Raw genomic sequence first — 288,358 nt, 5'->3', positions numbered from 1 at the left:
GCATCCCAAATGCAAAAATTGCGGTCGCAAAGGTGCACATTGTGCAAATCTGCCCCTTTGCTACCGCAAAAAGCAATGATGCATTGCCTCCAAAACACATTGCAAGAGGATTGCCAAGATTTTAGGTAATAAATCTAGTTAGCTATTATGAATTCCTTTTGTACTTCAAGTACAACTCACAGTTGAACAACCACAATATGCAAACATGTTTTTTGCAATCCATTTCATTTCTCTTTTTCTCCAGTGTTCGATGATGAACAAAATGAAATGCTTATTTGCACCCTGCTTAGAGATAAATGATAGCATATATTAGTAACTTCATTGTTACTACCATCTGAACAACACTATATAAAAACATTTGCATTTCTTTTGTATGTATGTTACAAATGTAGATCACTTTTATTGTAATTTGGTGTCTGCACTCGAGTAAAAAAATGTAAATTCAAAATTAGAAAGTAAAAATACTATTCTTTTACTAACTGTACCTCTATAATGTAACCTACCCGTCTATTACCTCCTCCTTTACTCTTCTTTTGCTTATGTTACTACCTGATCCTGTAAGTAAAAAGGTTGCGATAATAACCAGCTCTTTATTATAATGAATTTGGAAATAGTTCTAAAAAAACTTTTTTTTCCATCTTTTTGTTTTGTCCATTTTATTTTTCTTCTAACTATAGGTCGACCGTACCTACTATAAAAACAACAAAAACACACACACCTAACAGGGCACAAGAAAACCTTTCACAGTAAAATACAAGAAAATAACCCTAGGGATTTTGGGGAGGGCAGCTGTGAGCCATTACAAGCTCCCGGTGGATGTTCAGGTCACTCTTCCCTCCTGCAACTATGACTGTTTACCTGTTGCCAAAGGGGTTTCACAGCAACTGCCGTGACAGGTGGTGGAACGGCGGGTGGTGCAGGGAGAGGGGTTGGCCTAACGGCTAAGGCGCTCGACCTCGGACCTGGGGAACTCGGTTCGAGTCTCGGTAACGACGCCAATAACCCCCTGTGATTCTGGGCAAATCACTTAATCTCCCCGTGCCTTAAAAAAAAAAAAAAAAGAAATTGTCCTCATGTAACGTAACTGGTGCTATGTAAAGCGCTCTGATAACTGATTCGGTTCGGTTCTAGTTCGCGCTATATAAAACTCTGCAAAAAAAAAAAAGTTCTAGATGGTGGTACTATTTGCGTGGCCACGGCCGAGTGAACTGTTCAGCAGTTGGAATATCCCCAGCTTCTGCAGATGTTCTCTCTTCGAGTTGCGCCAAATCCAGCTCTCTTCCCCTTTTTGCCAGAGCCAAACGGGTGGAATGCATGGTGCGAAGGTGGTTTTACATTCCTGTGGTCCCCAAGGAGTACTGCTGTCCTGTTCCACAGGATGTGACTTTATTACACAATGAACATGTCACATGCCGGGTGTTAACTTTTTTCTCCCCACAGGAATAGTGAAGAACTGCCACACCACCGACTCTTTGTTGCTTTTGCTGCTCCTGTTCTTGCTACTCTATAGCACTGGCTTCCTCTGCCTCCTCTGTTGCAGCACGAGCAACATTGCTGGGTTCGTCTCCTTGAGCCATGATGTAAAATAGGACTCAAACAGAACAAAAGCAGCAGCAGAACTGTTGAACTTCTGAGCAGGTCAAAAGCACAACAATGAGCTGAAATATAACTAGCTTTCTACAGATTGAAAAATAAATGTTTCCCACCTATCAGAAGCTTTCTTACTATCGCGAAGTACTGTGATACTTCCGAAACAGTACTGCGGTACTGGCAAAAATAATAACAAGCATTTTGCAATGCAATAGGTCTCGCATTTGTGAGACTTTAAGATATTAGCATTGTAAATGACAATGCTTTTTATTTGTGTTTTAAAAACCTAAACATAAAAGGCATTGTCATTTACAATGCCAATTGCTCAAACTTGCGTTAATGCGAGACCTACTGCACTGCAAATGCTTGTTTCACTTGATTGCAGGTTTGAGAAGCATCTAGATTGCTTTGACACTAGGTGATAGAGGGATATTTATCGCACGGAGTAATCTTTCATCATTCTTAACACAATTTACTGATCGCCTATAACAAACAGCAGCCATATCTAGTCAGGTGTTGAATGTCAGCTAGAGCGTCATCTGCTAGAAATCCCCATGTTTCTTAGGTGCAAGAATGGGAAAGGGACAAGGAACGCTGATAGGGGTGGCAATGAAACTCACAGCAGCACACATGGACTTGTGAGATTGTCACACAGGATTCTTGGGAAAGCGAGTTAAATATGCACTGGGTGTTTGTTCTTGTTCAAGTAGCCTGAGGTGTTAATCCTCGTACCTGCTGCCGTTCCGTACGGAGGCTGCTAAGGAGAGAGGTTCACCGGGCTCAGATACAACTAACTGCCCCTAAATCGAAAAGCACTTCCACTCATCTGTCTGTAACATACCATAAGGGCTACTTTTTTGGAGGCATGGAAGGAGGGATACGAGCAGATTCAGATTGCAGGATTGGGCAACGAAATCTGTGTGAAACAATCAATTGCAACGTCAATATACACATAGTAAGGTTTTGAGTGCTTTCGAGAGATCTGTTTTGAAGAGAACTGTGCAGTTTACCGTCATGCAACTAGGGTTCTTGAGTGAATGTGAACTGTTTGTGGCTGCATTAAAAACAAAAAACAAGAAACAATAAAGTGGAAACTGCGTCGGGAAAAAAAAGCCACAGAAAGGGAATAGATAGGAGCGGGAGGGAGACAATGGCGCATAGAGGAAGCATCTGCACGGGGGAAGGGGGAACAAACTTAAACATATTTAAAAGTTATAGCGCGACGCCCAATAAAGTGGGCATTGCATCGATTTGGAAAACCAAGACCGAAGGGAGCGGGAAAGTGTTTGCTATACCCGCGCCCCTAAATGAAAGTAAACAAATTTTTAAAAAACGAATCATTGCACAACGTTAATAAGGCGGGTGCCGCGCTGAAGACAAGAGGGAGTGGCAAAGAGTTTACAATAAAGGAAAGTAAACTATTTTTTTTAAAAACACATTATAGCGCGAATAGCGCTGAGCCATAAAAGAAAGTAAACAAACCTGCAAAAAAACCACGGCTAACCTGCAACAAGCGCGACTGCGCTATTCAGACAAGGAATGCAGCTGGCTGTTTCTTGAAATCGCCCCTCGCGCACACCAGCTCCTTGCGCATACGCTGCTGCCATGTTTACGTCAGGCAGAGATACGCGAGACAAAGGAGTGCGAACAGTGCGGACGAAAACTGTAGTTGGTTGCCACTGCTTCCGGACTACATGAAAGTCAGTTTGACATCAACAGCCAGTCAAAACTAAGCTAACAAAAGCTATAGCAACATTCAGCAAATGGCAAGTGGCAGGGAAACTACCGGCCGCTTGCCAACATATAGAGATTACTTTATGTCTCGCTGAGACAGAGCATGCAGTGCATGCGCTGCCAAGGCGAGACATAAAAACACCTACCATAGTGCAGAATTATACTACACAGTGCCTCCCCTCCTTACAAATACAACGTCTTACCTTAAATTACAAACATAACAGTACGTAAACATATTTTAGAACAAATATGTACCCACAATACATTAGGCTACCAAGTGTAGCCAAATTCTACAAAAAAACAAACAACAAACATTCTTTGAAATATTTACATTTATATATATTTCACTACAATTAATGACATAGGAATAAATGTAAAAATAAATCTTACTTCTAGAAATCCAGGAAATTCACTAAAAACGAAGGTTAGAAATAAGTTATAGTTAGAGGTCATTATATTACCACTCTATTACATAGCCTATATAAACTACACAAACATTAGAAATGCAATAGTTATAGTTATTTTTGAAGCCTTTAATTAAAACATTAAGGGCCAGATGTAGGTAAGATCCATTTACCGATTCTAAAATACCAAATTTTACCGATTCGGTATTTTAGAATCGGTAAATGGTATGTAGGTAAGTATTCGGTAAAGTTAACCAAATCGGTAATATTCGGCAATTCCCGATTCGGTAAATACCGAATCGGTAATTCCCATTCATTCCTTCGGGCCTGGAGGCCCATAGGAATGAATGGGAATTACCGAATCGGTATTTACCGATTTGGTAATGGGGGAACACATTCAAGGGTGGCAGGGTGTCACATTGACACCCTGTTGCACCCCTGAATAGTGCATGGGTGCACATGTGGCACACATACATACCCTAAGGGCATGTATGTCTGCCACATGGCACTTTTGAAAAAGGCACAAATTTGCTTTTTCAAAGGTTTTGGATATTTACCACCAACTTTTATTTGATGGTAAATACCGAATCCTTAACCATGCAATGCACTCATTTGAGTGCTCCCTACATTTCAGATTCGTTAATTTACCGATTCGGTATTTTAAGGAATCGGTAATTTACCGATTCCTTAAATTACCGAATCGGTAAATGACCGAATCTGAAATATAGCCACCTACATCTCAATAGCCTAATACCGATCGGTAAAGGCCGAAATTCGGTAATTTTGGCCGTTACCGACCGGTATTAGGCTTCCTACATCTGGCCCCAATTGTCCATCTTTTACTATGGCCCACAGTGTAACATAAAATCTCAACTTCACTCATACACTCAAGTAACTATAACTCGCCATATTTATATTAAATGTAAAATAACAAATTTTAAACACTATATCATATAGTAATTATACATGACAAATTTATGAATATGAATGTATTTTAAACACTCCATTTAATACAATAAATAGTACATATTCAATGGGCGAGTTATAGTTGCTTGAGTGTATGATTGCTGTTGAGATTTTATGTTACGCAGTGGGCCATAGTATAAGTTGGGCAAATAATGTTTTAATTAAAGACTTTAAAAAATAGCTATAACTATTATATTTCTAATGTTTGTGTAGTTTAAATGTGCTATGTAATAGTGTAGTATTAAAATAACCCTTAACTATAAATTATTTTTGTTTTTTGAGTGTGAAAATATAAATATCTATATATCTATAATATATATAGCTCTCATCTCCACACAAAGCTGATCACTTCCACATGAAGGCCTGTGCCATCAATGGGCTGTGGAACCCATAATTATATATGCTCCTGAAATAAATCCAATGCTCGCCTCCAAGGTGACAAATATGTTTTTATTACACTGTTAAAATTAAAACACATTTGTCACTGTGGAGGAGTGCCTTGGACTGGATTTATTTGAGGAGCACACACACACACACAGACACATACACCCACACAGACACACACAAACGCACACACAGACACACACTCACACACACACACACACACACACACACAGGTTTGTATTGATCCTCCATCTAATAATATCAGTCAGTCATATTTCAGCAACAATGTATGTGCCCAAAAAAGTCTATGGGTTTCGTCAGGGCTCTAAGATCCCCATACCCTGTCCTGCCCCAATATTATGTCTATGCTATGTTATATCTTCTGGAGCAAGAGAGGGCCGAGTCCTTTGACGACTGTGGGACTAGAAGGAGATGTCCCCTTTCTCTTTCCTTCTTGACAGAGCCCCAAAAACACAGGGATATTCCTGTGACAGAAAGATACAAGTGAGTATCTATTGCATGTTCCATGTGTTTCTAGTTTGTCCTTCCATCAGCATAACTGAAATATTAAAGGGGTAGGAAAGTGTATTTGCATCTTATGGTCTTGTTGAAGGCCATTGACCCTTTTGGATACATACCTTCGGCCAAAACATGTTGACTGACTGACATTATTGGCCCTCCATACTTTTACTACGTGCTGCAAGCAGGTGATAAGTGTGTGTGAACTTGGGCCCGTTATGTCATCCAGAAAGAGGATAAACACATGGAATTGGACCCATCATTCCAGGGGAAATAAGTTGTAATCCTCGGATATAGGTGTTGAGATACGAGCCAGAATGCCCGCTCTTATATCTCAAGATCTCGTAGTACGGCCCCCAAGTGTGGCCAGAAGAAATAAAGTACCCAGGGCCAACGGAAATCAGATCTATTGTGATTATAAGAAAATGCCAGGGACAGCAGAAATCAGCACCAATGTGACCAGGAGAGAGGCTGTTGAGGTGTTGTAGAGATAATTTCCTGAGTGAACAAGAGAATACGTGCAAAAAGGAGTACGAAGTTCCTCTATGTGATAAGAAAAGGAATGTAATGATATTGCGAAGAGTATGGGTTTGAAGGTGGACCCACACTGAAGATAAAGGGGAATTCCCTTAGTTGGAACTAGGGCTCTCACACACCTAGCAAGCTAGGTGTCATGCTTCATCATATGAGCCTGCCCCTCATCAGGTCGGAGCTGCAATACCTGACTGGCACCCAGTACGGGGCTCTTTGGCGGGGATCTTTTGTTCCTGCCGGTGGGTGCGGTGGGGGTAAGAGGCCTAGTGTGTGTAGATGTATGGGGAAAGGAGGTGCATTAAAACAGATCAGTCAGTCCTAACAGTATTTCATTCAGAAGGTAGACTGCCTGAATAAAAACGTGTTGAGTGGCAGTGAACTAGAAGCAATGTATCTAGCTATCTGTGACCTACTTTTGGGGATCAGCATGTTTCGTGCCATGTATGTCAGAAGGATCGAGGCACTTCTTCAGGATCAGTAATGAATGCTATCTACACAATGTAGTAGAGTGTAATTTGCATACCACGTGTACAGGTCAGGAACCTAACTGTTGAATAGTGACTACTAGCAAAAGTATCCAGCGGTCAACAGGACTCCAATTGGGGTCCAGCGTCCTTGTACGCTTTCTCTACGACCTACCCTGCCGTCGGCAACCAGGATGGTGACCTACCCTGCCGCCGGCAACCGGGATGGTGAACAAGAGAATACCCATTAATTACATAGGTCAGACCTTGAATGACTATGTAACAGTATCCATGACCTACGGAGATTCAGATCCAGATTGCCCAGAGAAAAGTCCCAGGACTTGCAGTGATTAAAAAAAAAAGGTAATCCAGAAAGAGTATAAAGGACTTATCAGACACAAAGTGACCAGGAGAGAATATTGGTTTTTACAAAGCTTGCATCCAGAGTGATTAGTGTTATATATTGTTATGCAGCACTTGCGATAATGTAAATTTTGTAAAGGTCTAACTGAGAATGTGGGGGAATTAGAATGACGATTGGTGAACGAGCGATTGGAGTTGGTGTAGAGGTGTTTGTTGTTGGAACTCATAATAAACTATTCGCCTCGTGGTCTCTTCAAATTGGTGAAGAGTAAGGGATCTGAGACTTACATTCTTGAAATGAGTGGGCAGCCCCCGTGAGTTGGCCTCGATGTGGGCAAATCGGGAGGCTAACGGTCGGGTGTGAAGGACGGACACCAGACAGACTTTACATCTTATGACTTGTGCTGAGAACTGTAGTGTGAAGCAAGAGATTTGCTTTGTGACCTACTTGGTGAATATTTTCACTCGATTGGGTTTTTCTGTGGCATACTGCGCAGCGTTAGCGTCGGTGTGAGCTGCTCATTGGGTGTTTGTGTATGCCATCAGTGCGATAGAATCATCGGTATACGATGCCAGCATCTGCCAATATTGTGAAGCGCGTTTACTGTACTGGCCGGGTGCCGACTTACCTGCGGTGATAGAGTGTGAGGCATGGTGCTTTCAAGCTGCCTCTCGCAGTGAAGGAGTTCTACCTGCCGAAGGAGTAGGACTGCTGTCCTCAGAAAATTTGGAAATACATCAGTTGAGTGGTCCAGGAGGGTTATTTACCACTCCCATGTTGGCATTGTGGTAGATTTGACTGGATAAGCAAAAGTGAGAAAGGACTGAGCAGGTGTGCTCTTGTACTGGAAAAGTAGAGGTCATCTTTCATTTCAACAGGGTTTTTGGGTGAAGTGGTTTGCTGCTGCATATTTTCTATGCATATGGTTTGGAAGAAGTTTGAGGACTGTGGTGTCTACTTTTATTATTGTAAAGGCACTTTTATTCTGTTATTTTATTTCTTTTATCCAGTTGTAGTTCCTACTACATCAGAATGACAGCACATAACACAGTGGCTCCGCAAACGTTTCTTCAGTCTCCGGATCATCTACATATGCCTTGGGAGCATTGAAAGGAATCCTTCGAGTCTTATTTGGAGGCTCTAGGTTGTGATGTGTTTGTCCCAAAACATACATTATCTATACTTAAACATGATCTAGGGGTAGAAGAGAGGACGTTTTCGAAAATATTAAAGATTCCTGTTTTGTAATTTAGAAATGCTGAGGATACTTCGGAATCATGTTCCCCCTATACTTTGATTGAGAGAACAATTTGGAAGAATGGGTGTGGTATTGATGTGCTACCACTAAATATAGAACCTGAAGGTTATTGTGGAGTCAAACTGCCAATACTGGGGTATTATGAGGAGGAGTTCAGTACAAAGGAAAAAGTGCAATGGGAAAAATCCATGTAGTTGATAAAGGCACAGGCTTATTGTGTTGGAGAGAACAAGGAGCTTTGGGCATAATGCCTGATACGAACAATCCAGATCAGGTGCTACTCACTACTGAGGAAAATGTAGAGAACTGAAAAATGAAGTTTCCTAAATTATTTCAAGACAAGTTGGGCTGTTTAAAGAAATTTGAACATCATATTGTATTGAAGGAAAGTGGTGTGCCTAAGGTGCATAAAGTTCATAGTGTTCCTTTTGCCTTGCGGGAACATTTCAAAGAATGAAATAGGTTGTGTCTGCAAGGGAATTGAACCCATTAAGTCATCTGAGTGGCTTAGTTCTGTGGTTCTGTCCACTAAATACAATGGAAATTTGCATATGTGTGTTGATTTAAGGCACCTCAATGACAGCATTTGGGTAGATCGTCACCCCCTTCCTCACCTTAATGGTATACTGATGTGTGTGAAGGGTGCCAAGTATATTTGTTCACTTGATCTGTTGAGTGCATATCCTCAGATATGTTTACATCCCGAATCCATGCCCTTAACTTAAATTCCAGTTTGTTAGATTGCCTTGTGGATTGGCTTTTGCTCCTGCGGTATTCCAGTAAGTAATGCAAAATAATGCAAAAAGTTTTGTGTGAACTAGACAATGTTTTATTTTCTCAGGACAACATTCTTGTTTAGAGTTCCGATTTTGTAGACCATGATGCTAAATTGGAAAAAAGTGCTAACTAAATTGGAACATGCAAGATTAACTGAGTATAGAAAAATGCAAATTTGGTGTTGATCAGGTGGATTATTTGGTTCATTCTCTCTCAAGTGGGGAGTGAAGCCTAAAATTAAATTGATGGGAGCATTATAATGTGCACCAACTCCAGAGAATAAGGAAGAGTTATGTTATTTTCTTGGCATGGCCGAGTATTGCGTCAAGTTTGTTGATCACTTTTCTGACAGGGTTCACTCTTTACTTCCATTAATGAAGAAAGGTGTGAAATTTGAGTGGTCAATGGAATGTCATAATATGTTTGGCAATATCAAAAAATGTATTGTGCAGGCATTCACCTTGCTACCCTTTGACCCAAAAGATAGAAGTATTGTGGTGACTCATGCCAGTGCATTTGGTCTTGGGGCGGTTTGGATGCAGGTGAGACAAGGACATGAGAGGGTCGTGGCGTTTGCATCACAAATATTGAAGTGCGTTTGAAGGACTTACTTTACCATAGAAAAGGAGACAATAGCCTGTTGGTGGGGCATACAACATTTTAGAACATTTGTTTGGGGTAAATGCTTTGAGTTATGTACTGATCACAAACCATTGGTGGACATGTTTTCAACGAAAGGGGAGAGTAGAGCTACACGACAAATTGCTAAATGCTTGTACGGTTTACAGGAATATGCATTTAATGTTAAATATGTAGCAGGTACTAAGAATGTTAATGCAGACTGCATGTCGAGGTTGCCTATAAAAACTGTGGAACCAAAGGATGAGAGGGTTGTGGCTGAAATTGACCAGTCGTGTAGGGGTGCCATTTTAAAAGAAGATTGGTTGAAAGACTTAAGTAATGATGAACAATTTAAAGTTTTGATTCAGTTATTGTCACAACTGAAGCTTCCACATGAGGTAAATGAGGTTGGATTGAATGATTTCAAAGCTGTGTGGCCTGAGTTGTCGGTTGTGAATAGCATTGTGAGACGATGCGAGAAGTTGGTGGCACCAAGAAGTTTGCAGCAGAATTTGTTGGAGTTGTTGCATGAAAGGCATAGTGACATTTCAAACATTAAGAGAAGAGCCTGAGTTAATTTTTGGTGGCGTAGTATGGATCAGGATATCGGAAGGTTTACACGGAACTGTGTAGTTTGTGCATGTATTGATAAATCACATAAGTGTATGGATACTCCTATTGTTCCTTTTGAATTTCCCAAAAGAGCTTGGAAGAAAGTTGATATAGACATCTGTGGTCCTTTTGTCTGTTTTGGCATTGAAGGTAAATATGTTATAGTATTGGTGAATTCTTATTCCAAATGGCCTGGAGTGGCTTTCTTTTTTTTTTTTTTTTTACCAGTCCCAGCGTCTCCAGAAAGCCACTCAGCCAAGACTGTGATCTCGTGAGGTCTCCTGGGGGGATTCCGATCTTCCCTACTGGCGACGACAGAATTGAAATCTCCACCCATCACCAGGATGCCATCCGGAAGCCCCAGAACTACCGTCCCCAAATCAGCAAAAGTCGTGGTCTGCAGACCAGGTGGGACATATACAGAAAGCAATGAGACAGCAGTAAGATGGCCGCGAGGAGGGAGTAAGAGGGGCGAGCTCCGGGTCAAGGGATCACTGTTGGTGTAAATCCCGACCAGTACAACCTCCCCCCCACCTCCCCGGTACATTGAAGCCGGCTGCCCCGGGACACTGAAAAACCGGAGGACGGGGCAACCTGACCCGCCGAGAAGGATCGGCGTGAAGGACGCGAGAGTCCTCACGGTCTCCTGGTCGATCCCTGCTCCAGAGCGCCGCCCCGCACCCCCACTCCGCAAGCAGCGAAGCAGCGAATGCCCCCCCCCGCTCTTACCTGGGTGTGAGGCAGCAACAAGGAGGGGTGAGGCAGCGACGAGGAGGCAGCTAGAGACGGCTCCACCAGGACACCTGGGAGCGGTGCAGACCCGCAAGGGATAGTGCCCACAAGCAGTGATAACTCAGCGACGCCTCAGCAACACCTAGGCGCCGCAGCTGGGCATAGGCGAGAGGCGGCAGACCTCACGCTCAAAGACGGACCTCGCGCCGGTCCGGACGACCATCACCGGCTGGGCTGCCTGGCCCCAAAATGGCCGACCGCCAATAACCACAACTCCTTCAAAATCACAGGTGAGCCTAAAACAGGATAAAGGCCCCCCGCTCCACGCTGCCTCAGCGAACGATCCCTAGGGGCACCCCACAGGGGCACCTCCCCATGCCCCCAACGCTAATACATATCACTCGCTCTCATACAAGGCTGCCTGACCTTAAGATGGCCGCCATCCGGGACATCTCTGTACCAAAGAAAAGGGTCCTGATTCTCCAGTTTTAACACTACTCTTGGACCTGACTCAACCTCAATATTTGAGCAGGGCTCATGGACCTGCTCTACCCATTTCAGACTCTTTTACCAGCTCAAAGACTTCAACTCTGGGAAGATAAGTCCACTCAGGTCAGCTAACTGACCAGGGAAACCGGGCTGACAAAGACACTAACATCAGTGCCTCCCCCAGTACCCACAGTAGACCACCCACCTACAAGATTCAACGGGCCTCTTCCTCCAAGGGACCTGTCCCCCACCTTACCCAACAACACGCCCGTCTTCCTATGACACAGCTCTCCCCAGGGCATGCTGACCACCGTTCTCTGACTCCTATTATCCCCAGGACCCCGGCGCTAACCCCCTACTCCACTGGACAGCTCTCCCCTACCCCCCTCGTGTACACCGACCACACCCCGCGCAACCATCCCCGAGACACTATTCCCCCTGCGCATCCCCGCTACCTCTACCATGCTTCTACCTCTACACCGATCCTACCCCTCTCCTACCCCGGAGGTCTCGTCTCCCCCTCAGCCCAGCTAAGGTGCCACTGACCGCACAACCAGACACGCATCTCTGCCCCTCCTCTAATCACCTCTCTCCTCAAGGGCAGAACACCTTCGCTATAACATTCCCACGCAGCCTCTCCTTCAAAGCAAAAAAACGCTTCAAAAAGAATATAATTAGGCTACACCCCGAAACGCTAGTTGTTGACACTTACCACTGCACAACCAGAGGACAGAGGAAAATGGACCTCATTTTCCACACCAACAGTCCTGACGTTTGGACATCCACCTTTTACTCATTTCTCCCCGTCTCCAAAACCACCTTCACCGAACATAATCGCAAACTAACCATGGCCCCTCTGATCCAACAATCTCTGACCGGAGATATTTCCATCACCACCTATGAGAATGGCACCATTCTAATTCAGGCGAAAGACGAGAACCTAGAGTTCTTCGACTCTCTCTTCCCCACTCTCAAGATGGCTACTATCCATTACCCCCACAAAATCACCCCCTCCCCACCGATTAGCTGCGTACTAACTCCCAGTCCACAGAGAATGTCCCTGCCACCCCGACAGCCCCTCACTACTCTACTTAGTCACTCCACCAATCAGACGTCACCATCAGCCCCAGCCCCCCCTATTTCCCAACTCCCGTCCTCCACCCCTCACTCCCAACCTCACTATCCAGCCATCCTCTCATCCCCAAACGACCTCCAACCCCCCTCTCCCCAGCTTCCAAAACACCCCTAGCTACCAATCCGCCGCCCTTAGAGATCCACCCCAGTTTCCTCAACCTTCCTTGCTCTCCCACTCTACCAAACCTCCCTCCCCAGCTCCCCCTTTCCCCCTACCCCGTCCTCCCCCCATCACTCCCTATCTTCAAGTACCCAGCCCCCCACCCATCCCCAAAGGAACCACACCCCCCCCTCACCCCAGTTCCCAAACCACAACCAGCTCTCAGCCCCTTCCCCGTAGAGACCCTCCCCCCCACAGAGATCCTCCCCTCCTCTCCCCCTCACCCGAGATGGCGCATCGCCTCAACCTTATTGAGGCGCAGATCGCGACCCTGATCCTAGGCCTGAAAGAAACCCTATCCTCCCCCCAGGAATGACTATCCCAACACCATCCGGGTTCACCCACACCCAGGTTCCCTGCATCCTCGCACTAAGGGCCTGACGGAACCACGAACAATCATTCCCAGAAGAATTACAAACTCCCTCTCTCCCCAGGAAGTGAGCGCACTCGTCGCCTCGTACGAACTCCCCCCGAACCAGTCAGCCCAGGCCCCACTCACGAACTCGACTCTCACCTCTTCGATACAAGTCATCACCGGAGTAGGTAGAAACTTCCCCCCCAGTAGAGCCATGAGACCTCCACCGTTTCTTTCCTCCATACCCAGAGCCAACCCCGACAAGATAAAAGCAAAAGAAGACCCCCCCATGAACTGTATGCTTATCAACAGCCGGTCCGCAGTCAAACATGCAACGAAATAGCCGAAGCCATCCTCTCCCATGAGCTGGATGTAGCCTTCATCACGGAAACATGGCTAAACACCTTATCTCTCCCCATTCTGGACATGCAGGTCCCACCCGGTTTCTCAATCATCCGTAAAGACAGACCCCTACACAAAGGTGGGGGCATAGCAATTATCCACAAAAATGACCTCTCCATCTCCGAAGCTCCCTCCGGCCTGTACAGTTCCTTTGAATGCCTGTCGGTCAACATCAAATCTCAATGTCAGAGCTCACGTCAATGCCATCTCCTATACCATCCCCCAGGCAACTCCAATGAATTTAGAACTCAACTGTCGGATCTCATCACCCAATCAGCTCTTAACAGCGACGACAATCTAATTCTAGGCGACCTCAACCTCAGATGGAACGAATCCATAACCCGCTGATTCAATCTCTCAACTCCCTTCTGCAAGCCAACGATCTGATCCAACACTGCTCAGAGGAAACGCACCACAGAGGAGCGACCCTGGATGCCATCATTGCGAACAAAAATGCAATCTCGATTGATCACATCATCCCGGTAGACTGGTCAGACCACCACATCATTCTCTTTCATATTATTCAGCCGGCCCTATCCCTCCCACCCACCCAAGCCCCCCCTTAGTGGGTCAGGAACACTTCCAGAATCCCCCGAGACAAGCTAGAAGAAGGTCTCAGCTCACTCCTCCCGAACACGAAGTAGTCCCTCTCAACCTCAGATCTCACCTCGCTCTACCAGTCCAACCTCGAGCTCGCCCTGGATCAGCTGGCACCTCTGAAACTAAAAAAACCCAGAAGCATCCCCTCCAAGTCTTGGTTCTCGACTGACAATAATGAGGAAAGAAGACATCTAAGATCCTTGGAAAGAACCTGGAGGACCAACCCTACCGCCCTCCATCGGGACCAACTCAAGACAACTCGCAAAAACTATTATACCCACATCAAAAGCAAAAAGTCATCATTCTTCTGCTCCGCCTTAGATAATGCCAAAAACCGCCCCAAAGAACTCTTCGACATCATCAGGAACCAAACTTCCATCCCTAAGGCAGCCAACCTAGTAGCATCCAAGACCCTGTGCGAAAACTTTGCCAGTTTCTTCAATGAAAAAATCGCCAAAATTGATCGCTCATTCAGCACGAATCCTAAACCCAACCTCAACCCCCCAGTAACCCCGTCTATCCGCTGGTCATCCTTCCAGCCGATTAAGGAAGAATTGATAAGCAATCTTATCGCTGCCGCTAAACCCTCATCTCATTCCCTCGATCAACTGCCCTCAAGACTGACAAAGGATATGAAGCTCACTCTAGCCCCTATCTGGGCCAAGATCATCAATAGCTCCTTGAACGAGGGCTTCATCCCCGACTGCCTCAAACTAGGGCAAGTCACACCTCTTCTAAAAAAACCTGGCCTTGATCTCATTGACCTGAACCACTTCCGCCCGGTCTCAAACCTTCCGTTCCTAGCCAAAATTCTTGAAAGATGCGTGCTTTCACAATTAACCCAACATCTTGAGAATTCCAATCTATTGGACCCTCACCAGTCAGGGTTCAGGAAGGGCTGCAGTACTGAAACCGCAATCCTAAATGTCCTAGATGATCTGCACATGTCACTCGACTCCAACCAATGCAGCCTTCTCATCCTCCTTGACCTCTCGGCTGCGTTCAACACTGTGGATCATACCCTCCTACTTAATGCCCTCCGAGAGAGAGCGGGCATCGAAAAGACAGTCTTAAAATGGTTCTCCTCTTTTCTTAACAACTGCACCCAAAAAATAAAGATGAACAGCTTCGAATCTGCCCCCCTCCCCGTCAGCAGAGGATTCCCCAAGGGTCAGTAGTCTCTCCACAACTCTTCAACATCTACATGGAACCCCTACCTCACTTCTAAGGAACTGCAACATCCCCTTCCACCTCTACGCAGATGACACACAACTATATTTGAAAACCACCTCGATAGCAGACATTCACAGACTAAATGCGACACTCATGGAGGTCCAACAGTGGCTCACAGCCAACCACCTCAAACTGAATGAAGAAAAAACTGAAGTTCTACTAATATCGACCAAAGATGAAAACCCACAAATACTGGAATGGCTCAAAGCCTTAAATGCTCTCAATGTCTTTCTGACACCAACAAACTCCGCAAAATCCCTAGGAATCACCCTCGACTCCAAACTGGACATGAACAAACACATCTCTAAAACCGCCAAAAGCGCGTTCCTGAACCTGAAACTTCTATACAAAATTAAACCCTTCCTCCCCCCAAAGACCTGAAACAGGCCACCCAGGCACTTGTGCTTTCCAGAATAGACTATGGCATCGCAGTGCTGATGGGAACTGCCAAGGCACACCTGGGACCTCTCACCTCCACCCTCAACGCAGCAGCAAGAATGGTCACAGGAACAAAGAAATTTGACCACATCTCCCCAGCACTCAAAGAACTGAAATGGCTCCCGATTGATCAACGAGCCAACTTCCGCACCGCTTGCCTCACTCATAAAGCCCTGCATACAGGCAAACCGGAATACCTGGCTTCCAAACTCAAAAGGGCGGGTCAGTCCAGGAACCTCAGAAGCTCCAACACACTTTTACTCATCCCTTTGAAATCACACAAACGAAAAACGTCAAATAAATCCTTTGCGGGGAATGCCCACAGGATCTGGAACTCCATCCCCCCCCATATCAGAATGACTGCCTCCTTCCCGCAATTCAAATCGCTACTCAAAGCCTTCTTCCTTGAACACTCTGGTGCCTAAGGAGAACCTCATGCGCGACGGTGGAAGTCCGCTTTCTATCTGAACCCAGAACCGGTTGATTCACTCCAGATCTCCGTCCCTTATTCCGCTCAAGTTACTGTCGCACAGACTCTATTTCCTGCTTATTGTTGTTTTATCTGTATTTGCTGTGAAGCGCTCTGATACCTCCGGGTCCAGCTAGCGCTATACAAAACTTCAATAAACAAATAAATAAATAAAAAAAGACAGCCTTCCCCTCCCACCGACCAGTGAGAGCATCATAGCGCCCCCTGTCATCAAGGATTATGTCATCTACCTCCAGGGGGAGAGAGTTCTTAACTAGAATACACACTCCCCTAGAACCAGTAGTGAACCCAGAATGTACAGCAAGACGATATCCTCGCCTATTCATAGCGTAACAAGTGTTTCCGATCAAGTGTGTCTCTTGCAATAACACTACATCAGGGGAGAGGCGTCTCAACAGTTGCAACACTACCCCACGTTTTATCCTATCCCCCAACCCGTTAACATTCCAACACAGTAGTTTCAACCCCCTACCCCCATCCCAGAAGTGAGTGCAGAACCCACCCCACAGTGAACACAACACCCAGATCCAGAGGTAATACAATACGTTGCCTTGAGAAAAAATGAAACACACCCAACCCCCCCCCCGACTCCCCAACAGAAGCCCGATGCAACCCCCCCACCCTTCACCCTTGCGTTAGACTCAAAAGCCACCCCAACTTGCAGTGTGCCTTTCGCCCTAACATTAAACCAATCTACAAAAAGAAACCCGGAGGAGGAAAGAGCTCCACTCCCCTCGCCACCCCTGGGTGTTCCACCATAAGTCACGCAAATATAAAGGTTATCGAACCACAGCTGTATGTTATGCACAATGTTCGGAAACCGGAAACCGCTTCTCATTCTTGCTCCAACAGGCCGCCTTCAGCTCCACCAGAATGTTCCGAGCGATCACGCCCCGTAGGCAATGTATCGAGCCAGTCACTCACTCTCTCAGGGCGACAAAGAAAAACGTCCGATCCTCATATTCAACACGCAGCCGGGTTGGGAAAAGCATTGCGTATTTTAAATCCATGTCCCTCAGTCGTCGCTTCACTCCCTGGAACCCCATCCTTTGTTTCTGAACGAACTGGGTGAAGTCCGGGTAGAAGCTCACAGTAGTGTTCTCGAACTTCATGGGGCCGCCCACCCGCGAAGCCTGCAGGATAGCGTCTCTATCTCTGAAGTTGAAAATTCTGGCGATGATCGGCCGCGGAGGGGCACCCAGCTTCGGCTTCCCACCCGGCACTCTGTGCGCACGTTCCACCGCAAAGAATTTACTCAGCCCTTTGGGGGCGAGGTGATTTAGGATGAGGTCCTCCACAAGGAGGTCTGCAGCGGGTTCTTCCGATTTTTCAGGGACCCCAATAATACGTACAATATTGCGTCTGGCCCGACTTTCAAAATCCTCCAGCCTTCGAGCAAAGAGATCGTTGGATGATCGTAAGTTGCGAACCTCCGTCTGTAGGTCGGACACATCAGTCGTGAGGCTGGAGGTCTTCAAATCTAAGGATTTGACCTTCTCGTTAGTCTTTGATAAGTCCACTCTAATCAAATTGACATCGATGGCCACAGTGTCAAGCTTAAGGGCCAGAGCCTCATATTGCTGGCCAATGAAAGTCTTCATACCAGCAATGGCGCCCATGACATCCTGTAGAGTTAAATCGGCCAATGCGGTAGGGCCTTCACCTGCCTCTTCCATAGTCCTACTCACGCCACCGGGCGACCCCTTGGGTTGGGTATAACGATCCATAACATTCGTTTGAATAGTACCCCCCTGGTGAGTGGACCTTGGTTTTCCGTTTCTCGCTATCTGGCTTGCCCGCCATATTGGGCAAAGTGCCCCCGAGGGGCCTTTGAGACCTGGTAAAAATGTCTCCTCACGATTCACCCACCGGAATCTCCAAAAGCGAATTTCAGCAGTTATATCGCAGCAACCATAAACATGCAGCCGTTGGCACACGATGAATTCACGGGGTCCGGCTGCACCTCAGGCTACCAGATCGGTCTTGAGATAGGATGAGGCCAATGATCCAAAAGCGAAACCGAAAGTCAACTCCAAGGCTGTGATCAGAGCCCCGCAAGCCGTTGTTGTTCAACTACTGCCTGGGCACTTTAACAACTCGATCCCCGGGTACCTCCATGGGGCGGGCCACAAAAGTTCAAACTGTCGTAGTTGCGGTTCCCGGAGTCCAAATCAATTTCTGAAAGCAGCTATTATATCAGCTGGGTTGCGTCTTCAATAACCCGTCTTCGTAATCAGGATAGGATTCAGGATAGATGCGGGAGGTGGCGAGGGTCTCGGGAGCCCTGTGCTCACGCGGCCATCTCGGATGCGCGCAAAGTTCCTCCTGGAGTGGCTTTCTTGAAGGATATCAGGGCTTCCAATGTAATACATGTTTGTGAAGAAGTTATTAGAAGAGAGGGTTGTCCTGAAGTAGTAATTACAGTTAATAGTCCACAGTTTGTTGCAGAAGAATTTCAGTCTTTTCTGGTAAAGGAAAGTATTAAGGATGTTACAACTGTTGTTTATCATCCCCGTGTGAATGCTTTACTTGAGTGTTTTTATTGAGTATTGTGTGAATGTGGGCAGTTGGCTGCGTGCAATAACTTGGATTGGAAGTGTAAAGTTCTCAACATGTTGTTGAGTTATTGAACCACTCTACGTACTGTGACTGGTGAATAACCATTTTTCTTATTACAAGGAAGGATACCTTGCACTTCAATTACACCTGCATAGATAGAAAGGGTGAATTGTGTGGAATTTGATAAAAGTGACATCAGTGAAAGGATTCTTCGCCACCATGAAAGTTATGTGGGCAGACATAATGATAAAATAATACATGAAAATCGTTATTTCTACAAGGGTGATTGAGGAAGAGTGTGTCAGGAGTATGACTACAAGAAGGGAGTTTTAAGTGGTCAGATCCATACAAGGTGATTGATGTAAAGAAACATTTGCTTATATTAAAAGACGGGAAGAGGTGGAATTTCAGGGAAGTCACAAAGTTTAATGATATAGAAAAACAGGTGTAGTTGGGGAAATCAAGTCATCAAGATGTCAACCATCAGGTCACACTCACCTTTGGATTAATACAGATGCAGCGCCCGGGTTATAACAAGGTCCAAGAGAGTGGACAAATATGTATGTGGGGATGGGGATATTTGTGTTTATTATATGATTGACTATAAAATGGTTATTCTTGTTTTCCTTTAATTCCATTTTGTGGTAAGGCTTCTTTTTTTTATGAACTTATTTTGTATTAGTATTATTTGCTGTTAAGATAACGAGATATGCAATGCAGGGCGCGCTACGGAATTCGTTTTATTAATTCAATTGTTTACTTACCTTCAATTATCCATACTCCAGTTTTTAGCACCCCCCACCCTGCCCCTCCCCCGCCCCGCCTTTCCGCCCCACCGAAACTCCCTCCACGGCCGTGGCTGGTTTTATTATGCATCACTTGCGATGATGTCAATGTTGTAAAGTTCTAACTGAGAACATGGGGGATTTGGAGTGATAATTGGTGAATGAGCACTTGGAGTTGGTGTCGAGGGGTTTATTGCTGGCACTCATAATAAACCATTTTCTACACATCGCCTTGTGGTCTCTTCAATTAGGAGAGCATGCACTGACTCTACAGAGGTGAGACAGGAAGTAACAGGAGGGAGTGCACTGGACTTTTAGAGGTCAGACCTGGAGGCACCATTCGAGGGTACAAGGACCTGCAGATATCAGGCTAGAGTACTTTAGACCTCTGGAAATCAGACTTAGAGTGACCAGACAAAAGTATCTGGAACCTGCATTCATTAGACAGAATGTTTAAAATAGATTGAGTTCCTACAGAGACTGAGTCCAGAGAGATCTGGAGATAATTTCAAAGACGTATAGTGATCAGAGGCAGAATAATAGCGAGATTATCATTTTGTACATAGGTTTAATAACAAGGATAGAACACTTATGCCTCACAGAAACCAGACTTAAAGTGATTGGGAGAGTAACCAGCACCTACAGGAGATCAAAACAAGAACGACCAGAGGAGAATATTAGCAGCGATCCTGAACCAGACATAAAGTGACCTGGAGACAGTACCAAGGAGTTACAGAGACCAGACTCAATGTGACTGGAAGAGAGAGCCCAGATGAGTCTGAGAGTACCATGACGCCCTAGCTTGTCTATGATAGAGTCCTCGGACATGCAGAGACCAGATCCTAAAAGACCAGGCGGTAGTATCAGGACTTTATGGGATGATCTACAGAGTGACCAGAAACGAACACCCAGGATTAGTAGGAAGATTAGACTTAATTCCCCCATGTGCTTCAGCCAGATGTATCAGGACCTGCAGAAATCAGACAGAGCAATTCCAGAGGCGAACCAAGAAGCTAGACACACTCTACTAATAAACCACTGGCTAAATTTACTTACAGGCGTTGTTTGCTTTTTCAAGCGTTGTTCCTTAGCTCGTCTAGGATTTGACGCTTTTCGTTCGTTTCTAAGGAAAATGTCACTTGGAGCCGTCTGTCACTTTCCTGTGCGTGTCTGAACGTCTGAAGGCTGAATTAACAGGAATACTTATGGAAATTGCTATCGTTTTACTCGGTATTCTGACATCAAAATGGCTTTGTATGTTAATCAAGTGTTTTTCATTTCAAGCTGATAATTCCACCCCCAATCTGCACCAAACCATGGAGCAGAGACTTGTGGAGGATGGGTTGGGGTGTGAGGCGTGGGGGGGGGATGTGTGGGGGACAGACCGCTTGCTCCTGAGACTCAAGTGAAAACAAAGAGATTCAGAGAATGGAGAAACATGTGGGGACATCGGGCAGGAAGTAGTCGCCCGGGATTAGGAGGTGGCCAAAGCTGGAAACAGCAATCAGAAAACACGTAATGCCCAAAGGACAAGGCCAAAAAGGGATAACAGCCAAATAAAAAACATCCAAATCAATAACACGTAAATATTACATTGTGAAAGAAAATGCCTGGCATAAAAGCATGTTAAGGAATGCTCATCCGAATGTAAAGGGTGGATGTATGGCAAGTACTCCCACCCCATATCCATTTCAACCTCTCTCTAAAGATCTCTTTCCCTATGTAAGGTCTTTCCCATCTGAAGGTGACTTAGCTTCTCCGTTGATCTTGGCTCTTTACGATCTCTCTCCCTTTCTCTAATCTGAATCCGAATGTGTTTTTCTCCTCTAGAGGGACATCTCTCTGTGAGTCTTCCTGCTCGTTGCAGAGGTCCCCACTCTGTGCGTTCCCCCTTCTTTCCTAGTTGGTTTGTCTCCATCCTAAATGTTTCTTTCCTCTCTGTGTAGTTGTAGCCCCATTCCTCTCTCTGACTCACCCATGCTCAGTGGTTCGCTCTCTATATTTTCTCCTTTAGGTGTCTCCTCGTTTTTAGGGGTCTCTTGCTCTCTGTTAATCTTGCCGTGTTCCCTCTTCATTGCTTGTCTTTATGCAAGCTCTCTCCTCTCCATGGAGCCTCTGACTCTGTAGGAGTGTCTCCATCCTGTGGTACCTGCTTCTCAGCGGCCATCTCCGACCTGCAGCCTGTCTCCCCCCAGCCTACTGTTTGCCTCTCTCTCTGTAAAGTGACTTCTCTTTCTGCCTTCTGGGTGTATCTTGCTCCGGTATGCACACCCCTTCTCTCTTGGATGCGTCTTGTTTTTCCAGGTGTCACCCTGCTGCCCCATTGAACGCATCTCCCCCTTCTTGCGTATCTTCCCCTCGGCGGAAGTCCATTCACTGTGTGGACAGCTCTCTCTCAGTGTCCCTGTCTCTTCCCGTCTACCGATGTGTTCTTCTCTGTAAAGCGTCTGTGTTTCTTCACTCTCACTAGGCCCCCGTCTCGTGTATATGTGCAACGGTCTGCTGTGGTGGGCGTCCTTTTCCTGTTCTCAACGGGAAACCTCGGCTGAATGTATGACGTCACAACACATTCCTTTACAACGCAGTTTTTACACCGCAACATCCCTTACAACGCATACATGTACATCGCATGCCATTACAACAAATTTGTTAAAACTACATTTGCAACGCGTTTCATTACATTGCATTATACCTTTACAACGCATACTATTACAACGCATACCATTACATTGCATTTAAGATAAGTGTTGGATAGTGTAGTGGTAAAAATTACTATTCTAACTCCAGGGGATGCAACAGTAGGGTAAGTGTTTAATAGTGTAGGGGTACTATGCGTTGTAATGGTATGCGTTGTAATGACATGCGATGTAATGCCTGCGTTGTGGTGTTGTAGTGACATGCGTTGTAGTGTCATGCGTTGTAGTGCCGTGCAATGTAATGGCTGCGTTGTAGTGACATGCGTTGTAAAGGATGTTGCGATGTAATGACTGCGTTGTAACTGTAGTGCGATATGATGACTGCGTTCTAAAGGTTGTTTCCCACGCCGGCTTACCTCCGTAGGTGCTCCACACTATGCCGTTACCGTTGACTATGCTTAACCTGTTTTTACCACCTGCAACAGGTAGAGCCGACAGCCCTTTTTAGAGCCCGCACACTCACCTAACCGCATTCAACGCTGGACTGAGAACAGCTCCTTTCCATTTATAATGTCCACATCTCACATCTCCAGTCCAAGCCTGGAGCAGACACATGGGTGCAGTGTCCTCCATGCAGAAAGATGCAAGGAAGGGCCCTGCGTGGCTGGCAGAGAGCCATACTTTACTTTCAGGAGAGCACCACATGCACGTTCATTCGTGTTATGTTTTATTTGTGTAGCTTGTAATTGCCACTGGTAAGACACCATTGCCATCTTGTCAGGGAGCGATTGCAAGTCTGAGCTCGTGTGTGTGGTTGAAAAGGTACGTGGGTGGTGGAGGGAAGTGCCCTAGTAGAAGAGCTGAGTGTTATGCATGAGAGCCAGAGATATGTTCCAATTGTGAAGCAGCTGATTATTACTGAACTAAGGTGTGAATGCTAGAGATGTGTGTTAGATTGTTAAGTTGCTTGAATGTAATGCGTAGCATGACACTGCTGGAAACCCGTGTCTCTTGGATAGTGATTCGTGCAGCAGCGATGCCAATTCAGTGACCTGGATGGCATTCAGTGCCTGAGTGACCTGGCAGGGTCACTGAGATGTAAACTAACCCGGTTAGGTCGACCCAGACATAAGTGGTTGAAAACTACTCAGACTTCACATTCCATGTCAGGCCCATCACATGTGAGAGGCAGAGGTAACAGAGAGTTGCCCACACCCTAATCGGGTACACTTGGATGTATGATTTCGAGGTAACTGAGAATCGGGCCTTAAATATTTGTCATGTCCTGTAGGGGTGAAAGCCTTCTTGGCAACTGAAAGGATGCCACTCCGTCCCTGTTCTAGTTCTCTAGCCTGACTAGTTTTATCTTTATGATTAAGACATTCTGCCAGCCCACTCTTGGTGACCCCCATTTTGGAGATTTTTACCAGCAGATAGGACGCTGGAGAGAAGGTGAGCCCAAACTGCACCCTCCTCGCCCCTTTCTGATGGTGTCTGCAGCCTCGAGGAGACATACGGTTAGAACAGACCTTTCTAAATCTGTTCCTGAGGGAAGGCAGGCTGTTACGTTAAGAATTAATATAGAAGCCATCTGTGTAATGTAATGTTGTGCTTTTTACACCCATGCTAATTGAAGTGTAACGAACTCTGTTTCTATCATAAGGCCCACAGATCTGAAACCACCTTGCAAGTTGCAAAGAGAAGATAAAAAAAACCTGAAAATTGTGTTAGGAAAGGTCATTATTAACTGTCAAAAACAATGCTGAGCACGGAGTCTGTAATTCCCTGTACATCTATACCTTATCATGCTGTCTGTCCTCTACTTGGAGGAGAAGTACATCCGCCTCAGTCTCATTAGCAATAGTTGGCTGACCCTCACTTATCGCCCTGCAACATGTTGTTCTTCCTCCAAGAGTTTGCTCTGCTCTTGTCAGGACAGCCACAGCCGCGTGTTCCCCTGCTATCGGATGTGGGCCCTAACTTCCTGAGGCGATATATACAGTGGTGTCAGCAAAGGTGGCAAAAATGCTCCACGTGGATCACACACTATGGTCGAAATAGGGAAGAAGGGATTGGTCCCAGGTTTCTGATTTCACACTGTGCAATGTTGCCACTAGATGGATATCTGTTTCTGACATCAAAGGTTAAACTTAGCCCTTAAATACTGGCAGATGCGATTGGGTCGTGGGTGACCGGCAGAAGCCATAGTTTATTTTTGTGTAAGTAGTAAAGGGGTAGGCCCTTGAAAACTCGGGGACCTGGGTCCATGAGACAGTACAAAGAAGAATGGGTCCGAGTTATGGTTTAACTAATACATGGAATCAGTTCTGTATTATATCATACAGACATACACCACAATGTTTATTTGCACCAATTGAAAATAATTTGTTAAGGAAGAAAATAATATTCAGATTTCAAATTGCATTTATTTATGCAAAGTTGTTATTTCTGTACTTTTTTCAACAAGTTATGTCTCGTACATTCAAAAACAATACTTCAATGTAATTGTGAAATCATTACATTCGGAGTGCTCTCTGTGAGGAGGGGAAGGGAAGTGCAAAAGTTGTGAGGGACTGGGTAAAGGTGGTGTGACTTTTCAAGAACATCGCGTTAAAATCAAAGAACGCCTTTACAATCGAATTAGTGAAGAGGTTCCCAATTTACATCACACATAGGTTAAATCAATTTTTCTTTTGGGTCCTATGGTGTGTTCGTTTGGCGTAGTCTACGTTTCGACCCCCATGTACGCTAAAGGGTTATTCATGCCTCATGTTGGGGTCTTCGTCAGAACAGTGAATAGAGAGCATCAGTGGACGGTCGCCATCTGTGCCATCAAATAGTGGGCCTGGGCGTGCTCCTGTAATTTTTGGACAGTATTCCTCGTTGAAGGGTAAACTTCACCGTGTCAAATGTGGTTTAAAGGATCGCTCCTTGCGTTCAAAAGTGCGGTCTGCGCCGTTCTCCTCGTAGTCAGGCTGCAGCCGTCCGTACTCCTAGCTGCCTAGATGCAAGTACAGAAATAACAACTTTGCATAAATAAATGTAATTTGATATCTGAATATTATTTTCTTCCTCAACAAATTATTTTCAATTGGTGCAAATAAACATTGTGGTGTATGTCTGTATGATATAATACAGAACTGATTCCATGTATTAGTTAAACCATAACTCGGACCCATTCTTCATAGTTTATTTTTGGGCAGCTGTAAATAATATGAATCTTACCCACAGTCCTATGCGAGCCTCACAACAGACATGCACTAGATTGAAGGTCTTTTTCCCCCCAATGGGGACTCACAGGATGCTAAGCCAAGGTCGGGATTTGAACTAGATTGCCCACCTGCATCCCATGTAACGTATTGGCTATAGCTGCAGCATCAGCCACTAAGGCTGGCATATCACCCTCTGTTGAAACCCAGCTCGTTTTGAGCTCGAGGTTCCAAGTGGACCACGAACTCAGCAGAACGGGACTGGCCTTTTATTCCATCTCTCATTTCCCCGGTGGGTTGGAACCTTTGGAGGTCGATATGAAATCCATGGGTCACTGCTTGTGTCCTTGTCACTTTCCCTAGCTCCCCGAAATTAACTGCAGCAGGCACAGAGGACTATTGAGAGAGAGAGAGAAAGGGAGGGATCGAGGGATAGAGAAACAGGGATCAATCAGAGAGGGAGGAGAGTAGGAAAGAGAGTACGGATGAAGGTAAAGAGAGAGATAGCTAGGTGAGGAAGGGATGTGGAAAATTAGTACGGTTTGGTAAACATTATCTGCGCCATCTTGCCTTTTTCCCCTGATACCACACTTTTGTCGTGCGCGCCCGCCATTTTAGGTGCCTCGATCAGGACCATCCCTTTTGCATGCCACTGGCCCCCGACATAGCCCTTCGCCCTCACCAAGCCTGCACGCTGACCAACCCCCCCCTCGCTCGCACATGCTTTGAGTCATAAACCCCTCTTCAGCGCAGCTCTGCCTCAAAGCCCCATCCTGTTCCCAGCGCGACCCCTCCCTTCATTCTTTTCATAGTCCCCGGCCCTTTGACACAAAACCCCCCCCCTTTTTCCTGTGCCCGTTTGTCTTCCTTGCTCCCAGGCCAACACCTAGCTTTGCCGATACTATTCCTCGCCCCTCTCCGTACAGTAGGAAGCTTCCCTCATCAAAGGACCCCCGAGTTGATCAAAGCCCCCACCCCTCGAGATCCAATCGAACCTCCCACATTCCATGAATCGGCGGAATATCCAGCTGCGCGATAACCATCACCTGTTGTGACCGGGGTGGGGACTTCTACTGTAAATGTGTGTGGGAACGGGCCCGAGGGGGAGATCCCGGGAATGTCTTTCCGTACATCAAAGCATCACCATGAATATGTAAACTGTAATTAAAGCCACAAAACCTGTATATAAGGGGCCAGGCCTCAGAGATGAAGTTAGAGCACCTCATGACGATACCTGCTGTCTGTTTTGTTGTGTTCTCCTCCGGAGAGAATAAACCTTGTTTCCTGCTTTCCAGTCTCCAGCGCCTGCCTCTTCATTGATTAATAATTCGTGGGTTACAGAGGCAATACCGCCGGGCAAATATCGATTGTCCCCGACCCTAGGTTTTACAATTGGCGTCCCAAGCGTGGGGCCCATCAGCGACTCGTGGATCCAGTGGGAGAGGTCCTGACGACAGAGTGAACGACTGCAACGATCGGGAGAGCTCTTGCCCAATGGACCCTCGTCTGGCAGCCGATCATCCGAACTTCACTAGTTCCGAACAGACCTCTCTCGAGTGATCTACGGTCCTGACTGGGAACCATTTGGAGTGCTGCGAGGAATACGAAAAAAGAGGACGATCGGGCGCTGGATTCGGAAGACAAGAAACTGTCCATACGGTCCGGGTAAGGTCGTGTAAACACGACAAACTGCAAAATAATTGACTGATTGTTCAGAAAATACTAGTATTACTCTTTGTTAACTTATTTGGAGATTCACTGTCTGCACGCGGAGAAACAGTAGGCTCTTTCCCTTTTGCAAACAGTGAAGGATAGGTAACGCAGCCGTCGTGCCTATTTTTCTCCCCCACTGAATCCTATTATTTATTAACGGTTTTCGGGAGATTCCCTCTCCCACACTGATTAACTGGGTTCTTTGACCCCGAACTACTGTTCACGGATTGTTTTCTGGAGATTCTCTGTCTGCAAACAAGAAATAACAGATTCCTCTTTACGGATAGTGAAAGGGTGGAGGACGCAGGCTTTTGCGCCCTACTTATTCTCCCCACTGACTTTATTTTATTTTTATTGGTTGTTTTTGTTATTGGTTCATGAGGTATTCACTGCCTGCAAACAACGTAGAATAGAAATATTCTGTCTAGTCTTTGCACACAGTGATAAGATAGGCAGTGCTGACTTTTGTCCCTCGTTGCGAGCCGTCATGTCTGTCTTCTCCCCACTGATTGATAACTGGTTCAGCCCGGACCGTTTATTAGAGGTGGATCATCTAGCTCCGCTGGAAGGCACCCCTAATAAGGACATGTTCATAAACTATGGATTAGTTACCATAGCCTATAATAAATTGTGGCACAGGTATACCAAAGAAAGTCAAGACAAACAGTGGCCACTGGTAGGATCCTTCGATCTTGATAAAATAGAAACGTTAGAAATAGCCCTTCGTAATAATAAGACAACGCCTATTATGCTCGACAGTCTCGGTATGTGGCGAAAAGAGGCAATGCAACAACAGAAAAAAGACGAGGACAGAGCAGGTAGAGGAATATATCGACAGGACAACCCCTGGGCACCACAACCCGAAAATTATCCCCCGACACTACGCGCAGGACGGCCAGACTTAGGGCAAGATCAATGCGCTTTTTGTAGATATGTCGGACACTGGAAAGCACAATGCCCGACTCGGCTGAGCAAGAGTGGGAATAGAGGGCCGACAGGAATAACAGGCCGACAGAAAGGGAAAAGGCGCGAGACAAAGAAGAATCAGACTCACATGGACAGACCAGATAGAACCACCACGTTTGATTATGCCCGATGGCACAGATTTCGCCAGAACGATTTCAGCGACATGTTCGAGTTTTCCTAGGTCGGACAATGTAAAGACGGGAACCCAGCCTAGCTCTAAATTAACAGACGGAAAAAGATAATTATGGCCAATAACTGTTTTTATGTTTGTCTTTGGATCTTGTGTGTCATACTTTTACTGTCTCCCCGTCTGAGTTTGTGTGTACGTAATGTATGAATCTGCGTCATCCCCCTGCACGTGCTTCCGTGTTACATAAACTCTGTTAACAGAAATTTTAGCATGAAACAACCTGGAAAGAAAGGAATGGGAAACGAAATCAGTAAGCCACTGATGAACACGAACTTTTATTTTACATAACAAACAAGAAACAATAACTTTAGAAACAAGAACGGTAAACTGTAGGAAATAAAAGTCAGCAGAACACCCCCCCCATTCTGGAACCTTCCAAAGTAGGGCAGGGTTACGGCTACGCCCAACTGGCGGTAACCCATATAAGGCGGGCCCTGCTGCCAACACTCGGTCAGGAAATCTTAACGTATGGGGGAGCCGGAGGAGAGGCAGGGGCCAGCGGAGTCCGGCCGCAGCGGCCCTGGGTAGTTGCAGGCAGTCCCGCCACATGCCTCCCCGGCCCGGCCACGGTGGCGCATGGGAGTTTCAGGTAGTCCCGCCACATGTCCTCCCGGTCCGGCCACCAATGGCCAGGGACCGGGGCCAACTGAGTCCGGCTGCAGCCGATAACCTAAGGAAGCTCGGCCCAGAGAAGGACGAGACACCTCTTTCCTTTTCTCCTCCGTTGTGGCAGCAGCAGCACGCCAGGCGCCACTCCTGTCATGAACAATGGCCGCGACAACTCTGGGCGGCGGGATGTCCTGTACGTACCTCCACAAAAATTTGTCCAAATTGGGCTGGGAGGGAGAGGCGACGCGGACGAGCCTCTCCCACCTCCATGGATAGGAGGTCTCCCAGCCCCCGGCCCAGCACCGAACTCCCCCAGCCAGGCGGTGGTGCCAATACTTGCGCAGCACCGAACATGCAACGGTGCCCATATTTTCGGAGCACCGAATATGCAATGACTGCACCGATACTTGCGCAGCACCGAATGTGCGCCGCAGGTGGCCGTACTTCCACAGCACTGGGCATGGGCCTTGTGGAGCACAGGGTGTGGAGAGACCATCTTGCATGCCCATGAAAGAGAGCGGCGTGGAGTGCACCGGGAGAAGGAGACGGCGCGAACGAGTCTCCCTCGCCCCCCCAGGTGGGGGCATCACAGCTGCACCCCAGCCGAACGTCCCGCTTCCACAGAATAGAGTTCCATTCCCTATTTGTCCTCAGGAAGGTCTCTTCCACTCTTGCAGATTCGACGAGAGGGGACTGCTGCAGGGCCTCAAAATGGCGTCTGGGCCCGCTGGAAGGCGGGTCTCGGCCGCTAGAGTAACTTTGAACAGCAATATAACTCGGTCGCTCGCCCACCGGAACACGAGCCCCCACCTCCGACAGCATCTCCACAGCCTTGAAGAGTCTACAAAGGTCCCCGGCGGAGCCCTCGGCCCCTGCAGGCTTCCGGTAAGGGACGACTGCCTTGATCACTAACGAAACAAGCATGACATTGCCACTCTTTCTGTTAGCAGGAATTCTAGAACTGCCGAAAAGGACTCTGGTCCAACTGCCGGTTGTAGGAAACATTTTTCCCTAATGCTACTTCCGGACTAACCTGGTCCCGCCCAAAATGGCGCCGGTATCAATAGGAACTTACGAACACCTCGTGGTGTTCCTTTTTAATAAGACAAAACTTGATGTTCTGAGACATATATGATCCTTTGTACACTTGACAAGAAAGAAGGAGAGCTCACTCGACGAACATGTAAAAGGATCCCGTTAAAAATGTTGATTACAAATGTACGATGTATTATATTTTTTTATATAGCTGATGTATAACCTCGCTTATGACGCACGCACACGGTATGCATATAGGAAATCTGATTGCAACTAGTCTGACTATGCTTCTAAATTATGAAATAAATGCCCCCGATCCCCCAACCAATTGATAGATGTTTTAGTTTCCTACGAATGAATGGATAAACCTTTCTAATGTTTTTTTGTTGCAAAACAACCCCCCACTGTACGCACTTTAGCCATTGCCGTGTCCGGCCAAATACGACTGCACCCTCATAATCCACGTGCTGAAATGATTTTGCAAAATAAAGGTTTTCGAAACTATGAACGGGTATTGCATGCTTTATTTAAAAATGTGGGATCGGCGGGAGAATTCTTTTCTGTGCACCCTACTTTGCTCTCTCTTTAAGGTTAATAGAAGATGGTTGCCCAGCCCCGGATGGAGGATCGAATCTGAGACACGACACCCTACCGTCAAATATGCGACTGACTCAGGGACTCGCACATGGAGGAAGACCTCGATTTCCGGGGATGGGTAAAAGCGAAATGGTGTGAAAAATGGAATATAAAGGATGGGTAAAGTGAAACGATGTAAATGATAGAATATTATAAAGATACAACACTCAAAGGTACTAGGGAACAGAGTTGACCGAAGAGCTGAAAAAAAACCTTAAAACGTCACACCGTTGAAAGAGATTTAAGGACCCCGATAGTTAAATACACCTACCAACTAGAAACTTTGCGCTAAGTACTTCTGATTCTCTAACGTTTTCCTACTCACAGCCTATAAGGACACACTGCCCCCCCCCCCCCCCTGGCTCCAGAAACCACAACCTCAGGGATTCTATCCCGAGGAGATGAGACGGGTATGAGGTAAGTAAAGGACCCTTGAATCCATGTATTTGATATGCGCGAATGTTGTCCCCCTCCCTTCCCCTCTTTTCCCTCCCTCTGCAGGTTACATCAGAGATCACAACCGAGGTGTGGCGAAGATCTGAAGCCTTGCCATGTCTGATACGCGAAGCAGACTAGCGCCGCAAGGTGGCACCTAAGCACACCCACAAACTACTAATGTAACAAACAAACCAACAAATAGTATGACTCGATGAAAAATGATCACCCTTAATCCATGATGCGTGAATGGACACATGTCGCGTGTGAATGAAACTATGAGAGAATGTTTGTGTGTGACTGAAGCGCTGACTCAACTGGTCAAAGGACCAAGAATGCAAGGAGGGCGAGACGATGGTGCCCCCTTTTCCTTTTTCTCAACGCATGTCCCCCGTACCCGACCTAATGCTCGCCCGTCCTGAACCGCATGCTTACAAAATACTAACACAGACCTGCGATGTCTTGTATCGAGTAATGCGCTGAATAATCTATCTTAAATACACGGCCGCTCCCTATGTTGCACGTGTACTATCTAGCCTATTGTTGCACATCTCTCTCTCTCTCTCTCTCTCTCTCTCTCTCTCTCTCTCTCTCTCTCTCTCTCTCTCTCTCTCTCTCTCTCTCTCTCTCCTCCACACTCTCACTCTTCCGAACGACTAGCACCTAAATTGGCAAACCGCCACCCCTAGCACACCACCCAATTGGCTTCAAATACCGCCAGTATTTGCACAAAACTTGTCTTTAATACAATCACCCTGAGACCGTGTCATTGCCTCTCCTTTCTGCTAAATTAACGAAACCGAGAGTTGGCGATGAAGGAAAGGACAGGTAAGACGACTGAGGTTCCCTAATCTGACCCGTAATGAGGGAACTACATGTCAGCGGCTCCTATGATGAAATAAAATGCCTCAGATGACGCGACCTTCCCCGTTCCGAATTGTCGCAATCCCCAAACCGTAAAGGTAATCGAAACCTTCCCATCTTCCCAGGACGCACCCAGTATTGTGTTCAGTTGCCCCAGATAAGAGTTTTTTAACTATCCTTCACCCCCGATTGTAAAAGATGGGCCGACTTGCGACTAACGCAGGCCAGCTGTGGTTCCTAGAAGTGATTTTTTTGATAGGCAAATTTCAGAGTTTGGAATTCGAGAAATGCCACTGAACGCTCACCAACTGAACTGTGGCCTTCTGCCGATAGTACCCTTATAACCCAAAGTAAGATGATGCCCCCCCCATCACAGTTTTCTATGTCCCTAGTTATTTTCCCATGAGACCCCTGTCTTTTCTAATTTAGTAATCAGGCCGTGAGAGGCTGCATAGGAACCAGAATGATGTTTTACAAAGTTAAAGATTAGACCGAAACGAAGAAAACCATTACAATGAACCTTGTTGAAAGCGAAAATGTTTAGTTAAAAGGCAGGATGCATGGATAAAATGAAAGATGTTTAGCCTATGTTCGTCCCTCAGCGAGATACCTATTAGTACCATGTTGATAGCTCACAACACCCTTTGTAAATATAAACCCCTAGAGAACGGTATAGCTCTGTCAGGCTTGTATTACGAAGGTGGGTCTCCATCAGATGAACTGTCGTGACTATAATAAACAGTTGTGAAGGAAAGTCATAGTAAATCCAGCAGGCCCACCATCGATCATTTATATGTCAGTTGTGAACCCTAATATAACGGACGTTTCTATTCTCATTTACCTGGAGCTGGGAGAGAAATAGACTTATGTGATTACTTTCCTCTACCAATTCTCTAAAGACTGTCTTTTCGAACTCATTTAAGGGTACGACTGTCGGAGGAAAGAAGGACCGGATGTGGGAGCACGTGGCCTGACTACAGATCTTGGAACACCTGCGACGTTGGCCGAGGCGAGACCGCGACAGAAAGGAGCTGCAGGACGAGGCACTATTTCCGACAAAGTGAGAGGAAAGGGCTAACCTGATGCCCCTGCCCAATGTTCAAATGTGTGCCGAAAGGTCCCCGCTCCCTAAACTCGGTCATGAGCCCGCCAACCTGAAATTTTCCGTTCCCCTAGTCTGTTCCCGGTCTAGCCTTTGCTCCATCCCCCTTTTTCTCCGACCTACCCTATGGACTATTTGTACACTCTTCTTCCATCTGAACTTTCTTGACTATCGACTCCGAAAGACACAGGGCGAAAAAGACCTTTTCGACCAGAAACGCGAGGAAAAGGTCGTGCCCTGCAACACGGGACCTAGAATAGAGCTGGACCCTTAGCTCCACCGCCGGGGCTCCACAGCGCCAACAAAGGACGACAAACAGTACTGAGAACTCATTAACTTCGAACATTGACACCCTCAATCATCGTTTCTGCTACGTCTCGTTTCTCTCCCAGCCACCATTGTATTGATTATGCTCCAACCAAATATATATGGAGCCCGTATATAATAACCTGTATGCAATGTACTCACTGCTCGCTACAGAATCATTTTTTGTATTACATTACTATGACTTTCCTGCAAACAAGTTTATCAAAGTTTATCAATAGGCCCGCCTCCTAAAACTAGAGATCTTAAATGAAATGTTTACGACTCCTTCATCTGGGTTCCTACTGCTTTCCTTATGCCCACCATAATAGACCTGAATAGAAAATGAACCAGCAAGATGTCTTGAATATGTTAAAGGGAGGACTGTGGAAAATTAGTACGGTTTGGTAAACATTATCTGCGCCATCTTGCCTTTTTCCCCTGATACCACACTTTTGTCGTGCGCGCCCGCCATTTTAGGTGCCTCGATCAGGACCATCCCTTTTGCATGCCACTGGCCCCCGACATAGCCCTTCGCCCTCACCAAGCCTGCACGCTGACCAACCCCCCCCTCGCTCGCACATGCTTTGAGTCATAAACCCCTCTTCAGCGCAGCTCTGCCTCAAAGCCCCATCCTGTTCCCAGCGCGACCCCTCCCTTCATTCTTTTCATAGTCCCCGGCCCTTTGACACAAAACCCCCCCCTTTTTCCTGTGCCCGTTTGTCTTCCTTGCTCCCAGGCCAACACCTAGCTCTGCCGATACTATTCCTCGCCCCTCTCCGTACAGTAGGAAGCTTCCCTCATCAAAGGACCCCCGAGTTGATCAAAGCCCCCACCCCTCGAGATCCAATCGAACCTCCCACATTCCATGAATCGGCGGAATATCCAGCTGCGCGATAACCATCACCTGTTGTGACCGGGGTGGGGACTTCTACTGTAAATGTGTGTGGGAACGGGCCCGAGGGGGAGATCCCGGGAATGTCTTTCCGTACATCAAAGCATCACCATGAATATGTAAACTGTAATTAAAGCCACAAAACCTGTATATAAGGGGCCAGGCCTCAGAGATGAAGTTAGAGCACCTCATGACGATACCTGCTGTCTGTTTTGTTGTGTTCTCCTCCGGAGAGAATAAACCTTGTTTCCTGCTTTCCAGTCTCCAGCGCCTGCCTCTTCATTGATTAATAATTCGTGGGTTACAGAGGCAATACCGCCGGGCAAATATCGATTGTCCCCGACCCTAGGTTTTACAGGGAGAGGGCTGGTTTGAGCATTTTTGCCAGGGCTGCTTTTGCTTCCCCTGTCCGGCCCTGGAGCTGAACCAGAGCCAGGCATCAAATTTGAGCCTGGCTCAAGCTTTTTCAGTGGAATCGTCCACTTCTAGGCAAGGACCATAGAGGTGATGTGTGGAGAAACTCATGATCGCGGTATAATTATGTTCGATCTAAGGTCCCCTGTACTTTTAAACTAATGCCAATTAAAAATCACTGGCAAATTTCACAGGGGGCTGGTATGAGTTTAACAAGAGATGGATTGGCATTGTTCACTAGGATTAGTGTGGTTGAAAAGGCGAATGCAACAGTGGTTGAAGTGCATTATAAAAAGTATGGGAACTGTGTGGTCAGTGTGAGTGGGGCAGTGTCAAAGGTTGGGCTAAATATCACAAAATAGTCTGTAACTATTTTGTTGGTCTTTCACTCGCAGATAACTGCATATACAATAATGCACACACTCTTAATTGCGTTATAATTCTTTAAAAAAAAACACATTGTATTGGCATTTTGTTATACACGTTAACAATATTATTTCAATCAAATATACGTTTGTACATACAACAGACGATTAAAAACATTATTCAGTGATGCAACATTACGTAAGTTACTCAACATCTTGCCCCTAGGTGTTCGCGATATTGTTATATATTATGATGACATAGAAGTGATCACTGAAGGTGTCTGTGTCTGTAACCAGAGAACCACAGAAATGAATCCTAGTTGGTGCAGTGGGGAATGGTGACTAGCACATTTTAGAGCAATGACGTCACAGCCTGTGACAGAAAGCACTGTGAATTTGTAAGTCATTGTTTTAGCCTTGCAACAATTACACACAGTATAAGATAGGCTGCTACAAAATGCTCAAAAAGATTTAGGTTTATGCTTTAAAAATGCTTTCAAAATATCTATTATAGTAAAAGCAAGCTCTCTGTACTTAGTGCAATTTATTTTGTAGCCATCCATTAAAAGCGCCCACTCCAGAGCTCAGCCCTTGGAATACCTCTCAAAATGAATACATTTGTGTCAACACGAAGCTTCAAATGACTCCACCAATTAAAGCCAATACGAGCTTCCAAGCAGCCTTCATATTTGCAGATTAACTAAATGCACACATTTACATTTCTTTCAGGGAGGAGGCATCCTGGTAAAAGGACTTGTTTAGTCTGTCTCTGTCTGCCTGTCCCTTGTCTCAGTAGTTTATAATGGTAGGGAATGCACACCATTTCTTATGCTCAAAAGTCCAAATTCATCCATGTTTGTAGGTGTTGCGTGCTCCTTGGAAAAGTGCCTTGCCCAGGTGACTCCAGAGAATTGAAACCATTATTTTGTGGCGACTTTTCGCCCCATCCCAAAAGCACTGCTTTTGTGAGTGCATCTTGGCTTCGCATTTCAAACCTCGTTTCTCCCATTCTTCTCTACGTAAACATCAATTTTCTCAATCTTTACTTTTTTATCCACTTGATTCCACACGATTAAACAGATGCCATTTTTCAAATGTTTCTCATGTTTTTGATGTGCCCATCCAGAACTCGAGGCAAAAACACGTACTGACGTATATTTAGCAGTGTTTATTAAAAACCCAATGCATTTTGGGCTGCTGGGGCCCTTCGTCAGGGGTCACTACAAATGAACAATAGAACACATATTTATTATTTCATTTCGCCAATGTGTAGATTAAATATCATCTGTAAGAACATTTGATTAAAAGTACAACTCACTCCTCCTCACCCTAATACCTGCCATATTACTCGAAAGTCAAATATTTCACTCAATGTCTTTCCCCATGTGTTTGAGAGCAAGAAACCTCTAGCAACTATTATTTTAAAAGACTACCGTTTTGTAGTAAGCACCCGTTACCACCGTTATATTTAACCATTCGATCCTTCAATTACTCCCGAAACTTCCTCCAAATCAATCCCTCTGCTTGTGAAACAGCCCTTCCCTTTACCCAACTTACATCTGCATAACTCTTCACGTTCGCCGTTCTCCCTTGACTCAACCACACAAAACAAATCCCACCTTTCCCCTTTCCGCCAAGGCATGACAACATTCGGAAATGACCATTCCTAGGATGCCGTTTAACAAAACATTGGTATGGACGCATAGTTTCTCACAAATCCTGCCCACTAAGACCTATTGGTCAGGTAAGGCTGGTGCAGGGTACAGCCCAGAGTGCATGGATTAGAATTAGGGGACTCTATTTGGTGCCAGTAAATATAAAGAAAATGGGGAAAATACTAATCATGAGTAACTTTGTTATTTTTCTTTATTTTAACTGTTTCTTAAACATATATCAATGTTTAAATATGTGGTCATACAGATAATGCTGAATTCAGCAGCATCTTCACAAGAGGAGGTGAAATTACAAATGTACCTGCCTTTTTCCTCGCTCTGGGAAGGCCTCACACTTCAGTTTACACCTTTTGGGAATATCAATATCTATAAGTAAAATAAAGACAATGAAGTCTAGCTATGACCGTGCTATAGCAGCCTTAGGTATAAAAGTAGTTTGCAGGAGGCTAGGCACTTTTTTGAGTTGAACTTAGACAGCGCATGCACTGTCTGCAAGTCATGCTGAATTCACTCTAAAGGCTTTCAACACACCCAGCTCTTTTGGATGGTTATTTGGCCTGCCTTCCGAAATTGCTTCGCTCTGGTTGGTGAATAGTGTACTGTCCCAGCTTTGGGTGCTTGGTTCCCTCCCAGCGGACATCACTGATTGTTACTTTTTGTTGGCCATCTCTGGCCATCTGTTGCCTCCTTGCTCGCACCCCATCCCTCCTGTTATTGCTGCTGTCCTTCCTGCGTTGCTGCTTATTTTGAAAGGGAGTTTCTTTGCACTGTTTTTGTTGCCTATCTTTTGCTATCTGGTTCCTTCTTGCTCGCACCCTTTCCCTTCCTGTTTTGCTGCCGTCCTTCCTCGCCACTGCTTATTTTATCCTTTCCCTCAGCCCTCCCCTCATTTACGCTTAACATACTTCTGCTAGTTTTTAATAGCACTGTCCGATCCCATCTTCCAGTCTGAGCAGAAAGCCAAAGATTGATGTGGAGTGTGTGAACATCTCTCACCTTCTAAACAGGCCTCACTGAACACTGCGAGGCATCACACTGCTTTCAAGTCCACAGGCTGTAAAATGTGTAAATCCTACCAACAATCCAAACGGTCAACACTGCTTCACCCTACTGGACTGTGCATTGGGGGTCTTTTACTGCCAGCAACGCCCTGCACAACTCTTCGACAATCACGTACAACTCATCAATGTGATCAACAACAGCGAAAAGGGCAGCTTTAAGGGTTATTCAGCTGCGGCCTGTGGAGGGAGTTGCGGTGGGGCAGAAAGGCGGGGGAGCGGCAGGGTGGGGGGTGCTAAAAACCGGAATATGGATAATTGGAGGTAAGTAAACAATTTAATAAATAAAACGAATTTCGTAGCGCGCCCTGCATTGCAAAATGCGATGCAGCCCGCGCTACGAAATTCGTTTTATTAATTAAATTGTTTACTTACCTCCAATTATCCATATTCCGGTTTTTAGCACCGCCCACCCTGCCCCTCCCCCGCCACGCCTTTCTGCCCCACCGCAACTCCCTCCACATGCCGCGGCTGGTGTTATTATTTGCTGCTGTCAACATAAACAGCAAGTCAACAAATGCATTCATACACACTGAAGATTCGTACATGTAAAGGGGCCTATCCACACATGCATTCATACACACTGAAGGTTTGCTCTTGTAAACAGCACATTCACACATGCATTCATTCACACTGAAGGTACGTACATGTAAACAGCACATTCCAGTGGCAATTCCTCATTCTAAGTACTCCGGACAGTCTGCTTGCTGCCTATATGGTCTCATCGGTAATTCCCCATTTCTAAGTCCTCTGGACAGTTCTACTAGCTGATTCTCTGGTCGCAGTGGTAATTCCTCATTCTAAGTCCTCTAGACAGTTCTGCTAGTTGTTTCTCTGGTCCCGTTGGTAATTCCTCCATTCTAAATCCTCTAAGCAGTGCTGTGTCTCTGTGGTAATTACCCATTCCTAGTCCTCTAGGCAGTGCTGCAGCTGTGTCTCTGCTCCAAGTGGTAATGCCTCAATCTCAGTATTAGTCCTCTAGACAGTGCTGTAGCTGCTTTTTTGGTCCCAGTGGCAATTCCTCAATCTAAGTCCTCTAGACAGTGCTGCGGCTGCTTCACTGGTCCCAGTGGTAATTCATCTTTCTCAGTCCTCTAGGCAGTGCTGTGAGGTGCTATCAGGTCCCCATCAATAATTCCTCTTTCTTAGTTCTCTAGACAGTTCTGCCAGCTGCTTCGCTGGTTCCAGCGGTAATTCCTTATTCTAAATCCTCTAGACACTGCTGCTAGCTGCTCCTCTGGTCCCAGTGGTAATCCCTCATTCTAATTCCTCTAGACAGTGCTGCTAGCTGGTACTCTGGTCCTGCCGGCAATTCCTCTTTCGAACTCTTTCAGAAAATGCCGCTAGCAACTACTCTGGTCCTGTTGGTAATTTCTAAATCATCTAAGTCCTCTAGAAAATGCTGCCCGCTGCTTCTCTGGTCACATCAGTAATTTCTCATTCTAAATCCTCTAGACAGTGCTGCCGCTGCTTCTCTGGTCCTGTTAATAATTCCCACATCTTAAGTCCTCCAGACAGTGCTGCTGGCTGTTACTCTGGTCCCAGTGGTAATTCATCATTCTAAGTCCTCTAGACAGTGCTGCTAGCTGCTACTCTGGTCCCGTCTGGAATTTGTCATTCTAAGACCTCTAGGCTGTTCCTCAGCTGTGTCTCTGGTCCCGTCGGTAATTGTTCATTCTAAGTCCTCAAAACAGAGCTGCTAGCAGCTTCTCTGATCTCATCACTAATTCCTCATTGAAAATCCTCCAGACACTGCTGCAGCGGCTTCTCTGGTCCCGTCAGTAATTCCCACATTTCAAGTCCTCTAGGCAGTGCTGCAGCTCTGTCTCTTTTCCCCACGGTAATTCCTCATTCATAGTCCTCTAGACAATGCTGCAGCTGCTTCACTGCTCACAGTGGTAATTCCTCATTATTGCTCCTCTAGGCAGTACTGCTAGCTGCTTCTCCGGTCCCTTTGGTAATTCCTCGTTCTAAGGCCTCAAGACAGTGCTGCAAACTGCTTCTCTGATCCCGTAAGTAATTCGTCATTCTAAGTCTTCAAGGCAATGCTGCAGCTGTGTCTCTGATCTCGTCTGTAATTCCCACATTTTACATCCTCTAGGCAGTGCTGCAGCTCTGTCTTTGACACCAAGGGTAATTCCTCATTCTTAGTCCTCTAGGGAGTGCTGCTACCTACGTCTCTGGTCATTTCAGAAATTCCTTATACTAAGTCCTCTAGACAGTGCTGCAGCTGTTTTTTTGGTCCTGTCTGTAATTCCCACATTTTAAATCCTCTAGGCAGTGCTGCAGCTGTGTCTCTTTTCCCAGTGGTAATTCCTCATTCTTAGTCCTCTGGGCAGGGCGGCTAGCTGCTTATCTGGTCCCGTCTGGAATTTCTCATTGTTAGTCCTCTAGACACTGCTGCCAGCTGTTTCTCTTGTCCCAGTGGTAATTCCTCATTCATAGTCCTCTAGACACTGCTGCATTTGTTTCTCTTGTCTTAGTGGTAATTCCTTATTCTAAGTCCTCTAAACAGTGCGGAAGCTGTTTCTCTTGTCCCAGTGGTAATTGCTCATTCTTAGTTCTCTAGGCAGTGATGCAGATGCATCTCTGGTCCAATGGCAATTCCTCATTCTAAGTTCTCTAGACATTGCTGCTAGCTGCTTCTCCCCTCCCATTGGAAATTCCTCATTCTTTGTACTCTACACGGTGCTGCTAGCTGCTTCTCTGGTCCCCTCAGTAACTCCCCAGTCTAAATCCTCTAGGCAGTGCTTCGGCTGTGCCTCTTAGAATAAGGAATTACCAGCTGAAGCAGGGAAGCAGCTAGCATCACTGTATAGAGGACTTAGAATGAGGAATTTCTGACGGTACCAGAGAAGCAGCAATCAGCAGTGCCTAATAAGAAGGAGGAATTACCATTGGGGCCAGAGAAGCAGCTGCAGCACTGTATACAAGAATTAAAATGAGGAATTCCAACTGGGACCAGAGAAGCACTGTAGCACTGTCTAGAGGACTTAGAAGGAGGGATTTACGACGGGACCATAGAAGCAGTTAGTAGCACTGCCTAGAGGACTAAGAATAAGGAATTACCACTGGGAACAGAGACACAGCTGCAGCACTGCCTAGAAGACAACGAATGAGAAATGTCCAATGGGACCAGATGAGCAGCTACAGCCCTGCCTGGAGGACTAAGAATGAGGAATTGCCACTGGGAACAGCGACACAGCAGCAGCTCTGCCTAGAGGACTTAAAATGTGGGAATTACCGACAGGACCAGCAAAGCAGCTGCAGCATTGTCTAGAGGACTTAGAATAAGGAATTACAGAAAAGACCAGAGAAGCAGCTAGCAGCACTGATTAGAGGACTTAGAATGAGGAATTACCGAAGAGACCAGAGAAGCAGCTAGCAGCACTGCCTTCAAGACTTACAATGAAGAATTACCTATGAGACCAGTGTATCAGCTAGCAGCATTGTCTAGAGGACTTAGAATTACGAATTACCACTCGGACCAGAGAAGCAGCTAGTAACGCTGCCTAGAGGACTTAGAATGAGGAATTATCGACGGGATTACGGAAGCAGCTAACAGCACTGTCTAGAGGACCAGAATGAGGAGATACCAACTAGATCAGAGAAGCTGCTAGCAGCACTGTCTGGAAGAGTTAGAATTAGGAATTACCAATGGGACCAGAGTAGCAGCTAGCACCACTGTCTAGAGGAATTAGAATGAGGAATTACCAATGGGAACAGAGACACAGCTGCAGCGCTGCCTAGAGGATTTAGAATGAGGAATTACATAGAAAACCAGGGAAGCAGCTAGCAGCAATACCTTGAGGACGAAGAATGAGGAATTACCACTGGGACCAGAGAAGCAGCTAGCAGCACTGCCTAGAGGGTTTAAAATAAGGAATTACTAACTGGACAAGAGAATCAGCTACGGGCACTGCCTACAGGACTAAGAATGTGAATTTACCACTGTGACCAGAGACACAGCGGCAGCATTGCCTTGAAGACTTAGAATGACGAATTACTGACAGGACCAGAGAAGCAGCTGCTGCACTGTCTGGAGGACTTAGAATGAGGAATTATAGAGGAGACCAGAGAAGCAGCTAGCAGCAATGCCTTGAGGATTAAGAATGTGGAATTACCACTGGGACCAGAGAAGCAGCTAGCATCACTTCCTAGAATTTTAAAATGAGGAATTACTAACATGACAAGAGAAGCAGCTAGCAGCACTTCCTACAGGACTAAGAATGTGGAATTACCACTGTGACCAGAGACACAGCTGCAGCATTGCCTTGAAGACTTAGAATGAGGAATTACCTACTGGACCAGAGAAGCAGCTAGGAGCACTGTCTAGAGGACTTAGAATGAGGAATTACCAACTGGACCAGAGAAGCAGCTAGCAGCACTGCCTAAAGGAGTAATAATAAGTCAGGGCTGGGGGGAAGGCAACTCCGCTGCTGAGGCCCCCACCTTCCTCCCCTCTGGAACAGGGAGGCAAAGTGTGGAGGGAGAGATGACTCCAAGCAAATACAAAGACCTGCTGCAGAGGCGAATGATGGCTTGCTAAAAGGTGCTTATGCCTGACGGGGGTGCTGCTCGGGGCTGGTGCCTTTTTTTTCGGACTGGGTCCTGCTTCGCAAGACTGCTGGGAAGTAGGTTCCTTCCCGGTGGGGGCTGATGGGGTTTGGGCTGGTACTTGGGGTGTGGCAACTGACCCTGCCCCAGTGGACTACAGAGATGGCTGCCCACAAACTGGGATGTTGGAGAGGAATTGGCCTCCCAGGAGGCGCAAGACTCAGGTTTCCCCCTGGTGTCATTGCAGTGGCTGTGAAGACAAAGAATGCTGGAGACCTGGCCCCGGGGGCCCAGTCCCTGAGGATGGTCCACACGAAAGCGGCAGAACGGGTGCAGCTGGAGAACACCTCTTGCCCGACGAAGGAGATGAGGAGTCAAATGCAGGAGGCCATTAACTGGAGCCTGGAGGCTCACAAGGCAGCGATTTTAGTGTCCATTAAAGACACCATGTCGGCTCTTGAATTTAAGATTGGCTCAGTGGCCCAAGAACTGAGCATTCTCAGGATGAACCGAAAGAAACTGGTGGAGTCTGTGAAACAGAGTCCCACCTGAAACCCGTAGTGATGTGTAGGCATGACCGACTGCTGGCTATGGAGTAAGAAATCGCCAGTCTGACAGAAAAACTCTACGACATGGAGTGCCTTTCACGACTTAATACCATACAGCTTCTGGGGATCCCTGCAAGAGGGACCATGCATTGAAGAATGGTAGGGATCAACGGTATTGGAAGGCAGGCCCCTAAGCTGTTTACAGTGGAACAAGCTCACAAGGATACCAGGCTTACCGGTGTCTCGGATGCTCCACCAGGGGCAATAGTGGGAAACTATTGAAGTTCCACCACAGAGACCATGCCACACAGACTATTTCCATCAAGCGGAATGCACTCATGGCAGCTTTTTGGGGGACTGTGAACTTTTACCCGGATTACGCCGCCAGTGTCCATGGACAGCGGTAAACCTTCATTGCATTTGCATCTGAACTTAAAGTACATGCTTCTCTTCCTTGCGAAACTGCAGATCATAGACCATGATGGGTTGCACTTATTCACGGCAGTTGCCATGGAATGGGACTGGGTCGAGGCACGGGGTTATCGGACAAAGGAGGACCAAGTTGAGAGCAGTTGAAACAGACCAGAACATACAAAGCCCTGTTGACTTAAAGCTACCCTCACCAGGGACCAAGCGGAATCGGAGAGGGCCAGAGTGGTGGCGGAGATACAGCAGCACCAGGCCTGGCCTGGGCTGTGGGGAACAGATGGGCGGCACTCCGGCTCCAGGGATGAACAGGATAAACTAGCAGTACCGGTGGTCACTACCATGACATCAGACACGGTTTTCTTGTTTTGTCTTCCAGTCCTCTATGGGAACGCGGCCTGCCCTCCGCAGAGTAGGAGCCCTTGAATATGGATGTGCTGTGACAGATGCTCATAATGGGTGGGAAGCGGGTGACAGATACCTCAAGCATTGGGACGTTGTTGGAGGGCTGGGACTTGAAGTTTAGAGGCAAGGGTAGCTGTGGCAAGGACAGGGGGGTGCACGGGACACAGATCGCCAAACACTAAGCTCATGGCAGACATCGCTAAGGCCCAATCTCAGGAGGCTTAACCCTCCAGATCCTCTCATGGAACATCAAAGGCCTTGGCAATAGACTGAAATTGGATCCAGACATTGTCCTGCAATAATTATGTTTTTTGTCTGAGGTCAATAAAGGATGGTGTTACACGCAGGGTTCTCAGAAGGCTCTACAAGGGTGGGGATCCTGCCCGCAAATCTGGTCCTCTGCAGGTCACAAAGACATGGATGATGCCCGATGGGTGCCAAGCGGTGGGAAGTAGGAGCTAGAATTGGACACTGTTGTCGATTGCACACTGATTCTTATCCATGGCCCTTCAAATGACTGGTCTGGGGTAAATGGGGGAGTGGCTGCTGACAGTGCCAGACACTCTCAGTAATAGGGGAAAATGCAACTTAACGGCTCAGTATGACCTGGACAGTGTTACCTAATTTAGAACTTAGGCCCAATACTGACAGGAGGCTCAGAACCTTCCTGTCTATGGAACTGGTGGACCTTTGAAGGTCGAAGCACCCTGGGCAATTACAATGCTCCCATTCAGTCAACTCCAAGAGATTCTTATCACTCCTGGATTACCGCCTTGTCCCGTAACACCAGGCAGGTTGGTTCAAAGATACTAAATATTTGCCAAGAGGTATATATCCGATCACTCCCCCTTGGTCACAATGTGCCGGACATCCCTCGGTCGGACTCTGTCGGATGCGAATAGACCCCTGGGAACTTACGAACTGGGCCATGAGAAAATTGATTACAGAAGCCACTGACCAATTATTTTCAGGAGAATACCAGGGCGGTGGAGTTGGTGGGTAGTGTTATTGGAGATGTACAAAATGGGGATCCAGGAACACCTGATCGCACATGTGACAGGGAAAAAGAAGGACAGGGAATGTGAGTGCAGAGATCTGGAGGCCAAACTGGTAAGGTGGGAGGCCTCTCCAGCCCCATAGTTGGTCCAGCGAATAGACTAAGCCCAAGAGGATTACATATCCCTGGTTCAGCAGAATGCCAGAGCACAATATCAGGTAAAACAAGGAAGGATCAATGAGCTGGGTGACAAGGCTGAGATACTAGTGGCCTGGCTGGCAAACCACGATGAGGGGCAGAGGTGAATGCACTAAATTTGAGGGATGGACGGAGTCCGGGGGGAGACACCTGACACCACAGCGCAAGTGTTTGTTGAGCACTTGGGGGAACTCTACCAATCAAGACTGGTTGTGATGGGAGTGGCCCAGAGGAATTCATCCGGGCTCTGCAACCTGAAGGAGGGGCCCGGAAATCCTTAGAAGCCAACATTACAGACTCTTAGATATCTGAAGCACTGTACCAAATAAAACATTGGAGGTTCCTGGGCCCAAATGTGATGCCTCCTGAGTTCAAGTGTGTTTGCTCGCTGATAGTGTGGCCCTTAAGAGCCTTATTCCATGAGGCCAAAGAAAGGGTGACGCTGCCACTGGGTCTATCATTCTAATTCACAAGAAGGGCAAACCACTGGAGGACTGTACCACCTATCGATCTTTCTCGTTATTTACTATACAAATTAAGGTATAGGGGTGGGTATTGGCGGAGCGCATGATGCAAGTGGTGGACTCTGGTGACCTTTGACTAATTGGGATCCATGCCATATACGGCAATGAAACACAATCTCAGGCACCTATTTGGCTGCCTGGCCCATAGAGAAAGGATACAAGAACTGGGAATCATTTTGGCCCTCAACGCCAAACAAGCATTTGACTTCCTGAAATGGCCCTACCTGATGGCCATCCTGACAAAAATAAGATTTGTCCGGTCCCTCTTGAATTGGGTCAGACTGCTTTATAGGAATCCTGCCGTATAGGTCAGGGTAAATGCTATGGTCTCAGCAGAATTTACACTAGGCAGGGGAACCAGACATGACTGTCCATTGTCCCCACTACTATTTGCCCTGTCAACTGAGCCTCTAGCGGCTTGGATAAGTGGAGACACACTGATCCGTGGCCTGAAATGTGACACAGACTGGGATAATGTTGTCTCCGTATACACAGTCGATATTCTCCTGTACTTGGCAGATCCGTACTGCTCCATCGCGCGGATCTTAGAAATTCTGCGAGTAGTTGGCGCCTGCGCATGGTTCGGCATAAACTGGAACAAATCAATCGCCTGTATGGACTTGTCCTTTAGTGTGGGACCACCATGGAGAGAACATTGGCTTCACCTACCTGGGAATCTATATAACAACGGCTCAGGAGTTGTTCCTCAGCAAAAACCATGACAGGGTACTCACAGAGTACAAACTGGATATGGGACATTGGCATAGCCACCCCTCTCATGGTTGGGTAGAGGGACAGTCTACAAGTTGGTCTACCTGTCCAAATTCCTCAACACTCTACAGAACACTCCCTTCGAGGCCTGACCCATTTTGCCACAAAGTGGAAGAAGCCACTTGACTACTGCTTTGGAATGGAGAGGCTTCCAAGAATGCCCTTGCTACGTTGACTAGGAGGCCCTAGGATGGGGCAGAGCTGTTCCCAACCTGAGGCTCGCTTAATGGGTGGCCCAGCTAGTGGTCGCCAATGACTGAGTCTTGGCAGCACCGCAGGAACCCTCTCTATTGGCAGACAGAGGGGCACTAAACCCAAGAGGGAACCTTCTCCAGCTGGATGAGATGGGAAGGATGATCAGATTCCCAGCCGTGATGGCTGCGGTAGTCAGTATATGGAGGAAGGCAACACAAGCCACTGGATGGAATCGGAAGATAACAATGTTGATGCCATTGTGGGAGGCGGAAGTCCTGAAGGAGCAGATGGGACATGCTGGGGACTACTAGGGAGGAGGACGTCTGGCAAGATGGCCAACTGCCACCCTTCACCGAGCTGCAGGCAAATATTAACTCATGGGGAATCAATATCTCAAATACGTGCGGCTACAACATAGACTACTAGGATACAGTGATCGCTAGGTGACCTGGCATATGAATCTCCCCTAGAGTCTAGGGTTACCCGAAATTCTCTGACTAAACATGGTTTTGCAGAAATATGCCACTTTGTTCACACAGTCTTCTCCAACTGGACGAGCTGAGGGGCAAATGGAAACAGGACTTGGGTGGGCTGGAAGTGTGTGGTGTGGCCTGACGCTATCCGTGCAAGGAGGTAATCAACCTTATCTCTTGTGATTTGTTCTCAGAGTCTGTGGGCTAGGAGTTTCCCTCATTTATTGCCCATAGGTAATATTTATGTCTAAGCCCGAAAATAGCCACCCTGTCATATGTACAATGCTAGAGTCTATGTTTTCGATCTCAATTTCAATAGAAAGGCAGCAAAGCCAATCATTTGTGTAGCGAAAAACATTGGAGTTCACACAGACATAGGTGCAAAGGAAAAGGATGAATGATTGGAAGCGATAGGACAGAGTTGGGGCAGAGAGGAGGCAGCACCTTCTTTTTTTGGGAATGGGGCAATGTCAGTGAGTCACACCTTGTTTATTTGTAATACACTAATTACAACTGCTGCTCTAGCCACTTTCAAGGTGCCTCATAAAAAAATATTATAATATTATGGTTCCACATCTTTCTAAGCATACACTTTCTTTGTGTGTGCAATTGGTATGGGTTATATTGATTGCTGTAAATATTTGTATATGACCTGTAGATCTCAAACTAGAATTCAGTGAATTGGGTTTTTAGCTGAGGGAAGTGAAACCCTACTCAAGCAACAGCCACAAACTTTGTCAGGGTGAACCTCAAACAGTCACTAAATTAACCTGTGCTTAACCCTATAGTAGCTCGGTAAAAAAGCAGTTAGGCTTAGCCTTAACTTAGAGGCAATGTATACAATATTTATGCAGGTCACATAAAATAAAGTAAAAACACAACACAAGAAAAATCCCACACTTATTTAGAAAAATAGATTACATTTTAATAAAATATTTGATCAAAAGTTTCCTAAGTCACATGTTTTGGACTTTGGCAATCTGGGCACCTTTAGCACCACTTCCAAAGGTTCAGGGCTGAAGGGGCACCACGTGGAGGGTAAGGATTCACTCAGGCAGGGTCCAGATGCAGGTTCAAGATGGTTGAAGCTTTTAATGTCCCTGAGGCTCTGATCAGGAGGCCAGCCAACTAGCCCTTGGAGTCACTCTGGAAGTCCTGGGTTCAAAGAGAAGAGTAGGGCTCAAGCAGCAGGGCAGACCTCTGGGGCCTGATTACACATTTTAGCTGTGGGCCCCTCAAAAACTTGTGACAGCACCTAAATCCTGGTAACATTGTGTTACAGTAAGACTGGTCCATTTAGCAAAGAACGTCTACGTTGCCTGGTTTTCTTTCCTATAAACGTACACCGCAATAGCATGGAAACGGAAGGTCAGTCTGGATGCTGCAAGATAATTATATGTTTCCTGTAGCGCTAAATACTATACTTCTGCCATTTCTAATCTCTGTAAGGCTGAGTCTGCCTTGCTGGGAATTAATCGTACAGCATCAAGAACACAGCCTTTTTAGACCTGCGAACATTCAACTCACTGAGGCACCCTCCTGAAGATAAGAGATACAAACACCCTTTTTGCATAGCCAGCACGTTAGTTGGATGCATTTTACTGTAGCATTTGTAGAGCGTTGATAATTACTGTAACACTTACACCCATAGATTTATACTTCACAGATGTGCCTATCACATGCCTGAGCTCACTACAGAGTCTTTGACACCTCAATGAATAACAACTCTTCAGGCAGCCCCTTAAGCCCGAGCCCAAGCCTAGTTGACGAATTTCAATTTGCACCATATGTTGCACTTTAACTTGTTGCCTGCATCGCAGTGAGCACTGTAGCCTCAGTTATGCAGAGCATCTCTTATTCCTGAAGTATATTGCACTTCAGAGGGCACTCATAAGCACTTTAACTTTAGCACTTTAAGTAGAACTCAGTTATTCATAGCTTCCCTTATTTCTGAAGTATAATGCACTTTAAGTAGTGCTTTTGCCTGCTGCCCACATAGTTGTACCCCTCTTTGTTCTAGCTGTACGCCCCTCACTTTTCTATGCAGACCATGCAACTTGAAGCGGAAATCATGGCTACCCCTTCTGTGCTGCTGTCCATCTCTAGATGCCGCAAGAAGAGCCTTATTACTTTTCTGTTGAAGGGGGCGCGTACATGCCTAGAGGCCTCTGTCGTATATTTCTCTCACTGATGCAATATCCCTATCGAGGTGACGGAAATTCGTTAAAATGCTAAGAGTTCAGCTTCAAAGTGGATCCACCAACTCCCACGGCGTCGGACATCTTCAAAAACTCATAACAGACTGTTAGACAACAACATCCGGAAACACCTAGCCACACGGCCTGGAGAATAGCCCTTTTGCTAACATGACAGTCAACTGGAACTACTGCATTTTACGACTTTGCCCTGGGTGATTATTTTAGCTCATATAGCACTTTAACTGACTTCCTTATAATTCATTTCATTTTCTTGAGTGCTAACATTTTTAAAACTCCATCACATTTTGTCTTCTCTAAGAAACCTGGCAGTGTCCAGTTGCATGGCAGGACCAACCGCCCCCCAGGCTAATGCTGCTCTGACTAACTCCTAATGCATGGCCAAGATCAGCGATCTGCAATTTTGCACTGTTACCACCCTGCCTTAGATTATTATAATGATTGTTTTAGCTTTCTAGGGCCTCATTTACAATATTTTGATGCTTGGCAGCACCGCCAGCCTTCCTGTTGCGCTGCTGTGCGTCAAAATAGAAGGGCAGGTATGCGCCGTATGTATGAGATACAGCGCATTCAGGTCCTCCCCTGCGCTAACGCACAAACAGCAGCCGTGCACCAGCGCAGGCACCCTTGCATCATTTTGCAAGGGTGCCTGGGCTGAGGCGATTGATTTTGTGCAGGAAGCGACACCTTCTGCACAAAAACAATCATTAAAGGCATTTTCCTCTTTCCATGCGTTCTGCAGAATGCAGTACCCATAGAAAGAGGAACAAGCATTGGCATAGCCAATAGGTCTCGCCTTTGTGACCTTATAAGTGTTAAACCATGCAACGGTTGATGTTGTTGCAGCAAGGATATTGTGCTGCACAACTAAATACTTATAAGGTCCCAAAAGCGAGACCTATTGGCTATGCCAATGCTTGTTTTCCTGGCTGCAGTGACAGCAGGCACATGGATGTGCGCTGCTCACACTGCTCACTTCGCACTACTGGAGAAGTTACGGCATGACGTCATGCCAAGTGAGCGTTGTGTGGGGAAGGTGAATCCTTTAAAGAGAGTCATGTTCGAGGCATGTGGGCTGCTAAATTCATATCTATTGCATAGATCGCCGCCTAGTGTTGGGTCCGGATGATTGCACATTGTTGTCCTGGAAGAGTCTTCGAAGTATCACGAGATAGGTGGCTCCTCCCCTGGACTACAGTGCGCATGGGCATCGACTCCATCCCCAGATTGTTTTTTTCCGCCATTGGGTTCGGATGTGATTTCGACGTCTCCTGTCGGAATCGGTAAAAACAGTTCTCTGAAGGCCAAAAGGCTTTCTAACCTCGTCGGTATTGTTGGCGTTCGGTTCTCGTGTATACTCCGACTCTTTGAGTCGGTTTTCGGGGGAGTCGCGTGACTCTTCGGCATCGAGGCCCTTCGACGCAGCAAGACCCCGACGAGACTACAATGGAACGAAGTCCGTTCAAAAAGTGTCCCGTGTGCGGTTCGAAGTACCCACACATCGACGTGCATCCTGTATGCAACAAGTGCCTGTCGCCGGACCACAACGAGGCCAACTGTATGGCCTGTTCGAAGTTCAGGTCGAAGAAGACGCTCAAGATTCGGCGCGTGGCGCGCCTCGAGGCCCAGCGATCGGCACCGGCGCCTGTAGACATCTTCAACGACCCCGAGGCAGACGAGCAAGAGCTTCAGCTTCAGATCTCGCCTCCATCGGCAGAGGTCGAGGCCGACTACGGAGAAGCCGTTGAGGGCCTGGCCCTAGAGGAATACGTCGAGGAGGTAGGGGACGACGAGGAAGTTTATGGGGCCGCGGAAGATAGCTCGGAGGAAGAGCTATGCCCCGTCCGTACAATAACTAAGGCTCAGGTCACGGGATCGCCACTCGGCCTTACCCACGACCCTCACCCTAAGTCCTCGGCCCCGCCTTCTGGCCCGGCTACAGACATTTCAGCGGAGCCTCCGTTACAGAAAACGAAACCGAAACCGAAACCATCGGCTTCGACATCATCTAAGATGGCTGACACACCATCGAAACCAAAGACAGCGGAGACACCTTCGAAACCAGCATCTTCGGAGGCTTCGAAGCCGAAAAAGGCTGTCGAACACGATACGGCACCCAAGGGGGCCAAGGAGGCCGCCTCGAAGAAGGTCGTGGTGGAGTCGAGGTCGAAGAAGGCTGTCGAGACACCTTCACCCAAGACTACCGCGGCCCCCGGCACACGGACAGTCGAAGTGGCGTCGGCGAAGGCCACCGAGCCGCAGTCTGGAACCACGACGCAAAGGGAAAAATCTGCCGATCCGAAGCCGGCGGCGTCGACGCCTAAGGCCAAGACGGACCGGAGCCTTGCTGTCGAGGGTGCGTCCGCGCACACACAGGAGTCGTCACCGCTCGGATCATCACCTGGTGGTGGATCGAGGCCCACGGTCGGATCGACAAAGCCGTCCGCTTCTTTTACTAAGCAGGTCGCGGACTCCCTGAAGAGGCTACGTGACAAGGCGTCGGAGCCGAAAACGCCATCGGTACCGAAGGCGACTGTTCCACCGAAGAAGACTTCGACGCCGATCCTCTATACTCTGCCGCCGAAGGTGGCGCCGAAAGCTTTCACACCTCGTACGGTGCCCGATGACTCGGAGGGGCTGCGGCAGACTCAGCGCAGTGGAAGCTCTGCTCGACCACTTTCGCAGGACGATGAATCGGAGCATTTTATCGACGCCGACACAGGCAAATTAATGCTCTACAAGAGGAAAATTACATCCCAGCCGGTGGCATCCTATGTAATCCCTCTAAAAAGGAAAAGGCCTGCACCAGATACTCCAGACCTTGTGGAGCCCATTCCTCAACGGCCTGGGAGGAGTCCAACACCTTCACCCACTTACTCAGATGGGGATGGAAATGACCAGAATGAAGAGTATAACTTCCCTGCCAATAATGACCCTGATGAGCAGCAGGACTCATGGGTAGACACTGGTGACCAGGGTGACCAACAGGTGGTTAGTGACCCACAGCTTTATGGGATAAAGACTTCTCCTACTGAAGACTCGGCGGCATTTAATGCCTTAATTGAACGGGCAGCTGCAAATCACAAGGTGGAGATGCATGCCGACCCTGTGGAAGTTGACTTTTTGTTTGATACATTCTCTGCATTGGAAAAGACTGTTAAAACACTGCCAATGCTTAAAGGGGTTCTCAAACATGCCACTGACATTTTCAAAGAACCCACCAGGGCAAGGGTGGTCAACCCACGTATAGAAAAGAAATACAGACCGGCACCTGGGGACCCTGCTTATATACGGGGCCAGTTGCCTCTGGACTCTTTGGTCGTCTTCAATGCACGCAAGAGGGCGAATTCACAGACAACGGGTGAAGCTCCTCCCCCGGACAAAGAGTCAAAAGTGCTGGAGGCAGGGGGCAAAAGGGTGGCAGCGCAGGCGGCAAACATATGGCGCATATCCAATACACAAGCCCTGTTGGCTAGATATGATAGGGCGCATTATGACACCTTGGAACAGCTTTTGCAGCACCTTCCAGACCAGTTCAAAGAAGGAGCTGAAATGTTGATCCAGGAGGGCAAGCTCATTTCTAATGCTGCGATTAAATGTGCGCTTGATGTTGCAGATACAGCGGCAAGGGCGGTGAACACTAGTGTTATGTTAAGGCGTCAGGCATGGCTCCGCATCTCAGGCTTCAAGCCCGAGATCCAAACAACTATCCTCAACCAACCCGTCAATCCAGACATACTGTTTGGCCCGGAGGTTGACACCACCCTTGAAAAGATTAAAAAAGACACTGAGACGGCTAAGTCCATGGGTGCTCTTCAGTCTCAGCAATACAGGGGCAACACTTTTCGTCGCTCAAGTACAAGAGGTGTTCCCAGAGGACACTTGGCACAGCAGACAAGTTTCAATAGAGGAGGCGCCCAGGACTCTTACCCCAAACAAAATAGAGGTGGTTACAGAGGAAACAGCGCCAAGGGCAGAGGCAGAGGCAACAGTAGTTCCCGTTCCTCTGCTGCCACCAAACAGTGACTCCCTGTCACTGCCCCCCGACCATCCAACACCTGTCGGGGGGAGACTCCAACGGTTCCTGCCAGTCTGGAGAAACATCACCACAGACAGGTGGGTAAGAGATCTTATCCAGTTCGGGTATTGTTTGGAGTTAACGTCCACTCCACCCAACATACCCCCAAGACAACGTCCTATGTCAGCAGAGCACTTGCACTTATTGCAGCAGGAGGTTCTCGTAATGCTGCAAAAAGGAGCAATAGAGCTCGTGCCAGTGGAGGAAGAAGGCACAGGGGTTTCTTCCCTGTACTTCTTAATACCAAAAAAGGACGGCTCACTCAGACCCATTCTGGACCTGCGCCCCCTCAACCTATACATACTCTCAGAACATTTTCACATGTTGACGCTACAACAGGTTCTTCCACTATTAAACCAGGGAGACTTCCTCGCAACCTTGGACCTCAAGGATGCTTCTTTTCACATTCCACTTCACCCATCCCACAGAAAGTACCTCAGGTTTACCATACAGAACAGGCATTACCAGTTCAAGGTCCTACCCTTCGGAGTGACCACTGCACCCAAAGTGTTCACGAAGTGTCTGGCGACCGTGGCGGCGCACCTCAGGAGACAGAACATACATGTCTACCCTTACCTGGACGACTGGCTCGTTCAAGCCAAGTCGGCTCGACAATGCGCCGCGGACATGTCCCACACTATTCACCTCCTTCACAGTCTGGGGTTCTCGCTAAACTATCCGAAGTCGCACCTCCAGCCAGCCCACGTGCGGCAGTATCTGGGCGCGACCATAAATACTCTGGCTGCCAAAGCACAGCCAAACCCAGCGAGGATCGACAACATCCAGTCGCTAATCCAGAGGTTCAGACCCCAACACTCACTCCCAGCGCGATTGTTTATGCAGTTGATAGGCATGATGGCCTCCTGCATCTTCATAGTCCCGCACGCGAGACTGCATATGCGTCCGCTCCAGGAATGTCTAGCGCATCAGTGGACGCAGGCTCATGGACAGTTGAAAGACCTAGTGTTGGTGACCGGTCGGGCATACAACTCTCTGCATTGGTGGAATCCACACAACCTTTGCAAGGGCCGACCGTTCCAAGAGCCTGTACCACAGATCATCCTCACGACGGACGCATCTCTCCAGGGGTGGGGAGCTCATGTGCTCCACTACACGGTGCAGGGACTATGGACGACACAGCAAAGGAAGATGCACATCAACTGTCTGGAGTTGATGGCGATCTTTATGGCGTTAAAGTCCTTCAAAGTACATTTGTGCAACAAGGTCGTGTTGATCCTGACGGACAACATAACGGCCATGTACTACATCCAGAAGCAGGGAGGTACGCACTCTCCACAGCTGTCTCATCTGGCTCAGAGCATGTGGAAGTGGGCCATTCAGAGGAACATCTTCCTCATGGCAGAACACCTTCCGGGCAAGGACAACCAGATGGCGGATCTGCTCAGCAGGTACAGCCATCAAATGCACGAGTGGGAGATACATCCATCGGTACTCCGCCCGTACTTCCAGCAGTGGGGTCATCCAGAGATAGACCTGTTTGCCACAAGGGAAAACGCAAAATGCCAAAGCTTTGCCGCCAGGTTCCCTCACCCACAGTCGCAAGGCAATGCGATATGGATGAACTGGTCAGGCAAATTTGCGTACTCTTTACCCCCAGCACCTCTCATTCCGCTGGTGGCAAGAAAGCTAAAGCAACACTCGATGACGCTCATTCTGGTTGCTCCAACGTGGGCACGCCAACCATGGTACTCCACGTTTCTAGAACTTTCCGTGGTACCGCATCAACGGCTGCACCTCTCACCCAGGCTCTTGACGCAGAACCATGGCGACATTCAGCATCCAGACCCGCAACAGCTCAATCTGGCGATCTGGCTCCTGAAGTCCTAGAGTTTGGCTACCTTAATCTGCCTCCTGAATGCATGGACATCCTCAGAGAGGCAAGAAAGCCCACTACCAGAGCTTGCTATGCAGCGAAATGGAAGCGTTTTGTCATATACTGTACAGAGCATAACATAAATCCGCTAGATGCATCCATTCCAAACATCATTTGCTACTTGTTACATCTTTACAAATGCAATCTAGCGTACGCTTCCATTCGGATACACTTGTCAGCCATAGCAGCTCATCTTCAGAACAGGCAGCACCTCTCTGTTTTCAGGGTGCCTGCCATTAAAGCCTTTCTAGAAGGGCTGAAGCGGGTCATTCCTCCCAGAACCCCGCCCGCTCCGGTATGGAATCTCAATGTGGTCCTCACTAGGTTGATGGGTCCACCCTTTGAGCCTCTACATTCATGTGAGATTCAATTCTTGACATGGAAAGTGGCTTTCCTCGTTGCCATCACGTCTCTCAGACGTGTTAGTGAGCTACAGGCGCTCACAATACAAGAGCCATTTATTCAGGTTCATTCCAACAGGGTGGTGCTCCGCACTAACCCCAAGTTCCTTCCAAAGGTGGTGTCACAATTTCACGTCAATCAGACAATTGAACTGCCCGCATTCTTTCCAAATCCAGAGACGGTAGTGGAAAGAATGCTCCATACCTTGGACGTTAAGAGAGCGTTGATGTACTATATTGACAGAACACAACCATTTAGAAAGACACAACAACTATTCGTTGCCTTTTCAGCTCAGCACAAGGGCAACCCCATTTCCAAAGCGGGAATAGCCAGGTGGATCGTTAAATGTATTCAGATTTGCTATCAGAAAGCTAAACGCACTTTAACGATCCCACCCAGGGCACACTCCACACGCAAGTTAGGAGCCTCCATGGCATTCCTGGGAAACATTCCTTTGGAAGACATTTGCAGAGCAGCCACGTGGGCCACACCACACACGTTTACCAAACATTACTGCGTAGACGTACATTCCAAACAGCAGGCAGCTGTAGGACAAGCTGTTCTCAAGACTCTATTTCAGACTTCTGAAGCTGGCACGGGCGGCCGCCGTTAATGGAGGGACTGCTATATATTCTATGCAATAGATATGAATTTAGCAGCCCACATGCCTCGAACTGAATATGCTACTTACCAGTATGCATCTGTTCTTGGCATGTAGGGCTGCTAACATTCATATCGCCCACCCTCCTCCCCGGCGCCTGTAGCAGCTGCAGATTGCTTCTTGCATTCAATCATTAGCATGGACATCTTTCACACTGTCATACTCCATCTTTGCCGCAATGGCTAAAAACAATCTGGGGATGGAGTCGATGCCCATGCGCACTGTAGTCCAGGGGAGGAGCCACCTATCTCGTGATACTTCGAAGACTCTTCCAGGACAACAATGTGCAATCATCCGGACCCAACACTAGGCGGCGATCTATGCAATAGATATGAATGTTAGCAGCCCTACATGCCAAGAACAGATGCATACTGGTAAGTAGCATATTCATTTCTCTCTGGATTTCCCTTCTCTTTTTTAAGCTCAGGAGCAGCAACATTGTCGTGGTGTCACCAGGGCTTTAATTGGACACTTTTTCAATATTATATACAAGCCATAGTTGCTGCTTATTCATCTTATGCAACTAACAACCATTGACAAAGCCAATAGTCATGCCTTGTTGTAGGTATGATGTTACTTGTTGTATCATATATCTGGATGCAATGACAGAAACAGCAAAATACAAGTGGTGCGGCACACTATGCTAAACACAGTTTTTTAGCTTATGTGTTTTTAAGCCAGGCTTTAATTACATTGGCCACACCCCTTTGAGAGACCCCCAAGTTTTTTCATCCCACTTAAAGCCCTTCATAGCGTCAGTGAGTGAAACCAGCCTAGGGTTGTGTTTGCATTATAGAGGGCACCTGGCCTGCAAGTTAGGGCTGAATGTGTTCCTATTGCAGCAGAATCAAGGCTGATTTGCATATAGCCAGTACATATCTGAGGTGGCACATTGGGCAAAAAAGCAATATGGACTGGATTGCAGCCTCGTGAATTACCAGTGGGCGAAAAAAATTCACGCAATCCACTCATAATTTTTTCTCTTTCTGCTGTAAATTACATTGAAGCAGGCGTTGCTATCTTTTATGAAATTTGGTTCACTCTTCTAAAGATCACACATGGCGTTAGTGGCTGAGCTCAGTTACATTTAAGCACAAATTCATGTTTTTTTTTATATGCGGGACACTTGTATAAGGATCGCACCTTCTGCCGGAGCATTAGCTGAGATAGCGAATGAGGGGGCGAGCTTTTCCCATTCGTCACATTTTGTTCCCTCCTTCAGAGTGTCCTGTAATTCTTTACCTCCCCCCCACCCCTCCCCCAGCACTTTGAGGAGAGGTTTGGGTGTCATAAGCCGTAATACAAAAACCCCAGCATAAGAAAACAGTAGCCAGAGCCATGAAGTCTCACCCACGCCTCCCCCCCCCTGCCCCTGGCATAGTTCCCGCCCCTCCTCCACCAGCTGGCACGGACAGGGACACTGCTGTACACCAGCCCACCTTGGCAGGCGCCGCGATGCCAGGGTACACTGGTAGCCTTGAAGGCAGTATGTATGGCTGGTGCAAGCATCTGGTGACCGCAGAAGCTGGGAGGAGAAGCGCCCTCTCGGTTCAGCTGGTACCTCACGCAGCATAATGCCCAAATGCCACTGGCAGGAGAAAACTGGCACCCAGCACCAACAAAAGACTCATGCACACCTTGCCCCCCACAACCGGCGGCACGGCCACACCCCTCCTCTCATGGGGTCTATTTTAACATGCCAAAAAATGTGTGTCACAACATTTTATGTCGCTGTACGGGTATCCCTGCAGCCGCCTAAGTTTATAGGATTCCTACCTGTTCCCATATTCCTAATTTTGAGGCCAGTTAAGAAAGTCACGTAAGAAAATGTGGAGTCCTTACTACCAAAGTCCTCTTTTACGTACTCTGACACGCCTTTGTGAATCGTCCTCTTACAATAAACTGATGCCATTTGAGTATTTTTCACTGTGATTATTTGTTTTAGCAAATCATTTTTAGAATAAGTAAATGTTTTTTCATAAAAATGCTCAGGTGCCAGGATCAGTTTTTAGGCCACAAAACTGCGTGTTAATGTTTAATACTTTATTGGGTGATTAATTAAAACACACACGATATACTCAGTAAAGAAGGCAAAATAACCCTTTCTATGTAAACAAGGAGGCATTGCTCACTCCTGCAGGCAAAACACCGTGGGATGCGAGGAATGCAGCTATGGGGGGGGGGGGTTAGGGTGGGGGGAGTGCAGCCGAGATCACACAAAGCGTTTCCCTTGTGGGAGCAAGCAGGGAAACCATCTGGTTGCAAGTTAATTACAAACAGATGGTTTCAAAGCTTGCTCCCACAAGGGAATTGCCAAACGTGCACGCGTTGCCATTGAAAGCAATGCAAAGCGGGCACGTTTTGGCCCAAAAAGTGAACCGATTCCTAAAGGTCTCCTCCTAAGCAGGCCATGCACGCTGCGTAGGCGAGACCTAAAAACTAGGAGAAATAAAAGTATATATTTTTTTGTGCCTCCTTATGCCTCCCCTGGGGAGGCGAAGGATTCTGACGCATTCCCAGGTTTACAAATTGTTGTAAATCAGGGAATGCGTCAAGTTCCATGGATGTTGCGTTGGAACACCCACAGCAGCACCCACGGTACACCCCTTATACCCAGAGTTTGCATAAAAGGGAAACATATTTACAAGGCAATGAAAAGTCACGCGGGGGTGACTTTACATGGTCTTGTAAATATGGGGAAGCCCATTGCGCTGCCAGTGCGTCAATAAAAGTGACACGCTGGTGGCGCAATGGGCTTGTAAATAAGCCCCTTAGTATTTTAAATGTTTTTACCATAATCAATCTTTTTATCCCTGGGTGACTGACATGCATCGTGTGCTTTTATAAATTATTTCACTATTATAATTAATCGCATTCCTCAGTAAAAGTGGTTCTTAATGAGTGCTGTACCGACAATCTAACATGAAATAATCCTTTTGTTATGGTATTTATTAACGAAACAATAAAAATTTGACATGACATGACTTTTCTATTATGCTAATATCTTGTGTATATTATTTCAGGCTGATTACAACGGTCGATATTTATCAGGGGCACGTAAGTAAAGGTCACCTGTTTAACCCCCATGCCGGATGATAGTCAAGTCACTTTTCCCCTACGAAGTGACGTATCATATCTGACAAACTGCAAAAGGCTTGTAACTTAATGTCTTTTTCAATGCCACAAATTCTGTGCCTGATTATTGTAATTTTTTACCGCTTGTTAAATCAAGCTTGCTATTTATCATTGCTTCTTTTAATCAAATGTATTTTTAGTAATGATTGTGTATTGTAATGTTTTAATGTATGATTAATCCCGTTTCACCACTTAGCTCCTCTACTTCTAACTAAACATATATTCTGTAGCTGCTTTGGCAATGCCCATCTAGGAAGGTTACATGCTCATCAGCCAGTCACCTGATTCCCCGAGCTAAATGGCACCTCATTGATGTATGACGGAGAGAAGCACTGAAATCATGTATGTACCACACCCCTTGGGATAGGAACTCGATCAGACTATGTGGCAAGCGACTGATGATTGGTCACCGCCTAAATTCTAGCCAAAATGCGTTTTTTAATTATAATTTTACTAAGGGTGCTGATATTGTAATGATTTTATTTTATTTTAATTGCACAAAAGTCTAATAATTCACGTGATGATGCTGAAAGGCAAACCCAGACAGTCCCAACTGAGGTTCATTGTGTTGTGCAATCTTGTGCTGTACATTTTTACAAATGCTCCAATTCACCTTGCAGTTTCATTGTTTATTTGTTTGGATTATATGAGCGGTGAACACTTATTTTGTGTTGTCTTGTTTACTGTATTTGGAATGTTTTCTGATTGTCAGCACAAGAGGAATGTTTTTCTGTCTGTAAATAAGATGCATCATGTTTAGGAACCTCAGTTTTCTGAAAGAGGGTGTGTTTTTTAATACCTCCTGCTGAGGACTAGAAATTATTATACATACTGAAAAGCTATTGGAAAACAGAGAACTACTGAAAAATTAATTCTTAGGAACCACAAGGGACTGTGCCATCTCCATTAATTATTACTTATCCTTGTCGCTAAAACTACACTGGAAATAACAACTGTAAATGAAAATACAGGAACACAAAACCAATTCTCCAATAGGAGCATCATTATTCTAGCACTGATTTTCAAATTGCGCTTTTAGAACTGGGAAAACTGATTCACTGAGTGTTTTGCATATTAGGGTCCTAATTACTGAGTTATGTGTTGTGAGTGAAGGTAGAAAAATGCTACAGACCCCAGTATGTGATTTGGGCTAGTGGCCACCTAGGAGGGGATATCATGGCCCCAAATCACAGTCCTCTCCTCTAAGATCCATTCAGGCAGAGAGAATATGGGTTCTGTGTGTTTAGCCGGTCTGTGTGGCATTAGTTACACAATTGTGTGTGGCAGCAGTGCGGAGAGGATAGTTGTCCATTGCCTACCATGGTTAATTCCATACAAAATAGTGGCCCTCACTGTGGACGTGATAGCCTCCATATTACCATCAATTTAGCTCTGCCTCAGATATTGCTTAGATGTTTGATGAGCTGGGCGAGAATGCATCCACATGCCGCCAGCACAACAATATGGCCACCAAGAGTACCCACAATCTGTACTCCTGTTGTATTGTTATTAACGTCAGTGGTGGCAGCCGCTTCTTTGCTCTGCAAAAGCATGGGAATAAATCACATGGGGCTGTTTTGCCTGAATTGAGATGGAGTTCAGTATATATGTTAAGCCTGTTCTTTGGTTAGCCTCCGTTTCCAGCCCTTGAATCAGTAAATAATACTTCATGATGGAGTCTGTGTGAGAGCCCAGACAGACATTCACTAAGAGCAGGCCACCTTTTTAGGTTTCGACCTGGCGAGAGCTCGCAGAGCTTCGCCCAGGCCGAAAACTTTTGTCAACAGTATGGATGTTCGGACCGCCTCTGTTTCCCATTGGCTAGCTCCATAAATGGACGCTAGCCATTGGCAAACAGAGGCGTCCGTCATCCTGCGAGGCGACTCGTGGGCGTTTCTGTCGAATTTTTTTCATCCCGCCCCTTTGTGACGTCATCCAGGCGGTGGGCGTTTGCGTTTTTTTTTGTATCGGCATGTTGGTTTCATTTCCAACGTGTGCCTTGCAGGGGTGGGCTGCGCGATTAGAGTTGCTGGCAGGTATCCTCCCCGCCCCCCCCCCCTCCCGCTGTCCGTGTGCCGTCCCCGCCCGCCCCCCTCCCGCTGTCTGTGTGCCGTCCCCGTCCGCCCCCCTCCCGCTGTCCGTGTGCCGTCCCCGCTCGCCCCCCTCCCGCTGTCCGTGTACCGTCCCCGCCCGCCCCCCTCCCGCTGTCCGTGAGGGGCCAAAATCCAGTTTGTTCACTCGATTTCTCCCAAATACCAGCGGGTTAACGAGTGACAGCTCCCTGGTCTGCGGTCCCAGGCACCCTTCCAGCAGCAGTCTGTCTTCTGTGCCCCGGCATGGCGGTGTCTATAAACGGACAGCCAATGGAAGCCTCCGGCACACAGACGCTGGCTGACCAAGAGACACCCCCCGGCAGCAGCCTCAGCCCTGCAGGGGCCGAGTGACTGCCAGCAGCCAAGGTGCTTCCAGCGCCGGCGCAGGTTTATTCCTGGCCGGCCCTGGCACCGCGGGCGGTATTTACCGCCTCACTGTAAGAGGATAGGGCCGGGCAGGGCTCAGCCGGGTGCAGGCCGTGCCGTCAGCAGGTGGTGGAGCCCTGTGAGTCCGGTCCAAATACTCCCTCCACCTGCAGCCCCTATGTCTATCCTTCCACCACAGAAGTTTTGGAAGGTCCGAAGAGGCTTTCGTCACAACAGAAGGCGGCAGACTGTCTCTTTCTTAAGTGAGGGTCTCTGTGCAGGTTGAGGGAAGCCCCAATGCATTATCTATAGACAGGGAAAGCATGTGTGACCCTAATAGCTTATCCTAAAGTGCGATGTACTCCAGGCTCCTTGTCAGACACTGCTTGCTATTTTATAGCGCCCACTGCAAGCAGTACTGAGTGGTACATGAGCGCTGCATGCTGATCATGCCTCTCTGCATGGTGACGTGCATGGTGCGTATTACCAAGGCACCCGATAATATCACAATGCCACCTGCGTTACCGGTCCACCGACTCTGAACAAGAGACCTTCTGGAAGGCAGAGGACCAAAATTCAGAAAAATGCAGCAAATGGCCTCGCAGTGCCACAGCCCTCCCGTTATTCCCCATTCCAAATCTCTTACTCGTAAATACCGGTATATGGTCAGAATACCATATAATACCGGTCACACAGGGCTCAGCATTACCGCTCCATTTGACAGGCCATCTAGTAACAGGCCCCATAGAAGACGGCATGTGTAGGCCCATGCAGGGTACTATCTTTGCATTTCCTGTTCAGGTTCTCCCGGACAATCTGGAACATTTTGTCATTTTGATATAGGGGGTCCCCGTGGTTCAGTTTTGAAGGTTTCCAATCGCTCAATCTCCCACTTTGAAAAACTGACAGCATCAAAGGCCGGATCTGGCACAGGCCCATCTTGTTAAAGGGGCCGCCCGTTGAGTGATGTCACGATAGGTCTCAAACCCACACAGACATAATCAAAGGGACATTATAGAGTACCTGTGCTTGGTGATTATGAGCGATGCAGGAAGAGTAAAAAGCACTAAGCCGGGCTGCCCCCATCCCCCCTCCTCCAGCCCTCCTGCACCTGCAGCGCACAGGCATCACCGACAGGGTGGGGGTAGTAGGCAGGGAGGGAGGACAGTAAGCAGGGAGGGCAGTAGAATGGGCCTCTGCCGAGGGTCTAAAGGCCCTGGGGACGGGGGCAGGGCGAGGACCGGGCAGCATCCATCCGAGGCGGCGCTGCACGCACCCCAGCAGGGCCCGGGGGTCACTGAGCAGCCCCCACCTGAAGAGATCTAGGACCCCCCCCCCCAAACACCTGCAGAGGGGACGCGGCATCATGAAGAGGACTCCTGTCACAGAAAGGAGCGATATTAATGATTTAACGACAGAGTAAGAGCCCGGGAACGCACTCCCACCAGTGACCTGCAGGGGACCCCCAGATGTGCACTGCAGGCCCTGCGCTCATTCAGCTGTTTACTGGAATTCGAACCTGGGACCGGCATATTACACATGCACAGATCTCCGCAGTCCGTGCATCAACCCGCTCAGCTATCTGAATTGATATTTTTTACAAGTCGTTAGCGGACAGAGGTCCGCATCAGGTGCACAACCCACTTGGCTATCTTACCAGGACTGGAATGGTTTTACACGTGGCATTCAGACCTCTGCGGTGAACAGTTGTGCGGTCTGAATGTAGTGGAAACCTGGGAGCTGATACTGCAAGCTCCAAACCTGCTGAACTACCTTGCTAGCACTGGGCCTGCAAATGGTGCACGCATTTCTGCAGCTGGCACTCTTGATTTGCACCGACGCAGTTGAACCCCCTCAGGGCACTCAAAGCTAAGACCTGCACGTTGCACTCGGACCTCCCAGTGGCAGGGGCCCACCAGCCTGTTATACCAGTGTCATCTACCACGACCCCCTAAGCCCCTTTCACCCAGCCCTTCACTCTTGTGTCGGCTCTATACTTGCCAAACCTTCATTCCAAGACACCTTCCAGTTACCCCAATCTCTCAGTCCACCTCCCCTTCATTTCCTCCTCCCTGCCTGTCTCTCCTGAGTCCGTCTTCTCCTCTGGTGCCCCTTCTTCCCACCATCAGTTCACGACCCTTCGCCTCACCTACCCCTCCATCACTCCACACAGACCCCCGCTGCATCTCGTCTGTTATTCAGCTCCAGCCCCTGCCGAGCCTCAGCCAGGCTCCCTTCCAATCCTCTCATCCTATCCTTCTCACATCTCCTTCACTTCGTCCCTCCTTCTCTCCACTACCCGCTTTCACTCAGCCATTCTTCCCTCTGCAGCCAGCTTGTCAGGCCCCCTTCCTTCAGCTCTCCTGACGTTTCTTCTCTTCATCTCCTCCCTCGTCTCCCACCTTCCATTCCGGCCCCTTCCCTTCGTACCCACTTCCTACGACCCTCCCTATCCCTACACCCAATAACTCTATCCTTCCCTCGTCCTTGTATACCACGTCCACCATCCGTCCTTGGCGCCCCACCCCCCTCCCTACGACCCCCTCGTCCCTCCTTCACCCCATCTCTTTTTGCCCACCATCCCCCATTCACAGCATAATCTGAAAAAGTGTGGGCAGAAGGTGAGGTGGGGAGCAAGAAGGGGGAAGGAAGGGAGAGAATCGGGTGCTAGAAAAACTCGAGGAAGATTACTTCATATCATTTTTTACACCTCGGTTTATTTTATTTTAATTGTAACGGATCTTTGTGTAGAGTGCAGAGTAGTGAGTGTGCAGAGTAGTGAGTGTGCAGAGTAGTGAGTGCAGGAGAGTGCAGAGTGACTAGGGAGTGCTAGAGAGTGCAGAGTGACTAGGGAGTGCTAGGGAGTGCAGAGTGACTAGGGAGTGCTAGGGAGTGCAGAGTGACTAGGGAGTGCTAGGGAGTGCAGAGTGACTAGGGAGTGCAGAGTGACTAGGGAGTGCTAGAGAGTGCAGAGTGACTAGGGAGTGCAGAGTGACTAGGGAGTGCTAGGGAGTGCAGAGTGTCCTAGGGAGTGCTAGGGAGTGCAGAGTGACTAGGGAGTGCAGAGTGACTAGGGAGTGCTAGGGAGTGCAGAGTGACTAGGGAGTGCTAGGGAGTGCAGAGTGACTAGGGAGTGCAGAGTGACTAGGGAGTGCTAGAGAGTGCAGAGTGACTAGGGAGTGCTAGGGAGTGCAGAGTGACTAGGGAGTGCTAGGGAGTGCAGAGTGACTAGGGAGTGCTAGGGAGTGCAGAGTGACTAGGGAGTGCTAGGGATTGCAGAGAGACTAGGGAGTGCTAGGGAGTGCAGAGTGACTTCAGAGTGACTGCTAGGGAGTGCAGAGTGACTGCAGAATGCTAGGGAGTGCAGAGTGACTAGGGAGTGCTAGGGAGTGCAGAGTGACTAGGGAGTGCTAGGGAGTGCAGAGTGACTAGGGAGTGCTAGGGAGTTCAGAGTGACTAGGGAGTGCTAGGGACTCCAGAGAGACTAGGGAGTGCAGAGTGACTGCAGAGGGGGAGTGCAGAGTGACTGCAGAATGCTAGGGAGTGCAGAGTGACTGAAGAGATTAAGCTAATAGCAATGTAAATGACAATGCCATTTATTTATCTGTTTTCAAAACCAACACATACATACAAATTTTGTCATTTACAATGCCAATAGCTCTAACTTTTCCAAAGGCGAAACCATTGCATTGTAAATGCTTGTTTGTTTTTGTTTTCCTGAAGACTAAGATTAGACCTATGACTCTGAGTGAAGCCCTTCAGCTCTTCAGCTGTACCTTGCCTTGGAAGAAGCTAGTCTCTGATGAGGAAGGGCAAGAAGCAATGTCCACCTGACTGCAGCGGTCCTCGAAAAATCATAATAATGTTACTAGGTCTATGTGGCGGGGTCGAAGTAAGGGACCGGAGACTAGGTCTAGGCAAGTAAGGTTTTATTTTTTTAAAGGTCTTCTTGTTCCTAGTTGTAAGTCTATCCCGAGAATGCACCGCGGGATCCATGGTTAGGCGTTGTCTCTTCGAGCTCGCTCTTCTCCCTCCGTGGTCTTGGTACTGCTCCCCGGTTACCTCACTGCAGGATATATGTGGAGGGAAAGACACAGAGCTGCCGGTTAGAGTTCTGTTCTGTTTAAAAAATGCCCGGGGGGAACCAGGGAGTGTGGGGATCACCGCTGAGTATGTGTATCAAAGCACACGTCTCTATACAGGGGGTGTGAGGTACACAGTGGTGAGGAAAGGGTGAAGGGGGGAAAACGGGGCTTGAACAAGTATATACAACGGGGAGCTAGGCACCAGTAAGCCGGCTGAGGCACTCTAGCAGGACGAGTCTCCCCGCCTCCCAACCCAACCCGACACTCGCTGCCGTACCTGCTGAAGCCACGCTCCTCCTGGAACGTGGCTCGGCGAATCGTGGGGACGTTGGCCTCCTGGCTCTGCAACCCCCTCGGACAGAATTCCTCTTGCCACCCGATTCCAGATTTCTCTCTCCTAGTCTCCCTACGCCGCTCGATCACCTCTCCACGCCAGAAACTCCTCTCCGGTGACATCACACGCCATCTTCGGGTCTTCCCCAGTTTTAACCATTCCTACCGCGTGAACGTCAGCTGGGGGCGTATCCTCTCCATATTCATATGCCCAGTTAAATAAGCCTTCACCCATTTCTTCCTCCTGCGTTGATCACAGCGGATATCTGTCACTGCTCCACTCGTTCTGAGGGGTGTGAAGAGAGGGAGAGGTGGTAGAGTCAATCAACCACCATTCTTTGTTAGGGGAATCCTCATCTATCAGCCAAGACACTCGGTTACAGTCTAGTAACTTGAATAATCTACTCAACCTAACTGTAATGTACTTGACCCATAAACTGTTCTCATTAAGTGATCCTACAGAAATAAATGATCATATATGAGAACACCTTCCAATGTGTGAGTTCAGCATTCCTGCTGCACAAAAAAACACTCTCGTTCTCCGTGAGGCGCAAGCTTGTTTGCGGCTGTGGGACTTGATTCCAGCAGCATGGTCTCTCCCTCCAGCTGCGGGCTGATCCGTAAATTGCTGACTACGGAGGGACGCTGCAGCAAAAATTGTGGAAACTCAGTGAAGAAATGAGACGCTATGGGGGCAACTTCAAGAGTGCAGGTCAGGCTGATAGCTGGAGGCTCCCTCAGAGTAGATGCGGAGGCGGCTAGCATTAGGTTGGGGTGGCTTGCTCCAGCAGAGGTCCCGCTACTGAACCCCATCCCCTGGTATTTGCGTGGCTGCTTGGCATAGCAGCGTCTGTCCCTTTGGACTGATTCCTGTTCTTGCTCCTATTGCACAGAGCTTGCACGCAGCGACAGCAGCACAAAAATCGTGGACCTGCAGTGGCTGCCCTGGGGCCTCTGTGGTTTGGCGTTGCACAGACTCACACCACCTCTGCTGCCACCAGGCCCATTGAACCGTCGACTCAGGTGCCATGAGTCCCAGTTAATTGGACCTGGAGGAAGTTCGGTTTTTTATGGACTGTTCCTGGGAAGCCAGATAGAACATCTCCTCAGTCAGACTCACTCCGGTCAGCTGCACTTAGCTATCTGACATCTTCAGCAGGGACTGGCCAGTCAGAGTTTGTCTGGGTCTGCACAGAAACCAGACCCCATCTATAGTTGCCTTGTGTCCCTGCTTATGCCGCAGCAACTATAGAACCCCTAAAGGCAAGGGTCATTCGCAGAACTCCTACACACCAGCCAAAGGAAGGACTCTGAGGCACATACTGTCATATCTCATACCTTGCAAAGCCGGAGTAGGAGGAGCTAGTACCTTCCTGTACGCCAACACTCCTCTCCAGGTGCCCAAAAAAACAAAACCATCAATGGGAAGGAAAAACAAACAGACACTATCTGGACATCTCCTCTCAACACCATGCACCTTTCTGTGACAGCCTTGCAATATCAGTCAGGCAAAATGGACATGCAGCTATCAATCATTCACTCCCTAGCAGTACACATTTCTGGAATTGAAAAAATGCTTGCACTACTGAACGGCCTGATCAAACAAGCGCAGTCTAATTCACAAATGGTACAAGCAGACTGCATCTGAGCACCAATTTTGGAAAAACTATCTACTCTTCCTACCATATTGGGAAATGTAATAACAGACCTGAAGCAAAATACCAGACCGAGAAATCTTGCCCAGCTTGACCCTTCAGCCTCACGACTGGGGGCAAACGGTCCTGAACCACCCCAAGTAGCAATTCAGGTTAAGGATGATAGGGCAAGCAGGACCCACCACTCAAACAACTCTCTTGCCCTCCTAAATCCAGTGCAACGTCTGCCTTCCTCTCTTCCTCCACCCCATCAGGCGGACTGCAAATCTGAGCTGAACACCGCTGAAGCTTGCCGAAAACAAGGAAGGAAAGACAGCAGCAAAAAGAATGGGATTGCTGCTTATTACTGACGGAAGCTACCACTTGGGTGACTATACATCTCCAGCGGAGCCCTCATCACATGTCACAAACCCCCCTGCACGATAGTCCAGCAATCACAACATAAGGGACTTCCACTGCAACTTTGGGAGTTGACTCTGGGAATAGCAGTATGGGCCAGGAAAAATATAACTGCAAGGCAATTACATCAAACCAAAATGAGACAACCTTCCTGGGATCTACATCAAGCCCATCACTGCCATGCAATAAAATCACATCGGACCAACACGACCAGGTTGTGAACCCTACAATAAAAGGGAAAACAACTGCGCCCTACGGACAAAATTTGTCAGCAGCAGCAACACTTCCAGCCACAAAGCAACCGATCATCACAACTGGTACAACCAAAGAACCTAAGTCCATAATGACATGCGTAGATCTTCATCTCAGTTACACTCTAGCCAGCAGCCAACTGGACACCAACTTTTGCCAAGCATCCAGCTCCACTGAACCCCCTCAATTACAAGAACACCAACGTGCCACTTTGCAGCCCAATGGTGAACCAGCTAATGAACAACCGGACACTGACACTCTTCTCCCGAAATATAAATCTAGGGACAGAGGAGACATTCTAAATACAAAAAACATACTGCGCGTTTTAAGAATGATCAAAGGACTGGAGAACCTGCGTTCATCTGACCATGTGTCAATCGAATTTATCCATACTGATAAGCAGCAGGAAATTGAGGCAACTAAAGCCACATGCTCAACAACTGAGACAGCAAGGATGGTCTTGGATGACTGTCTACACTGGATTTTGTGAGTGTCTGAGTCCCTCCAGAGGCGGAAGCCGGGAGGCTGTGTTGCTTGTGTTGCTTAATTTTAACTTTATTTGTTCTTAACCTGTTCTTAACTAGAAAGTTTGCAAAAATTAGCAAGTTCATTATTTGATAGCAACTGTACTTGAATAGCTTGACTGAAGAAGCTCTACCTGCTGACTCCTTTCCCCCTCCCTCCCGCAGCCCTGGGCCACTCCCAGCCGAGTATCGACGCTGTGGAGTTGGTCCCGGGCACAGAATAGCGGCGGCCATATTGAGTGTGGCTGGGAATCTTCGCGCTCTAGTTGTGCATAAAAGGGGCTTCACTCGGCTTGGCGCTCGATTTTGTTAGTGTCTGAGTCCCTCCTGAGGCGGAAGCCGGGAGGCTGTGTTGCTTGTGTTGCTTAATTTTAACCTTATCTGTTCTTAACCTGTTCTTAACTAGAAAGTTTGCAAAAATCGGCAATTTCATTATTTGATAGCAACTGTACTTGAATAGCTTGACTGAAGAAGCTCTACCTGCTGACTCCTTTCCCCCTCCCTCCCGCAGCCATGGCCACTCCCAGCCGAGTATCGACGCTGTGGAGTTGGTCCCGGGCACGAAATAGCGGCGGCCATATTGAGTGTGGCTGGGAATCTTCACGCTCTAGTTGCGCATAAATGGGGACCTCCATGCCTACGCGCAGCGGATGCGTCCAGCGGACTTGCCCGACTCGCGCCGGAGTCGTGCCAGAGTCCTGCCCGTCTGCGCCCGTCCGCGGCTGGACGGGGCCAGGGGCCATGGATGCTGTTGCACCCCTTACCTATTCCCCTTCCTCCTTAAGGAATCTACAATCGGCGCACTGGGGATGGAGCCGTGACCCTCATTGTTGTCTATCGTCCCCCCCACTCTATGCCTCTGTTTCCCGTCGCCTTCAGCGAACAGCTAGCTAATCTGATCACCTCTTCTGCACGAGTCGCTATTTTCGGCGACTTCAATTACTGGTACAATGACAACCATGCTGGCCTCCATGCAGTCGAGCTATTTGAAGTTCTCTCTAACTTCAACATGACCCAACTTGTCACCTCTCCTACCCACATTAGGGGACATTTATTAGATCATATTTCGCCCACAACCTCACGCACTCCTGTCCTGTGGTCACTCCTTGCATCTGGTCGGACCGTCATATGATCGACACGGTGATCACAATAAGGGGTTGTGTCAAGGTTCCTCCCCTGGCAGGTGGGGTCACTCACAAATGGAGCGCCCTTGATTCTCAAGGGATTCTCTTTTTTCTGGCTGAGACCCACCCTCCACCGCACACTGCTGCAACCGTCCACACTCTGGAGGACGATTTCTCCAGTTGGATCACCAAAGCCAGTGACCTTTTTGCCCCCCTCTCCAGATTCCCTCGCTCTCGTCACAGTAAATCACATAGATGGTTTAATTCTTCCCTCAAAACTCAGCAGCTTGAACTACGTCAGATGGAACGTAGGTGGAGACGCAACTACTCGCCCAGTGATAGAGGAGCTTACGTCATCGCACGGAAAAAATATAAAAGTGCAATCACTGCAGCGAAATCCTCACACATGCCTGAAAGGATCCTTGTTGCCCCTAACAAGTCCAAGGAGATCTTCAGAGTTATGAGTGAGCCTATGTCTGACGCTAGAACCCTCCCTTCTCAGGCCCCCACCCAAGAGTCCTGCAACGCTCTAAATAGTTTTTTCACTGAAAAAATTATTAAGATTAAGAATACCATCCCTCCTGTCCCTCCCGCTGCTAAACTAGCTTCCTCCCCTGGAAATCCATTTTCATTATTATGTTTCCCCAGCCTTGATCCACCTACCCTGGCAAAACTCGCTTGCCGAGTCAAATCTGGCTCACCTAATGATTGCTGTCCCCCCTCTGTTCTTGGCGACATTTGCCTAGCTTTGCCGGACTGCATTCTGCCTCTGCTAAACATCTCCCTTGAAACAGGCATGGTACCCAATTCATTCAAAGAGGCTGTCCTAGTACCCCTACTGAAAAAACCCGGAGCAGACCCGGAGGACCTCGCCAACTACCGGCCTATTTCTCTTCTGCCCTATCTATCCAAACTCCTGGAGGCACATGTCACCAGTTGCCTCTCTCACTTCATCGAGCGTACCAACTACCTCGAATCGAATCAAGCCGGCTTCAGACGACCCACTCCACTGAGGCTGTGATCCTGGCAGTTATGGATTCTCTAAGGGGCAATGCCGACAAAGGGTCCCCTCAGGCGCTCGTCCTACTGGATTTGTCGGCGGCGTTCGACACGGTTTACCATAACATCCTCCTTCACCGTGTCGAACAAGCCGGCGTCCAGGGCCTGGCTCTGGCCTGGATTAAATCTTTTCTGACAGGCAGAACCCAGGCGGTGCGTCTAGGCCCTTTCGTGGCCGCTAATGAGCTTTCCACCTGTGGAGTGCCCCAGGGATCTTCCCTGTCCCCCTTGCTTTTCAATCTTTACCTCCAACCACTCAGCCATTCTTTGAAGAGGTGGGACATTACCGTCTGCAACTACGCTGACGATCTGCAAATTATCTTCCCCCTTAACTCCCCTAAAGCAGTCCTTGACTGTCAAGCGGTTATGATACACATCCAGCAATGGATGAACCTTAACCAGCTCAAGTTGAACCCAGGGAAAACTGAGCTAATCCTCCCGGGCAACAGCCCCGCTTACTGGGGCCCACAGTTCTGGCCGGCGGAGCTTGGCTCCCCGCCTGTCCCGGTGAAGTCAGCTAAGAGTCTCGGGGTCATCATAGACACAGAGCTCTCCCTCAAGCCCCAGGTGGGTGCTGTTGTATCATCTTGCATGTTTCAGCTCAGAAAAATCAGGAAAGTCTCCCACCTCCTGACACCTGAGGCCCTGATACAAGTCTTGATCGCCCTGGTGCTCTCCCGCCTGGATTTCTCCAACTCTCTGTACCATGGCCTACCCAAATATCTTCTCCATAGGCTCCAAATGGTGCAGAACCAGGCGGCCAGACTGGCCTTGAAAATCCCGAAGTGGCAGTCGGCGAAACCACTACTTCGCAAACTCCATTGGCTGCCGGTTGAACAGAGGGCTGCGTTCAAGATCGGCTGCCTCACATTTAAAGCAGTGTCTGGAACTTCTCCCGCCTTCCTCAAATCCTTGGTCACTCCCTACCGTCCTGCACGCAACCTATGGTCCTCTCATCGCCACCTCTTAGCTGCACCCCCAATCAAGCTCAAAACATTTGGTGGCCGTAGTTTTGCCCATATGGCCCCCAAGTTTTGGAACTCGCTTTGCCTTCCACTTAAATCTTCTAACTCACTTCTGGAATTCAGAAAACTCCTGAAAACCAGTCTTTTCACACAGTCTGGCTAGCTCCCCTCTTTCACATCTCTCGGCACCCTATCAGCGCCAGGAAACTTATGGTGACAGAGCGCTATATAAATCTCCATTAAGATAAGATAAGATAAGAAGACGTGGCGATAAGGCTATTACTCCTCTACAAACATGGCCATCCTACACCCATGCTAATTGGAAAACAACCTAGGACGACCCTACAGGCCCATAACACTATCTACTCCGTGCTTAAAGGTACAAGAAGTACTTCTCCCCCCAAAAAGGTCAAAATTATCCACTAATCTGGCAGAAATGTACAAAGGGAAGAAGCATCTGGAAGGAAATGGAACTGGCTAACATGCACAATAAATATCATCAACACCCAATGACAAAAAAAGTCAATGTATCAGGCCCACCCCGGCTGAGCTCAGACTAATTCGCACATGGCCCTGGAAAATCAGTGGCCTGGTAAGCAAAGCATCAGATCCTCAGATTCTGCTCTATTTTCAATCTTTTGACTATATACTACTGCAGGAAACATGGCTTGAACAACCCTTACACTTGCAAGGGTTCACAAACTATCATGTTCCCGCGCGGAAAGGAGCTAGATATGGCCATCAAATGGGTGATCTGGCAATATATACATCAGTAGCAACCACGGGCCCTACCAAAGAGTTGAAGGTGAACTTTACAGCCCCAAGTGAAATGCAAGCAGTAAGAACCATACTCAGGATTAACAACAGAGAATGGACGATAGTGATAGTAAACGTCTATCTGCAGCCCAGGCCTAGGACCAAGGGGGCAAAACAATTGACTAGTGAACTATTGAGGCGCCTTGAAGAAGAACAAAATGGCAATGTTATGCTATCAGGAGACTTCAATCTCCACCTTTTGGGTTCAACAGCGGAAAAGACCTGTTAACTTGATCAGTCAGAGGAATGGAACATTCTGGAACATGGGATAAGTAACTCAGGCAAACCAATCCTGGCTAGGCACTCTTCTTTTGAGGGAACTGGAACACCTCAGCTTCCAGGCCCTGAATGGACATTTCGAGGAAGACAATCCGCCTTCACCAATGTTCCCCTGGATATCTACCAGCTCAGTTCTTGACTATATGTTTGTCACTCTCCCCATGTTGCACATAACTTCCTCTTGCCACCTGGGAGTATCAGAATTGAGCAACCATCTTCCACAAGAAGTCACTCTTAAAGCTTTAGCTACACCTCTTCGCCCTCCAATTGAAACAATCAACTCAGTATTCATTACTAACAACAGTTGGATCAAGTGCACCCCCTTTTCCGTGGATAAACTACCAGAATTGGGTAAAAACCTCCTCCATCAGAAGCAAACAACACTGGGGAACCCCCGAGCTGCATGGAAGACCTTCATCAAGGATTTCAGAGATACATTTTCCACCAATATAGCTACCAGAACTGTGCCCCAGGCTGGGAGACACCCAGCAAACCTAAACATCTCCCAAAATAGAAGGCTTAAGCGTTCCATAAAATAAATTTAAGAAAACTTTGCAGGAGCTCACTTTGCAGTGCGAATTGAGACGTCGCAATGCTGCCTTAAAAAAGCTAAATTGGACTCCACAAGAGGCAGGAAAATGAATCACTGTGGGCAAAGCTGCTACACGAAGCAAAGAGCAATGGCAGTGCGTAGTTCTGGTGAACAATCAACTCATTACAACGCATGACCCATTTAGGAATAAACTCTCACTTACCTGAGGTAGCTTGGGCAAAATTTCTGTTCAAGCATTTCAACAGCCCCAAACAGTGGGAGGCACACAAAGCAATATGCGCAAAATCAGGAGAAAAAGCACTCCTGGACCCTATACATAACAACGCCAATAACACCGGCATAGCAATTCTAACCCTTAAGTCTCAACAATACCTTGAGAATGATGCCTTCAGCACCATGGCACAGCAAATTAAGAGACAGGTAACGAAAGGGAGGTGGGTAGGTGCGACGGGCCCAGTGGGATTTCAACTGTACCGTCTAAGCAAGAGCCTCTGTACTGGTCTGAAATCCAATCCTCAAAAAGAAGCGCTGAGACGAAAAGGCACCACTGTAGCACTAGCCCTGAGATCCTTGAAGAAGATAGTGGGTGGCCCTACCTTACTCCCTTTACTCCAGGTACTTCAAGTAAAACTCCGCCCAAATATAACAGACGGGAGTGAGCCATTGCGTGGGAGAGACGCAACCGCCCTGGATAACTCCATCATCAGGTCATACAGAATGATCTACTCTCTCCCAAAATACACTTCCCTTGCACAAATAAGATCAGAATTTGGCCTACAGAGACAGACCTTGGCCAGAAGGGGCGGGAGCGTTTATAAAATGGTGGCACAAGATCAGAGGAGCTGAGCAGAACATACTTAATTCGCTTCTCTTGGCGGAATTGTCATCCAGAGAAAGATCCCCGGCTAGACTCATCTTTATGACTCCCTAATGCAGCTAGGTATGCAGGCCCTCTGGGAGTTTCAGCAACCCATGCCAGTTTTAAAAAACTACTCATCAAAGACATCAAAGCAAGTTCTATAACAGAAGACAAGTCATTGCTAATGAAAAGGGAACACAGCTGGTTCATACTGAACACCTATCTTGCCGCGAAACAACAACCATATCTCAGCACAGGGTTTAACTTGAAGGATTAAAAAGCATCCCCCCTTGTGTGGGTGCCCAAAGCAGAGTCAGCCTAAAAACATATACAAATTAAAAATTGAGGGGGGAACCAAAGCGTGTCCATAAGGGCAGTTATTTTGTACATTTTTAATCTGACTCTTTTTGGGCACCTACACAAGTGAGGTCTCATTTTTATAAGTAGATCAAGGGGAACGCTGGGTGGTAGGAAATGTGTGCCGGCGCGGTGATCCTTCAACTTTCCCACACATATATGTGAGGAAAATGTGACTTTTTAGCTTAATTTGAGGTTTGCAGAGGATTCTGGGTAAAAAAACACTGGGGGACCCATGCAAGCCACACCGCCAGCCAAGTGCCAGGCTACACACACCACCAGCCAAGTGCCAGTCGACGCACACAGCCATCCAAGTGCCATGCACGCACACTGCCAACCAAGCTCCAGCCAACGCACACCGCCAGCCAAGTGCCAGTCCACATACACCGCCAGGCAATCGCCAGCCTACACACACCGTCACTAAGCGTTAGTCAACACACACCGCCAGCCAAGCCCAAGTCCACACACACCACCAGCAAAATGTCAGTACACACACAGCCAGCCAAAGGTCAGTACATGCAGACCATCAGCCAAACTCCAGTTCACACACACACACACACACAGAAGCTTTCCCTTGTATCTCGAGGTTTTCTGCCCCCTTAGTGGCAGATGAGCCCAAAAATATCACTGATCTGCCCCCAAGGGAGGCAGAAACAGCTAAAATGTATGCCTAAAAAACATGGAGCAACCCTTGACAATGGGGCAGATCCCTAACATGCCCATAAACAAATCCCTGGTGCCTAGTGGGCTTTCAGCCTCCATGGGGGGAGGGGGGGCAGATCGGGTGTAATAACCACCATCTGCCCATTTTGTTTTGAGGGGGTGGAGCCATCGACATGCCCGTTTATTTATTTATTTTATTTTTAGGTTTTGTAGAGCGCGTAGTAACCCTAAAGCATCCCAGCGCTAGAACCTGAAACTCAAGAAGGGGTCGGCCGCGGGAAAGGAATTAAGGGTCAGGGAAGAGAAGGGTCTTCAGTGCCTTCCGGAACTGAAGGAGATTGGGTTCAGTTCTCAGTCTCCGGGGGAGGTTGTTCCAGTGTTTGGCCGTGTGGACCGAGAAGCGGCGGCCTCCGGACCTGGCTTTTTTAACTCTGGGGACTGTAATGAGGTTCTCCTCGCTGGAGCGGAGGGCCCTGTTTGCTTTGTAAGGGATGATGAATTCCTTGAGGAGGGGAGGGCCGTTATTATAGAGGGTTTTGTGGGCCAGACAGAGGGCCTTGAAGGCGACCCTTTCCCTGACAGGGAGCCAATGGAGGGTCTTCAGCGCTGGTTTTGCCGATGACCTCGCGGGGGTGTCAGTGAGAAGGCGGGCTGCGGCGTTTTGGATTTTCTGCAAGGTGTTGAGAGTGGCTTCGGGAGCACCCAGGTAAATTGCGTTGCAGTAGTCCAGCCTTGCCAAAATGAGTCCCTGAATCAGCAGTTTCTTGGAGGTCGCGGGGAGCAGGGGGAAGACTTTCCTACAGGCCCTGAGAAGTCCGAAGCAGATTCCTGCCGTCTTTTTGGCCTGTGTTCTAAAACTCAGGTCGTTTTCGAGCCATACGCCCAGGCTCTTGACCTCTTCCTTGGGCGCCGGGGGTTCACCCAGGCAGTCGGGCCAAATGTGAGGCGGCAGGGAGGGCCCATTGTGTCCGAGCAGCAGGATCTCGGTCTTGGAGCCGTTTAATTTAAGTGCAGAGGAGTTCATCCAGCTGTGGATTTCTGTGAGACAACTGTGGAGGTCAGAGGGGGATTGGTGCGGGTGTGAGAGGGTTACCACAAGCTGGGTATCGTCGGCGTAGTTGATGATCGAGACGCCGAAAGGAGTGACCAGTTTCTCCAGCGGGGACATGTACACGTTGAATAACGTAGGGCTAAGAGATGAGCCCTGCGGTACTCCACAGCGGAGGGGAGTGGCGGGGGAGTGGCTGTCGTTCTCCCAGACTTGAAATGAGCGACCCTCTAGGAAAGATTTTAGCCACTTCAAGGCCGTGCCCCTTACACCGATTTCTTCCAGTCGTTGGATTAGGGTGAGATGGTTCACAGTGTCGAAGGCCGCACTGAGGTCCAGGAGGATCACTGCCACTGATCCTCCTGTGTCCAGAATGCATCTAGCCTTCTCCACTGCCGCCAGGAGGGCGATGTCGGTGCCCTGTCCTGGCCGAAACCCTGTCTGGGAGGCCCCGAGTAAATTGTTGCTCTCCAGGAATAGTGATAGTTGTTTATTCACTAGCTTCTCCGTGATCTTACTGTTTCCTGGGAGGAGGGAGATAGGTCTGTAGTTGGATAAGTCCTGGGGGTCTAAAGAAGGTTTCTTTAGGAGGCCTTTGACCACTGCCGCTTTCCAGCTGGGGGGGACTAGGCCCTGCGAGAGGGAAGAGTTGATGAGCGACGTGAGGGGAGGGATGATGGTGCTGGACACTTTTTTCAAGAAACGGAGAGGGGCGGGATCACGAGGGGACCCACTTTTAATTGAGGCCAATGTTGCGGCTACCTCTTCCGTAGAGACTGGGCCAAAGGTATCGAGGGAGGGTGAAGGGTCGTCAGGGGAATAAGACAGGTGGAAGGGGTGATTAGCAGGAACCCCGTCCAAGTGGCTGGATACAATAGGGGGAAGGGCTGAGAGAATGTTATGGATTTTCTCATCAAAGAAGGTAGCAAGTTTAATACATTTGCTTTCCGCTGCTTTGGAGTCCAACGGTTTGACGGGGGGTCTGGGGCATGGAGGAGTTCTTTGAGAACGGCAAAGGTTTCATGGGCCGAACAGGAGGCGTTTTTGATGCGATCTTCATAAAAGACGCTTTTGGTGTTACGTAGCTCCCTTTTGTAGGATTTTATGGAGGCACGAAATATGTCTTTCTTATCTGCCGTTTTCTCTTTCCTCCAGAGGCGTTCGTTTCTTTTGCACTCCTTTCGTAGTATGTTTAATTCGGGGGTGTACCACGGGGACGGGTTGACTCTCTTGGTACGTTTCAGGGTGCTACATTTCGGGAGGATGTCGTCCAGGGATTGGGTGACCCAGGTATTAAAGTCGTTGTCAGAGGCGATGGTGTCCAAAGAGGGAGGGGGAGTGTTTTCTTTTAGTTTGGATGCCCATTCATCTAGGGCCAGTTTGTGCCATCGTCTGGTAAGGGTTCTGACTTTGGGGGGTTGGGGAGAAGCAATATTGATGTGCCATTCTGGGTAGACCCACACCTACACAAAGTAAAAATAGTACCTGGTGTCTAGTGGGCTTTCTGCCCCCCTCAAAGGGGCAGATCAGGGACTGTTGCCCATATCTGCCCTCCCAGGAGGGGTGGGGGGAGCAGAAAAACAGTGCCCATTTTTGGAGGCGTTGGGGGCATCGGCATGCCCCTTCAGGGCAGCCCTCACCAAAGCACATAGGAAAAAAATGTCACAATGTAGCTGTATTTTAGCTAATTTATTGGTCCCCTCCATGGAAATCCACAAACCCTGGGTACCTTTACAATCCCCAGGATGTTGGATGAAAAGGACGCAAATATGGCGTAGATGCCTTATGCAGACAAAATGTTACGGGCCTAAGCGTGAACTACGCCAAATAGCCAAAAAAAGGCTTAGCACGGGGGTTGGGTGGGGAGGCCTAGCAGCAAAGGGGCTAAACCAGTGCATCAACAATGTCTTGTTCTTCTGTTAAAGCATTATGGCTTTTCAAAGTGCGGAGCAACTGTGATGTTTCTACAAATGTTATTGCATCACCATGTCTGTTTTCATGTTGGGTTTTTATTCTTTTTAAAAGCTCCATTAGATTTGATGATTTTTTGTTGTTTTAACATTGCTTAAACTATATATTTATAACTTTTATCATGTGTCTTTTATGGTCTATTTTTAAACAAAATTACTTTTGACGTTTTTGACTTAAAATTCATCCTCGTAAAACTCTCCACTTCTTCCTCAAGGTGTGTAGGATGCTGCGAGGTCACTGATTAAGCTGTATGCTCAGTGACATAAAATGTAATTAGAATATTTTCTGACCTATTTTCTGAAATCATGTTGATCTCATTGTATAGATCATCTCTAGAGGGGAAATAAGAAGTGTTAGTTCCCCTGTGCAGCTGGTCCTGTCGTCCTCCACTCAGACATTTAGTGGCATCTTACGAAGAGGTTGGTGTGGTGCCTGTTTCCACTGTGCAATATTCATGCTCCCCCTCTCCCTCTCCGAACTACAGGGTGCTGCTACAGCGGTGGGCAGTCATCCTGCATTTTGACGATTCGTCCAAAAATCATGGCTTCAGACCTGCTGTCCACACGGAGGCACTGCAGGACAGAAATTCTTACTATTTCAGGCCTGTATGAGCTGAAAGTGGTGCCTGTCTGAGGCTAGGAGAAGCTGCAGTACAGGAAGGCAATGCCCAAATTTCATACTTGCCTGCATTTTAGAAGAGAAAAGTGGGAGATTGTTGAAAAATAATTGGGAGAATGTATTTCTTTCATTGACTTCGACTGAGGCCTGAATCGGATCTATTTATGTAAGGGACTTGCAAGTGTGCTGCTGCAGGATTGAATATCAGAAATGCTTATATGCTTTGAGTGCATACTCTTGAGTTACACAAGACCAGTCCCTATCGTCAAGGAATCGGGTTTTTGCATGCAGGGGGTGAGAGACTAGCCTTGAAATTGGTGGTATCCCGCCTGAATCAGGAGGGTTGGCGTGTATGTGCACAATGCCACAAAAGGAGAACGTTCCCCTATAAACAAGACCAGTGGCAAGATGTGATTTTGTGGCCACACAGTTATCCAAATAATTATGGATTTGCTGTATTTGTCTCAGATTTTATCTGCAGATTTTAACAAAAAAATTGTTTTAGCTCACTCGGGTCAAAGGTTGCTAAAAATGCAGTGACGCTGCCATGCAGTGGAAGGCTATAGGAAGGTAGCATGGTTACCCACACTTTTTATCTGGTGTCAGTGTGTTTTTGACTGGTCTGACTGAGATCCTGTTAATCGGGCCCCTGTCACTCTGCTTCCTTGCTTAAATTTGACTATGGTAAGGACTTCTGTACCTCCACAATTGGCTACTGGTGTACCCCTGTAAGTCCCTAGTATATGGTACTAAGGTACCCAGGGCATAGGTACATCAGAGGTCTCTCATGGGCTGCAGCATGCATTATGCCACCCATGAGAGACCACTCACATTGTGACTACAGGCCTGCCATTGCAGCCTGTGTAAGCTGGTGCTAGCACCACTTATGACCGATATAAGTTTCCTTATATCTGAGGTCACTACACTTAAAGCCTATAAGTAACCCCTAAGGCAGGCCTTTCAATCCTGAAGGCAGGGTGCTGGATTGTGAGTGGGAGGGTGCCCCTGCATGTGCAGTACACCCTTACAAACCCCAGAGTCGATTCTCCAGGCTTTATAAGTGCGGTTAGCCATTTTCATACATATAGTGGCCATGCGTCATTACACGATGGCTATCTATATATTGGCTGTGCCATACCTGGGCATGGTTGGTATCAAACATGTTGGAATGATACCCCAAAACCGTTACCAGTGTTGGAGGGATGATTCCATGCTCATGGGGGCTCCTCCGGGAAGCCCCCAGCACTCCTGGTAACAGTCTTCCAGGGTCTGCCAGCAAGCTAGTGCTGCTACCAACCCCAAACACGATTATGACCTCCTGCTGCTGAGATGAGCTTGAGCAGGGGAAGGTAGAATAATAGGTTTCCTGTCACATGGAGGTGTGGCCCCCTCCCAGGCATGCCTTAGTGTATTGGGCTGGGGTGGGGCACTTGCCAGCGCCACCAGACTGCTTTGAAGGGCATGTTTGGTGCCCACCTTGCATACTCTAGTTAGAACCAGTTCTGAGAGCCCTTGGCTCCTGCTCTGGTATGAAACTGGACAAAGGTCATGGGAGTATTTTCCCCTCTGTCCAGCCCCTCCTCTGGGACCCCTGAGTCATCCTAACCCCTTTCTTAGGGTATAAAATGTCTTACCTGTGGGTGGATCCTCAGATTCGTCATGGTACAAGACTCAAGACTGAAACCACAACACTCTTCGACCTTCTGGACACTTGGATTTTGCCTGGAACCAAGACTGCATCAAGGAAGACTCCTGCTGCACCTGGTCCCGCTGTTCTGCAAGTTTTCTTCGTCGTCCGTGCTTCATCCAGGATCTTCAACAGACCTGTGGGCATCAAGGACTTCCAAAGAAATCTCCCTTGTAGTGAAGGAGCCACTCCCCTGTATCTGCAGGCACCGCAACTAAGCTGAAAGGTCTGCTGCTCCTGATGTCCCACCAACTTCGGAAGGCTCAGCAACACAGTTAGTGGTTCTGCAACTCCATCCATGCCTGACCTGTCCTCTCTGCATTTAGAAGGCCAGTATCCCTCGTTTGAACCGCTGGGACCAAGCCCCTGTGCACCACATCGACTTGCCGTTGCCAAGGCGTGTTGGCTCTGCACTCCAGAGATCTTCAGACTGCAAGAAGCTCCAAGTTCCAGCCTCCATACATCCCTTCCTGCCAAGATCTTCACCCATCCTTTGGTGAGCTGCTTGAGGTCCTCTTGCACCTCCTGTGCCTTAGGCATGTGGGTCCTCTCGAAGGTCTTCTTTTGCTTCATTGAACTCCCCTGCTTGCTCGGGCCTGCTCTGACTCTCTTGCACTTAGTGAGTCCCTTGGCCCTTGCTGTTTCCAACATTGCTACTTCATTGTTTTCCATGTCTGTTGCTACTGCCAAGGCTTGCCGGTGCTCCAGCAGACACTGACCCCCTAGTACTCGACTTCCGACATGGCACAGCTCGTGAACTGGTCCTGGTCTTCACAGTGTCGCCTGGTCCTCACAGCTGCAGCAACAAATTCACTGTCATCACTCCTGCATCTTCCGTCATCGTGGTCATTGCTCTTCTGGGCCTCCTGGTCACCTCCGAGTGGCATAGACACTGTCCCCTCTGCTTGCAGGTTCTTCTCTTCAATAATCCATCCTTGGATTCCACCTGACTCTTGCACAGTCTTCGTCAGCTGCATCTTTACTGAAGTCCTCCATTGTGGTCTACTGCGGTTTACGACCTCACTTTGCACCCGGCTTCCCTGGTGTCAGTAACCTGGTTCCTGGGGTATCCATGGGTGGGGTAACTCTCCAGCCTTCTGTCTTCCACGAAGTTTCTGAAGGGTCCACTAGGAAGGGTCCTTCTTCTTAAAAACGGCAACCGTGACTTCCCCGTTAACTTTTATTGAGTATGCGGCTGTGTTTCCTCACTGAACACAGTATCCATGGGGATCCTAGGTACTTACCTTGGGTGGTTAATTGGGTCCCCTGCTCTTCTGAGTATCCTGGTCCAACTCCCGACTTAGGTTGCAGTTCGCACTCCACTTTCTTAGTATACGGTTTGGTCTCCCCCTGGAGACCACTGTGTATTGTGCTGGTCCCTTGCTCACTTTTCCACTGGATTAAAGCTAGCCTGGCTGATGACAGGGGTTACCCCTGTTGTAGGGATTGTGCACATAAACAGAACTATGCGCAGGAATATGGGACCTCGGTGTATAGGGGCTAAGCCTTTCCACCACCTTAGTGCCCACAAGCCCAGGACCGACTAGCTGTAGTGTCTCATTCGCTCTCCTACACACTCATGAAGAAGCAAATGAGACACAATAGCTAGTCGGTCCTGGGCTCGTGGGTACTAATGTTGATGGGAAGGCTTAGCCCCTATACATCAAGGTTCCATATTCCTGCGCATAGTTCTGTGTTTGTGCAGAATCCCTGCAACATGGCGCCCCATGACTATCTATAGTGTCTCATTCGCTCTCCTACACACTTATGAAGAAGCAAATGATTAGACACCCCAGAACATACCACTGCATTAGCATGTTTTGTCTAGGTGCTAGGACCTGACCAGACCAGAATAACAAGGGGCATTCTTTATCGACCTTGCTCACAGTGTTCAAACTAAACTCCAGAAACAGGCAGAGAACGAACAAAGCATACGGTTCTCATGTGAAAGGCATAAACAGAGTCCTTGCAAAAATATAGCCATGTAATAACGCGCGCAAAAGCTGCATCATGGCTGCCAGGCTCATGCTAACTTAGCGATGTTGACAATGTCCCTATCGGCCACGTGACACCCCGATACCAGTCGCATGATGCTTATTTCTGGTCTAGGGAAGACCTGGCTTGGCAGTTTGGGCTAGCCTGTTCCCATGAGGAACAGGGTCAAGACTGATTTGCATATGGTTGGGTCTGAACTGGGGTAGCTAAGTGAGCAAAAGAACGATGATGGATTCAACCCAGATCTGTGACTGGGGGTGAGTGTCTGAAAAGTTTCAGTGCTTCGCCCATCATCTCCTTGTATTTTCTTGTTCGCCCTAAGTTGGCAGAGTATGCCCAGACGTGGGTCCCTTGCTCACTTTGCTAATGGATTCAAGCTAGCCTGGCTGATGAGGGCTGTTAGCCCAAAACCCATCCCAGGCTGCTTGTTTCTGGTCCAGGGAAGATATGGCTTGGCAGTTCGGGCTGGACCGTTCCCATGAGGCACAGGGTCAAGACTGATTTGCATATAGCTGTGTCTGAACTGGGGTGGTGAAGTGAGCTAAAGAACGATGATGGATTCAACCCAGATCTGTGGCTGGGGGTGAGTGTCTGAAAAGTTTCAGTGCTCCTTCCATCATCTCCTTGTGTTTGCTTTACATCGTTACTCAACATCCGTCGACAGACGACGGTATAGGGAAAATAAAAAAAATAAAAAAATTATAAATCCACTTACCTTGCGCTAATGCAAGGTAAGTGTTTTTCTGTGTTTTTAAAATGTATTTTCCCTATTCTGTCACCTTTGACTCCCCCTCCACCCCATCGCTCTTACCTGCACCGGCCGCGACTGTCTTGCACATCGGAGACACCATTCTCAAAAGACTGATACCACTGTGTGTCATGAGCATAGGATACTGTCCGAACCTAGATAAAATCCCAGTTGACCGATACAGAAAAAGGCTGCACTATGGGGGAATTATATCACAGGGTTAAAATGTCCGGCGTAGAGGGGACGACCATCGAGAAACAAGAGTGGCTGCTTCTGAGGACGGGAACAACTCTGTGACGCTGACAAGATCCGGAGGCTTGGTAGAAGGAATTCAGCCTAATTTGCGGTGACCTACTTCTTCACACCCCCATTTCCATGAGAAGCCCACGTGTCGAGAAAATAAATCACCCCATCTTTTGAAGCTTCAAAACACCTGTGCAGCGCAAACACGATGAGGCATCTGACAGTTTTCTGAAGCGCTGTTAAAAGAATTCTCTTCTGTGACTTGGAAGAAAGCTGACTTCAGTGCAGCAGCAACACCAGCAGTACCACGGGAGCAGTGAGGAACTTCAAGCCCCAGGAAGCCTTGTTCTCTGGTTGGAGGAGGGCTGCCAGACCCGCTAAAAAGTGTCAACATCTTCCTACGTCACCAGCAGAAACACCGGCAGCACCACGGGAGCAGTGAGGGACTTCAAGCCCCAGGAAGCCTTGCTCTCTGGTTGGAGGAGGGGCTGCCCGGCGCGCTAAAAAGCACCAACGTCTTTCCACTGCGCGGGTCACCTGCAGAAACCTCTGGCAGCACTGCAGGAGCAGTGAGGGACTTTAGTCCCCAGGAAGCTTTGCTCTCTGTTTGGAGGAGGGGCTGCCCGATGCGCTAAAAAACCCCAACGCCTTCCCACTGTCCGGATCACCAGCAGAAACACCGGCAGCACTGCAGGAGCTGTGAGGGACATCAAGCCCCAGGAAGCCTTGCTCGCTGGGTGGAGGAGGGGCTGCCTGATGCACCAAAAAGCGCCAACGTCTTCCCGCTGTGTGAGTCACCAGCAGAAACAGCAGCAGCACCACAAGAGCAGTGAGTGACTTTAAGCCTCAGGAAGCCTTGCTCTCTGGTTGGAGGAGGGGCTGCCCGACGCTCTAAAAATTGCCAACACCTTCGGGACTCACCCGGTCAAAGCCCGGGCCAAGGGTGAGCCTGTCCTTGCCCGTCATTTCCAGGAAGAGGTAGGGCAGGGCCACCTTATTTTGATTTGCGGGCTGACTACCTGTGAGTTCAATCTATCCTGATTCTGACTCTAATTTTGACTTTATTTTTGGCTCCCTATAGCTGCCACACCAGTCGAACATCTGGTCTTGGGCCATTTGCTCAGTTGGGTTGTTTTTCGGGTACCTTGGGCTGTTTGATGCTGTTTGATGCCAGCTTGATGTCTACTTACTGTCTAACTACCGACCCACGCCTGTACTTTATTGCAGACATATTTTAGAACTGACATTTTATTGATATTTTATTAAGCGGTTGCTTGGAGGTATGTGGTGTGTTGTGTAATTGTGTTGTTGGTGTGAAGTATGCAGTTTTCTGTTGAATTATGTGGTATGGAATGGAAATGTGTAGAGTTGAATTGTGTGACATGGAAGTGTGTGCTGTTGAGTGAAAATTATGTTGAGTGGAATTATGATGCATGGTGTGATGTGTAGTTATGTGGAATGTTGCTACGTGGCTGAGTGGTATTATTTGGAGTGTAATTATGTTGTTTTATGATTTGTGTGAGGATGAATTGTGGAAATGTGTGATATTATGTGGCATGGTGTGGTGTATAATTGTGGGCAGTGGAATTATGCAGCATGTTGCAGAGTTGTATTTTGTGGAGGGTAATTATGTGTTTTGGAGTTGAGTGTAAATATGTTGTGTGAATATAATTATATAGGTTGAAGTGGAATTATGTGTAGTTGAATTGTGTTGTGTGGAGTGGAATTATGTGGTTTGGAGTGGTATTAAGTTGTGTGGAATGTTATTATGTGATGTGGAATTAAGTGGTATGGAGTTAAGTGGAACTATATGTTTTTTAATTTTTTTAGGATTGTAATTATGTGGTATGGAATGTTGTAGGGTTAAATTAGTTATAGTTGAATTGTGCGGCATAGAATAATGAGATGTTTAAATGTGCTGTAAGTGGTAGAACTAGGTGGCGTGGATTTGGACAAGCTGTGCACGCTAAGGCTTTTATGTCATGGTGTATAAAGTTGACGATTGTCTTTTTTTCTTTGTAAAAATAATATGGGCTGTTCCTTTACCTTCCCGTACATTTCTGAGCAATTTGTTAAGCTAAATTGTATTGTTGCATTGCGTGCTTATGCAGGAAAGAATGAGTGTCTGGCAGACATGCAAAAAGTCATCCTTCATCTCAGTACTAACTTCCACACTTCTAAGCAGTAATTCCAGTCCTAGAATGAGTTACCTGTTTGCTTTACAGCGGCAGTTAGTAAAACAAGTAAGTGCTTTGCCAGCATGTGTAAGTAGCAAAGGTTTTAAAGGGACTTGTTTTCGCGCAAGGTATTGCTTTTCCCAGTTCACAGAATGGGTAAAAAACATCTCCAGATAATAATAGGGTTCACAGGATGGTGAGATAGCAGAATATTGATACGTTTGGATCTGGTGATGACTGCGGGCAGCAAGTGCTTGATATGCGATGTGCATAAGAAAATACTATATATTTTTTTCTTTATCCTCTATTATTTATTAGTAAGAAAGTGGGAAGAGAAGCGTTCACTGACAGCATTCGGTTAGTCTTAGGGAGACAAAGAATGCTGTGGTATGTGGTAGATGCCGCCTAGAAGTCATAGATATATGTATCAGGAGCTGCCAATGAAAGGAAGTGGAAATGCGCTTTAGAAGTTGCCGGTATTGATGGCTACTGTGCGGTTGTAGACTTCGCTGGGCTGACAGTGGGTGGGGAAATGCTACGTTGTCACGGTAGGTTTAATTACATGAATTACGCATTCTCTCTGGTGTTTGTCCGTGATGAACATGCTGACTGGTGCTACACATGGGATCGGGTTTGCCTTTGACAGGAGGTATAGTTTAGTGGGGTACATAGTGTAAATGAATGTTGGTGTGAGCAAACAAAATCGGACCCTTTGTACATTTAATATTATTTTGTGCATCATTCAAAGGATGAAAAGTAGCAGGAACGGCTTTGATGCCGTATAGGCTAGCAGGAAGAACTGTTTTGGGTGGTCAGTTGAAGAGATTGTTTAACATGTTTTAAATTACCACAGTGGCATTGGGGTGGGCAGCAGCTGAAAGGCTCTGTCTTTACTGGTTGGCAGTGGTTAGATGGGGACCGGCCATCAGTCTTTCTGTCGGTGGTGGATAGGGGAGCAGTAGGCGGCGGTCACGGGTTCGCAGTGACATCCGAGGGGTAGTATTAAAGGCGGGCGGAAAAGCATAACAGCAGGTTAAGCAGGGGTGAGAGTAGAGTTAATGGATGTGTTAGTAGCAGGCATGAAGGCAGTGGTCTGTGTTTGGAGGTGGCCAACTGAGTGGGCTCCGCTTGAAGGTGGTTCATCAAGTAGGAGAAGGTGTTTGGTGTCCCAGCTGGAGGCAGTGCTATGTAACTTTGCTAGAGGGTGCATCAGCAGTATTTATTGATATATGTAAATCGCCCGATGAAAGTGCAGATGTGACCAATGGAGGAACCAGAATCCTTTTTTATGGCTGGGGTGAGCCCCTGCAGTATGGTGGTTCGCTTGCCTGAGAGCTCTTGACTGACGCGGAGAATGGGGGACCCCCTCCATGTACTTTGCAGGGGGGCCCCCTCAAGTTTCGTTATGCCACTGATTAACACACTATAGCACACCAGCAGAGCCCTGGATAGATTCTCAATGCAAATGATTGACTTGCATAACAAACTTCGTCACCAGGCTCTATATCACATCCTTCTACTCAATTCAATCAATCAAATGACTTTATGCGCATTTGGTATATGCATACAAGTACAAAAACAAGAAACATGATTTTTCATAATACAAATTGATCAAAAAAGAAATTAAAATCAATTAATAAATAGTTTTGTTTTAGCCTTTTAACACAGTGATGTTTGCAGGTAACCTCGTTTTTAAAACTAACAATTAATCATTATAAAAATATATATATTAGAACAGGCAGTTAAAATGATATAACCCCCATAAAAATTCCAATTAGCATATTTTTTAACCTACATCAATTCATTTTCTAGGATTGGGGGATGGCAGCAGTTAATAAAAATTATCGAATAAAACAACTCCCTTATCTGAGGAGCTTCTCCCAGTCCTAGTCTTGAGACCACCTTCCCTGAGCTTCAATCTTACCTTTAGTCATTGCTCTGCGCACTGCGACCAGCGAAGGGTGCTTGACCGCATCAAGTGGCCACAGTGAGGGGGGCAGTCCCGCGGGACTCCGTATTGGATCTCCGGGAGGAGTTTTGGGAGTGGGTGTAAAGCCCGTCGTTTTAGGTAATAGAGATCACGCAACCAAACTCCCCCTACTGTCATGGAATGTTGCCGGGGTGAGAACAAAAGTCGCACTTGCCCATTGGACCCAATCCGTAGAAAAGCATGACATCTGCATTCTACAAGAAATGTGGTCCCTTTCGCCCATCTTCATCCCTGGGTACATCACATCCATCACCCTGCGATCACTCACAAATCTGGGCGCCCAGCTGGGAGTTTACTGATTCTATTCAAAATCGATCTTCACTGTTCTGTTAAAGAACCCAAGACTGACAGCCCAGATATACTAACTGTCCGGATAAGGGTGGAGGATGGGTTGGGGGTGGATCTTTTTAACGTGTATGCCAGAGGGACAAAAGCAGGAATCACATCATCCACCTTCCATGAGTTGGAGAGCTTTTTAGATGCTAGAAATACCCAATTACCATTAATAGTCGCAGGAGACTTAAATGTCCTCTTCGAACCACTTGGGCAGGTGGACCTGTGTGGTAGTAAGGAGGAGGAGGAGGAGTTATGGCTTATTCCCCCTTTGGAACTCACTTCTATTAAGAAATGGTCCCAAACGGCTCTGTAGCTCAAAGAAATAACCCTCGAATTTGGTTTAGGGGCTACTAATGGGCGAACCAACTCTGATAAGTCAGGAGCAAATACTTTTAACCGGACCACCAATATGAGGCACATTGAATATTTTCTGTTAAATTTGAGACTATGGCCCAAAGTCATTGACATGGTTGTAGTGTCCACTACAGACAGCAATCACAATCCCCTCGAGCTAAGTCTAATCTCTTCTTAGGCCAGAAGCCTAAATTCCATTGTTACTACTCTCCTCACCAGGGTGGTCCATTCCACCAACGATAACAGGTGTCTTAAATGGGCATGTGTAGCAATGGACCCGGAGAAGTTAGACCTAATTAACACCAACTTGGAGGCTAGCACTAGACTGATGCTCAGTCTGATTGAACCTCCGGATGATCTCGCCAAGATTGCTGACTGTCACACTAACTTTTTTAGGTGGCTACTCCTTTTAAAATTGAAAGACGCTCACAGGGGGGAGCCTAAAATCACAGTTTGCTTAGTTCACGCAAGAGTGCGGCGACATTAGAAGCTAACTGGCCACTGCAATTTGTTCAAATAATGTGATCCAGGTGAGGGAAACTAGGTGTTCCTACAAGAAAGCGATTTCTAAGGCCAAAAAGGATTGGGAAGTGGATCGTTGTTCACTCATCAGTGATGCTTGTGCAAAAAAAGATACACAATGTTTCTGGCTTTTAGTAACTAGGGGAGAGGAAAATAGGTCCCAGACACCTGACAATAATATTGCTGTCGAGGAATGGCATTGCCATTTCTCGTCTCTATATACTAGAGAGCCTGTCCTTGCTAACGATGACCTAACAGTTGTTTATGATTGTCCTGAGATTTATGGGTTTTCCACCCTAACTAAAATAAGATCCAGTATTAATGTAATTATTAGATCTAAAGCCCCCGGACCGGACACCATCGCTGGCGACTTATTTCTCAGCAATGTTGAAAATTGGTCATTGTATATTCTGGCTCTGGCCAATGGAATAGCAGCTGCCTCTGCAATCCTGTCCTCATAGAAAGGGGCTGAGGTAATTCCAGTGTTTAAGAAGGGTGATCACTCACTGCCCTCGAATTACAGACCCATTAGCCTGATCGACAGTGCCCAAAAGGTCTTTGCCCGAGCACTTATTATGAAAATCCAAATTTGGATAGATGACAACAACATTCTGTCCCCTTTTCAAGTCGGATTTAGACAGAAAGTCAGCACTCTTGATCAGGTTTTCCACTTCCTATTACTAACATGAAAGACAGTGACAATCTCTCGGGGAAGCTTATACGTAGCTTCCATTGATTTACGGTCTGCATTCAACCTTATTCCCAGACACAAACTTTGGTGTACCTTGAAGGATATGGTATTATATTGAACAGTGGTCCTTGAAAGAGAGGACAAGGTTTAAGGAAATGCATATAGAACACAATGGAATCTATATAAGCTACCCAGCCGGGTAGAAATTTATTTGTAAACAATTGATTATATTAACTATCGAGAGACAGTTATAATATCCAGTAGGATACAGTCCTGTTCCCAAGAGAAGACGTGCAAAGTGTGACAATAGTGAAAAGGTGACAATTTAAACACATAATGCGAAAACAAAACAAAACAAAATACGAAACATTTTGGCGAAACAGAGGAAAAGCTTGCTTTGGATTATACGTAATAAGGCAAGCTGGATATGTAGAAACAAGCGTTACACCTTAAATGAAATTAATTGTGTGTACGCTGTTTATTTAAGTCGACGGCGTTTCGATCCCTTTTAACCAATAATTGGGATCATCATCAGGACAAATGATATCTGTAAGCCATATCCAACACTAAACCAAGACAGTATTATAATGAAAGAAAAAAGGGGGAGAGATACAAAAAGTAGGACATTAGAAATTAAATTTTGTCAGACAACCATGATTATACTTTCCCCCCCTCTAAGTCGTATCTCAGGGGCTCTGATCAAAGAGCATAAGATTTAATCGAACATAGACGCCCCACTATGCATTTATGATTACAAAGCAGTGGGAGCAGCTCTCTATGGGGCGGAACTCTGGGGGGTTGAAAAGTTGGATTCACTCTTAGTGACCGAAAATAAATTCTTGAGATCACTTTGTTCCGGCCCACAGAGTACCCCCTTGCAACCGCTGAGATTAGACATGGGCAGATTCTGAATTGTACAAAAAGCACAGCTACGCCCTCTGCTCTTTTGGCTGCGTTTAAAAAACACTCCTGAGCTGCACCCATATGTTGCTGCTTTGGACGAGGTCTGTGTTTGACCGTTGTAAGAAAATTGTCTGACTAACAAGGGTGAAATTGTTGATGTCCACTCGAGGGATGGGAAGCTCATGGGATACCTATACTCCAGAATTTCTTCCAACAAAAGCCCAGGTCACCAAATATTATTGGGACTGGGTGGCACAAACCAGCATTTCCCATCCATCCGGGGGACGCTGCTTGACACTTGATTTCATAGAGTTCAAGATGGAAGGCTCCTTCGAGCAATATTTGGAGGTTATCACATATCCCCAGGATAGGAAACTCTACATGCAATTTAGATTTGGTTCCCTTTGAGTTAACTACTACTGAAAACGGGGACCCCCTATATAGGAGAAGAAGGTCAGGGAGAAGAGGGGAAACAACAAAAGAATTAATGTACAATACAAGCTCCCTCACAACCTCTATTTCTTTTACTGTGTAGGCAAAATCTAGTATGGGCTAAACATATGTATGACCAATGTCAAAGCAAATCAACACTTCAACAATATATTATACTTTTCATAATTTTATTATTCAAAGCAATGATATCAATTATCCCTTCCTGTTAACACCTTTGTTGCCTCCTGGTGCCAGCCTTCTCCCAGACCTGTCCAGGCTGCTCTCTTGCAGTAGAGTCCATCAGTCAAATCCTTTTTGTGTGTCCTAGGTATCACCATTTGAGATCTAGGTGGATAGCTCCTGTTTGTAGACAGCTAGGTACCCTCTGTCACAGTGATGTGTTACGTATCCTAAAATCTGATTCTAGCATACTAATTGTCAGTGCTGCTGCTAAATATTTAGGTAAAATGTGGATCAGTTGGAGGTACGCATTAACCACGCAATTGATGTAACTCTGATGTTTTTGAATATTCTTAAATGATTTTATACATGTATCTGATTGGCTATGAACTAATCTTAGAACTGTATACACATGACGGTTCATGCCGTTAAATCTTACGGTATAGACTTTTGCCGATACAGTTCTATGATATAATCTCAGCCGTTTGTATTGCTCTTTTAACTTTGTTATATCATTTATATTGAATTCTCTGAGCTGAACTATCTTTCGGAAATTTCCAATCAAATTTCGGTCTCTTTGCAGTTTAGGCACTGGCACTTTTAAGGCGTTGATTCGATAACTGGGGATAAGGCTGATTTTATCGATACTAGGTACCTGCTTTTGTATGATGGTTATTAATTTTTTATACTCAATGCACATGCACTTTCGTGGACTTCTTTCATTCCTCAGAGCATTAGGAAGTCTGGACTCTTAAAGGAAAAATATTCATGTTATTCCAGGTTGCTATTTTAAATGTGAATGTTTTACTATGTCTGTATTGTAATGTATGCATGTGACACTTTAATAGCCGCAACAGCCGAAATAAAGTTATTGACTATTTCACGTACGTTAGTAATGCATTCTTAAAAGGAGCTTGCCTAAAATCTTGGATATGTATGTAGATAGTGCCATTGCAAATAAAGGGTACAGAAATTATCTCACAAACTATTGTCTAATAAGTTTACTCAGAAGCATTCAAAGAATATTGGTGTGCGTCAAACTGGCCAGACTGGAATCCTAGGTGGAGCAAAATAATACTATGTCCTATTGCCATGCAGGACTTCGGAAAGGACCAACACTGTGGGTCAGACATTCTTGACCTCTGTTCTACTTCTGATATTATTCCCACGCCTCTCCTTTGGCAATCCCTATGTGAAGCAGGTGTCTCACTGGTTTCACTGAACATGCTGGCGATTATGCACCTATGCAATGGGGGCCTCATGACGAATACTCAAAATTCTTTCCAGTAAACAAAGTAGTGCTCCAGATTTACTCACAACAATCTGTGTTTTTTTAGATTTATTTTACTGTATTTTATGGTTTTATGCATGGTAATCTGAAAAAAACTTATTTTGACTAACAGGTCGGCCACCACGTCAGACTTACCCGTCACAGAAAGGGCGGTGGCTCATTACGAAAAGTTGGGTATAATGTCTTTAATATGCCCACAATTAGTAGCAGAAAGTATGCTTTCACTGACAACTATTGGTGGATTTCTTTACCAAATATTTCTTCCACAAATTGGCTCCTCACATAGGGGATACCGGCACTATTGTGGGATAACCTCTTCGGCCCTAGTGGTCAGTCTTAAATATAGTAGATTGTTGGAAAAAGCATTGCCTGGTTGACTGATGGGATGCCCCCAGCCAGACAGAACTACTGCTCTCGTCAAGGGCAGGTGCTTACACTTATTGTATAACCTGTGCTCACCCTTGGGTAGCTTGGCACTGAGCAGTCAGGCTCACTACAGAGGCAATGTGTAAAGAAAAGTCACAGCAGCCACACACAATAAATACACTGAGCTTCACAAAACAGACTCCACACTGGATGTTTGTAAAAACTTTTATATTGAACACATATTCGATCATTATAACATGACCATCATATACTTTTGGGCATAAAAGACAATTGGAAATATTACTAGCAGTACTGGGCTTACTCATATTGTTATGATTTCACTAGTATGCACACTATGGACAATTCCTACTCTAATTCACCCCATTTGAGAGAGAGCCCCCTTATGCAGTGCACAATATCAAGATTATTTACATAGACCACTTTTTAGCAGCACTGCAGGCCGAAGCCACACAGGAGGAACCCAATGTCAAAACATATTGTGCTTTTGGCACCAATCAATGTATATGGTGGTGCCGCTGGCCAGTGTTGTATATCACAGGCGGTCTGCTCATGAGCACTCACACACACTCACTCAGGACCACTATGCAGTGCGACAGGTATCAGCCAGTCCATACGGCACACTCTTATATACACATACTCACTCAGCACACTAATGCGGTTCCAGTGGTACCCAGCAGGTATATGGTTCACCCTCTGCAGACTCCGCGGCAGGTATATGGTTCACCCTCTGCAGACTCCATGGCCCAAGCCTCCCTCCCCCCTCAAGTTCATCCCTATTGTCCTATACCCCTGGAAGGAAGATAATCTGCCCCACCTCCCAGGCACTGGGCCACACACTGCTGAAGTCACACTTAGTCTGAGCCTTCAGGAAGCAGGTATGAACATGTAACAGTTTTAATTAGGAAGTAGACGTCAACAAGGGAGAGGTTAGCAGCCACCAGGGAAGTTCACCACAGATCTCAAAACACAACGGAGTCGCGCAGTCTGTCAACCCGCTACCAAACTGTCTAGGAATAATTTCTTCAAGCCAGTCAATCTCAGTTGTATGACATAACAACAATGGTAAATATGTTGCAAGCCTAAACCACGCATTATTTTATCACACATTTTTTTACAACGTGTATGTTTTTACAGCGGATGCCATTACCACGCATTTTTTTAAATTTAAAAACAATGTATTTGTGGGGGAGACCCCCCACACTCCCCAACGTACCGTAAATGCGTGGTAGAGACATCCGTTGTAAAAACATGCACGTTGTAAAAAATTGCGTTCTTAAAAATGCGTGGTTAAGTCACAACGTGGTAGAAACCTTGTTGTGAAGGCTGTTTCCCGTCAATCTCTCATGCTACTACCTGGCGCCAAGATGTCTTTGGGAGGGGCCAGGTGTGGAGAGGGCAGTTGGTCTGCTGTGATGAGGGTCAACAAGGGAACAACCGATGAGTGGGGAGTAACACAGGGGAGCCTCTCGGTAGGATGAGGTGCTCAATTGGTAGAAGATGATCTGGATCATGCCCAGGCGATCCTTGCACAGTGACTGGTGCATGTAGGGATGAGATGTACCTGGCACTTCAGATTTCAAACATGACTAGTTTCAAATTCCGCACCTCCCTGGTAAGGATGCTCAGTGACTGGTGCACGTCAAGTTGGGTTGTATCAGGCAATTCCCATCACACACACAGCAAAGAGTTTCAATTCCGCACCTCTCTGAAAATGAGGTAAAACGTCTGGTGCACAATAATACAGTCTGCACCACACCAGTCCGGTCACACACACAAACAGGCATAAGTTCAGCAGAGCCACATAAGGTTGAATAAGGCACTACTCCGGGTACACTCCCACCTCTGAGGGTCGCACGCTATGAATCGGACACCACACGCAATGTGCATGCAGTCGGCGTGTCACAGGAGAGAAACGCTTCACGATCGAGGAAATTGGTCATGCGGGGTCTCACAACCAGTGAGTCCTCCCACCACCACTAGACACTTATAAGTATTGCAGTCCCCACAGTACGGGAACAACATGCCTCAGATGCGGGCAAGATTTCTGGGGCTCTGCACTCGGCATTCCGGTCCACGCTCACACTACGCTACCAGTTTGGATTTAGTAGCAGAAGTGGGCCCTTGAGATGGCACAGCTTTCCAGACGTCACTGGTAGATGGTGTAGGTCCCTCGGGGAGATCTTTGATGTCTCTGAGATCTCCAGGAGAACAGGGGGGCTGCTGTTGGGCCCTTGGAGAGCAGACGTCAAAGCGCCACACTTCAGCAGGTCCTCAGCCCAGGCCGGTCTCTATTTGGACAGTTTTTCTCCATGTGCACAACAGAGTCCTCTGACAATGTGCACCACGCAGTCCGAGTTCTCTGGTCCCACGTCCCTACAAGCGTAACTCACCCTTTGTTGGAGGATGGCACCTATAGTTATATTATTGTATCTTTGAAGTTGGGGTTGGTTACGGGTTTTCCCTTTGAACCACAGATGTCTCTCCTAAGTTGTAGGCCTGTCTGCCATGGGGGTCAGACAGGGTCTTGTAATGCAGATCTTAATCTTTAGTGGGGCCATAATCCGGCCCCTAAAGGCTAAATGTCACAACCTCTATCTTCAGTCTATCCCATTCGGCCCTCAAATGGCACAGGTCTGTCGTTCCTGTGGGATGTTCACGTTGTATGGCTGTTGATTGGGGAATGCACAGATGTGCTCCCTCCCAACCCCTGGTGTCCACAGGAGCCAGACACCACAGTCCTGAAACTCTTGGAGTATAGAAATATCCATATTCTTTAAGTGGCATTTCTAAGCGAGTTTGCCAAAACCCCTTTTACCAATGGAAAGGGTTTGGCACTACGAATCCATTGATATGGAACATCATGCAACTGCTCCACTGCAATCCTCCAATCAGCGCAGTTTCTAGGTGTTTTGCCGCCCTAGGTGAGAATTGAAAAATGCTGCCCCCTCCCTTCTACTACCATCACTCTCTCTCCCTGTCATCCAAGGTTTTCAATATTAAGTAAATATTTAAACAGCATATTTTTGGGGTGAAAATTAATTGAAGCAGAGCTGAAGATGGCCTGGGAGCTCGGAACTGGAGCTCTGTGAGGACTGAGGCTGCTAGGGGACGGGGGCTCTAAGAGGGCTGGGACTGCTAGAGGATGAGAGTTGAAGGTGCCAAGGCTGCTAGTGGATGGGAGGTCTGAGAGAGCTGAAAACTCTGGGACCGGAGCTAAGAATGCCGAGGGCTCCAGGGATGGCCCTGGCTGCTAGGGTGTAGGGAGTTCTGGTACGATTGGAGCTGCTAGAGTGTGGGACCTTTAACAGCCAGGACAGGAGCTGTACAGACAAAAGGGGTTTCGTGAAGACCAGGACTGCTTGAGGACGGGAACTAAGAGGACGGGGCTGCAATGAGACATAGGCTCTGGGAGGACTGGGGGTGCAGCAGCTAGAGGAAGGGGTCTGTGAGAGGGCTGGTAGTAGCTCCGAGAGACTCCCCCGGGGCACTGGGTGGTTCAAGGGGCAGGGGGCTGCTAGAGGCAGCGAGCTCCAAGAAGGCCAGAGCCACTAGGCAATGGGAGGTCTGAGAACACAGGCTGGGTGGTAAGGAGAGAGTATCTGAATGTACTGTGTCTCTGCCTCCCGTGGGCTGAGATTTGAACTCTCACTGCTGCCTAAGCCCTGTTACGGTTTTGAGAGTGCTTGTTCTCTAAGGAACCGGTCCCTACCTTCAAGGCCCTACTGCCGAGATGATGGACAGAATGCAGAATAAATTAAAACATTCATCCCAGTCAGGAGATCTGGGTTAAATTTGACGTCCTTTTGCTCACCATGCCGCCCCAGTTAAGACCCACCCATATGCAAATCTGTCTTTCCCGCGTTAGGAACAGTCCAGCCCGAACTGCCAGGCCAGGTCCTCCCTGAACCAGAAACGTGAACCCTGGGACCGGTTTCAGGGTTTCACCCCTCATCAGCCAGGCTAGTTTGAATCCTGATCTGTGACTGGGGGTGAATGTTTGATTTGCTCAGCCTTCCATCCATCATCTGTTCTTTTTTCCAATTGTCACCCTAAGTGGGAAGGGTATGCCCAGACGTGGGTCGCATGCTCGCTACGCCACCAGATTCAAGCTAGCCTGGCTAATGAGGGGTGATGCCCCGAAGCAGGTCCCAGGATGCTTGTTTCTGGTCCAGGGAGGATCTGGCTGGTCAGTTCGGGCTGGACTGTTCCCCTGAGGTACAGGGTCAAGACTGATTTGCATGTGGCTGGTTCTAAAATGGAATGTCGTGGCATGCAAAAAAAACCAATGGATTTAACCCCTCTTCTGTTCTTTTTGCAGTCCTCAGATTAGGTGGCAAAGAGTGTGTGTACCTACAACATCCGAAGCCACATCCCAATGGTGTGCTTTCGCCCATCTCACTCCCTCCTCCTCAGCCCACCGACGGCCCAGATCACACAGAGCGCACTCCACCCGACGGGCGCTGTGCTTTTTGACAACACTACCCTATCTGAAACAACAGTAGGAAACAAAACCTGTATCTGTCTAAAACATGCTCGAGGCTCCTACATGAAAGGTTACAGTTAAAGTTCACTGACTCGAAAGGATTGGTGTTATTTTACAGATGATAAAGAATGTAATTACATATTACAGAACTTTATGTATTAATGTTGGAGGTAACTCTGGTTTTAATGTAGCAGGAGACCTGTACAGAACTGGAATTCTTTTACTAAAGAGAGTTACAGAACGAAGGGCACAATATTCCTTCTGTAAGAATGAGCAAAGGTTTTCTCGGCGACCAAAGTAAGCATTTCTGCTTCGTAAGGTGACAAAGGTAAATATTCTAGTCTGGAGTGTTGATAAAACATGTCATTTTAAGCATGTTTTGTGTTATCTGATAACTAAGGATGTGTGCATGAGGGCTGGGAGTTATGCTGAGGGCACTGTGGGTGTCTGTGTGTGTGGAATATACACACAGGAAAACAAAAAGAAAGAGGTAAATAAGTAAGAGGCTAACTGATGTGGTAACAGTCAGAGACACTCAGGAAAGGTATGGGATAGAAATGAAAGCCAGAGCACAGGCTAAGGAGGCAGGACATGGGGACAGATGGCCATGGATTACGGTAATGGCCTGTACGTAGGCATTCCAGCCTACGAAACTCGCCGTCTCCAGGCCATCCAGAACCAGGCAGCTCGTCTTGTTTTTCGTCTTCCTAAGTTTTCCCACATCACTCCTGTCCTTAAATCCCTTCACTGGCTCCCTGTTCACCTCAGATCTCACTTCAAACTTGTCTGCTTGGCCTTCCGGGCGCATGCCCGATCTGCTCCTCTCTTTATTAATTCTCTAATTTCCTCTCATGCCCCTTGTCGCTCTCTTCGCTCGTCTTCTCTTTCTCTTCTTCACGTTCCCCGTTTCCGCAAATCCCGCACCGGAGGCACCCGCTTCTCGGTGCGGGCTTCCCAGATCTGGAATTCTCTTCCCCTCTCGATTCGCTCTTTTCCCATCTTCTCACACTTTCGCAAAGCTCTCAAAACTTTTCTTTTTCTTCAGGCTTTTCCTGGCTAATTCCCCCCGGACCTCTTGGCAGACATGGTTGTGATCCTTAGCGCCAGGAAGCCGCTTGGCCGCAGTGCGCTCTTATAAATATTTGTTTCATTTCATTTCATTTCATTTCATTTCATTTCATTTCATGGTGGGCTGTAGTGAGGCGGTCGGAGGTGTGTGCGAGAACCCCTTCTGTAGCATACATTTATGGCAAATGCAACTAGAGGGCGCCAAATGTTATTCGATGAGAGATAGGATCAGACTTTTAAAATCTGACCTCTAACTTTGGGGAAAATAGGACGGTGACAATAAAATATTGACCAGGGGGTCCGTGTTTAGTTCTGGATTGTCGACACAGCTGTCTCTACTGCCATTGATAGTCATTCTTTAAAAAACCCATACTATAAGCTTCAGTCAGAGAAGTCTTTCTCTCAACTCATGCTATTGGCTGTTTGCTGTATCCTTTCCCCTCCTATGTCATGTTTGCTTGGCAATGCATAAGGGACTACGTCATATCTTTGAATCATGTCACATTGAATTATTTTTCTCCTAAATACATTGTATAAAAACATCAATAGTTTTTTCTTTGTTTTGCACTACTATAGGCTTTTTAAAAATACATTAGTGAGGTTTCAAAATGCAAGCCACACCCATTGGCTTTGCCAATGCTTGCTTTATTAAGTAGTGAGGGGCCTATCAGTGTCTCAAGGTAAGGCTTTGGCGGCGTGGATGATAGAGTGAAACTCTGCATTGCTGCTATGTAGTGTTCGCATCTCAGGAGGATCAGAGATTGTAGGGAAACGAGGGAGGCTGATAAAGGTTGTGTGAGTCAAAAGGGAAGAACTGAAGACTCGGCAGAAGAGAATAAAAGATGCTAACGAGGGGGGTAGTAATAGTGAAGGATTTGAACTTTAAAGAGAAGCTAGAATAATCCTTATCTGATTATGTGAATTAGACTCTCGCTCATTGTGGAGGGTGGGGGGCACTGAGAGAATGATGGGACTGACGGCAGGTTAGGATGAGTGCACAAAGAGGAGCTCAGTCAGTGAAAGTGAGATCTATCTTGCTGGGTCGAGAGCTGCTGTGAGGCTGAGAAGAATATTTCAGCAGGCGGAAGATGTCTGTGGTGCTGAGTTATCTCTTTCAGAAGTGAGTGGACTGATGATTAGATGGCATTAGTGCCCTCAGCGGCGAAGAGTGACTGGAGTGAAGAGTAAAGCCGTGGAGAGGGAGCAGGGGGGGGGGGGGCGGGTTGGCACAGTTATGAGACGGTTGCCTAAACTAAGCATCCGCTGTAAATATTACATCAAAATCACGACAATGACAAAGTTTGCCGCCTACTGTGTGCCTGAACTGCATGTTAGGAGTGCAGGAAAAGGCAGCCGGCCTTCCGGTCTCTTATTAAATGTCAGCTGGTCCAATACGGCAGATTTGAATACCCCTTTTGCCAATGAACATCACCCCCCACTCCCTGCACAGGCCCTTTCAGGTGCCAATATTTACAGCTGTTGGACAGCAGCGCGCACAGGCCAAGGCGCTGTGTCGGCCTTTGTACCGGCTGTAAGAGAGGCCAGGGCAGCGTACACCCTTCTGGGAACAGCTTGGCCCCTCTGGGCGGTGGGAAGAAGCATGCAGTGACAAGCTGCTCTGCCCCCAATCCCTTGACCCAGGGCCCACATTCATGCCCATCTCTTCCTCCAGGTGATAAATCACTGACTGTCTCATATGAACAGGGGGCGGTTCATCCCAGAACCCCATGCACTGGGGTCTGCTGCTGTGTCTCATTCTGGCACAAACGTCACTGGCCCCCAATTAAGCCTCTCATTTGAGCCATTCAAAGAAGGCGCTGCTTTGATTTACGCTCTCTTGGGCGAAGATCACACAAGCAGTCACGTCAAAAGTCAGAAATGTCTCTGTGACCCCAGAGCCTGTGGAGTCCTGGGCCAAACTCATGTTTTTTTGCCGCCCTCCCCCTTTTGCCGCCCTAGGCTGCCGCCTAGTCTTGCCTAATGGTAGAAACGGCCCTGCCTCCATTGCAGTGCAAGGTATTGTCAATCACTTCCCCATATTAACTTATGTGCAGAGCGGGGCGCGGCTAGCAGCCCAAGATCGAGGTCGCCTAAGCAATGTTATCGGGCCTGGGACGCCTAATCCGGCGAATATCCTCTGCCTCCAGCAGCCTTGATACCCAGTGGGTTAAAGTACTATAGCTGACCCCGAGGCTTTTGTAGCGAGGCCAAACATTGGGGTGTGGAGCACTGCTGGGGATCGTCCTGTGATCCAGGGCGGTCCTGGCGAGAGCAGGCCTGTGGCGGGGAGGGCGGGCCTTGCGGCAGAGTCCTTGCCTGGTACTTCGGGCGGAGCTGCGAACTCTTGTTGGGGCGTGCTCCTGCACTCAAGGTCCTGGACGGCGGCCTGCACCGGCCGAGAATGACACCACCTCTGTGGAACCAGCTGGTGACTGCAGGCTGCCTGCGGGTGATGGCTGGAACCCCCTCCTCACCTGTGCCTCCGGGGTCCAGAGGATTACAGTGGCAGGAGCGGCAGCCCTCACTGGAGCATCAGAGTTGTTCCTCCTCATCAGCCAGCAGAGAACTGTCACCGGGAGTTGGCCGAGAGCCCCGAGCTGGCCTGGCACCGTTGTAACCCAGGCCCAGGAAACGTGCCCGAGAAGCAGGCATGGCCACAGCCCCTGCATTGAAAGGAGTTCCTGACGGGCGTGATGAACCCCCCGCACTCCTCCCAGGGCACTGGGTGGTGCAGCGGCACCTCCCCACGTACTGTTCTGGCTCTCTGACCCCCTGCCACCCCTCCTCTCTCCAAGTGTAAGTGTCGGTTTTTGGGCTCCGGAGGGAAATGGGCCGTAGTTCACCACAGGGAGTGGAGCACTGAAGTGGCTTGCAGCTCCCCCCCTGCAAAGCGACCAGAGACTTTGGAGTGCCCCGCCTTGAGGAGTGCCGGTGACAGCGGGAGTGGGCCTCTGGACGGGGGGTGCACCTGTGGAGCCTTATCTGGTTGGAATCACATACCGCTCCTTGGCTGCGCACTCCGGCCTTCCGAGTGGCGTTCTATCTGGACTGGTTCTGGGGTTAGGCCTGCTTTGTGAGCTGGGAGACCTGTGACACCTGGACATATTGCTCCGACCCCCGCCTGCTTTCGCAGTAACGGTCTCATATAGTGAGCGGTGTGGTTGGATCCCCCCTCTTCTTCTTGCAGCTCATCACTGAGGATGGATCCTGGTGGCTTGCCCGGTTTTCCCCCACTGCCTAGCTGCGAATTCTAGCTTCGTAACTTGCCGGTGGCCCTGTGCCGGATCCCGGGCATGGAGACAGGTAGTCACGGCCTGAAAAGTCAGAATTGTGCCCCACTGCCAGACAGCAACATTCTATGGGGCCAGCGTCATTCTTTTGAGCATATCGACCCATGTGGAGTCCATAGGTGCGACAATATTTAAATTACAACTGTGCCAATGACAATGGGCAGAGGTAGGGTAAAGACAGCAGTGGGAGCCGGCAGGGCTGGATCTCGCTCGCCACCCTCAGAGCCCTCATCGGTGCAATCACGACTGAACGAGGATGGGGCTGTGAATCCCCCTCCCACTGATAAGCTGGACATGATATTGCAAGAAATCCGAGACTCAAGATCAGGAATTGCACAACAATTGGGCACCATATCAACGAAACTCAATCTGCTCAAAGGTTATCACAAAAAACTTGTGGAAAAAGTGAAAATATCTGAACAATTAATAACAATAATAGTACCGCAGGTGAAGGAACATGATGTACAAATACAAGATATGCGCCAGCAAATTGAATTCTTACAGGCCTGTGCTGATGATGTGGAAGGTTGGGCCCGACGCCATAACCTCAGGATAGTTGGGCTCCCTGAAGGTGCAGAGGGTCAACACCCCATGACATTCATAGAGGAATGGCTCAGAACCAGTGTGCCCCCACAGAATTATCTGCTCTTTTTACAGTGGAGTGGGCCCATCGTATTACCACATGCAAACCAATACCTGGTGCGAACCTGCCAGAATATTGAATTATAGAGACTGCGATCATGTTTTGCAATCAGCCCGAGACAATGGGCCCATCCAATTTGACAATACGAAAGTCTCAGTTTTTCAGGATTACACACTGACAGTCCAACGTAAGCGTTTATCGTTTATGGACGTCAAAGCCCAGGCTCAAGCTGCGGGCCTGGCGTTTGCTCTTTTATTCTCGGACAAGCTAAAGATTATTCACAACCAATGCTCCTGCTTTCTTTGATTCACCGGAGAGTGCATGGGAATGGCTGGACAGGAACTTTCCGGACACTGTGAGAACTGTGAGCCCTGCCACATCACAACCGAAATCACAGCGTCCTCCACGAATACGGAGGAAAGGACTCATTATACTTTCAATTGATACTGTCCCGTGGCCCGGCTCGTCTTGGGCTAGTCCACCCTTTGTAACTGGTATATACGTATACCGAGTAAGCGGCCTACCCCACAGGCAAGAAGACATTATTGTTGAATAGTGTATCATGTTGTTGTTTCGCACACAGTTTGGTCGATCGAAGTTTAGTCGTTTGACCCAGAATTGGGTTTATGTTATTATCTTTGAGCTGCCGTTGGTCTGTTTGCTGACATCCCGGGGGGCTGGGGGTGGGAGTGAGGGGGCAGGGGAGGAGTTATGTTCTTGATGTCATGTCAATAGCTAAGTCATACACTCTCATCTCCTGGAATATACGGGGGATGGGTTTGATTCACAAGAAGCATAAGATTGTGGCCCAGTTGCATCGCATTCAGGCTCAAATTCCATATTTACAAGAGACACACTTGGTTATTTCAGAGCTTAGCAAAGTACAAAGAAGATGGAGGGGTCAGTTGTATGGTACTGCATACTCTGCTTTCTCAAGGGGGGCGGCCATCTGGCTGCAGGAGGGGGTTCCTTTTTCCTTAAATGAAAGCAAGATAGATGATCAAGGGAGATATGTACTCTTGCAGGGGACGCTGGACGGTATGCAGGTGGTGTTTGGCTCCATATATGTGCCTAATACTGACAAGAACGCCTTTCTTTTCCGTTTGTCGCGGGCCCTCTCAGACTGGATGCAATATCCGCAGGTACTGGGGGGAGACTTTAATGCGGTATTTTACATACACTTGGACCACTCACACCCTCCATTGTCTAACGTAGCCGCCACAGTGCAGACCACTAACTTGGCTAGATGGGCTGAGGGTTGGGGGCTGCTGGATATATGGAGATTGCAACGCCTGAATACTCCTTTTACTCCTACCCACACTCCCTACATACTTGCCCTGAACATTTCCTTTGCACACCAGACTTGTTCCCCGGTGTTACACAAAGCACTTCCCTGGGGAAAATTATTACGGGCCATAATCGGAGCTCTTGCTTAAATTGGGTCAGACCCCAACACCAATCACTACATGACCCCTTCAACCCTTACAACTGGAAGACCCAGTGTTTAGGAATACATTAGCAAATACCATCACTACGTATTTCACTGAAAATTAAGGCACGGCCACAACCAGGTCTGTTGAATGGGAGTCCTTCAAGGTGACAATCCGGGGGGTCTCTATGGGGACGCTGGTCGGGCCAGATGGGAGTTGACCTGTGACATTATGGAACTGGAAGGGTTGTTGCAGGTGTTAGAGGTAGCAGCCCAGTCAGATGTTGAGAAAATGGCATATCTTCAAGAAGCTAAGATAAAATATGCGGAGCTGTGAGGACACCTGCGGGTGATAGATGTAAATCCATATACACTCGCACACATGTAGAAGCAGACAGGTCTGGCACATTACTAGCTCAATTGATTAGGCCATAACCCACTCTTACGCCAGTTCTGGCTGTCTATAACAGCTACCATAGGCTAATCACTGCCCAGGTGGAAATTAATAAAACATTTCACGATTATTACGCAGACTTTTATGCCACTCCCTCCCATGATATGCTAGGGGCTACGACAATATTCCTAGGATCCACAGAGCTCCTCACTATTACAGAAGCACATTGCAAAGACCTGGGGGCTCTACTGACCGCTGCTGAAATCTGCGGTGCAATAAAGGGACTTGCCCCGAATAAGACCCCTGGTTTGGATGGGCTTCCCATCAAGTTTTATTCCACCTTTGCAACACCCTTAATTCCCAAACTAATTCCCAAACCATTGCAACTGTACACTACTGCTCTAACAGAGGGAGCCTTGTCCCCCACAACCAGGGAAGCAATAGTGACTTCTTTATTAAAACCTGATAACTCCCCGACAGACCTTACAGCTTACTGGCCCCTGTCGATTCTTAATACAGAATATAAAATTCTCCGTAAGGTCCTAGCATTGAGGCTGCTTCCTTTACTACCCAAATTGATCCACACAGACCAATTGGATTTCATACCAAAATGTAGCACCTCATTAAACATCTGCCGTTTCTATGCCCTACTACACACTGCCCGGGCTGGTTCCCCCTGAGCGGGCTGCCTTTCATTGGATATCCATCAAGCATTTGTTTCCTTGAGCTGGCTGTACATGTTGGCAGCGTTAGCCAAATATGGGATCCCTCCAGGGTTTTGCAAATGGGTGGAGTTACTTTATTTTAGCCCCACGGCACGGGCAAAGACTGGAACCAACATCTCCCCAGCATATAATATTTTCTGTGGTACTCGTCAGGGTTGCCCCCTATCGCCCTTACTGTTCGTGCGTGCTTTAGAACCCCTGGGACAACGGTTATGCTGCGCAATGACACAACGTATGGCATCCTGATTGACCTTGTACGCCACTCTGTATCACTCTATGCAGATGATATGCTGTTATACTTTAGGGACCTGTATGTAGACATGACACCTATAGCCTTGTTGTTTGTGAAGTTTGGGGAAATATCTGGTCTTCACCTCAATACCTCAAAATCTGTCGCATATTCTTATTCTTTTTATGATATGTACACCTTATCCACCCTTCAATTTGGTCCAGCACAGTTCAGAGTGAAACCAATTACCTTCAAATACTTGGGTATTCATATCTACAGGACCGCCGCGGACACCATAGACGGTAAGGTGGTCCGAATACTTAACTCTCTAAAATCTCAAGTGGCGTTCTGGAACACCTTGCCCCTAATAACGACTGGCCGACTGGCCGTTTCTAAAATGGTTAAGCTCCCTAGACTTTTATATCAATTTGTGGACCTCCCCGTGGTTCTTCCAGCATGGATCTATAGAGCGCTTGACACATTATTAACTTCATTGCTATGGGGACATGGCCGACATAGATTAGCTCTTGCCAAAATGCAGTTGCCAAGCACCGAATGAGCCATGGGAGCACCACATTTTAAAGCCTATGCACAGTGGGGCAATTGCAGTGGTTGGCATATTGGCTGGCCGGCCATAACCTATTTGAAATTGGTTATTCCCTGGAGCGGTTAAAAAAGGGATCATTACAGACACTTCTGTGCCCCGGTGCGGGACGGGTAACGGACCCCCCTTTCCTATTACACATAGCACTTCATTATTGGAAGGTGGCACTGAAATATACCAACACACCCATGCCTTATGCCCCAAAAGTTCCACTGTGCGGCCTGCCCACATTACGGGGAGTACTATCGATTTCCAGATAACGGAGCTGGGTGGAGTCCGGAGTTGAAACGGGAGATGATTTATTCCTAGATGGGAACTTAATGCCTCATGAGGAATTTATACAAACTAATGTGGCTCCAAGCACTCTGTTTTTAAGTCATGCCGCAATTACGCAATACGTATGCCGGCATTGGCTGGTGGACCAGAGGGAGTCCCCTACTTTACAGTTGTTGCAGGCCCTGCACATGAGGGACCATGGTGGCCATTTGGTTAAATGGCTATATCGTGGATTGCGGTCACATCTGGGCATATCTCTGTTGCCCCTTTGACAGAAGCGGGAAACTGCGATAGCCAGGGAGTTCACTGAGAGAGAAAGGGTTCAGATCCTTGAACATCCTAGACGCTTTTCCCGTAATGCCCGACTTAAGACTATCCAACTGTTAATACTACATAGGGCGCACCTTACGCCTCAGAAGATGCGACACATATACCCGACTGCCTCATCGGAATGTCCTAGGTGATACCTCCCCGATACAGATTTCCTTCACATGTTATGGGCTTGTCCCTCCCTTAAAGATTTCTGGATAGAGGTCACACAGGGCCTCACACAAATTACGGAATGCTCCACATGAGCTACTGTTGAAGCCTGTCTCTTGTGTCTCCTCCCCTCCCAAAAAAGGCGGGTGTACTACGCCGCTTTACGGGTCTCCCCTTGATGTTGGCCAAGAGACTAATCATGTAGCGGTTGAAGTCACACACAGCACTACTTGGGGAGTAAATGGCGAGAGGAAGTCATAAAATTGGTTACTGCTGAGAGAAAAGCGCTGCAGCGCGAAGAGTATAGAGGGCTGAGGAAAAAGCTGATATCGATGGAATAGGCTGAACTATTAGAACATTTCAAAATACATTCTACAATTGCTTCCAGTGACTGATGGACTACTGGGGACCTCTTGTCTCGTTTCCATCCTCCCCGCCCCTCCCTCCTCCTTCCCTCCCTCCCCCGACTCGATGTCCTGGGTACTCTGGTCAGAATTCCCGATGCGGATGCATATTAAAACGGACATTCAGTTTGCAACAGCACTGTTCTTTTTTATATCCAGTTTTTATTGAGATTCTTATTATTTGAAGTGGTGGTGGTTGGGGGAAAATACTGGAGCTTAAAATGTATTCATGTAAGGTTTACATCCTGTTTTTTTCAACAATGTAGCAAATATGTGACACATACATGTGAACATTTGCGATTCTCCTATCAACATGACCAGAGAATCTGGATTTCATTAAAAACACGGAGGCTAACATTATGCATGAATCATTTCATTATAATCCCTGTATGTTATCTGCTAACTAATGTATTGTTATGAAAATATTATGCGTACATGTATGAAACTGAAAAACTCAATAAAAAAAAAATATGTGCAGACCAGGCCTCATAGGTAGTGAAAACACGCATAGGTATTCCTCATTACCTGGGCGCTCATACACTATATTGCACCCTGACCTTCGATGGAAGGAGTGACACATAGTTCTCAGCACGAGTGGTGCAAGTCCCCCCGCCTGGGTCTTCACAGCAGACTTGACATGGGTTTAACCAATATGTGTGTCTGTGCGCACGCACTACCCTGCGTTAGCAGGTGGCACACAGTCACGGGCACCATAGTTGTGGGTGTGAACTCACAGCAGCCTACACTGGCAACCTTCTCATGAGTTTACTCATGATAGATACTATTGCAAACCCACCAGTCTGCAATGACAGATCGGCCTGTGTTTCAGAACATGGAATCAACGCCATTTCCCAATACGTATAGGAAGGGCGCACGCACTTTCACACGGCAAGGACGGGCAAGGCATATGGCTTACCTAAGGCTCGGGCACATCTGGTGCCAGTGCACACACATCACCTAGCTCCCAGCCGGACAGGGGCGGACCCTCTCATGGGTACAGTTGCGCACTTCCAGCCCACGACGGCGGACCAGGCACCTTGCCACTAGCACCATGGATACAGGTGAGCAGACACAGGCCTGCACCAGCAGGCCTGACACGGAGGTTAGAACACTGGCATTGCAGGTATACATTCATCAGCCCTCTATGGCAGGCCAGGCACCTATCCACTGTGCCATTGGTGTTGGGTGCATCGTCCAGCCTGCCATGTCCGGTGGGACATTTATCCAAAACATACGTCAGCATCAGCATGAGGGCTGGTGGACACACCTCAGTCTTCATTGGCAGACCAACCCATGTTCCGGAACAGCGTGTCAGCGCCTCTTCCCAACCTGTGCAGGACCGGCTCTCGGGTGGTGCAATCGGTTGCACCGCACCGGGCGCTGACTTTGAGGGGGGCGCTGTGATTTCAAGTACACTATGGTTTTAAAAGCACCTGCTGCAGTGTTCCTTGCCAACAGCAATTTTCAGGCAACCATAAATATGTCAAGATAACTGGTAAATAATGGCCCTGCTACAGAGAGATCGGAGTTTTGTCTAGTGGAAGTTTTGACTCGTTGTAAAGTAGCGCAGAAGGTTAAAATGCCTGCTGCAAGCATGTGTACTATGCAGATCACATAGTGCATATAATGTAAATAGGTCAGTGACTTATAGTTTATAAGTTTTAAATCCTAATATAGAACAGTGAGCTATTAACTATCATCAAAGAGCTGCATGCAAACTGCAAGGTATAGATTAGAGTGTATGATTTTTTTCTACCAGTCTTTCATTATCCTAATGTTGCAAAGAGGGTTCACTTGGATAAAAATAAATTCTGAGTTTGTGCTACTCCAGACCAAGCACTCTTAAACAATACTGCCTACCAGTATGGATAACTTGTGACTCCAACACCTTGTGTGGTGTTGGGTTCAAATCAGGCCTACATACTCTGCTAAACTCTCGGACACCTTAGCATAGAAGTTGGCACGGACACTGGAAAATGCAAAAGACAAGTTTATTAAGACCCCATGGGGTGGTGGTACATTCCTACAGCACCCTTCGGCAATGTAAGAAGTAGCACCCCGAACATCGGTGTGCGACCTCTTTTATACAATTTAATAGCAATAAAAAGGTAGGCGGTTACAAGCTACACACTTTAGGTACATATAAGGTAATCTTTGGAACACAGCCAACGTGTGGGAGGAGTTTAGTAGTACTGGTCAGTTTGTGCTAACATTCCTAAAGAGTGACTAGTTAATGCATAGTGCGCATGTGCGCTTGACCAGTACTAAAAATAGCCTGTTGCTGGGCAAAGTAGATGACCATGGGTATCGAGAAAGGACGAAAGGGCACACTGACCACGAGGCAGTGTGTTCATAGAAAATGGTAGTCAGAAGGATTCAAAATGGCTTCCATACATGTTGGTCAAGTTAATGAAAAGACCGTGTAGCTGTGCTAAACGCTAACTCAGGAGCTGCCAAAACACGACAGACGGCCCTTTTAGCGTTTAGCTAAAGCTACCTCATAGTGGACATAATCCGGATACTCATCATCAATGTCGATGGCCATTATTTTCATCACTTCATCATTGACCAGTCTCTCTTGCTTAAAAATAGCTTGCTTGGATGGGATACAGGTTGTAATGCATACAGTACATATTGTCGGGCCACATTGAATACATAGGCAAAGGGAAAACAATACTCCAATAAACATACATAGAATAGTCAATAATTTCCAACCCCAAGTACTAAGTAGGGTCCAGAACCAACCAGAAAAAGTCCAAGTCCCATTTCCTGGGTGGATCTCAGCAGCTATCTTGTGTAATTTCGTAATCGAATCATATACAGAAGGTGAGTTATCAGGTACGTACACACAACAACTACTACCGATAATGCGGCATGCTCCACCACGATCAGCTAGCATAACATCTAGAACCATCCGGTTCTGGAGCGTCACAATTTTGGTAATCTGTAGTTCCTCAGTGATATTCCCTAAAGCAAAGGCAGTTTCATTAGCGACAGCTTCCACCACACGTGTAAGCCGCCTTATCTTTCTGCTATTTAGTGCAGCTCCTACAAATGAAAATAAACCCAAATTGAAATCTACATATTGCTGTAAAGTGGTATCAGTTTGATCTATTTCATCCAGATTCAATGTTCTCTTAACTCTATTCAGGACAAAATCGTGGTACAGAACGTAATCATTGTGATACATAGGAGGAGCAATGAATACAGGTGGTAGTACAAAAGCTATGTAACATGTTCCTAACCATCCCAGGGGCAAACGATGATATCCCTTGTTTCCACAAATGAAATACGTGTTACGTGAGGCTACAAATGCAATTCCAGTTGGTGTGTCAAAGGTAAGTGTAATATTACATTCACTGCGGCCTACAGGGATTGTACCTTTATTTCTAATACACAGATCTGCTTTTGTATCAATGACCGTTATCACATGTAAGTTCGTTACATTTATAAGTCTTTGATTCGTATAAACACGTGGTGCAGAAGCATTGTCCGGACGGTATTCTTCCCACTCGAATTTAGTTCCTTCAGCTTGTGGATAACCATCTTTGTCATTGTAGCATATTTTATTCAATCGAAAGAGTAGTCCACCTTTCGTTGGCCATCGTAAAGTGAAAAGAAGAGTGTACCAAGCATGACAAGAACCATTATGAGAAAACGGGAGAGGTATGAGTGGAGTTCCTCCCCTCTTCTGATGTCCGGGCAACATGCCACATACCCAACAGTTTGAAGTATTGGTCATATTGTGAGTGTGATGCAAAATCTGAATAAAACTGTTATTCAAATAGGTCTGCCTATGTCTCTCTTCATGATAGGGCAAAGTAAAATGAAAATGTTCAGATGGGATTGGAGTGGTGGGCAGTAAATGTTCTCGTGCAGGAAACAATAGTTCTATAGTCCAAGCTATTACTGCAACCACCACTATAGTCAGGACAAACAAAGCAGCACCAAGAATTCTCCCTTTTCGTGTCGAAGAAGATGCCATAGTTCACAAAACAATGTTTCTCAAAAGCAACACTAGACGGAAAATTAAAAAAAACCCGACGGTTCTAGACTGAGGCTGCCGTTGGTTTGTTCTCCGAGATTCAAGACGGGTGTCGCTACACTGGACAGAACTGATCCCCCCCCCCTTGATATTCCCGGCTTCCGTTTCACAAACCTCAGCGTGGTCACCAACCAGTTCAAAAAACAAAATTGCAAAAAGGAATTATTTTCTAGGACGTAGATTGTACTTCACTCCATCAGAAACAGTGTGGTCCGGGAAGGCTCCCTCCAGTTCGTTAGATTTCACAGCTGGGCTTTTCTCTGCATCCAGAATCTTTCTATAGTCAGACAGCACTGCAGGGCTCACCAGATCCGGGGAAACACGATGACAATGACTGGAATGAATCCACCGCTTCTTATTGGTGAGTCGCACCGCCGTCCGCGTTGCCAGCAGTACTTGCTCAGGGCCACGCCACCTCGGTTCCAAGCTGCTGGATCTCTCAAAGACACGGACCATCACGTGGTCCCCGGGATGAAGGTTGTGGGCCTCACCCGTGGAGTTATCAGGGAGCGCTTCTCGAACCTGTTGATGAATAGAAAGCAAATCATTTGTTAATCGTGCCAAATAATCGTTCATCATTATACAAGGCACATCATGTATCAAACGAGGTTTAGGAACCCCCCAAATATTCATCGGCCTACCAAACACCACTTCATAGGGTGTGAGGCCAGATCGGGAATGTGGCACTGATCGAATAGACAGTAATGCCATAGGCAAAGCGTCCGGCCATTTCAAAGATGTGGATGCCACGATCTTTGCTAGCTTCAGCTTCAGAGTCGCGTTATACCTTTCCACCAAACCTGCTGATTGCGGGTGAAAGACAGCATGGAATCGTTGCTTGATTCCTAATCCTTTCAGGACATACTCCACAACTTTTCCAATAAAATGAGGACCATTGTCATTCCACATAAATTTACAGACACCATAGCGCGGGAAGTACTCCTTGAGTAACACCTTAGCCGTTGTCAATGCTGTATTGTCTATCGTAGGGTAAGCCTCAATCCATTTACTGAAGGCACACACCACCACTAAGACATACTTGAGGTTATTACAGCGTTCCAGCTGGATGTAATCCATTTGCAGTACTTCGAATGGTGCAGTAGGTGGAACAAACCCTCCTTTAGGAGTAGGAGTTCCTTGTCCAGGATTGTGCTGTAAACATATCAGACAGGTCTGTACTACTCTCTTAGCAGTACTAGCAATTTCAGGATTTTCCCAAACCCTTGTAAGCAGTTTAGTAATTGCAAGAGCTCCAATATGTGCCAACCCATGCGTCATTTGCACCATTGGTTGTAAATAAGCCATTGGTAATTTCCATTTCTCCATATCTTTATTACGCCAACAGCCCTCATCATCCAAAACTCCTTCAGCGACCCATTTCACAAGCTCTGCTTCAGATGCCGACCTCTGTATGTCTAATACTTCTTCTCTAGCATCATGCCACCGTTCAGCCTGTGACTTCACCACGTACATGGTGGAGTAATTTTGTAACATGGCGGTCTCTCTCGCAATGCGATCTGCGAAAGCATTGCCTTGTCCTATTTTGTCTGTCACCTTCTTGTGTGCACTACACTTGACAATTGCTACTTTCCTCGGACATAATAGTGCATTCAGGAGATCGCGTACCAATTCTCCATGCATGATGTGCACTCCATGTGAGGTCAAGAATCCTCGTTCCTTCCAGAGTAGGCCAAAATCATGCACTACTCCAAAAGCGTAACGACTATCTGTGTAGATGTTTACACATAAACCAGCACTTAACTCACATGCTTTCGTTAAGGCTATCAATTCAGCTGCTTGGGCCGATTTCTGGGGTATTCGTGCTGTTTCTATCACTGTTTTAAGTGTCGTGATCGCATAAGCTGCTGAAGTCGTGCCATCTGGTAACCTCACACATGACCCATCAACCCACAGTTCCCCATCTACATCTGCAAATGGCGTATCCTGTAAGTCAATACGACCCTTTGTCTGTTCCTCAGTTAGAAAAACACAGTCATGTTGTTCTTCTTCCTGGGTTTCAGCAACAGGATCCGGCAATAAAGTCGCAGGGTTCAGTGTCGCACATCGTTTAAGTGTGATGTGTGGCGCCAACAACGTTAGTTCATATCCTGTTAAGCGAGCGCTTGTTAGATGTTGTGTTTTCGTCTGATTCAACAATGCATCTACTGCATGGGGAACTAACACCAACAATTTGTGTGACAACACTATTCCCTCACTTTGTCGTATAGCTACTGCTGTTGCTGCAACTGCCCGAAAACATCCAGGCAATCCTCGAGCCACAGGGTCAAGTACCGCCGAGAAGTACGCACAAGGTCTCTGTTTATCTCCGTGGGTCTGCACTAGGACTGATAATGCGCACCCATCCTTCTCCTGCACATATAATGTAAAAATCTTTGTGTAATCAGGTGTACCTAACACTGGTGCAGAACAGAGAGCCTGTCTCAATTGTTCAAAAGCATTCTGACATTCATCTGTCCATTCAATGGGAATCGGTGTATCTTTGGACAGCAATGCTAACAAAGGCTTAACAATGTGTGAAAAACCCAATATCCATTGCCTACAGAATGAAGTCAGACCTACGAAGGCACGAACATCCTTCTGTGTGCAGGGGACTGGTGTATCTAGAACTGCTTGAATTCGATCTGGTGTCAATGCACGGCCCTCCTTAGACAAAAGATGACCGAGGTAGGTCACCTTTGGTCTACAGTATTGCAACTTTTTCTTCGAAACCTTGTGATTATGTTTTGCTAGGAAGGAAAGCAAGGAAAAAGTACTCTTCTCACATTGTTCTTGCGTGTCTGCTGCAAGTAAGATATCGTCCACATACTGAATAAGAGCCACTCCATCTTGTAATTCAAAGGAATCAAGCTGCCTTTTCAAAGCCTGACTATAGATGCTAGGACTTTCTGTATAGCCTTGAGGAACTCGACAGAATCTGTACGATTTATTATTTAATGTAAAACCAAAGAGATATCGACTGTCAGGATGTACAGGAATCGAGAAGAAGGCATTCTTCAAATCGATGACTGTAAAAATAGTTGCCGTCGGTGGAACCAACGTAAGCAGAGTGGTGATGTCAGACACCACCGGGTACTGAGGCACTACTATCTTGTTAATTTCCCTCAAATCAAGGATAAAACGATAAACCCTCACATCAGTATCTCTTTTAAGGATTGGTAGAATTGGGCTGTTGCAAACATTATAGGGAACTTCCTCAACTACTCCTGCCAAAATCAGATCATTCACAATGTGTATCAAAGCAAGTTCACCTTCTCTCGAAATTTTGTATTGTGGGACACGTGGCAGAGATACTCCCTCCTGTACAGTGATACGTACTGGGGGAATATTCATTTGCCCTACATCAGTATCAGAAGTGGCCCACAAAGTTTTCGGTAGGGAAGCTAATACTTCAGATTCATGGAGAAAACATACATGCTCAATTTCTGGATAATTTTCGTTCAATACAACTCGCACTCCTTCCGGGGCACAGCGAATAGTAGCTCGAAAATGTTTCAACATATCGAGTCCCATAATATTATCTGGTGTATTTGGGGACAGCCAAAAGGGACAGGGGGCAGCAAATGTATCAACATAAAATGCAACGGGTTGAGACAGTGGGCTAGAAGTAGGTGTTCCATCGAACCCTATAGCTGTAATTACCTCGCCAGACAGGGGAGCCCTTGGAACCAAGTGTTTGGACAAAGCGCTACGAGTAGCTCCTGTATCGACCAGAAATTGATCAGTGGAACCCAAAACATGTGCTTCTATATACAGACCCCTTTGATCAACTGGTACCTCAACCGATTCCACACCCCATCCTACGCAATCCTATGCATAATGCTCATCGCGTGGCTCAGCAGAACCACCTTCATTGATCTGATACTGATTGCGATTATCAAACGTATTATAATCTGTCCGACCACGGCCCCTTGCTCCATATCCTCCACGATCATTCGTTCCATAACCTCCGCGATCATTTGTTCCATAACCTCCGCGATCATTTGCTCCCCATCCTCTCGATCCTCCATAATTACCCCTAGGCCGTCCACTTCCTCGTCCCCTCAATGTACACTGCTCTCGAAACACCGGACAATCTGCAATCCAATGCCCAAACTGTTTACAGTATGCACACTGATTTACAGATATGTCGGAACGGGGAGGAGGAGCATTATTATACGATCCTCGTCCCCCTCGAGTGTTTCCCCTCGTAGCCTGAACCTGAGCCAACAATACCTTCGTCTTCAAATCCTTCGCTTTCTTGTCGCTACTTTCCTTTGCCTCCAATTCCTGTCGTTCATAATATTGAGCCATAGTCAATAAAGAAGCAGGGGTTGCCGTGGTCCACGAACTTTCACTCGTTTTTAATCGTTTTGCAATCTCCGGTAGGAGATTAGCCACATACTTGTCAACGAATAAGTTCCTGCCTGTATCCTCTGTTAATGATTGCCCACTGTAATCATGGAAAGCTTCCTCGAAGCGAGAAAAGAAATCTGAAACCGATTCATCCGTTTTCTGTTTACAAGAGGCTAATACGGTCCAGTCAATCTTTTTAGCGGGAACAAGCGTTTTCAATTTATTTAATATAGCACCTGGAAGATCCAATATTAGTTGACAAGGCTTGCATGCTGGTTCTCTATCTAAATCAGCTCGGACTAAATCTTTCCAACTCGCCCCGAGAGTCGTATGATCATCACATTTACGAATCGCTCTCCACATATCAGGGGGCAATATTAGCCCAAAGAACAGGTCAATATCGACTAACGTCATGATACACGAGGAAATTGCACTTTCGACACTTTCATAGAAAGCCGCTGGATTTTTACGGGGATCAGGCAAAGCATTTTTAAGCGCCATAACATCTGCTCTATTCCATGGCGTATAAACCCAATTATATATGAAATAACCCTTCGCATCTTTAGATGTTTTATCATCATCTGTGCCATCCCCTTTATGGGGGACATACAAAGGCGCAGCTTCACGCATAGGTCTAACATTAATCGCAGCGATCTTATCTGTTCCAAAGATGGAGCATTCTTTGGATATCTCCGTCGATCCGGACGCAGGCGGACCCTTTGACTTTTCCAACTCCTGTAGCTGTGTCGCCTCATTCCGTAGCTGAACCAAGCGTTTGAAAAATTCATCCGCATCTGAAAGAACAAAAAGACCTTTACGAAAATTATCACGACCCTTGGATATATCCTTCGGTTCTAGCTCTGTGGAATACTTCCTAAATCGTTCAACAACTTCATCACCAAAATGATCTAAAAAATATAACCGTTCCCTATCAGACCATCCTTCCATTTGCTTACTAACGTCAGAAACAGTCACGGAATTAATATTTAACTTTCGTGCAACCGAACGCAACTCCGCAGTTCGTTCCGCCGATAACCTCGTACGCTGGGCATTCTGATCGTCCTCATCCGAGTCCTGGTTCGGAGCCGTAGGTGCAACATACGGTGGTGGACAGCGATCTAGTAACGAAAAATCATCTGTTTCATTAGTAAGGACCGGATAAAGAGGACGACGGATGGGAAACTGACCATTAACCTGCAAATTATGTTCTCGAGTCTCCCTCTCTTTCTTTTCCTGTAACTCTTTTTCCTGTAGCTGTAAAGCTTTATCACGTGCAGCCTTCCGCTGCACCTTCTCCGCCAAGGCTTCCTCACGTTTCACTCGTTCACGCGCCTCTTTCTCCCACATTCGCACACAATCAAACATATCTTGTCTAGACCTTCGCTGAAACAAACACTGCTCTACATTTTGAACCTTTCGAAGGTCGAATGACCCATGTAGTGGCCACTGCAACTCGCGATCGGTTTTAGTATACTTATGCCATAACGTACTATACATTATTGGCGGAATACCAAATTTCACATACATCTCACGATTTGGAGTCCCCTCTGGGGGAGCCGGCTGTGATTCATTTAATCGATAATTGGTACCATTGTCAAAACAGCACATTCCTCGGAGTGCGCTGAAAACAGGCATGTTCAAAAGTAACACGAGAACGTGATACTACGCCAAATGGCACTTAATGTGCTTCATACACGGTGTGCCGTTCAAATCCAATAATCAGAGAAATATCCCTACATGCCTGCCTATGTGAGGTGCACTCCACATATTCAAATTCAAATTCAAAGATTCAAACGTTAGCTAACTTCAAACAAATTCAAATTCAAATTCAAAATTCAAAAAGCCATAGCAAGTGTCAGTAGACTACCTCACCAGTCAAAAGCTTACCGACTATCTTCAAACGTCCAAGGTCCAACTGCCAAGTTCTGTAATCGAATCAGCCAAAACGGCACATCACGACAATCCAAGATCAGAATCTCAGTCGGAGACCGGCGCCGCCTGGAAGGTCAGATCAGAAGGAAAGGAAGAAACACCGTGGGTGCCAAGACACGGGTCACTCAATGGCAGCGATCGCGTCCATGGCGAGTTTCCAAACCTTCGTCTCGACCTCTCCTTCGGACATCCGAGTCGCCGATGAGTCCCTTCGTGGTCGCCAATTTGTGGTGTTGGGTTCAAATCAGGCCTACATACTCTGCTAAACTCTCGGACACCTTAGCATAGAAGTTGGCACGGACACTGGAAAATGCAAAAGACAAGTTTATTAAGACCCCATGGGGTGGTGGTACATTCCTACAGCACCCTTCGGCAATGTAAGAAGTAGCACCCCGAACATCGGTGTGCGACCTCTTTTATACAATTTAATAGCAATAAAAAGGTAGGCGGTTTCAAGCTACACACTTTAGGTACATATAAGGTAATCTTTGGAACACAGCCAACGTGTGGGAGGAGTTTAGTAGTACTGGTCAGTTTGTGCTAACATTCCTAAAGAGTGAGTAGTTAATGCATAGTGCGCATGTGCGCTTGACCAGTACTAAAAATAGCCTGTTGCTGGGCAAAGTAGATGACCATGGGTATCGAGAAAGGACGAAAGGGCACACTGACCACGAGGCAGTGTGTTCATAGAAAATGGTAGTCAGAAGGATTCAAAATGGCTTCCATACATGTTGGTCAAGTTAATGAAAAGACCGTGTAGCTGTGCTAAACGCTAACTCAGGAGCTGCCAAAACACGACACTTGTAGTCTTCTGTCTGATGCAACATTTTCGATACACTGATTTACAAACTTAGATTGATTGTCTCTGTGTAATGTGTATGTGATGTAGAGTGCTCTGACACCTTACACTGGTATGAGAGGCACTATAAAAAAGAGAAATGCATGAGAGAGAGAGTGGTTATGGAGACTTGAGGGATATTGTTGGTGAGTGGTAGTGAGGGAATCTGTAGAGAAGAAGGTCATTGCAGGTGCCAACAAACATTGTCGCACCGGGTGCCGCCAGCGCCAAAGCTGGCCCTGAACCTGTGTAGGAAGGCGCGCACACTTCCCCACAACTTTGACAGTGAGGTTGTGCAAAAGGCCCTGATGCCACTCCAGAGGTTCGGTAACTCCCCAGGAGTATCCATGGGAGAGCCAAACTCTAAGACAGGGGAAGCCCCATTGGGGGGTTCCTCACTACCCAGGCAGGGAACATTCATATGTGCCCGCCAGGCCTTCAGCTTACCACTCCGCCTGGCAGGGCTTCCCTAGGGGATGCCCTCATGATATGGGATGACCGACTATGGGTTGGCTGAGGTGTAAGTGATGCCAACTTAGGCAGGGGCGCAATGGCACTCCGCAGCCCTGCCATGGCAGACCCGTTATAGGGTTGATAGCTATCCGGTATGTGGCACACTCAGTGCTGCGTCCCACTAAAGCCAGTGCCATACCCGCCCCCAGGTGTGTGGTGTACCTATTTACAGTGTGACAGAGATACAGCACCAAAACCACATCTTATCCGCACCCCCAGCCCAATGTGGCCAAGGTAGGCGTGTGCACCGTCCCCTCTGCCGTACAGGGGAAAGGTGCCCAGTTTCCTAAGGTTATGCAGAGAGAGTTGGCAAAGACTCAGAGAAAAAAAGCTAAAGGTTTTTGGATAATTTCCCCTAAGGAGGCCATGTCCAACATAGATCTTCCTACTGCCTACATGGCCAAGGTTGTATGGCAGTGAAAATGGCAGACGGAAAATCTCAAAGAAAATTCGAAATCTGACAGTATTTACTAAGCAGGACAATTTCTGCATTTATTTATTAGATCATCTGGTGCTAGTGAGCTAAGCCCTCTGTTCCTCTGTCTATCTCCTGAATCACCTAAGGACCAGAGCACCCTGGTTTTGTGGCCCTAAATTATTCTAGACCAAGTTGGGTACAGGAGTCCAACCTCCCAGTCATCCAGGCCTGGGATGACAGTCTGTATCCCTTTGTGCTTCCCACAGGGAGTCGAGGCACTAGGTAACAGTGGACAGGTATCCCTCCATCCATTCTCCTAGTCAGCCCAGGCCCAAAGTAACAGACTGTATACATCACTAGGCCACCCAGGCCCAAGGTGACAGACTCCATACCTTTGTCAATCACGTCAGTCCATGCCCAAAGTGACTGACAGACTGTATACTGTGTACATCCCCAAGTGGGTCCAAGCATTGGGTGGCAGGCGGTATCCCTCTGTCCATTCCCAGAGTCACTCCAGACCCATGGTTACAGACTGCATCATAGTGCCCATTCCAAAGTGTGCCCAAGCACTTTCCGGCAGGTGGTATTCCCTTTTCCATTCTCCAAGTCAGTCCAGGCCCTCGGTGACAGACTGCATCCCTGTGTCCACCACCAATCTGCCCAGCCCTCTCAGCTAGCAATAAACTGAATCCGTCCATCCGTCCACCAATCCATCCTCCCGGTCGGTCCAGGCCCTCGGTGACAGACTGCATCCCTCTGCCCATGCGCGGGGCCTCTCCGAGGTCACTGGCTCTGTGCCTTTGCTTCCAGTATTCCTTTCTGGCGGGATGTCATTTCTGCCTCGGCGCCCCCGCTGGTCTTTGATACTTGATTGGGGCGCATAAGATTGAAGTTTACCTCATATCCTCTAAGGACAGCCTGGGAAATGCGCCTAAGGGACGGGCATACCCGGAAGCGCGGGGCTGGCAGCCAGTAAAAGTGTCGATTCCCCCAGAGAGCATAACTCAGCCTTTTAAAATTAATTCTTTCTGTCAGGTTCCCATCAGATCAAGAACTCTGGAGGTGAGAGAGTAAATGATGAGGGTCTCTGCGGCGAATTACCACTCGGAGTGATGTAGGCGAGAGAACAGTCTAGTGACAGGGAGCAAACCAAAGAGACGGGGGTAGGGGAAGGAGATGGAGATGTGAGCAAAGAAATTGTTTGAGCGGGCGGAGATATAAGAACGCAGGGAAGGATAATGAGGGTCGGGAGTGTTTTAAATGGGCCGGTACTGTCCGGTACGGAGTATCGGCACTTTTTTTTTAATTTTGAGATGGGGAGTACCGGCACTTTTAATTGGAGAGTACCTGCACTTCTCAGAAACAAGCTGTTTTTTTCCCATTTCAAGCACTGGGGACGGCGATAAAGACCAAACCAAAGAGAGAAGGAAAAGAGGCATGAGGCAAAGTGAATGACATAGGATCGTTAGAAAATACAATTGGGAGAGAAAAACGCGAGGCGGCGAATGGAGATGCAGGAAGCAATGGATTGACAAAAGAGTGGAGAGGCTAGGACGGCATAAATGGAGAACAAAAAAAACAATGGGAAGAAGTATACGTGAAATGGAGTAGTGATTAGCAGAGACAGGAAGGTTGTAGAATAACAACAGGTGAGATAATCCAGTTTTAATGCGCCTAATACAGATCACAGGTTCGAAATCTGGCACTATTAGCTGAGCTTTATATTGTTTGGCATTTATATTTGATTCAAAATGTGACCTTTCAATTCGGTAAAAGCAAAATCTGTTACAATGCGCTGAACTCACAGTGCGCTGGCAGAGAGCACTATATGAAGAATATCCATAAAAGTACATAAAAATTCAGCTCTATAATCCGGGTTAGATTGGGATTAGAAATCGGCCCGGGCACGCAAAAAAAAGTGGCCCACATTTGCATATTGCCTTTCCTCAAAACACTTTCAGCGAAGTTTTGTAAACACCTGAAAACAAGTGAGGCCACTTCTGCTCAGGCCCCCTGCCCCTGCTCATTGCCCGAGTGCCAGCTTTACCAATCCGACCCTGTAATGGTCTAGCAATTTATCAGAAAGCAAAAGCCCCCGTGTGCCTAGGTATGAGACTGCCTTGTGTGGGAAACATCCTTTACAACTCAACTTTTACCACGCAGTGCCTTTACGACGCAACTTTTACAACGCAAACCATTACAATGCATTGCGCTGGGGGGCGCTCTAGGATAGGGAATACGTTTAATTTACTATCCGACACCCTCCCTAGTGTCCACGGGGACTGGAGTTGGAATAGTAAATTAAACTATTCACTATCCAGCACCCCAAAGCGCTATGCGTTGTAAAGGTTTTCGTTGTAAAAACCGCGTTGTAAAGGCATACGATGTAAAAGCATGCATTGTAATGTCATACATCCCCTTGTGCAGTAGCAACAGACCCCGCGAGGAGGTGCCTCTGGCTGAATCTGGATTGTGACTTGGCGCACAGCAGCTGGCGGCAGGAACAGCGCATGCGTAGGTCGTGCACAGAAGTCATCGGAGTGCACGTTATCCTCCATTCACGCCGTGCTGCTCAATGGTGGCAATAAATTAAACAAAACATGCCAGAAAACCACAAATTGGATGCGTCGGGTTCCGGGGTTGCAAAGGGCAGAGACATGCGGATCCGATGACAGTCAGACTATACATTATGTTTTACAAGCTCTAACGCCAAATACATTGGCAACATGAAAAAAATGATAGTGAAACTATTCTGTCTTATTTAATGGGTCCTTTATAGACTGCATTTTAAGATAGATCGGGGGTTAAGGCCCTGTGTAGAGATCTATGTTGTAGGGTTGATTTGTCTATTGCTGAGAAGATACATGTCAATAGACAGGAAACTCCAGATTTTCAAAGCAAAACATTACTTTCATTTAACTTTCTCGCGCCTGAAATTGTCCCTATTTCAATAAAAGTCAGTGGGGTATATATATACCAGGATTAATTTTCTAAGATCGCCCTCTTTCTGCCTTGCCAATGTTGGTATGTATGAGAGAGGTACATGTAATGTGGATGTCAGGCCTCGTTCAATGGTGCCTCATTGCCTACTGGGCCATAACCATGGTGGTTGTATTTGTTTGCCACTAGTGTCTTGGTGTCCATGCTGCGGTGCTCTGCAGATTGGACCTAGTGAACTGTTTCAGCACTTGACTGTCAGAGGGGTTAAGGCTTCTCAGGGCAGTAGCGAGGGGACCATATACTCTGAACTCAGCAGTCAACCAATAGACACACTAAAGTACTGTCTAGCCTGGGGCTTGTCTTTTTAGCAAAAGAAAGTACTATAACATCACAGCAACACAGATTATTGCACAATTGGGGGTATGAATACAAGGTTAACCAATTTCATCCATAGGGTTTTGACAAAGCGTGTCAGCCTCTGTGGTGCCCTCCTCCCGCCTATACAATGTCCCACCATATCTATGGTGGCCTCCTCCCAAGTTGAGTCTAGGCAAGATTAAGTACAGGTGTGAGTTTCACTAATCTGCCACTACATCTATAACTTGTAGGTCAGGGCGGAGAGTTTCTTACCCAAAGAATCTCAGCGATAAGGGCAGCTGTCTTTTGCAACCTGTTTAGGTTTCACGCGAGCTGTGCTTGTTAAATCTATTGTTTTTAATATGAACTTAAAAGGAGCTTACTTCCCGCCCCCTCTCTTTCCTGGCTATTCATTGGTTCCTGTGCGTGCCACCTACTTTTCCTCCATTTCTATTGGTTGTACCATATTTTCCTGCATTTACCAATGCTTGCTCCGCCTGCTTCTCTTATCAGTTTTCCATAGCCGAAATACTGTTAACATCTGCTTTGTTGGAACAATTTTTTCATAAAGTTTTGCCTCTTTTTGCTTTTCAGTCTTACAGCAGATTTATATAGCAACTTATCACCTGGAGAAATTAAGTAATTTGCCCAGAAGCACAGGATGTTGCGCCGCCGAGACGCGAACAAGGATCCCCGGCTCTCGAGTCTGCAGCTCGGGCCCTGCGCCACATCCTCTCCCCTCCCATGATCCTTGTCAGGAAGCTTTCCCTCGTCCCAAATGATGATTGATAAAAACAGCTTTTTATTCATCACATAGGCGAAACCGATGTATTACCAATGTTTGTTTTGTTCTTGTTACACTCTCTCAGTCTCTGGAGGCCGGTTCTCAGATTTAGCCACTCAGCAGAGTCATGGCATTGCTAGCACTCGAGGATTCATGTGCTGGCTTATATAGGCAGCGTCTTTGATGTTGCCGGACCACACCAGTGGTCTCGCTCCTTCTGCTGGGAACAGATGAAGGCATCAGCGGTGAAAGTCGGAGGGCAGATTCTCATTTTCTTTGGTAACTGCAGCCGTCAGGACCGAATGTTGGGTGCTCATCTTCTTCAGCAGCTGTAGCTTCTAGTCTGGGGTGGTGGTTTCTCGTCTTCTTTAGCAGATGCAATCTCTGCACCAGACTGACCAGTGCTTGTCTCCTTTGGCAGTTGCTGAGGCCAGGGCACAACTCTCATTTCGGCAGTAACGACTCCTCCAAGGTTGAGCCTGATGTTGGCACCAGCAGCACCAATCCCTTGAACAGCAGGGCCGCTGGGCAGCACAGTGCTGCTTGACTGAAAGATGGTTGTACACAGTTCAGGAGATTTCTGCTGTAACACTGCTGTAAGGACTGTTCCCTCCTGAGGCGGAAGCCGGGAGGTGGACTGCTGTGATATTGTATATTCTGTGTATTGTGCTGACTACTAGCGTGATTTGCACTTTTAAGCGGCGATTTTTAAAACTCCAATTTCACTTCCCCTTTTACTCACCATTATTCTCTGCTGATCTTTCGGCTGTTTCGTTCCCGTTTGCCCACACACTGGACGGTTCCAGCCGATTTTGGGGCTGATTACTGAGACCAGGGCGGTGAACTCCGGCGCGGACATCTTGGGTGGGAGGTGCCAGCACCTTTAGCGCTCTAGCCCTCCCTACTTAAGGAGCATGCTAGAGGCAGACGCGAGATTTCTGCTGTAACACTGCTGTAAGGTCTGTTCCCTCCTGAGGCGGAAGCCGGGATGTAGACTGCTGTGATATTGTATATTCTGTGTATTGTGCTGACTACTAGCGTGATTTGCACTTTTAAGCGGCGATTTTTAAAACTCCAATTTCACTTCCCCTTTTACTCACCATTATTCTCTGCTGATCTTTCGGCTGTTTCGTTCCCGTTTGCCCGCACACTGGACGGTTCCAGCCGATTTTGGGGCTGATTATCGAGACCAGGGCGGTGAACTCCGGCGCGGACATCTTGGGTGGGAGGTACCAGCACCTTTAGCGCTCTAGCCCTCCCTACTTAAGGAGCATGCTAGAGGCAGACGCGAGATTTCTGCTGTAACACTGCTGTAAGGGCTGTTCCCTCCTGAGGCGGAAACTGGGAGGTAGACTGCTGTGATATTGTATATTCTGTGTATTGTGCTGACTACTAGCGTGATTTGCACTTTTAAGCGGCGATTTTTAAAACTCCAATTTCACTTCCCCTTTTACTCACCATTATTCTCTGCTGATCTTTCGACTGTTTCGTTCCCTTTTGCCCGCACACTGGACGGTTCCAGCCGATTTTGGGGCTGATTACCGAGACCAGGGCGGTTAACTCCGGCGCGGACATCTTGGGTGGGAGGTGCCAGCACCTTTAGCGCTCTAGCCCTCCCTACTTAAGGAGCATGCTAGAGGCAGACGCGAGATTTCTGCTGTAACACTGCTGTAAGGGCTGTTCCCTCCTGAGGCGGAAGCCGGGAGGTAGACTGCTGTGATATTGTATATTCTGTGTATTGTGCTGACTACTAGCGTGATTTGCACTTTTAAGCGGCGATTTTTAAAACTCCAATTTCTCTTCCCCTTTTACTCACCATTATTCTCTGCTGATCTTTCGGCTGTTTCGTTCCCGTTTGCCCGCACACTGGACGGTTCCAGCCGATTTTGGGGCTGATTACCGAGACCAGGGCAGTGAACTCCGGCGCGGACAACTTGGGTGGGAGGTACCAGCACCTTTAGCGCTCTAGTCCTCCCTACTCAAGGAGCATGCTAGAGGCAGACGCAAGATTTCTGCTGTAACACTGCTGTAAGGGCTGTTCCCTCCTGAGGCGGAAACCGGGAGGTAGACTGCTGTGATATTGTATATTCTGTGTATTGTGCTGACTACTAGTGTGATTTGCACTTTTAAGCGGCGATTTTTAAAACTCCAATTTCACTTCCCCTTTTACTCACCATTATTCTCTGCTGATCTTTCGGCTGTTTCGTTCCCGTTTGCCCGCACACTGGACGGTTCCAGCGATTTTGGGGCTGATTACCGAGACCAGGGCGGTGAACTCCGGCGCGGACATCTTGGGTGGGAGGTGCCAGCACCTCTAGCGCTCTAGCCCTCCCTACTTAAGGATACGGGCATGCCTCCGCGCAGCGGACGCGATCAGCGGACGCGCCGCATCAGCGCCGGAGTCACGCCAGAGTCCAGCCGGTCTGCGCCCGTCAGCGCCAAGGAAGCGCCAGGGGCTAGGGAAGATGCTGATAGAAACCTTCCTGATACCGTAACCCCTCTTTACTCCCAGAATGCACTTCTAGCCTTAAGACCATCTTGGAAGCCCTGTCACCACAGGTCTACCCCCCAAAGGCTCCGAGGCGCTTTTAACTGCTGTAGCACAGAGGGGATTCGCAAAGGCATCCCGCGAGTACCTTCAGCTAAAAAGGATATAAAAACTTCTCCTCCCCCTAATAAGGAATCGGGCTTTTTAATTAATGCCCGATCCTTAGTCAAAAACAACATCACTTTCAGAGATTTCATCTCGGAAATGAAGCCCGCGTGGGTTTTTATCACTGAAACCTGGGCCTCTGATTCCTCCAGCCCTGAGCTAGCCAATGCCATCCCCGAGGGCTATGCCCTCGCGAGACTAGATAGAGAAAGGCGAAAGGGGGGAGGAATTGGCATTTTACACAAATGTTCTATAAACTGCCGTATTGAGCCCCTCCCCTCCCCGCATGATTCTTTCCAAGCTCTGCACTTCATGCTAAACCCCACCCCCACGGTCTCCTTTGCTGGCATCCTTATCTACAGGCCTCCAGGCCCTAGGGCTGCCTTTAGTCCTGATCTCTTAGAAATATTAGAGCCTTTTATTGATAACCTAACCTTACCATCCTAGGTGATTTTAATTTTCATCTAGAAAACTCCAGCTTGGCTGATACTACCTTTTTGCTAGACTCACTAGCATCCTATGGTTTCTCACAAAAAGTGGAAGGTCCTACCCATTCTGCAGGACACACTCTGGATGGAATTTTTTCTAATGACTCCAGGCTATATACTGGCCCTCACCTCCCTCTATCCTGGACTGACCATATGGCAGTCCCTTTTGAGCTCTCCCTGTGCCCCTCTGCCATACCCTCTAAAAACATTAACCATCAGGCCCTTAAAAGGAACTACAGGGGCCTGAATAAAGAGTCCCTAGGTCCTTTTGTTGCAAACCTGAATTTCTCTTCTATATCGGACACTGATTTGGCTGCCCTTGAGCTTTCCAATTCTATTTCGAATGCCATAAATATTTTGGCCCCGGCTAAACTGCGTTACTCCGCCAGGAAACGCCCCTCGGCCCCCTGGTTTTCTGACTCCCTCAGACTACTCAGGCAGGACTGCAGGAAGCAAGAAAGACTCTGGAGGTCCCATCTTGATCCCTACGAAAAAGATCTAAACACAAGGACATGCTTAAAAGATATAAAGCTGCTGTTCTAGCTGAAAAGATGTCATACTTTACCAATCTGACGGCCTCTCTCAGCTCGTCTAGAGAGTTATTTACAATGGTTGATGCCTTATCCCTTGCTCAACTCCCTGACCCCATTGTAGCAACTCAAGAGCTGTGTAATCAGATCTCCACCTTTTTTCACACTAAGATCATGGATATCTACACAGCTCTAGAAGATTGCAACCTCAACCTTGAGGCTGCCCCCCCCCTTTCACCCTCCCGTGTCAGGACCCTGCGATCTCGCCTCACGGCAGTATGACCAATTTTCCTCCTCTTACCCTGGAACTTCTCAACCATCTCCTTGATAAACTCAAATCCGGATCCCCCTTGGACCCGTGTCCTTTAAAAACCTTAAAAGAGTGTAGAGAGGTTCTGTTACCTCCTCTTCTGGAGATAATGAATCACGCAATTTCCAAGGGTGTCTTTCCCGCATCTTGGAAAATGGCCACTATCAAGCCACTCCTGAAGAAAGCCTCCCTAGATCCTACCATCTTAAAAAACTTCCGTCCGATATCCTTGCTCCCTGCTCCCGCCAAGATGCTCGAGGCCCACCTTAACTCCCATCTTAGCACCTTCCTGGACAATTTCTGCCTGCTAGATTCTTCTCAGCATGGCTTCCGGAAGTCGCACAGTACGGAGTCAGCACTCACAGTGGTGGCAAACAACATCCGCGCTAAGGTCGACAGTGGTCAGACTACCCTTCTGATCCTGCTCGACCTTACAGCTGCATTTGACACCCTGTCCCCCTCTATCCTGGTCTCCCGTCTTGGTGAGATGGGAGTGGATGGGCCCGCCCTGAGCCTATTAGCCTCGTTCCTTAACCAGCGTAAGCAGATGGTTAAATTGGGTGACTTCCTCTCCCCCGTTAAGCCTGTGCAGTGTGGGGTCCCTCAGGGCTCATCTTTGAGCCCTACCCTCTTTAACATATATGTGGCCCCCCTTGCCAGGCTAGTAAGATCATTCGGATTGGAAGTACTGTCGTATGCCGATGACACCCAGATCATGGTCTCCCTCACTCAATCTGTGGAGACTGAGGCATCTAATTTCAGGAACTGCATGGAATCTGTAGCAGGTTGGATGACAAAAAACTTCCTCAAATTAAATGGGGAAAAGACAGAGGTTCTTGTTTTCGGAGGTAAACATGAGATCTGGTCGGCTGACTGGTGGCCATCTACCCTTGGAACCTGCCCCACACCCACTCTTGCAGCCCGCAACTTGGGTGTAATATTTGATACTACACTTTCCCTCGACAAACAAGTAAATAGAACCGCTTCCACCTGCTGTGGGGTCCTAAGGATTTTGCGAAAACTCTCTAACTACTTCTCCCTGGACTCTAGAAAACAACTTGCGGTTGCCCTTATTTCTTCTCGCCTAGATTACTGTAACGCCCTTTATCTGGGCATAAACAAAAGGCTGGTTCAAAGTTTGCAACTTGTGCAGAACGCTGCAGCCAGGTTTGTAGTCAATGCCCATAGACGATCCTCTGGCTCTGCTATCAGAAAACATCTTCACTGGCTCCCGATGCAGTCCAGGATAGACTTTAAGGTTTTTTGTCTCACCCACTGTGCCCTTCATGGATCCGGTGCGGAAGACATTAGGTCTCTTGGGTCCTTCTATACCCCAGGCAGGGCCTTGCGTTCTGCCAACAAGAACCTTTTGTCAGTTCCGCGGACGATGAAGGCCAGATGGGGAGGGAAGGCCTTCTTCGCCCTTGCCCCGAACCTCTTAAACTCACTACCCAACGAACTCAAGGGTCTTGTGTCTCTTGCTCCTTTCCGCAAAGCCTTAAAGACCTGGCTCTACACAGAAGCCTACTTATAGGCCTCCCCTTGGTTTTTGCACTGTTTTCGGCTATTCCATCCTATGCGCCTTGATGCCTCCTGGCAAAGTCTGAGCAATATAAATCCAACTTCATTCATTCATCAAAAGAGCCATGCACTGGGAGCCCAGACAATCTCTCATGACATGGGTCGGTGACGGCAATGCTTCCACTTGGCAGTCAGCTTCTTCTGGGTTCTCCATGCATCGGGAACAAGGATGGGCTTCTCCTGCAGGGCAGCCTCTCATCCTGCCGGCCAAGAGCTCTCTTTCCAACTCTGAGTAGTTAGACAGGCTTTTAGGGGCTAGGTAGACCCAAAGCTTCTCCAGCATGTTGGAAAGACTTCAGGTGATGCCCATACATCTCTGGTAGACTGTCATGCAGTTACCAGCGCTGGCCTGCAGTACCTTTCTAGTACTTTGCAGAGTGATCCTTTCCTTGCTCAAAGAGGACCCGGAAAATGGGGTTATTTTAGTCCTACTTATATTGGTATTTTCTGGACAGGAGATGCTGATCAACTGTCTAAAGTCCTGCAACTGGTTTGGAGTGGTTCCCTATAAAATGTGATTTTCTGGCTGTAGTGCAGACACAGCCTCTGTCCAAGGTGATGTCTCACACGGCAAGTAGTGACCATTCCGGTTCCAAGCAAAAGTATTCAAATCATGGACAAAGCAACATACAAAACCTACTAGCACCCTATTAATCTGGGTTCAGAGGTGGACACGGAATTGAAACTTCCTCAAAATCCTGAATGATATTCACTGTGTTCTGGATGATGGTGATTCTTGCCTGCTTGTTTCGCTCGACCTTACAGCAGCTTCCAACACATTTGATCACTTCAGACTGCTTAACCTTCTCAAACTTCGCTTCGGAATCAATGACATAGTCCTGAGATAGTTGGCATCCTTCCTCTCTAATAATCACAAATTGTAAAAATCCATAGCTGTAGTTCAGATTCTGCCCCTATCGTTTGTGAAGTGCCTTGAGGATCTATCTTATCTCCTACACTCTTTATCCTTTATGTAGAGCCGCTAGCTGAAATCTGCAAAGATTCTTCTGTCACATCCACCAATATCTCAAGAACGCTCAAATGTACCTAAACACATCTACCATAAATGACATCCTCACCTTGAGAGCAGTCCTGATCAACAACCGATCATAGATGGAAAAAACGTATTACAATCACAAAAGCACAGAGCAGCAGGCTTCATAGAAATACCGCCCCTTCCCCTTGTCCCAAACGTTCAACACCTGAAAAGTAATCCTTTGTCCGTGCACCCCTTTTGGGCGCCTGCTGCCCAGAGGTATCCACCCTCATTTACCCAAACCCCTCCCTTCTTTTCTCCTGACCCAGTACCACGAGTGGAAACATTTTTCACCTATAAAATGAATCCTGTTCAATGTAAGACTTTGTGTAACTGTGTTCGTTTAACATGTAAAGCGTATCTATTCTTTGTATACATTTGCACTACAGAAGTATGTGAAAGATGTAAATATATAATAGGCTCAATGGAGTGTGAAATCTGTGCAACTGGATGTCCTCAGCCTTCCTAAAATGGTAATCAGATCAGGGGCAGTTAAAAGAGCAGGCCTTGCCTAGAACCTTCAATGACTGAATCTGCTGAATCATCCTCTGCCCCTACTATCCAACTAATGAGAGTTGTCAGGGCTATCTAATTAGCAATGCCTTGCTAAAAAGGTCTTCTTTTAATTTCTAAGAGTTTCCTTGTCTCCATTGTCCCTCACTTCATTGTGTGGGTCTCTACCATCTAGGTCCAGAAATACAAGCAACAACTACTATTGCTTGAGAAAGATCTATCGTTCCTCCATCTTGTGCAGGCACTAAACCAGGGGCCATTCAAAATGGAACCCTCTGGTACTAGCAAACAGACGTAACACAGTCTTATAGTCATGTATGTGCCACATATACACAATGTACACACGCATTCAACATGCACACGGAAAGTCAGCGCAAGAGTGCATTGACACATTGGAGCAGAACTTCTGGCAAAGTTGGGCCAGTAGGACACATTCCTTTCTGAGACAGTAAAAAAGGGCTGGTCAGGGCTACGAAGTTACAAAATTTGATACGCATACACAACAACGTCTTGACAGCAACTAACAACCCAGGCAGGGGCGTCGTCAAACACCCCTGCTTTAGTAGTTACTGATGGAGTTGGGCTTTTGATGGGCCTCTTCTATCTGTAAATTGGCAGACAAAGGCTCATAATTAATTTGAAAGGGTGGAATGTGAGTAAGTGAAAGGATTGATGGATGTGTGAGTTAAGTGGTGGATGGGTGGATGAATTGATGCATGGATGAATGAGTGAAAGGATGGATGTAAGGATGGATGAGTGAAAAGGAGGAAGAATGGCTGGATGGATGTGTGAAAGGATGGACGAATGGGTGAAAGGATGGATGGATGAGTCAGTCAGTGAAAGGGTGAATGGCTGGATGAGTGAAAGGGTTAATGGATGGATGGGTAGAATGGATGGATTAGTGAAAGGGTGGCTGTCTGAGTGAAAGGATGGATGGATGAGTGAAAGGGAGGATGGATGGGTGGAGTAAAAGGATGGATAGATGAGTGAAAGGGTGGATAGATGAGCAAAAGGATGGATGGATGACTGAAAGGATGGGTGATTTATGATAGAGGAATGGATAAGTGAAAGTATGGTTTGGTATGGATATGGATGGGTGGACAGATGGGCGGAATGATGACAAAATGAAAGTTGAGTGGAAGCCTGAATGGATACTAGAATGTAAAAGTGAAATGGTGACTATCAGCGGGTGGATGGAAGGGTGAAAAAATGAATTGATAGATGCTTGGATGGAAGAGACAAGTAAGCTCTTCTGAGGGAGGTTGTGGTGACTTGCTTCGCTTGCTTGGTGCCATTAGAGCTTTGGTTCAAAGTGGGGGTATTTTAATTTTCTGAATGCCCCCTTGAACCCAGGACATGGACAGTAGTCCCAGATCAACGAAAGAGGATACACTTTGTGGACCCCTCCAGATCACAGAACAATTTCTGGACCTTCGCAGTTCCATGAACAGATCTAGGCTCTCACATACATGCTATTTTAAATTTAACTAGCATTTGTAAACTTCTGAAGTTTCATCAGAGTTAACTTTTGTTGCTGAATCTATGTGCGGGGACCTCCCTTCACTCATGGAAGAGTACACATCTTTGAAAAAAGGAACTGATGATCATCTCGAATTGAGGCATTTACATGCCAGGCAGTATGATACGGAAACAAGAGCCCTAAACCCCTTTGGGGTGCACTGAATAGAATGACAATGCATTCTGAGAGATAGGGTAGATAGCAGAATAAATGGGTTTAACACCACTGTTCATAGTGTGAGGTCACAAGGGGTAGCAGTAATGCATTCTGAGATAGAATGCAGGGGTTGCTAAGAATGTGGGTGATAGTTTCAACAATAAGTGTTTCCAGCCAGTTTTTGGAAGACTTAAAGCGTGTCAAGTTTTATACTGAAAGGAATATCATAGCAGACCTTTTGAGCAAAATGGGAGAAGAAACAGCCTGGATCCCGATTCAAGCTCAAGAATAGCTCCTGCTGGCGGAATCTGATTGGTTCCAACTCTTTTCTACCACTGTTAAAAAAGCATGGTTCACTTCCACATATAATTTGCCAGGTCTATGTCCCATCTTAATTCGATCTGTGCTTTAAAAGCAGGGTTATGATGTGTACCATTCTGATCCAGGGCTATTCCAACACCAGATAACCTCTCATGGCCATAGTACTCATTTGCTCTGGCTATCAAATTGCGATTGGAGAGAGCTCTCATAAACACCTATGCGTTAGTTATGGTGTGGAGTCGTCATAAATTCAGCCTCCTAATTTCCAGGTATCACAGATATTAGAGTAAAGATGCAGCCCCACAGGATGTTAGGAAATGTTGGTTTTTGGAAACCAGTGAGAATGGCTGGAGACTGTTCTCGAATGTGATTCTTCCCTCACACCAGCAAAAGAAGCACTCGTAACATCCAAGTTTGCATTGTGTCGGCCTTTGCCAGGCAGTACACCTATACCATGCAAGCATTCAATCAGTAGAGCACATGCCATGCTTCGGTCTTACATCAGAGCCCTTGATGGAGGTGGATAGACCTTTTTTCAATCAAGCAAAAAACATCAGTGGCAGAAGGAAGAATATAGAATACAATACAACGCTACTACGATCATCCACAAACACATCCACAGTCACACACTAATGTACCTGAAGAAAATATTCAACAGCTGTACACCGCAGCTACAATGACAGCAAGCAAGAGCAGAGTAAATCCAGCTTCATGGGAAGTAAATTCGGCGCGTGCTTCACTACATCCTAAAACTCCTTAAGACGCGTCTTGACAACATAGCAGCGACACAGCAGATAGGTCTGGCTTTAATGTGGTAACACATGCAAACATAGGCATGCACAAATGTGCACAGGATATCTGTGCCCGGCCTCTATACAACATCCTTTTGTGCCTCCAATGTCTGTACCCTGGTGTTTTTAGGTCGAGGGACTGTAGGCTTGGCCGTAGGCCAAGACCGTAAGTCCGGAGAATTATTGTTACTTAGAGTGGCTGCTTTATCCCGCCTCTCTTTTCGTCTCTTCTCCATTGGCTGGCTTCCTAAACGGAGGCCAGCCATTGGAGAAGAGATGCGTCACTCCGATTTAGCCCCGTCTTTTTCGGATTCGGGGGCGTAAGTTTTGCTGTTTTTTAGACAGTGACGTCATCCGTCACTCAGAACAGCAAAACACGCCCCCGAATCCGAAAATTTTCAGAGTTGCCGGCCGCCATTTTGCTGTTCGTCAAAGATGAGGTAGGTCGCCTGCTCCTGCTGTCCTCGTTCGTGTCTGTCCATTCTTGTTGTGACTCTGTTCCATCTCCTCATGATTCACCCCTCTTTGTTTTTTTTTTGTTGATGTTTTCAACTTCCATTCTCAGAACATCTTCTGCTTTTCTAATCGCTCCTTTTCTATGGTTCATCTGCCAGCGTCACCTCTGCTTCTCTCTCACGGCACTTTCGTCCTTCTGTCGGACTCCCTCCAGGGCCCACGTGCCCGCCCTGTCCATTCTCGCCCCTTCCCTCTCCTTGCCTCGTTGCGAGGACCCGGGCTTAATCATCTGTGCCTTCGGTCCCTCACCAGCCAGGCATGGTGGTGCGGAGGACAGGTCACCAGCGGAGCAGAGGCGGCCGAGCTCGGGCAGCACACAGGCAGGCACGCGGCGGGCCAAACAACACCATGGCAGTCGGCAGCCCCTTCCTTTAAGCGCACCCCCCCACCCCGCTCCTGCAGCTGCCCCCTCCTCTAGAGTCGTGTTTACCTCACTCTTCCTAGTGGCCCCAGTACGCCCCTCACTTATACACACCTCTTCTCAGCGCATCCTCTACCCTCCCTTTTCATAGGGGCCTTGTTATCTATCCCGGTTAACTCACCCCACCACGATCGTCGAGACCCCCCTCCCGCAGTAACCTATTTCTTCTGACCTTTGTTACCACCTAAAAGAGATCTTCCCCTAATGGTGTTATAACCACCGCAAACATTAAACTGTAACCATCCACCTGCCTCTTCCCAGGAGCATTAATACCCCCTTTAAGGTGTTTCTTATCAAAACGCTGGCACATCCTTATGCAAGCAAATCACTCATCCCCCCTCCCCCCCCCCACCCCCAATCAAGAGGAGGATCGCTTGCACAATACAACTGTACTAAGTTAGCTGTGAAGTCAGTGAAAGCGCGTGCACTAGACACAGACAAGGTTCCAGAGACATATGTCCTTTTCAATCCTTCGGGGAGGGGAAGCCCTTTGCACCTACAAATACGGCATGCGGGCAAATGCTTCTGTCCCCTCGTCACCGACGATAACACTTTAGAGTCAGCTGCTGTCCTATAAGAGCTCCTTCACGACCACCAGGCTGGAAGTCTTTCTAAAGGGCCCTATTTGGAGGAAGCGCGTCGAAAAAGGCAGCCGTCTTTCTGTAATGTTTGTGGATGATTCTCTGCCCGGAACGGAAGCGCACTCCAATCCAGAGGTCACACTGCTTTGACCAACAGTTGTTGCAGTCTAGACTTTCCACTAATAAAAGCCTCCTCTTGGAGTTAAGCTATCTACGACGCATGACCCCCAGGTTCTCAGTAACTCCAATGATCTTCGTACCTCGAGCAACTGCGATGTACTAAACATCGTTGCTCCTTGTGACGTGTAAGCCCCACCAAAACCCTAGCTCAGTCGCCGTAGGAAAGATACACCTCAAGTCGCAACTTGTGGTAACAAGAGTTCAAGTGTCAACATATAAGTGCTCGCAGGCCTTCAGCAACACACCCATTCCTTTCACCCCTGGTAACCCTTACCCCTAACAACCCCTTTCTCTCCCAGCATTCCATAGCAACCACCCGTACGATCATTGCGTAAAGCACCCCCCCCCACTGGAAACGGTAGCATCCGCGGGCACCGACCTGATCGAGAGCAGGCAGGGTATGGCCAAGGAAGCAGACTAACGAGAGGCCCCTAGGAGGAGGTGTCTGTCCATCAGCCTGTCCCTCTCTCTCTCCTCAGAAGACACCAACTGGACTCCTTCACTCACACGCCCGGAAGAAGAGTGTTTGCCCACCGCTGTCTGCACAGGAAAACACACCGAATTGCACACCCCCTTACCAAAGCTCTTAAAAGGCAGAGGGAGAAACCACTGTTTGCGTGCGTGCGAGGAAAGCGAGAAATAACAGCAAAACAAATGGTACAGCTAATGAGGACAATTAAATTAGTTATGTTCAAGGAGATGGGGTTGCAACTCCCCTCCCCGATCCGCTACTACTCGTTGGCAACTGCTGCTCGCTAATTCATGGCAACTGATTGCTGCCTCTATGCAAATCTTTGTTTAAATCATTTAACTAATTACATGACGGGATTGTTCCTCGCCTAAGGTGACATCATTCTCAGCAATAAGCCCCCCACTTGGAGTGTGGCAACAATAAGATTTCTGTTATTAACAGCCAACCGGCACCACACATTAAACAGGCTCAAATCTCCCAGTTCTAAGTACTTAGCGCCCTCAAATCGACCCCTGCGATCTCAATTGCTTTATCTAACAGAAGAAGGGGGCACAGGGAGAAAACTTCGAAAATCAACCGAACGTCGTGCGTAAGATGCTATAATGAAGTCAATAGTTAACATTCAGCGCCACGCCATTCATTTCCCTTTAAAATGCAATGATAATTAGATGGGTCATAAAATGCTCTTCTTTTCATTATGACAGATGAAATGCATTAAAGCTGACAGGGTATTACCTGACGGTAATTAGGTTTTGTCATGAATTAAATTATTTGAAAGCAGGCTATCTCCCCAATCATGCAATTTACAGAGAGGTTTTTTTTTAAATCTGTGCTACAAGGGTGAGGGGGGAAAACAGTTTTCCCCACTCTCTTTACAACCATGCATTATTCACACCTCAGGGGGAGTGTGGGGAAGAAAAACAAAAAAATGGGTGCACATGAAGAAAGAGGCCGGCCCCTTAAGGCTCTGATGTGATCAGCGTCAGTGACCGGCGACAATTAAATCCAAGTGCCCGAGAGGTGATCTCGTGAGCACGAGGTGGAATGTAATCATCCCATGCTTGCACATGGCAAAAAAAAGGGGGTGGGGGAGAGGACACACAATTAATTCACAGTAAGCCCCAATTTCACCACATCAATGCTTCTTGCGTTCCCATCTCAATTCACCCCAAAAGGTTAATAATAGAAAAAAATAAAACACATATTTGGAGTTTCGACTGTGTGTGGCTCTGTCTGTGTATGGCTCTGTCTGGCTCTGTCTGTGTGTGGCTCTGTCTGTGTGTGGCGCTCTGCCTGTGTGTATGTGGCGCTCTGCCTGTGTGTGTGTGGCGCTCTGCCTGTGTGTGTGTGGCGCTCTGCCTGTGTGTGTGGTGCTCTGCCTGTGTGTGTGTGGTGCTCTGCCTGTGTGTGTTTGGCGCTCTGTCTGTGTGTGTGTGGGGCTCTGTCTGTGTGTGTGTGGCGCTCTGTCTGTGTGTGTGTAGTCTGTGTGTGTGTAGTCTGTGTGGCGTTCTGTGTTTGTGTGTGGCGCTCTGTGTGTGTGTGTGTAGCGCTCTCTGTGTGTAGCGCTCTGTGTGTGTGTGTAGCACGTAGCGCTCTGTGTGTGTGTGTGTAGCTCTGTGTGGATAGCTTTTTTTGTAGGTGGCTGAATGTGTGGGTGACTGTCTGTGTGAGAGTGGCTCTGTGTAGGTGGCTCTATGTGAATGCCTGTGTGGGTGGCTCTGTGTGTGTGTGTGTGGGTGGCTTTGTGTGTGTGGCTCTGGGTGGGCGTAAATGCAATAGGTCATGCATTTGCGAGCGATTAAGCTATTGGCATTGTAAATGACAATGCCATTAATTTAACGATTAAGCTATTGGCAATGTAAATGACAATGCCATTTATTTATGATTAAAAAATAAATAAAAATAAAAATCATGAGCAATGCCAATAGCTCTACCTTTAATAATGCTGAGACCATTGCATTGTAAATGCTTGTTTATTCCCTAAGCCCGAGCTGCTGCTGTTTTTCATTTCTTAAACTTGTGATGCTGCTGCCAAGCTGCACAGCCACAAGACGGGGGGAATAAAACAAGGTACAGACATATGAAGCACAGTAAGAGACACGTTGCAAAGACATACATAGTCGCTTTGCATTTTTGCCGGCTTCAGGGCACTGAAGAGGACACAACACGTGACTCTTAAACCTTGTAGTCCTCATTGTCTGAAGCACTACTTCCTATACATTGATTTACACACTTATATGACACATTCTCTCTCTCCTGAAAGTGCTGTTGATGTAAAGTTTTATGACAGTCTATATTGGGATGAGTAGTAAAATAAATAAACGTGAGAGAGGAAGTAGTAGTGAGGCAAGCCATGGAGAAGGAGGTCACTGGGTCGACCAAGAACAACGATTGTCACACCGGGCGCCAAAAGTGCTTAAGCCTTCCCTCTTCCTGTGTTAACATATTAAAGCCAGACCTGTTGGCTTTGGCAAAGCATATTTGAAGATGGGGTAAGATCGGATTTTCATATTCTACATCAAGGATGGGTCGAAATTCTTGACGCTGTACCAAAATAGGAGCATGACGTTTAGTTAATTAGCAAGGGCCTCAGAGTGTAAAAGGAGACAGTTCATTTTCAAGAAGCAGATAGCTTTTTAAATACCAGTGAAAGGTTGTAACAGGCCAGAGTGCAAGCCAGGGCAGATAAAAACAGAATTACAGCTCACAGTACACTACCACACAGCGGGATACACCAAGCAAATAACACAGGGGGAAAAGCATACAGGATGTTCAAAAACAGCGATTTTGCATCTGCGGATACAGCGTTGCCACGCTCTGAGCAGTCTTCGAAAGTACCTTGTAATTGCTCGCCAGGAGTGAGAACATATGAGACAAAGTGTTCTCCTTCGTGAAGCTGGTAGTGTTAGGTGTGATCCTGCAAAATGTGGCCTGGGGCGCTCTCTGCGGGTATTCAGAAAAGAGGTAAAGGCGGCGCCGGGGTTGGACTGGGGTTAAAATCGGCCTGGCACCAGTGCCGGACTGGGAATCAAAAACTGCCCTGGCAAAGTGCTCGGCCGGACCTCCAGGGGGGGTGAGGGAATGAGGGGGTGGGGGGGCGAGCTGTTTGCCACAGCCGGTTTCGGCCGATTTTGTTACAGCAGCCAATATTGCAGCTATGCTGCAAAAACGGCTATGTAACAAAATCAGCCCCAAGCGGCCCAAAACCGGCCCTTAACCCTGGTGGCCCACCGGGGAAATGCCCGGTGCCCGCAACGGACAGTCCGGCCCTGCCGGGCACGCTAAAAAAAACAAGCGCACCACATTTGCATATTGCCTTTCCGCAAAACACTGCTTCGGCAAAATTTTATTTTAAAAAAGGGGGTGGTTTAAAAAAAATGCACGGATTAGTTTACACTGTTGAAACACCCGAAAACAAGTGAGGCTCCTTTTGCTCAGGCCCCCTGCCCCCGTTCAATCTGCATATATTAATTGGCTGGCTGCGTATATTAATTTGCCGGCCCAGCTAGAGAAAGGGAGTGACACCTCTGTGTTGATAAAAGGGAGGTAATGGGCCCCCATCTGCCTCCAAAAAGGCCACTCAGGCACCCACTGGGCCTCTGGCAGCATCGAACAACGCAGAAACTGCCCAGGTTGCTCAAAAAAGCAGCCCACAGCTGGAATTCAGATTTCGGCCCCTCGGGCATTGCCCGAGTGCCCGCCTTAGTAATCCGACGCTGGGCAGCGCTGCTTCAGACGCAAGAACAGTGGGGCAGTGATTAGCTAATTAAGTTGGACTGTTTTATCAGGCGAATATCTGAACTGAAATATTGTTGACAGGGTATTAGGGACTTTAACCACATAACAGTTAATTTGCCTGTATCCACCCTTTTTACCATACCAACTAGGAGCAAGAATAAAAAATTGAGCTTACTAGCTAGGTATTTTTAATTAGCACCAATCACCACTCCACCATACACTGCACCACACATAGTTTCACTTAATCAGTGCTCCTACGTATCCTTCGCAAGTCGCAGCATGCCCCAAGCAGTAGATGCTTGGGATGGCCCCAATGATGAAGCATGTCACCTAGGGGCAACCCTGGGTGAGTGAGGGGACTCAAGAAAATAATTTATCTTTTCTGAGAAGGCGAACCCAAAATTTGGGAGAACCTTAAAAAACTTTCACTACTGGCTAGGTTCCCACGATCCATCACATATGGATTTTTGTTGTGTACTGAAATATTGTTAAACAGAAGGCTCGTTATTTTAACCTTCTTGCTCTTTCTCTGCTGTGTTTGCCTCATTCGCTAGATGCTGGCCTGCCCCTCTCTTCCCCCACCTATCATTCTGCTTCAAGTATCTCTCTCTCTCTCTCTCTCTCTCTCTCTCTCTCTCTCTCTCTCTCTCTCAGAGAGAGATTAGGGCTGTCTTTCAATGTCTCTCTTCGACAAGGGATGCTCTTGGATTCGTTCCCATGATCTTTGCCTCCCGAGTCTGCTCATCGGACTCACTTCTAATTGTTGTTGATGTCAGCGGATGAGAGCCTGGCCAGAGAGCGGGCCCTGCTGGGAACATCTGCAGGAAGTAGCCACCAAGTGGACCACGAGGCAACACACAGCAGGACTTCAGCAAGACTTACAAAAACAGAACAACAGACAAAGGTCCGCACCACAGCCAGGCACACCACAAGACAGCATGACAGAAAGAATACACCACAGTTTATGTACAACAGGAACCAGTGCACCCTGTATACCACAGCATCACAACACATGACAGAACGAGAACAGCATCCAGCACACCCTGTGCAGACCACGCGATATCAAGCGAGAACAGGAGCACTGCACAGTCTACGCATAAATCAGCAGGCAACACCTCTTGTGGCACATACCTCAAGACAACTACATAACAGCACCCTCACCATACTATGTCAAGACAACCCACCACAGTAGCAGATCCACACGCTAGAAAAAAACAACACAAGTAGAAACCACTCACTCTAATATCAAGATCAGCATTTGCACACTTTCTCCTCCTCATCTCCACCCTACCTTTGATGATAACACCCCTTTCCGGCTACACACCTGTCTCCCTTCACCAATATTCACAACTCTCGTCCCTATCCTGATTCTTCTTCTTCCCTTCATGCTAAACTTGTAGATGATCCTCACACATCACACCTATTGCTTCCTTTTGGGCACTTCAGTCCCTTTTAGTATCCCATTACCCTCTTAATCCATATACTACCCGTCATAATTGGACCAAAAAGGCACCAGCGCATGTGCCACACCCGCTCCATATATTCCCATCAATCTTAAGGCCTCTATTTTCCTCTGCATCCTTCCCTGCAACAACTAGCAAAACCGTGTGACCTCGGACTACTAACTCCTCTCATCTTTTCTCCCTCACTGACCAGTCCCACAATTGCTACCTCTCAAGCCCTGCTTACAGGATGAGTTCCTAATCGATCTCTTGGAGCATAAAGACAGGCCATCAGTGCTTTAAATGGGCCGGTACTGTCCAGTACTGAGTGCTACCACTTTTTTATTTTGAGAGGGAGAGTACTGCACTTCCCAAGAAAAACGTAATTCTCCTCCCTCTCGACTAACCAAACTACCCTCTTCCTGTTTTCCCTGATGATGGGTGATGCCCCCAAACTGGTTCCTGGATGCTGGTTTTCCGGTCCAGGGAGGATCTGCCTGGCAGTTCGGGCTAGACTGTTCCCATGGGGACCAAGTTCAAGACTGATTTGCAAATGGGTAGGTCCAAACTGGAATGGCATGGTGAGCAAAATAACAATGGATTAAACCCAGATCTGTGACTGGGGGTGAATGTTAGACAATGTTCAACATTCCGTCCATTATCTTTTTGTGTTGCAATTCCCTCCCACCAAACACACACCTTACTCAGCTTAGGTGCCTTTTTGTCAGTGGTCTCTCTATATACAAGACCCAACTAAACATTTTCTGTCAGATCTCTGACTCAAAACCAAACTTTCTGTTTGTCGTAAAGCCTCTTTAGAAAATGTTTTTTCCACAGTACTGCATGAGGTAGACCCCATGCATATAGCATCGGATCCTGATACAAAACCACCTAAGGAAGTCTAGAGGAGCACTAATAGTCATTTTCAAGCATTCATTACAAACCACAACCATTAGTCTGCTGCTCACCTATACCTACTTTCTCATATCTATTTCTTCTAATCAAAAGATTGCCACTGAAACACAGAGCTTTCACAATGTCTTAATAGATAAAGTCTCGGACATCTCCATAAACTGCTTCGTCCTTTTGCGTTCTGAGTTAAGTGAACATCTGGTTTGACGAACTTCATCCCCCACAACCAAGGAGCAACACAACATACATAGAGACCCTTGTCTTCACTGAACTAGTGTCTGGGCCCACACATACAGGGGCACACCCTGGAGATAATCTTATCACTATCTGTAACAGAACCCCCCAAACCCCTCCACCTCAGAAAGGAATGGAATCACCACTTGTCTACTAAGCTTGTCATCTGACACAGTCCTACTGAGGTTTGAGAAACTTTGTATCAAAAGATCTGTGCTTGCTTTATCTTCTATCTCTTTAACAGATCCTGTGTCACCTTGCTGGCTCTGTTCAGATTATGTTCTTTCTGAACATGTTTTTTCCACTCTCAAGGCTTGATCGTCTCACCTCTACTCTTAAATATTTACTTCAGCCCCACCTAATTCCATTCGCATATCTTAACCTAACATACTAAAACTACACATACAACACTCCAATGATCAGAGGATCCACCTTTAACTTGTCCAAAACCGAGATCCTAAACTGCGGTTATGAAAGAACTATAGGATTATCCCTGATCCCCAAGTAAATCAAGTCACAAGAAGTGTATGTGAACTCGACCACAAATCGTACTTTATCTTTCTCCTTGATGCTCCAGCTACCATCACTCTGGTCATGTGTCTTCTTGACTATCCAAACCGACCCTTTCTAAGAGGTCATTCGTATTGCTCCAAAGGCTGCAGATAATCCAAAACACAGCAGCAGTATATCTACGAGGCCACATATGACATGCCCACCAACACCAATGGCCTCACTTGTACCCCACTGCCAGACGCATGGCATTTAAGACTTTCTGCGTCACCCACAGTTGTATCTAGAGCTAGGGCCCACACTTCATCTAAGGAAAGGTTCAAAGATTTTCTCAGAAGAGAACCCTCCGCTCTATACTGACACCTCCGCTTCACCCCTCACCCCCTAAACCCCTAATACAAGAAGTTGCACATGGGTAAAACAAGCTTTGCTGTAGAGGCAACAAGACTCTCTCTCTTGCCCAAAAAAGGAAACATCCAAGACTATGTCTAATTCAGGAAGGTGATGAACGGCTTACCTATTTCCTAGATGATCACACAACGAGAAAACAATCAATTACTATCACACGTAGGGGAATGGACAACACAGCACTCTGGATTATACCCACACAAAACTAGAATAAATTACGTCACACAGCACGAAAACATACCCAACAGGGACAACATTCCATGCACACACATTCTTTCCAACAGCATATGTGTCCTATGAGCCTAAAATCGTATCATTCACTCCTTTTGCTTCATGTATTGCAAGGCGCAGCAACAACAACTTGATGAGAGAAAATCTTTGGTCCACATGCACAACACTGAAACACTTCCCACTTAGTGCACAACTAAAACCCACACTGTTACTTCCAAGCACCCACACAGTTACACTCTGTTCTGTGCCTCTTCAGTGGTAGAAAGTGCTATATAAATACAACTACAATACAATGCATTGCAATACAATACATATGCCCTTTCAAGTATATTCTCTGGGTTGTCAACTCAGAATAAAGCATGAACAGAAGAAGGGGATATCTCATCACATGGCTTTTCTTTTTAGCTTTAATTATTCCATGCAAATACTCCGGATAATGACAAATGAAAAGTGACTGTATCTGTGGTCGTGAAACATTTTTCATCTACAGCTTTGTCTGACTGACAGAGTTAAAGTGATGCTTCAGAGAAGTAGGCACTTGGTATCCCACTTACTTTCAACATTGGCCTGGCTGGCGTGCGCAGCCTAAATGTTTCTATACAATAAGGGCAAAGAGCTCTGGTTTTCATGCCCACAGATGTATGGTGCAATTCCATGTTCCTTTTCCAGAACATTACTTGACTGAGACTTGTAGCGCCAGTAACACAGAATCTTTTGTTGTTGACACCCTGATGATGTGGAATGACACATGCCATTTGTGCTGTGGACTTATTTGGTGAACAAGAGCTTCTGCGACGGAGGCTGGTGAACTTTTAAACTGGTGGGGCATAAAGTGCTCCCATGAATGTGCCCATGAAACCGAGTGAAGGAAGAGAATGAGCACAGCTTCTTTTGGGGGATCTCAATGATTGTATTTCACAGTGCACTTTCATCATACATTCGCTTAACATCCACATGTCCTAAAAGGGCACAAATGAACTACTCCGGTACCAAGCTTTACCCTCTGCATAGACGTTTGGGGTTCGTATTTCCCACAAAAAACGTTTTAGAAGTTTCTTTAAAAGTGGTCTACAGTGCTATAGTTGACACATGCAGTTAAAATATCTGGAAATTCAATTTCACAAGGCCTATGACTTTTCAAAACGTATTTAGTATCTTTTCTTTATATTCCGCGTCTTTTCACATTCCCACACTGCCTCTTCAAAAGTGATTCTTATTCATATGTTTATGCCATACCATTCGCAATGGTCCTGCCCCTCTCAATCTGGGTACTGGCACAATAGGCACAACTATTTTGTACCAATGTATCTCTTCTTTACGGCGGCAAAGACTAGTGGTGCAACAATAGCTCCCGCAGCTGCCACGGTGTGAGGGGCCCCACCTCCAGGGGGCGCCCTCCAGCACTGTGCATGGGCGGTGGCTGAGAGCTCCTGACTGGGTCCGGAGCATGGGAGGGGGGCCTCTATGTGCTTTACAGGGGGGCCCACTCAAGTTTTGTTACGCCACTTGCAAAGATACAAACTCCCCACGGCTCTTAAGTTTCCCAGGTCCATGCTTGATATATTTTTTAGTCCAGGTTTTTTTCTTTGAAGTCTGAGACTTTTACATCTGTTTTATAATGCAATAAACAAAAACTTGGACTGAAGAAGCACATCACGCATGGACCTGGGAAACCTAACAAGATGAATCCCAGCCCTGAAAACAGCCACCGTGCCCAGATTGATATTCCACAGCGCCATGTAAAATCAGACCTGAAGTTGAGCATTCAGAGCGTCTATTGGAGCCCCTACAAGTTCCTCATGCAACCCAAGGGTGTGTCTGAAACTCCTGCAAAAGCAATAGTCTTCAGAGGCCTGCGTCCATCTTTTGTGGGACCTAGTACTTAAGCTGTGCCCATTCTTTAAACCTTGCTTTCTGTCAAGGCTTCAGGTGAGAGTGGTCCCATTTGCGGTGCGCTCTCTGTTTATTCAAAGTTGTACTCTATTTGAAGTTCCAAAACAGGTCACAGAGGAGGGGTCTCGCTCCTGAAAAATACCACCTGTACGAAAACAAAATGTTGGAGAACAAGTTATTGTGCAAGGTTTGAGGTGCTTTGCAAGGGCCTATTTATTGATACTCTTCAGGAAACTTAGAGATGTGTGGTCTTCTTCGCAATATTTCATAGTTGACATGAGAAAACACTGCATTCTGAAAAACAAGACAGACATTGCTTTAGGTTAATTTCCAAAGAGAAAGTGAACAGTGCATATTACACTATGTGACATAGAAGCAGAAGAATTTGAGCATTTGAGAACAGGTTTATCTTTGACAAGACAGTCTTCACATTTTGGAGAACATACTCTCATACTCATACTTTGTTCAGAAGAACAGTATTCAAATTGGCTCATAATCACCTTAACGGAGGACATCTAGAGGAAGGGAGAAATCAGCAGGCCATTCTCAAATGATGTTATTGCCCAGGAACATACTCAGAGCCCACTAAAGTTTCCACATAGTGCATCGATTGTCAAAAGGTAAATGCAGGCTATAGCTCCTCCAAATGCTCCCCTTCAACCTTTGCCCATTATTGCCAGACTTTCCAGAGAATTGGGATGGACCTAATAGGACTTATGGAGCCATATATATACAGGTATTAGTAGATTATGCCACAAGCTACCCTGAGGCGTTTCCCTCAAGGGACACCTTGGCTGCCAATACTTGTGATTAACTCATCCTAGCTGTTTCTTGAGTAGGACTGCCAGAAGAATTACTAATGGACCAGGGTACAAATTTCATGTTTGAGCTCGTAGCTCAAGTCTGTTAACTATTAAAAGTCCACCATATAAAAACTTCAATTTACCATCCACAGACTAACAGCTTGGTGGAATCTTTTAATAAGACCTTGAAGCAGAGCCTATGAAGAGCAATCAGCCTGCACAGGAAAGTTTGGGATAATATAATACCTCTTTTGTTCTTCATGTTAAGATGCGGGTTTACGGCATTTGAACTTTTGTTTCAACAACTACCAATTCAATATTGAATATGGGCCTCGAGGGAGGAGCTACGCTGCGAAGTAAGATGGCCGCATAAGCTCCCGGCTCCGCCGACCTCCGCTGGCAGCTCGGATATCCTGCTTTCTATCCTTTCCTCACGCCGGGCTCCCGTGCACATGAAGTGCTCCTGACTCCTGCGGTGCAATCCCGGAATTTCTAACTTACCGGGTGACGAAGATATGTCGTGTTCTCTTCTCGGCCTACTTCAGGGCTGAAGCCGGGGCCTCGATTTCTAGCCCATCCGGGTTAGAGTTGATCAACATCGGCTGTGAGACCAGGGTTGCGTACGGTCTTCCGAACTCGGATCATACTTGCATTTACAATTGGCTACTCAGTAACCGGCTTACGCTAAGGACGCGGTACAGTGACGCAAGTGCACATCGGTAGCCGCGGTCGGGGGTCCGACGCCCGGAGACCCTGCTGGGGGGGCCGGGGTTGACGGACTTGGGCCCCGCGAGCAGCGAAGGTGTCGATATTGCCAGTTTTGAGGGCGCCCACTGTTGTCATCGGCTCCGTGTGTGCCTGGTGCCTCGGAGTTGTTCCTCTCCGGGGTTCGAGTCCTGCTTCGCGGGAGGTGATGGGGGGGACGGACGGCACACCAACGTTGAGGTCCGTAATGGCCGCCATTGGGGCGCTCCACTCTCAAATCACCGTCATGTACCATCAGTTGTCTGTAACGCTGGGCGACGTCTGTCTGAGACCGGACGACGACACTCCGACATGCTATCGGCAATCTGTGGTTCCCTTGGAGTACTCTGCCTACCATTTTGAGGCCCCCGTGCGGAAGCCTGATTCAGCCCGCTTTGATGACTCTGGCTTCATAGATAGCACACCTATGATCATCGTCAGCTTTCCCTGCTCGGACCCTGCTCGGCGGAACATCATTGCTAAAGGTCTTGATCGCCACAAACAGTTCTTCAGCGACTATCGGAGAGGTTTGCCATTCTTCTTCACTCTACCTTGCCGGTTTTGTGGATGTCGCGAACTTATATCCTGTCTTCGATCCGATTTCATTGACTTGAACTTTTATGAACGCTTCAATTTCCTCATGGTGACTGTGGCCTGGGCGACAAGGGCTCTCATAAAGAACCGTACTGGCCAGGGTTGACTTTGACTTTTAGGGTTTGCTAATTTACGCGATATGTGCCAGGATTGTACCTTATAGTGTAGCGGGAGTCGGGTGGTTTTGTTGATGTCCTCCCCAGGCTGGGGTTTAATACTTTGCTTCAAACAGTGGAAAATACGTCTTGGGGAGGTCGCTGATGGCGGGGGGTATGGGAGCCCGGGAGTGTGTTTTTTGTTCTCCTCCTCCACTTTTCTTTTCCTTCCTTTTAGGCGAGTTCGGGGCGACAGGCACGCTGTTAGTGGGGTAGGCCGTAGCCATTACAGGGGTGCAGGGCGGGGGGCTACGGGGGGGGGGTTGTTATTTTAGTTTGTTTTGTTCTATGGTCCCTTTCTTTTCCTTTCTTTCTTTTCAGGGTGGTTGGCTGTTTATCCTTCAGTTACTTCTTACTCTATTGGGCGTCTATACTAGCTCTTACTTTACTGTCTCCTAAGAGTGGGTTTTCTGGATGGTACTCGCACTAGATTGCTCGCTAATAGATTATCCTTTACTCCTTGTCTGCCTCTGCTAGGCGTTGCGTTACTACGGCTATATTATTCATTACCTTCTATTAACTGCAGTGTGCGGTACATCCCCCCATCTCTAATTGCTCCCTTTTGTATGGTGTGACGCCTCTTACAGTACTGCCACTACTGCTCCTTCAAAAAAGAAAAGACGAAACCTCTGTATTATCCTGTTTATTGATATCGCATTCTACCATACGCTGTAACTTGCATCACAGCTGGTGCCAGGGCTGTTGACTGATAAGTACATTTCCTATTTGATTTGCTGAGTTTACGGCCGGCCCCTGTGATTGTAGGCTTGTGCTTGTAATACTTTTGAATGCTTCAATAAAGGTTTAAAAAAAAAAAAAAAAAAGAATATGGGCCTCGAGGAGTGGGTGGAACCTGGTTAGAGGAAAATTCTCTGAGGAGAATATGTAGCAGTCTGCAGTCTCTAAGCTCAGTAGCTGCAGGACATGCAAAAGAAACCCATAGAGTCCTGGAAGCTAAATATAACAAATGGGTCCAGCTGAGAAACCTAGAAATAGGATATAAGGTATTTGTATTGTTACCAGCACTCATTGATAAGATGTTAGTGAAATAGTATGGTCCCTAAAGAGTTACAGAAAAAATAGGATTTCTCAGATCCCAGATCTATCATTGTACTTTGTTAAAAAAAACATCAGAGCAGCCTAGGGAACCAAGCCTGGTGGGCATCAGAGAACACTCAAATAGAAAAGATTAAAAAATGTACACTGTACAAGAAAAAGGATTGTGGGGCGAGATGCTAGCAAGTACCTCAGGATCAGTGAAAAAGGAGACCGATTAAGGAAACTATTGGAAATGTATTTGAACATTTGTGAGCAGTGCAATACATATGCACTTTTGACCATATGAAGGGATATTAGCAGGTTCCTTTGAGACATTCGAACAGACCTAAGACAGCATTTTCAACACACTTTGGGTTATTTCATTTTAAGGTACTAGCATTTGGGCTGCATAGAGCCCCTGCCGCTTTTCAGCACCTTATGAGCCAAGTGCTGCAACTCTATCGGGCCTTTACAGTGGCCTACTTGTATAACACCATCATCTTTACTTCAAACTGGAAACCCCTATTAAAACACTTACAAATAATGTTAAAAGTGTTAAGAGAAGTAGGGCTAACAGCTAACCCAGCCAAATTCACAATAGCTGCTACCCAGGTGCAATATTTGGGATATCAGACTGGGAAAGATGAGGTATGTCCCTAGGTTAAAAAACACAATGGGAGTACTGACTATGATCAACATAACTAGAAACAAAAAAGAGGTCCACTCCCTCCTGGGTTTGTATGACATTATAGACGGTCCGTCCCACATGTTTAACCGTATTAGAAACACTTGCTACTTTACTTAAAAAACATGTCCTAATCAGTTTCCCTAAGGACAAGACCAGCAACAGGTATTTGTCACCTAATTTATGCAGATTTGTAGCACACACTATCATCTGGGAGGGTATCCTGGTGCTAAACAGGTGTGAGCCTAGCCAAACCTAGGGCTTCGAAAGACTACTCAAAAAGCCAAGTCTTCAGCCTTTTGCAGAATTCAAGAAGTGAGGAGGAAGCTCTTATGTGCAGCGCCAGGTCGATAAACACTTTAGGAGCAAGGTAGGAGATGCCTCAACCGCTGGATCTTGTTTTCTGTATGTGTGGGATGTGTGCCAGTAGGACTCCGGATGAGCAGAGCTGTCTGGAAGGTTTGTGACAGCAGATGTGATTTTTGAGGGATGCTGGGCCAGTGTTATGAGACATTGAATTGTGCTCCTTTGTGTACAGGGAGCCAGTGGAGCTCCCTCAAGTGTGATGTGATGTGAGTGCGGTGTGGAAGGTAGAGAGTGATTCTTCCTGCTGAGTTCTGAACGTCCTGTTACCATCAGGTATTGCTATGTTTTATTTACTCCTTATCAACAATGCATAAACAAGGTAAATTGATTAATACAGCTGATAACTTATCATGGTTGTCAGGGCTCGAAGAAAGACAATTGTAAGGAGGTGCACAATGGCACATACTTAAAGAACTTGTACCCGCACCAACAGCAGGCATATAGAGGAATATGATCTCCGTTACCCTGGCGTCACCATCATGCCAAAAATACCCACTAATATGTCAAATGTGTTCATATCAAGTCAGGCAAAGCCTTGCTTGACTCACAGATAGAGGCTAAGGATACAGCATATGCCAGGGGTACCATTATTCCACGAATAACTACAGTTCCATCCAAAATGTCTAAAATGAGTATTCTACGACCACGATTAGGCAAAGGATAGCCCCAATGTCAAGTTTGCTCATAAGTCAAGAAGGACAACTATGATTGATTAGCCATGTTAGATGGTGCAGCATATGTTAGTTCAACCACTATACTAGGGAAAGTCACAATTAGGACTAGAATGCCTCCATCGCGGATGGACACCATTAGCCAACAGTTGCAATGACTCAAAACGTAGCCACAAATGTCAAGTGACTGTTGAGGGAAAAGTGACTGAATTAGCTGACATGTTCCATTGCCGGAGGTATGTGTCGCATGTCATCTGTGTATAGTGGCCATTTCTGTGAATGCCCCTCACACATGTGGCATACAAAGCCAGAGTAGCAAGGTGTAATTGAGGCCTATGCGGCCCCCTATGGGGCAGTGGGGCTCCCAACCTTTCTTGGGCCACCCAACCGTTTAGGAGACCCGATCAGTTCAAGGCCAATTAATATATGTAAGACATGAGAGACCTGTGCGCTCCTCTTCACATTCTGCAGGGGGGCATCATTTTGTGTTATTCCATTGTGGAAACGCACCTTCAGTCCGCATCCGTGATGCCACATGTTGTCACAACGCTGTCGTTATAATGACTGCGGTGTGACAACGCACACCATTACTCCGCAAGTGGTTACAACGACTTTTAGAGGGGGAGGAGAAGGTGTTGTATTTAAAATCCAACACCTTCCCTAAAGTCCGCACAGACTGGAGTTGGAATAGTACATTTTACTATTCCAACATCCAGCGCCCCACCCTTTTGCAAGTCGTTGTAACGACTTGTGGAGTAATGGTATGCGTTGTCACAACGCAGTCGTTGTTACAACCACGTTGTGACAGCATGCGGAAAAAAGGTATGGGGAGTGAAGAGGGTTATTCTCCATTGCGTAGTAGCAAAGCCATCACTCCTCATTCCACTGCTGACATGTGTAGTATTCAAAGAAACAGTCTTATATGATTGTTTTCATTTAGCTATCAAACAGTCAGCTTTGTATTTTTGTTAGTGTAAGAAATTGTATTATTGATGATTGAGGGAGTTGAAAACCCTATTCAAGCAATAACCATAATCATTGTCAGGGTGAACCACAAAAGAGACTAAATTAACCTGTGCTTACCCCTCTGGTAGCTTGGCACAAAAGTAGTCAGGCTTAACTTTGAGGCACAGTGTACAGTATTTATGCAGCACTCAAACATTAATAAAGTGAAAACACAATACCCAAAAAAAATCCCTAACCAATTAACAGTGGGGCAGTGCCATGGCTCACCCCCTACAGCTACTACTGATGTCTTTTATACATTATCAATGGTACTGTCTGAGGCCTGAGCCTGTAAAATTGGTAAACACTGTAAGGTCTCTGTAACCAGAGCAGGAAAGCTGATGTATAAACCTGTAGGATGTCTGCGTCTGGTATTTATGACCTAGGTTCTGACTTCTGTGCAACTTTACTTTTTTCCACGCTACCCCTTCAAAGAAGATGCAGATTCTCGTCCATATGTTATCAAAATCTACTGAGAAGGGTCAGGATAAAAAATAAAAGAATGTTTAATGGAGAACTGAAGAAAGACATTTCAGGTCGATAATTGGGCGATGTGAAATTGTATTCCCAGAATTCCTGAACTGCCCCTTACGTTTGTGACTTTCAGCCACTTTGTAAAGAAATGGTGCTGTGAAATGCCTAGTTTTGCCACCATTTTTTCAAAGTTTTCTTCAGTAGTGTTGTGTAGTTCCTACCAATCCATAGGACCAGCACATTGTTTGGACAAAATAAACTAAGGGCCTGGTGTCAAGATTCCTGACACCTCTGCAAGATATGTTGGCCTACAGACCAGCAAGCTCACAGTGCCACCGTATGCCCCCCTAACCTACTAGGGAGCGAATAGTTTCTGGCAATCACTCAACATGACAACCCTGATTGTGGAAATAGTACAGTACCTTTCGCTCAGTCACTCGCGCTTACTTATTCTCAGAGAAATTCATTCATTCATTCATTTAAAAGTTTTATATAGTGCGAACATGACCTAAGAGGGTATCATATACAGAGAAAACACAGTGGGACATTTTCAATAATATTTATTGACCAATGTTATTCTTGCATCAAATACATGTGCTTCAATGATTAGGAGACAAAAGCAGATAAACGTGATTACAAGCACCAAAAGCGTAAATAGTACATATAGTTCTACCATGGTACTGAACATTTGTATATATGCAGGCATATAAACAATACGGCAATCTAGCGTACTCTTACTATGCGAACCCTACTCTAAGTGAACCTAGAGTGTGTGTAGGTGTAGAACCAATAATTCCCCACAAGGGACAAACCAACTCCATTACCTGATTGGATAAAGTGAAGGACCCTTTCTTGGTCACGAACTGGACACCCCTCATGAGATGTCAGACCTCTGCGTGGTGATTTCTTGGCAAGCAAGGACCCTCCGTGTCAGCGGAAGTACCTCCTCTACTAATATATTGGGATGCACATCTTTTATAATAGAAAGCAGCCTTGCGATGTACGTGATGTTATGGATATGTAGATAGCCTGTCGCCCCGTGGATGAAGATAGTAATGACATTTGTATGTAGTACGGAACAAGACTTTGTACATGATGTTCAGGGCGTTGTGATAATGTTGTGCGAAGCTAGATGTGAAAACAAGTTTAGATTCAGAGAAACTAATCCAACATTGTTGCGCGTGCAAAAGGTCACAGCTGGAAGTGTCATTTGTGAGGACAAAGTAAGAAATGAGCTACTGCGCTACATGGACCTTACTCGGGAATATTACAAGAGAATGAACACCCGTGGGGGTTGCTTTTTTAGCCAGTGTATGTAAAGATTTTATTCTAAGTGTACTGTTTGTTCCCATTTTTTTTCATAATCGTCTTTATTGCTTTTATAGATACAGTGAGCTTTGTCCATACACCACACTTTGTAAAAGAAAAAGGAAAGAAAAGATGTGACTGTTCAGACCTGTAGTATCATTGACAACGGCCCACACGTGGGCCAATCCACTTACACAGATAGACCGTGGTAAGCCCACCATTTCCCCCACACTGTGTCATGCTTTTGAGGGCACCCACGAGCCTCATGTATGTTTTATTTTTGTTGCGCAGACCAGTCAATTCCTGCCCGCCAGACTGATAACGAGAGTGGGGCAGGCTGCTTCCACATACGTGCTATATCTCGCATTACCACTAGGCAGGCCATGCCTACGAGCAGTCGTTCAGTGTGGGGAACCCCCAGCTCCTCCACCAGCCCCATCAAGGCTACTCTAGGGGTTCAGTCGATTGGGAGTCCCGGGACCTAAGCAATATCCTTCCCGGTCCACAAGGGTTTCACCCCAGGACAGTCCCACACTATGTGCACTTGGTCCCATTTTTACCAAACTTTCAGGCATAGAAGGACTCCACGGACCATCTTTAGGGAAAATCCTGCTTGCTTGCTTTATCACTCTGTAGCATTCAGGGCAGATATTAAGCTCCATCACTTCCCAACTCCATCAGCTGCTACTGAAATGCTTCATTCATATAGACAGGTCCCCTGAAATCACGCTGCAGTGGAGTACATGAATTCCCTCATCAGTACCATTGTAATACACTAATCAGCAACTGAAATGTGATCGGTTAACTTTTGCTAAATGTTTGCCACATGTTGCACATAGTCCACTTTTGCTTCGTTTGAGCCAGACACACATTTTTGTTGAAGTTTGTAGAATATGAAGCAGATGGTGGTATACTTGAAAATTGTGAGCAATCCATAATGGCCTCAAAAACGCCATTGTCGCAGAATTCCATTAGCCTTGCATATGAATGGTGGCATGCCTCCACATGAGTCATATATGTCAGGGTGTCCTGGCACCAAGAAATCATTAAAAAGTAATTCTCCATAATCAGCATAATTTAACACTGAAATAGAAGCTTCAAATATTTTGAAAATCAGTGCTTAATTTGAGCCAGTGGTTACTGGTGCTCAGCACCAGCACCTAAGTGTCAACACAGTCTGCCACATGCGTAGCGCTGTCTGGCTAATTTAGAGATGACCACAACAACAGGTAATTATTAATTCAATTTACATTAAAAAAAATGACTATTACTTGTCGCCCAAGCCATTCTTTTAGCTTTGGGGACCTGGAATAGTCTGCATTGTCACACTTGTAGGAGTGTAATGGTTAGCAGTTGTGTTGTTACTATCTTTGGCAGCATGGCAAGGGCAGTGGGTGATGCAAGCTGCAGTGGCCTCCTGACAAGAGCCCTGGTACTTAGGTTTTTTTCATCCAAATTACGCACTGTTGAAAATACAGCACCTTAACATCAGCTTGTCAACTTCTGAAAATAATCACACTACGGTTCATTATGAAATGTCATTTCAGAAGAATAAACTCAAATTTCCACAAATAAAAACATGTAATTATCATAAGAAAAAAAAACTTTTTGTCCCAGAATATTATTTATTTTTAACAGATACATGCTTGCAAACCCTATCCGGTCCTCGCTAATGGAATTTAAACAAATTATAAAACCCACCTGCTCACACTAGATAGATCAAGGGCCAGATGTACGACCAACAAAATTGCACCTTGCAAATTTGCGACTCTTTTGCGAGTCGCATTTGCGAGGCGCAATTTGCCATGTGCATCAATGTGTTTAACACTGTTTGCGATTCCCAATGGGGCCGCAAATTGCGAGGCTCATTAATATTAATGAGCCTCTTCTAATTGCGAGCCCATTGGGAATGACAGGCCCTCCCAGGTATGGTGGCCTGCTGGGCTCAGCAGACCACCATGTCTGGGACTGCTTTTAAATAAAGGAGATTTTTTTCTAAATGGACCCCTTTTTCCTCAAAGGAAAACGGGATGCATTTTTTAAAAAAAATGAAATGCTTTCGTTTCATTTTTAAGGGCAGTTTTTAGAGACAGTCACAAAGTGGAAAAGGCCCCTTGGGCATCCCTTCCAAATTGCGACTGCATTATCACCCTCTTGAAGAAAGTTGTAATTTGCGAGTGTTTTGTGACTGCAATTGCATTCGCAAAACATTCATGCATGGGTTAAAGAGTCGCTATTTGGAAGGGAAAGCCCCTTCCAAATAGAGAGTCTCTAAACACTTTTTTGCAAGTCGCAATTCATTTGCGACTCACAAAATTGTGTTGGTACATGATCATACCAATTTTAGCATGCGCAAACGGGTCGCTAACCCGTATGCGCATGCTAAAATTGGTCGTACATATGGCCCTAAACCCCTTCCATTACCCCACCACCAGTTCTTCCACTGTAATGTAAATATGTATATAATGCAGGTAACTGAGAATGATGCCCCCAATGTATGTAAATTGTAGCGTTTACTTAAGTGCAGCCATATGCGTATCCATCCAGTCATACTCCAGTCACCATCAATTCATCTGTATGTAGCTCACCAATCTCTAACTCATATACTGCTCAAAGAGTTGTGTATAGCATGCTGCCTGAAGGGTTATCGTTTGATGAAGAAACACACTGCAAACATTGTCTGTAGTCCAGCCGCACATGGATTCTGCCTTACAAGTCCATGTCCCACCACCATACGCCGTGGATTCCCATTATATGCCAAGAATCTCACCAGGATAGACAAATCTCACTGTGAGAAACAGTAGCAGAGAACTAAAGAGAATTTGGGCAAGCACAGTTGAGGATCTACAGGAAAACAGAAGGATGGAATCCACCATGCCGGGTTCAGCAGTATGCCTTGGGTGGAGTCAACAGAGGGCACCGTTATGCCATGGATACTCACTACATGGTAAGAATTAGTTTGATTTTGTCAGGGACAGCTTTATACCAGCGAGGATCCCTATGATGCCAGAGATGACCTGCCCCCATATGTGGAGAGAGCACCACTTTCCCTGGCTGCTTTTGGACGCAGGGGCTAGGTCACTATAATCAGAGGTTTTCAGACTGAGGTGGGTGCAGCCCCCCCTGGGGGTCCTTAATTGATTCCAGGGGGGCACCAGGTTCTGGCCAAGAGAAACATCATGCTTTGTTTTAAGTGATAAAAAATGAGGGGTAGTAAGCCACTTAGTAATGAGCCATCATTAATTATTTTGTCATGTAAATCCTGATGGGGAATATGTGTAAGAGGGGCAACAGAACTTAACTGCAATGTTTAAATATTTTAGATATATTAAAACATTGCCATTTTAACAGAATAATTGTGAAAAATTGGGAGGGGGTGATGAAATGTTTTTTTACAAGGGGGGCATGGCATTAAGACATTTAAAGACCACTGTTATAAAGGGACACTGCTACACTGAGGAACATTTGATACTTTCTCCCCTCACACACACACACAAACACACGCCCAGGTGCTGAATCACACTTGAACATAGAGGAACATGCTGACAGGCAGAGACATACATACCTCAGCAACCAAGCAGCTTGTCCCACACCCGGCCGGCATCATGAGTCACCTGTGTGTCTTCCACGTGGCAGGCCCTGCGCTCACACACAGCCTGATTGAGGGGTGCCAGCCCTGAGACATGACCAAATGCCATGTGGTAGCTGCGCAGTAATTGGCTTTGTTGCAGGTCTTGCCTGCGTTGTCAAACAGACTAAGGACCCAATTCCAATCTCGGTCGGAAGGACTCCAAATCGGATTCAGAATTCCCTAACCCGATCTGGAGCCCTTGTTTCCAACCAAATAGTTCACAGTTCTGCATGACCAAGTATGATGCCTGGAAAGCCTTAGCACTGACTTAATCGGTTCCGGAAGGCACTCAAAGAGATAGAGCCTTCCGGAGCCTCTGTGGAGTAGGTTTTCCAAGCGAGCAAGTACGATGAACAATTCGGACAGCCTTTCCGATTTGGTTTGCCCGAATTAAAAAGGCTTCCGGAATCGGTATATGGGGGGCAGTAGCTGGCCCCCCTTCCCCCAGGGCCCTCCGAATCGGGCCCGTGGGGGTACTCATTGGTCCCCTTTTCCCAACCATGCATAGTGTGGCTGGCACCAAGGTGTACCTGCCATAGGGTGCACGATTATCCCCAACCACCCCTTTTCTCAATGCGAGCCTGTGTTCTCGTTCGGAATACAGGCTCCAATTGAACAGCATCGTATCCGGTTGCATTAAAATGCATCGCTCTCATTCGACTGGGCTCTCCCTATCCGAGTCATCTAGAAAGCATTCCGAACCCGAGTGGTTCGGTATGCTTTCCGAACGAGATCGGAATCGGCCCCTAAGAGTGTAAGTATAGAGCTGTTCCAATGGCTGCTTGCCCTCACATTCCACTAAGCAAAATAACATCAGTGCCAATATGACACTGTTTACTACATTTAAAAATATTTTGTGGGCACCAGGTGGCATAGGGTGCACTATTGCTCGAGGGGCAAAGAATATTGGGGCAGCCACTCTCCTTGGATGGGAGGTGTGGAGGGGAGATACAGTGGCAACTTCCTTCTCTTCCTATGTATTAATGCACCACTGGAGATATACCATACTGGTAAGTAAATCCGACCTTCTCCTCTTGTCGGCTCATGCAATAACTTACATTGCTCAATGTGCCTAGGCCCTTTATGGCTCCAACTGCACCAATACGATTGAGCCGTTACTTGGCTTTGATTATTGATACATTACTTGTATTTGAACCACAGCTGAGTAATGTGGTGGAAGTGGCACAGCAAAAATAACGTGCCCCTTTTCCCTAAACTAAATCCTCAGCACTGACCTACCTCCCCAAAGCAGTGGAACGTATTAGAGAGAACGATTTTGTTGCAGGAGGAGCATTCCTCTGACATATTGCTTTAAGGTATTGAAACATGAGGTGTAAAAAAAAAATAATGTGGTAGGGTGGTCTATTCGTTTAACAACTGTAACCAAGATGTGATAAAGAGAGGGTGTAAGTTTTGGAACAGCACATTTTACAGTTCATTGTGCATCTTTATATGTCCGAGACACTGTTGTAAGTCGCAAAACTGCGCAATTTGCGACTCATAAATTGAAAAATTCGTACATCTGGCCCATAGACCCTGTCTCTTCCTATTCAAGTTTTGTTTTTTTATTGATACATTTTTGTGGGTGAGTAAGGTGATAAAGGTACGCCTCAATGGTACTTCAAGTTCCCAAATATTTCCGTGACCACACAGAAGGAGAGCAGGTTAAGTTCCTTTGTAAGGAGACCGAGTTCTGAGGGGTTTTTAGATATCCTTACAGCCGACAGTAATGTGTATTCCATTCCTTATAATTACTATTCATGGATTTTTGGTTTCAAATGATCTGTAAAAATCTGGAAGGTGTACTGAAAACGAAAACCATCATAAAGAGTCACCAGTACCTGGCAGCAGAGACTCGGCAGCCAGGCAGCAAACGAGCCTAGTAGGAAAATTTTCATTGAGACTCCCTCTCTTCATTGCTGTTTGTGCTATTGTTTTGCATGATGTCTTGGAGTGATGGGAAAGGCTAGATGGTGGTTTTTTATTTACTACAGCTACATCCTCCTCAGCGATGAGTTATGTTGACTACCTTCACTCCTGCTCCTACTTTGCAACCAGACTTGGATACTGGGCGTCTATATGAAGAATGAGGTCGTAGGCAGGATGTCTGTCAGCTCCCCACCTACTATTTATATCCATGCCTGCTGGACTTGTGATTCCTGCAGGGATAAAAGTGTATCCGGGTGGGGATATAATGTGCCTCTAGGCTCCATGCCCTCAAGGGCTCATGCCTGCCGGAATTTGGGTCACAACAGTTCTTTATGTTCAAAAATTCCTCCCTGCGCACACTAAAAAGTACATTAAAGAATCCATAAAGTATCAGGTGAATCCAATGTCCAATATTTTATTCCAATATTCTGATAGTTAGATGAAGGTAGGTAAACTCTTCGAGACGCATCTAGATCTTCAGAGAACAAAACAACAGCAGCCAACACGTGTTTCGTCGTGCCAATTATCACTCTAAAGTAAAGCACAATTATCTATATGAAGTGTATTTTACAAAATTACTGGGGCCTCATTTATGAGGCTGTGCGTCACTTTTACGCCACAGGTGCGTCACTTTTTGTGACGCACCAGTGGCGTAAAAAATACGCCTTGTTGCACCATATTTACAAAATGACGCATCTAGGTAGATGCGTCACTTTGCAAACCCCTACGCCACATTATACCTGCGTCAGGTATAATGTATGCAAGGGGGCGTATTGATGCAAGAAAGGGTCTTTGAAGTGACGCAGTGAAATCTATAAGATTTCACTGCGCCACTTCTAGGATACAAATGCGTCAATATCTTACGCCTGTCTCACAGCAGGCGTAAGACTGACACAGGCCCTTCACAATCCAGCAATGCGTCACTTTTGCGCCATACAGATATGTCAGAAATACTGACGTATCTGTCACTCCTTGCGCAATGATGCGTCATACTGTAAATATGATGCATCATTGGTGTTGCAAGGAGGTCGCAATGAAAAGTGACGCATCGCTGTTTTCATGCAGCGATGCGTCACTTTTCATAAATGAGGCCCCTGGTTTTTATTTCCAGATATTGTGAACACCACCACCAATAATGGAAAGAAGATAAGGAGGCTCCAGTGATAAGGAATATAATTTATATACAATAGAAGCCAACCAATATGTGAGTACCCAAGAGCAGAAAATAGAAAGAGAAACAAAATTCCTAAATCACCTGGTATAAGCAATTCTTAATTAAACGGACTATTTCAATTCAAATCCCGGTACCAGTAATTTTGTATAATACACTTCATATTGATATTGTGCTTTACTTTAGAGTGATATTTAATTTCATCATTACATTAATTGTATAAGAGTAATATTGTTCTACTTTTTTTGGGTGTCCAGTCCTGAGGAAGTCATATGTGTGGAATAAAATTTTGGACATTGGATTCACCTGATACTTTATGGACTCTTTAATGTACTTTTTAGTGTGCTCAGGGAGGAATTTTTTAATATATTATGAGTCTTCTTTTGAGGATTAACATAAGATAGAATTGGTAACCTATCTTTCTTCCCTTTCAGAGCACCGCTTAGCTTTAGATTTATTGGTTCAGTATACTTACCCATGACAAAGGTTGAGCGCCCTTCAGTTATACCTGGTTACCAAAATTGTTAATTAGTTCTGCCTTGTACCCCTCCTTGGTCCCTGCCCTTCGTTCTGGCACACTTTGACAAAGTGGTTCATTCAGCCACATTGGGGGGCACAAATGCCCTCGAGCAGGGCAGACATTTGGTGTTTGGTGCTTTAAGCTGCAATTGCTGCATCTTCCCTTCTGCGGTTTTTGCATTTTGTATTACGGGGGCGAGCAGTTGTCTCTGAATGGCATCCACCCACTCCTCCTTCACCTTAACACCCACGGCCACCCCTCTCGCCAGAGCCAACTCCATGACGTCAGCCCGGCTATTCGCCACTTTGTGTGACTGTGCCAGGACCAAGATGGCATCCAAAGCGATCCTTGGCTGGTGTAGGATGAGCCGCCATAGGGCAGCTGACCTGCAGCCCTGTCTCAGCTGGGCCAGGATCTCATCGGGCTATTGATGTTGATGCACGACCTCGCCTGCTTCCTGAGGCGTGCATAGAACATGTCCACTGACTCATCTTCTGTCTGTCGGGACTGTCGCAGCTTGAACCGCTCATAGTCTGGATTGAGCTGAAGGTCAAATTGCCTGTTCGGAGCCGCCACGGTGGCATCAAAGTTAGTGTCCACACCTGTGTTGAGAAGGTTTTCAAACAAGTTGAACAGTTCTGCCCCTCCAAAACAAAGCAGCAATTACCTCCTTACCACTCCATCCATTTCATGGGTGGCGCAGAAGTAATGTTGCAGGCGTCCAACCCATGAGGGCCAAAGTGGTGCCGCCATGGTCTTGTCCACCAGCTCGCTTAATGGCGGCAGCGCCATAGCTTCCAAGTTGGCACCTGGAGCAGGTGGCATCGTAGCCGGAATCTGCTGTTGCTCAGACATAGTGTTTACCTCATGATCCATGGGTCTGTCTGAAATCTAGGTGTCTGGGTCACTGCACAGGGAGGCACTGCGCTGGGCAAGATGGGTTGTGCCTACTGAAGGCCCTCCACACACTTGTGCAGGCCAATCTGGACGCAGCTTCGCAGGCTGTATGCTGAGCACACCCAAATAACCACCAGTGTGGCCCCTGGCCAGCGATAGCGGCGTGCACAGGCTACCACTGTCCTCGTCACCAGTGTATTGTTCGCCTCCAGGTGGACACGAAGGCAGGCTGCAAGCACTGCAAATAAGGGAAAGCAACACAGTGTTACACTGCAGGTGAATGCAAAGTGGCTTTGAGCGTCCACCTTGCCCTTTATTTATCCCCTGTGGCCGAACCCGGCCCTCGGGATGAGAGTGTGATACATATTATTTATGGTAAAGGGTAGCACTCTACAAAGCCCGTTGCGCAGGGGTCATAATTACGAGTTGAGTATTATTTAACGCGTATGATAATTATCGGATGCGTTAAATACCTATACCTTTGTTAAATGTTGGCAGTTCAAACCTGACAAAATTTAACAGGGCAAAACCACACATTAATTGTTGTACCAAATCCACGTTATTCCCCACAAAACTTTTAGAAGCAGACGAAGTGCAGGATCAAGTGCAAGTTGCTATAATGAGCAATTTAGATATGGCCGGTAAGTCCCCTAAAAAAAGTAACTCCAAAGCTATTGAATTTGCTTTTTTTACCATATACTGAGGAGACCCCGGCCCACTGAAAGGATTAGGAGCTGGTCGTCTGCAGGTTAAGGCCAGCTTCACTGTAGGTCTGCAGATCCTCCTTATTAGGAAAACGTGTTTCTGAATGTCGTTTTAGCAGGGTACCGCCTGTGTTGCAACTCTTGCCTCTAGGGTGACTAACTGCCCTTAAATTTCACGGACTGTCTGTAATTTGGACCTTACGTCCGTTGTTCGTGAGACTCCTTTTTACTGACGCCTTTTGTCCGTAATTTTGGGCCTTGCAGGGAGCAGAGCTGTTCCCCTGTGAGAGACCTGCTTTTAGGCACTCATCCTTAGAGCACAAGCGCAGCCCCACCCCGCCCATTGTCATTCTGTATGGGACTGATTGCCACATATTGAATGACAATGGGCCAGTTTGGGCTCTTATAGCATGCAGTGGGCCTCCTCCTTCAGCAGTCTAGGACAGAGCATTCTGTTAGGGTTAGATGGAAGAAATGTACAAAGCTAAAAAGAAGAGGTTATTGTTCTTACATAGTCTCATCATTTCAGAGCTGAAGCATTTTTATTATTATATAAAATGAAGCCATAGGTGCTGCTTTTTTATTTATTTTATGCAACTAACATCCATTGACAAAGCCAATAGTCATGGCTTGTTGTAGGTCTGATACTGGATGCAATGATAGAAACAGAAAAATACCAGTCAGGCGGCACATTATGCTCAGCACATATTTTTAGCTGAGATGTTTTAAGCCACGCCCTTAATTACATCAATTGGAGAGACCCACAGTTTTTTCATCCCACTTACAGCCCTGGAAACAACACGATGTCACAGTCACATCGCGTCCTGGCACTGTGCATCATGCATGACTCATGACTTCCAAGATTTCAGATTGCCCATGTGCAGGGGCATAGTGAACCCTCCCCCCACCCCAGCACAGCCCTTGCTTTAGGAACTACAGCGAGAGTGAAGTTCTTGATGGGCCTTTTCTGCCTGCAACTGGAAGGATGGGTGGATGGGTGAAGGGTGGATGGAAGGATGGGTAGCTAAGTGAAAGGGGAATGGAGAGAGAAAGGAGGATGGATGAATGATTGACAGAATGGATGGGGGAATGGGTGCATGGATGAGTGAAAAGAAGAATGTAAAGATGGAAGAGTGAAAGATTGCATACTTGTGTAAAAGGGAGAGTGCAGAGCTGGTAGAAAGGATGGATGGATGGATGGATGAATGAATGGGTGGACAGATGAGTGACTGGGTGGATGATGAGTAAGTGAAAGGATGGCTGGATGGGTTAAAGGGTAAATGAGTGGATGTATGAGTGAATGGATGGATGGGTGGAAGTGTGAATGGATGAGTGAAAGGATGGCTTGGGTGAGAGGGTAAATGGTTGGATGGATGAGTCAATGGATCGATGATGGGTGGAAGAGCGGATGGATGAGTGAAAGGATGGATTGGGTGAAAGGATGGATGGATGGATGATGGATGGATGAGTGAAAGGGTGGATGAAGGGGTGGATGAGAGAAATTATGGATGGAAGGATAGATGATGGTTATGTGTGCAAATTGTTGAAAAGTTTTGGATATGATGGCACGTAGATGGAAGGACAGAATGAATGGTGAAAGATTGAATGATGTATGGAAGAATTAATAGATGACATTTTGATTAACACGCACTGCTACTTGAATGGTACACTAAGTAATTGTAAATGTTTGCATGTTTTGTTATAGGTGTACGGTTTTAGGGAGAGCCTCGTAGTGCCATGAGCTGTGCTTGAGATGTATATTGTCTTTCTAGCAATAGGCAAGTGTTAAAAAATAAACGATGTAATAATGTATCGACAGTGCATTCTTTAAGGAAGCTGCAGGGAAAAGCACCTTTGTGACTTCCGTCAGCTTGTGCAACTCTCTGCGAAGCCACCTTAAGCAAAGTCAGATTCCATATTTTAAGTTCCACTTGCTGAAACACCCATAATGTGTTCCCTATAGTGGGTTCATCTAAGCAATCCTCCCTTTAGTTCACCTATGCATGCCACTTTACTTCTCACAATGGCACTCAGATATGAGATGCTAGTAACAAAGTCTATCAAAGGAGATCTTCGTGACCACTTCTCTCACCAAACATGCCTGCTCAGGACCATCAGTTGTAAACAGAATATCAGACTGAACAACCCGGTGCAGTAACCATTTAAATAGATTATTATCATATCAAATACCACAAAAAGACCTGCACATTTGCTCAAAGCTGCGTGCATACGAAAAACCGTGAAGTGCACGATTGTCTCAACCAGGGAACAACTCGTATAAAAATAAGTGGGGGGACGCTCTCACCGGAAGTGATGTCACGACCGGAAGTGACTGGTCGTGACGTCACGAAAGGTGCCGAGCTCCTCGTCCCAGAGGGGCCAAAGAGTGAAGTCCAGCTGTTTGGCAGGGGGATGGCGTCCCCCCCCCCCCCGTAAAATGCGTGGTACCCTGACTCGAGCCCTGGTCTCAACCTAATATAAAACGTATTTTGACTTGTCTTAAGTGGTTGTCTATTTACTTCTTTTTATACTATCGCACAACTTCCTCTGATGTGTCTGTAAAACGTACCTTTTGTCCCGAAGTTTTGTCCTTAACTTTGACCTTCTGTCCTGAATTTGTGTCTTGAATTTTGACCCTGTCCTGAATTCACTTACCGTCCTGAATTTGCACCCAAGCCAGTTGATCACCCTACTTTCCACCCAAGCTCGTTAAAAAAACACACATGCGTATCTGCAACTCATGGTAATGGTGTGCAGGTGCAACTAAGGCCCAGGGCTGTGACTGCGAGATAACAACCAAGCAGCCGCACACCCAGCGCCTGTGCCCCGAGGCTTCTCGGCCTTCCCTGACACCTACGCGTTGCTGAAAGCACACCCGGACACGTCCGCTCCTGTTCGGTTTACCCTCTGGTTACTCCCGCGCTCAGCACATGGAGGCGCCATGAGCGAGTCTGCTGCCCTCGGTGACATGTCGGTTTCTGTTCACACGCTCCGCTCACTGCGAGGTGACCCCCAAACGGATTCCAAGGCCTGCTGCCGTCTCCCTGCACGGAGACCCGGGGATAGATGCCACGGCCTGCGTGGATACTCACGTGTCACTCGAGGACGCCATCACTGGCGACAGCGACGAACGATGTAGAACGCACGAGAGCAAAACCCCAGAGGCCAAAGGCCCTCAAATGAAGCAATATGTGCAGCCCTGGCCTGGGGAGAAAATATAAACAGAGTTAATTAGGAAGAGAGGGAAAAGTGTGGAGGACCAAACCCGGTTTGGGAGGGAGTCGGAAATCTGGAAAAGAGGGAGGAGGACGAAGCAGTGGAAGAAAGGGAAGAATAAGAAAGGATGTGCATCAGGGAAAGAATGATAAGTGGAAAAAAGTAATTAGATTTTGTCTATATCCGTAGCTAGGGAGAAATACATTTCCCTGCATCGTCTTGTGAAAAAGGCCCTTTCGATATTTTTTGATTGTGGCAGTTGCGTGACGCAAAATGAAGTCCAGCCCCTCCCCCCGCCCCACAGCAGAACTCGCGAAAGGACAAGTGACGCAGCTCCACTCCCTCCTGCAGAACGCGCGGAAGGACCGATGAGCCTCGCATATCCTCCACAGATATTCATTCAATGCAATGGCCTTATGGTTAATGGGGGCAGCAGCGTGGCCGAAATGCTGCACCCCTCCTACCCCTCCACCCTCCCCTCCCTCGCTCTGTAGGGGGTTGTGTATTGCCCCTGGATTGTGGTACAGAAGAAGATAGGAATTAAGCCAGGCTGCCAAGCTTGTTGTATTGGCATACACGCCAACATTGAAGAGGAAAGTGGGAGATTTGAAAGAAATATTCAGGAGAATGTATTTCTCCCATTGACTTCTATTGAAGGAGAGGTTATTTCAAGAGGAAGTCAGGGAGACAGTCAACCTAAAAGTAAAGTAAAGTAAAGTAAAGTCCACATTTGTAAAGCGCACAATCACCCGTAAGGGTCTCTAGGCGCTGGGGGCCGTCGGGAAGATTAAGCGAGCTATTGCCCAGAGTCACATGGTGCTGGGCTAACCTGCCGCCGGAGCCGGGGATCGAACCGTGGTCCCCAGATTCCAGCGTCAGTCGCCCTGGCCGCGGCGCCACACCTCAGTTTTGTCTTTTAAAAATGTGAATCTCCCGCCTGAATCGAGTCTATTGGCATGCATGCATTTGTTAGAAGTGGGCGAGCCAGGAAATCCGTAGAGGAGCAAAGTCAGGTGTCTGGCTTGTCTCTAAAAGTAAACGAACAAGCTGAGCTGTCAAAAGATGAACCATGTAAATGAAACAATTGGTTTTTATTCCACTACATTACATCGTGTTGATGTCAGTAAAAAATAATAGTTTTTTCTACCTACCATGCCCTGACACTACTGACATGAGTAAGCCAAGAAATGTCAGCTTGTCATGTGCACTGTACATTAGTGCATTCATGTTGTACGTGGAGCAACATTATTGTCTATTAAAACCTAAGTGATGTTTTTATATAACACATATCCTGAACTAAATTTCTTCAAGGTGCTCTCAGATTTGACTCTTAATTAAAGTGAAGCATAGTGAATTAAAGCAATTTGTCTATGATCACACAACTGATCAAACGGGGAGGGTTTGCTCCTGGTTACATATTGTGCAGTTCAGCCACTGGCAAATATTAGGTATAAGCAAAAGTCTCCACCACATAGTTAAACGTTTTAAAAAGGACATATGTGAAGTACAGAGGTCTGCTGAATGGGCCTTTTTAAAATTTTCATTACCTTCTGGGATTGTGTCAGGGGTGGCTGGGCTGATCACGAATAGGATGTGGAGTACAGCCGCTTGACAGTGCTTCATGGTATCTTCTGAGTTAGCCTACTTGAATCCCATCAGAGTGTACTAAAAAATGCAAAAAGACTTTGTCTGTGTGCTGTTAGCCAGAAGCTCATCTGCTACATATAGTGGTGAGGGTACGTTTGGGCAGGGCTTAATTTGAGCAGTCCTTGTCTAGCCGAGATTTGTCTGTGTCCATATGAAAACTGACCTAGCAATGTTTCAAAAACCTTCCCAGGTTCTTTGTCTAACTATTGACTTTAAACAAATACACAGATGATTCCTGTAAGACTCAAGAAGCCATTCCCCTTTCTAGAAAAAGATGAGTATGGACAAAACGTAAAACATTACATAGTTTACTGTGAAAATCTAGTTTGCAGCGTGAACATCACCAGCGCCATTTTGTCCCTTCCTAGGCCTGTACGAGCGCGTAAGCGGCAGCCATTTTAGACACTATGGCCTCTCCACGCATTTCCAGTCGCCTGCACGTCTCCCTGACCTCGCCAACATCCCCCGCGCCCTGACAGCCCCCGAACTCGCTTGCCTGGGCCATAAACGCACCTTCAGCGTGACCCTGCCTTGGAGCCACATCCCGTGCCGAACCCACATACCCTTTCATCCCTTTGATGCGAACAAGCCCTTTGAGAACCCCTTCCTCCCTGCCCAATTGTCCGAGCTGATCCCAGGCCATCACCTAGCCCTGCGGATGCAGTTTATTGCCCCCTACAGTAGAAACTCGCCTCTCTTCAAAGGAGCTGAGATTAATCAATGTCTCCACCCCATAAGATCCGATCGATCGCACACATTTCTGTTCCCAGCGGAATGTCCAGCTGCGCGATAGCCATCACCTGCTGAGATTGGGGTGGGGACTTCTACTGTAGATATGTGTGTGAACGGGCCTGAAGCAGGGATTCCGAGGATGTCTTTCCGAACATCAAAGTATTAACAAGAATGTGTTGTATGCAATAAAGCAATAAACCTGTGTATGAGAGGCCAGGCCTCCGAGATGCGGTTAGAGCACCTCGAGACGATACCCTGTTTGTCCGATCTGACGTGTTCTGCTCCGGAGAAAATTAAAACCTGTTTCCTGCTTTCCAATTTCCAGCGCCTGCCTCTTTATTTGATAATCATCGAATGGTTTAGAGGCGACTAACGCCAAGCAGTGTTCGAAAGGGTTATCCAGAGAAGCTGTTCTTTTACAATTGGCGTCCCAAACGTGGGGCCCATCAGCGACACGTGGATCCAGCTGGAGAGGTCCTGACGACAGAGTGAACGACTGCAACGATCGGGAAGAGCTCACGCCCGATAGACCCTCGTCTGGCGGCCGATCATCCGAACTTCACTGGTTCCGAGCAGACCTCTCTCGAGTGATCTACGGTCCTGACTGGGAACCCTCAGGAGTGCCGCAGCAATTACGAAGAATAGAGGACGATCGGGCGCTGGAAGTGGCAGACGAGAAACTGTCCATACGGTCCGGGTAAGGTCGTGCAGCACGAGTCTTTTTGTTTGATTGATTGTTTGAAAATACTAGTTAAAAAGTTATTGTTTGAATCGCTTAACCTCGGTTGTTAAACGAGATTGGTTCTTTTTGAGACATTCTCTGCCTACAAACGGTGAAGAATAGGAATATCTCTCTCCCTTTGCAGATAGTGAAGGATAGGTAGCGCGGACTCTTTGTCCATATCGGTAAGGGCTGATAATACGCCGCGCCTATCTTCTCCCCACTGATTGTTTGGTTCTATTTGGTTCTCTTGAGATATTCCCTATTTGCAAATAACGTAGAATAGAAATATTCTGTCTAGTCTTTGCAAGTAGCGAAGGATAGGTAGTGCGGACCTTTGTCCACCATTGTTTGAAACCTTCTTTTTGACCGCTATACGTCATGCCTATCTTCTCCCCACTGATTGGTAGTTGGTTTAGCCCGGACCGTTTATTAGAGGTAGATCATCCAGCTCCACTGGAGGGCACCCCTAATAAGGACATGTTCACTAAATATGGACTAGTCACCGTAGCCTATAGTAAGCTATGGCATAAAGATACCAAGAAAGATCGAGAAAGTCAGTGGCCACTGATAGGATCTTTTGATATAAATAAAATAGAAGCACTAGAAATAGCCCTTCGTAAACATAAAACAACGCCAACCATGCTTTATAGTCTCGGCGTGTGGCGCAAAGAAGCAACGCAACGTAAAAAGAGAGACAAAGCAAAGACAGATAAAGAGCTACGAAAGGCAGCTCACCTAGCTGGTAAAAAGCTAGAAGAAGAGATCAAAGAAAGAGAGAATATAAAGAAAGAACGAGAGTCAGAAAAATCGGGCCAATGCCCTGTTATAACACCCTCCACGCTCTACCCCGAGCTACCCTCAAAGCAAAAAGCAAACGATGATTTACTCCTAGGACCCCCAATCATCTATATGCCGCCTCCCATCCTTTAGTACAGCACCAACAACCCCCGAACCTAAATGAAGGTAATGCCAGGGCCTCGGTACCCACGGCCTCCGCGCCGACCGAGCCTCTCGTACTAAATACTGCATCAATGGAAGCTTCAGAGAAGCCTGAAGTCAAAGAAAAAGAACTTGCGAGAACGAACCGCTTGAACAAAAATGAACGAGCGGGTATCGACAGAATAGTAAAAACGCTAGTAGAACGAAAAGAAACAGAGGAATACATTTCGGACATGTGCAACTCATATGCCGATAGTCATAGACGACACTTTGTTGTACGCTTTTGCTACCACACCCTCACAGCCTATGAGGAGAGATACCAAGACAGAAGACCTGAACGCCTTGCAAACTTGTACAGGAAGGTAGACATAGGAGATGAGAGTGAGTGTGATGTGACGGAACTCTTCTCGCACACGCTGGAAGTTTTTTGCCACCTCACTGAACAAGGACAGATAACCAAAAGCGCAACTCCTGTAGCGACCGAACCCCCAATGGAGAAAATTGATACGATGATGCCTATAAAGGAAGCCGCTCCCTACTGGGTCCCCCCACGAGGTCAGGGAACTAATGATGACATTAACCATCAGGACGCAAAGGGAAGAGTAGTTTATAATTGGGTATACCAACCCTGGGATCGACAAGATATCCTGACCTTCCGAAAATCCCTGCCGGACTTGCGGAAGAACCCCACAGCCTTTTATACGGAACTAGGTACAGCCTTAGGATCAACGATCATGACCTTAGCGGACATCGACTTGTTTTTCGGGCTATGTCTACCAGCTGATGTGTTGAAGCAAATCCGGAAAGTCGACCACCTTGAGCTGTTCGGACATACCTGGGTACAACTCGATGGCAGAGATAAACAACGAGATCCCGGACAAAAACCCCTAAAAGCTATTTTAGAACTCCCAGACAAAATTGTTCTGAAATTGAAGACGCTGATCCCTGAGAAAAAGGTAGACTGGTCGATCGTAACGGCTTGCCGTCAGAAACCCCAAGAAGATGTCTACGAATACTTTTCTCGATTCAAGACAGTGTTTTCTGTCTATAGTGGTCAGGACATGACCACTGCAACCGGATATCACCTGTTTGTCCAAAATTATGTCAAAGGTCTGTTGCAGGAAGTCTCCCAGAAACTGCAGACCAGTGAGAGTAGTTGGGCGGCCTCCAAACCCGCGGCTATCCTTCAAATGGCCCAGTACTACGAGCATCAAAAGAACGAAAATGATAGGGCATCGGAGAAAAAGAAGAAAGACCTCAAAGAAAGGGTTATGATCGCACAGTTGCAGGGAGTGACTATAGGAAAGGAGCCCTACAAAGGAAACTACCAACCGAATGTCCCTAGAAACCCGCCTCCTAGAGATAATGCACCCACATCCTACGCTGGACGTAGAGATTTGAGTGAGAACCAGTGTGCGTTCCGTAAAGGACTTGGACATTGGAAGTTCCAGTGCCCGGTTCTGCTAGAAATGATCAAGAATAAGGAGACAAGGGACTCAGCGAACGGACCGAGAAATGGAGGATGCGGACGAGGGTACACAAAAGACACTAACGACGAAAGGCCCGGTAAAACAAACACATTTGACCATCCCCGACAGAACCAGTGCCAGCAGTCTGACTACGACAACACGTACGACTTTGCATAGGACTGCCAAAGGCAAGGGAGGGATCCAGTCGAGCTCTATGTTGACCAGCAAGGCCCTTATGTCACCGCTAAGGGCCTAGGCACGAAGTCTCCATTTTTGGTAGACACAGGAGCAACACGTAGTGCTTTATCCAAACGACTGATTCCAAGGGCACCCTTGTCTGGCTCACACGTAACATCAATAGGTTTTGATGGAACGCCCTCCACTAATCCCTTGTCCACACCGATCCCTTTCATCTTAGAAAACAACACCACTGACACAACATTTCTGCTCTCCTTCAACACCCCCGATGCCATTATGGGTCTTGACCTGTTGAAGCATTTCCAAGCCACCATTAGATGCTCACCGGATGGAGTCCGAGTCATTTTATACGACAACCCCAATCTGCTCAGATCATGTCCCACACGACGCATGTTCTCTGTGACTGACACGACATATCCCTGCTTGACACATTACCCTCGTACTTATGGGCAAAGACCGACTCAGATGTAGGACGAATGATGATCGATCCTGTGCATATAACTGTACGACAGGACACAACACTCCCAAAACTCCCACAATATAGAATATCACCCGAAGGCGAGAAGGCATTGGTGGAGATTATTCAATCCTTAGTGGATGCAGGAGTGGTAGAGGAGGTAGTCAGCAACATTTGTAACAGCCCTATCTTACCAATTGTCAAGAAGCAAGGAGAGGGAGATGAGAAAGCGTACCGCTTCATCATCGACCTGCGAGAGGTTAATAAAATAGTTGTGCCACAATACCCCGTAGTCTCTGACATCACCACCATTCTGACCCTGATCCTGTCCACTGCCACCACATTCACTGTCATCGACCTCAAAAATGCCTTCTTTTCCATCCCTATCCACCCAGACAGCCGCTACCTCTTCGGATTCACCCTAAAATCCCGCTTGTACAGATTTTGTCGAGCACCCCAAGGCTACACTGAAAATCCCAGCATCTATAGCCAGGCCCTCAAGAGACAGATAGACGCAGTCCAGCTACCGGATGGAGTGGTGTTGATACAATATGTAGATGACATCCTTCTAGCAGCCGACACCACTCCACTTGCAGTCACAGCCACCATCCAGCTCCTACATTTCCTTGCAGAGAATGGTCACAAGGTCTCCAGGAAGAAACTACAGTTTTGCAAACCCGAGGTGACATACCTAGGCCACCTCTTATCTAAAGAAGGGAGGAAACTTACGCCTGACAGAATTCTGACCGTTTTGGACACCCCTGTCCCTAAGACCCAGAAGCAAGTCCGCTCTCTAGTAGGCCTCACCTCATTCTGTCGACAGTGGTTGCCCAACTTCAGCCTTATTGATAAACCCTTACTTTCCCTTCTGGCCAAAGATGTCCCCTTCCCTCTCTCTTGGGCCCCTGAATGCCACTCCTCCTTCAAAGAGTTACGAGATGCCCTTTGTTCGGCACCCGTTCTAGGAACCCCAGACTATTCCAAGCCCTTCTCCCTCTACACCCACGAAAGGGAGGGATGCGCTTTATCAGTCCTAACCCAATCTATTGGCTCCAAACAACGCCCTTGCGCCTACTTCTCTGCCACCCTTGACCCTGTAGCCAGAGCTTTGCCTGCCTGCCTTCGAGCTGTAGCTGCCGCTGCTGTCTCCATACGACAGAGTGAAGGAATTGTACTTTCTAATTCCCTCACAGTGCTAGTGCCCCATTCCGTTGACACCCTTCTGAACCAAACCAAAACTCAACATCTGACTAGCGCTCGACTGACTGGGTAGGAACTGACTCTACTGGCACCCCACATAACTTTGAAAAGATGTACCACTCTGAACCCGGCCACCTTGCTGCCCCTACCCGAAAACGACCCCAATGCCGCTCCTCTACATGATTGCGTGACCCTCACTGACGAACAGACTAGGAGCAGAGTAGACCTCCGAGACACTGCCTTCCCAGAACCTGATGGAGAACTTTGGGTAGATGGTTCGTGCATTAAACTCCCCGACGGCACCACCTCAGCCGCATATGCCGTCACCACAGCCCGAACTGTTGTTGAGACTGCTCGTATCACCCAGCGATCCGCACAAGCAGCAGAACTGATTGCCCTCACACGAGCATGCATCCTAGCAGCAGGGACGACAGCCAACATATATACGGACAGCCAGTATGCCTTCGGGGTGGTTCATCATTTTGGGCTCCTTTGGAAGGAGAGGGGATTCCTGACCTCACATGGCACACCGATCCTACATGGAGATCTAGTCTCCGCCCTGACCGAAGCAGTCCTCCTCCCCAAACAGCTAGCGGTAATCAAGTGCCAGGCACACAAGAAAGTGACGGACATCATAGGACAGGGAAACGCACTGGCTGACATCACTGCCCGAACCACAGCTGAAAATAGGACAACAACCCGCATGTACGTGACCAGGTCACAAGCAGAAAAATGGAAAGACGCTAGGGAGACTATAAAGGACATTCAAATGACTAGCACACCACATGAGCTGATTGAATGGGCACGGGTGGGACTAAAAGACGATGAAGGCTGCTGGCGGACGAAAGACGCAAACAAATGGTTGTTACCCAACTCCTACCTAATCCCCATACTGACCATGGCACATTCCCCTGCACACATAGGATCTGCTCCCATGACTGAACTCGTTTCTAGAGTTTGGCACAACGACAAAATAGCAGACGCCGCGAAACATTTGGTTCAACAGTGCCTGATATGCCTGCAACATAACCCGGGGAAAGGGACTGTAGTACCCCGGGGAGGGTTTGGGGTCCCTGACCATCCCTTCAAAGTCCTCCAAATGGACTACATTCAGCTAGAAAGGTGCCATGGTCTGAAATACATACTCGTCATTGTGTGTGCGTTCAGGAAATGGGTGGAAGCTTATCCCACTCGAGACAATACCGCCATCTCTACTGCAAAGGTGTTACTGAAAGAATTCTTCCCACGCTATGGCCTTTGTCGGATTTTGTGGAGCGACAACGGCCCCCACTTCGTAGCTGAAGTTATCCAACTCATACTGAAAGGGTTGGGTGTAAAACAGAAATTTCACGCAGTCTTCCACCCCCGATCTTCAGGCCTAGTAGAACGATATAACGCCACACTGAAACTCAAGCTAGCAAAGATAGTTGCCACCACAGGACTGAAATGGCCAGACGCCCTCCCACTGGCATTACTATCAATGCGCTCCACTCCTACCAAACACCACCTGACTCCATACGAAGTTGTCTTTGGCCGACCCATGAATATCTGGGCCGCGCCGAAGCCAACATCCATCCATGATGTCCCGGACATCCTAATGTCTGATTATCTGCATAAATTGACTAAAACGCTAACTGTTATCCACCAACAGGTGCAGCAAGCCATACCAGACGCGTCCAGGGGCCCCGGGCATGACATCCAGCCCGGCGAGTTCGTTTTGATCCGAAACTTTCAGAGAACGAAGAGTCTGGAACCCATGTGGACGGGCCCCTGGCAAGTCTTGATCGCCACCCGGACTGCGCTCCGAGTGGAAGGGAAAAAGAATTGGCTGCATGCACATCACTGCAAGAGAATATCACCGACCCTGGCAACAAACGAAGACGTGAACACCCAAGAAGAGCTCCTGAACAGAGACAGACCAGCCCTGAGTTGCTACCCTGACACAGAGACACTCGAATTGGCAGAATTTCCAGATCCCACTGTGCCATCCAGAAAAGGGTACAACTTGCGACGAAAGGAGAGCGTCTCGACCAAGCAGACCACTAGCTAAGCCAAAAATCTCAGAGCGGTAACTAACACTACAAAAGTTACCAGGAGAGAAGCTAGGCGAGGTATGTGGTCCTGCCAGTCATCGAGCCTCTTGAAGGTGATGGAAGCTCCCGGCATGAAGGTGATGGAAGCAACCGGACATCCGAAGATCCACCGTAACGACCCCAAGACTGAAACGCTGCATAGCACAAAGACAATTGCCCTCTTCATTGCTTTTCTCTCCTGCCTCCTTCTCATGGCCACCTTCTGGGTCGTGGAAGAAAGTGTACCCGCCCATGAGACTTTGATACCCACTGTGCAACCCACCACCAAGAGAGAACACTATCTCATTTCATTTTCGCCCCAGCTCCGAAAAAGACGCAAGGAGTTCTGAAACAATTCATTTGTACAGTTGCTGCACCAGCACAACCTTGCTGCCAATGCCACTAACTGCTGGATCTGTGGTCTGCAACCACATGCAACTGGACATTCTATCCCCTTCATCCCTTCGCCTTTCTCCGTTCATGGGTCCTGCCTTGCCTGGCTGATACTCTTGCAAGAGAGTTACAAGGACAATGCAAACTCTGGCAAAACTATTTCACACTTCTACAATGGGTTCTGGCTGAATAAAACCGTAAAAACTTCTGCTCCCTTTTGCCCTTTGACATCCAGCACCACCCTTCAAATGGACATCCCTGCAAAGGAATAAATCGAAATGCAGGTGTTCAACAATCCAGCCAGACCCACCTTCTCCTACCTCCGGAAGCGAACTGCCGCCACACTGACTGTGGCCCTATCTGTGGTGAACGTCTCAGGCCTTGTCTGCATTGAAGGCCATGGGACGAAATCAGTGGGTCACAGCTCCTATCACAAAGACTTTGGACACGACTGATCCACCCTCTTTTGTCGCCTCCCCTAATATGTACTTCATCTGTGGGAGCAAAGCCTACACCTGGCTCCCAAAGGGCTGGGAGGGCACCTGCTACATCTCTTTTGTGCCTCCTCCCACATATGTAGCACCAGCAAACCATCATTGGCAAAAGCGAGCAAAGGACATTGAGCAAGCGGACTCCACTGCATCACAGTTCCTTGATGCAGTAAAGGGACTCGTTCTACTTTGGGGTTCGATGTCAAACAGCCGTTTCATCCGACATCTGACCCAGGCAGTCAAAACAACTATGAACATCACAGCCGGCATCCTCACGAACAACACAGCTGCACTTCAGGCGGTCTGCCTGGTAGCTCTTCAGAACCGCCTTGGTCTAGACGTGGTCCTAGCGGATCGTGGAGGAGCATGCCGCATCATCGGATCTAGCTGCTGCACTTTCATACCTGACAACTCACCCTCAGTCTACAAGGCGATCGAACACCTCCACAGACTTTCCTCAGAGGTTCATCAAGAACAAGAAGGATGGTCGCTTGGGAACTGGTTTTGGAGTACTCTAAAAGGCTGGGGTTGGAAGTTGCTAATGATCATACTGGTGCCGGTTTTGATAATATGTGGTTGCTGCCTGGGTATACAATGCCTACCACCTCTATGCTCTCTTTTCATAAACTGTGTCTGTCCTAAGACTTTGGACTTTGAAACAGAACGTATGAAAGCTTTATATGAATTAGAGATACATAATATGATGGGGATCGATATAGAAAGACAAACTGGCTAAATAATGTTCATAGGGCGGACTGTGAAAATCTAGTTTGCAGCGTGAACATCACCAGCGCCATTATGTCCCTTCCTAGGCCTGTACGAGCGCGTATGCGGCAGCCATTTTAGACACTATGGCCTCTCCACGCATTTCCAGTCACCTGCACGTCTCCCTGACCTCGCCAACATCCCGCGCGCCCTGACAGCCCCCGAACTTGCTTGCCTGGGCCATAAACGCACCTTCAGCGCGACCCTGCCTTGGAGCCACATCCCGTGCCGAACCCTTTCATCCCTTTCATGCGAACAAGCCCTTTGATAACCCCTTCCTCCCTGCCCGATTGTCCGAGGTGATCCCAGCCCATCACCTGGCAACCTAGGATGCAGTTTATTGCCCCCTACAGTAGAAACTCGCCTCTCTTCAAAGGAGCTGAGATTAATCAATGTCTCCACCCCATAAGATCCGATCGATCGCACACATTAGCCATCACCTGCTGAGATTGGGGTGGGGACTTCTACTGTAGATATGTGTGGGAACGGGCCTGAAGCGGGGATTCCGAAGATGTCTTTCCGGACATCAAAGTATTAACAAGAATGTGTTGTATGCAATAAAGCAATAAACCTGTGTATAAGAGGCCAGGCCTCCGAGATACGGTTAGAGCACCTCGAGACGATACCCTGTTTGTCCGATCTGACATGTTCTGCTCCGGAGAAAATTAAAACCTGTTTCCTACTTTCCAATTTCCAGCACCTGCCTCTTTATTTGATAATCATCGAATGGTTTAGAGGCGACTAACGCCAAGCAGTGTTCGAAAAGGTTATCCAGAGAAGCTGTTCTTTTACATTACGAAAAAATAAAAGATTTTACAAAAATTGATCACAAAAATTCTTTAAATATTCACAATTAAAGACTTCAAATCTGAAATGGGTATCTAGAGCCGGCCTATCAGAATGCAGAAATCACAATTAATTCGTAATCAGGATACAGCAGTACATTGAATACCAACTTCGAAAAGATGTTTTAAGCGAATGACATGATCCATTGTAGTAAATGTTGTATTGAGGTCCAGGTGCTCTGATGTTCCATAGCCTAAAAAGAATGGAGCTTGACTCAATTTCAGAGAATGAGGGTAGGGGTACCTTTATCTTAACCAACTATAAAAAACCTTCACCCACCATCAATTATGAAATTATTATACAATCTAAGACTTGCAGACATTTCCCATCATGTCTAATTAAACTAATTTCAATTGTACCTCTTTTAACTTCTCAGTGGATCCACTATACCTTGTGAATGAGTTATAATCCTATCTGAATTAAGATCTTGTATCTGATTAATGCATTTAGTATTTGATCTACGCATTGGCTGACAAGGCAAGTATTTTCCTATATGTTCATTTTCTTCATACTTTTTTGTAGAATTGTGTTATGACTTAATATTTCTTTTGACAAAAAATAATCATGCAAGTTATATCTGGCCTGGGCCACTTCGCCCTTAGCCTTCCTTGTGAGAGCAGATATAAAATCTGCTGTTGTCCGATTGTTGGAACTGGCAGTGTCTGGTTGGCTGAATGGAAGCCTCCAGCCAGGCAGAACCTATCTCTTCCATCAAGGGCAGGTAATTAAACTCACTGTACAACCTGTGCTCACCCTTGGGTAGCTTGGCACTGTGTAAAGCACAGGCACAGCAGTCACTTGCGGCAAATACAGCGAGCGCCACAAAAGAGACCACACAGGATGTATTAAAAAACATTTATATTTAATTCACATATTCAATCATTAAAACATGAACATCATATACCTTTTGGGAATAAAACACATTTGGAAATATTGCTAGCAGTACTAGGTTCACTCGCATTGTTATGATATCACTAGTATGCACACTGTGGACAATTTCTAATCTACCTCCTGCCAATTGAGAGAGAGCACCCTTTTGCGGTGCACAATAGCAGCAATATGTACATACACAAAAGTAAAATACTTTTTAGCTGTACCTTGGGCTGGAGCCACATTGGTAAACCCAATGTCAAATGCATTGTGCTTTTAGCATACAATCAATGTATGAAGTAGCACCACCATCCAGCGTCGTGAATCACAGGTGTTCCACACACGATCACTCCCACTCCCACTCCCACACACTCACTCTGCACTGCTACACGGTGTAACAGGTATCAGCCAGGCCATACGGAACGCTCTTACACACATACCTACTCAACATCCTAATGCAGTGCCACTAGTACCCAGCAGGTCAATGGTTCACCCTCTGCAGACTTCGTGGCCCAAGCCTTCCTCTACCCTCTAGTTCACCCTAATTGTCCTATGCCCTTGGATGAAAGATAGCCAACCCGCCTCCCGGACACTGGACTGCACGCGGTCGAAGCCACACTTAGTCTGGGTCTCGGGGAAGCAGGTGGAATATGTAGCGGTTTTGATTAGAGGTAGATGTAAACAAGGGAAGTTTAGCAGCCACTCAGGAAGTTCACCCATAGGTCACAAAATAGTCACGTAGTCTCTTGACCCGCCTCCGAACTGTCTCGGAAACGTTCCTTCAACCTAGTCACTCTCTCTCGCTATTGCAGGGTGCCAAGATGTCTTCAGGAAGGGGCAGGTGTGGAGAGCGTAGTTGGTCTGCTGCAATGAGGGTCAAAAGGGAACAACCGATGAATGGGCAGTAACACAGTGGAGCCTCTCGGTAGGGGGAGGCGCCCCGATCGTAATACAAGGATCCGGTTCATGCCCATCCAATCCAGGCACAGCGCCTGGTGCGGCTTGGTATGAGTTGCACCAGTCACTTCAGTTCTCAAACACCATGAGTTGAAAATTCCTCACCTCTCTGGAAATGTCCGGTCCACATTGAGAAGGGTTGCACCAAGCAATTCTGGTCACACCCACAGTGAAGAGTTGCAGCTCCGTACCTATCTGGAAATGAGGCACAATGTCCAGTGCGCAATGATACAGGTTGCGCTAGATCAGTCCGGTACCACACACAGAAGCGCAAGCTCAGCAGAGCTACACGAGGTAAAATGAGGCACTACTACAGGTACACCCCCACCTCCAAGGGAAGGACCCTGTGAATCAGACAATTTGCTCAATGAGCATGCAGTCGGCATGTCGCATTAGAGAGATGCGATAGATCGACGAAATGGGTCATGCGAGGTCCAGCAACCAGTGAAAAACCTTACCACCAACTTGAAGCTTATGAGTGTCAGGGTCTCCGCAGTACTGGGACCTCACACCTTAGATGCGGGCAAGATTTATGGGCATCCACACTAGACAGTCCTGTCTCCAGACACAAGTCTTAATTCCTCACTAACTACACACTGCCAGTGGGATTCAGTAGCCGATGTGGGCACTTTAGAGGGCACCACTCTCTAGATGTCATAGGTAGATGGCTTAGGTGCCTCACAGGTGATCTTTGATGTCCTTGAGATCTTAGAGAGAACAGGAGGTCCACACTCGGTCCCTTGGAGAGCACACTTCAATTAATCAATCAATCAATCAGTATCTTATACAGTGCGACAATTCACCCACGAGGGTCTCGAGGCTCTGGGTGGGGGCGGGGGCTAGGTCTGCGGTTCAGTCGAAGTGCCTTCCTTCCTGAATTGCAGTAGCGATGGTGATTGCCTGAGGTGCATAGGCAGGGAGTTCCAGGTTTTCACAGTGAGGTAGGAGAAGGATCTTCCTCCAGCCATGGTCTTATGTATTCATGGGACAGTGGCCATGGCCAGTTGAGTAGAACGGAGATGTCTGGTGGGAGTGTAGAAGGAGAGGTGGTGGTTGAGGTATGCAGTTCCGACGTTGTGGAGGGCTTTGTAGGCATGCGTGAGAAGCTTGAAGGTGATTTTCTTGTTGACAAGGAGCCAGTGAAGGCCTTTCTTGCTGGTGATGTGGTTGTGGTGTGGAATGTTCAGGATGAGTCTGGCGGAGGTGTTCTCAACTGTTTGTGGTTTTTTGGGAGTTTCTGGGTGGTGTAGGCGTAGAGTGAATTGGCGTAGTCGAGTCTGCTGCTGACGAGCACATGAGTGACCGTTTTTCTGGACTCAGTGGTGATCCACTTGAAGATCTAATGAAGGAGGCGGAGAGTATGGAAGCAGGAGGACAAGACGGCATTGATTTGGCAGTTCATTGAGAGTGAGGAGTCCAACATGATGCAGAGGTTTTGTGCATGGTCCGTGGGTGTGGGGGGGATTCTGAGTGCTGTGGCCCACAAAGAGCCGTCCCATGCAAAGGGGAGGAGCACAAGATGATGAGGACTTCGGTCTTGTCTGAGTTAAGCTTGAAGCAGCTGTCCTTCATCCAGGAGGCGATTGCCTTCATCTAATCATGGAAGTTGCTCTTGGCGACTGTAGGCTCATCTGTGAGGGAGAGAATTAGCTGGGTGTCATCTGCTTAGGAGACAATGTTGAGTCTGACAATGGCTGCGAGCGGGGCCATGTAGATGTTGAAGAGAGTGGAGCTCATGGACGATCCTTGAGGCACTGTGCAGATTATCTCTGCGGGTTCTGATTTGAATGGTGGAAGTCTGACTCTGCGTTTGACCCGTGAAGAAGGAGCAGATTCATTCTAGGGCTTTGTCGTGGATGCCCGCGTCAGAGTCTTGCACAGAGGGTGTGGTGGGAGATGGTGTCAAAGGTGGCTGAGAGGTCCAGGAGGATGAGGGCTGCAGTCTCGCCTAGGTCGAGGAGAGTGCGGATGTCATCTGTAGCGGAGAGGAGAGCGGTCTCAGTACTGTGGTTGCTTCTGAAGCTCGATTGGGAGATCCCGGATGTTTTTAATTTTGATGAACTCAGAGAGTTGGGCGTTGATAGCCTTCTCAATGACTTTGGCTGGGAAGGGGAGCAGAGAGATGGGTTTTTAGTTTTTGAGGTCCGTTGGCTAGGCAGAAGGTTTCTTCAGCAGGGGTTGATCTTTATGTGCTTCCAGTCTACTGGGAAAGTTGCAGACTCAATAGAGCAGTTGATGGTGCGGCAGAGTTCGGGTGCGATGGAGGGGCCGGCTCTGTTGAAGATGTGGTGAGGCCAGGGATCCAAGGGGGCTCCAGAGTGGATGCTCTTCATGATCCTGAAAGTGTCATCAGAGTTGAGGGTGGTCCAGTTGGTTAAGGTCTGCTGGGGGCGGGAGCCATTGCGTTGATGCGTCCTCGATGGCTGCTTTCTTTGTTGTTCTGAAGGCGCCTCACTTCAGCAGGTCCTTGGCTCAGGCCAGCTACTATTCGGACAGTGATCCTCCATGTGCACAACAGAGTACTCTGACAATGTGCACCACGTAGTCCGGGTTCTCTGGTCCCACATCCCCGCAAACGCATCTCACCGTTTGCTGAAAGATGACACCCGTAGTTATACTATTGTGTGACCGATAAGCCGCCTTCTTTTAATTGCGATTACATGCTGTTCACTAACATTTTAGCGAACCATCTTGCCCTAGCAGTTCTACCGATTACTCATAGGGATCAAAGAGGGCTTCTTTTAGGTTGACAGATGGCAAATAATACACATTACCCAATTCAGGTGATAGATTCTTTTACAGCACAGAACGCCAAGGCAGGCATTATAATGCTGGACGCAGAGAAAGCATTTGATCGTGTCCGATGGAATGTTTTATCTACATTTTTAGATGAATATGCTTTCCCATCAGGGTTCGTTCAATTCCGAAAAAAATTATATCTAATGGCCAAGGCGTGCATAAACTTAGATGGCAGTCTGGCAGAGAATATTACCAGAAGCTGTTGGACACGTCAGGACTGCCCTCTCTTCCCTATGTTGTTTTCACTGTTCATTAAGCCACTCACTTGCGCTATTCGCCAAGACCCTAGAATGAATGCTCCGGTTGCAGAGGCGGATACAATAAAAGTGTTTGCTGATGACATGGTTCTCTACCTAGTGGCAGATAAAACTAACGTGTTAAATGCATTTGAGAAAATAGGGGCATTTTCTAAAATGGGAGGGTATAAGATAAACCATGCTAAGTTGGAAGCACTTCTTTTTAATTGCTAATTGCTCTCCAGATGTGCTACCTTTTAGTATGCAATCTCACTATTCCCCTACCTTGCCTTTAAGGTATTTATGGATTTTTGCAACCTGTAATCTAGGGGATTTGTACACACAAAATGTTAAATCTACTTTAGATAAAATTCCCAGGATATTAAGTCAATTATATTTTCTTTGTATGGCAATTAAGGGGTGCGGGTCGCCCTGTTGAAAATATGTATTCTTCTGTTGTTACTATGTTCGCAAACATACTGATTAAAACCCCACACTCCTTCTTTGAGTTAGTGGATACAGCAATTCAATACTTTATCTGGCAGGGTAAGAACCCAGAATAAAACGGATGCTATCCATTTAGATCCCGAGGAAGGAGGGTTGGCGCTGCCCAATGTGAAATGTTATTATCAGGCTTCATTTCTTGACTGGTTAGTAAGGTCTTCTTCCAACACTTCTAGTGATGCAAAGTTCTATTTAGAACAAAAGGTGAAACCATCAAAAATTGGCCTTTTTCGTTTCCTGAAAATTCCAAGGCTACCACAGAAGTTTGGTAATAAAGCAACCAACATCATCGTAAATTTTCTCAGTGGCAGCGATTTGTTAATATGAATCCTAGTCTCAATTACACACTTTTTTTTTTGTTTGTCCAAATTAAGTATTTTGGTGAGCGTTTTGTAATTTGAGATGGATCTTTACCAGCCTTCCCTAGGAAAATTTACTTTGTGTCAAAAATAGAGGGTACGGGGAACTGGTATAGACTACTGCACCCTAGAAGAAGTGAGGCTCTACTTTTAAATTTACTGTAGCAAATTGAATCTTCAACAGGGTGTAAACTGGATACTTTTAACCAAATCAGCTCAAAGGCCGTGCGAGCTGCTAATTTAAGAACGTATTTTCTTTTTTAGTAAATGGCTGTTGTATCACACTCCAGCTAAGATCCATAAATTATAGCCAGGATAGCGCCTAAATGCTTTAGATGCAACAATACGAGAGGGGAGTGGCTCCATATTATGTTCACTTTCACTCACTTAATGGAGTTCTGGCAAGACATCTTTGCAGAAATTAGCTTAAAACTCAAGTGCACAGTATTTCTGAATGTATATGGAGCACTGTTTGGGATATTTGTTCAACTGGGGGAAGTTTCAATTAGCGCCTGCTAGTATTAATTTCCATTCTTGTGGCAAGATCATTAATTCTGGTGAACTGGAAGTCAGACACAGTCTCCTCAGTATCCCAGTGGATTAATAAGATGCAAAGAGTCCATTCACTCGAAATAATGTATGCAAAGCTTACAGGGTGCACATTTAAAATGTTTAAAATTTGGGAAAAATCGATATGAATTATGTTTGGATTAAGTATGCTACTATGCACATCTCTTGAGTTTAATCGTGTTGAGGTGAATGGCAGAAGACATTGATGGTTTCTTCTTTATTCTTTATTTGTGTCACATTTATGTATTGTTATTTCCATTTTATGATCCTGTTGCATCTGAATAAATACATAAAAAAAACTTCTCAGTAATTTAGGCTTTACCATTTATTTCCACAATGCCAATTACTCAAAGCATATTTTTTTAGGAAAACAACAAAACTACAAATTTGTCATCAAATTAATTCGGAACACAGCCCATGCCTAATCACTAACACTAAAAACAAGGAATGCCTAATCAATAACAAAGAACGCAACAAAACACAGAATTTAAAAAAACTCTGCACTTGGAGGTTAGAATTTGTTTTGTATAGCCAACTCAATTAAACCCAATTTTATTTATGACATATCCAACTTGGAGTTTCGACCTACAGTGTTGTGAACTTGGGCCAGATGTACTACCATTTCATTTTGCGAGTCGCTAATTGCGATTTTTTTGCAATCTTGCAATTAGAGACTCGCAAATGAAATGTACTAATGGGTCTCAGATACATTTAGCGATTCCCAATGGGGTCACAAATGACCTGCCTCATCAATATTGATGAGGCAGGTCGCAATTTGAGACCCATTAGGAATGGGCAATAACACAGGAATGGTGGCCTACTGGGGACAGCAGACCACCATGTCTGTGTTTGCTTTTAAATAAAGCAACCTTTTTATTTTTTTTAAATGCAGCCCCTTTTCCTTAAAGGAAAACAGGATGCATTTTCTCAAGAAAAATGAAACGTTTCTATTTCATATTTTTTAAGAGCAGGCAGTGGTCCCTCTGATCAGTGCCCGCTCTTAAGAATGTTTTCGCTGCCAGTTTGTGACAAGCTTACCACCTACTTCAAATAGGTGATAAACTGCGATTATTTTGCAACCGCATTCCAGACGCGAAACAATCATACATGCCCTTGTGACTCGCTATTAGGAAGGGATGCCCTTGGCACACCTCTTCCTAAGAGCAACTCGCAAACCCTATTTTGCATGTCAGTAATAGGTTATTGACTCGCAAAATAGGGTTGGTACATTGCACAAGCCATTATAGCGGTCACAAACAGCGTGATTCTCCGTTTCTGACCAGTAAAAATTGTCGTACATCTGGCCCTTACTCCCTTTTCTATGTTGCACCCAAGCACTCCAATGTCATGCCTACTCGTTCCGTTCTCCGTAAGGACTTAAAGTGGTGAGATCTTCCTCGGGTCCATCCAGATTTTTAAGTAGTAAGTAGGAGTTTTTTACCAGTATATTTAGTGCTGTGCATTCTATATTGGAAATATGTATTTTTTTTAACGTGTTCTCATTGCTAAGATTCTACTTTTCACCTCTCACCCTTTAAGTGCTCTCATTATAATCATACCTGTTCACAAGGAAACCTTATATCAGTATACACTAACCCTAGGAGCAGAAAACAAAGAGAGAAATGTATGTCACTTTTTCTATATCAGTTTGTAACTCATACATCAGAACGTATCTATTCCATTATCGAGACATGGTGGTCTGCTGAACCCAGCAGGCCACAGTTCCTGTGATGGCTGTGTTTCCTAGGATCACACATTGCGACGATTCTCATTAATATTCATAATGTAGGTCAATTTGCCACCCACTAGGAAACACTATTTAAAAAAGAAAACTGTCATACATTAGAAATTGTGATTTCCATATTGCTATTTGGCAAGAATTGCAAGTTGGAAATCAGAATGTTGATTCATCTGGCCCCTAATTCTGATACACACTGCCAGCTGTAGGTGCCCTGAAATTATCATCCGAATAGCCATGATTAAATTTACAGCACTGGGTATTCTACAGAAGTCATTGAAATGTTGCTTCCGCCAAGAGCATGGCTCAATGGGCAGTCCACTTTATCCATTAACTGCCTTGCACTGTGAGTGAGTGGCAGCATATTTCCTGATCACATATAAACATCCACCTAACAAAAAGTGTACTTAAGTGGTAGGAATAATAGGCCAATACTTTACAATAATTTTTTCTTTCCTTTCTTAAGCCTTTTTTATTTTTTAGTAATGCTTTTGTGTTTAAACTGTGCTTGCAGGTTACAGTAATTCAAAGCCAAAAATACCTTTGTGGCACTAAGAATCATATTAACATGTGATGAACATTGTAACTAAAAATAGTCTCTTTACCCGTACATTTCCTCTCCAGGAAAGTCCCGTAATTTTCTAACAAAAGTGTATGCAATTATTATCATTTTATTTTAAATTGTTATCGCAAGTATGTGGTGCCATGCTTAGGCTCCTTTATTTACTTCATTTTGTGGCACATCCTTGGAATAATAAAATAATAAACATCTCACTAGCTTGACGATGCCAGACCTATTGGCTTTACCACCACTGGTTCTTTGACATGTCTTCACAATAATGAAGCATGGCAAAAAGTTTGGAAAATGTGTCTGCTTCTAAAAGTTTTTTAAATGTGCATTCTTTTATATTTTTCATTCTTTGATGTAGATTGTTCCACTGCTGAGTGTATTTTTTTTACCTGGCATAAAATATAATGTCTCAATGGGAACTGCAGAATATAAACCTTGCTCACCAGGGCACTGTCTACCCTTTTAGCCCAGTTTTTGTCTCCTTTGAGTCCAGGGGTCGCAAAGACAGTATTAGGTGTCACATTGAGCCTCCCCTGGGTTGCAGCTGCAACCTCTAAATTAGGTTAATGTAGCCAATGCCTAAAACTTAGCAGAGCCCGAGCACTAACCACAACTGGACCTCTCACTAGTGGATCTATGCTCAGGAATAAACACAAGAGATGGGCAGAAAGAAAGACTGTCTAGTATGGGGAGTATCACAATGCCAGAATGGGTAACTTTTGCATTGGGCTACACCCACTCATTCTGTTTCTCACTTTTTCCCTGGTGTTCTGGCGAGCTTTCAGCCATTCCTGAATCGGGCTGAAGTCCACAATCTGCCCATCCAGAGGGTCAGAAAGCCCATGATACCCCCGGGCAAAAAAAGCTATGAAATGGGGGGCGGGGGGGGGGGGGGGTAGTCTCATTCCTGCATTAGGTGGCCCCCAGTTCCTTGAGCCCTAGAAAGTTTTTCTTCCAGTCTCGCTGGGACGTTTATGCAATTAACCACTAATCTACTAATCTGACCACCACAGCTGAGCTGAAAGCTCTTCGGAGCACTAATTTGTCTTAGGACGGTACCCATGGGAATTGGATAATATGTCAACACCTGTCGCAGTTACCTCTTCTCTGCAGGCCCGTATGTTAAAACTATGACCATAAAATCCCAATTTCCATTTACTTGCCATGGGGGGCGGGGGAGGGGGGTTTGGGAATTGGCGTGACTTGCATGGACGCCAGATCGTTTTTTTACCCAAAATGCCATGCAAATAACAAAACAAGGCCTAAAAGTAGCCTACCACTTCTCTGTATCTAGTGGGGAAGGCTACAGTATTTAAATCCTGAGGTCGATTTGCATCCTCGGCATCCCAGCGTATCTGAAATCCAGAGACTCCTTGGAATACATGGTGGTGTGGCTCGCATGGATCCAAGCACTCATTCTTAACCAGAATACTTTGCAAATGTTAAAGTATGGCTACAAAACACAATGTTGCCCTTATTGTACAGACATTTCAGGCACTTCCAGCCTTTGGCAAAATAATTTCCATCCTTTTTTCCCCACATGCCTTCGGAGACAAGCATTTACAATGCAATGGTCTCGGCATTATTAAAGGTAAAGCTATTGGCATTGCTCATGACTTTTAAAAAAAAAACAATTTTTAAATCATAAATAAATGGCATTGTCATTTACATTGCCAATAGCTTCATCATTAAATAAATGGCATTGCCATTTACAATGCCAATAGCTTAATCGCTCGCAAATGCATGACCTATTGCATTTACACCCACACACAGCCACCTACACAGAGCCACCCTCACACAGACAGAGCCACCCACACATAGAGCCACCTACAAAAAAAGCTATCCACACAGAGCCACACACACACACACACACACACACAGACAGAGCCACGCACACACACACACACACACAGACAGAGCCACGCACACACACACACACACACACACCAGAGGCTTCCACCGGCTTAAATTAAGCACTCGGAATACGTATTTCCAGGTACTTGTCATAGGGAAGCCAGGTGCAAAAAGCAAGTATGTTAGCCAGAATTCAGGCCCAGTCCTACATTTTTTGAATAAATGAGGTAGACGATTGCTAGGATCAGCTTTTGAAGCCTACAGAATGAAAGCGCTGGCTACCTACACATAAGGCGCCGACCTGTGGGGTTTTAGAAAAGTAAAAGGACTACTAAAGATGGAGAATTGCTTTCTGTAGTGTTTAATATGTCTTGGCACGGGAACACCGATGAGGCAGGAAGGGCTGTGCTGGGAATACAAAACAGTGAATCTTTGATATGGGGTCGGCTAAGGCAAAATCCTGCATTGAAAGTCTACCTAAAAACATTGCTCAGCCTTTGGACTAGCAAACACTTCCTATAATCACATTGGCTACATCACATCTGTCACACCCTAAAGAAACCCTGTGATAGTGTTAACCGTGGGACCAGCTTTTTTGCACATTGGGATGCAAGGAGGCGTAGAACTGGGAGCAGCGGCAGGAAACTCAAGTAGAGGAAAGAGCAGGGCAAGCACTCACATTGAGTGCTAAATAAGAACTGAAACATACACATGATATTACTCATGAGTAGTTATCAGCAAAGAGTTTTTTCCAGGTTGGGCTCCAAGTGCCATCAGAGCGAGAGGGTGCTTTGACAACGTGTGTTGTCTGTGAGGTCGATCATTAGAAAGTGCACAGTTTTTGATAGTAGCTGTGTACAGTTTATCACTCACTGGACAAAGATGACAGTTCCCACGAGCCTCATGGTTCCTCCAAAAAATGTCGTCCAAAAACAAAACTGAAGGTTTGTAGGAAAACAAGTACATAGTAAACGATTACTTTTATCCCCAAAAAGTCTGAAAGTTATAGCAGAATAATTTGCAAAGGTTACATCCAGAGGGACAAGTGCACTTAGGCCAGATTCCCATAGATGTCAGTCTTTTGCTTGACAGGAACAGTGATATTTTCTCCTATGATGAGAGGAAATTAGTAAGACAGCTAAAGGGATACAAAGGGAGGGAGCTAAAACAGAAATATAGAGAAATTGAGTGAGCTAAGAGAGATAGAAATCTAAAAGGGAGGAGCGCTAGAGAAGGAAAGCGGTAAAGAAAGAAGGGGAAGGCACAGAGAGTGGGAGAGAAAGAAAGTTGAAACAGAGCAAGAGGGAGGGAAAGAAAGGGGAAGGGAGAGAAAGAAAGGGAAGGTAGAGAGAAACAGAGAGTGAGAAAAAGAAAGGGGAGGTAGAAAGAGGGAGAGAGAAAGTGGGAGGCAGAGATAAATAAAGAGGGAGACAGAGAGTGGGAGAGAAAGAAAGGGGAGGCAGAGAGAGTGGGAGAGAAAGAAAGGGAGAGGCAGAGAGAGTGGAGAGAGTGGGAGATGGAAAGGGGAGGCAGCGAGAAGCAGACAGAGTGTGAGATGGAAGGAGAAGGCAGAGAGAAGCAGAGAGTGGGAGAGAAACAAAAGGAGAGGCAGAGAAAGTGGGTGATGGATAGGGGAGGCAGAGAGAAGGAGATGGAAAGGGGAGGCAGAGAGAGTGGGAAAGAGAAAGGAGAGACAGGGAGAGTGGGAGAGAGAAAGGGGAGACAGTGGGAGAGAGAAAGGGAGGCAGAGAGAAGTAGTGAGTGAGAGAGAAAGAAAGCGACAGTGTGAGCTCGGGAACATGAGTACGTATGGCTGACATTCTCAGCTGCTTAGGAAAGTTGACCTTGTGGTTTGAGAGGTCATTCTCAAGTGATTAACTTGCTAAAACGCAGACCACTAATCCATCAGCAGGGTAATATTGCCGTACCTTTATCAGGAATGCGCTGCGGTGTGGTGAACCGCATGAGCGCTTCTGCCTGGCAGAAGGGGCTTGGGGCGAGGGGAGGTGAGTGATGGCGGCTTCACCACAAAGTATCGCCACCCTAATTAGAAAGGTTGCCAGGAGCAGTGTCTGCTCACACACTTTGTGTGCGAGACCAAGGGGGCCCTGTTAAATCGAACAGACGCAACCAGGCGCGGGACGGGGGAGTTAAACAAAAGCAACCGTGGTTCAGTGGCTTTTTTCGATTAACTCCTGTGTCAACAATGACCAGGGTTAATCAGTCTCTCGAGTCTGAAGTCCATGCTCTAGTGCGACTGCTCAGGGCGCACACGGACAGCCCATTACTTTAACACACACGGGGTGTGCTATTTTTGGAAAACACAACGTGCGAAAAGTCGTGAAAAGCTAGCCCGTTCTCATTTAAGTGGCACTAAAACATTATCAGCCATTTCTCGGCGTAGTGAAACTGTATTTTTAACACTTCAAAGGGTGTTGACATGTTCCTGGTTTGATAGCTAAAATACAGGTAACGGTTAATGACAATAGAATTTGAGGGCTATGTTTTCCTTTGTCACATTAGTGGCTGACACAACAGAGGCAGCAGGTGACATCCAACTTTTTATTCACTGAACGCTCCTGTGAGACGTCACTGCAGCACACTGGAGAGGCCTGTCCAGGTGGGTGCATGTAAATGTAAATGTAGTATACTTGTAAAGCGCACAGCTGCCCCAGCAACGGGGCGTCCCGGCGCTGTATAACTCTGGGGAACCCGTCCTGGCTTTCCCTGTGGGATGGTCCCTTGCTGGGAGTCCCCAAGGTGGAGCCAGGCATCCCCGGAATTGGTGGGGCCGTTGTGGAGATTAGGCAAGCTAATGCCCAGAGTTGCCGAGTGGAACCCCTGATTAGAGTAAGCACCGAAGCGAGAATTATCAAGTCCGCTGACCAAGGTCCATGACTCTGCCGCGTCGGGAATTGAACCCTGGTCCCGGGCTGATTTCTGCTCTCAGGCCTGCCGCCTCTAACCAGTGAGCCACACTACTCCACAAATGTCAGTAAGATTCACTGGTTACTATGCCATTCCTTTGATCGACCGCATCATGTAAAATCCACTGCGAGAGAAGTGCGGATGTTCGGACAGGGAGCAGCATAGCTGCTCCGTGTCTCGCAGACTACCTCGCTGCGGGTCTGCACAGTGCCAGGAGAGGAGCTGAGTGACAACACTTGCCTGGTCGCTTGCAGGCAGATCTCCGGCGGCTGGGTGCTATCATCGTGAGGCTGTTGCGCTGGGGGGCCGCGGGCGGCGCACGGCGCACGTAGCATCAAAGTGGCCCGATAACTCTTAGAATCGGATGCGAGAAGCGTAATTTACATAGTGTTTTTAGTGTATCGCAATAAAAGTCTGCGAGTCGGCATCCTTGAGCAGAACAAGAACAATGGCGGCCGCAAACATTCGAAAATTTCGGATTCGGGGGCGTGTTTTTGGCGTTCTGAGTGACGGATGACGTCACAGTCGAAAGAACGCAAAAAAACACGCCCCCGAATCCGAAAGAGATGGGGCTTGAACTGAGAGATGCCCCTCTCATCCAATGGCTGGCCTCCGTTTAGGGAGCCAGCCAATGGAAGAGAGAGGCGGGTTCAAGCCCCGTACTAAAAATCATTAAATCTCCAACCGGAGACTGCGCAAGCGCAGCCTTTCGGTCCTCGACCTAAAAAACGGTACCCACATGAGTGAGTGGGCCTAAGCCACGTGATAGGAACGTATTAAAGCTGTAACCTTGTGAAGAGCCCATTAATGCTACATTGACTTCAATGATCCACGTTTTGACTTACTCCTCTCTGGCACGATAGGCCTACCGACTTATGTGGGGTACTTTTTTATTAGGAGGACTGAGGGAACACTGGGCAGGAGGTATTTTGTTGATCCCTGCAGATTCAGAATGTTCCCTCATAAAAATATGAGGAAGCATCTGTTATTTTAAGTCAAATCCTGATATTTGCAGTATGTTCAATGTATGAAAAAGTTAAGGATCCACATAAGGCACACCACTCTGAACTCCCGCTGGTGTCTAGTTTTTAGAGATGTCTAGGGTTCTCCTGCATTGGATCTTTTATAGATTCACATGCTTGAATCATTCTCCTTCGCCGAAGTAGTAGTCCCTCAGTGACTTTGAAATAGCAGTACAAGGAACTGATAGCTGTACCAGAAAGCTGGTAGGAGGAACAGCCATCACCCACAAATAGACCATTACAGTGCACCACCATTGACAACACCCCCACCCCCATGGAACATCTCAACTTTAGGTTCCACATGGACAACAAGACAACTATCAGAGGTACCCTCACATACCGACCCTCAGGCCCGTGCTCCAGTTTCTACAACACCATTGCAGATTTCATTGCACCCCTAGCCTTAGTCTCCAAGGTATATATCTTCCTCAGTGACCTAACCCCGATGACAATAACACTGCACACCTCTTTGACGGTATGAGCATCCCTGAATTGGTCATCATCATCCACAACCCTACACACCGCAGGACAAATGCTGGATCCCATTTTCCAGCAACCGCACCAAATACAGCCACGTCACAGAACTCACATGGACCAGTCACTCCATCGTCCACTTTAGCAGCTCCAGCCTCCACACTGCCACCCTCAAGACGACCAGCACCCCCCACTGGAGGTGGAAGAACATCTCAGAGACTAGCTGGATGGACACCCTGAACACCTACTACTCTGTTACCACCATCAACCTCGAACAAGGAGTGAAGAACTTCAAAGCTTGGATCAACAATTGCACCGACAACATCGTCCCCATCAAGAGCAACATCCAGAGAAAATCATCAAAAAAGGCCAACTGGTACATCAAGAACTCAGAACAGCAAAACTAGACAGCAAACAGCTAAACAGGAGATGGCGCGTCAGCAAGGACACCTCAGACAGGGCAACCTTCAAGGCCTCCCTCAACCTTTACCACCGCCTGCTGAGGGCAACATAGAAGACAGCCTTAGCCGCACGCATTGGAACCAGCGGCAACAACCTCAACATTGTTAAGGAATTCTCAAACCCAGCAAAAACAACATCACACCCTCAGAGGAGCAGTGCGACAACCTCGCTGACTTCTTCCACGACATTATTGCAACTATATACAGAAACTTCAAACCCCAACCCACACCTACGGTCTTATCGACAGATAAGCCACCACCTCAACCGACACTAACCACAGACTGAACAACTGACACCTCTTCTCAACCCAGGACACCACCTCCACCATGAAATCTATTCACTCGGGAGCTCCCACTGACCCATGCCTGCACCACATCTTCAACCTTGAAAACCAAAGGACCGGCCAGGTACTCACCCACCTGCTCAACACCTCTATCACCACCGCAAAATTTCCTGATGCCTGGAAACACACCAAAGTCTGACCACTACTCAAAAAACCCTCCACTGACCCCAGCGAACTAAAAAAAACCAGCCAATCTCCATTCTCCCATTCCCAGCAAAGATACTGGAAAAGATCACCAATAATCAACTCATGACACACCTGGAGCAGAACAGGCTATTCAACGCCTCCCAATCAGGCTTTCACAACAATCACAGCACAGAAACGGCCCTGATCGCAGCCACCAATGACATCCGAACCCTCCTCGACCAAAGAGAAACAGGAGCTCTGATCCTCCTCGACCGCTCTGCAGCCTTCGACACAGTATCCCACCACATGCTGATCGAAAGACTCCACCACATCGGCATCCAAGGAGGCGCACTCAGGTAAATCACCTCTGTCCTCACCAGAAGAGCCCAGAAGATCCACCTCCCACCTTTCATCTCAGAACCCAAGGAGATTACCTGCCATGTCCACCAGGGTTCATTCCTCAGCCCTACGCCCTTCAACGCATATATTACACTGCTGGCCAACATTGTCAAATCCGGCGATCTAAACATGATTTCCTACACAGATGACACCCAACTCATCCTGTCACTCACCGACAACCCCACCACCTCCAGAAACAGCTTCCACAGATGCATGACAAGCATCACATACCTGAATGAGAACAACTGCCTGCAACTGAACACAGACAAGACGGTATTAGTGATCTTCGTCACTAGCAGCAACATACTGAATGACTCCTGGTGGCAATAAGACCTAGGGCCCACACCCTCTCCCTCTGACCATGCCAGAAACTTCAGAATCATCATTGCCAACAGGATCACCATTAAATCACAGGTCAACTCAAGCTCCTCCGCCTGCTTCCTCACTTAAGATCTTCAAGTGGCTACCCCTGCACACGAGAAACACTGTGACACAGGCCTGAACCACCAGCCAACTGGACTACGGCGATGCCCTCTACGTAGGGATTGCCGCACAACTCCTATAGAGACTTCAGACTCATACAGAACAACGCAGCCAGACTAATCCTCGGCCTACCCCGACGAACCCTCATCACAGCCCAAATCAGGCAACTCCACTGGCTCCCCATACAGAAGAGATGCCAATTCAAGCTGCTGACCCAGGCAGACTAGGCTCAAGATAGCCAAGGAGCTGTCTACACTAACCACCGCTTGAATTTCCACCAACGGTTGACAATACTGTGCTCCACCTTCCTCTCCCTTGCCCATACTCCCCCATTTTGACCGAAGCGGAAGTGGAGGACGCTCCTTCTCCAGCATCACAGCAAAGACCTGGAACAGCCTCCCCACACAACTCTGGACCATCACCTTGCTTCCGGAATTCTGAATGGCCGTCAAGACCTGGCTGTTCGAATAAGCCTTATGGACTTACAAGCGCCTGGATACCTTATCGGGTGATTAGCCATGTTTATACATCCTGATTGGTTTATTTATTGATACTTGCCATGGGAGGTGCTCACTTTACTAGCACATCTCCTTCATTATAAAAGCCCAAGTTCAGCCAATGAGGAGGAAGTGGCTTTTGACGCACCCCTCCCAGTGGAGTTCAAATCTCAGATCTCTACTATATGTTGTGGAAGGGAGTTCCAGAGCTTTGCTGCTCCTCAGTGAATAGATAATGAATGTCTTGACCATTTTCTTGAACCTTTGGTGTGCTGTTACCTAATTGCCTCTGAAGAAATGGCATCAACAGAGAAATCTAAAAGTAACCTCTACAAGGCATGTGATTTATGTGGGAAAGTGAGGGTTTTTCACTGATGACTCTCACAAGAGATGTATCTATTGCTTCTATCCTGGTCACAATGCCAACTAATTTAAAATATGCAGAACTTTTTTGGCCAAGACCCTCAATGATAGAGAGGGAAAACTATTTAGATGAATCCAGAAGAACAAGACTTCTGAAAACCTATCTTTCTGAAATGAGTCTGGAGCTGGTACCTCTCACTCTGTGAGGAAGAGAGAAAATAGAAAGAGTGATGACACAGAATCTTCTAAAGCCAGCTATAAGCCTAAAGAAGCTTCTTCAGAACACAGTGAGGGAAGAAGGCATAAAAAGGCCCCTGAAAAGTCATCTCATAAGATTCCTCCTGAAAAAGAGAAGAAATAGAGGCACTATTTAACTTCTATGTTAAAAAGATAAAATTAAACTTTTAAGTCAAATTTTTTAAGAGCAGGCAGTGGTCCAAGGGCCACTGCCAGCTCTAAAAAATATTTGTTCCAGCTTTCACAAAGAGGAAGGGGTCCCGTGAGGACCCCGTCTCATTTGCGAATGGTTACTACCTTCCTTCAGGTGTTGATAAAAAACAAATGTTTTGCGACCCTTATTTGGTTGTAAAACATTCATACATACCACTGCAATTTAGGATTAGGAGGGGAATCCCTAAACACGCCCCTTCCAAATACTAAATCGCTGAACACAAATTGCCATTCGGTAACATGTTACTGAATCGCAATTTGTGCTCTACATATGGAAACACATTTTTGTGGTCGATAACAGCCCAAATCTGTGAATCAGGCCGTTTCCGACAGCAAAAATGCGTTTCTAGATACGGCCCTTACACTCCAGCAAAAAGACCAGGATGCTCTGCCTCATCGATAATTTCCAGGTGCCGGATACCAGAAAAGATTGAATACCGTCTTTAGACCCTGTAATGGGGAAATATCTGCCTTCATCAACAACTGAAAGGCAATCACTAAAGACACATGAGTTCTCGACGTTATCTAGTACGGTCACATCCTGGAGTGCATTCAACATCCTCCGACCATTCTGTTTCCCTAAAATAAAACTCCAACAGCTACATTTGCTGAAAGCAGAAATTTGATCCATGTACAAAAGAGAGCCAAAGAAATAGTCTCAAAACAGTATCAAAATGTGGGGTTTAAATTCATATACTTCCTGTTAAGAAAGAAGACCGCAAAAGAGTGGAGTCCCATTCTGGATGTGTGCCAGCTCAATCTTTACTTGAGGAAACAAACTTTCAGAATGATCACACTAGAGGAAGTGCTACCCCTTTAAATGAAGAAAAAAACATACATGACATCATTGAATCTTAAAGATGCATATTTCCACATTCGAATCCACAAATCATTACACATTTCTTCAATTTGATGTAGCCACAACATTTTTCGAGTACTTCTCTTTGGTCGTCTTCGATGAGCACCCAGAATATTTGCATCGGGTATATCTTTACCTGTACAACTGGATGGTCAATGTCTCATTTATGGCAGCTACAAACGACTCAATTGATGTGTGTATAGACCTATTCAGGTATGAGGTCTCTAATTAAACAAAAGAAAGTCACAGCTAACACCATCAAGAAAAATCTACTTTTTAGGAGCCATAATAAATGCAAAAAATGCAAAAGCCTTTTTTACATTATTAGAGAGACAAGTGGGCCTCTCAGCTTTAGAGAAGCAAATACTGTATCAAAAAGAGACAGAAGTACTCCTCCTCAAGAGACTGCTAGTGATAATGTCTTCCTGTGTAGTACTAATATCATTCTGTAGACTGATAATGACACCTACACAGGAAGAGTTGGTCAATGAGTGGGCACAGATGTAAGGTTCCTTTAACCCCTCCCACGCTTATGACGGAACCGCTCCGTCACGCCCCTCGGGTGGGCTGTGCTGGTGACGGAGCGGTTCCGTCATGGCCCGCTCGCCACGCCTGCGCGGCGCGTTCCATTGAGCGGGCGGAGCCATGACGGAACCGCTCCGTCACAAGCACAGCCCACCCGAGGGCCGTGACGGAGCGGTTCCGTCATAAGCGTCGGAGCGCCGCGCGGCCGCCCCACCCCCTTAGCGCTGCGGCGGAATTGCCGCCGCAGCGAAAGGGTTAAAGACAATGTAATGGTGATAACAAAGACGAAAGAAGCACTTCCCTAGTGGAACGCTCAAACAACTAGGGATGAGGTCTAACTTTCCTTCAACCAAAATGTTATTTAGTTGTCCCGACCAATGACTCAGTGGAAGGATGAGGAGAGCATTTTCAAGATTTGTCTGTAAGGGGACTTTGGATACCCAAGCTAAAACCCCTGCATATAAGCATGCTCGAGCTCAAGGCAGTCAGAAGGGTTTTACAATCGTTCCCACACATTTCCAACTCAAGGGTGTTAGTCCGAACCGACAACACCATTGCCATGTTCTACATACAGAAACAAGGGAGAACATGCTCGCTGATTTTGTTATTGGGAGCTCGAAAATTAGAAAATTATGCCATTGGGCGATTCAGAATGGAATTACACGTGTCGGAACATCATCACATTATAACCAATGACTATGCAGATTACCTCAGCAGAGCATTACGAAACAGTCATGATTGGGAGCTGAAAGACAGCCTTCTGAATCAAATATTTCCACAGTGGCACAGGCCAAATATAGATCTATTTGCAATGGACTACAACCAAAAATGCTGCTTTACGCAAGTAGACACTTACAGCTAAATTCCTGGTTGAATGCTCTTTTGATAGGATGGTACATGGTACAGGACGTGTACCCCGAGCGTTTCCCCTGATTCTCCTGCTACCAAAGCTGATGGTGAAAATGAAAGCAGAGTCCTGCACATGGATTTTAAAAGGCCGTCCTGGACTAAACAATATTCGATTCGAAAGCACCATAAAAGAGACTAACATTTAATAAAATATGAAATATCTCGTTTTAAAAAGGGAGAAAACCCATATATGCTACAAAAACAAAACTGTTACGGTCAAAAATAGAATGGTCAGTTTGCCTAGTAAAATTTCAACATCATAAAGTGCACTAATTATAAATCTAAAAACAAGCTGTAGATTACATGGGATCAACGGTTATCATACATTTCTTCCATGCGTACCACATGCGCACTAAAAATCTGGAGACAGCAAACACTGTTGAGGGCGTCAAATCGGTCTGGATAATTCTACAAGTTTGAGGTGTATAGTGGTACCTATGCGTCTGCATATCGGGATTATCCCTTTCGCCCTAGCCCTACTATAAGTCTAACAGAAAAACATGTGCTACAGTTTCCTTATCATTGCCACAAGTTGGGCAACTCGAAGCAACGGAATCTAGTGTTTTGGCCCATCTTGAGGTAAATGTGCAAAGTGGCAAGATCCCGTATTTAAAGTGCATATACAGTTTCCTGGCTAGGGATGGCTCGATGTCATCTGGAAAGGGTTGGTTCAATTCTATATGAGTCTTTGGTCCCCATAAATATATCTGTTAATTTACAAAGTGTCAGCGAATTTAATAATACATTTTCACTATGAGATTTAAATCGGGTCTTTATTTCTCTGGCTGAAATGATACAACACCTAGTCCCTAGATCATCCCACAATTTAGATAAACCCAATTCATTGAGGGAAACCCAATGAAATTTAGCCATGATATTTCAACTGCTGCAGGATATCTAAGAATATCCTCAAGACCCCTGCAACAGTATATTCATTCTGGGGTAGCCAAGACTTTCCTCCAGAGTGTCAAGGGTCGTACTGAAGCTTTTTCCACAATTGATCGAAAGCCGGTATCCAGTCTTAGGGGGATCAAAGGGGTACTAGCCGGTAGGTTTAACACCTCCCTCAAGAATCTATTTTTTCACAAGCTCTAGGGATTTGAGATTTTTGTGTCCCCATAGCTCCGCTTCACATAGGGCCACATCCAGAACCTGACTAGTGGAGAGCTGCTCAACTGGAGACAATGTTTTTTTTTTTTTTATTTCTTTTTTAACACAAACTTTATTGAGTTTTGTAAGTTGTGTACATCTGTGAATACATTACACCATGTATACATGTGATCATCAGCATCTTTCGAATCTAAGGTGTACCAAGTGATATGTTAACAGTGAGAAGTACAATAATATTATCCTCTAGTATCCATTTGTGCACAGCTATCGTGCATACAACAACAGCGGTAAAGAATTCGACAGATGTCATATCTAGCTAAGTGTCATGCAGGCTACAATCATATATGCAAAATATCTATCCACAGAAATACAAATAATAAAGCTGAATAATGTACAAAAATAATTTAACAATAAACAACTGAGCTACTACCAACGGAGTGTCTGCCTCCAATATCTGAGGGGAAAGGCAGGGAGGAGGGTCGCCGGACCGGACAGAGGGCGGAAGGAGGGAAAGCAAGGGGGGGAGAGAGCAGGGGGCGGGAAGGAGAACACAGGCTATGACCTCAATGATGCCTCATTCATCAGTAAGGGTTGTAGATTTTATTTTGAAATGTTCTAATAACTGAGCCCAGTCCATTGATATTGGTTTCTTTCTTAATCCTCTATACTCTTCACATTCAGCGCCTCCCTCTCAGCAGTGGCCCTCTGTATAACCTCCTCCTGCCACCTCCCTTCGCGAGGTGTCTTGTATGATTTCCACTGCTGAATGATGAGCCTCTTGGCCAATATCAAGGCGAGGCCCGTAAAACGCCGTAATACCTTCACCTTTTTAGGGAGAGGAAGGAGACCCAAAAGACAAGTTTTGGGAGCATTCCACGTAGGGTGTTTAGTGAGGCGTGTAAGGCCCTGTATAATGTTATGTTATGTTATAGTTATTTCTATAGCGCGCGACTCACCCGGGGGCATCTCGGTGCCTGCCTAGAAATAGAGCCTGAGAACTTGAAATCGGACCAGTAGCAGAAATTAAAAGAGGAAGGCTTTTAGTTGTTTCCTGAAGGTGCTGTATATGGAGATTTTATGCAGGGCCATGGGTTATTCCACTGTCCATAATTCTACAAGAGAGGGGCAAGCCCATAGCATGTGCAGGAAATCTGCCTCTGGGTAGTTGCATCGAGGACATTCCGAAGGGGAGGTTGGGTACATACGCTTTATCACCCGGGGCGTAAGGTAGGCCCTGTGTAGTGCAAACAATTGTATTGTTTTGAGCCGAGCATTTCGGCACCTAGGATACTCAAGGGTCTGCACCCATTCTCTGTCAGTAAACTCCCTGGCTATGTCTACCTCCCATTTATGTCAAAGAGTCAACAGGGAGAGTCCTAGATGGGACCGTAAGCCGCGGTATAGCCTTCTGACCAGATGACTACCATGACCCATTATGTGCAGTGCCTGCAAGAGTCCGAAGGTCAGGGGCTCCCTCTGGTCAACCAACCAGTATTTGCGCACATATGGTGTAATCGCAGCATGTGTTAACAACAGCGTGGGAGGGGCTGAGTAAGTCTGCATGAATTTGTCGTAGGGCATTAAGTTCCCATCTAAAAATAAGTCGCCCACTGTCGTCACTCCAGTCTCCGCCCAGCTACGTTATCTAGTGGTAGATAGTATTCCCCGTAACGTGGGCAGGCCACATAGGGGGACATTGGGGGCGTGCGGCACGGGCGTACCAGTATATTTCAGCACTAATTTCCAATACTGGATTGCAATATGCAAGAGATATGGGGGGTCTCTCATTCGGTTTGCCCTGGGGCATAATAGTGATTGTAGGGAGCCAGCCTGCAACCGTTCGGGGGAATAACCAATCTCAAATGGAGAGAATGGTTTATAACGAAGTCCCCGATTAATCTTTACCAACCCTCCTATTTATTCTTCTAATTTGATCCTTTGTGACACCCAGATATTCAAACAATTGGACCTGTTCTATAGGGACCCCATTTAAAGTTGAATTAGATTGAGTTGAGTGGCATTGGTTAAAGACCATAAACTTGGTCTGTGACACATTAACTTCGAGCCCCATATCTTGGCAGAACCTGCAGAACTGGTTCAGTAATTTCTGGATCCCCATCGGCGACTTGACCAAAGAAAGAGTGTTGTCTGCAAATGTGGGGGCTGGAACCCTCATCTTTGCAAGTTTAGGAGCATCGTTGTCACATTTGTTTAGATAACTAACCCTACCATTTATATACAGCGAACATAGGGTGGGGGCACGCACCCCCCCCCGCCTCATGCCCTTATTTATGGGAAAAGTTTCATAAGTTTATATAGGGTGCCACTCCGGACCTGGACAAAATTTGACTCATGGAGTCTCTCTAAGATTCTACATATGTAGTCTGGTAGTCCCATCTGGGCTAAGACCCTCCACAGAGTTCCCCTTGGCACCAGATCAAAAGCAGCTCTGAGATCCACAAATACAGTGTAGAGTCTTCCTTTATTCATTGTTACTGTCTTGCAGAAAAATTAACGAGTCTAAAAATTTGATCAAGGGTTGATGTGCTTATTTGAACACCAGCCTGAAAGAGGCATAACTTCTTGGTCATCTAGCCAAGTTTGGAGGCGAAGTAAAATAACTCTACTAAAAATATTTTGGGAGGTGTCAACTAGGCTATTGTGGCCTGTAATTCACAGGGTCTAAAGGACTTCTCTTTTTATAGATTGCAAAAATTTCTACTCCAGCCCAGAAGTGTGGTACCTGTAGACCTTTTAAGATGGCATTAAATATCAAAGTAAGGTAGGGTTCCCATATTTTTATCTCTGACAAGAATAGGCCTGCTAGGATTTTTTCTGGATCTGGGGCTTTCGGGGGGACTATCTTCCTGATAGGATTTTCTACTTCTTCACACGTGATGATTGGAAGATTATCTGGACTTTTTAAAACAGGTAGAATAGTTCCTGTAAGCTCCCCCAATTTTCCATCAATGAATCCAACACATTGCAGGGTTGAGTATATACTTGAAAAGTGGGTGTTCCAAACCTCTGCTGCTATATTGGTGTGTATTTTAGCAATTCCTTCCGCATTTCCTTTAGTAACCAGGTTCCAGAAGGTTATACGTTTTTTTCTCTTGTGATAATCAGAAGAAGGCCCGCTTTCCTTTTTCTTTCACTTTTAGTATTTTATTATATTCTGGCCAACATTTTTGTATCTACCATCTATCGTGGGATTTTACTGCATTTATCAGGGCTTCTTCGGCCAATCTACATTTCTTGCTGTACCAAGTCGGTACTTCCCTTCAACTTTTGACTAGACAATATTGCTTCTCGGATCTGATTAAATTAGCGCAAGACCGGCTAATTCTACTGAAATTGGGAACGCATTTTCTATCCGAATGTCAAGTGGTGCATGCCAATGAGCATTTACTCAAATTAGCAGCCTGACTCCTGAGCACCATGAATTTGGACAATTAGACATCCCGCAGGACTGAAAGGAACCCTTACTCAAGCCAGGCTGTGTCAACAAATAAACCATATGCTTCTAAATGGAAACGATTCTGTATGTGGTGTACTTCTAACAGATTTCCTCCCTTTCAAATTCAAGCCCACTAGATACTTAACTTTTGCACCTAGCAAAGTCGGGTCTTAAGCATGGCTCTATCAGAATTCATTTTTCAGCCAGTTCACGTTTCATATGAACACCAATTAAACCATCATTTTGGTCGCAAAGAATTATAAAATAATTCTTAAAAGATGTATTCAGAATGTTCCCACCATATCGAACACCTACAACCTGGGAATTAAATGCAGTACTTTCACAGCTAATATCACCTCCATTTGAACCTATTCATAAACTAACCTTAAAATTCCTCACTTGGAAAATTGTGTTTTTTTGTGTTGTCTTCATTCAGTGAGACGAGTTAGTGCGCTCCAGGCATTGACCATTGACTATCATAGCATTCTCAAAAGACAAAGTAATACTAAGAACTAGCCCCAAATTTACACCAAAGGTACCAACCAAGTTTGATTTAAATGAACTTTCATGTAAAAACATTTTTGTTTGAAATCGGTAGATTCCAGCAGAAAGGACTCTTCACTCACTGTACATCAAAAGGTGCCTAATATTTTTTCTTGACAAAATTAAACATGAAACGTCAAATACACTCCTAGTATCTCTTTCACACAGTGTAAAGGTTTCCCGGTAACACAACAGAGAATTTGAAGATGGGTAGCTGCTACAATAACTTTCTGTCACGCAAAAGCTGGTAGGTCGTTTACACAGAGGGTGAAAGCTCACTTCACAACAAACATGGTTACTTCACCAGAACTGTATTCCAGAGTGCCAATACTAGACATCTGCCGTGCGGCGATGTGAAGAAACAAGCATTCCTCCAGGAAGCATTACTTTCTGGAAGTAACTGCAAACAGATATGCAGTGGTGGGACAGGTGGTTCTTCGTCATCTGTTCAAGTACAGGTGAGCCGGTTTTCTCTTTCCTACTATCCTCGTGTAATGTACATACTGATTAGAAATGTTAATATGGCTTGCTATTCTGATTTAAGCATGTGAATCTATGAAAGATCCAATTTTGGAGAAAAAAATAGTTACTTACCTGTAGCTGTGGCTCTCCAGTATTGGTATAGTTCATAGATTCATACATGACCCACATTCCTCCTCAAAAAGAGGCTCACCTCAATCTTTTAATCTATGGTTTAGTATGTCTACTACTTGTGCCATGAAATCTGAGGTGTGAACTCCTCTCGGAAGGATGAGTCACAAGGCACTTTACCTCATTGGTTGGACTTTGGGCCTTTTATATTGAGGTGGATGAGTTCATAATGTGAGCACTGCCTTTGGCTAGTTGAGTTGTCAGTGCCTTGTACTGTTATTTCCAAGTTACAGAGGGACACCAGCTTCGACAACGGGGAATTATTTAATCATGTGAATCTATGAAAGATAGCAATGCTGGAGAAGCACAGTTACAGGTAACTCGATTTTTCCATAGCTACTGGCCGATCCTGGGCCCAAATACAGCAGCTACCCACTTCTCCAGAAAGATTGAAATTCCCCCCCAAAAATATTTCTCTCCATGTAGCTTTTAAGCGCTTCCCTGTTGCTGGAACTAGGCCCTCCTATAAAAGTAGAGTATTGTTTTTAGCGTGAGAATACATAATATTAAAAAACATATTATTATTTATTGAATTTCTCTCCATTTTTGGCTTCCAAATGTACGTCTGTTATCAGGAAAGAGCACAATTTGCAGAGGCCCCTCTGAATGACATGATATTAAGGGTAATTCCTCATTCCTAGTTCTTTGAATAACCATTATTTCTAAACTCAAATTCCTTCATAGCCATTGTCCATTCAATAAGTTTATGGACAACCAACAAACAGCATGTGTATCCCTGTGACCAAAATAATCTGTCAGATGTAACAGTATATTACTTTGGTAGATCTGCCATACCCACCGTGGCAAAAACGTACAGATAATAACATTGACAGCTATATCATTTTTTCCTGCTTACATTCAGTGATTAGTTTTTTTCCGAAACTGTGAGTGATCTATACAAATGACCTCCTACTGAATTCAGAATGTTGTCTATTTTTTGGAAATGTACATCTTTTTCTGTTCACCCATGGGTTTCACAACTCTTCCTCCCAGAAATTCCAGATAGGAAGAAACATCAAAAATAAGGATTTTGACGACCACTTAGAAAATTGCCAAAGCTATGATGAAAAAAAGTTTTTTTCCTTTACAACTCTGCCTGTTTCTGAAAGCTGGTAACAAGGCAATTGTAGGGCTGCAAACCTTTTATTGCTGCTGTTTTAGGGGGAAAAACTAACTTTCTTGCACAGCACCTTTTTGCTATTTTTTTAATTGCTGCATTTTGTCTATTGTAAAATGGTTTGGTCCATTCCAGTCCCACAACGTATGGCACTCCGGTAAGGATGAAGTCAATAGGCCAGTGAAATGTTCAGGTGGGTTTATTGAACTGCTTCCCACTCACAACCAGACTCCAACTGCAATTTTTCAGATTTCCAGATTTCACTTCTATCTCTAAGGTTAGGGAGAAAAACCATAAGAAGCCAGGAACCAGTTAATTGTCTGGCTTCTTTCCTGTGAACAACTCAAAAGGTGTCTTACCAGGTGCTCTGATGATGAACATCTGGGAAGCCACCAATCTCTTGCTTGTGCTCGAAGTGTTCTTCCAGTCTAAACCATTTACCTTTGCCAGTTGGATACCGTCTTTAATGGTCCTATTCAACCTCTAAACCATACCATATGTCTCAGAATGATGAAGAGTTCTTTTGCAATGTCTGATCCCACTCAAATTAAGGAAGTTCTCAAACACCATGAACAAAATTGCATACCACTATTTGTTAAGCTCTCCCATGCAAAACTCCTTCCAAAAATCAGACGACACATTTTGCACTGATATTGCTCACTGCTTGCAACTCTATAGCCACAGTGATTATAGATCAACTACAACTAATAAATGTGGTGTGGCAATTAGCAGATGGCAGAGATCGCAATAGGTCCATTTACACCTCTTGTCAAGGACCATCCAGAGTCCCTCAAACATACGTAGGTGGGTACGAGTGTTTATGTGACTCTATCGTTTCTCCAGCACTCATTACACTTAGAAATTCTCCCGCTGTATTCTGCATGATTTCTACCTCATCACTTTCTGGAAATGTATGTAACTGTTTGTGCTTCCAGACTGGCACTTGAGTGTATTGAACTCAAACCCAAATCACCAACACCCTCCATGCCACCAAAGCCCGGATAGAGAGCTCAAAAAGAAAATCTGACAAGACACCAATTGAGAGAGCCCTTCAGTTTTGAATCAGTCGTAGAAGCTAGTGGCTGAGAAATGGTGAGCCCATAACTGTGTATAATTCCTACTCAAGAGACAGTCTAATGTGCTGTGAATAGTATATCTCATGCAATCCCAGCTGCAACAGTTGCTGAGGAATACTTGCTGCTTACATCAAGTCACCTATTAGCATTCAGAACAATTGAAGCAGCTTATCCGATAACAGCGCTTGTGAGTGGCTCACTTCCCAAACTGAGTCAATGCTAAGGCGAACCGATGCACTGCGCACCAATACATCCGCAGTACATGTGCAGTGTATGCTCTCTGCGGAGATTGTGCCAGATGCTCCTAGAGACTCCACTGGCTCCACCGCGCTTGTACAGAAAACAGAGCATCAATTTGTGTTCCACTTCTCGACATCTGTACAATTGCTTATGTGTCTTTTTCATCACCGCGATATATGCAGCCTTCCACTGCACTGTAGTGCAGCACCCGCTTGCGTTTCGCCTCTCGCCGCCTTATACCAGGTGACGCACCTGAGAATCTATCACTGTACCTACTGGTCATGTCAGTGAAGGGCAATGTGCATTTAAGCAAAAGTCCACAAGCCTCTACTTCCACCAGACTTCAAAGTTAATTTTCTTTTCTTTTCCTACCGTGACAGACTTTTTATGCCAACCAAACTCGCTGCCGTGTAAGTTTCTATAGTTCATGACTTTGATGATCTGCTTCCTTGGGAACTAATCCAGCGTGTAGGGGTGCAGCTCCCAAAACATTGTCGCCAGTGTAAAATGGCCTAGCCCACACCAGTCTGAGAAGGTAGGCAACTCAGGTAGGGGTGAGATCAGTAGAGCAGTTGAATGTTCAGGTAGGTTTTCTGATTTTCACAAAAGCCACAACCTATACTTCAACTGTCATTTCTCTATATTTCTCCTCCAGCTCTACAGAGGAAGGTGCTGGAGAAGAACCATTACTGGCCAGAGTCCCATGATTGACAGTCACCACAGCTATTTTCTCTGTTCCCTCCTGGATAATCCACAAACCCTGTCTACGTTTAGAATCCCCAACATATGGGCAAAAAATAACTTAGATTTGGACCTCAATATCTTTTGTGGAAAGAATTCATGAAGGGGAAAGCACGGACTACCCCAAATATAAAACAATCATTTGCAATGCAATAGGTCTTGCATTAGGAACGTTTGAGCTATTGGTATTGTAAATGACACATTTTTTATTTATGTTTTGTTTTTGAAAATAGTGAAATTAATAGCTTTGTCATTTACAATGCCAATAGTTATAACCTTCGCAAATGTGACACCTATAGCATTTGTAATGCAATATGTGTTGTAATTACGTGACTTACATGTATTGATATTACAAATAACAATGGCTTTTAATTTGTTTTCAATAAATAAATTAATACTTAAATAAAAGTTATTGTAATTTATAATGGCAATAGCTTAACGTTTTGTAAATAACTTTTGTGAAGATTATGTTCTGTGTATTTTATTGTGACGAAAATCCAAGAACAGAAGTGAAATATTAACATCTTTTTGTTACATTTGTAATAAAGCTTGAAACATTGAGAGAACATATTTGAACCAGGTGTTGTTGAATTGTTGCACAGATTGATGCTGTGGTGGCGCTGAGTGATATTGTGATGGCGAACGAGTGATGATGTGGCGTTCAGTGATGCTGTGGTAGCACATAGTGATGTTGTGGTGCCCCTGAGTGATGCAGGGGTGGTGCGGAGTGATGTATGCTATGCTATGTTTTGTTTTGCTATCCTATGTTTTGTTTTGTTATTCTATGTTTTGTTTCATTATTCTATGCTATGTTTTGCTATCCTATGCTCTGATTTGTTATGTTATGCTATGCTGTGTTTTGTTATGCTATGCTATGTTTTGTTATGTTATGCTATGCTATGTTTTGCTATGCTATGCTTTGTTTTGCTATGCTATGTTTTGTTATGCTATACTATGTTTTGTTGTGTTTTATTATGCTATGCTTTGTTTTGCTATGATATGTTTTGTTATGCTAAGCTATGCTATGTTTTGTTGTGTTTGGTATGCTATGTTTTGATATGCTATTATATATTTTGTTTTGCTATGCTATTTTTTGATGTGTTTTGTTACGCTATACTATGTTTTCTTGTGTTTTGCTATGTTTTGTTATGCTATGTGTTGTGTTTTGTTATGCTATGTTTTGTTATGCTATGATATGTTTTGTTTTGCTAGCCTATGCTTTGTTTTGTTATGCTATGCTATGTTTAGTTTTGCTATCCTATGCTTTGTTTTGTTATGCTATGCTATGTTTTGTTGTGTTTTGTTATGCTATGCTATGTTTTGTTGTGTTTTGCTATGCTATGGTTTGTTATGCTATGCTATGTTTTGTTGTGTTTTATTATGCTATGCTTTGTTTTGCTATGCTATGTTTTGTCATGCTTTGTTTTGTTATGCTATGCTATGTTATTCTATGATTTGTTATGCTATGCTTTGTTTTGTTATGCTATGCTATGTTGTGTTTTGTTATGCTATGCTATGTATTGTTGTGTTTTGTTATGCTATGCTATGTTTTGCTATGCTTTGCAATGCTATAATTTGTTATGTATGCTATGTTTTGTTGTGTTTTGCTATGTTTTGTTATGATATGCTATGTTTTATGTTATGTTATGCTATGTTTTGTTATGTTATGCTATGTTTTGTTCTGCTATGCTATGTTTTGTTGTGTTTTGTTATGCTATGCTATGCTTTGTTGTGGTTTGCTATGCTATGTTTTGTTTTGTTATGCTATGCTTTGTTTTGCTCTCCTATGCTGTGTTTTGTTATGCTATGCTATGTTGTGTTACGCTATGCTGGTGAGGGTGTGTGAGTGTGTGTGAGGGTGAGTGAGGGTGAGTGAGGGTGAGGGGGTGTGAGGGTGAGGGGGTGTATGGGTGAGGGTGTGTGAGGGGGGGAGTATGTGAGGGGGAGGGTGTGTGAGGGTGAGAGGGTGTTAGGGGATGTGAGTGAGGGTGTGAGTGAGGGTGTGTGAGGGTGAGGAAGTATGAGGGTGTGAGGGTGAGGGGGGGTGAGGGTGTGTGAGGGTGAAGGGGCGTGAGGGTGTGAGGGTGTGTGAGGGTGAGGGTGTGAGGGTGGGTGAGGGTGTGTTAGGGTGAGAGGGGATTAGGGGTGTGAGGGTGAGGGGGGTGAGGGTGAGGGGGTGTGAGGGTGAGAGGGTGAGGGGGTGTGAGGGCGAGTGAGGGGGCGTGAGGGTGAGTGAGGGTGTGTGAGGGTGTGTGAGGGTGAGGGTGTGTGAGGGTGAGGGTGTGTGAGGGTGAGGGTGTGTGAGGGTGAGGGGGGTGAGGGTGAGGGGGTGTGAGGGTGAGGGGGTGTGAGGGTGAGGTGGTGTGAGGGTGAGGGGGTTTGAGGGTGAGGGGATTTGAGGGTGAGGGGGAGAGAGGGTGAGGGGGAGTGAGGGGAAGGGGGTGTGAGGGTGAGGGTGTGTGTGAGGGGTATGAGGGTGAGGGGGTGTGAGTGTGAGTGTGAGGGGGAGGGTGTGTGGGGGTGAGGGTGTGGGGTTGTGAGGGTGATGGGGTGTGAGGGTGAGGGTGTGAGGGGGTGAGGGTGAGAGGGGGTGAGGTTGAGGGAGGGTGAGGGTGACGGGGTGAGGGTGTGTGAGTGTGAGGGTGTGTAAGGGTGAGGGTGTGTGAGAGTGAGGGTGTGTGAGGGTGAGAGGATGTGTGAGGGTGTGTGTGAGGGTGAGGGTGTGAGGGGGTGTGATGTGAGGGGGTGTGAGGGTGAGGGGGGGTGAGAGGGGGTGTGAGGGTGAGAGTGTGTGGGAGGGTGAGAGGGTGAGTGAGGGTGTGTGAGGTGTGGGGGTGTGAGGGTGAGGGGGTGTGAGGGTGAGGGGGTGTGAGGGTGAGGGTGAGAGTGTGTGTGAGGGTGAGAGGGTGAGTGAGGGTGAGGGTGTGTGAGGGGGTGTGAGGGTGAGGGAGTGTGAGGGTGAGGGGGTGTGAGAGTGAGAGGGTGTGAGGGGGTGTGTGAGGGTGAGGGTGTGAGGTATGTGGGGTTGTGAGGGGGTGAGGGTGAGGGTGTGTGAGGGTGTGTGAGGGTGAGGGTGTGTGTGAGGGTGAGGGTGTGTGAGGGTGAGGGTGTGTGAGAGGGTGTGTGAGGGTGAAAGGGTGTGTGAGGGTGAGAGGGTGGGTGAGGGTGGGTGAGAGGGTGAGGGGGGTGAGGGTGTGTGAGGGTGAGGGGGTGTGAGGGTGTGAGGGAGGGTGAGAGGATGTGAGGGTGAGGGGATGTGAGGGTGAGGGGGTGTGAGGGTGAGAGGGTGTGTGAGGGTGAGTGAGGGTGAGGGTGTGTGAGGGTGAGGGTGTGTGAGGGTGAGGATGAGAGGGTGTGAGGGTGATGGGGTGTGAGAGTGAGGGGGTGTAAAGGTGAGGAGGTGTGTGAGGGTGAGGGGGTGAGGGGATTTGAGGGTGAGGGTGTGTTGGGGTGTGAGGGGGTGAGGGTGAGAGGGTTGTGAGGGTGAGGGGGTGAGAGTATGAGAGTAAGTGAGGGTGGGTGAGGGTGGGTGAGGGTGTTTGAGGGTGAGGGTGTGTGAGGGTGAGGATGAGAGGGTGTGAGGGTGATGGGGTGTGAGAGTGAGGGGGTGTGAAGGTGAGGAGGTGTGTGAGGGTGAGGGGGTGTGAGGGTGAGGGGATGTGAGGGTGAGGGTGTGTGGGGGTGTGAGGGAGTGAGGGTGAGTGAGGGTGAGGGGGTTGTGAGGGTGAGGGGGTGAGGGTATGAGGGTGAGTGAGTGTGGGTGAGGGTGGGTGAGGGTGGGAGGATGGTAGTGTGTGAGGGTGAGGAGGTGTGAGGGTCCGAAGTAAATGGTGGCAGGGCAGACATCATAAGACAGCGAGAAGAGACTGCGTGTTGACTGCGTTGGTCAGTTTCAGAATCAGGAGGGGCAGAGTCAGCACAGGTTGCGAGGGATCAACGTGTGAAGAGGCAAAGCATAGCGGATGTAGCATTGCAGCTAGCAAGTCGAGTGTTTTCAAGCTGATTGTTCCTTAGAGAGATGGCAACACAGCAACAGCATTTGAGGAGCAAGGCTACTGTAAACAAGCACGGTAGGCTTTCACTTTTGTCCAGAAAATAAACCCAAGAAAGGTGCAGAGAACGCCGAACAAAAACACGGCTTCCCCGTGAAATGGATGCAAAAAAAACAGGCTCTCTGCATTGCTGTGGCAGGGGGGGGGGGGCGGGGGAGCGGGAGCGCATTCCTTTGAAGTCTGATGCCAAGGCTCAGACAAATGGTGGTGTGCGATGGGCACGTGGGGGGTGGGGGAGCAGCAGCCTTTGAAGTCTGATGCTGAGGCACAGACAAATGGTGGTGTGTGATGTGGCTGGCTCTGTGCACGCGCATAGCTCACATGAACTGTACGCGATCCTCAGGCTAGGTAGACTTTTCTTTTCCGCTTACTATAATCTCGCCTATTCATCCCCGCGGGATAATATAGGTGAGACCTAATGAGGATTGACAATGCCAATAGGTCGGTCTATAAAGCAATGTTGTATGGTAAGGTCAATAATTACGAGTGGAAACCATGGGAATAGATATGGAATGTGCATAAGTAAAGAACTGTAGAATAATATTGGTGTAGGTTAAAGCGTCAAGCAACAGTTGCACTCCCAAGCCAGACTTAAAAATCCATGTAGGTTAAGACTGTCCTCCTCCCACCTGTGCTGCTGCCAGAGGAAACAAGATCAAACAATTCGGCCAAGCGGAGAAGCCACTGTTACACCACGGTTCTGCCCAATATCTCACAGTTTGGTAAATGGGGACAGGATATAGCGTACCGACCAGTAAGCATGGGCGTAATATCCGTTCCGCTCGCGGAATTCGCGGAATTTTGGCAAATTCGCAATCCGCGAACTCTCGCGAATTTGCAGAAAATTCGCAAATATGCACGAAGCGGATTTTTTTGCTTGGTCGCGCTTGACAAATACAATATTGCGGCGCGCCGTTCACTTACCGTCATTCAGCGTTTGAAGAGTTGTTTTTCTCCATGTTTGCGTGTGCTGCGCCATTTTGGATCTTTCTGCGTGATCCCGCGGGAGTTTGTCGACCGCGCTTATGTCATCGCGGCCCGCCACCTTGCACAGCGAGAGTTTGTCAACGCGAGTACGTCATAAAGGCCCGTGATCACGCATCGCGGGAGTAAACAATTGCGAACACGTAGATGCGGCGGGCAGCAACAATCTCGCGCTCGCGAAATTCCAAAATTTGCAATTCTGCACAAGAAATCCACCAGCAGGCAGCATAAACCTTCTGAAAATGATGATTTTTATCAGAATAACTCCTCAGGTTGACATTTGCCTGCACTTTTTTTTGCAAGGAGTCCATTTTGGGGGGGTGGGAGGAAGGAAGTGCCCCACAGTCTCCAACTTCCCGTTCCTGTCCAGCAGGCTCCTCCCAGTGCTTTGTTCACGTCCTGGTCACTTTGATTTGGATCTTGACCTGGAAGGATTACTTTTTGTGGATGCTGCTGAATATTTGGATTTGAGGCCTTTTTGACTTTCTTTGGATCACTTTTGGATTAGAAATTTCACAAGTAAGTTTGTTTGGGGCATTAAAGATGCTGCAACTACAATTTTGGAACTTTTTCAGAACATTAAATAAAATATATTGTGGGTAGCCACAGTATCCAGTAGGACCAGTGTTAGTTATGGGTGCATGATACAACTGTTTTGTTGAATTTCAACATCATGTAGGGCATGGATGGCACTGGATTGTGGTGATTTTTGTGTGTTTTTCGATTTTTTGGCTGTTCGTTGGGGCCTTTTGCCCAGGGGTACTCAGTGGTGCATGGACTGAGTCTTTCTGTGGGGTCTCTTTAATGTAAACATCATGGAGGGCATGGATGGCATTGGATTGTGGTGATTTTTGTGTGTTTTTCGATTTTTGGGCTGTTGTTGGGGCCTTTTGCCCAGGGGTACTCAGTGGTGCATGGACTGAGTCTTTCTGTGGGGTCTCTTTAATGTAAACATCATGGAGGGCGTGGATGGCATCGGATTGTGGTGATTTTTGTGTGTTTTTCGATTTTTTGGCTGTTGTTGGGGCCTTTTGCCCAGGGGTACTCAGTGGTGCATGGACTGAGTCTTTCTGTGGGGTCTCTTTAATGTAAACATCATGGAGGGCATGGATGGCATTGGATTGTGGTGATTTATGTGTGTTTTCTGATTTATTTGACTGTTGTTGGGGCCTTTTGCCCAGGTGTACTCCAGTGGTGCATGGACTGAGTCTTTCTGTGGGGTCTCTTTAATGTAAACATCATGGAGGGCATGGATGGCATTGTATTGTGGTGATTTTTGTGGTTTTTCGATCTTTTTGGCTGTTGTTGGGGCCTTTTGCCCAGGGGTACTCAGTGGTGCATGGACTGAGTCTTTCTGTGGGGTCTCTTTAATGTAAACATCATGGAGGGCATGGATGGCATTGGATTGTGGTGATTTTGGTGTGTTTTTCGATTTTTTGGCTGTTGTTGGGGCCTTTTGCCCAGGGGTACTCAGTGGTGCATGGACCAAGTCTTTCTGTGGGGTCTCTTGAATGTAAACATTTTTGGGGTGGGTTTGGGACCTGTCCATGTGGGTGGGGGCCATTTTGAGGCCTGGTCCTGGGCCTGGCCATGTGGGTGGGGGTCTAGGGGCCATTTTGAAGCCAGGCAGTGTGCTTTGTTGTGTCATAGGCCTGCACCCAGTCTGCCATGCTTTCATCCATTATGCCCAGGGGTACTCAGTGGTGCATGGACCGAGTCTTTCTGTGGGGTGTCTTGAATTTCAACATGATTGAGGGCATGGATGGCATTGGATTGTGGTGATTGTTGTGTGTTTTTCGATTTTTTGGCTGCTGTTGGGGCCTTTTGCCCAGGGGTACTCAGTGGTGCATGGACCGAGTCTTTCTGTGGGGTCGCTTTAATGTAAACATCATGGAGGGCATTGGATTGTGGTGATTTTTGTGTGTTTTTTCGATTTTTTGGCTGTTGTTGGGGCCTTTTGCCCAGGGGTACTCAGTGGTGCATGGACCAAGTCTTTCTGTGGGGTCTCTTGAATGTAAACATCATGGAGGGCATGGATGGCATTGGATTATGGTGATTTTTGTGTGTTTTTCAACTTTTTGGGGTGGGGTGGGGGACTGTCCATGTGGGTGGGGGCCATTTTGAGGCCTGGTCCAGGCATGGCCTGGCCATGTGGGTGGGAGTCTAGGGGCCATTTTGAAGCCAGGCAGTGTGCTTTGTTGTGCCATAGGCCTGCACCCAGTCTGCCATGCTTTCATCCATTATGCCCAGGGGTACTCAGTGGTGCATGGACCGAGTCTTTCTGTGGGGTGTCTTGAATTTCAACATGATTGAGGGCATGGATGGCATTGGATTGTGGGGATTTTTGTGTGTTTTTCGATTTATTGGCTGTTGTTGGGGCCTTTTGCCCAGGGGTACTCAGTGGTGCATGGACCGAGTCTTTCTGTGTGGTCTCTTTAATGTAAACATCATGGAGGGCATGGATAGCATTGGATTGTGGTGATTTTTGTGTGTTTTTTGATTTTTTGGCTGTTGTTGGGGCCTTTTGCCCAGGGGTACTCAGTGGTGCATGGACTGAGTCTTTCTGTGGGGTCTCTTTAATGTAAACATCATGGAGGGCATGGATGGCATTGGATTGTGGTGATTTTTGTGTGTTTTTCGATTTTTTGGCTGTTGTTGGGGCCTTTTGCCCAGGGGTACTCAGTGGTGCATGGACTGAGTCTTTCTGTGGGGTGTCTTTAATGTAAACATTATGGAGGGCATGGATGGCATTGGATTGTGGTGATTTTTGTGTGTTTGTCGATTTTTTGGCTGTTGTTGGGGCCTTTTGCCCAGGGGTACTCAGTGGTGCATGGACTGAGTCTTTCTGTGGGGTCTCTTTAATGTAAACATCATGGAGGGCATGGATGGCATTGGATTGTGGTGATTTTTGTGTGTTTGTCGACTTTTTGGGGTGGGGTGGGTGCCTGTCCATGTGGGTGGGGGCCATTTTGAGGCCTGGTCCAGGCAGGGCCTGGCCATGTGGGTGGGGGTCTAGGGGCCATTTTGAAGCCAGGCAGTGTGCTTTGTTGTGCCATAGACCTACACCCAGTCTGCCATGCTTTCATCCATTATGCCCAGGGGTACTCTGTCAGTGGTGCATTTTATTGGTCTTTCCATTTTGGTGGTGGGTATAATAAAAATGCTTACTTGCAAACTATTAATTGAAGCGCTACATATGCAACATTTATTTAACTGATGTTCCTCTGCCTTCGTTTGCTTTTAGGTGCAGAAAGACGAATCATCAGCCTCATCGTTCCTCATCAGTGCCAGGAAGAAGTCCTGCTGCGGTGTGTGCAGCACAACGTCACGTGTGGCCACAGACAACTCTGCAACTTGTGCAACTGCGGCCTGCTGTTCTGACATCTGAAGAAGATGGCCCCAAAAAAAGTTGCCCGTAGCTCCTCTAGCAAGAAAGTTGCCAGTAGGGAGCAGAAGAAGCAAGTGGCGCCACTTACCAAGGAGACTGGTGTGACGACCGCCACATTTTTTGGGGAAAAAAAAAGTACGCCTGCAGCAGCAGCGGGGTCTGCTGGGGACCAAGCTGGGAGCAGCACCTCCGCTCCATTGGGCTCAGTGCCACCACCACCACGCCAACTTAGGTCCAAGCCCTTGAGTGCTGCAGAGGCAGCCAGTATAGTTGTTCAATCACCATCGACCAGTGATGTTGGCTCATCGCAAGAAAGTAGCAGCATCCCTCAATCAACACAGGTTGTTGTAACTCATCTGACGAGTGTTCAACAACCACAGCCGTAACAACAACCACATGTGCAAGTACAAGCCCAAGTACATGTGGAAGGAGAGGCGGTGCAAGGAGAGGCGCAAGCAGAGGTGCATGGAGCGGCACAAGTGCCCACAATAGTTGTTCCTCCCGAAGTAGGGGCACATCAGGAAATCGACATTCGAGCCGAGGTATCATCTGAGGAAGCCACTCCTCCTGATGATTCATTGTCTTTCAGATCCCCAGCAAGGAAAAGATCAAGGATGGTGTCTACATCTTCTTCAAGCCCCCTTCCTTCTGATGATATGGATGAAAATTGGGAACCACCAGTGCTGTCTGAGAGTGAGGCACACCATGATCTGACAAAGGTAGCTAAGCGTAAAAGGAAGGTTCCCGAAAGTCTCATAGTTATGGAGTGTGATGATGACGCTGAACAAGAAGTGGCGTATAATCCTGCTGATGAAGACTCTCACGACGACAACGCAGTCACCATAGACGTCACTCCAGCCTCAGCGGGCATGCAGCAAACAGACATTTTAACCCTATCCCGAAATGCTGCTGAGCGTGATGTTGGCGACGTGTCAATGGGACCACCACCAATGCAGTTAACTAGTACACCACCACCTACAGCTTCCATATTTTCTCGCCAGAAGGGACCTCCATCCACCTCGACCTCCATTTCCTCAATTAGTGGTGCTGTAAGTGCACAACTTAGTAAATTTCGGCAACACACATCCTCCACTTCATCTGGCATTAGCATTCCCAGTATCGCCTCCTCCGCCCCCCACAGACATTTGAAGTCCGCAGTTTGGGACTTCTTTAGTGTTAGCCCAACAAGGGAAAACATGGCCATTTGTACCATTTGTAAGGTTCGAGTTAGTCGTGGTAAGCTTGGTACCAACTATGGTACCGGAGGCCAGAGAGGTCATCTTGAGAGACAGCACACTGTCAAATGGCATGCGCACCTAAGGGAGATCAAGGCAGCCCGAATTGCAAGTCAACAAAGTGTATCCGTTGATGTTTCATCTGATGATGACTAGGAGGAAGAAGCGTCAAACATTCCTTCAGTTACACCCAGTACCCCTGTCATCAGCACACCCCCTGCAAGATATACGAGCCACACTAAGAGTGTGGGAGAGAGTGAGACACCAATGCGAAAAAGTTCATCATCACTGAGCGTAACTGGGTCGAAGAAGTCATCATCATCCCGTAAAATGGTCCAGCCCACCATTAGAAGCATGTTGTTTTCAGATGCGCCATTTGAACGCAACCACCCAACGGCGAATCTGTATAACACTAAGCTGGCTAAAATGCTAGCGCTGGACCTTCTCCCTTTTTCTTTTGTGGAAGGGGTGGGTTTTCTTGAAATGGTGGCAATGCTCTGCCCTAAATGGAAGGTTCCTAGCCGGTTCTATTTTGCCAGAGTTGCGGTTCCAGCACTACATGAAGATGTGCTGGAGGGGATTGGGGCAGCTTTGCAGAAGAGTGCTGTTCACACTATACATCTGACAACAGACATGTGGACCAGTTGCCAAGCCCTTGATTACATGTGCATCACTGCACACTGGGTCTCTTTTTCAGGGGTTAAAGCAAAGCTAAACGCAGGTGTTGACACGGACAAAGTTTATAAAGCTGCTCGGAAACATGCAACACTAGCCATGTTTGCCATGGAGAAAAATCATACAGGAGACAACATTTTGCATGAGTTTAACACAAAGGTCTTTCAATGGCTGTCCCCAAGAAAACGCATGATTGGTTATGTTTCCACGGATAATGGCACCAATGTAGTTAAGGCCATGGATAAGGGTAACTATTTCAGTTTGGCGCACTGTATAAACCTGGTTGTTAAAAAATTCTTGAGTGAAGAAAGTCCAGTCTCCGAGTTACTGACCACCTGCCGAAGAATGTGCACACATTTCAACCATTCTTTTAAGGCCCGGAAGCAGCTGAGGTGCCTGCAACATGAACGTAAAGTGCCAGTGAAAGCACTCATCCAGGAAGTGATAACACGTTGGAACTCAACCTTCTACATACTTGAGCGTCTGTATGAGCAGTATGCGGTAGTCGATCAGTATTTCTTTAAACTGGGTACACCTATGATAGACATGAGGATACAGGTGGAGCAATGGGAGCTAGTTAAAAGCCTGACAGACATGCTTTGTCCTTTTGAGGTCTTCACGCGTGCAGTCAGCAGGGAGGACTGTAATTTGGGAAAAGCTATCCCATTGTTGCGCATGCTAGAGCACCAACTGAAGGCGATGTCTTCTACGTTTCAAAAAGATGGAAAGCAAGAAGCATTTGAGTTGGCGCAGAAGTTATTACAGCGCCTACTTCGCGATGAACGTCTTGAAAAGATCCACACAGAACAGCATTACATTTCTGCTACTATTCTGGATCCACGGTACAAAAAGGCAGTGGCAGGCAGAGTATTCTTTCCTTTTGATGACGCAGATGTTACAAAGTACAAACATTGGCTAGCTGTGTCAGCCACTCGGTTTGAAAAAGAACAGCAGGAAATTGAAGGAAAAGGCAGTACATCAGCATCAGCAGGCCATCCGGAGTCAAAAAAATCCACTTCTGCATCTGTGGCTGTGGCTGAAGTGAGTGATTTTCCCTCTCAGCCGTTAACGACACCAGCAACCGTATCATCTGCACCAGACACAACAGTAATATTGTGTGAAGAAGAGGATTGGCTAACTCAGCTTGGGTTTGCTTCTCAAAAGGTCCCAGAAAAAAGTAAGCAAAGTGGAGGAACCCTGGAGAACCTTGAGTCGATGGTGCAGGCCTATCTGAATGACTCAACATAGGTCTATGTTCATCATGATCCATTGGCGTATTGGCATGGGAAAAGAGATGTGTGGCCAGAGATCACCAACCTGGCTATAAATTACTTGTCTTGCCCACTCGCAAGTGTGTCTTCTGAACGTGTTTTCAGTGCTGCTGGTGGCATTGTAACTTCCAAAAGGACCCGCCTCTCGCCCAAAAATGTGGAGAGGTTAACAATGATCAAGATGAATCAGCACTTCATACCACCAGATTGCAAAATACGAGAATGCACGCAGGAAGAAGACGAGGAGGACACCAACTTAGATGAGGGAAGTTCTTCTCTGTTAACTGACCTACTCCCGTCTGAATTAGCAGAGTTTGAGGACGAGCTCTTCTTCCCTGACACCGAGCCCTGAAAATGAGTCAATGAATCACTAATTTTCTTTTTCGTCCTTATTCACTTTTATTCCTGTGTGTCTGTCTTTCTTTGTTTTGCAAAATCTATATAAAAAAACTTTAATCACCTAATCACAAAAACAAGCCCATCAGCAGAACTGTCTTCACTTATTTGCTTATTGATTTGAAGGTGCCGCAGTCTGCATTCCTCAGGTTCACAAGTTCACAAGAACATGCTCCTCTATCCTCCTCCTCCAGACTCCTATTTCCCTCAAAGCAGATGGCTGGATTACGCCCAATGAAGAAAGACTCTGCACTTGTGGGGGTGTTCTACTTCTTTGCGGGTGAGTTGACGGGTCTGGGGCATTGCTGTGAAGGTCTAATACCGGATAAAAGTGGTTTGTAGAAAATCAGAGCAGAAAAACTTTTTGCGCTTTTGATCACTTGCCTGTCTTTGGGGTGCTGTTTGGGGGGCTTCCAGGTTTTTGGGGGTGGGTTTTGGGGTCTGGGAGCACTGCTGCCACAGTCTAATGTTGATTGCATTTGTTTTTCAGAAAATCTGTGGTGGAAAAGGGGAGTTAGGGCCTAGCTGCAGAGCTCATTTGGAATGCATTCCAGGTAGGCCCAAAGTTTCCTAAGTGTGGCTTTTCCCGGTTTTGCTTTTAGGCTTTTTGGGGGGGTGAAACTTGTTTTGCCCGTGTTCACGGGTCTGGGGGCCTTGCTTGGAAGGTGTAATACCGGCTAAAAGTGGTTTGGAGAAAATCGGAGCAGAAAAACATTTTGCGCTTTTGATCACTTGCCTGTCTTTGGGGTGCTGTTTGGGGGGCTTTTAGGTTGTTGGGGGTGGGTTTTGGGGTATGTGAGCACTGCTGGCACATTCTAATGTTGATTGCATTTGTTTTACAGGAAATCCATGGTGGAAAAGGGGAGTTGGTGCCTAGCTGCAGAGCGCATTTGGACTGAATTCCAGGTAGGCCCAAAGTTTTCTATGTATGGCTTTTCCCGGGTTTTGCCTTTTGGCTTGTTGGGGGTGTTAAACTTGTTTTCGCCCGGGTTGACAGTTCTGGGGCCATTGCTGGGAAGGTCTAATACCCGAAAGACAGTGTTTTGGAGACAATCCCTGGGGAAAATGTTTTTGTATTTTCTGAGATTTCGCTCACTCTACCGTTTTCAGGGGGCTGTTTGTGGGGGTTCCTGGTGTTTGTGGGGGGGTTTGCGAGTCTTGGAGCAATGCTGGGTATGGATACTTTTACTTGCTTGCAAGTGGTTTGAATACAATCCATGGTGGCTAAGGGGGTATTTGGGCCTACTTTACTTTCAAAGTTCGTTTTGTCACCATTTTCTACTAGGCCACTGACAGGTAGCAGTATTGCACGTTTTTTGAGATCTGATTGGGGGTCTTCTACATTTTTGCGACTGGATTTAGTAAGGGTCTGGGAGCACTGCTGGGAAGGTCTAATTTTGTTCTAAAACATAGTTTACAGTACACCTAGCTTGAGGGGAAAAATCCGCTAAATTAATTCGCCCATACTTATTTATTCTTCAAAAGGAGACTCAGACAGAGTACGCACTTTCAGAAATATTGTACTGTCTATTAGGAAACTTAAAGTGTGACTTTTTGCACTACACAGCGTACATACCTTATATTTATTTGTCAGTGGTGTTCTAATATCACTTCCTGTTTTTCCATCAATAATTACAGGCCGGGTTTTAGCCTGTGCAATGGGGAAAAAAGGATGAAGTCAGGCTTCACATAAGCGAGCCGCAATTCAGCATCCGCCAGGCAGGCAGTGGACAGGGTGTCTTCTGGTCACCAACATTGATGGACGAAGCGTCAGTTGGAATGGAGGAGTCCCGCTAATAAGAGGAATGGTTGGATGCATGCAACTTCCCAAATTCAACAGGACAACTACAACAACATACAGATACAGTATCCGTTCTTTTCTAATTATCTTTTAAGTAATGTTATTGCTGTGAACTTCTATGTATTAATTTATTTATTTGCGTGTTTGTATCGCGCTAGGATCACCTCCCGAAGGAGTATCTCCGCGCCTTTGGCAGCTAAAAAAGCAACTAGCAGATCCTGGCCATAGATGGTATTATTCAGTTTTGAAATAGGAAAGTTTTCAGTTGTTTCCTAAATGGGAGGTGATCCTTGCACAATCTCAGGGTTAGTGGGAGGCTATTCCACAGAGTTGGGCCAGCAATTGAGAGGGCTCTTTCTCCTTGTCTTGCTTTTTTTGCTCTTGGAACGTGAAGCAAGGCCTGCTCACTGGATCTCAGGGAGCGTGTAGATATGTACCGGGAGAAATTATTGGTCAGGTATGCCGGGCCCTTCCCCTGTAAACGTTTGTGCATTATGCAGCAGGTCTTAAACTTCACACTCTGTTTGATAGACAACCAATGCAGCTTTTTCAGAAGAGGTTTAGAGAGGGTGAGAGGGGGTCGGTTTAGAACCAGGCGGGCAGCAGTATTTTGTATCACCTTGTATCTATGAGTGTGACTCTGCATTTCTTTGATCTCTGCTTCTAAATTCATCCCTACAGCCATTGTATAGGTTTTACTTCTGCTATGTTTCAAACCTAATTTAATGTACGAAGTGTTTCTCTGAGTGCAGAGATAGGCAAGTTAAAACGCATAATTACTGCAGCCCTGTACTGTCGCATTCTTTCATTCACGGTTGTCGAAAGTACTACTTACTTTTCAGTAACCATGCATGCAGTAGTGCATGCACTTCCTTTATGTCACTTAAAAGATTTATGGATAGCTTTGTACGCAAAGATTTGTTTATCTTCAATTATTGTTTGTCCATGCTGTGTTTTTTTTTCTTCTCTCAACAAAACTTTCCCAAAAACCTCCATTCCCATCCATTTTCCAAACCCTAACCCTCTTCCCCCGGGCTATGTGGTTTTGATTGATGTGTGACTAAATGACAGCAATAAATTCCACACACTTGCTGGGGAGGATAAGGTCATGGCAACAGGCTGGTGAAGGAATCCGAGGATATATTCTTACTCAGCTTGACACAGACCCATGACTATTGACAAATGAAAGCAGATTTTCATGTGCGCCATCAACTTGATTGATCATCAAAAACATCCTCCTTCTAGACGTGGCAAATGATTACGCTGCTGTGTCCTTCACCATCAGTACTATTTCTTGTAGTAGTAGCCAATGTCAAAGAAATTCAACGCAAGTAGTAGTTATACTTTCAATACTTTACCATTTGTTAGGCTACATTGTGGCACTGTTCTAGTGTACTGTCACCTGCTATATTCTCTATCGTACTGTTCTAATGCTACGGTAAGGACAAACAAGGTTTCATTTTCTTTTTTTTCAGATGCTGCAACTGCCACTGTGTAACACCACTAGTACCACCGCAATGATGACATTTCATCCGCCCAGGATTGCCAACCTTAATCGCCATTTCCCGTGCAGCAGCCCTGTGCCTAGCCCTATTTCCAAACACAAATTACAGGTAAGATAAGCGTTTGGGGGGAGGTAGTATAATGGAGTATTAGGAGAGACGAGAGACTGACGGTAGTACTAGTAAAGTCCTAGGACTATTGAATTCACTTACTCTGTGAGAGGCACTTAGTTTTGAAAACATTTGGGCAATTACTTACACAACTTGAATCAAGATGCCACTTAAGTTTCAGGAAAACAAACTTACTGTTAAACCCCCACCCACCAGCCTCAAAAGCAGTAAAAAACACGTATGCTAAGATAAAGTTTAAAGTATATTTATATCCCTAACATAAATAATCTCCCGCAAGACCCAAGCCACCCCCCTCCCGAACCCCAACGAATGTCTGTGAAAAGTCCAAAAAACCCAACTCCCAATTCCCACCCCCCAGAAGTCTTCAAAAAAGGGGAAAGGGACTGTCTCCTCCTACAGCTGGCTGCTGTTCACTTTGCGGGCCAGGTCGGCATGCTCCTTGCGGAGGGTCTCGAGCAGGGTTTTGGTGTTCAACAGCTCCTGCTTGAGGTAGGACACCCTGAGTGAAAGGCGGTGCAACCTTTTTTTGGTACTGCTGTGGGGGGCAGCAGATTTTTTTGCTGCTCGGCGGTGGTGGGTGGCTGCGGTACCCCGGCTCCCTACCGCTGGAGACCTGCTGCGCTGACTGGCTGACCCAGGGAGCGTGGAGGAGGATGCAGCTGTCCCGGTCGATGTTGTGGTCGACTGCATGTCCCCCTCCTCCTGGGCCACCAGCCGCCGATATTCGGCGACAGTCGCCTCCAGCCTCCGTTGCCGGGCCCTTTTAGCCAGCTCCTTCCGTGTTGGTTTGGAAGGAGCATCTATATGAAGAAAGAAAGACATAGTCTGTAACCAATGCTCTTTAAGATTAACACAAAATGATTCAGCAGAAAGTTGTGTCACAGTAGAACTAGCAACTTGCAAGCGCAGTACATAACTATTGTGGCCAGTATGTATCTAACCTCCCACTTCGTCATCCTTGCTCTAACATTAGTGGGAGTTTAAGGAATCAATTCTACGAGCACTATGGACTCACTCCATTAGAGTTGACTATGACAGTACACCAGTCTTATTCTTCTTCTTCTCTCTTGTTTAGCAAAATTGGTACTTTAACTTCTGCAAGCCGGCATAATGCCAGCGCATTCAACTTGCACCCGAGAAAAACAGCCGCCGCCATGATGAGTGAGACAGACTTGCGTTACTGTACCGGTCCAGTACATGCAGGTGGTGATGCTCTTACTTTTCTATTACGGGTAGCACTGAGAATACTCTGTTACAAGGGCTACTGCTTAATTAATTTAACTTTCACCCTGCAGTGCCAATGAATACTAGAAAAGGAAAATGAAGAAGATAAATAATCTGATTATATATCACTGCACATGGTATGTATTTGCTTACATATGGGATGACTTTAAGTGCTTTGCTTTTTATTGAGTGAACAGTGATACATCCACACATGAATGACCGAGTTCTACTAAACTTATTAACAGAGGTAGTGAGTGGCCATCGTAATAGCCGGATATATGCTGTGCTTGCAATACAAACTACTGCTACTATTCATGGTAGTATTCGGAAAAAATTAAAACTTCTTTTCCTTGCCTTTCCTACACTGGAACGGACGTGCAGGTGCGGTGTTACATGCTCTTCAAAGTAACACTTAGTTCATCCAGTGACCGTCTGCTCTCTCTAGATACACATATACTATCTAAGAGTCAGATAGTACCATGATCCAGGCATCCATCCATTCAAACTATATGTCAATCATTCTTCTTCATGTCTCTCATCTGGACAAACCTTACGTTTTCTCACGGGAAAACAACCTTTTCATTTTATTTGGGAAACCGCAAGCCATACATCCGTGCTTGACTTGCATTTGAATTTCAACCAAAGGATATGTTGCGCACACATACAGTTTCTGTTTCACCCACCAAGGCTGTTCTCCTTCCACCCATCCTTGCTTCATCCTTCACCCAGCCATGCATCATATTCCTTCCCAGCCACCTCGGCACCAATCAAACACGTATCATTCTTCTTTGTCAGTCATCATTACTTTTAACTTGCTCGTCCTTCCACACTTACTTACACCCTTCTTTCGCTTTTCGTTTATCCCATCCATCAAGTTCATCTCTGATTTGGATTCTCGAAAAAAAAATCACCGCTGAGTTGAAGTAAATTTAGAGGAGGCTACTACCTGGTTGATAAAACTTTGTTCTATATTTGAAAGTCTTCTTAACAGTATAGTAACTTAACTGTACAACATATATACTACACCCGTGCAGAGAGCACACTCTGCAGTCTGCAATCTCAATAAGTAAGGAATATAAAAGCTTACCACTGCCCGCCACTACCATGGCAACCCTCACAGCAGTTTCCTCCGGCACTTGCACCGCCTCCTCCCCAGAAGTGTCCTCCTCCACCTCCATGCTGGCCCCGGCACCAGATGTTCCACCTACAAAGTACATTTGAGAATGTTAGATGTCATAGACATACACCACTCACTAGTATTTTGTCTAGGAATGAAGAAATGTGAATACAGAAACCAATCTAATAATTTGTGACTGTCTACTCTAAAGTAAAAATGTCCCTTTTTCCAGGGAAGGGTGTTGTCTTGCTGCCCTTTTTGGCACAACTGATGAATGCTTGCTTTTTAACACGCACCATTTTTCTCATAACAGACAGAAGCTTCACTTCTAAGAACAAGAGCAAGATCAGATCATCATCACTAGAATGGAGTGACCAACGATTCAGCACCAAAAAGAAAAATTAAAGTTCAAACCAGGTGAGGGCTCGGCTCGCCCACAATAAATGTGTGAAATAAATCACTAAGCACTTTTCCATTTTTAATGAACTGTTTATGTTTTATGTAAAACTTGATTTTAATAAATGTTTTTACTTTTAATAAAGCTTTAAAACTTAAATAGACTCTGTGGTTTTAATCAAGAGAGACTGAGCAAAAGGTTTTGCAATTTGCAAGCATGAGTCCGTGCCTCTGACACTTCTGGACTCTGACTCTGTACTCTTGCCCTGCGTTGGATAATCATCATTGGGGATCAATCATCGATGAATTCGGGAGCTAAATGACTCTGCCACACTATCTAGTCAGTAAGGAGATTGGGGGTTCTTCGAAGTCTGTTATCACTGAGGTATGTGGAAAGTCTACCTGCGCCTATTATAATTGATAAACAATGCACTATTTAGTGTCCATAGTTCTGTTTGTGCAGATTTGTCCCTGCAACAGTAGTAGTATGGATTGTCCTCCTATCCAAACCAAAAGTAAAATAGTATCTTATTCTTTCTTGGTGGTCATTCACATTTTATTGTTGGGAATTGTCAAAGCATAAACATTTAGAAGACTTGAAAAGACATTATGGACAATCCCAGAGGACTGCACTCAGTGCATAGAGCTATTGCTAACTAGAATGGGAGTGTCGTTTAACACCTTATGCCAACTGTGCAATCTTAGTTAGCTACACAGACAGACTAATAAGAATAATCTAGTAATACCACAGGGAGTCATAGTAGAGGCAGGATAAGAATTTAGATACAGTCTACAAGAAGATCAAAGACGATTTAGAAAAAATCGAATGAGGAACGCTAGGAAAAAATAGGTACTCTATATTAAAATGAAAACTTACCGGGGCCAGCAAAGGAGCCCTCGCCTGACCGATCCTGGCCTTCTACAGCAGCAGCAGCCGATACCACCTCCTCTGTCCTCTTGCCCCTGGGGGAAGCTGATGTACAACATGAAAGAAAGAAAGACCCGAAAACATGGATGATTGTTGTCAACCAAATCAAACATTTCAAAAGAACAATAACAAAATATTTTGGCGAAATAGCAAATAGACAACTATTCCACGGGATATATTGACCTATCTCATGTGGTCTACTACGATATTAGTATTGCTTGATTTGCGGACCGTCGACTTGGAAAGTTATGTAACTCACTAAACAAACTACTAAAAAGGTTCGCCTAGGACTGGCAGGCAGCAGTCCGCAGCACGCGAAGTGACAGACAAACTCCATCGTGATTGCAGATCAGTGACAACACTAAAAAGTTTCCTACTACATTAACCAGTCATTAAAATACTCAAACTATCAATCCACCACCACTATTTCTTCTTATTGCCAGGTGTACAAAGGAAGGACTGGACTTGAGTCTGTAGGGGCAGATTTACAAGCCCCTTGCGGCTCTTTTGCTCCGTTGTTGCGTGGCTTTTGTGACGCTGCGGCAGAACAAAAGAGGTGCCATGGTGCGGCGTATATTAACAACGTGACGCATATTGGAGATGCATCACGTTGTAAAGCCCTGCGCCATCAGAGGGCGTTCCGGTGCAAGGGAGGGCGTTCCTGCGCAGGAACGCATCCTAAAAGTGGCAGAGGGAAATCCACAAGATTTCAATCAGTCACTTTTAGGACAATGATGCGTCACTCAAACCCCGTGCCTGCTTGAAGCAGACGTACGGCTTGACGCAGCATTGGGGAGATAGGGCACCCCAGAGCATTGCTGGAGCTGCGCCATCGTTGCGACGCAACTCCAGCAATGCGCCGCCTTTACGGCACAGATGCGTAACGCTTCGGTGACGTTTTGGGCCCATGGTGCGCCGCATTGTAAATACGACGCACCATGGGTGGTGGTGGCGTGGCGCTCAATTACTGGCGCATCCCTGCTACTTTGCAGGGATGCGCCGGTAATTGCAAATCTGCCCCTTAGTGTCTAGCATTACGCAGTTCTGTAAACTACACTCATACATAATTTCTCAGGCCAATGAAATGAACACAAAATCGAAAACAAATAAGCATAGTAGCAACACTACTAAGAAGGAGAGCAGTGCACCTGAAATGCACAGAAGATTTTGAAATATAATTTACCTACAATGTAATCGGCAGCATTATTGCTCTTGGTAAAAAAACAAAAATTTGCAATATAATAACACACAGAGCAGGAGAAAACAGAGTAGTGATGAAATAGCTACTACTAATCACCAAGCCCGGGGATCTCGACGCCGAGCAGGTCGAGCAGGTCGCGTTCCCGGTCCAGGAGATCCGTCCAACGGTGGGTGGCCTGGTTGTAGGTGCGCCGGACCCGAGAGTGTTCATACATGGCCCGGCACACCTTCTCCCATCGCTTCCGGCGCTCCCGCAGCCCGTAGCCGCTTGCGATCCTGCCGCCTGCCGCGATGGTCCTGGGGAGGCGGCGCTGTACATAGTACACCAGTGCGGCCACCTCCTCCGCGCTAAAGAGCTCCCGTGGCATCACTAGCTCCCCCCTCAAATGCCCGCACGGGAGCCGGGCACGGGGTGCGGGACCCTTCCCCTTCTCGGGCTGCTTCCCGACTCCCTTTACCATGGTCTGGGCAGAAAGGAAGGTAAATAATAAATAAGATTTAGAATAGGGAAGGAAAAGAAAAGAGTTTAGAAAAGTAGTTTAACATTAACCAAAAGTAGCAGAAAACACACAAATATAGAGCTAGAAAAATAGAGGGATAGATAATAAGTAAAATAGATTAAAAAAAACTTCAAACAAGCAAAGGATGGCAGAGATTGAGAGAGGATACAGAAAGGATGCCCAGAACCATAGCAATGAATGAAAAACAAGATGGCCGCGCCCGTTCACGACCGCGTGGGTAAGTTCGCGCGAGATTTCCCCCGCGATCACACGCGAATTTGTACTAGCGAGCCGCACACTTTGCGAGATTACACATAGTGCCCAGAAACGGAAATACGTCACGCAAACAAGATGGCCTCGCGCATGTACGACCGCTAGGGTAACTTCGCTTCGTTGCGCTACAAGCGGCTCACAAAAACGCAAAAAACCACGGGAACTAACACGCCACAAAAAACAAATCGCATATTCGCACGAATTCGCGGCTTCCGAATTCGATCTCGTGCAAATTCGCGGCCCCCGAATCGCGCGAAATTGCAGAAAAACGATTTTTGCAAAACTGAAAGCACTCAGCAGGTGCAAAAGTTCAAGCTCATCATTAGTAACCATTCCCTGTAGTGCTTCCTGAGGGGCCCCTCCAGAGTTCAGTTGCCTACTTGCAACTATTCTATGACCCTGCTCTGACCCTCACATTCTATGACCTTCTCTGATCCTCACAGCAGGCTCAGAGAATGGCTACAAGTATGGCAAAAAGGTCCTGTTAAAAAAAATTACACTGCAACAGAAAGCAATTACAGATAAGGAAGCAGGTGCCATACTGGAAGTTCAAATTCAGTGACACATTAATCAGCCCCTAATTCATTCATGTCAGTTGAGGCAGGGCAGGTGTGCTAACAAATTTTGCAAAACTGAAAGCACTTAGCAGGTGCAAAAGTTCAAGCTCATCATTAATCAGGAAGCACTTACAGCTAAGGAAGCAGGTGCCAGCTCAAATTCAGTGACACATTAATCAGCCCCAAATTAATTCATGTCAATTGAGGCAGGGCAGGTGTGCTTTTCCCCCCATAATCTACAGTGATGAACCAGAGGGTGGCAGTGATGAACCAGAGGTGGCATGGGTGAACCAGAGGGTGGCAGTGGTGAAACAGAGGGTGGCAGTGGTGAAACAGAGGGTGCTGTGATGAACCAGACGTAGAAACAACATGGTCGTGACCGTTGCGACCCGACAAGTAAGTTCGCGTTTGCGAACTGGTAAAAAACCCTCACGAACTGGCAGAAACCCTTGCGAATCTGCAAATTCGCGAAAGTTTGCGAATTTTGTGGATTGCAAATTCGCAAATACGCAAATTCGCGAATTGTGAATTCGCAAAATTCGCCCTTACTTGCCGACCAGAGCTGCCTATTTGGGAACAGAGTTCGAATCTCCGCGCCGGCTCCACATGTGTGAATCTGGCCAAACCACTTAATCTCCCTGTGCCTACACAAAAAATAAAAAAATGAGTGTGTACTTGTAACTAGCGTTCATGAAACGTGAACATGCCAGGCTCGGCAGCTCAGGCTCGGCGGGTGGACGTGCACCGCAGCAGTGTGTGTGGGTGTCCTAGCAGGCCCTGATGCCCTGCAGAGTCCCCTGGCAGGGCGGCACGGAGGCCCCTTGGTGCCCCTGCGGCTGCGCTACAGTGTTCAGCTGTAGGCCGAGTAGGTATTGTAGGAGTAGGGGATGCCGCCCACGGTGTAGGCCGTGCTGTAGCCCTGAGAGCCTCAGAGGCAGGGCTTGCCATCCCGTACCAGCACTGGCACGGCAATCACAGTGCCATGACAGAAATTGCATTTTTCAGCTCGGTGTACTTACCCTGGGAGGGGGGAGAGGGGGGGAGGCAATATTGTTCCTCAAGCTCAAATGGAGAAAATGAAAGAACGCACGCCCAAAAAAAAGCTCGCCAGTGGCAAATGGGGACCGGATATAGCGTACCGACCAGAGCTGCCTATTTGGGAACCAAGTTAGAATCTCAGCGCCAGCTCCACATGTGTGATTCTGGCCAAACCACTTAATCTCCCTGTGCATACACAAAAAAAACAACGAGGTTGAGAATCCAAAATAAATGTTTAAAAAAAAGGTGAGATGAGTGGTGGTGGAGAAAGAGAGACAGTGACTAAGATAGACCTGATAGTGTGTAAGAGTGTGAAAAATGTTAGATTAAAAAGCAACAAACGACGAGAAAGCAAAATGAAAGAAATACACAAGAGATTGAGGAGTATAAAGAGTAACAAACGGAAAAGAAAGAAAAGGAGAACAAGCTCTTGGCATTGCTGTGGCGGGGGTGGGGGGGCTGCAGCCTTTGGATGATGCCTAGGCACAGACAAATGGTGGTGCGCGATGTGCACGCGGGGGGCGGGGGAGCGGCAGCCTTTGAATGATGCCTAGGCACAGACAAATGGTGGTGCGCGATGTGCACGCGGGGGGGTTGATGGAGCAAGGATTCGCATATTACGCGACTTGCTTGGATTCATGAACCTCGAATAACCTGTAACAATGTAATTCAACCTGTCTGTCCTACTAATTTCCCCTTATTCTGACATTTGGGGTGTCCTAGTGACGCTTGCATATGTGTTTACTAACTCAATAACGTTTGTGACTAAAAATGGCCGCTGCTTGGCGGGTTTCTTTCTGCGCATGCGTTAGTCACACTCACGTGACGTGACGTACTTGCAGTTCTGGTGGGAATCTTTTGCGCTTGCGCAGTGGTTTTAGGATGGCTGCTTGTGTCCTCACATGGTGAAGCTTGCGCTGATACTCTCGTGTTAATTGTCTGTCTGCACTAAAATCCTAAGGCTATGGATATTATAAAGTAAGGGGTATAGAGTAGCTATTCGTGGTATACAGTGTATTCATTTATTTCTGTGTTTTAATTTGTTTTCGCTTACTTTTCATGTACCGCGATTCTGGGGGTCTGAGAGACACTCGTAACGCCATGTTGAGCATCTTTACTGCGCATGACAGTCTTCTGCCGGTGGCATTGAATCCATGCCAACCAGAGGTCCCTGCCAGGAGGCTCCTGAGAAAGTGACCTGCGACCTAGCAGGAGAAGCTGAAATGTCCTGCATTAGCAACAAATGTATTAATTTCCATTGTATTCTGTAGAGCGAAAATGCAAAAAACCACGGGAACTAACACGCCACAAAAAACAAATCGCATATTCGCACGAATTCGCGGCTTCCGAATTCGATCTCGCGCAAATTCGCGCCCCCCGAATCGCGCGAAATTGCAGAAAAACGATTTTTGCAAAACTGAAAGCACTCAGCAGGTGCAAAAGTTCAAGCTCATCATTAGTAACCATTCCCTGTAGTGCTTCCTGAGGGGCCCCTCCAGAGTTCAGTTGCCTACTTGCAACTATTCTATGACCCTGCTCTGACCCTCACATTCTATGACCTTCTCTGATCCTCACAGCAGGCTCAGAGAATGGCTACAAGTATGCCAAAAAGGTCCTGTTAAAAAAAATTACACTGCAACAGAAAGCAATTACAGATAAGGAAGCAGGTGCCATACTGGAAGTTCAAATTCAGTGACACATTAATCAGCCCCTAATTCATTCATGTCAGTTGAGGCAGGGCAGGTGTGCTAACGAATTTTGCAAAACTGAAAGCACTTAGCAGGTGCAAAAGTTCAAGCTCATCATTAATCAGGAAGCACTTACAGCTAAGGAAGCAGGTGCCAGCTCAAATTCAGTGACACATTAATCAGCCCCAAATTAATTCATGTCAATTGAGGCAGGGCAGGTGTGCTTTTCCCCCCATAATCTACAGTGATGAACCAGAGGGTGGCAGTGATGAACCAGAGGTGGCATGGGTGAACCAGAGGGTGGCAGTGGTGAAACAGAGGGTGGCAGTGGTGAAACAGAGGGTGCTGTGATGAACCAGACGTAGAAACAACATGGTCGTGACCGTTGCGACCCGACAAGTAAGTTCGCGTTTGCGAACTGGTAAAAAACCCTCGCGAACTGGCAGACACCCTTGCGAATCTGCAAATTCGCGAAAGTTTGCGAATTTTGTGGATTGCAAATTTGCAAATACGCAAATTCGCGAATTGTGAATTCGCAAAATTCGCCCTTACTTGCCGACCAGAGCTGCCTATTTGGGAACAGAGTTCGAATCTCGGCGCCGGCTCCACATGTGTGAATCTGGCCAAACCACTTAATCTCCCTGTGCCTACACAAAAAATAAAAAAATGAGTGTGTACTTGTAACTAGCGTTCATGAAACGTGAACATGCCAGGCTCTGCAGCTCAGGCTCGGCGGGTGGACGTGCACCGCAGCAGTGTGTGTGGGTGTCCTAGCAGGCCCTGATGCCCTGCAGAGTCCCCTGGCAGGGCGGCACGGAGGCCCCTTGGTGCCCCTGCGGCTGCGCTACAGTGTTCAGCTGTAGGCCGAGTAGGTATTGTAGGAGTAGGGGATGCCGCCAACGGTGTAGGCCGTGCTGTAGCTCTGAGAGCCTCAGAGGCAGGGCTTGCCGTCCCGCACCAGCACTGGCACGGCAATCACAGTGCCATGACAGAAATTGCATTTTTCAGCTCGGTGTACTTACCCTGGGAGGGGGGAGAGGGGGGGAGGCAATATTGTTCCTCAAGCTCAAATGGAGAAAATGAAAGAACGCACGCCCAAAAAAAAGCTCGCCAGTGGCAAATGGGGACCGGATATAGCGTACCGACCAGAGCTGCCTATTTGGGAACCAAGTTAGAATCTCAGCGCCAGTTCCACATGTGTGATTCTGGCCAAACCACTTAATCTCCCTGTGCATACACAAAAAAACAACGAGGTTGAGAATCCAAAATAAATGTTTAAAAAAAAGGTGTGATGAGTGGTGGTGGAGAAAGAGAGACAGTGACTAAGATAGACCTGATAGTGTGTAAGAGTGTGAAAAATGTTAGATTAAAAAGCAACAAACGACGAGAAAGCAAAATGAAAGAAATACACAAGAGATTGAGGAGTATAAAAAGTAACAAACGGAAAAGAAAGAAAAGGAGAACAAGCTCTTGGCATTGCTGTGGCGGGGGGTGGGGGGGCTGCAGCCTTTGGATGATGCCTAGGCACAGACAAATGGTGGGGCGCGATGTGCACGCGGGGGGCGGGGGAGCGGCAGCCTTTGAATGATGCCTAGGCACAGACAAATGGTGGTGCGCGATGTGCACGCCGGGGGGTTGATGGAGCAAGGATTCGCATATTACGCGACTTGCTTGGATTCATGAACCTCGAATAACCTGTAACAATGTAATTCAACCTGTCTGTCCTACTAATTTCCCCTTATTCTGACATTTGGGGTGTCCTAGTGACGCTTGCATATGTGTTTACTAACTCAATAACGTTTGTGACTAAAAATGGCCGCTGCTTGGCGGGTTTCTTTCTGCGCATGCGTTAGTCACACTCACGTGACGTGACGTACTTGCAGTTCTGGTGGGAATCTTTTGCGCTTGCGCAGTGGTTTTAGGATGGCTGCTTGTGTCCTCACATGGTGAAGCTTGCGCTGATACTCTTGTGTTAATTGTCTGTCTGCACTAAAATCCTAAGGCTATAGATATTATAAAGTAAGGGGTATAGAGTAGCTATTCGTGGTATACAGTGTATTCATTTTTTTCTGTGTTTTAATTTGTTTTCGCTTACTTTTCATGTACCGCGATTCTGGGGGTCTGAGAGACACTCGTAACGCCATGTTGAGCATCTTTACTGCGCATGACAGTCTTCTGCCGGTGGCATTGAATCCATGCCAACCAGAGGTCCCTGCCAGGAGGCTCCTGAGAAAGTGACCTGCGACCTAGCAGGAGAAGCTGAAATGTCCTGCATTAGCAACAAATGTATTAATTTCCATTGTATTCTGTAGAGCATGTCATGGGAACCCCAAAATCAATAGGCGGTCCCAGAAATGTTAATACCGGCTTGTAGAAATCAAATGTGATTGGTGTGTTGACCTATCCTACTTGGGGACCAATCGAAATTGGGGATTCTGACACTTGCAACATTTGGGGGGTGGTACACTGACCCGAAAACAGTATAACTAGCCTAGGTTTAGCTAGAGAAATTGTCCGACTTGTCCGAATAGCTGACCTGTCACTGACCCAACGCACTCAATAGGTGACTGATACAGAGAGCTGCGGAGCACTCTGTCCGAACTTTCCATAGACTCGATGGGTTTTACTAAACCTTAAGTGCTGGCGGAGCACTTTGCTGGAGAATTCGCTAACCCAATCGGGGTTCTGACTGTTAGCTGCAGAGAGGGTGGAGCGCAGGCGTTGCTTCCGATCTGCGGGTGCTGGTCGTGCATTGGTGGTCCTGTCCTGATCCTAATCTGGGTTTCCTGTCCTGTCCTGGGGTGTCCATACTGCACCTGCTGTCCTGTCGATGACTGTCCTTCCTTGGGGTCCCTCCCGTTCTTAACTGACCTGTGGCCAGGGTTGGTCTTCACACCATTCTAGGTAAATATAGTGCTGAAACTCTTGCATATTGATTTTCCATGCTTTTCGCAATCTACTAAATAAAAGTCATACATTTATTTTTTCTTAGTATGTTCCTATGTTTCCCTTTCCTTTAGGCACAATTTGTGGTAAATAAAATATTACCCTGGCTAAATTTCTAGGCATTAACAATTAGCATGCATCAAGTGAGAAGCAGAGTCCGTGGTATCTGAGTTAAAATGGGCTTTATTCCAATAACTCGAGTCAAAGGGAGAATATGTTCCATCACCACAGAGGTTCAGGAAGAGTCTTCTAACATTTAATAACAAAACATTATATTATATACTTTTTACTCCTTGTACATAGGAGCAGGCGCAAGACAGAAAATGAGATAAGAACATGTGGGTGTACATGAGGGTGTGTACTTTGATGAGTCATAGCGAGGTGATAGGTAGGTGTCATAGGTGGGTGGGTACTTAGAGGAGGAGTTGGCATGACCAGCTCGAACTGTGCCCTAATTGTGCAACTTTGAGCATGACGTGCAATTGACGTGTAACTGGGAGGAGGCTGACTTTCAACCTAGCAGAGAGATCTTTTATGTCAAGGCGACCAGCACATCTAGTACAACTGGTATCTAGAGTCAGCAAGCAAAAGAAGCAAAGGTTGTTCGTCACTAAAAGACAGAGAGGGCATATTTATTCGTTGCATGAGCTTTCTATGGGTGCAAGTACTGTGATTTACTTAAATGGAGACAGAATGGCTAGGCCTATCTCCCTCGGACGGGTTCTGTGTACTTTTCCTCAGATAACTGTTATTCATAATACTGTCTTGGCAGACTTCTTGCTGACGTGACTGCAGCTCAGTATGCCAAGAGTCATGTAAACATTAATTCAGAAAGTGGTTTCAGGCTCAACCAGTACGATATTTATTTAAAAGAGCACAATGCAAAATGCAAATACATGGGCCTTCATTTTAGCTTAACGTTTGGGAGACTTGATGACTTGACTTGCAGGACATGATTGCAGAGGCCTAGTGATTCAGGCCACTACGGGAAATATGCATGGGTGACATGCACATGACATGTAACATAGGGTATATGTAGTGGACATATTTGGTCAGGCAAAATATCATTTTCCTCATTCCCTCCTTGTCCCCTACATAACCCTTTAGGATACATCTATATTCATGAGACCGTATAGTTCATCATACAGAATCATTTGTTCATCTTTAACTCTTTGTTTACGTGGATGGGGAATACAGGCAGTGGCACACAGGCCGCAAATCGCCGGACCACACTGCAGACAGAGACAGCAACCAAATACCATAAGTAGGGCCATTCCTAGGAAGGACATAACTTTCCATCCCCATGCAGATATTACACCCCAGAACCAACTGGACCAAGTCCATGTGCCTAGATCTTGATGTATGGCATGAGCAATCTTGTGGAGCCTTGTTATTGCTTCGTACACAGATGGTGCATTATCTGGGATGAAAATGCAACAACTAGATCGGATGACTCTACAAGCTCCGCCCCTATCCGCCAAGATGACGTCTAGAACGAGGCGGTTTTGAAGAACGACAAGTCTAATAGCAGACTGTTCCTGGGTCAAGTTCGCCAGGGCAGATGCAGTTACATTTACAACTGTTTCAAGAGTCCTTGTTAACCTGCGTATCAGTTTACTGTTTTGGACGGGACCTATGAAGAAAAAGAATCCTTTGTTGAAATCTGTATATTGCTCCAAAGCTGTTTCAGTCTGATCGATACCTGCAGAATCTGTCTCTCTCTTTTGTCTAACATGTTCTAGTCGTGAATCTCTATGATAATTTGGAATGTCTGACAAAATATCGAAATCAAAAATATCGAAATACAAAAATATCGGGACAAAAATATCGAAGTCAAAAATATAGGAATCCTATCCCTAACAAGGTAAGTACAAAAATATCGAAAAAATAATATCGTAGTACAAAAATATCGTATTTAAAAATATCGTTTTTTTAAATGTATTAATAATAATGTAAAAATAATTATAAAATACATATAATGTTACAAATATTAAATAAAAATATTAAAACATAATTAAAAATTTAAAACTAATACATATACATTTAAAATAAATTAAAAACTTAATAATGTAATGTAATTTTATATTTTTTAATTTCATTTAATTGATTTAATTTAAATTAATTTTATTTTTACCCTGTACGACTGTACCCCAAAAACCCCAAACTGACCCTGAACCCTAAAAATACCCCTTTACCCAAAAACCCAAAACTGACCCTGAACCCTAAAAATACCCCTTCACCCATGAACTGAAAACTGACCCTGAACCCTAAAAATACCCCTTTACCCATGAACTGAAAACTGACCCAGAACCCTAAAAATACCCCTTTACCCAAAAACTGAAAACTGACCCTGAACCCTAAAAATACCCCTTTACCCATGAACTGAAAACTGACCCATAACCCTAAAAATACCCCATTACCCAAAAACTGAAAACTGACCCTGAACCCTAAAAATACCCCTTTACCCAAAAACTGAAAACTGACCCTAAACCCTAAAAATACACCTTTACCCAAAAACTGAAAACTGACCCTGAACCCTAAAAATACCCCTTTACCCATGAACTGAAAACTGACCCTGAACCCTAAAAATACCCCTTTACCCAAAAACTGAAAACTCACCCTAAACCCTAAAAATACACCTTTACCCAAAAACTGAAAACTGACCCTGAACCCTAAAAATACCCCTTTACCCATGAACTGAAAACTGACCCAGAACCCTAAAAATACCCCTTTACCCAAAAACTGAAAACTGACCCTGAACCCTAAAAATACCCCTTTACCCCAAAACTGAAAACTGACCCTGAACCCTAAAAATACCCCTTTACCCATGAACTGAAAACTGACCCTGAACCCTAAAAATACCCCTGTACCCATGAACTGAAAACTGACCCTGAACCCTAAAAATACCCCTGTACCCAAAATTAATTAATATTATTTAATTACCAATTAATTATTAATTAACAATAACAATAAAGTAAATATATTAGCACATTTGCTGTAATTAATTTAATTTAATAATTAATATTATTTTGCACAATTAATTAATTAAGAATAACAATAAATTATATATAAAAAAATTACTATAATTAATGTAATTAAATAATTAATAATAATTAATTACCAACTAATTAATAATTATAAATATGTAAAAATTATAATAATTAATTAACTAATTAATAGAAATTAATGACCAATTAATTATTAATTAAAATATGTACAAACATATATCAATTAATTAATTATTATTAAATTACTTCCCACCCTATTCCCCTATAAACCCATAACCCGCAACAGAACATATTTATCTATTAATAAATTAATTAAAAATAATTAAAAATTAATTCTCAATTAATTAATTAATAATTCCTACTAATTAATAATTAATTTAACATAATTAAATTACTTCCCACCCTATTCCCCTATAAACCCACAACCCGCTACAGTAGTAAAAGACAATATTTAATAAAATAACATTAAAAATAAATAATAAAACATAATAAATACAATATAATATACACTAAATTTATTTAAAACTTGATATTAGTAACATCAAAGTTATTAATTTCGATATTATTAACATCGATATTTACAACTTCGATATTACTGATATCATGCCAATATCGATATTTAGACTGTCGATATTACTTACCTTCGATATTTTTGTATCTCGATATTTAAACTTCGATATTTTGTCTTTCCGATATTTTATTTTCGATATTTTGTCTGTGTACCGATAATTTGATGGGGCTAGAAAAACGGGTGGCAATAAGAATGCTATATAACAAGTCCCACCCCAGTCTAAGGGCAGACGTACGTAGGCTGTCTGACCGCAAATGAAATAGGTATGGCGTGATGTTTTGAAAGAAGATAGTCCGTTATCATCAAACTCTACTACAGTGTTACACTCGCTGTGTCCCATATGCACTGAGCCTTTCTTACTAACACATAAATCACCTTTTGCTGGCAGGACTGATATAAACGGTGGACCTGTATTTTGCTTGGGCTGAACATTTAACATTATAAAATTAACAGATGCATTTCCCTGTTCGTACTCTTCATTCTCTAAATCGGATCCCTTTCTTTGGGGGAATCCGTCTTTGTCTGGAAAGCATGCTTCATTCATTACTTTATTCAGGTTTCCATATATCCAGCCACCTGGATAAGCTATGTACCTTCTATCTATTGAGGTCATTAGAGCAAACCATGCTCCACACGAACCATTGTGTGAGAACGGTAAAGGGTAGAAGGGCAAGACTCCCTTCGTCTCTTGATAAGGTGGCATTTGGCCACATACCCAGCAATCGGTCGTATTGCTGGTCTGATGAGAATGGTGTAACATTCGAATAAAGGTATTGTTACGTAGTGCAAGTCGATATGACAGTTCATGGGGAGGCAGGTCACTAAATGTATGCTCTATGGTACTGTTACTGGAAGAGTGTATATGTGAGGAAATGGGAAAGAAAACATGTAGCAATAAACTAACACCAATTATAACAATGCACAGAATAAAAAGGATGATCAAAGTAACTATACATCTACTGCGTAATACCTTGCAGTACTTTTCCTTCTTATCTCTCTTCTTGCTATTCTCATATGTGATCTTATGCATGTCAGAATCGAGTCTAACCGATTCACCACCGGGTGGGCTTAAACAATTAAACTACGTCTGACTTGCTGGCTCTTAATCTAGACCTATACTCTTGCTGAGGGGTATTTTCTAGCAAAGGTCTTCTTTATTAAAAGTTTCAAAGTTCCAAAGTTCCAAAGTTCCAAAGTATCTTTTGTAGTGATGAAGGTGAGTTCGGCCTTTACGTCCTTCCACCAACTTCGGCGTCTTCCAACGTGGCTCAAGGGGACTTGAACGATCAAAGATCCTGAGGAGTCCAAATTCTCCTGGTGCTATGGCATGTTCCTTGACCTGGGTGTTTGTCAGGGAAGGCGGCAGCAACCTGTGAATGAAAAGAGAGTAGTGCAGAAATCAAGGAAGCCAGGTAATCTGTCAGCATATTACTGTCAACATCAGTTATTTTCTTTGGCATAGGCGTACCCCACATATATACTCCATAAGGAGATAGGCCTGTTCTGGAATGAGCTACCATACGCATGTAAAAGAGGGCGACCGGCAAGGCCACCATCCAATCCACGCCTTTCCTTTTTCTGTACAGATCTCAGCAACTTTTGGCTTAATTGTCTGGTTTGTCTTTCTACAAGGCCTGCGGCTTCTGGGTGTCTGACACAATGGAATTTTCATGTATAACCTGACAGAAGGGACACTTGTTTCATTAATTCAGAGGAGAATGGCTGATCGTTATCTGAATAGATCACATGAGGTGATTCATATCTGGGGAAATACTGCGCACTAATTGTCTGGCTGTTGTAACAGCAGTATAATCTGGAACTGGATATGCTTCTGTCCATCTAGACAGTGCACAACTACTAAGACATGTTTGTTGATTCCTCTACATCTGTCCATTTGGATATAATCCGTCTGGAGAACCTCAAAAGGGTGGTCAGGAGGATGAAATCCGCCTAGTTCCACCGGAATGCCTTTACCTGGATTGAACTGACAACAGATCATACATGTTCGCACTTTCTGTTGCACATAGGTGCTTGTTAAACCAAATATACTGTAAACAGTCTATCATCATCTATCATCTTCTCTCCTACGTGTGTTGGACTATGTGCTGAGAAGAAAACAATGTACCTTTTCCCTTAGTCATCTAACCTTGGTTAGTCTGGACCCCTCCTTGTAAAGTCCATTTCTTTATCTCATCTGTTGTGGCATGTGTCTGTATGTCGAGTACATCTTGTGTGGGATCCCTGACTGTCATGCTTTATGTCAGTAATGGTACCTCTGTCCTTGTCGTGTCTGGTGGTGTCTGTGCTGTCTGAGCTGTTCTGTCTGCCAGGTCATTACCCTGGGTAATGGTGTCTGTAACTTTGGTATGAGCTTTATATTTCAGGATAGAAATGGCTGTAGGTAAATGTATGGCTTCTAACAGGGCCTGAATAAGCTGGCTCATGCTGAATCTTGGCACCATGAGAGGTCAAAAAAGAAATGCAGGCTTGTGTCAGAGCAATAAGCTCTGCTGCTTGAGCAGACAGTGTGTCTATTTTCTGTGTCTCTATGACTTCAGTGGTCACGGCATACGCTGCTACTAAGTCTCCTGTACTTGTTCTCATGCGTGATCCATCTACATAGAGTGTCAGGTCTGGGTCTAGAAGTGCAATATCTGTCAGGTCTTGTCTTGGTTTATTCATTACTTCCACACAGTCATGTGGTGATGCATTTACTGTACTTGAGGGCAAAAGTGTTGCAGGATTCAGAATGTTACAACGTCTGATCTCTATGTGTGGTTGAAACAATGTCAGTTCATATCCTGTCAGTCTCGCTACAGTCAAATGTAAAAATAAATAAAAATAAAAAAACATAAAATGTTTACTGTAACATGGAGTCGCTAAAGCTGGCGCGTGACATAATGCTCTTTTTAATTCCTCAAATGCCAAGGTGTGTTCTTGTGTCCTAGGGAGAACAGTCAAAATGGCTGCCTCCTGTGTAGTTAACTGTATGAGCGGTTTGCTAGATATGCATACTGGGGAATCCATTGCCTACAGTAAGAAGTAAGGCCAATAAAGGCACGTACTTCCTTTTGTGTCCTGGGCTGTGAAAGGTTAGTAATGAGCTGTATGGTTCTTGTGTTAGCTGTCTAGCGTGATAGCTGTATACCTGGTGTACCCTCCTTGGAAAGCAAGTGTTGTACACCACTTGCTTTACACAGAAAGTGCAAGACTGTCAGAGATGCAATGTCACAGTCTGGTTCTGATCTTGCTGTAATTAGAATGTCGTTTGTGTTGGTAGGCATGTAAACACTGTCCAACCGTTCCTTTAGTGTCTGACTGTAAATGCTAGGGCTCACTGTCATCAATCTAGCAAAAATAATTATATAAAAATAAATAAATAAATAAAAATGAATTCTCAATTCAAAAGCACTATTTTATATTGGGGAACCTCTATCCAAAACCTCTGCAATTTTACAATAAATCCCACTCTAAATCCTGGTAATAGTATGACCATACTACCTACAATATGTTCTCTAAATGTATCTGAATAAAATCCACATTATTCTTGTCATAAACAGAAGGCCTTGAAGCCTCGATACTCCTTTGAGAAACAGCCCCTCCCTCTAGAATTATGTTCGCGCTCGGAGCTTTGAATCAATTCCAAGCCGGGCTACACTGTGATCTAAAATTGAATGACTGCCAGATGCTGAACTCATTGCAAGAGCAAGACTCCTGCCAATTATTCTGTTTACACTACTGGGGGAATAACTATCCATTTGCAAGCGTGACTTTATCTGAAGTCAATGAAGCTTTTAGTGTTGACTGTAATGAAGAACACTTTTTCTGTACACAAGTCAGAGGGGCTGGGGAGGTAACTTCGCTACGAACTCACTCCTTGCTCACCTACCCCTCCCCTCAGAGCCAGGAGCTGGCTCAGTGTCAAACATCACTAAGAGGAGACAAGCCTCTCACTCGTCTCTGCTTCTCTAAAATTGGGTCGCTGCCAACGCTGAGCTCATTGAAAGAGTCAAGCGTCTGCCAAGTTTCTTAAAGAGTGGGCTTGGTTGGAATGCAAGCTTCCACCCTCTACAGGCGAAGGAAGCTAGTGTAAGTCTGAGCAGTAGCCCTCCCTTCACATAAACATTTTCTCCGTGGCTCGTCAAGTATTTTTATTCTGCTTGCGAAGGAAGCCTGACTTAGCTGGAGAACAGCCAATAATCGTCCGCGGAAAGGAATTGGAGGATGGCCAATATCAACAGACAGGCACTCCAAGAGAGAAAAAGCCCTCCCTTTACATAAACAATTACTGGGAGCCAGGCCATCTCGGTCTCGGACTGTGTCTCAAGGTCAAAAACACATTCCTTGTACTTCAAAACATATCTGTTCCCAGGCCAGAGCTTTTCTAACTTTAACTGAAGCAAAATTTAAAACGTGGTAAAAAGTAAATTAATAAAGACATATATTTTTTTTGTAACTAAGTGACATGCTAGCATTTTAAAATAATTCTGTACTGCTACTAGCTGCAAGGGAAAAAATAAACAGAACAAAACAATCATGGCATGGAAACACACCATATTTTACTTTTTTGAAAATAACATGTCGAACTCCTTAATTCTGCATTGCATAACCAATATTTTCATAAGTAAGTGTGTCAGCTTTTCTATTCTACCTATTAAAAGGGCCAGATTCATACTTTTTCAAAAGGCCATGTTTTCTAATTTTAGTGGGGACTGTTCTCTGCACATATTAATTGAAGCAGCCTGTCAAAGTACATAGGTGAGCCTTGAAACTAAATGAATGCAAATCAAACTAATGTAGGGGACTCTTAGCAATGCACTAAGATGGTAGTGTATTGTAGCTATCAAAAAGGGCCACGTTCATTAATTTCACGAATAGCCATTTTCCTAAGCGAGCGTGCTAACATTCACACGCTATTCTAAAGGGCAGCTTGCATTGGGAAAAATATTCTGTAGAAACATTCCTATTTAAAAAACACACTGTTCTATTACACTAATTAAAGCACAATCTAAGATGGGTCTGTTTCATATTTTCTTTCCAGCCGTGAAAACAGTGAAGCACTCTTCGTGGTGCAAACCCTTATCTCAATTCGACTGGTCTATTTACAACTATACTGACCTCTGAGCCAAACACCCTTAAGGCAAAACCCTTACAAATACACTTCTTTACTCTCCATGCAACATTTTACCATTCAATCTGCAAACTGAATACGCCCATTGGATAACATGGCAAATCGCACCTCCACACAAAACATGCTTTTTCCACCACTTCCACAGCTCAGATCCCTTTCAAACTTGGCATCACAGTAGTCCAAGCGATTTCCTAAATCCTCACCAAAAAGCAACTAAATCCCTCCACTGGAACGGGTACGAATTTCCGCTCAAAAACACGCCCCCCCCCGCAAACACCAAAAAAAACCCGCCAGAATTCCTCAACACCTTGTTAAAACAAATACTGCCTTCTCAATAAAAGATATTAACTCTTTGGCAGCCGAAGCACAATCATTCCCCAATGACTGCAGTACATGGGAAAGTCATGAACTCATCTCTCCACGTTATCACATAACACATACGCACATCTTCAAAACATTTTCTCTAAGCACTTGAAAGAGATCCAGCTCTCTCCTGCCTAACGTAATGGCTAGGGACCTGATGATAACATGTTGTGCACAAGCCATAACTACATGGCGCTATTTACAAGCCATATTTACAAGAAACTCAACAAGTCACAAAAATGACGCGCTATTCACAAGGCATATTTACAAGGAGCTATACTTAAGAAAATTCAACAAACCACTCACAAGTCTTAATCTCAAGTCGCTATTCACAAGCAACTACAAGCCATTCACAAGGCGTTACACACATGGATGTAACAAACTATTCACAAGTCTTAAGCACAAAGCTCAATTCACAAATAAACCAACTAGTTACTCACAAGGCACTTTCGCAGTCCAGAAGGGACTTGTCTAGATACAAGGAAATGAACGCTTCAGATGCTGTCGGCTTTAATTCTACATACTCTAAAGGGTACAGGTGGTGGCGTTCTCTACCTACTGGGTCTTTCTGAGGTGGTCACTTTAGCTAGTTTTTCTGACAGAACGGGATAAATACCAGTTAACAACGGCATTTCTTGGCTTGTTTAGTTCTCTCTGCTTTATTGAATTCATTCTTTGTTCTCCTATGTCACTCTTTGCGCCATAACTCAATGGCATCTTTCTGAGAGGGTCTTGACTTCTTTTTCCAAATGGCGTTTAGCCCATGCTTATTATACATAAAATGACCAGGTGTGTCTCTAGGCCGTATTTTAACTGTCTATTCTAGTAAACCTCTTCTGGTCCCTAACTGACGTAACTTTGAAAACAGAAACCAATACAATGGAAACACAATACACAAAAATAGACTGTAACAATCAACAATCATTCACACTAAAACAACATAACATTGAAACACTAAAACAGATACAACCTAAACTGATACAGAGAGTTAAACATGTACTTGAAAAACATTTTTGTGCACTGAAAATACAGTACAACCATACCGGTCCCAAAAAATTGAGACACGTCTTGACCGTTCCCACCTTTTACCGTGGGCCCGTCTTGACCGTTCTCATTTAAAATGAGCCCGTCTTGAAACTTGATACATTTCCCATAGTGGTACTCACCGGGAAAGCAGAACTTGAAACTTGAAGGCCTCGGAAACTTGACTTGACTACGCTTGCGCCTTGGAACAGGTGGACCTCTGGAGACCTCGGACCTTGCTCTCTCACGGGCTGGGCCTCTGGTTGAGACGACCCGCGTTCCTCACCGCCTCACATGGATGCCTGGTCGCAGTCCGTCCTCCTCCGTGGGCCTGAGGGAGTGGCAGGAAGTCCTGCTGGTGCGCTTTGAAGTCCGTCACGGCTGTAGAAGGGGGCAAAGACTAGACCGACAACTCCGGCGAGTGGGGAAAGGGATATGTACCTATTCGGGCGCCAAATTATGTGGTAAATAAAATATTACCCTGGCTGAATTTCTAGGCATTAACAATTAGCATGCATCAAGTGAGAAGCAGAGTCCGTGGTATCTGAGTTAAAATGGGCTTTATTCCAATAACTCGAGTCAAAGGGAGAATATGTTCCATCACCACAGAGGTTCAGGAAGAGTCTTCTAACATTTAATAACAAAACATTATATTATATACTTTTTACTCCTTGTACATAGGAGCAGGCGCAAGACAGAAAATGAGATAAGAACATGTGGGTGTACATGAGGGTGTGTACTTTGATGAGTCATAGCGAGGTGATAGGTAGGTGTCATAGGTGGGTGGGTACTTAGAGGAGGAGTTGGCATGACCAGCTCGAACTGTGCCCTAATTGTGCAACTTTGAGCATGACGTGCAATTGACGTGTAACTGGGAGGAGGCTGACTTTCAACCTAGCAGAGAGATCTTTTATGTCAAGGCGACCAGCACATCTAGTACAACTGATATCTAGAGTCAGCAAGCAAAAGAAGCAAAGGTTGTTCGTCACTAAAAGACAGAGAGGGCATATTTATTCGTTGCATGAGCTTTCTATGGGTGCAAGTACTGTGATTTACTTAAATGGAGACAGAATGGCTAGGCCTATCTCCCTCGGACGGGTTCTGTGTACTTTTCCTCAGATAACTGTTATTCATAATACTGTCTTGGCAGACTTCTTGCTGACGTGACTGCAGCTCAGTATGCCAAGAGTCATGTAAACATTAATTCAGAAAGTGGTTTCAGGCTCAACCAGTACGATATTTATTTAAAAGAGCACAATGCAAAATGCAAATACATGGGCCTTCATTTTAGCTTAACGTTTGGGAGACTTGATGACTTGACTTGCAGGACATGATTGCAGAGGCCTAGTGATTCAGGCCACTACGGGAAATATGCATGGGTGACATGCACATGACATGTAACATAGGGTATATGTAGTGGACATATTTGGTCAGGCAAAATATCATTTTCCTCATTCCCTCCTTGTCCCCTACATAACCCTTTAGGATACATCTATATTCATGAGACCGTATAGTTCATCATACAGAATCATTTGTTCATCTTTAACTCTTTGTTTACGTGGATGGGGAATACAGGCAGTGGCACACAGGCCGCAAATCGCAGGACCACACTGCAGACAGAGACAGCAACCAAATGCCATAAGTAGGGCCATTCCTAGGAAGGACATAACTTTCCATCCCCATGCAGATATTACACCCCAGAACCAACTGGACCAAGTCCATGTGCCTGGATCTTGATGTATGGCATGAGCAATCTTGTGGAGCCTTGTTATTGCTTCGTACACAGATGGTGCATTATCTGGGATGAAAATGCAACAACTAGATCGGATGACTCTACAAGCTCTGTCCCTATCCGCCAAGATGACGTCTAGAACGAGGCGGTTTTGAAGAACGACAAGTCTAATAGCAGACTGTTCCTAGGTCAAGTTCGCCAGGGCAGATGCAGTTACATTTACAACTGTTTCAAGAGTCCTTGTTAACCTGCGTATCAGTTTACTGTTTTGGACGGGACCTATGAAGAAAAAGAATCCTTTGTTGAAATCTTTATATTTCTCCAAAGCTGTTTCAGTCTGATCGATACCTGCAGAATCTGTCTCTCTCTTTTGTCTAACATGTTCTAGTCGTGAATCTCTATGATAATTTGATGGGGCTAGAAAAACGGGTGGCAATAAGAATGCTATATAACAAGTCCCACCCCAGTCTAAGGGCAGATGTACGTAGGCTGTCTGACCGCAAATGAAATATGTATGGCGTGATGTTTTGAAAGAAGATAGTCCGTTATCATCAAACTCTACTACAGTGTTACACTCGCTGTGTCCCATATGTACTGAGCCTTTCTTACTAACACATAAATCACCTTTTGCTGGCAGGACTGATATAAACGGTGGACCTGCATTTTGCTTGGGCTGAACATTTAACATTATAAAATTAACAGATGCATTTCCCTGTTCGTACTCTTCATTCTCTAAATCGGATCCCTTTCTTTGGGGGAATCCGTCTTTGTCTGGAAAGCATGCTTCATTCATTACTTTATTCAGGTTTCCATATATCCAGCCACCTGGATAAGCTATGTACCTTCTATCTATTGAGGTCATTAGAGCAAACCATGCTCCACACGAACCATTGTGTGAGAACGGTAAAGGGTAGAAGGGCAAGACTCCCTTCGTCTCTTGATAAGGTGGCATTTGGCCACATACCCAGCAATCGGTCGTATTGCTGGTCTGATGAGAATGGTGTAACATTCGAATAAAGGTATTGTTACGTAGTGCAAGTCGATATGACAGTTCATGGGGAGGCAGGTCACTAAATGTATGCTCTATGGTACTGTTACTGGAAGAGTGTATATGTGAGGAAATGGGAAAGAAAACATGTAGCAATAAACTAACACCAATTATAACAATGCACAGAATAAAAAGGATGATCAAAGTAACTATACATCTACTGCGTAATACCTTGCAGTACTTTTCCTTCTTATCTCTCTTCTTGCTATTCTCATATGTGATCTTATGCATGTCAGAATCGAGTCTAACCGATTCACCACCGGGTGGGCTTAAACAATTAAACTACGTCTGACTTGCTGGCTCTTAATCTAGACCTATACTCTTGCTGAGGGGTATTTTCTAGCAAAGGTCTTCTTTATTAAAAGTTTCAAAGTTCCAAAGTTCCAAAGTTCCAAAGTTCCAAAGTATCTTTTGTAGTGATGAAGGTGAGTTCGGCCTTTACGTCCTTCCACCAACTTCGGCGTCTTCCAACGTGGCTCAAGGGGACTTGAACGATCAAAGATCCTGAGGAGTCCAAATTCTCCTGGTGCTATGGCATGTTCCTTGACCTGGGTGTTTGTCAGAGAAGGCGGCAGCAACCTGTGAATGAAAAGAGAGTAGTGCAGAAATCAAGGAAGCCAGGTAATCTGCCAGCATATTACTGTCAACATCAGTTATTTTCTTTGGCATAGGCGTACCCCACATATATAATCCATAAGGAGATAGGCCTGTTCTGGAATGAGCTACCATACACATGTAAAAGAGGGCGACCGGCAAGGCCACCATCCAATCCACGCCTTTCCTTTTTCTGTACAGATCTCAGCAACTTTTGTCTTAATTGTCTGGTTTGTCTTTCTACAAGGCCTGCGGCTTCTGGGTGTCTGACACAATGGAATTTTCATGTATAACCTGACAGAAGGGACACTTGTTTCATTAATTCAGAGGAGAATGGCTGATCGTTATCTGAATAGATCACATGAGGTGATTCATATCTGGGGAAATACTGCGCACTAATTGTCTGGCTGTTGTAACAGCAGTATAATCTGGAACTGGATATGCTTCTGTCCATCTAGACAGTGCACAACTACTAAGACATGTTTGTTGATTCCTCTACATCTGTCCATTTGGATATAATCCATCTGGAGAACCTCAAAAGGGTGGTCAGGAGGATGAAATCCGCCTAGTTCCACCGGAATGCCTTTACCTGGATTGAACTGACAACAGATCATACATGTTCGCACTTTCTGTTGCACATAGGTGCTTGTTAAACCAAATATACTGTAAAAAGTCTATCATCATCTATCATCTTCTCTCCTACGTGTGTTGGACTATGTGCTGAGAAGAAAACAATGTACCTGTTCCCTTAGTCATCTAACTTGGTTAGTCTGGACCCCTCCTTGTAAAGTCCATTTCTTTATCTCATCTGTTGTGGCATGTGTCTGTATGTCGAGTACATCTTGTGTGGGATCCCTGACTGTCATGCTTTATGTCAGTAATGGTACCTCTGTCCTTGTCGTGTCTGGTGGTGTCTGTGCTGTCTGAGCTGTTCGGTCTGCCAGGTCATTACCCTGGGTAATGGTGTCTGTAACTTTGGTATGAGCTTTATATTTCAGGATAGAAATGGCTGTAGGTAAATGTATGGCTTCTAACAGGGCCTGAATAAGCTGGCTCATGCTGAATCTTGGCACCATGAGAGGTCAAAAAAGAAATGCAGGCTTGTGTCAGAGCAATAAGCTCTGCTGCTTGAGCAGACAGTGTGTCTATTTTCTGTGTCTCTATGACTTCAGTGGTCACGGCATACGCTGCTACTAAGTCTCCTGTACTTGTTCTCATGCGTGATCCATCTACATAGAGTGTCAGGTCTGGGTCTAGAAGTGCAATATCTGTCAGGTCTTGTCTTGGTTTATTCATTACTTCCACACAGTCATGTGGTGATGCATTTACTGTACTTGAGGGCAAAAGTGTTGCAGGATTCAGAATGTTACAACGTCTGATCTCTATGTGTGGTTGAAACAATGTCAGTTCATATCCTGTCAGTCTCGCTACAGTCAAATGTAAAAATAAATAAAAATGAAAAAAACATAAAATGTTTACTGTAACATGGAGTCGCTAAAGCTGGCGCGTGACATAATGCTCTTTTTAATTCCTCAAATGCCAAGGTGTGTTCTTGTGTCCTAGGGAGAACAGTCAAAATGGCTGCCTCCTGTGTAGTTAACTGTATGAGCGGTTTGCTAGATATGCATACTGGGGAGTCCATTGCCTACAGTAAGAAGCAAGGCCAATAAAGGCACGTACTTCCTTTTGTGTCCTGGGCTGTGAAAGGTTAGTAATGAGCTGTATGGTTCTTGTGTTAGCTGTCTAGCGTGATAGCTGTATACCTGGTGTACCCTCCTTGGAAAGCAAGTGTTGTACACCACTTGCTTTACACAGAAAGTGCAAGACTGTCAGAGATGCAATGTCACAGTCTGGTTCTGATCTTGCTGTAATTAGAATGTCGTTTGTGTTGGTAGGCATGTAAACACTGTCCAACCGTTCCTTTAGTGTCTGACTGTAAATGCTAGGGCTCACTGTCATCAATCTAGCAAAAATAATTATATAAAAATAAATAAATAAATAAAAATGAATTCTCAATTCAAAAGCACTATTTTATATTGGGGAACCTCTATCCAAAACCTCTGCAATTTTACAATAAATCCCACTCTAAATCCTGGTAATAGTATGACCATACTACCTACAATATGTTCTCTAAATGTATCTGAATAAAATCCACATTATTCTTGTCATAAACAGAAGGCCTAGAAGCCTCGATACTCCTTTGAGAAACAGCCCCTCCCTCTAGAATTATGTTCGCGCTCGGAGCTTTGAATCAATTCCAAGCCGGGCTACACTGTGATCTAAAATTGAATGACTGCCAGATGCTGAACTCATTGCAAGAGCAAGACTCCTGCCAATTATTCTGTTTACACTACTGGGGGAATAACTATCCATTTGCAAGCGTGACTTTATCTGAAGTCAATGAAGCTTTTAGTGTTGACTGTAATGAAGAACACTTTTTCTGTACACAAGTCAGAGGGGCTGGGGAGGTAACTTCGCTACGAACTCACTCCTTGCTCACCTACCCCTCCCCTCAGAGCCAGGAGCTGGCTCAGTGTCAAACATCACTAAGAGGAGACAAGCCTCTCACTCGTCTCTGCTTCTCTAAAATTGGGTCGCTGCCAACGCTGAGCTCATTGAAAGAGTCAAGCGTCTGCCAAGTTTCTTAAAGAGTGGGCTTGGTTGGAATGCAAGCTTCCACCCTCTACAGGCGAAGGAAGCTAGTGTAAGTCTGAGCAGTAGCCCTCCCTTCACATAAACATTTTCTCCGTGGCTCGTCAAGTATTTTTATTCTGCTTGCGAAGGAAGCCTGACTTAGCTGGAGAACAGCCAATAATCGTCCGCGGAAAGGAATTGGAGGATGGCCAATATCAACAGACAGGCACTCCAAGAGAGAAAAAGCCCTCCCTTTACATAAACAATTACTGGGAGCCAGGCCATCTCGGTCTCGGACTGTGTCTCAAGGTCAAAAACACATTCCTTGTACTTCAAAACATATCTGTTCCCAGGCCAGAGCTTTTCTAACTTTAACTGAAGCAAAATTTAAAACGTGGTAAAAAGTAAATTAATAAAGACATATATTTTTTTTGTAACTAAGTGACATGCTAGCATTTTAAAATAATTCTGTACTGCTACTAGCTGCAAGGGAAAAAATAAACAGAACAAAACAATCATGGCATGGAAACACACCATATTTTACTTTTTTGAAAATAACATGTCGAACTCCTTAATTCTGCATTGCATAACCAATATTTTCATAAGTAAGTGTGTCAGCTTTTCTATTCTACCTATTAAAAGGGCCAGATTCATACTTTTTCAAAAGGCCATGTTTTCTAATTTTAGTGGGGACTGTTCTCTGCACATATTAATTGAAGCAGCCTGTCAAAGTACATAGGTGAGCCTTGAAACTAAATGAATGCAAATCAAACTAATGTAGGGGACTCTTAGCAATGCACTAAGATGGTAGTGTATTGTAGCTATCAAAAAGGGCCACGTTCATTAATTTCAGAAATAGCCATTTTCCTAAGTGAGCGTGCTAACATTCACACGCTATTCTAAAGGGCAGCTTGCATTGGGAAAAATATTCTGTAGAAACATTCCTATTTAAAAAACACACTGTTCTATTACACTAATTAAAGCACATTCTAAGATGGGTCTGTTTCATATTTTCTTTCCAGCCGTGAAAACAGTGAAGCACTCTTCGTGGTGCAAACCCTTATCTCAATTCGACTGGTCTATTTACAACTATACTGACCTCTGAGCCAAACACCCTTAAGGCAAAACCCTTACAAATACACTTCTTTACTCTCCATGCAACATTTTACCATTCAATCTGCAAACTGAATACGCCCATTGGATAACATGGCAAATCGCACCTCCACACAAAACATGCTTTTTCCACCACTTCCACAGCTCAGATCCCTTTCAAACTTGGCATCACAGTAGTCCAAGCGATTTCCTAAATCCTCACCAAAAAGCAACTAAATCCCGAATTTCCGCTCAAAAACACGCCCCCCCGCAAACACCAAAAAAAAACGCCCAAATTCCTCAACACCTTGTTAAAACAAATACTGCCTTCTCAATAAAAGATATTAACTCTTTGGCAGCCGAAGCACAATCATTCCCCAATGACTGCAGTACATGGGAAAGTCATGAACTCATCTCTCCACGTTATCACATAACACATACGCACATCTTCAAAACATTTTCTCTAAGCACTTGAAAGAGATCCAGCTCTCTCCTGCCTAACGTAATGGCTAGGGACCTGATGATAACATGTTGTGCACAAGCCATAACTACATGGCGCTATTTACAAGCCATATTTACAAGAAACTCAACAAGTCACAAAAATGACGCGCTATTCACAAGGCATATTTACAAGGAGCTGTACTTAAGAAAATTCAACAAACCTCTCACAAGTCTTAATCTCAAGTCGCTATTCACAAGCAACTACAAGCCATTCACAAGGCGTTACACACATGGATGTAACAAACTATTCACAAGTCTTAAGCACAAAGCGCAATTCACAAATAAACCAACTAGTTACTCACAAGGCACTTTCGCAGTCCAGAAGGGACTTGTCTAGATACAAGGAAATGAACGCTTCAGATGCTGTCGGCTTTAATTCTACATACTCTAAAGGGTACAGGTGGTGGCGTTCTCTACCTCCTGGGTCTTTCTGAGGTGGTCACTTTAGCTAGTTTTTCTGACAGAACGGGATAAATACCAGTTAACAACGGCATTTCTTGGCTTGTTTAGTTCTCTCTGCTTTATTGAATTCATTCTTTGTTCTCCTATGTCACTCTTTGCGCCATAACTCAATGGCATCTTTCTGAGAGGGTCTTGACTTCTTTTTCCAAATGGCGTTTAGCCCATGCTTATTATACATAAAATGACCAGGTGTGTCTCTAGGCCGTATTTTAACTGTCTATTCTAGTAAACCTCTTCTGGTCCCTATCTGACGTAACTTTGAAAACAGAAACCAATACAATGGAAACACAATACACAAAAATAGACTGTAACAATCAACAATCATTCACACTAAAACAACATAACATTGAAACACTAAAACAGATACAACCTAAACTGATACAGAGAGTTAAACATGTACTTGAAAAACATTTTTGTGCACTGAAAATACAGTACAACCATACCGGTCCCAAAAAATTGAGACACGTCTTGACCGTTCCCACCTTTTACCGTGGGCCCGTCTTGACCGTTCTCATTTAAAATGAGCCCGTCTTGAAACTTGATACATTTCCCATAGTGGTACTCACCGGGAAAGCAGAACTTGAAACTTGAAGGCCTCGGAAACTTGACTTGACTACGCTTGCGCCTTGGAACAGGTGGACCTCTGGAGACCTCGGACCTTGCTCTCTCACGGGCTGGGCCTCTGGTTGAGACGACCCGCGTTCCTCACCGCCTCACATGGATGCCTGGTCGCAGTCCGTCCTCCTCCGTGGGCCTGAGGGAGTGGCAGGAAGTCCTGCTGGTGCGCTTTGAAGTCCGTCACGGCTGTAGAAGGGGGCAAAGACTAGACCGACAACTCCGGCGAGTGGGGAAAGGGATATGTACCTATTCGGGCGCCAAATTATGTGGTAAATAAAATATTACCCTGGCTGAATTTCTAGGCATTAACAATTAGCATGCATCAAGTGAGAAGCAGAGTCCATGGTATCTGAGTTAAAATGGGCTTTATTCCAATAACTCGAGTCAAAGGGAGAATATGTTCCATCACCACAGAGGTTCAGGAAGAGTCTTCTAACATTTAATAACAAAACATTATATTATATACTTTTTACTCCTTGTACATAGGAGCAGGCGCAAGACAGAAAATGAGATAAGAACATGTGGGTGTACATGAGGGTGTGTACTTTGATGAGTCATAGCGAGGTGATAGGTAGGTGTCATAGGTGGGTGGGTACTTAGAGGAGGAGTTGGCATGACCAGCTCGAACTGTGCCCTAATTGTGCAACTTTGAGCATGACGTGCAATTGACGTGTAACTGGGAGGAGGCTGACTTTCAACCTAGCAGAGAGATCTTTTATGTCAAGGCGACCAGCACATCTAGTACAACTGATATCTAGAGTCAGCAAGCAAAAGAAGCAAAGGTTGTTCGTCACTAAAAGACAGAGAGGGCATATTTATTCGTTGCATGAGCTTTCTATGGGTGCAAGTACTGTGATTTACTTAAATGGAGACAGAATGGCTAGGCCTATCTCCCTCGGACGGGTTCTGTGTACTTTTCCTCAGATAACTGTTATTCATAATACTGTCTTGGCAGACTTCTTGCTGATGTGACTGCAGCTCAGTATGCCAAGAGTCATGTAAACATTAATTCAGAAAGTGGTTTCAGGCTCAACCAGTACGATATTTATTTAAAAGAGCACAATGCAAAATGCAAATACATGGGCCTTCATTTTAGCTTAACGTTTGGGAGACTTGATGACTTGACTTGCAGGACATGATTGCAGAGGCCTAGTGATTCAGGCCACTACGGGAAATATGCATGGGTGACATGCACATGCACATGACATGTAACATAGGGTATATGTAGTGGACATATTTGGTCAGGAAAAATATCATTTTCCTCATTTCTCCATATCGTTCATGAAAGTAGATGTGTGTTATATTTTTCTCTATTTAGCTGACTGAAATGATGTTTCTAGAATTATAGTGTGTTCCATTTTTACCTCCCTATAGATATATAGGATTTCCAATTCTCATTCAACTTTAAAGTATTTCCCAGTAGTGAAATTTAGTATGTGCCTAAAATTTGCCCCATCTATAGTTTTTCATTCCTAAGTTACATTCCTGAAAGTCTGATTTGCATGTTCCCTGTTCTTACCTTCCATTTTTTTGACTCATAAATGGTTAGCTTGGTTTGTTTCCTATATGGATATGTGCTCTTTATTATCTTGGTTATAGATTGTTTGTTGATTGTAAACCTCATATTTTCTGAATCTGAAATCTAGATAAAGCTTTTAAAACTTCTTGAGTTTGTGGTTATTTAATGAATACGGAGAAATATAAAGTTGGTATTGTATTTTGCCTGCCTTTCTTTTACAGCTAGCTCCCTGATCCGTTGTGGTCATAGGTACCCGTAACGGTGGATTGGTAAGTCGGGTACAAGTAGAAATAAATAGGAAGGAACCAGGGTTGCTGGTAGTAGAGTGTAAGGTCACCTGATTAATGTATATGATAAATTGAAGTTTATGGGCCCGATACGTATATGGTAAAATTGTTGGTTGGGTGACCTGCGCGCTCTATCAGTAATTTTTCTGGTAGCAGAGCTATGGTTAGGGACTAGTTAAAGTTAGGTAGGACTAGTTAAGATAGGTAGGTCGGATGCTGCTAAAAATTTGTTGCTGCTAATCGTGAAAATATTGCTGATATACTGTGAATTTTTTTTTTTAATTGATCAATTACGTGAAATGTTTTGTTTTGAAAATTATGAAATGTTTTAAATTGTTTTTTCTGCTGATATACTGATAAAATGTACTAACCCACTCGTTAATAATTGTTACGTGTTGTCTGGAATCCCCGGGGAATTGAAATAGTGGGTGGTGAAGAGAATCCACGCCGTAGTGAGGTCACTTACTCTAGGAAAATTGGTGCAGGTTAGGCAGAACTGGAAGCACTAATTAGGGTTTTCTGAATATATGCTTGAATAAATGATAGCAAACGAGTTCGCTGGCAAAACTTCTATTTATTTATTTATTTATTTTATATTCTTATAAAGCGCCAGATTAGACTCCCGAAGGGGTATCTCCGCGCTATTGCTGTACCACAAAATTGTGCAATTACGAGAGAGTGGTTAATATAGGGTAGCGAGGCAGGGAAATGATTTATTTGTCAGGATACAGATACGTTTTTAAATTCTTCCGAAAACTCAGATGGCTGGAAATTGACCTGAGTTCTTGAGGCAGAGAATTCCAGAGTGTTGGGCCGGCGTAAGCTAATGCACGGCCACCTTGTCTGGTCTTCTTTACTCTTGGTATCTGCAGGAGCTGCTGTTGGCTGGAGCGCAAGTGTCGTCCCGGGATGTAGGGCTGGAATATCTTAATCATATATTTCGGGCCCTCCCCTATCATGCTCTTGTGAATGGTGCATAAGATCTTAAATTGGACTCGCTTCCTAACTGGAAGCCAGTGGAGTCTCATCAGCAGGGGACTGGAAGGGGTCCTGGCTGGAGCATTCAGGACGACCCTTGCTGCAGTGTTTTGAATTATTTGCAATTTACTGAGCTGCTCCTCGTTAGCTCCGAGGAGCAGCCCGTTGCAATAATCCACCCTGCTGATGACCAGAGCCTGCACGAGCGTTTTTCTGTGATGATCTGGTATATAGGGAAAGACTCGTCTCAGCATCCCGATAGCCCGGAAACAGGTACCAGCAACCTGGTTGACATGTCCCTTAAAAGTAAGTTGCTGGTCAAAGAGCACACCCAGGTTCCTGATGGAGCTCTTGGGAGTGGGGACAGGGCCAAGCTCCACGGGCCACCAGTCAGATGACCAATATGTTGCCGCTTGTCCAAAACACATAACCTCCGTTTTCCCCACATTGCACTGCAGACGGTTAGTTGACATCCAGTCTGCTATGGCTCTCATACCATCTGCGAAGGATCTTTTTATTGCAGATGTGAGAGTTTTAAAAGGGAAAAGGAGTTGGGTGTCGTCAGCATACGACACCGGGGTGAACCCGAAAGATCTGGCTAAGTTGGCTAGGGGTGCCACATACACATTGAAAAGTGTAGGACTAAGGCATGAGCCTTGTGGCACTCCCTTATTGAGCTCCCTTAGTGTGGATTTGTGGGAGCCCAGCCTAACTTCTTGCACACGACCAGTCAAAAAGCTCCTCAACCAAGTCAAAGCCTCTCCCACCACACCCACCTCACCTAGGCGGTCAAGAAGCACTGTGTGAGACACCGTATCGAAAGCGGCGGAAAGGTCCAACAGCACCAGAATCACGGAGCTGCCCTCATCCAGTGCCATTCTGATGTTATTGGTCACTGTCTGAAGGGCTGATTCTGTGCTGTGGTTTGGCCTGAACCCAGATTGTGAATAGTCCAGGCCATCCGTCGCTTCCAGATGTTGAGAGAGATAGGTGTTCACGTGCCTCTCCGTAACCTTACCCAGGTGAGGCAGGAGGGAGATAGGTCGTAAATTGGAGAGGTCTGTCCAAGGAGAGGATGCCTTTTTCCGAATCGGGTTCACCACCGCCCTTTTCCAATCTGCAGGGACCTGGCCTTTAGTTAGGGAGATGTTAATCACATCCAGCATATGCGGGCTCAGGATAGAGATCATGGGGCCGACCATTTTAGTTGGAATAAGGTCATTAGGCGACCCAGATTTAATATGGCTGCAGAAGGAGAGGAGCTCTGTGTTGTTAATCGGAGGAAAAGATGAGAGGGTGCGTGTATTACTAGGTACCGATGTTTGGGGATGTGGTTGGTTTGTACTGGAAATTATTATTGCATCATTTGCTGCCACTATCTTTCCGTAGATGTTTTCGATTTTCTCCTCGAAATATCTCGAGACTTTATCACATAGGTCTTGTGAAAAGTCCTCAGAGCTATCGCAGGCAGTCGGCTTGATAAAATTCTGCAGAATGTTAAAAAGCTCCTTAGAGCAGTTGCCAGCCTGTGCTATCTGCTGCGTTAAATGTTGCTTCCTGGCCTGCTTAATATCTTTATAATACTTGGCTTGAGTGTTTAGAAAAGCTACCCTGCTATTCTCGGTCTTCCCTTTCCTCCAAGCTTTCTCAGCTCGTCTGCAGTTTTGCTTAGCTACCCTTAGTTCGTGAGTATACCAGCTGTCTTGTTTAGACACTGGATACTGTTTGTGTTTTTTTAGTGGGGCTACTGTGTCAATAGCAAGCTTGATAGCGGCGTTGAGTTTAGTTAAAGCCATATCAGCGGTGTCAGTTGCTGAAATATCTGGATTTCTCCAGAATTCCTGAATTTTATTGGCAGTGACTTTATGCCACTCTCGTCGCCAGATAGGGGGAAGAGGAGCATTCTTAACTATTTTTGCAGGAGTAACCAGAGTAAATTCAAGCATGGAGTGGTCTGTCCATGTTACTTCTGTTGCCCTGGAGAAGTTAACTCTGGCACAATTACTAAAGAGTAAATCTAACGTGTGGCCTCCTTTATGGGTGGGTCCGTGATTCTGAAGTTCCAGACCTAAAATAGCAAGGTCTGTAATCAGGGCAGTGGCATCAGAGTGTGTGGGTATATCAACATGCGTGTTGAAATCTCCCAGAAGAAGGAAATCCTCTTTGGATTTAATGTGAGGGGCCAAGATTTCTTGAAGAAGAAGAGAGAAATTCATGTTAGTGCCAGGGGGACGGTATACCAGAGCACCTTTCCAGGTGATGTGATTGGTCAGAGTGAGTTTAAAAATCATCATTTCTAACTGAGGGTGCAGGTGCTGCTCACTTATAGTAACTTTTATACACTCCTTATGTATGATAGCAAGGCCACCTCCGGTTTTTATTTCTCGGTCTAGATGTAGAATTTTGTACCCCGCAGGGATCCCCATGGCAATGGCAGTAACTGTATGAGGCTTTAGCCATGTTTCGGCCAGAAAGCAGATGTCCGGTTGCATAGAATAGATTAAATCCCACACTTGATGTTGGTGCTTAGGTAGTGACCGTACATTCAGAAAAAAACTCTTGAGACCCGGAATAGAGGGTGCAGGAGCCAAGGGGGGGGTACTGCTTCGGGATAGCCGCCGGCATTGCAGACAGGAGAAACCTCCCTCTACCCGGTACCATGGAATGTTAGTACTACAAGACCGAGCAGGTCTGAGGGTAAGAAGCGTTTGGGCCGAGTAGCTAATTATCCGTGTGCCCTTACCGGTCAGAGCTCGTTGGGTAGGGTCAGGGTCCATCCCCCCACGCCCCGTCCTGTCGCGGACGGGCGCAGACGGGCTTTTCTTCGGCGCTTCTTAGGCGCGCTCGAAGGCGCCCCCTGCGCGCAACCGCTGCGCACTTATGGGAAGGGCGTGGCTAAATAGCCCGGAGTGAGGTAGCCACTAGAGCGCTAACCTCAACTCCGGGAAACCGGAAGTGCTGTCTGCCTGGCTCTTGCCTGTCCGCCCTCCGCACAACGGCACTATTGCCGGGTCGGAACGAGGCGGGCAGGCGGCAAGATCGAGCCCAGGAGATTCAGAGGGAGAGAATAAGTTATTTCAGTTGAACACGTGAGTCTGTCCAATTAAAATTCTAATATACAGTTTTTAAAAAATATAACAGACTCTAAAATCAGTCCGCTATTAGTGGCGCTTCTCGCAGCCCCCTGTATTTACCACAGTTGTTATAACAAGTAACAGACGCTCTCTAGCACAGCAGCGGGTCTGGGGGACACTGCCACCGTCTCCCTACCGCGCTGGCTCGAGGGTCAGGACGGCCTAAATAGCCAGGAGTGAGGTAGCCACTAGAGCGCTAACCTCAACTCCGGGAAACCGGAAGTGCTGTCTGCCTGGCTCTTGCCTGTCCGCCCTCCGCACAACGGCACTATTGCCGGGTCGGAACGAGGCGGGCAGGCGGCAAGATCGAGCCCAGGAGATTCAGAAGGAGAGAATAAGTTATTTCAGTTGAACACGTGAGTCTGTCCAATTAAAATTCTAATATACAGTTTTTAAAAAATATAACAGACTCTAAAATCAGTCCGCTATTAGTGGCGCTTCTCGCAGCCCCCTGTATTTACCACAGTTGTTATAACAAGTAACAGACGCTCTCTAGCACAGCAGCGGGTCTGGGGGACACTGCCACCGTCTCCCTACTGCGCTGGCTCGAGGGTCAGGACGGCCTAAATAGCCCGGAGTGAGGTAGCCACTAGAGCGCTAACCTCAACTCCGGGAAACCGGAAGTGCTGTCTGCCTGGCTCTTGCCTGTCCGCCCTCCGCACAACGGCACTATTGCCGGGTCGGAACGAGGCGGGCAGGCGGCAAGATCGAGCCCAGGAGATTCAGAGGGAGAGAATAAGTTATTTCAGTTGAACACGTGAGTCTGTCCAATTAAAATTCTAATATACAGTTTTTAAAAAATATAACAGACTCTAAAATCAGTCCGCTATTAGTGGCGCTTCTCGCAGCCCCCTGTATTTACCACAGTTGTTATAACAAGTAACAGACGCTCTCTAGCACAGCAGCGGGTCTGGGGGACACTGCCACCGTCTCTTCTACTGTGGCATAACTTAGTAAGGGTCACACGGGAGGAGTAGCAGGTTCGTCAGAGCTTGGGTGATAGCAAAGGGGTTCGCTGGTGAAACTTTGGACTTAGTATATATCCCGAAAAGAAGTGGATGAGTCGAAGAAGTAGCAGGTTCCCTAATGCTTGAGTGAAGGGTAGACAGAAGAGATCTATCTGTGGCGCATGAAAAGTAAACAGAAGAGGTTTACTTGCAGTAAAACGTAATCTTTCCTTTCTAGACACTCGAGTACAGTGGCGAATGTGTTTACGTTGTTAAATAACTAAAGCACTTGCACTTTAAAAGAGAAATCAAGTTTCCGTTACCTTGTAAAGGAGGGAGTCAGCTGCGGAGCTGCTCTGACGTCACTCTGTGCCGCGCTGGTACTGGTCGAAACAGCGGGTGTGTAGCGGAGTTGGAATTGTAAAGGAGGGGTGAGTGCCGAAGCGTGAGAACTTGTCTCGCGAAAAGGCCGCGCACCCATTGGTCGAGATTATTTGAAACCGTGCATCTCATTGGTCGCACGAAAATAAAAGACGCATTTGGATTGGGAGTGATTTTGTAAACAAAGTCGCTTGCCGGAAATTGTATGTGGCATACGTATAGACCAGAGACTAGACCTGATCCAAGGCATTTAGGGTTTGAAAACGATCAGTGGAAGGGTCATAACACCAGCATTATGTACGGAAATAAGAGAAAATTGACCCTTGTGAACAAAGTGAAGAATTATTTCAAGAAAGACAAACCTATCAAAACTAGAGAAGGTGTTGTCATTCCGCCACCTAATACTCCCGCCTCTTTCATGATGTTCGATAAAGGGTACCATTCGTGTGTATGGTTGGAAAATTGGGTGGAATACACAAAGGATGACGGAATTTTGGCTTTCCCGTTAGAAGGTACATTTAATGGCAGGATTTTATTTAATTTGAGAACCCGGATGAATGATTTACATCCCAGACCTAGATTGACGCAGTACGAAGCATTAGAGGAATGGGATATAGAGGCTTTTGAGAGAGATAAGCCCCGAATGGATAAAGGGTTGACCAAATGGTATCCAAAATTGAAGCAAGAAACCCGAGATAAAAAAATGAATCAATGGAGACATAATATGATAGTAGAAGGACTGTATCCAAGGATGGCGATGGGTGATCCTGTGGGAGAGAAAAGGACAGAAAAGACCAAACATTGGGTAACTAGTGGGGAATCGGATGACGATTATCTGGAGGACTTGTTCATGAAGAATCCACCTCATTATAACGAAAGACCCAGATCCTCTAGAGTAGGGGACGCGTCCAGAAGACCCCTTTGTCAGGAAGGGACAAGATCTGTAAATGTAGGAGACGGCTGTCAAATACCTCCCTATAGCGAGGGCCTAGGACCCATGGGTGCTAAAGACACCTGTCCAAGACCACCGTTTAGCGAGGAGTCAAGATACTCAGGTGAGAGAGACTTCTGTCCCAGACCTCCTTACGAGGGTGAGGCAAGACCCTCAAGCACAGGAAATCCGTTCTCAAGACCTCCGTATGAGGAAGGACCGAGATCCTTAAACACAGGAAGTTTGTTCCCTAAACCTAATTATGGTGAAGGACCGAGTATGACGCATCCTACTGCCCCGAGTTATGCTCCAACTTTGACTCCACAAGTATTGCATGAAAAATCCCTAGAGCGGTTATTGGAGGAAAAAGAGCGAGAGGCTCAAGCCAAACAAAGAGCCGAGATAATTCAGAAAATCTCCCAGTTAAATACAAGCCCTGAAGCTTTGACAATCCCAGTGACTATTGGACCAGTTGTTCCTTTGTATGGGGATAGACAGGGGAGTCCAAAGGCTCCGATTATTTCCCCAGCTATAGTACAGCCGAGAAAAGAGCCCTTAATTGTAGATGATCAAACGAGTGAATGTGAATCTGAGGTTTCGTTAATGGATTTACCGATCAGGGAACTAGGAAGGAGTTCGCAGAAAAGGCATAATCCTTTTAATACAGGGAAATTCAAATGGAATCGACTTCGGGTACTAAAAGTGTCACAGTAGTGAGTCCTGAAGAAATTGAGAGATGGAGTCGTGAATTAGAGAGACAAACTCCTCAGTCTAAACCCTTAGATATTTACAAATTGAGAATAGAAATTGAAGAACTGATGGCAGGAAACGTGGGGTTAGACAGATTAAATAACTATTCCGAAGAAGAGCTTCTATTTATCTGTAAAAGTCTTACCCGTAATACCAGAGTGTTCCATGAGAAATTGACAGACACCGCCGCCAGTATGGGAATAGATATTGGTAAATCAAAGCCATTACAGAAACGCTACAGAGCAGAATTCTCAGACAAAGATCTAGAGAATATGAATGTGTCAGGAAAGAAGGTACAGATCAAGGAATTGTTGAACGTGTTGCAAAAATGGGGAGTCCTGGAAAAGTGGAAAGCCAGGTGGACAAAGAAAAAGGAAGAGGTTAGATCCAAACAAATGACTTCTGAGTTCATTTTAAAGGAAGCAGACAAACCAGAACAGTTATATCCTATGCGCGAAGTGCCAGGTGGAAAATATGTTCACGTTCCATGGTCCAGACAGGATATTGTGTCCTTTACCAATGACTTTCCAAAATTACGAGAAAAGCCTGTGGAGTGGTACAGACAAGTGGAAAGGTTTTAAGCATGAGCGTAAAATCCGTTCCGCTCGCGGATTTTGCGGATTTTCGGCAAATTCGCAATCCGCGAACTCTCGCGAACTTGCCGAAAATTCGTAAAATCCGTGCGAAGCGGATTTTTTGCTTGGTCGCACTTGCCAACTAGAATACTATACAATTTCGCGGGAGTAAACACTTGCGAACACGTAGATGCGGCGGGCAGCGACAATCTCGCAATTGCGAGATTGCAAAATTTGCAGTTTCGCACAAGAAATCCACCAGCAGGCAGCATAAACCTTGAAAACTATGATTTTTATCAGAATAACTCCTGCACTTTTTCTTTGCAAGGAGTCCATTTTGGGGGGGGGTGGGTGGGAGGAAGGAAGTGCCCCACAGTCTCCAACTTCCTGTTCCTGTCCAGCAGGCTCCTCCCAGTGCTTTCTTCATGTGCTGGTTACTTTGATTTGGATCTTGACCTGGAAGGATTACTTTTTGTGGCTGCTGCTGGATATTTGGATTTTTGCAAAACTGAAAGCACTCAGCAGGTGCAAAAGTTCAATCTTATCATTAGTAACCATTCCCTGTAGTGCTTCCTGAGGGGCCCCTTCAGAGTTAATTTGCCTACTTGCAACTATTCTATGACCCTGCTCTGACCCTCACAGCAGGCTCAGAGAATAGCTACAAGTATACAACAAAGGTCCTGTTAAAAAAATTACACTGCAACAGAAAGCAATTACAGACAAAACTGAAAGCACTCAGCTGGTGCAAAAGTTCAATCTTATCATTAGTAACCATTCCCTGTAGTGCTTCCTGAGGGGCCCCTTCAGAGTTCAGTTGCCTACTTGCAACTATTCTATGACCCTGCTCTGACCCTCACAGCAGGCTCAGAGAATAGCTACAAGTAGGCCCCAAAGGTCCTGTGAAAAAAATTGCACTGCAACAGAAAGCAAATTACAGATAAGGAAGCAGGTGCCAGCCAGACTGGAAGTTTAAATTCAGTGACACATTAATCAACCCCAAATTAATTCATGTCAGTTGAAGCAGGGCAGGTGTGCTTGCTTTTTTTCACCCCCATAATCTACAGTGATAAACCAACCAGAGGGTGGCAGTGATGTACAAGAGGGTGGCATGGGTGTACCAGAGGGTGGCAGTGGTGAAACAGAGGGTGTTGTGAACCTGTGATGATGAACCAGACGTAGAAACAACATAGTCGCGGCCGTTGCGAGCCGACAAGTAAGTTCGCAATTGCGAACTGGTACACAACCCTCGCAAACTGGCAGAAACCCTTGCAAACACACACAAAAAAAAATCCGCAAATTCGTGAGAGTTCGCGGATTTTGCGGATTGCGAATCCATAAATACGCAAGTTCGCGGATTGCCAATTCGCAAAATCCGCCCATGCTTAAAAGGTTTGTAAAGGTGCAAAAATGCCTATGGAAAGACCTGGATGGGTTTTTCGACATAGTGGTTCCTGTAGATTTATGGACTGAATGTAAGGTTGCCATTGGTTGGCCTAGTGAGGAATACCCGAGGGCCTCTAGAACGGGAGCTCCCTCCAATGAGGTAATGAAAAAATACGAACAGGTAATGTTACACCTGAAGGGAAAGGTGCCTGCAAAAGAAACTGATTGAACCAGAATAGATAGAACTACGCAGGAAAGGGATGAGACTGTACATTCCTTTTATGAAAGACTGTTGCAGGTGTTTAAAACATACAGTGGCATAGATAACATCGAGATGAAGGATATGACCCACTTCATTTACAGGTTTGTAAACGGTTTGAGACCTGAAATTTGCCAGTGGATCAAAGGCAATAAAATCTGTTGGCAGTCAAAGAAGATTGATGAGGTCTTACGGTACGCAAAGTACTGTGAAGATGAGATGGCTGATAAGCGAAAGGCTCTGAAGGAAAAGGTCATGTGGGCACAAGTAAAACTAGCGGAACAGCAGGAAAAGCAAGTGGGTAAAATGAATAAGAATTTTCAAAATCAAGGTTCTGGGGGGGGGAGGGAAGCCCAGAGTGAAAATGAGTCGAGAATAAGCCAAAAAGAAATTCCCCTGTCACCAGTGCGGAGAAATAGGGCACTGGAGAGACGAGTGTCCATACGCACAGCATAATAACCTTCAAAACCATGATTTAAATCCACAGACGCAGAATGAAAAGCCAAGAAAGACCCAGCAGCAGGTAAAGGCGAGTCAGTTGCCCCGTGCTCCTAAACCGAATTATAAGGGAAAAACACCGCAGGGTGAAGACATAGAAATCTGGGGAGGAAATGAGGATAGAAATGCAGCAACTTCGCAATTTTTGTTGAGTGATACTTTCCTTTGTGACGATCAATACTGACGGTGCCTGAGAGGGGGGGATGAGGAGTGCGTGCTTGGCGCCTCCTTGCCGGTGGACCAGTCAGGACCATACATTGAAGGAAAGGTTGAAGGCAATGATGTCACCTTTCTATTGGACACTGGTGCTACCCGTTCAACTGTAAGAACAGCGGACGTTCCAAACCTACCCCTCTCGGGAGAAGCAATCCAAGTAGTGGGTGTATCTAATCAATTGATTAGCACCCCAGTTACTGAGCCCATGGAGATCACAATAGGGAACTTCAAAGAAATGCATAGATTTGTGGTTTGTGATACCAGTCCAGTAAACTTACTGGGACGTGATTTGTTGTGCAAAATGAACTGTACCATCTTTTGCACACCAAAGGGCGTCGAAATTCAGACCCCAGATGAAGATGGCATATACAAATTAATGTTAATCAGACCAGACTCAGAAATTAAACAACTGACTATACAAGACTTACCCGAAGAACTCCAACAGACAGTGAAACCAGAAGTATGGGATTTTACTGGAAAGGATGTAGGACTGATGGCAAATGTTGACCCAATCAAAATAGCCATGAAAGAAAATGCAGTTTATCCCAATACCAAGCCATACAAAATGAGTGCAGAAGTGAGAGCAGGAGTTGCCATTGAAATAAAAAGATTGCTAGAAGCGAACATCATACAAGAAGTAACGAGTAGCCCATGTAACTCGCCCATAATTGGAATAAAGAAACCTAGTGGCAAGTACCGGGTAGTGCAGGACCTGAGAAAGGTAAACAAAATTGTTGTCCCCTGCTGTCCTATTGTTCTGAACCCAGCAGTAATCCTGTATCAGATTCCCTGGGATGCTGAGTGGTTCACCGTGATTGACCTATGTCACGCATTCTTTTCGATCCCATTGCATCCAGATAGCAAATTTCTTTTCTCATTTGCATTCGACAGTCACGTGTTCGTTTGGAATCTCATCCCTCAAGGGTATACAGAAAGCCCCTCGATCTTTAATCAGATTCTGAAAAAGTGCCTTGAATCTTTAGTCTTACCTGGAAAATCTGTTTTGGTGCAATATATAGACGACCTCTTGGTGGCGTCTAAAAGTCAGAAAGACTGTGTTGTTGACACCATTGCCTTACTGAACCATCTAGGTGAAGGAGGACACAACGTATCACCTGACAAACTACAGTTCTGTACCAAATCAGTAAAATATCTGGGGCACCAGATAGAGAAGGGTATCAGGAAAGTTACCTCAGAAAGAATCAGAATAATTCGAAACATGCAATTGCCAAATACTCAGAAAGAAGTTAGAATGTTCCTTGGAGTCGTAGGTTACTGCAGGCAATGGATTGTGGGATTTGAAGTCCTAGCAAAGCCTTTGATAAAAATGACCAAGAAAGGAGCAAAGGACCCAGTGGAATGGGATGAGGAAAGCTTGACAGCATTCACGAAATTACGAAAATGCCTGTGTACAGCCCCTGCTTTGGGAATGCCTGACTATTCTAAAGAATTTTCATTGTTTTGTGATACACGAGACAATTGTGCACTGTCAGTCCTAACACAAGCCCATGGTTTGACTAGACGTCTAGTGGCATATTTTTCTGCTACTCTGGATCCAGTGGCTGCTGGATTACCAGGATGTCTGAAAGCAGTAGCTGCAACTTGCACGAATCTAGAACAGAGTGAATCCATTGTTATGGGACATCCTGTATGTTCCACATGCAGTTGTAATTTTACTGACTAGAACTAAAACCCAGTATCTCACCCCTAGTCGGCTGACTAAGTATGAGAGGATTCTCGTAGGTGCTGCAAATGTAGTCATTACTCGGTGTAACATACTGAATCCAGCTACCCTATTACCAGACTCAATAATTGCAGAAGCAAAGGGAGAGGTCGAGCATGACTGCATTGACCTGACAGAATTCAGTACTAAACCACGCCCAGACATCAAGGAAACGCCCCTGCCTGTAGAAGATAGCGAGCTGTTTGTGGATGGCTCATGTCTGAGACACGAACTTGTAGGCCTAAGCGCTGCTTATGCTGTAGTCACGGTAAAACGCACTATAGAAGCATCCTGTCTATTTGGAGTGAAGTCTGCACAAGTAGCTGAATTGATTGCATTGACAAGAGCCTGTAAAATTGGAAAAAATAAAAGAATAACAGTATATACTGACAGTCAATACTGTTTTGGGGTTGTGCATGACTTCGGCCAATTGTGGCTACAAAGAGAGTTTCTGACCTCTTCAGGTACTCCTATCCGAAATGGAAAAGTTGTACAAGAATTGCTAGACGCAATCCAGTTACCAAAAGATTTGGCAGTGGTCAAATGTGCTGCTCACAAATCGGGCACTGATCATGTGACAGTAGGAAATCGATATGCTGACGAAGTGGCCCAAAATTGTGCCAGACATCGAATGTCTGTAAATATCAAATTGGGGGGATATGGAAACAGCTGCCAACTTATGGTGTTTGAGGATGTGCCTACATGGGAAGAATTGAGAGATTGGCAGCATGCTGCGACACCCAAGGAAAAAGAAAAATGGAGGAAACTTGGTTGTCGACAGAGAAGTGAGGATGGTATCATTGTGGGCCCTGATGGTATGCCTGTGTTGCCTAGATGCCTGCTTGCTTCTATGGCCAGACTTATACATGGAAATGCACACGTTGGTAGGGATGCCATGATCCGTGTTTTTCAACAAACATGGTACAATCCGAAGTTCAGGAAGGTAGCAGAGTCCCTCTGCCAGAGGTGCTTGACATGTCAGCAGTTCAACGCTGGAAAGAGAACCGTAGTTGAGATGGGAAAAATTGGGAAATCAGGAGGTCCCTTTGTACGATTACAGATAGACTTCATTCAGTTGCCCCTTTGTAAAGGGATGAGATACGTCCTCGTCATTGTCTGCCTGTTTTCAAAATGGGTGGAAGCTTACCCAGCCAAAAAGAATGACGCCATGACTGTAGCCAAGTTGTTACTGCGAGAACTAATACCTAGGTACGGGGTTCCAGTCACAATTGAATCAGATAGAGGTGGGCATTTCCAGAATGAGGTAATCGATCAGCTCTGTAAAGCATTCAAGATCACACAAAAGCTGCACTGTGCATATCGTCCAGAGGCTTCTGGAGTAGTGGAACAAGTAAATGGCACTATCAAGTCGAGATTAGGGAAGATGTGTGAATCTACTGGCATGAACTGGATAGAGGCTTTACCTCTTGTTCTGATGGGAATCCGAAGTATTCCAGACCGAAAAACAGGCCTGAGTCCCGATGAAATCCTGATGGGAAGAGTGATGAGACAAGCATGGGTACCAGGATACAAACTGATAAGCATTTCTGATGATTTGGAACTTGAGTACTGCAAGCAACTGGGTGACCAAGTGCGTTCTATCTCTCGCCAGATTGGGGAAGACGCCGTCGCCAGTCCAGCAACTCCAGTCCATAAATTGGTTCCAGGTGATTGGGTGGTCCTAAAGAAACACACTCGTTCGAATTGCCTTGCACCGAAGTGGGGAAAACCGAGACAAGTGATTCTGGTAACCACAACAGCGGTGAAGTGTGCTGGCGTACCAAAGTGGATCCATGCCAGCCATACCAAGAAGGTGACCGAAGAGGAAGCAACTGAGGCTGAAGGTTGTCCAGCTGAGGGGTCTGCAGACGTTGGTCCCGAAGTAGTTGATGAAGAACAACCGAGCTCCAGTCAAGACGAGTGGATACCCCTAATCGACCTGACAGAAGATCCCATCAGAACCAGAAGCCAAACCTACGCAGATAGAAAGTGGAATAGTGAGGAAGAGACAGGAATAGAAGGAGCTACTCAGATTATTGAGATTCACGTAAAATATGAGGAGGAAGAAGATCAGATAGGGAGAGAACAGGTGATTGACACACCTCCAAGAACTCCTGAGATTGAAAAGGGACAGACAGAAATTAGGACGAAGGTTCAGGCAGAAGAAAATCAAAGGTTCGAAGTGCTTGAACAGGATCAGATAGAAATAGACGAAGGTGTTCAGGACACTGAAGTTGAAACTCAAAAAAGACAAATCCAGTGTACACCTGAACAAGGCCAGCTTAGCAACCAGGCAGAAGAAAGAGATATAAGGCCTGGGACTAGTCAGTCAGGAAGGGAAGAAGCAGAAGCAGAAGTGCCACAACAAAACGAGAATAAAAGAGCATTAGAAGAAAGCCAAACCACAGTGCCAGCTAAAAGACTCAAGAAAAAGAAACATATCGAACCAAGATTTATTAAGAGACTGAGACTGAGACTAAAAACAGTAGAAGAAAAACTTGAGCAAAGAAGGAAAAGTTCTCGTACAGCAGAGCAAGCTGGAGAAGCTCCAAAAGAAGAAGTGATCGAATAAAAAGACTGAACGAAAAATATCAAGATCCTGAATGGACTTATTTGATATTGGAGGAATTTGAGGATCTTGATATAACTGACGAAAGTGACGAAGAACAGACAGCTGATCAGTCATCCAAAGAAGACGAACCAACCTGAAGTTGCTCAGTGTAAGCTACCTGTGCAAAGTTACAAAGAGGGGTTGAGAACTTCTTCTAAGCGAAATGTCTGATTCAAATGTGAATGGAAGGCCTAGACGCAATTGTTGTAGAACATGCTGTAAAATATGTGAGTGTAGTGTAGCTATAGTAATAATAATATGGATAGGACTAACAGTTTTTATTCCTTATATGATGAGCAAAAGTACTAATACTGTCACTACAGAGACTGTGACGAAAAATGCTGAAGAACTGACAACACAAAGTGTAGAAAGACGTGAGAAAGCACTTAGCATCAGACAAACAAAATCAGACTTAGAAGCACCAGATGAGGAAGGACTACATTATTACGGAGTCAAGAACCAGACTCATTTGAATGTATTCGCAAATCTGTTAGTGCATTATGTAGAGACCATGGAAATAGAAGACTGTTACGTGTGCATGAAGCTGCCTACTTCTGTAGCTGAGGGAGTGACTTACCATCACCTGCCACTGACATATGGAATTTCCTGTAGCATTTTAGCTAGCTTGTTCTACAAAAGAGGACCGTTACAGTACTATTACTCTAACTCAGACGTGATATTTTCTGAACTTCCTATATGTGGAAATCTAAACCCTGTATATACTAAAAGTGACGTTACACGTTATATGGGAGAATACTTTCTGACTATAGGTACCATAGATTTAGATGAAGCACACAGAGATAACTTGACCTGTTCATTACATGAACAAGAAAAAATGTTTCTAAACATGGCAGAGAAAAGAAGGGAAAGTGTCCAAAGAAAGGCAAATGATAAAAGACAGAAAACTCCTAAGTGGGCTGAAAACATGGAAAGCACCTCACATGGTGGGGCGGGTCCTGCTTTGTTGCTGGATTTCGAGAGGAAGGGAAAACTTAGTCTTCACCGCGAAAAGATATTATAATAACATTTTCATTGGTTCCAGTCAATGTGAACACAATTACAAGGTAATTGGAGGTTGGGGTTTCAAAAATGGGTCAGAACCTGTGTTTCCCGGAATTTATTATATATGTGGAAACAAGGCTTATTTCAAATTGCCGGATCACTGGTATGGAAGCTGCTACTTTGGAATTGTTTTCCCGAAAATATACCATGTGAATGAAATTGCTGGAAGCAATGAAAACACTAATGGCTTAGTGCGTAGTAAAAGGGAAAGCGTAGGTGAAATAATGGGTAGTATATTTAGTGCACTGATACCTGGAGTGGGAGTGATTCTGAACACACACAGAATTTGCAAATTGTCAACAATAGTGGATCTGTTGTCTACTGACACAGCTCATGGATTTCTGTTGGTCAATACCGAAATGGTTGCGATCAGATCTATAGTTTTACAGAACAGACTTGCTCTTGATACCTTATTAGCAAAAGAGGGCGGAGTCTGCCGGATGTTGAAAGCGCAACATTGTTGCACTTACATACCGGACAAAAGTGTACAAATCAAAAGGTATGTGAGGAACATTACAAATTTGGAAAGAGAACTCAAACCACTGGAGGTTGATAGTGCCTGGAAGAGACTTACTGATGGTCTCTCCACTGTAGGTCATTGGTTTTCTAATTTAGGTAAAGGTTTTTTGTTTAAAGTACTGATGCCAATTGCAGTAGTAGGTTTCATCATATTGATTATATTTGTCTGTTGCAAATGTCACAAACACCAAAAGAAGTATACTGTGAATAAGAGAGGTGTGAAAAGGAGTGTGAATGAACTTGAATTGGAGGAACTGAATAATCAGATTTACAAAAGGGTGAAAAATTCTCACCCTAACAAAGAAGTTAAGGAAAAACTGAATCGAATGTTGGAAGAGATTGAAATGAACAAAGTGTGAAAAAGTTGGCATCTGATTCCATTAGTTTGTGATGATAGTAAATATCATCAAAGAGGGGATTGATGGAGCAAGGATTCGCATATTACGCGACTTGCTTGGATTCATGAACCTCAAATAACCTGTAACAATGTAATTCAACCTGTCTGTCCTACTAATTTCCCCTTATTCTGACATTTGGGGTGTCCTAGTGACGCTTGCATATGTGTTTACTAACTCAATAACGTTTGTGACTAAAAATGGCCGCTGCTTGGCGGGTTTCTTTCTGCGCATACGTTAGTCACACTCACGTGACGTGACGTACTTGCAGTTCTGGTGGGAATCTTTTGCGCTTGCGCAGTGGTTTTAAGATGGCTGCTTGTGTCCTCACATGGTGAAGCTTGCGCTGATACTCTCGTGTTAATTGTCTGTCTGCACTAAAATCCTAAGGCTATAGATATTATAAAGTAAGGGGTATAGAGTAGCTATTCATGGTATACAGTGTATTCATTTATTTCTGTGTTTTAATTTGTTTTCGCTTACTTTTCATGTACCGCGATTCTGGGGGTCTGAGAGACGCCATGTTGAGCATCTTTACTGCGCATGACAGTCTTCCGCCGGTGGCATTGAATCCATGCCAACCAGAGGTCCCTGCCAGGAGGCTCCTGAGAAAGTGACCTGCGACCTAGCAGGAGAAGCTGAAATGTCCTGCATTAGCAACAAATGTATTAATTTCCATTGTATTCTGTAGAGCATGTCATGGGAACCCCAAAATCAATAGGCGGTCCCAGAAATGTTAATACCGGCTTGTAGAAATCAAACGTGATTGGTGTGTTGACCTATCCTACTTGGGGATCAATCGAAATTGGGGATTCTGACACTTGCAACATTTGGGGGGTGGTACACTGACCCGAAAACAGTAGAACTAGCCTAGGTTTAGCTAGAGAAATTGTCCGACTTGTCCGAATAGCTGACCTGTCACTGACCCAATGCACTCAATAGGTGACTGATACAGAGAGCTGCGGAGCACTCTGTCCGAACTTTCCATAGACTCGAGGGGTTTTACTAAACCTTAAGTGCTAGCGGAGCACTTTGCTGGAGAATTCGCTAACCCAATCGGGGTTCTGACTGTTAGCTGCAGAGAGGGTGGAGCGCAAGCGTTGCTTCCGATCTGCGGGTGCTGGTCGTGCCTTGGTGGTCCTGTCCTGATCCTAATCTGGGTTTCCTGTTCTGTCCTGGGGTGTCCATACTGCACCTGCTGTCCTGTCGATGACTGTCCTTCCTTGGGGTCCCTCCCGTTCTTAACTGACCTGTGGCCAGGGTTGGTCTTCACACCATTCTAGGTAAATATAGTGCTGAAACTCTATACTGCAACTTTCTATTTTCCGTCTTTTGCTTTAATAAAGACATACCTTTGCATACTGATTTTCCATGCTTTTCGCAATCTACTAAATAAAAGTCATACATTTATTTTTTCTTAGTATGTTCCTATGTTTCCCTTTCCTTTAGGCACAATTCTCCATATCGTTCATGAAAGTAGACGTGTGTTATATTTTTCTCTATTTAGCTGACTGAAATGATGTTTCTAGAATTATAGCGTGTTCCATTTTTACCTCCCTATAGATATATAGGATTTCCAATTCTCACTCAACTTTGAAGTATTTCCCAGTAGTGAAATGTAGTATGTGCCTAAAATTTGCCCCATCTATAGTTTTTCATTCCTAAGTTACATTCCTGAAAGTCTGATTTGCATGTTCCCTGTTCTTACCTTCCATTTTTTTTTACTCATAAATGGTTAGCTTGGTTTGTTTCCTATATGGATATGTGCTCTTTATTATCTTGGTTATAGATTGTTTGTTGATTGTAAACCTCATATTTTCTGAATCTGAAATCTAGATAAAGCTTTTAAAACTGCTTGAGTTTGTGGTTATTTATTGAATACGGAGAAATATAAAGTTGGTATTGTATTTTGCCTGCCTTTCTTTTACAGCTAGCTCCCTGATCCGTTGTGGTCATAGGTACCCGTAACGGTGGATTGGTAAGTCGGGTACAAGTAGAAATAAATAGGAAGGAACCAGGGTTACTGGTAATAGAGTGTAAGGTCACCTGATTAATGTATATGATAAATTGAAGTTTATGGGCCCGATACGTATATGGTACAATTGTTGCTTGGGTGACCTGCGCGCTCTATCAGGGTGGGGGGCGGCAGCCTTTGAAGTCAGGCACAGACAAATGGTGGTGTGTTATGTGGCTGGCGTGCACGAGCCTGTCTCACATGAACTGTATGGGATCCGCAGCCGTTTTGGTAGACTTTTCTTTTCCACTTACTATAATTCTCGCCAGCAATGCGCAAGCGCATTGGCAGGTGACACCTAAAAACAACATCAATTATCTAGTTATCTAAGAAACTTTAATATCATTCCAATGTTGTATGTGCCCCTGAAAGTTGAAGCTTAGGCAGCTGGATAAATAAACAAAGTGATCACAGCTGCGTGGAGGTCAAGCACTTTTTTTTGTGGAAGTAAATATCTTCTGTCCAATCAATCAAAACATGTACTCCTGGTTTTCAACATGTAGGAAGAACCAAAGCTCCTCTTAAGTAGAGTTGCTCACAACATTTTCTGACAACAGCTGCGCTGTCAAGGCAGACCTTAAAAAGGGCTCAGCATTTAGTGGGGGAAGCCTTAACACTTAAGGGGTTCAAACTGGTCCTTAGTTTATGTGTTCATTTATAAAACGCAGAGTATGCCAGAGCTTTTTGGCATTATAGAAAAACATACCTGGTAAAACCAAAAAAATTCAGAAGGGACGGGCCAAAAACAGAATATCTAAAAAAAAGAGCCTTGTGAGGTAGAAGGATCATTCATCAATAAGAAAGTTCTTGGGTTTCTAACAGACGCTTAATAAAGTAGATTCCTGGCACCAGGATAATGGAAGATCATGCCAGGCTTTGGCCAAATCTATCGGAAAAAACTCTTTTGCCGAATGTGACTGTCTTTGTTTTGGTAAAACTTGAGCTGAACGTAGGGCGCAAAGGAGGTGTATGGACTGCATTTAGAAGTGAGACAGTTTGAGATTGGTATATTGCCTATGTACAATAATTGAAATGCAGTTAATATTCATTTAACGTCATTGAAACCAAATGTGCACCAGTGCTTGCTACAGTGATAAACAATATATGCTTTTTATTTATTTATTTAAAAGAAAGGAAAACTTTGATCACTGAAAAGTAAATTACCAAAACTCAAACGGAGCTATGATAACATTATACCTCCAAGTTTATTTTAGCTTTCATGTGAGAGAAAAAAACACTAATTTTCCCTTAAATGCCAGACACTTTGAACGCCATTTTGCCATGTAATGCTCTACAGCAATCTGTAAGAGTCATAAGTATGTAAACATCAATCTCCAGCTGTTTTCTCAGCTTCTTTGTTACTCTCATCTAATCGGAAAGGAATTTAGTTAAATAAACATACTTAAACTGTCATAACAAGAACATCAATGCAGTAAGTATTCCAAACGAATCATTAATATGCCCTAACGGCTTCTATCTTGCCCACGATCTTATGTTTTGGGCCTTCTGCTTAGCTAATTAATCTCATTCTTAATGATTTTGTTTGTAGAGAACCACACACAGCAAACTGAATTGCTTCTAGGCATTCCGAATAAAATGAAACAGGTGAGGTACAGGCCAGCAGTGATTCGCTCAAGATCAGACAATTCAGTCGAGCGGAGAAGCTGCGATTTATATGCAGGACTCTTTACAACCAATAGATCACATCTCCTCTTTCTGTCTTCCCACTCGCTTCATGTTCATTTACTTGGTGATATCAAGGGCTGAACAATTTGTCCTGGGTGCTTAGGGTAAAAATGTTGTGGAGAGTTCTACAAGTAGTTTACTCTCCTGGGCACCATATTCCAAGGAGAGCTGTATCTCCTCCATGAAAGATTATGTTTGCATGCAGAGGCCATATTCCAGTGTTTACTACCCCCCACCCTGCCCCTCCCCCGTCCCGCCTCACCGCCCCACAGAACTCCCTCCACGGACCGATACTGGGTGTAGGAAGGGGGTGCAGTGGGAGGGGGCCGCCCCGGGTGTCATCACTGAGGGGGTGACAAAATGGCAAAAATAACACCAGCAACTGTAAGTATCTTATTTTTCCTTCTTTTAATAATTTCAGTGTGTGTGTGGGGGGGTGCGGGGGCGTGACAAGACATTTTCTGCACTGGGTACCACCTGACCTTGCTACGCCACTGGTTGCATGCAATGTGTTTTAGATATATCTAATTTAAGTTGGTTCTAGACCTCCAGAGTCTTGTTAATGCTGGTGATGTCAGGGATCTGATCTTTATAGAACTATCACTAGCCTTCTGCACCTTCGATCACCATATTCTGATAAAAGCCTTGTTAGAGGCAAGATATGCCAGCCTAGACTTAGAATTGATTATATTCTTTCTGTCGAGGAGAGACCAAACCATGGCTTTGCAACCTTCCTTCTGAGATGATAGACCCACTGTACTTCCTCTTTTTTGTTTAATCGGTACATGCCATCACTTTATCAGCTAGCGGCTCAATTTTGCATTGTCATGGAACCCTCTAATCGAGATCTAAGTATCTTGTCCAATTTTCTGGCCATCACCACGTAATGGATGTCTTCTAACTTCCTTAAACTGAATCTTTTTCCAAGATGAAAATCTTGCGTACTCTTCAAGCTATCACTGCATAATAAAAAATCATTTGGCCATAAAACACAGACCTCCGCCATCCTCATTGCAAATCATTCAGGGACTTATTTATGAGCCCTTGCGTCACTTTTGGGCCGCTGGTGCTTCACTTTTGTGCCACTGGTGCATCACTTTTTGTGACGCACCAGCAGGGTAAAAAATGTGCCATGTTGCGTCATATTTACAAAGTGACGCATCTAGGTAGATGCATCACTTTGTAAACCCCTGCGCCACATTATACCTGTGACAGGTATAATGTATGCAGGGTGGGCGTTTTGACGCAAGTAAGCCTCGTAGAAGTAACGCAGTGAAAGCTAAGAAATATCTTATGCCTGCCTCCCAGGAGGCGTAAGACTGACGCAGGCACATTTGAAATGGGTGTTGCCCATGTGAAATGACCTATTGCTGGAGTTGCGTCACTTTCGTGACACACTGCAGCAATGCGTCATTTTTGCACCTACAGATGCGTCAGAAATGCTGACTTATCTGTAACTCCTTGCGACATGATGCGTCATACTGTAAATATGGCGCATCCAGCATGTCGCAAGGAGGGCACAATGAAAAGTGACGCATCGCTGTTTTCACGCAGCAATGTGTCACTTTTCATAAATGAGGCCCTCAGTATCTTGTTCTCCTTATGGATGTTAGCTAGAATGTGAAATGTCTTTTTTTGGTCAACCCTGACACTATGTTAATGTTAATGTTAATGTTATTGGGATTTATATAGCGCTCGGCTGCCCCAGCCAAGGGGCGTCCCGGAGCTGCGAGTGAAGCTGAAGGCAGAAAGAAGAAAGCACCAGAGGGGAGAAGGGGAGATTACTGAAAGAGGTGGGTTTTTATGGCTTTCCTGAAAGCCAGAAGGTCCTGTATGTCACGGATTGTTTCCGGTAGGCTGTTCCAAAGCTTGGCAGCGAGCAGGCTGAAGGATCGGCCACCCATTCTGGCCAGTTTGGTACGGGGAATGACCACAAGATGTTGTCCTTCCTAGGAATATACTCCGCCAGGAGGGGGCGCAACATCGGGGGAGAGGCGGTTTTAAGGATTTTGAAGGCTAAACAGAGTGCCTTAAACTGAATCCTTTTTCCCACCGGGAGCCAGTGCAGTTTTTTCAGGGCTCCAGCCACCGAGGAGTGGCGGGGGAGACCTACCAGGGCCCTGGCGGCAGCATTCTGGACTCTCTGAAGTCTGGTAGTTTCCGCCAGATTAGCGCCCAGTAAAAGGGAGTTGGCGTAATCCAGCCTAGAAAGGATGGTAGCTTGGACAATTAACTGGCGGGTGTGGCAGTCGAAGAACTTCAGGATGGGTCTTAGATTGCGCAGGATGCCGAAGCAGGTGGCTGCCACTTTTTTGGTGTGTTGGGTGAATTTCAATGCCGAGTCTACCCAGACTCCCAGATTTTTAACACATTCCTTGGGCTTAGGAGGTTGGCCCAAGGTGTCGGGCCACCAGCTTTCGCCCCAGGATGCGGTGTTTTTCCCCAGGAGCAGTATCTCTGTTTTCCCCGCATTGAGCTGGAGGAAATTCGCCGTCATCCAGTTGGTGATGTCAGTAAGGGTCTATTTGAAGTGATGGGCCTCCAAACCGTTGTTGTCATTGAGAACTACCACCAACTGGGTGTCGTCTGCGTAAGACACTAACGCCAGTCCACTCTTTTTAACCACTTCTGCTAGCGGTCGAACATAAACATTGAACAGTCTGGCACCAGCCTATAGATGCCAGTTAAAACAGCGCAATTCAGTGAAAGCTTGAGTATGCAAATTCTATATACATGGATGCTCCACAAAAGCTTCTCCAGGTGCAACAGAGTATCCCCTATGCTGACATCTCTTCATTGGCTTCTCTTTGAGTCTCTTTTAAAATGTTGACCGTTGTCCATAAAGCTGTATTCTAGAAATCCACTAAAGTCTTAGCCATTAAGGCACTTTTTTTACCATCTTTACATATCTAAGCACTTTGCTAATCTAGCCCTCTTTAATTTTACCAAATTCAGTATGGTAACATTTATTTGCATCTTATGTTGGCTTTGAGAGACCCAAATGAAGAGAGCAGACATGGCAGAACGGTTAATTATATTGTATTGTATTTGTATTGTATTTAATGCTTGTTAAGCGCAGCTGTCACCCGAAAGGGTATCCTGGCGCTGAGACCGTATCTAACCATCAGGCGAGATGTAATTTTACAATGCTCTTGGGAACAGGTAGGTCTTAAGGTCCCTTTTGAACGAGGACAGATCTTGGCTACTCCTCAGTGCCAGAGGTAAAGTATTCCATAGCGTGGCGGCCGTGAAACTAAAAGCACGGCCGCCCATCCTTACTCTGTTGATCCTGGGGATTCTCACCAGGAACGCCGAGGAGGATCTCAAAGGTCTGGCAGCTTGGTACCATGAGAAAAGATTTTGAATTGGTATTGGTCCTAGTCCATGCAGGGCCCTGAATACAAGGCATAAAGCCTTGAAGGCAATCCTCTGCTGGACTGGCAGCCAATGCAGATCAGCTAATGCTGCAGATGATGAGGCCGATCGTGGCAGAGATAAAGCCAGTTTAGTAGCCATATTTTGGATCCTCTGCAACTTTAAGATCAGGATCTTAGGAGCTCCCAGAAGTAGTGCGTTGCAGTAGTCTATCCTACTGAGGATAGAACTCCGCACTACCTCTGCTCTGGCATCCCGAGGAAGTATTGGTAAGATCTTGCGTAGGGCACGTAACAAGCCCTTGCAAGTCGCTGCCGTCCTATTTACCGAGGCGTTGAGCTGTAAATTGGGTTCAAACAGAACTCCTAAATTACGGGCCGATTCTGCAACTTCCACCGAGCCCGGAATGGAAGTAGGCCAGAAGTTGTCCGGTAACCCGCGAGGGAGGCGGTCTAGGGAACAGTGGAGTACTTCCGTTTTTGATCCATTGAATTTGAGGGAGTTAGCTCGTAACCAATCTGCTGTCGCCGACATGCAGCGGTGAAAGGTGTCCCTATAGCCTGCTGCTGAGGGCTATACCAGTTGGTAAAGGCTGCGGCTCTGGCCCATAAAGAGAGAAGGCATTTAACAACTGGTATAGCCCAAGGCAGAAGGACTTTAACCACTTGGATGCTAAGGGGTGTGCTAGGAGGTCCATGTAGTTTCCATTGAAATCAATGGAAACTCCATGACGAGCTGAGCTCGTCATGAGCGTCGAAGGGGTTAAGGCTACTAGAACATTCCACCCACTGAGGGTAGAATGTTCTAAAAATTGAGAAATAGAAAAACAATCATTGAAATGTTAGAGCAGAAAGCTTACACCGGCCTTTATAAGCCATGAGATCCTCAATTGAGCTCCCAACATTCCAATGTTCTAAATGTGACAACATAAACGAATGTCTTTATGGAGGTATTTTCTTAGTTTACAACACACTGTGGATTTAGCCTCAATGTTCCCTGAGTGTTATTTCTAGATGTCCCCAGTGACACTTCTACTGGGGAGGGATCTGAAGGTTTCTGGGCAAATTCCAGGCTCTTTCACAGGTCAATGGCTGTTGTGAATATGCAGTCTAACCTGGAGGGGGCTTGGTATTGTGCTGAGTAATATGTGTATACCTTCTCGTGAATGTGCCAAGTGAGCTGTATATCCATCAGGCCTGGGCCTTGAGCTCATTCTATTAATAGTTTGTTGCTATGTGTCCCGGCAGACTTAGCGGTGTAAGTATTTACAGACCTGTCCATAATCGTGTTAGAGTTGCCCCAATCACCCTTGGTTTGTGTGGAAGTCCTGCCAGTACTGTTGTTGGGTCTTCTAATAATTTTTTATATCAGTGCGGGTGAGCTAGAGACACTTAGGAACAACCATTTTCTACCCAAACTTTGCCTGAAACAACCTTGTTGATTTGACTGACTGCCACGAGGAATTACTTTTTAGGCAAAATTGCTAATCCCTCCTAGATCCGTTACTTAGGTCGGCGTGAAAAATGCTGACATAACCAGATATGCGTAGGAAGGGGTATTTCGTACCAAGGACATGTCCCCTGGAGTAGGAGGACATCAGATGAATAATTTGTTCAAAGGGGTGACTGAAGGCAGCAGAGGGGCATACGGAGAGGAGCGAACCACGCGCTCCATAAGGCAGCGGGGCCAAGGACAGGCTCACCGGCACGCCCACCAGCCAGGTGCACATAAACCTCTCGCGTTTCCCGCTTTGCGGGAAACGCTCGCACTTTGTTCAAAGCCGTGACTGAAGGCAGCAGAGGGGCATACGGAGAGGAGCGAATCACACGCTCCATAAGGCAGCGGGGCCAAGGACAGGCTCACCAGCACGCCCACCAGCCAGGTGCACATAAACCTCTCGCGTTTCCCGCTTCGTGGGAAACGCTCGCACTTTGTTCAAAGTGGTGACTGAAGGCAGCAGAGGGGCATGCGGAGAGAAGCCCGGGACAAGGGCGGGACCGTCTGTGGCCGTCTCGGGCCGATCGAGGACGGGACGGGGCCCACCTCTTACATGTTTGCACAAGGACACTCTAAAGACGGTTAGTGGCAAAGTATTTATTTAATCCTATCGTCCCAAGGGTATGGCCGCAAATGGAGCTGGGAGGGGCGGAAGTCTACCACTGGAAGAGTTGTTGGAACTATCGACCAGTTTTTGATCAGGGCTTCTTCCATTTTACAAAGGGAAATTGAATATACTGAAAAGCGCTTATCAGTTGAACATTTATTCAATAAGCGATCTTCCCTAGGTATGATAGCCACAGCACCATCGCCCTCTCCAATGGCAGATGAAATACAAACGCAGTCATCTCCGGCAGCCCAAATAGGACCTGGAACTGTACCAGGCACACTGGTGAATGAGGCTAATGCGATAAAGGAGGTAGTGGTGATGCTGCACAGCCCACCAGCAAACAGGGCTCCTCTGGATTCCATAATAGAAATAACTCCTGCAAATCCACGTTGCACTAGATCCGGTCTATCCACTAGGCCGGTTATGAATACGAACTTAGGGCCAACAATCAGAGCTTCTGACCTAGCAACTAAGAGAAAGCGCGGAGGGACCGCCTTAATTAATAAGAATACCAAAAGACGGAAACCATCTACAAAGGATGCTTGTGTACCGACGGTCGACTTAGCCGGACAGTCTTCTGCCATAGATAAGTTGATAACAGAGGTTGATAAAATAATGACACTACCACAGAAAGATGGGGACTTTTGGGTCCAGATGGAGCAGATATTCATACAGTCATGTCTCCCGATCCACAAGAGCCTGGACTCGATTGAAAAAAGACTATCCTGTCTCGAATCGATATGGTTACATAAAGGGGGAGGGACGGCCAGGGGGAACTCGGAGATGCCCATTAATAGCTTAAGCTCTAAGGGGCTGAGCCAAATGGGCTCTCAGAGTCTATCTCTAGGGGTTCTGCCAAGGGAAGGGGTCCCAACTGTGCACTGTGGCCCAACAGATATACTCGTAACTCCCTTGCCATTGCCAATGCCAACAGTTTCCCCAAGAAATACTAGGAATTTGGGGGGAAGACGCAAGTCTGGGGGATACTAGTCATTCACCGGGAACTAAGCAAGCAACGAATCCGGGCCAGGGGCCTAGACCGCTTAACCCCAGTAGGCCCAAGTTGCAGCGCCTAGCCTTGCCCCCGGAGTCAGTCCCATTTGTGGTGGTCCTTGCTGGGGTCCCTTCCCTGAGAACGGACAAGGCTGAAAACTATAGGGACCTCTAAAATAAATGTATTCACTGGCTGAACCGATTTAGACCTCTCCCGGTCGGTGAAGTCAGTGAAATTCTATTCGTCAGAAGAATAGACTGGGTGGGGGTCAGAGAGAAGAACATTGACGGGGACTGTATTGTAATTAACTTTGGGGACAGTAGGGCGGCCAGGCACATCTGCAATTTGAACCCAGTTTACTTAGACACATGTATCAGAGCTCTGCCACTGACCTACTTCTATCCAGGTACCTACAATAATATCTGCCATGAGTACAAGAGGGCGGGGACAAAACGGATAGGCGATGAAAATCGAGGAGAAACCTACATAGCCGGTCACCCACATCGGGGTAGGCCACTCTACAGCCCAATGTCACTGGACAGGTTCTACAGTCACAACAAATGCAATGACTTGGATTCTGTTGATTGACTGACGAGATTAAATAAGTCCCCTGCACATATAGCTGAATGTAGAATTATGCTGGAGGTAAAAGTTAACTTCCAGCATATGAAGCAACTTCTCTATGAAAAAACAAGCGTGGTACAGGAATGTCCACTAGGGGATAGAGAATGGGCAATCATTGGTCACGCACAGAGCAGGGTAGGAGATGATCCGGGAAACACTGACAATAAGACAAGAGACTCAGAGAAAATGGGAGTTTGCAATATGGGCTATGGAGGTCGGGTCTTAGGACCCCCTGAATCTGGTGATAGCAGAAGTTTAGTCCAAATGGTTGATAAGGGAAATGTCAACATAATTTCATGGAACGTGGCTGGCCTGAAAAACAAACTAACTTCAGATGACTGGGGTCTGTTCATGGACAAGCACGATATCTGCCTTATGCAGGAGACGTGGGCTATGGACGACTACCAGCGAAGTGGGTTTGCTACATTCAACATCCGTGCAACCAAAGGGAATAAAGGGAGACCCTCAGGAAGTCTTAGTATATGGGTAGCAACATATCTAGGAGTGAAGGCTAAACAGGTGGCTACTAACTCTCCAGATATTTTATGCGTCTTATTGACGCTTAGGGGGAACAAGCATTTAGCCATAATTAATATCTACTCCAGACCAACTCAAAGTGGTCAAGAGTCCCTAGTTATTGAACAGCTGAAGGAACTTGTTAAGTCGCTAGACCCGGAGGTTGGAATAATTATTGGGGGTGACTTCAATTGTCAATTTGAACCCCTTTGTGATCCAAGTATTAAAGACCCTGACGAGGAAAATCTTCACTGGAATATTCGGGAACCCTCAATCCCTATGGTAAAAGCGTGGACACCATTGGTATTGCAAATTTTTTCCCTTACATTGTCGCTGTCAGTAAGGTCCTGTAATGGTAGATTAAAATCAGATAAGCCTGGGAATGCGACCTTCACTAGAGTGGGCCAATCCTCGCTCATTGATTATATCATGATCGAATGTCGATCTTGGGACAACGTCTTGGACTTCAGGATATACCATCGGACGGACAGTGATCATAATGCACTGGTCCTGTCCCTGAAGCCTGGGAGTTGGGGAATGAGAAATATCATCCAGGAGAATATGTCCCCCTTGTATCCCCTTCTTTTGCATAATAACAGGAGGAGAGTTAAATGGCCCAGTATTGTGGGCTCCCCCAACAGGCAGTCTGAAATCTATCTCCGAGTTTTGCCCTACCTTAGTGAAATGGCACTGGTGGGGTCTGAGGGGATTGAAACAGGCCAGGTCAGCAGTCTTGTCAAAATTCACCAACAGCTAGCTCTAACACTGCTGGAGGTCCTCTTTCCACTCCAGATGTGTAAGGAAAAAGCACCTAAGATCCATCCCTGGTATTCTGCCGAATGCAGAAAGTTGAAAGGAGAGCTGGTTAAGGCAATAAAAGCCAAAGATGGACCCCGAATTAAGTCACTAAGGGTGCTGTATAAGAAAGCACTAGTAAGGGAAAGAAAGCTGTGGGAGGAGGGACAATGGGAAGATTTGAGGGAGGCACTGCAACGCAGAGACTTTAAATCATTCTGGATAATTGTTAGCTCCGAGGGCAGGGGAGTGCAGAATGCGGTAAGTCCTAATATAGCCCCAATAGTATGGGAAGAGTATTTTGGTAGCCTATTCGCTCCACCAAGTACTGACGACTCTGGGTCGAGGCCCTTGAGTATCTACCAAGAGCTATTGCTAGGTTACTACCGAATAAAGCCCCGGGACTGGATAAAATCCCTGGTGATTTGTTCCGGTCCGAACCTAAAATTTGGGCCCCTTATCTCCACGTCATCTCCACGTCCTATTTAATACAATACTGGTGGGCACTGGTTTGCCCGAGACATGGCGGGGGGCAGAGATAGTGCCTATCTTTAAAAAAGGTTGCCCTTTGCAACCTTCAAATTATCGGCCTATCAGCCTAATAGATATCCCACAGGAGGTTTTCGGCAGGATAATTTTGGACAGAATTCAGCATTGGGAGGAGGAAAATCAGATCCTTAGTACTTTACAAGCCAGATTTAGATCGGGTATCTCCACAATTGACCAGATCTTCCGGCTAAAAGTCCTTTTTTGGAAAACTGTGAGTGTGGAGGGTGGCAGCCTCTACCTCATTTTTGTGGACCTCAGAGCCGGTTTGATCTGGTCCCCAGGGACAAGTTGTGGAGAGTTCTCCATGATCTGGGAATGCCCCATTACCTGCTGGAAGTAGTGATGAGGCTTCACTCACAAAATTTTGCCCAGGTCAGGTGTGGGAAAATGGGGGAATTGTCAGCAAGATTACCAGTGCAAAGGGGGGTTCGTCAGGGGTGTGTGCTGGCCCCTACACTCTTTTGCCTTTATATAAATGGGCTAGTTAAACGTCTTCTAGCCATTAAGGATACTGATGCCCCCAAACTAGTCACTGGCAGAGTGCCCGCACTGATGTTTGCGGATGACACTCTGCTGTTGTCTCGAACAGCTACTGGCATCCAGCGTATCCTTGACGGGTTGGCTGACCTTTGTACTCTAAGTGGATTAGAAGTCAATTTGGCTAAAACAAAATGTATGATTTTTAATCCACTGAAACAAACACGACCAAATCCTACACTGAACAGCATACCCCTTGAAAGAGTTAAGACGTTTGATTACTTAGGTATTACTCTCAAGGAAGACCTGGGTTGGGATGCACATCTATCCAGATCCTCATTGAAAATGACACAGACTGTTGGTGGTTTATCTAAAAGGTTTAGAACATCTACATTTAAACCAATTTCTCCCATCATTGAGATATATAGGGTACAAGTCAGAGCAGCTGCATTGTATGGGGCGGAACTTTGGGGACACAATGGATCAAAAGGGCTGGCTAGGGTCGAACATACATTCATGAGAGAGTTTTTTGCCCTACCGATTAGCACTCCACTAGTACCACTTAGATTTGATCTTGGTTTATTCCCTATGGAAGTAGAGGTTGCCCTGAGACCGCTTACATATTGGAGGAGATTGTGGTCCGTCCAAGAACTTGCTCCATTTTGCGCAGAGTTTAAGGAGGTTTGGGTGACCTTGAGGTCAAAAAAAGTTCACTGGTTAATACATATCAAGGATCTTTGCACACGGCTTGGGGTTCCCGGATTATGGGAATCACCCGAGGCAGCCTCCTTGACTATAGTCAGAATTGACCTGATAAAAAGATTTAGGTCCCACAACCTGCAGACACTGCATGCTAGTACAACAGTAGGGAGACTAACCAGTGAATTCCTTAATGTAAAAATGGAATATTAGAAAGAGGAATTCCTTGACAAGATCTGTCCGGCCCAAGCTAGAAAACTGTACCTACAATTAAGAATGGGTAGCTTGCCATTAAAGTGTTTGACGTGCAAATGGGATGTAAACAAAAGTACTAAGTGCCCAGCGTGCGATGACCCACTAGAAAATGAACGCCATGTATTTTTATTTTGTTCGGCATATGTGCAATTTCGAAAGAAGTGGATTAAACCCATTTGTAGGAATCTATGGTTTCGAAAGTGTGATCACGCACTGAAAGTACTTAAATTTGATACACACCCACCAGTTGTATTTGCTGTCTCCCGCTTCCTAAATAGTATGTGGATTAAGCGGAGAACTTTTCTAATGTCTTAAATTACAGATTTTTGATTCCTTTGTAGGAATTACTTGGCATCATGTGATAACTATTTTGAAATTTAATTCTTTTTTAACTTGAGATTTTTTATTGAATCACGTGTAAATAATGAAATGTGTTTTTAATTTAATCTATTGAAAATGTTTTTAATGTGTACTTTTATGACCTTTGAGGTCGAAATAAAGTTATCAATGATGATGAATAGTGTTTATCATATTGTTGCACCATACCCGGTTTTATTTTGTTTTTGAGTCCATTGAAACTCCATGGCTACCATTGTGTAGCTATGAATCCCTCTTGAGTCTGTCATGTATATGCACTTTAGAGAAAGCGGTAGTGGGTTGGAACAGTAATCTTTGGAGGCAAATTCTTATCCATTGCAGCTGCCAAAATATGGAAAGCTCTTCCTTCCAATATGTGTGCAGAGACTTATTTAAATACTTGTATGAACTTCCTGAACACCTTACTACAGCATTTTTAATAATTAGGTTTCTCCTTCATAATTTTTCTGTGACTGGCATCTCTGCATGCATCCGATTTTAGTTGTGATTGTTTTTCTGTACTATCAAAACGCTCTGTATTTGTGGACGTTATAAATAAAAAGCATAAACATGTCCTTGCTTGTGATCATGAACAATAGTTCTGGAGCTCTGTTAGAAATTTTGAGCCATTGTATGAATGTTCCGAATCTCCATATATGCTCATTCACTTTGGTGCAGCGCACAATTATCCACCCTCTATACATCACAAATACATCACAAATATTTAATAGATACATGACATGAATGTGCTCTTAAAACATTTATTGTGTGGTTTAGCGACTAATGTAAGTGTTGCACTTGACATCATTATTAAAGAGTGCAATCACTGTAGGATTAAAGGATACTCATATTGTGTATTTTGCCCTAACTGATAGATACATTATTTGAAGTCTTCATGGAATAAACCATCCTTACTTAGTAGATAATGCACTTACTATAAAGATGAAATTCGACTTCCATAATGTGTGCTTTAATACCTTGAATGACATTTTTTAATTAGCAAACCAAATGGAAACCATCCTCATATAATCAGAATGTGATTTCACTTAAAATGATAAATAATGTATGTAATGTGTGCACTAATGTTATACATATATTTAATTTAAGTGTGGTTCTGAATCCTAGCCATACTTGCACATGATTCATTTAATGATTTACTGTATGTTGGATACAATGTGAATCGAATGCACTAGAAATTTATATTCATTTGTGTTTAAATGTGCGCACACATAAATGTGCACTATTGAGTTAATGTTTTAACTTGTCCTGACTAGGCCTATATTTCACCTTACTGCATAAATACGTTTTTAAATTTTCAGCTAGCGTGACATTTCTTGCATGCATTCACATGCATTGTTAGATTGAGCAGTGATACATTACTGTACTAGCGATAGAAGAGAGAACCTGAGAAGAAGACTTTGACGAAAGAACACGAGGAGCCACAGCATCAGCTTAAAGGCCTATTCTGCAATGTTGCAGTGGTGGCCGGCATTGCTCGTGGGTGCAGGGCGGGTCGCGCGGGGGTGTCGCTTGGTGGGATTTGGGGGTGTTGTGCAAATAAAAAAATAAAATAAAAAAAATAATAAACTTACCTTTGTGCCGGGTCCCGTGTCTCTGCTCCTGCTCCCCTCGTGGAACTCAAGGAACAGGAAGCAGGCCCAACAGACCAATCATAATGCTGCAATGCAATGTTGTGATTGGTAAGTACCCAGGCTCCCCTGACCAATCACAACGCTGCAATGCCTTCATTGTGATTGGTTTTGAGCATCCTGGTTTGACGCTCAACAAGGGAATGAGGGCCTGGACTTGTTCTCCGCACAGGCTGCAATGCAGGCTGCATGGAGAGCAGGGAAAGTGTGCATGACTGGTTTGGGCGGCGGAAAAGTGCCGGCCAAACAGTCATGCGCACTTAGAAGTGGGCAAACCAGTCCTTCCCTGCCCTGCTATGAGAGCAGAGCAGCCCTGCCCGCCCACCCACAAGGCAACGTGAAGCATAAAATGATAATAACTTCAAGTTATTATCATTTCATGCTGCTTTTTCACACTGCCTAAAAGCAGGTGTGTGAAGCTCATGCTTTAGGGGATTTTCCCTTGCCATGTTCTAACTTCCTCTATGGAAACTTCCTGATTTGTAAGACCTTGAGCGATCACTCTCAGCAACATATACATTTCGGGCTAACCACCAGAAGGCATATTAACATCCTGGCATGGGAAGGCGTCACAAACTCAATAAACCTTAAATATCTGATGTTGACGAATGCCTCGCTACAGGATCTGAATAGTACAATAAAGGTTTTAGCAGTTTCTAGTTACTGTAAAAACACCAACTCTATAACTTCCTGGACAGAGCTCACAACAAAACTGACATCATGAATGTAGGAAACCAGGGAAGGAAAACAATGCTTCCCATGGAAAGCGCAAATGCTGAAACGAAAACTGAGAAAAGCTGTCAGGAACTCTAAAACGACAGATAATGATCAAGGTAAATGGGAAAACATACGCGCAGACAAAAGAAAACAGACCGGACAATGGACAAAACTAGTGTTCAACGATAAACAAACAAACGTGAATTCGTTCTGGGATCTAGTCAACAATCTGAGCCGGCTAATGAAAGTTTTAAACATCTCGAATGTTCAGGAAAAAGTCTTGGAAGATTTCTTGGCCAGAAGGTTTGAGCGAGATATACTGGCAGAATCTTCACCAACTCTACAAATAGAATAACCATTTAAAGTCGCCAACAACAAAAGAATCGAAACACTGGCAAATCAGGGTGCAGTAAGAAAAAGCAACCCCATCGCGAACCACACCCCATTCCAACCTTCCTAGCTGAAGATGTTATAAATACAATAGGAAGAGGAAAAAGTAACGGAGCACCAGGCCCAAATGGCATTACCCACGCTGTTTTGCCCACATTGGTTCCCACTAGCTGATCTGCACTGCGTCCAAAGGAGAAGCCAACAACAATCCTTCCCCCGGGCTGTCGAGACTCACCACCGCCATCCTCCCGCCGCCCTGCTGTTTCCCGACACCTGACAGCGGGGCCGCCGAGCGGAGTGAGGCGAGGGGCTGCCTACAACTCCCGGCAGCCCTCGAGGTCTCCAGCCCCACCGTCATCATCACGCCGCGCCAGGAGGCGCATAAAGGTCCCTACTGCTGCAGCGAGCTGTGACACGCTGTTTTGCCCACATTGGTTCCCACTAGCTGATCTGCACTGCGTCCAAAGGAGAAGCCAACAACAATCTTTCCCCCGGGCTGTCGAGACTCACCACCGCCATCCTCCCGCCGCCCTGCTGTTTCCCGACACCTGACAGCGGGGCCGCCGAGCGGAGTGAGGCGAGGGGCTGCCTACAACTCCCGGCAGCCCTCAAGGTCTCCAGCCGCACCGTCGTCATCACGCCGCGTCAGGAGGCGCATAAAGGTCCCTACTGTTCCCCCTCGCGGGACGCGAGCGGGACGCTGGGCGAAGCCTGGGCCAAGGGTGGGCCCGTCCTAGCCCGTCACAGACCGGAGAAGACTGGGCTGGGCCCACCCCCCAAAGATCCAACTCAAGGTAAATCCCTGACTAGTAAGTAGTCTAGCGATCTGACATTCACCAAATTCATAATATAAGCTCAGTACAATCGTTCACCTGATCGGGAAACAACCTTTACAACGCAACTTTTACAACGCACTACCATTACAACGAAACTTTTACAACGCAAAAACTTTTACAACGCATACCATTACAACGCATGTTTTTACAACGCAAGTACTTTTACAACGCATACCATTACAACGTAAGTATTGGTAAGTATATAATTAT

The sequence above is a fragment of the Lissotriton helveticus genome, chromosome 11 (assembly GCF_964261635.1).
Source record: "Lissotriton helveticus chromosome 11, aLisHel1.1, whole genome shotgun sequence".
In the NCBI taxonomy this organism is placed as follows: Eukaryota; Metazoa; Chordata; class Amphibia; order Caudata; family Salamandridae; genus Lissotriton; species Lissotriton helveticus.
The sequence above is the reverse complement of the archived record's forward strand: the minus strand, read 5'-3'. Positions refer to the sequence as shown.